The 239,968-nt window shown below is 36.5% G+C and overlaps 2 protein-coding genes and 1 long non-coding RNA gene across 6 annotated transcripts; 1 reads left to right on the forward strand and 2 right to left on the reverse strand.

Moving 5' to 3' along the window:
• Positions 1-9,212: 9,212 nt before the first annotated feature.
• LOC123310129 (inositol-trisphosphate 3-kinase B) lies at positions 9,213-228,222 on the reverse strand. Of its 4 annotated transcripts, none has more exons than XM_044893524.1 (10): positions 228,075-228,222; positions 196,393-196,804; positions 164,857-165,428; positions 161,371-161,614; positions 58,005-58,274; positions 16,604-16,780; positions 16,306-16,509; positions 15,982-16,233; positions 11,639-11,710; positions 9,213-11,545 (listed from the first exon to the last, which is right to left on the reverse strand). In XM_044893524.1, exons 2-10 carry the CDS (start codon positions 196,546-196,548, stop codon positions 11,267-11,269), a joined length of 2,226 nt encoding a protein of 741 aa, XP_044749459.1. In that variant the 5' UTR covers positions 196,549-196,804; positions 228,075-228,222; the 3' UTR covers positions 9,213-11,266. The 4 variants fall into 4 exon arrangements, with proteins under 4 accessions (XP_044749459.1, XP_044749457.1, XP_044749460.1 ...); XM_044893522.1 differs by lacking the exon at positions 228,075-228,222 and adding an exon at positions 228,020-228,042; XM_044893525.1 differs by lacking the exon at positions 228,075-228,222 and adding an exon at positions 225,850-225,938.
• LOC123310130 (histidine-rich glycoprotein-like) lies at positions 92,838-94,050 on the reverse strand. Its single transcript, XM_044893526.1, has one exon. It carries the CDS (start codon positions 93,666-93,668, stop codon positions 92,916-92,918), a length of 753 nt encoding a protein of 250 aa, XP_044749461.1. The 5' UTR covers positions 93,669-94,050; the 3' UTR covers positions 92,838-92,915.
• LOC123310131 lies at positions 167,565-167,909 on the forward strand. The gene is made up of 2 exons (XR_006537332.1): positions 167,565-167,621; positions 167,786-167,909. It is a non-coding gene; the product is annotated as an uncharacterized LOC123310131 (long non-coding RNA).
• Positions 228,223-239,968: the final 11,746 nt, after the last annotated feature.

Genomic DNA, 239,968 nt, shown 5'->3' on the forward strand with positions numbered 1-239,968 from the left:
GATAGACAAATCTGTCATTCTGTGCTTGTTTACGTTTCAATATTCTATCTGCAGATAGCGATTCTTACTGGCCGCAGCGATCTATCCCTTCCTCTGAAATGAGGTCAGATTGACAACCAGAGATAGGAACTTTCATTATATATGCGCCTATCTGCGTTTCAAAGAAATTTGAAGTAAACCATCGATTGTAAAAATTATCTCCGGTAGTTCAGTTTTTTGATCTGTCGAGTTCGAGCAGTAAGGGGTAGAGATAAGCGTTGGAAATTGTTATCAGGGTGCATTTCAGTGCTTTTTTCTTAACAATTGAATTGTAATTAACTTTAAAAAATGGATTATTTGAGTAGCGACGATAGCGACATGGAATTATTAGAGATGATTGATGATGAAGAAAGTGAATCGGAAGAGACCCAAAAAGTTTATAAAGCACGAGTTGATTACATGATTATTTTGAATGATTACGAGTTCACATGTAGAATTCAACTGAGCAAAGTTGCTGTGAGTGAATTATTGGATTTAATTAATCCATATTTGAGGGCGCAATGTGGGAAAATTGAAACCGAAGAGTTGAAGGATTCGGTCAATCTTCTCCAAATCTCCTCTTTCAATTTATTGTTAGTACCATTAATAGCTCTGCTGGTAATAACCCCATCAGCTGCTACAAATTGTACCAAACGCATGGCCTCTTCTTTAGTCATTGGTTTTGATTTAGGGTGAAAAAATCATTGCCTTCAGAACTTGAAATTAATGAAAAATGAATATCGATAACAACGGCGCTTTTATTTGAAGGTACTTACGGTTGAGGAATTCATTTTCAAATATTGCGTGGTTGAGAATCTCGATCAACAATTATTGTGATGTATTTATTGCCGTATGCACCTTTCATTGAACGACGTTTAAGCATAGAATCTCTATGGGAAAAAAAGACATTAAGGAATTAAGCTCGTTCAATGAAACGATGCATACGGGTATGTAGTCATACACACACGATTAACCTTCTATACATAATATTCAAATATTTACACTTTCTAACACACCCCAATATCTCAAACGCTAGAAATGAATTAATGATGTGAGGTCTTATATTAGTGTTCTGTGGTCTGAGCTGAATGGATTCCTATCTATCCTTGCCTTGAGATAGATAACGTCAAACCATAATTGTGAAATGCAAACCATAGATAGATAACTACAAGGATAGATAGGCAGACAAACTGTAGATAGCGATCTATCCCTTATCTTGGATAGGTTATTGAAAACGACCGTAAAAGGGCTACGATAAAAGTCGCCCCTATCCGCTTCAGTCTAGCCGCTAGAGCATAAACAATCTAGCGTGTGTTCGTATTTGTTTACGTTTTCAAATCATGACGGACAATAGTGTTCAAAATATTTTAAAAATTGATTTCGCGAGGCTTTCGCTGGCGGGAAAAAGCCGTATTAAACTGGTGGGTAGCATAGGCGGAAATGAACATTTTTTGTGGGGGGGGCACCCCTTAGGAAGGTCTGAGGTAATCGCACCCGAGGCAAAGATGTTGGGTGGAAAAGAAGTCCGAAAATTCTAGAAATGGCTAAAAACAACGAAAAAGCTTCAGAATTGCTGTTTTTCACTGCAGTTTTCTAATTTCTCTTTTTTTCTGGGGGAGGGGTCACCGTGGACATCTGGGGGGGGCACGGCCCCCCCCTGGACCCCCCCCTATTTCCGCCTATGGTGGGTAGACCGACTCCCGATTTGAATTTAACCCAGTCAGATAAAACTCCAGAAACTTCTTACACAAGACGATTCTCAAGACAAATGTATGAGAAAAACAAGTGGATATGTAGCTGTGATACTGTGAATGCGTTGTTTTGCTTTCCTTGCTTTTATTCAACTCCGCTGGAAGTGATAACTTGTGGGCAGGGCAGGATTTAGAGATTTGAAGCACCTTAATGAAAAAATTGAGAAGCATGAGCTATCTGCCAAGCATGTACATTGTTCGATAGAATTAGCTAATATATCGGTGCTCAATTGGATTCAGCTTACCGGCATAAATATTATTAAGCACAACGAGCGAGTAGATAAGAACAGGTATGTTTTAAAAAGATTCATAAATTGCATCAAATTTTGCGATAAACTGGTTTTAAAATTTCATATTTTTATTATTATTCTAAAAGTACCACCCTAGTGAACTAGAGCACGAGCCGCCACTTTCGTCAGTGAATAATAGATCTTGAGTTTAACCAAGTTGGTCACCCCTGCCCTGTATGAAGTGGAATTAGAAAGCCCTCAAAATGATAAATCCTTAAAAAGATTTTGTTCATTTAGTAGTTTTTTTAGTAAGCCAGATGATCCACGTTGTAGGTAGATTCGCCTCGAAAGTGGCTCGGGCCTGCTACCCTGGCGCGGTTCGCCAGTTCTGCCGTCTTAACATGAATAAGGTCCTATCTGCAAAATTTTGGTTTCGAGATAATCCGGTTTTTGTTTCTTTTCATTGTTTAACGCTATAGAATTTTAACAAAGTCTTCATGTTTTATTTTATATATTATGTCGAAGAATAGACCTTCATTGCAAAATATAATTTTGATTCATCTCTTTCTGGTCAGTAGATTTTTGATTATAGTATATCATATATTTAGTACATTTTGCAGACACAACCGTTCTTGTTAGCAAGGCAGAGTTGGGGTGGGGGTCGAAATTTTTCGAATGAAACGAAAAACAATACGGACATGTATGAATGGTGGGCCTTCTCGCGCCCCAGTTAATATAGATATTTTTTCCGTCTCAACATGTAAAAAGAGAAAAATCCTCATGTGTCGAAATAATATGTCTTTTCTCGGATGGTAAAAAACGAAAGCCCCTTTATGTATAAAACCGTTGTATTGTTTACATCAACGTTTAATCAACGATAAAACACACCGTTCTATAATCGATGCCAATTTTCTCTTATCATCGATCGTCACATAGATGGCACTTGTGCTTCGCACCTAGGTGGCCAAAGATATGTGTGACATCTTTGCAGGTGACATCTTTGCTTCGTCACACAGGTAACACTTATGCTTCGTCGTGACAGTTGTTGATGTTCGCCATAGCTGTATCGATAATTGCTGACATGAGTATGCCGTAAGAGGTGTTGGGATAAGATTCAGATTTGATGGAGGCCTGTTTAACCTGAAGCCCCTAAGGGCAAAAACCAGTACCAAGTTTATCACTGATGAACTTCAATATGCAGACGACTGTTCACCTATCGCTAGCAGCTCGGAGGATGTACAGATAATGTTGGAAACCTATAAACATATATACGAAGCTTTAGGCCTTAGACTCAATATCGACAAAACCAAAATCCTGGTAAGTCCGCCAGAAAGTCTTCAAACAGATATCAGCCTGGAGAATGAAACTCTAGAACAGGTCGAGCAGTTCAAATACTTGGGAAGCTTCATAAATACTAGGGCTAACCTTGACACGGAAATACAAAACCGTATTAATTTGGCATCACGGGCATTCTGGAACCTAAAGGATAGAGTGTTTCAAAATCACGACCTCAATCTGAAGACCAAGACAGCTGTTTACAAGGCAGTGGTCCTCCCAACGCTTCTTTACGGAAACTAAAGCTGGACGCCCTACAGGCGACATATTAAACAGCTTGAACAAACGCAACAATGTCATCTAAGACAGATAATGCACATCAGATGGTTCCACAAAGTTTCAAATGCAGAAGTCTTGCAGCGCGCGAGTTGTACAACAATTGAGACTCAAGTAACGAGGACCCGACTCAGATGGAGCGGCTACATTTTGAGGATGCAAGACACAAGACTCCCCAAAGTAGCTCTATATGGCGAATTCACTGAGGGAGCCCGGAAACGAGGAGGCCAGTATAAGCGGTTTAAGGATACACTACATCAATCCCTAAAATCAGTTAATGCAAATCATAACTGGGAACAACTAGCGTTAGACAGGTCACAGTGGAGGTCTTTGGTACACAGTTATAATGGAGACTTGAGAAGGATACAGCGGCGGCCAGATCTGGTTGGTGACTATCCATGCCCGGAGTGTGGTAGGATATGTAGGTCACGGTTGGGTCTCTACAGTCACAGGCGAGCACACAGTCGCAATTAGCCCTGAAAAATTATAAGTCTGTTCGCACCTCCTTTTGTTTTTTCCCTTTTTTCGTCTTTTTGTAGATTCATTCACGGAAACGGGATATAGCAATGTAATGTAATGTTATGATGTTCGATGGCTTTTCTTTCAGAGCGATTGGAAAAATCTCAGATCAATAATTGATCTGAGGAAAAAATACAGAAAAAATAAATTTGAAAAAATGGCAAAAATTTCATCATTTTCTTAGACATTTTTCAGGCATTTCGGGGTCGGTTAAAGACTGATTCATGCTAGACCGTGTCCAGTCCGGGTCGGGACCCGGACGGGACACGATAAAAGAATTATATGAGCAATTTCAATTGACCCATCCACGCTACACCGGTTGGGACACGTGCCGTGCCCGTGTTTTCAGAGTGGCCCGGTCGGGCCAAGGAAGGGAATAGGACAGGACATTCTTTTTCCGGCCCGGTCCGACTTTCAGTCAGCTTCATAGACAAATGTTCTCTATGGTTAGGTCAGTTTGAGACAAAAAGTCACACACACGGCTAAGGCACGGTGAGAACTGACGGTATAGCACAGAGACACAGAGACTCTATGGTATAGCATGTATGGACGCTCGGCCACGACCCGGTTGCAACGGCGCGGAGTCGGTCCCGGCCCGGCTCCGACACGGTCTAGCATGAATCATCCTTAAATGGGCGAAAGTCCCAAACTGGGCACGGTACAGTTCTTTGTTATAAAAAATACCCGGTCCTTATGGACGATTGGCGAAACGGCTTCGTGCGATCTCCCAAGCTCCCTTCGTTTTGCACTTTTTGCTGTCACAAAGCACCTTATTTCCGCAGTTCTGATTCAGTTTCAAAGTTTTTCATTTTTATAACAACAATAAATATGCAGCATAATTCAAAAATTAATTGTAAATATTACTACTATTATCAATATTTTTCATATTATGCTTCTTTCGTTGCTATGAATTTCAGAGGAGAAGAGAACTCTGAAAACTATATTTTCGAACAAAAATCTTCACCTTATCATACGCAGTGTCACAGGATTAAAGGGAATTTTGGATATATAAATAGGTTCGGAACGAAGGTTCTCATTTGAAGAAATAAGATGAAAAGTTTTTATGGGGTCATACCAGGAAACACGCACCGTTGCTTCAATGATGACGACTTGCAAGTCTTCAAAGGTGATCAAGTAGTCATATTGAAGTAACGTAACAACGAATGTTTCCGGACATGCCTCCATGGAAGTCTTACTTTGAGGTTTTGAAACTTTATCCGAATCTATTCCCATTAATCCTGGGTCACCCTTTATATATAGCGTGAAAAAAAGAAAATTTTTAATGTGACAAAATAATGCACGGTTTATTTTGAGCTTTTAAGAACTTTCTGTACATGGTTAGATACCTATTCCAGAGACAAACTCTCTGTCTCTTCCTATTATAAAATTTTTGGAATGAATTGGTATTCGATAGCTATAATGGTTTTTAACCTACATTACAGCATCTGAACTTTTTTAAACGAGAACAAATTAACACGGCAACTAGAGTATATATAGCGGCATGCCTCAGTAACTCGATCTGGCGGAATAAACACATCCGAACTGAAACAAAGTCTAGAATATACAAAGTAACCGAAACGAGACCTGACACATCAAAAACAAAAAGGTTATTGGAAACGGCAGAAATGGGGGTTGTCAGAAGAATCGCTGGCAAAACACTGTTGGATAGAGATCGAAGCGAGGACATCTGGAGAACATGCAAGATAAAATATATTAACAGTTGGATCTTGAACAGAAAAATCGAGTGACCCCAACACATCAATCGTATGGACAACACACGAATAGTTAAAATTGCTCGCGGATAAATCGTATTGGACGACCTAGAAAAAGATGGTGTGACAACTTGAGACCAGACTTAAGACTAAGAATGAAAAGAAGGAACAGGCAACTATGCCTAATTCGAAGAATGAAGAAGAATTTTTTAAATGAAAATTATCAATAAACACGAAAGTGTGAATCAGACAAGCACGAACGGAGATAGTAGCGGTTGATAGGCAGTCCTATGACCACAATAATTCTGGTTGATGATGTGATTTGTTTGTGGCCCAATTTTCTATTCATGGACGATAACGCGTGTCCACACCCCAGCAAACCAACATGTTACATGCATGAGGGTGCTACATAACATAAACAGAACATTTGAAACACAACTGTGGATTTATAAATGAATAATATTCCATACACATAACGTTCTCATTTCACATGATACATATTAAACATAATATAATATTTATGTATCATAGACATTAATTTGTTATATTTTTCATGAAAAGTATATGGTATATCAATTTCGTATTATCTGTGATACGTATCATTTTGAATGAGAATGTTATGTATATGGTATATTTATTTATAAATGCACAATTTTCATTCAAATGTTCTGTTAATTTTATGTAGCTATCATAGCATTAAATCCATATTATTACGATATGAGAGTATATACATAACATATACTTATATTAATTTTTCAGCAGTCATCCCGACAATGAAACTTAGAGCATGATTTATTGAATAGAAAAAAGTACAAACATCAGTACTGAAAGTAGCTGTTATCGAAACTGTTTTATCCAATTTCTTACTACCAGCAGCGGATAGAATCCGCCGAAATAGGCGAATTAAGCTACATTCACAATCAATTCACGGGCCGAAGTGCACTTCGGCACGGAAGCTTAGCAGATGGCGTTCTCCGTTACCATTCACAATGAAATTCAAGACAAAATTTCTTGCAAGTCGCAAACTATCATTTCGGCAAGGAATTTCGTGCCGGCTTTAGATGGTGCTAATGCTTATGTTTTGATCAGTTACATTTTTGATTAATTTGAGTATTTGGTTCCAAGATTATTGCGAATGGTAAATTTCGTGCCGAAGTGCACTTCGGCCCGCGAATTGATTGTGAATGCAGCTTTATAAATGAACTTCGATATCTCGACTTTCATAACCTCAATTATTGACTTTCGGAGGAAAAAGAAGGGTTGATTATGTTCATAATCATATGTGAATATTCAGCATAATGTGAATATTCAGTAATATTCACCTTCATGCATCATTATGACAAATTTATTTTATATTTATATATATTATAATTTATAATATTTGCAAGGATAGTAAACCTGATTCCATTCGTCAGAGACACAATATTGTGTATATCTGATGTTTTTGTGTGACAAATGAAAAGCAAATACTCGAATTATTTTTTAAAACATAAAGAATGCGATTTTAGTTTGAGTTTTCAGACTTATTTGGTTTCCGCATTGGTATAAGAAGCAATTTTTATACCATACAGTTAATATGGTGCACTTATATGAATTATTCACATGTTTCCATAGCTAGATAGGTAGGAACCACTCAGGAACACAAGACGTCGAAAAGTAAGCAGGTTCGAGCCCGGAATGAGAAGGAATTTTAGGTCGGAGCGGAAGACAACCACGGATCGTAGACATAGGTTACTAAAGAAGTCTCGCGTATAAATTACTGACAATCAATCAGGTGCAACAATAAATTATCGTTTTGGTACAGTTGGTCCATTGAATTTTGGATGTCCTTGTATTTATTGAGGTTATATTTCAAATTGGTAGCAGATGTTCTGTACCAGAGCTATAATCTTTTGCACATAGCATGTGAAGTACAAAGTACCTATGTGTACCGAACATGTAATAATAAAATAATACATGTAATATTACAGTTTCTTTACAGTATACATAGCGAAAGGTGGACATAGAGCCCTCGTTGGACAGTTAACGGCACAGAACACACCGATGACTTGACTTACTTTATGGTTAACGGATAGATCGTGTACGGAACTTTACTATGTAACACGGAACGTTGCAATATGTATGATACGTTAATACACAATTGCATAACAATGCAATTGTGTTTGCTGGGACCAAGACACCATTTCATGTATTAACCGCTTTTTTAGGTTGTTTTGAAATTCTCTAACGGACGCTTCATAGACATCAAAAGAGTGCAGTTCTTGGAGAATGTTCCGCTAGTGGCGTATTTCAATATAGGATAGGATAGCCTAAAAAAGCGGATAATTCATGAAATGGTGTCAGTTAAAACGACGAATCAACTAACAAAAGAACCGATATTGGTAGCCATAACACATATCCTACTTTAACTTCAATTGGTAAATTGGAAGAAAAGTGTTTTATAAAGAACGAAATTTGATATATCTGTCCCTTTCATCCATCCAGCATCTGTCATATTCATTGATGTCTTACCTGTTCTTCGACGTTATTTAGTAGTTGAGGTTGAACTGCGATCCATCTGTTTTATGCATCGTGCATGGAGGTTAGAGAGTCATCTCTACCCTCCATAGCATCGTGAAATACGATTTTTGCATTTTTATGTTACCAAGATGGCCAACTGATCATGTAGGTAGCAGGTAGCTTCCGATCTCATTTAAGTATTTTTGCTTTAACTATATTTATGTTTTGGTTCATTACTGTGATGTTCGATAGATCGAAACATCGGTATTTTTTTAAAATAAGCCGTTGGCTATACTGACCTACACATGATAAACAATCATAGTATCAAAGATTATAGAGACTCTATAATCTTTGCATAGTACTTCTAATGTTGGTTTTAGTACCCATGACTAGGAAAAAAAACTCATCCTTAATATAACAGATAATAATGAGATTGGCAATATCCGAAATATTCATAAAGCATGGAACTATGGAGAGTAGAGACCCTCCATACATGGAACTTTAGTTTGAAACTTGTTTAACTTTCGGTTAAAAAATATCTGCACATTCTTATACGGCCCACATAAAATATAAAATGTAACTTCGAATTAAAATTTCAACAATGGCATTTAACGGAAGAGTTGACCCAACAGCTCACAAAAAATCATCAATATTAAATGAACAGTTTACTTTTGAGAATGTGTCAAATTTTCCATGACCGAATTTTTTGACGGTCATAATCAGAGACTTTCTCTATGGTCATAATCATGGAGGTACCTCCATGGTCATAATTCAATTTGTATTCTTTTCTAGAGATTATGTTGAATGTACTCAGTACTGAGCTGAAGGATTCCGATCCTCACAACAACAACAGGATTGAAATGGTTTGGAAATAAACTGAAATTCATTTATTCATTCTAAAATTATGTTCGAAATAAAAACTAGGTATTTTCAATCAGTGCATTGAAAAAACAAGAAACAACAAAAAAAAACAAAGGATGTTAGAAATAACTAAATTAGAAATAAATAGTCTATTTACAATGACAATAAAATATTTGTGTACCCTAAGGTTCTTAATTGTTTCATTATATTTGCGAGTTACCCAAATTAAATATAGATTTTGCATCAATTCAAGATTGTTTTAACCAATAAAGTATTATCATTTATTGTATATAAAAGAAGAATCAATACAGGCAGAAACTCTTACATAATTCAGACGTATTGGGCAAATTTCACAGCAAGTGTGCAAGTTCAATATGAACAATACTTGATAAACTTATACAAAAGTACAAACAAGGTCGCTGGGAACTACTAGGAATGAGTTTTCATTGATGATATAAATCCTTGATTAAGGAACTGAAACCTTTTATCTAAACTTCAAAATTTTTACAAATTGCTTTCGTTTTGACCGTTTGGGCAGCCGCTCGAGCACAGAAGCGTTCTTTTTGAGTTGGCCATGAACCCCGACCAGAACGAGCTACCCCCCCTTGTGTTGAAGAGGGGAGGCCTCTTCAATACAGCCAAAAAGAAGTTTGTACACAATGAACTCTAAAAGAGGTCTTTCAGAGATCATTGGGTTGTACATCAAGAGCGCGAAGCCCGTAAACTGACATATTTTGGTTATGTTTACATAGACCTGCAGAATCAGAAAAATATAATTGTAGAAAATTTTTCGATTAAATGCTCATTTACAAGGGAAATCTCTTCGGTTGTTTGTATTCGATAAATCGCATGCACAATTCTCGCTTTTTTATGTTAATATTCAACTTACGATTTGAAACTCGTATACGATTATACATATGATGCGAAATTCACATTCTGATGTTTGACCAATGACACTACCAGAGAAATTTTTACGAAATGCTGGTTCTCGATCATTTCCCACATAATGTTCGACGATTTTTCAATTTTGAGTACCTATCCTGTTTGACTGACTTTAGTATCCGACCCGTTCCCACTTCTCACGGATAAAAATAAGAAAACGAAGCTTTTTAATTATGCTTTACCTGTAATTGTTTTTGGTGTCAGCATAAATGAAATATGTTTATACCGATGGGATTATCTACAATTGACAAGGGGACGAACATTGATGACAATTGCTATTATTTCAAAACAGCTAAGAATACAGATTACGAAACTTTAACGCCGAACATAGGGAATGCCATGAGAAAGAAAAAGAGGACTCTAGAAATGCAATCTCCCAGTACGAGAATAATTTTATTAAATTTTATATTATTTTTCACCTATATTTTTCGAAAAATCATAATCCTCTATATATTTATCTAAAAAATCGAATTATCTCAAGTAGTAGTACATCTTCATACGCGGAATTCTGTTGGTGTTGTCAATTTTGTTGATAAGAGACAACACTTAGTTCGCGGTTTCATTTCAGTATCCGTCATCAAATTTTCTGCGCAAGATTATGTGCAAATTATAACCGTTTTCTTTGAGAACAATTCAGAGGGGGGCGAGAAACCCATAACTGTACCGGTGAATATCGCCAAAACGAAAGCGCTTAGTAACTATCGCTTATGGAAATTTGGAAAAATTCAAGCGACATGAAAAACGCGATTTTTCCATAAATTCAGAAAGGCTTTATTCAGTCGATGTTCTACATCGCCTTGGTATCAATATTCACGTGATTAAGGATAGAACGGTTTGCCTAACAAATACTTTGGGATTAACTTATAAAAGTTGGGTGGCTGTGAACTATATATTTCCTAATAGTTCACAACCAACTTATTCCTATAAGTTTCAATCGATGATATGAATTCTCTCGATTGAGAAACTTAAACATGTTTTATCGTGAAAAAAGTGTAATTTTTTTTTCATAAATTGAGAAAGGCAGCATTAAGTCAATGTTTCACATCGCCTTGTGAAGAATTTCAAGTGATCGAGGTGAAATAGTTTGGCTTAATTAACGAAAACAATTTTCACGACTATCAGATCATGTATTTTCCTTGTTCTCACTCGTTCCAATGTCATGAGCATCAGGCAGAGAAAGTGGCGGCGTAACTGGAACAGGATAATTCTCCAAAATGGATTTGAAAATGGAAATCAAGTTATCGATACCAATCAAGTAACCATCCTCGTGATTCCCTACTTTCCATTTATCCTTGTGGGTAATTGTGATATCATCAGGTAATTTAAGAGTTTTTGCAAAATCTATCAACCATACATTTGCATTGTATTTGTCGTGAACAAACAAGAGAGAGCTTCCAATCACCTGAAAAATAAATGTGTGTAAACATAATGAAGAAGCGAATTAACGTATTTTGTGTACAACACCTCGTATGAAAGCATGGGACTGACCACTCACCTCATGTGTTTTGAAGAAAGGGGATGCCTCTAATGTAGATTTTATCGCCTTCAGTCTCTGGATATATTTGGGCTGTAAAAATATGAGAAATGTTAAGTGACAGAATAGTGAAAGTGAATACATTTATAAGAATCACATTTTTTCCCGTTATGTTGAGAGACAACTTATCAGATGGAATACTACTTTTCCAAGAAATATAAACATGATGAAATAATTTGGAATCAAATTATGGTGACATCAAATAGATATTCAGAATCACTAAGGATAAGGATCTCAGTAATGATGTTGTCACTGAGATATAATTAATGGATTTGTGACCTCTATAGATGAAGATTAATTGAAATTTTCAGATCATCAACTTGCAATCCGCAATCCGAATCTAGAGATTCGATGTCTTTTTTGTCGTTTGTTTTTGAAATCATATGAGGTATTGCTCATCTTAATAAGCTAAGGAAATATAAGCAATACCTCATATAGTTTCAAGAACACACGACAAAAAAAACCATCGAATCTATCCTACAGAGGCGGTTCCGATTAGTGACTTCTGAAAAAACGTTTCTGGAGGTTTCTTAAATATACCCTGAGGAGGTGGACTATACATTTGGGGTTATTATTATTACATATTCACTATTAACGCAGAGATAAGAGTTTTCACAACTGACTTGAATGAAACTATAGCAATGTTGAAGAATACAAAGCAAAATGAAGATAATTCAACAAAAAGTGAAATCAGCTGAAAGAGCAAATAATAATATTTCGACATTTGTGCAGTAAAATTTCACTATTCTCCTTGTTCAGACAAAAGATGGTTGTAAATTACTTCATCCATTGCCATTTGGTAAGGATGCGGTGTCATCATATAGGTTTTTGAAGGAAAGACTTCATCATGCGCATTATGACGTCACACGTCACGTCACAGTAATCTGTAGGAACTTTTATTCAGCTGCCAAATTTTAAGAGTTTCCTGAGTTTGAGTTAGCGAAAGAAAGAGTTTTTTTCCATTAACTCTTACGCCAATTACAATAAACAACAGGATAAACCAGAGCCCATAAAGAACAGTGGAATAATAAGTTCCAATATAGATTTTCTGACAATATGGAATTTGTATTATTCAGAGATTTCATTTGAAGCTCCAATACAGTTAGAAAACTGCAATATCTTTCAAAACAAACTGAAATAATTTTTTGGTGCAAAATTAAAGTCTATTTTCGTTCAACTCTAACGCCCTGAATCTTTATGACTGTATGTTTTTTAAGGTATATGTGGTCCTATCGCCATATTTTCGTACGAATAATCTTTCCCAATAGTTATAATTATACAAACTTTTCAACCATATGGGTCAATGATAACTTTCATAGGCAGATCTAAATCGATCAAGAGTGTTCAAATGGTGTGAAAAAAAAAATTTGCAAAATATCTAGTTATCATCTTGGATAGGAAGCTTCACTGGAACTGTGGATAGAGTCATCCACTTGAGTTTTCTAATTCCAAGCAGAGACGAATGGATCTGTCACAAGGAACTCTACCTACTAGGACCTTGTTGGTTTACTGATAGCTCCAGAACCAAACAGGGTTCTGGAGCCGGAGTCTATCGTAGAAGACAGCATTTCAGGCTGAAGTCTTCAGATAGTCAAGCTGCCATTAAACCTATCGCAGCTGACAGAGGCAATTCGGCACCGGTATTCGAATGCAGATCTAAGCTCTCCAAATTGGGAAGTATCAACAGACTGCAACTTATTTGGTACCTGGACACTCAAGCTTTGCCTCTGAAGCGAATTATCGGATGCTCTAGCCAGAGAAAGCGCAACTTCAGCGCTTATTGGCCTGGAACCAACTATAGAAATTTACAATTCCGTAATCAGGCAACGAAACAATAGCCAGGGTAAGGCAGAAGTTCCTAAGGCTCGTACTCACTGGCGAGCAGCAACAGCAACCGGCCATAAAAATCCCATAAAATTTTACGACCTTCTTCGTTCGTCGCAGACTTCGAAGCGATCCAAGACTTGTCGGTCTTCGCCACTCTCAAAGGGAAGTAAAACAGTGCTTCGCAACGAAGAACGGGACGTACTCACTGGTGCAACATGCAACGTCGTTAAATTTTATCAGGTTTTTATGACCGTTACTGTTGTTGTTCGCCAGTGAGTACGCTCCTTTAAAATACTGGCGCAACCGTCCTGGACTGCGTCACTCGCAAAGGGCCATTTCAGTATCCCCCAGCCCATACACCAGTCGCTGGCTACTATTTTCTAGAAATAATCTGAGATCTATAATGGCGGCCTTCACAGGACATTGTAGACTAAGAGCACACCTAAACAAACTGAACATCGTCAATGAGCCGCTCTGCAGACTCTGCTTAGAGGAGGACGAAACGATTGAGCACATACTCTGTTACTGCCGGCGGCAGACAGGATCAGACTTGGAGTCTTTGGTTCTCCCACGCTGAACCTAAAGGAACTCAAGAATCACAGTTGCTCCTCCCGACATCATCTCCTTTTTGAGTATAATGGGACTAGAGGGAGAGGTCTCTAGGACTTGTGTGCTACACAACTTTGGTCGCGGTGGCAGGTTTGGTTGGTCCGACCAATACACCCAGCAATCTGTAATCTGAGTGGGATTCGCAAGAAAAACATAGGTTTTCAGGTAAGAATTCTGGCCAATGAGTGTTGCGTTCTTCTGATTCGGCCCAATTCTTTTTGAAGAAAAGTCAGAACAATTCAGAAAACAATAGACACAAACAAACTATAGTCTATTCAAGAATTATTTACAACTGAGTAGGCCTTGAAAGTCCAGACGCTTCATTTTGGTCACAAAAGATCTTCAACATTTTATGGAGTTTCAATCATTGAACTGGAATGTATAAATATAATCTAGAAAAGTAGCCAATTCAAAATAGATACAATTATGTTTCTAATTGGTTTGATTAAATTACTAAGGTAAACAGCATTAAAGAATTCAAATTATCTTTGGTCAGTGAATAGATTCACTTGTGATATCAATATTTATTCTCAATTTTGATATATTTTTAAAGACCTTATTTTAATCTGATAACTATTGAGAGGGTCCTTATTGGTTTGGGTTAAAGAGACTCATTTCAAGAAAATCTTCTTCAGGGCTCTACAATAGATGGTACAACATTAAAACATTATTTAGAGAAGGTGGCATTATAAATTATAAAACATATTGCATTATAAATTTATAATGCGACCTTCTTTAAATAACATTTTAATGTTGTATCATCTATTTTAGAGCCCTGAAGTCGATTTTAAATAAACCGAAATGTCGACATTTTGTTGAATTGAGTCTCTTTAACCCAGACCAATAAGGACCCTCTCAATAGTTATCAGGTTAATTCTCAATACCAATCTGAATTCCATAACACAAAATCAACTTATGGGCTATTACCAAATTGATTTCGATTTTCCATAGCCACCAGAGATGTCAATAATTCTTTAGTGGACTACAAATTAATTTCTCCAAAAAATTATTTGAAATCAGCAACTAAATCTTGCTCAATTTCTAGTTTTCAACTCTCCAAAACTGGAGTTCCTTAACTTTTTCTTAATAGTGGCAAAATTCATTCCCCTTTGAGATCACTTCCTGATAACTCTTCACAACATCATTTTGATGGTCTTCTAGTTATCAGAGTGTAGTGTAAAAATGAGGAATATTTTCTTGAAATAAATTCAGATCTTCCCGCCGGAAGAGAATGAAAGAAGAATTCATTTCATGAGTAAAATTTGCGTGTACTTTGAAATATAATTTGTTTTTAATTACTCATTTATCAATGTATTCTTGTGTATATATCTTGTGTAATTTGAGTTCACCCCCTCATGAATGAAACTGTCTGGACTATTCCTTGAGTTATTCGATATACATTAGTAAATACTAATTTTTCTTACAAATGAAGAAACAACCAAGCTTTTGGTCGTTCCATCAATACTACTGTCCCTTCTACTCAAATAGATATTCATGACCAGCAGATGTGATAACTGACTCTGAATATGTTCTATGTATTGCCATGCCCTTATTTCAGAGGAGAGCAGAAACCAATATTATGTAACTCGAAACAGTAAACTAGCATTAAACATTAAATGAAGCACTCGAAAAAAAAATGATAAAGAGAAGTGTTGTTTGTTGGAAATGTTGCATAATTATACCCCAATCATTCAGAGTACTGCTTCAAGTTTATGATACAATTAAACAAAATGAGGGTTTTGAATGATTGTAACATACAGCATCCATTTAGAAAAATATTCAGTTCAAAACAGAGCAACACGAAATGATTCAAAGCCAACAATAATCTTACAACCATTCATAGTGAGCAATAATAATAGAAAATTTACCACTGCATGAGGAAAGTTCTCGGTGAACTCTGTGAATTGCTTTATGACCTGTTCTCTGCTTTTAACTGTTTTGAAGTCTTTACTAGATGTACCATCGGATCTTCTTATGCCTTCTATTCGAAATCCTAAAGTAGCAGTTGAGGAAATAGTTTCTCTCCAAACCATATATCGGGGTTTTGTGACTCCCTTCATTTTGTGTTCTTCCTCTGTGGGTGCAGTGTTATCAATTTGACACATTTTTTCATACATATCCTGAAATGAGTTTGTCAATTATTCTGGTTGCTTCACTAGCTACACAGATTCTAATTTCAAAGCATTATTTACTTTTCTCAACTTGGGTTTTTCCTTAGCCTTGGCAAGTTCTTCTTCCAAATAAGTTCGTACCCCTATTTTACAGTCCATAACACATGGAGATACAAAATCACTAAGTAGATCTTGTAATTGAATATAGGAACATTCCCCATCATCACTGGTTACCAGACCTTTATATTCTGGTACAAAGGGTTTGAGGATATCATCCATTAACACCTGAAAAAATTATTTGAATAGGTTTTATTTCATTAGGTCTGTTGACAAGAAAGATATCTTCAGTTGACAAAAGATGTTTTCTGAAAAGGCTCACCTTGAAACATTTTTCCTCTTTAACACAGAGTTTTTTCAAAATTGTTCCTTGGTCTGGACCTGCCTTGAAATTTCCCTGATGACCTGCTAATTGCACCCATGGATACCGCTGCTTCTTGTAAGTTTGAAAGAATGGTGTCCATTGAACAAAATTCCTGATTTTCCTCCAAGGCGAAGGCTGAAAACATTGAATTCGAAAATCGGTAAATGTGCCAGACTGAAGGGATGGAAATAGTGTGAAAGAATTCGATAAAATAATCGATATCATTTGTTAAGGCTACAGGAAGTTGTTCTAAGTTTAGATATTTTTATTTTGTTGTTGTTATTTGTAATAATAAATAATAACCAAAGATTAACTCCTCTTTGCATAGATCTTGTAAACATATGTTCAATTTTCTGTGGTGTTGATGATTCTTCTTCTTCTTCTATATGTTAAACATAGTTTGTCTAAAGCTGCATTCACATTCACAATCAATTCGCAGGCCGAAGTGCACTTCGGCACGAAAGTTGGCACGAAATTTACCATTCGCAATAAACTTCGGACAAAATACTCGAATGAATTAAACATCTAACTGATCATAATATAAGCATTAGCATCAACCATAGCCGGCACGAAATTCCTTGCCGAAGTGATAGTTTGCAGATTGCAAGAAATTTTGCAAATTTCCAATTCCGTGCTAGTCTTGAATTTTATTATGAATGGTAACAGAGAACGCCATCTGCTAAGCTTCCGTGCCGAAGTGCAATTAGGCCGCTAATTGATTGTGAATGCAGCTTAAGATTGTTTCTAAGTTTTTTTTTAAAACTAGTGATGCATTGATCCAATTTTCATATTCTCTTGATGTTTTAAGTGCTAGAAGTCATGTTCTTTTGTGAAGTTGGTCCGCATTATATGCTCTCGAAAGCATTTTTTGGCTGAGCTGAGAGTGCCAGTTCTAAGCCGTGTTTAGACCATAGACATAGAGACATGGACTGTGCCTTCCCTTTATATCTATGCTTGAAATACGGTCAAAAAAAGTGACAGAGAGAAAAACACGTCGGGAATGCAGTTGTCTTTTTCTAGAATTTTGATTGGTCTACACGCACCTCTATGTGAACAAAAAAGAGAAAGGTATATCCCGACGAGCTTTTCTCTCTTTCTAATAAATAGCCAATTTCATGCTGACATTGCTCAGTCCATGTCTCTATGTCTATGGTTTAGACCACTGGTTCTTAACCGGTGGTCCGCGGACCACTGGTGGTCCCTGGAAGCACCCGAAGGGCCTGTTCCGATATTGCTGTTAGTACTGGCCCGCAATCGAATAACAATAGAACTCGAACGACTGGGCCAATAGGCATCGTTTCTGAAATACTGACAGTACTATTCAGGAATATCGGAACAGACGGGAAGTGGTCCGCGAAGCCATCTGACAGGACATAGGGTTGAACCAGACTGAAGAGCACTTTTTGATAACAATTATTTTATATTAGTTTTTTAGAAAAATGCCACCAAAACGAAAGTATAACGGCTATTATATTAAACTGGGTTTCTTCAATAGAAAAAATGGGGAGACTAGAACCCAATGCTCTCTCTTTTCATCGACACTGGTACTGGTAATTAAAAACAAGCATCGAAATCGGTTGGATGCCAGTGCCGACATGCCAGTTTGGCATTAAGTACCTAGCACTGAACCAAGGATTCATAAATTGGTAGTATGCAGTGAAAAAAATCGCATTGAAATAATGAAGCTTCTGGTAAAACTTCGATTTATGCCCCACCTCAAATTTTAATAATTATTTTTTATAGATAGAATTTTTTATAAGGAATCTAATGGTATAAGTCTCAATCTGCGGAAACTTAAAGTTCGGCAGTTATGATTTTTTGAAATTTTTGTAAAGTGCTTTTTCTCGAATTCGACAAAGTGCCTACGTCAGATTTTTTTGCCGATTTTTTCCTGGATGCAAGAGAAGATACAAAATCTATTCGTACAACTATCAATCCCGGCAAACTTTCAATTTGAGAGAAACGATTTTTCGAAAATTTCATCAAAATACGTGCTATATCATTATATTATCATGAAAAATTATATTTTCACTTTTCTGTCCTTTAAACATAAATTTAAATCGCCAAAATGATACTTTCATGTTTTTTCACTGTCCTAACCCAACCTAAACTAACCTTTAATTTTTAGCCAAAATTGATCAATTATTCACATTTCTTCCAAAAAATAACCTCGAAATCCCAATTGCTTAAGTTCTGTTGAGAAAAACATTCGAATTAATCGAGAATTACAGTGAACAAACATTCAAATGTCATAATTGAGTGAATTTAACGAACATTTCGAAAAATCATAGCTAATGAACTATAAAATTCCGCAGATTGAGATTACTACCATTCGATTCCTCATGAAAAATTTTATCTATAAATAAATAATCATCAAAATCTGAGGTAAGGCATAAATCGAAGTCGATCATTCAAATTTATAACTACAACAACCTTGTTTATTCATTTACAAAAATTTACATTTACGTACTTAATATTACCTCGGAACAGTTGGTGGTCCGTGACAAGACAACAATTTTGTCAAATGGTCCCTGATCACTAAAAGGTTAAGAACCACTGGTTTAGACGAAGCGCACCCACTCGCGAGTCGCGAGCAGAGATATAGAATATCTGTGGTCGCGAGTCAAACCTCGCTACCGACCGATTCGCGCACCAAAAGTCATTCTTCATTCATTCAAAACTCATTCTCCAGAGGCTCTATGTCATTCTCTCTACAGTGTTTACACCATAGAACTCGACTTCAGTAGCCGCCACATCGGTGAAAAAGATGAAAGACGAAAGAGCATAAAAATTCCAAGTATAACCCCCTGTTTTCACCATTTTTTGCATAAGAATCTCAATAACTCATGAACTGTTGAGTTTTTACCCAAGGTATGGCATACTTTTAAATTTTCCATCAAATCAGATATCTAACGATGTAAATTGTAAAGTAAAGATGTACTGCGTGTGCCATTTGAAATAAGCAGAAAGTAGGCTGTTTCCGGTATAACCGGAAGTTGCAAATCTTTGAGGGAGAAAGTTTATTGTCGAAAACTGCAATGTACAAATTGAAAAAAAATTGAGTAGTTTTCCATAAACGTCTAATAGGCCATCGCACCATGTATCAGAAAGTTAGAGAAGGGGCTAGGAAACCTACAGAGTGTCGCGTAAACCTACGTTAACTTGGCCAACAACCAACAACACCAAGAATACATTCTCGGTATTCTCGGTGTTGTTGACTTGGCGCATGCTGATAGCGTAGTTCATACTCAATCTGAATATCAGTTTTCGATACAAAAAAATTGTGTTCTTAGCATAATGGAAATAAAAAGATACTGAAATATTTATAAAAAAGAAGTCATTCGGAGATTTTTTATTTTGGAACTTAATAATTGAAGTTGAAGAATTTATTGTTAATGTGATTTGTGTTGTTAAATCAAAGATCAAAATGTTTGCCACCGGCTTGAAGATAATGCAAGCATGAAATCTTTTAAAAAATGATCGTGCTACTATAGTCATGCGCATCTGGTGGCATCCAGTTCTTGAACATCAGGATTTATTCGTTCTCAGAGTTCCATTCTACTCTGTTATTTATGGTTCTATTTTATTATTGATTTGTTTGAAGTATACCTTCTCCCACGGGCGTAGCCAGGGAGGGGGGTTTGGGTGTTCCACCAACCCCGAAATAATATAGGTACATAGGCTGTATTCGGGTTCGACTTTGGACGGTCCGAGCATTGTTCTAAAACTGTGCAAAACTGTTGCGCCCTAGTATAAAATCCTCTGCGCAGTTCTAGAACCATTCTCGGACCGTCCGATCAGTTTCGAAGAATCTTTATATATAAAAATCAGAAAATTTTCATGGTCAAACGAAAACTTAACACCTCGATTTTCCGACTTTAGAATGGAAATGTGGAAAATCGCTCGGACCCGTCAATTTCTGATTCGAGGGGGGAATATTCCGCTTTTTTCATCCCCGTGACTTCAAACCACTAATGGGGGTGAGCTCAACCCCTTAATTCAGAAAAGGGACGAGGGATGTTGCGATCACTAATTTTGAAGATCGTATCGAGCACTATCTGACCCTAAAATTTCGCTTAAAAATATCCATCGATCACGATAATGAAATAACAGCGAAAATAGTGAAAGGGGCAATGTGGAACTTATATCGGGAATATTATTCGTATCCGACACATTTTAAAGGTATTTAGTGGTTACGTTGTTTATTTTTGTCCAAACAATTACACGACTCTACAAAAAAATGTTTGTTCTTTGTCCTAACGTTTATACTAGGATTTTCCAGTTAATTATGCACAAAAACGAAAAGAAAATAACTTTTTTTGGTATAAAGTTTGCTTTTGTGATAGTTATAGTATTAATAGTCGTTCTTCATTTTTTTTATAATTTTTAATAATTCAAAAATATCATCCAATTCCAATGAGAGTGGGGTGTTCACGTTTACAAGGTGCCGCTAGAGAGCACTCGAGTCATAAACAATGATCAGGTGTTGTTTACTAGCCCAGACAAACTTCAAATATCGTCAAGAAAGTGTAAATACGATGCTGATGCATTTTGTTTTATATGTGGTCAATTTATTATAATTCGTGACGTGAAATACGAATTAAAGACATCTCACGTTCTCTCTGAAGCCTATGAAGCATATTTTGACTTTCCTGTTTGTAATCAAGACAAGCCATGAGCTCCACAAGTTGCTTGTTTTTATTTTAAATGCTATCGTTGCATCAGTCTCCTAAACACAGAAGCAAACTTTTTCATGCCATATATTTTTTTTTCGTCTAATTAGGATATAAACTATCGAAATTTCATGCTTTGCACTCAAAGTCAAATTTGGTGTTGACCCGTGTTATTAATATTTGACTAAAACAGTAGACGGACCATGTTTTTGATTTAGCTCGGTCTATCGTGAATTTCTAAGAATGTTACAAGGGTGTCCAAGCGATTGCGAACTTGTAGTAGAATTAAAATGGTGTATTCCGCAGAAGGAAGAGTGGAAATAATAAAAAAAAAATTTTTAAATAACGACTCTCCGCGAACAACAGCGGCTTTTTTCAACGAATGACATCATGGAAAAAATGTATCCGCTGCTTAAGTTGCGCAATTGGTTGTCAAATTCGACGCTACTGGTTCAGACGGAAACAAAAAGAGGTTGAATGAAAGAGACGAAGCGAGGGACGTGGCTTTTTTAAGTCATGTAGTAATGGATCCAACCTTAAGTACTACGGAATTGTCCGATGTATCTGGTGTTTCACGCACAACAATCATGAGAGTCCTTAAATAACATAAATTCCATCCTTATAAGATACGATTGGTTCAGTAACTGAATGAATATGATCCCGATCGTCGACTCCAGTAATGGTCGGTGAAATGATTAACGGTAATCAAAACTATATGTTTGATATCTGTTTTTCGGACGGGTGTTCATTTTACCTTAATGGCTTTGTAAACCATCATAACTGTCGGTTTCAGGTATAAAAAAGTTATCGGTTGGTCACAATCAAAGGTCGTAAAGTAGAAACGAAGCGACTAAAGTGATGTGAGCGCCATCTGTGTTTCAAATGTATTTTTAAGAGCCTAATATTGGTTACATTATTAATTCGAGGGCCATTTGCATAAATATATGAAATTTTGTAAGATTTCAGATGGCCAATTCGATCAAACATGTTTTGAATGTTTTGATTCTCGTACCGCCTTTTGATTATCTAGGTTCTAGTTGCTGGTTGTTTAATTTCTGGGTGAAAATCCCATAATATCGTTCGAGTCTTATTGCATGCTGAAGAACTGTGGACCAACTAAAATGGATTTTCCGAAATACATTTTTTTACATTACTAAGGAAAATTGTATTGAAACTGGTAACATGGTAACAGGCGTAATGTAAACATTACTGACTACACCAGTAGTAAACATTTTACTGTAAGTCAATTGAGAACTGTTCATCCACGTGAATTGTTTTATGTCTTGTATGCAGGAAACATCCCTTGCATGAAGATCCCATTTAGGGGAATTTATTACTTTTATATGTCCGTTAAAAGATTCTCAATTGCTACTCCCTCAATATATTCAGAAATGCAAAGGTTTTATTGATTTCGATTTGGGACTCGAGTGACTGTCAAATTGTTGTTTGGAAAGATACAGTGTTATGAAACCTGTGTGTGTGTGTGTGTGTGTGTGTGTGTGTGTGTGAGAGAGAGAGAATATACTGACGGGCTAATATACAGGTCTTGTATACCTCCGTAAGGTGTTTTTATTGTGGTTCTGAAAATTCTGTAAATAATATGTAAAGAACTGAAATGTGTATGCTATGATGGTACCTATATCCAATATTGGTTCATATTAATTTCTGATAAAACTTCACGAATTCAACAAAGTTTTTTCATTCAAAGCAACGTATTTCACAGAAATTGCACCTTTGTTAGTCAAGAGCTCTATGCGTTAAAGTAAAGCACATCCGACAGCGTACAAGGAATACAATTCGAATTTCGCGCTCCTCAATTATAAAACAGAAAACTGTTGTTGAACAGTTTTTCTGTATTGACATTATGTTTTCAGCGACATCTCATTGTCAAATGTGTTTTCACTGGCCAAAATGTAGTACTAGAGATATAAGGGTGTTTCCTATCTTTCTATAATATTTGGCCACAATATCATAACATATCCGGAATCTGTACTTGACAAATTTAATAATTATTTCACAATGGTGGGAGAAAATAATGTTAAGGAGGTAGAAAATGAAATCGTTACTGAGGAACCGGTTTTAATTGTTGGAGAGATCGATAATTTGAATTGATTTGCTCTCACTCCAGTAACTGAGAAAGAAATCAATGATATTTTACTTAAATTAAATAAGAATTCAGCACCTGGTCACGATAAAATATTGAAATTGAAAGATGATTTATTGCCAATTGTACCAAGGCTAGTAAATGTAATTCTTTCAAGTGGTAATTATCCTAGAGAATTGGAGATCAGTAAAATAACACCAATATATAAATCCGGAAAAACTGATGACTTAAATTAATACAGATCCATATCCGTGTTCAGTGTGTTCTCTATAGTTAGTGAGACGGTCATAAAGAATAGAATGTTATATTTTATTAAAAATTATGATGTGGTCGATCAATACCAGTATGGATTTACAAAAAGCAGTAACACACATTTCAAGAGGTTGATTATTATCATCGTATGATATTTCTAATTTTTGGTTGTGGTTTCTTAATCAGTCAAGTGATAACTTAATTATTTTTCATGAAAGTTGGTGTTATACCCTTGGCTACGTCGATGCTTAATCTATGATATTGTAGGTTAACCAAAGAAAAAAAAATTTCAGAGACACAATCTTTCCATTACGGAAAATTGAATTTTGGTGAGATATCAGACTATAGTCATAGTGAGAGGCAAAATAATACAAGTTGACAAAGTGCTGAAAACAGTAAAAATGGAAGTGAACAATACATATAATGTTTAAACGATGGGAAATCTTAAACCTGAATGACCGCCAATTTTATATAAAAAGAAGAGAAAGAAATCAATTATACAATCGACGGATGACATCAAACGGGATTTCAAACCACGGAAAAAAGAAACGATTGAATACTGTTTATGTATTCACCAACCAGACCTATCAGCACTGGAACAAACTTCCCAATTTATTGATTCTAGAATGTTCGCACATTGTAACGAATTCAAAGATAAAATAGTCTTTGAAGATAATAATGAAAAATCAAAATCTCACCAATATTTGATTACTACTTTCGTTACTTTAGATTTGATTATATTCTTGTTACACCATTAAGATATTGAGAGAACATTATAGGTACCTGTCGTGTTGCATTTGTTGTGTATTTTTCCCAATTTCACCCTCGTATGTATAGTTTTGATTGTTATTCATTTCTTCTAACGATTTTATCATTCTAATTTGTATCTATATCATATTCTCACTTGTTTCATAACGCTTATTGATACCGTGATGAACTTAGATAAGTTGTAATTGGAGATTAGAGATCTACTTTGATTTACTCCTCTTTTGAAATTTGTTTTTTTTTCTGTGAATTGAATAACCATATATGCTCCATACTGGGAATGAATAAATAAATAGATATTACAAAATATTCATGGATTATGGATTTTTACGGATGAATAGAATTGACATAAAAACTATTGTACTTCCCTTCACTAAAAAAGTATTATTTTCCTCAAATAAACATCATTCCCACATCAAGAGATTCGTCTCTACTTTTAACTCACATTTTCCGGTTGGTGTTCTCCGGATGTCTCTGCATCCGAATGGTCGCTCTGTTTCTCTCCATCTCCGATGCCCAACAACTTCCTGATCATTGACATAAGAAAGGTTCAGAGCCGAAATTTTGGTTCGAATTTTTTACTTCGTGATTTTACCACACACTTGAGCTACTCGAATTGATATCAATCAAAAGCTTATTAATTAATTTACCTCAACGACATATCTAGTTTCCTTTGTCCTTATCCGCATTTCTAGTGATAAAGGGACGAAATTCTATTGGAAATCAAATCCATGCCTAATATTGAGTTTGTCGTCTACTCGATGCGGAACTAGTAAATATATTTTGCGTTTTGGGTAGTGGAAAAAATTATTTGACGGTCATATAATATACAGGAATATGTTGTGTACACCACTGATTATGATCAGTGACGCAGGAATTCGTGATGATAAAATAAATTCTCAATTTTTCATCAGAAGTTCACACATATAATGAGATACACAACTGGTCTCGATAATTTTGAAGGAAATATGTAAACGTTATGTATTTGAGATATGAATGGAAAAGGATTTAAATAATGTTAAATAATCATACAGGCTAGAGCACATAAAACAGACGAGATGAATATTTCCGTAAGTATGGAAAACTTTGGACCGGTTCTTTGCTATTTAGAGGCAGACACCTTTTAATTTTGCCATTTCTTGGTTATTTAGGTACAATCATTAGAAGAATTCAATTACTAATTTAACCATAAGTTTCATTAAAATTTTTTTCTCCGAAAAAAATACGATCTATAACACTAGGTCCTGTTTTTCGCGCGACAGATCTAACCCACAGTTTTTCATTAACATTATTTCAACCTAACCTAACCTGATTCATTGATGAAATCTAGCCAATAGGGTACCCTAACGATTTGTCAAAATCAGCTGATTGTTCGTTACCGTGGGGCACATAAAGCTTTTTGTTATAACTGTAAAGAGGTATTTCTGAGAAAGTTATATAGCGGATTTCATAAAACTTTAAATGTCCGATCAACTATTTGACAGTCAGACAGTCACTCGATTTCTAAAACAAAATCACTGAAACTTTTTCATTTCTGAATATATTGAAGAAGTAGAAATTGAAAATAATTGAATGGGCGTATGAACATCATAATTTGATTGAAGAATGATATTCTGAATGATCATGACTGAATTGTAGATTGAAAACAAATTGACGTCTATTCGTCAATCAAGCGTTGATTCCCCTTTCAAGCTTTATGAAACCCAGGGTTAGTCTAATAACTCTAATCTAACATCGGGAATAACATATTTTCCAAAAATATGCATAAAACACAATACTCGACCAAAACAGCACGCTAGGCTGACCAGATTATCCCCAGATCAATGACGGACGGACCTGGGGAATGTTTATATGTATATTTATAATATTTATATATACAGGGCGAGTCTTCGAATCGTAAAAATATTTCAACAGTTAATTCTTGAGGTCAAAAGAAACACTTTTTTCCTGTACCATTTTTTTTCGATTCAGCCCTGATAAAAAGATATACCTAGCCATTTTAAGTTTTCATAATGAGCTGTGCCACCCCTGGAAAAGCAAAATTACCCTAATAACTAAATGAATCTGTGACACTACACATCTGTGGATCTTTCAAAAAGAGTTGCATTAGGTCGAAGTATCCAGTTTTTCACAGATAATTTTTTATTTTTGAACGTCAAATTACTCGACAACTTTATTCCGGAATTCATTTCATTCTATAAAACCGTTTGTGAGAACTAAAAATAAGATTTTTTTATATTTTTCAACAACCTGTACCTTTTAAAGCTAGTCGATTCGGAAAAAATGGAAAGGAAAAAATGTTTCGTTTGACCTCCGGAATCTACTGTAAAATATTTGTACGTGTCTAAGACTCACCCTGTATATGGTTCCAGCTACTCAGTTTCCTACAACGTATGGTGATATAAAAAAATTTATTGAAAATAGAGAAATAATAAAAGTTTATCACAACGCAAAAATGAAAATTTAATGATATTAAAATAATACTTGTGCATACACTGTGGAATTAGAAGAAGGCTTCAGGTGTTGCTAGAGAAGCTTCTTCATTGCCAAAATTTGAATGTCTCAAATATTTGGTCAGGGAGGAAGAGAGGAAGACAATGCTGCATTAAACATTTTTTTATGTTTGTAACTTGAAACATGCCGTGCAATATCCCTTCTTTCTCCGAATGCAATCTGAATTGACCCAAACACTTCGTACATTGGACTTTAAAATCATGTTTTGTTTTTTCATGAAATGGAAATTTTTTTGAGAGATCTTCCGTAATTGCACTTTCTTTTTTCATTATCCATCTCAAATAATCTTGAGAAAAATACTGAATTAAATTCAAGATTTTGACGGAAGTTTTCCAGTGACGGAGTTCTTGAACGATTGACAGACTGTCCGTCACAATGACGGACGTTTGGTCACCCTACAGCACGCGAATCAATGGGGGGAAAAGCTTGTGTGCCCCACTACAGCGAACACTTAGCTGAATTTGAATCACCTTTGTCCGGGGCCTGGTGTGAAATGATGGAGCCTTTCATTCATTGTCACATATCGACGCAAAAAATCGGGTTTATTACGTTCGAACCGCTCCAAATACTGCTCAAAATCATCAACTCGTTATTTTGGTCGATTGTGAGCTCACGCGGCAACCATTTTGAACAGAGCTTTTGCATACCCGCAAATAATCATTCACGATATGTCCCACACGTTCCTTCGCTATCTTTAGGGCCTCAGCTGTCTCAATCAACTTCATTTTACTGTTATCCGAAATTATTTTATGGACTTTTTTGATGTTAACGTCGGTAACAGCGTCTTTGGGGCGTCCCCTGCGTTCATAGTCCTCGGTGCTCATTTTGCCTCGTTTAAATTTAGCAAACCACTCCTCAACGGTTGTTTTTCCTGAGGCAGATATGACAGTATTTTTTTCGTCAAAAAGCAGTGCTTTATTGACACATGATATTAATTTTTATCCATTTTTTAAGTTGCTTCACTCAAAATGCCATAACTCACAAAATCATAGTACGACAGCTGACAAATTTATTCACGTGTCTTTTGAAGGTTAGGGCTAACTAAAAATCATATGCATTTATTACTTGTAGCGCCGTGTGTGTCAGCCTACAAATTTTTCAGCCCACTCGTTAGGTTTCTACAGAGAAGAGACACACTAATAGACACCAATAACAAATCATGTCTGCTCAACGAATAGTGATCATATGACAGATTGGAATAGATCAAACATACTCATGATAGGACCTGAAGTTATAAAAAAACATTTGAATTCCAGTATTATTGAGAATAATTACTCACATTTACAACAGGATAAGTAAGTCTCTTACACTGAACTTAAACTGAAGTCCTTCGCTAATGCAGTCCTTTTTTTATTTCAATTTCCCATTTCTTGAATGAGTTCATTGACGAGGACATTGATGTAATAGCGTGATACAAAGTTTTTTAATCTGACAGTTTGAAGATGATAACAAGGATTTTTTTTAAAAATCTCCCTTTCTGTACCTCTAATCGTTTCCGTATTCATTATGAGAATTGTAGATAATGAAATTTTATACAACTTTTGTCTGAAGCAATTTTACATACTCAAACCGTTTTCGAGTTAGAGGGCGTTAAGTGCGATTAGCTAAGCCACACATGCAAAAGGCGAAGCTCACTGTAGAAACCCAGTCTAATGTACATTCATCGATTCATCGCCATATACCTCCGACACATTTTGGTCGCGCTTAAATTGTCAAATTAAGAGAATATGTATATACTTTTCAACATGTAAATAACCACATTTAATCTGACACGCTCTAGTATGTACAATAATCGTTTTTTAACTATTCTGACAGGCTATCCTAGACAATTCCCCCTATATACAGGTCTAATTTTTGGTAGAGGTACTTTACACGGTCCAAGGTATCTCCCCTCATATTATTTGACACGCTTGAGTAGATCCCGAAAATTCCCCCTTGGGCTCCCCAACTATTACAAAAAAAAAAGACTGAAAATCGGAAAAATTACAGAAAAAAATTCCTTCAATGCATTTTCCTCGGCTTTTTCGCAGTAAATAGTTTTTCACTGACATTTTGAATGTTTTCGGGGTAGTCATCGTCTTCACCGTGTTCGGCAGCTTATGGTCAATGAGACTTTACATATACCAAACATTGTAACATATATAAACAAGGGACAGTATGAATTTTAATCTCTTTGGAAGCATTTCTGCAGTCATCTCTGTAACCGAGTTGACTTATTACCCTGAAAGCTCTCCTCTGTAAACCGAACAGTCGCTTTACTGGATAAACAACTACGCAATACTGGCAACTCAAGGTTCTCAATGCATAAACGTAAGATGATACGTGCTGACAAACGTTATTTATGTGAGAATTCGAAGATAATTTACTGTCTCTGTGGACACCTCAGAACTTAACCGGTCCAGTTGAATCCATTCCTACAATATCTCTCATAGAAAAAATACATAAACTCTGTTTTAGTTACATTTAGATTAATGCTCTTGTCATGCGGTCTATAAGAAGTTCCTTAAATTTTGCCTCTTTTAATGCCGTTGTGTCATCGCTTTAAAGGTAGTTTATGTAAATGATAAAAAGAAAAATACCAAGAACTGATCCCTGGGGAACACCAGACTAAACATCAGACATGTCCATTTCCATTGTTGAAAATAATAAATAATAATGTTATGCTAAGAAGAGTGTACGCAATACACAGGGAGTACAGAGACTCCTAAACACATATGAGGTTCTAAAGATAAAGCCAAGCATACGATTCGCTTTTTTAGTGATGTTGTATACATGCCGATCAAACAGTTGTTGAGAGTTCAGTATAAACCCCAGATCTCGCACGGAGTCAACGTTCGAAATTGTATTCATTGATTTTGTCAGGTTTTCTAGAAAATGCAACACTGAGAAAGGTTGAGAAGCAGCTGATTCCTTTCGCAATACAAGGCAAACCTATTCAAGTCCTCCTGCATTTTCAATCTTTCTGCAGAATGCCTAATAGTGAGAAATATTTTTAGGTCGTCAGCGTGCATAAGAAATCTACAAAATCTAAAACAAGTAGAAATATCATTAACATGTAGGATTAAGAGCAACGGGCCAAGATGAGATCCTTGAGGCACACCTAATGTTATGGGATTATTTTTGGAGTGGAATTGAGCCAACAAAACTTTCTGAGATCTATTCCACAAATAGGACTCAAACCATCGCAGGAGATTTTCGTGATGTAGGTAGTATTCCGAAATAGTTATTAGTGCAAAGAGTCGGGAAAAGCACTATTTTTCGTGATTCAATTCAATTCAATTAAGTTCCCATACAGCACATGACGTCCAATGGACGTCCATTTTATATCCAAATGAAGTACAAACGTCCACGGACCTTATATGGAAGTCCAATGGATGTACATTTCTGGACAATTACTGTACGTTCATAAATGGACGTTTTATGGATGTCCATTGTACTTTACATAAGGGATGTTGGACAAACATCCATATACGTCCCATATTGGACATCCTCTGGATATACAAATCTGGATCTTAATTGTACAATCAGAAATTGTACGTTAGTGTACGTCCATTCAACGTACAATTTTGGATCAACGTCAATTATCCATGAATGTACATCTTTTGGATGTTCGGATCTGGATACAAATATGTACTTCCAGAAATTGTACTTTTCTGTACGACAACTGGATGTACCATTTTCTAGTATCTATAATTATACATTTCTCAACATTCGTAGGATGTACATTTCTGGACATTTACTGTACGTTCAAAAATGGACGTTTTATGGATGTCCATAGTACCTTAAATAAGGGATGTTGGACAAACATCCATATACGTCCCTTATTGGACATCCTCTGGATATACAAATTTGGATCTTAATTGTACTATCAGAAATTGTACGTTAGTGTACGTCCATTCAACGTACAATTTTGGATCAACGTGAATTATCCATGAATGTACATCTTATGGATGTTCGGATTTGGATATAAATATGTACTTCCAGAAATTGTACTTTTCTGTACGACAACTGGATGTATCATTTTCTAGTATCTATAATTATACATTTCTCAAAATTCGTAGGATGTACATTTCTGGACATTTACTGTACGTTCAAAAATGGACGTTTTATGGATGTCCATTGTACTTTAAATACGGGATGTTGGACATACATCCATATACGTCCCTTATTGGACATCCTCTGGATATACAAATCTGGATCTTAATTGTACAATCAGAAATTGTACGTTAGTGTACGTCCATTCAACGTACAATTTTGGATCAACGTGAATTATCCATGGATGTACATCTTTTGGATGTTCGGATCTGGATATAAATATGTACTTCCAGAAATTGTACTTTTCTGTACAACAACTGGATGTATCATTTTCTAGTATCTATAATTATTAATTTCACAACATTCGTAGGATGTACATTTCTAGACATTAACTGTACTTTCAAAAATGGACGTTTTATGGATGTCCATTGTACTTTAAATAAGGGATGTTGGAAATAACAGGAATGTGTATGCAAGGATATACCCTTGTATGGCTGCCATGTCGGTCTCGGCTCTTATTGAGAGTAGGTACATACTGACTGTGTTGAAACCCAGATGTTCCGCCCTCTCATAATTATTCCTTTTTTTATTCTGGAACTTTCGTCCCAAAGACCGAAACATTTATTTTTTGAGTTTCATTTGAGTGACACACAGCGAAATATTGAATCAGAACAGAATATCTAAGAGAAACTCATTAATCTGTAATCATCAGTGGATTTTGAAGTGGACTCGACATATTTTGTAAATTTGTGAATATTTTGGCTTTAGCTTGTTGAACTACATTTGAGGTATAGTGTCTAGTTCTAGTTCCAGTGAGTGGTGCATATATTTGATAGTAACGAGGTGAGTCCAAATTTTTATTCCTGAGGGAATTGGCTAATTTACGTGTAGATAGAAAAATATAATCTAATGGGTAGAAATGTTGAAGGAATTGAATGTTGAATGCTTATACGAACCACGAATGTTCATCTCCGTTTCATGTTAATTTGATGATTTCATTAGTTATAATTATATTCATACTATCGTAAAAAATATATTTTTGTCTTTTCACAACCATGAATATCTATTATTTGGTAGGGGGGACAACAATATAAGAATATGAAACGGAATTACGAGAAAACATCCAGAAATTCAATTTTCAATAGATATTATCACCATTCTATTATAATTATAGTATGGTGATGTACTGATATATAATATGACAACAGCAAAATTTCAATGAAATAAATTTACAGAAACGGCCATACACTCCAGTAAAGGGGACAGGAAGGAGATAGAAGAGGCTATTTCTAAATGGGTTCGAGGAGCCAACGATAGAAAATATATCATAAGTGTTTCCTGTTCAGTGTATATATACCTATATATCTGCTTCTTTGATATTCAGTTTTTTATAGTTTAGTTTTTTTTTGCTTAGGGGCAGTAGTCCAATGTTCAAATTATACTTACTTGTTATTTATTTTATTTTAATTTTTCACATAAAGATGTGGAACATTTCCAGGCATTTCATTCTTCAATAATCCCATCAATTTCCTTATAATTATCAATAAATATATGTATTGATAGGTGGGATTTTAAAATACCTTTTTCGAATCAAACTTGAAAAATGCCCCCCCAAAATAAAATGGGCATTTGAGACTCCCAAATAACGTCCACTTATGTACAATGAATGGTCCAGAAAATGTCCGAACCTCACTGGTTTAACATCCTATGGACGTACATACAGGATGTACAATGGACGAACATACAGGTATGTCCATAGGATGTTAAATCCAGTGAGGTTCGGATGTACAATGGACGTACCTGTATGTTCGTCCATTGTACATCCTGTATGTACGTCCAATGTACATCCTATATGTACGTCCACTGGACATCCTGTATGTACGTCCATTGTATATCTTGTATGTACGTCCAATGTATATCCTGTATGTACGTCCAATGTACATCCTGTATGTACGTCCAATGTACATCCTGTATGTACGTCCAATGTACATCCTGTATGTACGTCCAATGTACATCCTGTCTGTACATCCATTGTACATCCTATATGTACGTCCATAGGATGTTAAATCCAGTGAGGGTCGGACGTTTTCTGGACCAAACATTGTACATAACTGGACGTACAATGGATGTCCGTCATATCCATTTTGTACGTCCAATGGACATTCAATGGATATACATGTGCTGTATGGGTTCTTCATTCATCCTTTAGACATAAGAATACAGAATAATGTATAGGACAAGTCAATACAAGCAATAAAAAAAACATGAATATAAACAATTAAATGCAATCAACAATACTACTAAATAGAAGAGACATAAATCAACTCAATGAGTCACTCAGAAACTCCTGGGTACTAAGCATTTATCAATCAATAAAGATCTGATCTATTTTTATGAAACTTCTGGTATGAGCGTATTTCTGCGCAACTTAGTTTGACTGGTTACGAAAAGTAAAACGTCAATGTTTTAAAAGTGTCACTTTATATGTCAAAATCAGAAAAATAATTTTTTCGACATTGTTAACCAAAAGGCCCGTATCTCATTTTATATTGAATCAAAAATTATATAGAAAATAATCTTCAACAATTAAATTATTTCCGTTTCATTGGTCTATACTCTATACATTTTAGCATATTTAGCGAATAGGACAATGTATCGCATGCGGTATTTTCAAGTTGCTCTCTAATAGATGATCCTGTCCCGGTATTTCCTCTGAAGACGGTATTGAAACCCTCCGAATTATTATTTACTGCTGTTGATATCTTGAAATGATTTTATTGTTGGGACCTTGACTCTTCAGGCAAATATGAGAAGACTAGTCGCTCCGACTCTCTAGGCGGCTTCAAGTGGTTTCTCGATTGACGTCACGTTTCCTAGAGAAACACCGGTTTCTTCAGAAATGTGGATACATCATCTTTGGGGTACATGATCTGGAATTTTGGTAGGTATGTTTCGCCATTCGCTGATATGGATTTTCCGCTGTTGGTGGAATCTAGGTTTCCATTAAAAAATGTAACTTTGAAATAAAAGTTGAGCGGATCACAATTATACAGGGTGTTTCATGAGTCGTTGACCATAGCCTAATGGTGAATGCAGGTCATCCAGGCCTTTCAGAAAACTTGCTTGTTTTGTATCTTAAGGCTATTAGTTTCGGAGATACGGGGTGATTCATGAATATTGGCCGAAATTTGCGATAGCCATAACTCTGGACTGCACTGTCCGATTTCTATCAAATTTTATGGGTTTGTTCACTTCAGAAAGCTCTTCCAAACGGTTCATGAAATATCAATATTTTCAGGGCAGTACTCAGAATATCATGATTTTTCATTCAAGTCCCAAAATCTATATTTTTTACATCCCTTACAGAAATTTCGTTATTGCCATGAAAAACTACATAGTTTATTCTAATGAATTCAATTTTCACTTTGCATGACACACTTGTCACAAGGGAATAGAAACCGGAAGAAATTTTTGTAGCACTCATAGGACATGAAGATATTTTTATATCCGAGCATGTCGTCCTAGTTGAAAAATCTGGTTCTAAAAATTGAGTATGTTTAGACTATTAGTACTTAATCATCTATTATATTGCACTCATGGGTTTCCATAGGAAATTAATGAATTTTCCCGAATCAATTTTTCAATTGAAAAAAAAATTTGAACGGATAAATGTCTGATGCAAGATATTGTTAGGGTTGACTTTCTCATCCCTTGAGGATGTATTTTGAAATTGAGAGAACCGTCAGAAAGTGACATTCAATTAGCGTAAACTAAGTTCCAAATTTAATTTTCCCCAAATTTTTCAATATATGAGGATATTCAATGGTATCTGTTTCCTCCAATTTCAAAGGGCCATAATATGGAAGGGAAGGGGCTTAAAATTATACGAAAGACTTCTTTCTGCGTGATAACAATAGGAATTTCATGAAAATTAAAATTAATAGGTGTCGTTCACAATCAATATTTCTAAGTGAAATACTACAAAAATAAGCGCGGTTTATGCGTTCTTATCATTTAAATGTATTATGCCCTGGGTTCATATCTAATCGAGCCGCTTCGTGATACAAAAAATTTTAAAAACGTAAAATTAATAGTGAAAGAAGTGATGCATCATTCCATAACTGAGCTGACCTAATGAAATAATGGATTTTTCCATCGTATTCTGAAAACTTGTGACTAATTCTGAATGACGTACCTATTACAAAATTACGACGTTACTACCACCACCAATGCCAATTAATTCAAACTATGCACAAGCGTAGGAACAAAGACGCTAAAGCTAAAGAAAAATTATTCATGAAATATGTAGAATGTCCGTTCTCCACACGTCAAACGATAAGAAAAAAGAGCCTCATTATTCGCGGGAAACGATTATGGGGCCCAACACTACGCCATCTATTAGTAACGCATTCAATTGTGTCCGGCGATTCACATCAAAGATTGAGTTAATAGTGTTTCACTGAATTCATGCATACAAGCAGAATTAATAGTTTTAAGGTAATCACGCTAATTATGTGGAATTCATTGATATCAGATGGCATGCAAGTGCGTCATTGAAAAGGAAATGGTTTTTAAATTGGTCGTTCTGTGATAGCAGCGGATATGAAAATCTCACATAATATTCTGAGAATTGAGAAATAATAATAATATTGTCAATACTACTGATAAACTATATCTGTTGTTTTACAATTATTCAATCAAAGAAGTCGAAACGTCCAAAACACTTGATTGATTTCCCTTGGGAAGCCTTTCTGAATTTCTGATTGTTTGGTTCTTTGCTTTGCTGGGTAATAAATTATACAGGGTGTTTTCTAATTGAATGTCAATATTTATGGGGGTGATTTTTGGGCCCATTTTAAGAAAAAAATTTCATATGAACATATGTCCTAAACGTCTTATCTTTTGAGATACAGGGTGGTAAAGTTTTCAAAAATGAATCATTTATTATCAATATCTACAATACCAATTCAAATATTCCAATGAAATTTATCATACATGTATACTATGAATCAAGACGCATTTTTTAATGTATATCACTTTTTTCTTAATTTCCACCAGTGGCGTTCGTAAGTAATTTGACCTACCTATTTTGGCAGACACAGATTTTTAATGAAATAAAAATTATTTTTGAAATTCCGAATTATTTACTACCAAAATTGATCACTTGACTTTTTTTAATCCGATTCACGGTTTCCGCTTAAAAGAATAAAAACCGTTTCTCTGCATGATCATAACAATATCCTTAATACATACATATGACAATATCACCATGCAGAGACATACGTAAATTTAATTTTTTAGGTGAAATCCGTGAGTCGGATTAAAAAAATTCAAGAAATCAAATTTGCTCATGTCAGTGGCGTGCCACTGACTGTCTAAATAATACCACCCTGTATCTCAAAAGGTAAGACGTTTAGGTCATATGTTCATATAAAGTTTTCTTCTTAAAATGGGCCCAAAAATCACCCCCATAAATATTGACATTCAATTAGGAAACACCCTGTATACAGGTAACTGATGTCGTATGGAACGACTCATTGGAGATAGAGGACCTCAAACTGATTGATGATTGGTTCTTTAACTCCTATAAGAATTTTGGTTTCACATATATGTGATTAATGAAAAACATGCTTAAACTATGTACAGGGTGGGCAAAATAGGTGATACCTGAACTTCAAATTTTTAACGAGATAGAGGAAAATGAATGTCGTCTCTTTTCGAGCAACTAATAATGCCATCAACTGCATTCCTCTTTCTTCTTTTGTTTTTCAGTTATGGGCCAAAATTTAAATTTGGGCGATTAACACTTTGGTAATTATGTCCGTCTCTGTTTGGGCTAGGATGTTTAAATGAAAACATTATACAGACACCTTTTTGATAGCAATCCAGTGGCTATCTATAATTTTTTCCTACAGGTTTATTTGCTGAGATATAACATACAGTTGTTTTTTCTTATGGAAATGGTCGTTTAAAATGACGTAGAAAAAAACGCCATTTTTTTACCGTTTCAGAAATATATCATACATCGCCCTCAGTTTTTCTGAGTCATTTTAAACTACTGTTTTCATAAGAAAAAACACAACTTTATGTTATAGCTCCGCAAATATAATTGTTGGATAAAATCATAGTACGCCACTGGATTGCTATAAAAAAAGTGGCTGTATAATGTTCTCATTTCAACATCCTAGCAAGCTTAAACAGAAACGGAGATAATGACCAAAGTTGAAATTTTAATTTTGATCTATAACTCAAAACCAAAAGAAGATAGAGGAATGCAGTTGACGGCATTATTTGTTTCTAGAAAAAAGACTACCGTAATGTGCCATACATTTTCTTCTTCCTCGTTGAAAAAGTTGTAGTTCAGTTATCACCAATTTTGCCCACCCTGTAGTCTCATATCTTCCTTTATGATAATATCGCTAATTTTTCTTCGATATTTCACATGGTTGTTAATATACTCCCAGTCCAAAAAAAATAAAAAATTTCAGGTATCTACGTATTCAAAAATTTTTGAAATTTTTGTGTTACTTGGTACCTATGTGAGATGAAATTCGAACTCTGGAAACAGCGAAAAAATCGAGTAAGATCAATTTTTTTTGCATGACGGATATTCTGTCTGGTTCTCATGATATGTTGAAATCGGAATATTAAAACATTTTCATATCCTATTAATGAAATATTATTCTTGATGGAAGAATAATAATGGTAATGCAGATATGTCTGGCTCATTTCACTGCCAGAACTCCTTTTTATTGTAACGAAGTGGAAAAATGTGGAACAATCATCCACCTGGTATGATTAACAAAAGTATTGTCTTCTTTTGTAAATTTTGTTAATTTTTTCTGGGATCAGAACAAGCGAACCACTCCGTGATTTTTTTTTTATTTGGCACACACATTTCTTATAAAAAGCTAAAATGAAACTCTTAAGGGGAAGTATACTTCATTCAAATTTATTTTAGCAGTCGGTTGGCCATGAAATAATTTTCTCAAGTTTTTGTAACTAGAACGAAGTTAGGTTGGCACTCATGAAATGTTGTTAATGCCATAACGCCGTTGCCACAACTAATATCAATTTTTATTACGAAAATGCCGAAAGTGATTGAAAAAGAGACAGGGTTTCAGGAAGTGCTATTTATAATTCAGGTCCTCTCATTCAATTAGTTATACCCTGATATTCCAAAATCCACAATACGTCAGACGGTAGCGAACATATTCAATGTAAGAGAATTTGTATAATGTTTCATCTGAATCTAAACGACATATATATTTCAGCTGGATATTTCCACAATCAGAAAGATTGTGAATGAAGAGGATGATGACAAAGAATTTCCTTCTATTGGGAGACCCAAAAAAGTGGTGGCATTTGAGAATTTTATGTTTGAGTGAATTAATGCCAAAAGTTTACTACAGGATTTTCGATAAATGTCATCGGAGAATAAGTTCCCTAATATGGATTTTTCTATTTTTCATTTGACTTGTCCTATACAATGTAAATGTCTTAAGGTAGTAATAAATACCTATAATTATTATTATTACATCAATGTATTAAGATGAATAGCCACAAATACGCGCAAGTTGCCCTGTTACTTGTTTATTCATGTGAAATTTTTGTTCAAAGGTGAAGTTCATCTTAACCTGAAACTTCCTTCAATTCCTTTTACTTATATTGATGCCAGATGATTTTTGTTGAAGAATTTAACATTCTTGTAATTATCTGTTTATTTCTTCGGGAGATACCCATTCCCAACCACTGCATCACATGCATTTCATCTTCGAGTTAATATTTTTGAAATCTACAAATGATGTAAGCCAAAGAAGATAACGAACATTAACTCTTCTCAAGCTAGTGCATTTTATGATATTATACTGATCTCTTGTATTTTCCATGCAAATAACTGGATTTGCTATGACTTCAATCAGTTTGTATAAACTTCAATTATGTTCGTCACATATTTTCCGAAGAGATTCGACATTGTGATAAAATACGTAATAACAGAAACTTTTACGTAGAACGGGCAACATAGCGTTGATTTAAAATCCAAAAATGTTTTGACAAGTTTCATAACCCCACATTTTCGTACTATACAGAGTGAAATGTGTCAAATTTCCATGGCCAACCGACTGCTAAAATAAAAGTGAATGAAGTATAGTACATACGATTCGAGATCAAGCCGATAGACATTGGTTGCCTTAGGGATGCTCCCCAAATACGAAAATGTGTCACATCTTTGAGCAATAGCCTGAATTACGTACTGAGGTGAAAAGTAGAAATTACCACGTGAGAGGTAATTTTAGGAGCATTGAGGGGTATAGACTCCTCTTAATAACCACAAGGAAAATCCAGATCCGTGTTAACAAAAAAAAAACAATTTCCATTTTTCGATGTGGTTCAGCGACAAGTACAGACAATATTAATAAAAATTTGTGATTTTACCAGAAAAAAAGTTATTATTTCAGGAAATTTCATTCAGATTTCATTTAAATCAGGCATATAGATGTTTTAGTTCTCCAACGATTGCAAAAAACTGAAAGAAAGCAAAACCGCAGATTTCCTAGAAACAAGTTTATATATAATTCTTATATTCATGTTTCGTCTATGTTCACAAGTAACTCTGGACTAAATTAGGAAGAGCCTTGGGGCCCTATTCTCAAACGTTTATCGGGTCATTGTCATACGACATCATCATATTGCCGAAAGAAAGAAGTAATTCGTAGTATTAATCATACGAGACTGATTCAATAGACAATTGCGAAACTACATTTCGCTATCCATAGTTTGGTGATAGCATTGAGCATTGGCGGTTCGTTTTCCTAGAATTAGTGTTACTTCTTTCTTTCTTCAATCAGGTTTGGGTAATCCTATAAGGAAAAGCAACAGAGACCATATACTGGATAGCTGAGATATACAGGGTGATACTGATTCATAACTATTGGGACATAGACTAAGGGCAGATTTTTTGGACCAAAATATGGCGATAGGACCAAATATACCTCAATAAAATATTGCTGCGGAAAAAGATAGAGGGCGTTAAAGATGAATTTTTTATAAGGGGACAGAATAATATTTTCTTCGAAGTTCGAAAGTCCTTTATTGAAAGAATTAGAAAAGGCATAGAAGTCGAAGGAGGCCACGTAGAACATTTAATTTAAGTTTATTCTTTTTATGATACATTGTTTTTAATTATGCTTTATCGTAGAAATAAATGAAAAAAATAAATAAATCGTTACTTCAAATCCCCTTCCGATGCTCTGAACTGTTCAATTTTGTTTTTCTTAAAAACGGATGAAAAAATATACAGCGAAATTAGTAGCAAAAAACGAAAAGAGAAATTCAACTTCAACGCACTCTTTATCATTTTCAACTCTCAGCACCCACTGAGGGTTCGTGAAAAAGTGATTGAGAGTAAGCATAATCAAAATTTGAATTCTTTTGGAATTACATTTTGAATTTATATTCAAATATAGTAAACGAGCTTGGGTAATGTAATACGTGAGTGAATTCGCTTTGAAACACAAAAATTTTGACTTATATTCGCAGGAAATATGTTTAATATGCCATTTTTCAAGCATTGAATTTTTTCAAATCATAGCTATCAGAATCAGTTATTGGGCCTTACATATTTGAAGAAAGGTTAACAGGAGAAATCAGTTTAAATTTTATTCAAGTGACTTTAGCTCCATGACTAGACGAATTGAATATAAGGAGAAGTCACTTCCAGTATGATGATACAGGTCCTCACCGATTTGGACTAGTTCCCAATATCTGAATAACAACTTTCCGAACAGATGGATAGGAAATGGTGGACCTATGGCATGGTCCCCAATGTCTCCAGATCTAACGCCTCCGGATTATTTTCTGTGGAGTTATCTGGAAGAAAGCATATGCTACTGAAATGACTTCACGGGAGCATTTGTGACAGAGGATATCTATATTCGATATGTGATTTCAAAAGAATTCTTAGCTCGATTCTGCATACTTTTGATCACATTTTTACGAACCCTCAGTGGGTGCTGAGGGTTCAAAATGAAAGAGAGTTGAACAGAATTTGAAATAATTCTAGGTTCCACGAAAACGTAGATCCATTATCAAAACAGAAATTCATCAAAATCTTAATTTTTTTAAATAGCAACCGAGGGCACCCATATTTTTTTTCTATTCATTATTTAAACATTTTTTGTTCGCTTTTAGTTGTTTTGAATGAACAGAAAAAAATATGGGTTGCCATTTAAAAAAATTTTGATGAATTTCTGTTTTGATTATAGATATACTAGTGGACCCTGTATAATAATATGATTATTCACAAAGAAAACCTTCGGTGTACCATTTATTGACTAGAAACAATCCAAATTTGAATCAATTACATAGAATAGGGACGGAGCTGTAGACCTTCATATAAGTAAAATCAAAATATTAATAAAAAGTCAAATTTCTCGAAAACCGTTGAGAATTAAGACATAGTTGTGTTATCGAGCTCATATTTAAATTTAACAAGGAATTCAAAAATGTAAAAATATTTAGGGTGTTCCATTTAAAATAACGAAGTTGATAGCTGTGGAGAAGAAACGAAAAACTTTGGATAGTTCTAAATAATTTTAGGAGATGCTCTACTTAAAAAGAGGAAACTTAATTTGAAACTCTCTTCCATAAAGTTAATAGAATTAGAGTAATCGACCACTGTCCCCATGCTCTGTAATGTTATATCCAATGGTGGGGTCATGTTCGACGGAAGAAATTTTGACAGTGTGACAGCTTACATATTGTTCCTCAGATACTTCGAAGATGAAACTGGTCGCATGGTCGCATGAACGAAGAGAAGAAGAAAACTGCCAAGGCGAAAGTCTTCTATTGCTGTTTTTCCAACAAAATTGATTGTTCTTTTTGAAGTGAATCGACCACAAGAGTTTTAACTATCCTACTGAATTGAATATGTCCTTCAATGATAGGAAACAATTGCTTTACAGAAAAGATGTTTTTCACCTGTTTGATCTCGGTACATTCTGCAGGAAGATGTCGATTGCGTGGTGTGAAATGTTCGGAATACAAGAGAATATGCTTCTCTTTGATATATCCAATTTCTTCGCAAGAATTGCAAGTACAGCCCGGAAGTTCCAATTAGGTAACGAATACCATTATCTGTGTCAGTGAAAATACGTCATGTTATTTGATACGGCAGCACAACTAGCACAAGATTCGTATATTCTCAAAGAAACTGTTTGAGATATGGGTTATCAATTAGAGCATGAAACTGTTATTCATTCAATATTTGGTCACCTGGTTACGGATGAAGTATTAGGTATTTACACTCAAAATATACAATTTAAATAATTAGTTTGAATAGGAAGGTTTCACATGTAATACTAGAGATGACATTTTGCTGGCAGAAATTTTCGATTGTAATATAAAGTTTGTTGCTTGGCAATTTCGCGTATGACATTCACATTAAATTCAATGTCATTCGCGAAATTGTCGAAAAGCAACAAAGTTGAATATTACACGAGAGATATTTTACCTGCTTAAATTAATTAGTTATTACTATTTTTGATTAAAAACCTGGAAAAATTGAACTTCTGTTGAGTGCAAATATAGTTGGAAAATTGTTTACTGGAAGCTCTTATATGTGGTTTAACCGCAATAGAAAATAGTTTAGGAGAATTTTGGGAAAAAATGGTGTATCTCACTGTAATTCGATTTTTAACGAGCTTGCACCTGCATATATAAGTATGGTATTCTTTAAAATATGTGGGAATTGGGAATTAAATCATTTATACTTCATTCAAATTTATTTTAGCAGTCGGTTGGCCATGAAATAATTTTCTCAAGTTTTTGTAACTAGAACGAAGTTAGGTTGGCACTCATCAAATGTCGTTAATGTCATAACGCCGTTGCCACAACTAATATCAATTTTTATTACGAAAATTCGAAAATGCCGAAAGTGATTGAAAAAAGAGACAGGGTTTCAGGAAGTGCTATTTAGAATTCAGGTCCGCTCATTCAAATAGTTATACCCTGATATTCTAAAATCCACAATACGTCAGACGGTAGCGAACATATTCAAGGTAAGAGAATTTATATAATGTTTCATCTGAATCTAAACGACTTATATTTCAGCTGAATATTTCCACAATCAGAAAGATTGTGAATGAAGAGTATGACAAAGAATTTCCTTCTATTGGGAGACCCAAAAAAGTGGTGGCATTTCAGAATTTTATGTTTAAGTGAATTAATGCGAAAAGTTAACTACAGGATTTTCGATAAATGTCATCGGAGAATGAGTTCCCTAAAATGGATTTTTCTGTTTTTCATTTGACTTGTCCTATACAATGTAAATGTCTTAAGGTACTAATAAATACCTAAATATTATAATTACATCAATGTATTAAGATGAATAGCCACAAATAAGCGCAAGTTGCCCTGTTACTGTTCATTCATGTGAAATTTTTGTTCAACGGTGAAGTTGCATCTTAACCTGAAACTTCCTTCAACTCCTTTTACTTATATTGATGCAAGATGATTTTTATTGAAAAATTTAACATTCTTGTAATTATCTGTTAATTCCTTCGGGAGATACCCATTGCCAACCACTGCATCATATGCATTTCATCTTCGGGTTAATATTTTTGAAATCTACAAATGATGTAAGCCAAAGAAGATAACGAACATTAACTCTCCTCAAGCTATTGCATATTATGATATTATACTGATCTCTTGTATTTTCCATGCAAATAACTGGATTTGGTATGCCTTCAATCAGTTTGTATAAACTTCAATTATGTTCGTCAGATATTTTCCGAAGAGATTCGACATTGTGATAAAATACGTAATAATAGAAACTTTTACGTAGAACGGGCAACATAGCGTTGATTTAAAACCCAAAAATGTTTTGACAAGCTTCATAACCCCACATTTTCGTACTATACAGAGTGAAATGTGTCAAATTTCCGTGGCCAACCGACTGCTAAAATAAAGTTGAATGAAGTATAGGTGTCCTTATGAATTCAAATAGGTATGTATGCTAAAACTAGGGAAAATCTAAATCTTATTATTATTATTAATTAATTAATTAATAATAGATATTAATTTTATTCCAGGATATTCCCCTATATATCCTGGGTCTGGCCGACCCACACCTTATGGGCACGAGCCGTCACTGCGTCAGAGTAATCTGTAGGCACTTTATGAATAGAATGAGTATTTAGAAGTTGGAGCTTTAAGTCGCTTCTATCGGTTTTCGATTGGCTAATTGTTTTACGGATTATTTCTCTTCTGATCTTCATATTGATTTTAATTTCTGGGCAGATTCTTCTACAGTGTAAGCATGGTTGAACTGGTCAGTGTTTGGTAGCAATGAAATAAGTAAATGAAATTTTAAATTGAAAAACGAAGCAGCAATCGCATCATGTATATAATTTCAATACTGACTTATCATCGGGAGGTTGCTCTGCGTAGAAAGCTGAAATCAAGATCTTGAAAGAATCGCAGTGGCAGAAATTTCCTTCATTAAAGTGGTCTTGTCGGAAATTGAGTTTGAATCAACATGAAATAAAGGTGGAAAAAATTCAAACTATAGATCGGAATGTAAATATCGCAAGTTTTTCATTAGATCGTCTAAAGTCGTTCGAATGGTTGCGTGGATAAAACTTTTCGCTGACATTCATTTTATATAACTCGAAAAATAGCTATTATTACAACTATACTCCATTCAAATTTATTTTAGCAGTCGGTTGGCCATGAAATAATTTTCTCAAGTTTTTTTAACTAGAACGGAGTAAGGTTGGCACTCATGAAATGTCGTTAATGTCATAACGCCGTTGCCACAACTTATATCAATTAATATTACGCAAATGCCGAAAGTGATTGAAAAAAGAGACAGGTCTTCAGGAAGTGCTATTTAGAATTCAGGTCCGCTCATTCAAATAGTTATATACCCTGATATTCTGAAATCCACAATACGTCAGACGGTAGCGAACATATTCAATGTAAGAGAATTTATATAATGTTTCATCTGAATCTAAACGACTTATTTTTCAGCTGAATATTTCCACAATCAGAAAGATTGTGAATGAAGAGGATGACAAAGAATTTCCTTCTATTGGGAGACCCAAAAAAGTGGTGGCATTTGAGAATTTTATGTTTGAGTGAATTAATGCGAAAAGTTTACTACAGGATTTTCGATTAATGTCATCGTAGAATAAGTTCCCGAAAATTAATTTTTCTATTTTTCATTTGACTTGTCCTATACATTGTAAATGTCTCAAGATACCAATAAATACCTAATTATTATTATTATATCAATGTATTAAGATGAACAGCCACAAATAAGCGCCAGTTGTCCTGTTAATTGTTTGTTCATATGAGTGAAATTTTTGTTCAAAGGTGAAGTTCTTCTTGACTTGAAACTTCCTTTCATTCCTTTTACTTCAATTGATGCAAGATGATTTTTGTTGAATTATTTAACATTCTTGTAATTATCTGTTAATTCCTTCGAGAGATGCCCATTCCCAACCACTGCATCATATGCATTTCATCTTCGGGTTAATATTTTTGAAATCTACAACTGATGAAACGTATTCAAATATTAGCCAAAGAATATAACGAGCATTAACTCTCCTCAAGCTAGTACATATTATGATATTATACTGATCTCTTGTATTTTCCATGCAAATAACTGGATTTGGTATGCCTTCAATCAGTTTGTGTAAACTTCAATCACTTTAGTCACATATTTTCCGAAGAGATTCGACATTGTGATAAAATACGTAATAACAGGAACTTTTACGTAGAACGGGCAACATAGCGTTGATTTAAAACCCAAAAATGTTTTGACACGCGTCATAACCCCACATTTTCGTACTATACAGACAGAGTGAAATGTGTCAGATTTCCATGGCCAACCGACTGCTAAAATAAAAGTGAATGGAGTATAGGAAATATGAATAGTATATTTCCCAAGGTTGTCATAGTTATATCCCGAGGGATGTAAAGACAACCGTGGGAAATGTATTCATATTTCCTTTGTTGTAATCAATAGTTTTTTTTTCTGATTGAATTAATGTTCTGAGAATGAGAAAATTAATATAGGATTGTAAATTTTTTAATTCATTAGATTTTTAATGTTGCTATGGGTCGTGTTTGTGAGAATCATGGTTGACTGGTTTGATTTTCGAGTCTTGTCAGAAATAAAATTGATAAAATGTCAAATTACGTGGAAACTCAAGCCGCAAAAGCCTGTGAATCTTTAATTCCGGCGAAATCTAAAGCTGCCTCGAGAGCTGCCTATAGTAAAGCCTATGGAGATTTTCAGGAATAAAAAATTTGGTGAACGGTGTCGACGAAACTATTTTGGAGGCATATTCTGAAGATTTTATACGTTGCTGTGATCCTTGTTTTTTTATGTAACACTAATTTATTCGATCCCCAGACGCAGAAATATTCACCAAATACAATATGGCCAAAATTATAAATGCTTAGATCAATGAGGAAAAGAAGGAAAAGACTGAAGTCAAATTTTCCGATGAAGTGGAACCATTCGTAAAGAACAAAAATAAAGGAAACGTCCCTAAAAAATCAGAAGTTTTGTCCCGAGAGCCAATCCAAAAATTCTTGAGAGAAGCTCCAAATGACGTTTTTTTGATGTATAAGGTAAAAATTTCATTTCGATTTCCTCTGTTGAATAGATTTTTACTTCGGGCGCCTTACTTAGGGAAATTTTTGGAGCCTGCAGAACCAACGAATTAGTGAATGATATCGAAGATCGTGCTGGGTCTGTTATCGTGATCAACGCGTCAAAGACGAAAAATAGTAGGAAATTTACAATAATTGATGAGGAAGATCTGGGTGCTGCTCGTTAGGTGAGAGAATATTCGACGTTGTGTCCACAAAGCGTTCGTAGGTTCTTCGTGGGTTATCGAAATAAGAAGTGTACTCTGTCGACTACCTTTGGAAAGATTCCGAGTAAGGTTGCTGAATGGTTGGGTTTAGATATCCCATACAGGTCATCGTGGAAGACGAACATCCGCGACATTGGTTGCCGATGCGGGAGCCTCAATGACTACCCTGAAGAGACACGGTGGTTGGAAAAGTTCGTCTGTTGCGTAAGGCTGTCTGTTTGTTGCAGAAAAATAAGGTAGCGAAGATGATAGCTGGTGTGCTATCTGCAGGGAGAGCCATCTGCAGCATCTGTTACGGCTCCTGGGGCGTCGATGATGGCAGCTTCAGCTACAGCTGAACGGAATGTTAACCTATAATTGTACCTATACGCTTGCAGTACCTTTAGTGGAAATTTTAAGAATTGCCATTTTCATTTTGTTGCTCCAAGAAAGAAATAAAGCATTCTTTTAGTGAAATATTAATATGATTTCATATTGTCCCAAGGGAAATATCTAACTAAAACGGGGAGAAATATCTTATTCCTAAAAGATGCTTATATACAGCATATAGGTTCCAATAGCAAAGTACATAATATGGTTCTCTCAGTCGAAAACTGCTGGGGTATGTTATTCAACTTTTTTTTTTTTTTTTTTTTTTTTGGTGTAGCAGGGGGAAAATCTGCAAACAGACGAACACACCCTCTGCTGAGGGGGAACAGTGTGGGGATTCTCACTCTCTGAGCTCGAGACCCACTAAAAACCCTTAACTGCTTCTTCATAGGTTCCGGGCATTTTGCCTATTAACCAGTTGACTCTTATGGTTTCTGGACTCTCACACGATCATAGTCGTGTTGATAGTTGTATGCTGCCTATAGCTTTTATAGGTTAAGCTCTTCTTTGGTTACATTTAAATCCTTAACTGATCTCTCGGTCTTCGGTGGTAGGTTCTTGACCTTCTAGCTTCTTCTGTTGGATCGTAGTCGACTAATCTTCGTAGTTCCTCATTTGGATGTTGTTTGGCTTTGTCGAATATCCTTTCCGCCTTTCTCTTCATAAATTCTGTAACTGGTTCCCATTCCAAGTCCTTGTAGATTTGTTTGTTCCTAACAAACCAGGGTACGTCCATCGCCATTCTAAGGAGTTTATTCTCAGTGGCCTGTATTCTCTTGATGTGGGTCTTGGCTGCGAAGCCCCATGCCGCCGATCCATATGTGAGTTGTGGTCGCGCAATAGTTTTAATCATCGTCAACTTGATGTTCTTATTCATATGACTTCTTCTGCCTATGAGTGGATAAAGTTTACTCATTGCGGCTTTTGTTTTATCAACAGCACATTTGATGTGGTTTTTCCATGTAAGTCCTCTGTCAAGCGTCACTCCTAGGTATGTTGCTTCATTTTTCCATTCAACCTCTTGTCCATCAACTTCAAGGTTTTCTTCCATCCTCAATCTTCTCTTTTGCAGTAATATTGCTTGAGTCTTTCTTCCATTGATTTGGATTTTCCATTTGATGCACCATTTGAGTAATTCATCTATGGCTTCCTGCAGTCTCCGGTGTATGATCTCTGGGCGTCGATGTCTGAACGCTATTCCTGTGTCATCTGCGTACAAGGTGAGCATATTCCTAGCATTCTTCGGGATATCATAAACGTATATTACGTAAAGCAGAGGTCCAAGTACCGATCCTTGAGGCACTCCCGCTTCCAATTGTCTGGTTTGAGAGGTTGCTCCATCTATCTTCACATAAAAGTTTCTATTCCTCAGATAATTCCTTATAATCTTGCATAGCTTGGTCGAATATCCTGCTCTTTTCATCTTGTAGATTAGGCCTTCGTGCCATACTCTATCAAAAGCTCTCTCGATATCCATCAGAACTAATCCTGTGGCCTGTTTGGTCTGCATTCCTTCGGTGACGTATTCTATGAGCCGTAGTAATTGGAGTTCAGTCGAGTGTTCTCGTCGAAATCCAAATTGTTCGGGTGGGATTATCTTCAACATTTCTGTTTCCTCATTCAGCCTTTTGGCGATAACCCTCTCGACGACTTTTCCTAGTGCTGATAGTAGGCTGATTGGTCTATAATTTTGAGGAAATTTCCGTTCCTTTCCAGGCTTGTTGAAAACTATCATTTCTGCAGTTTTCCATCTCTTTGGGTAGTATTCGGTCCTCATCACTCCGTTTGTTATATTCGTCAAGGCTGCTATTCCTTTTCTAGGCAATTTCTTCAACATATAATTCGTTATCCTATCTTCTCCCGGTGCTTTCCGGTTTTTCAGTTTCATTATGATCTCTTTGATTTCTGTTGGTGAAGCCGGTTTTGGAATGATTTCGGTTTCCGGTGGTTCCATCATCAGTTCTTCGTTTGCCTCCACTTCTTCTTCTAGATCTTCATTGTCATCATCATTTCTGTAATTTATTCTGGCTTCTCTCTCAATTGTGTCGGCAAGTGCTTCGGCTTTTTCAAGTCTCGTATATACCATTCCGTTTGCTCCATGCAGTGGAGGTATAACTGTCTGTTCTCGTCGTAAGCGTTTTTGCATTTTCCAAGCCGAGTGATCTATTGTATTCAGTTCCCTTAATCTCTGGTGCCATCTGTTATTACGCAGTTCTGTTAAAGCATTTTTCAATATCTGACTATGCTTATTCAGTTTCTTCTTGTCTTCTTCTCTTTTTGTTGTTCTGTAGATTTTCCTGAGTCTTCTGTTCTTTTTTATAAGTTCCTTTATATCCCTTGGCGTATCTCCATGTGAATGTTTCGGAATTGGTTTCCTTATTCTCTTGGTGCTTTCTTCATAGGCTTCTTTTATATGATTTTCCAATTTTTCAACTGCTTCATCTAATTCATCCTGGGTGTTTATTTGGGGAATTTCCCTGATTTTCTCCTGAAGTAAATTCTTATATTTCTCCCAGTCTGTGCGTTCCTTGGTTTGTGTCTCTTCTTCGTTTCTTGGGCCATGTCCCACTATGAATTCTATGGGATTGTGGTCTGAAGTTCCGTCTTCTATTGTATCAATGCTGATTTCTTCAGTGATGTCTTTCATTACGACAATGTCCAGTACATCGGGTAGTCCATTTACTCTTGGTATGTAGGTCGGTATATCAGGTCCTATCACAACTGCATTAAGTTTTTCAGCATAAATCTTCAGTCTTCTCCCGTTTGTATTTTCCACCCTACTGTTCCATTCCTGCGATTTGCAGTTAAGATCACCAATTATGATTTTCGGGTGTCTTCCTTCTAGTAGCATTTTTAGATCCTCTTCCAGCATGTCCTTATCCGGTGATTTATAAGTTGAAATAATCTTCACTTGCCCTCGATTAGTATTCACAATAATCGATATTGCTTCTACTTCTTTTCCATTGAATATTTGGTCGAAATGGTGATCCATATTCCTTCTAGCCAGTATAGCAACGCCACCTGTGCTGTTAGGTCTATCATTTCTGTAAATATCGTAATTGGGAAATGCTATCCGAACGTTGGGGTTAAGTCTCGTTTCTTGAAGAGCTATGACATCCGGTCTCTTCTCTTCAATCAGTTCTTCGAATTCTGATCTGCGGGCTCTCAATCCTTCGACGTTCCAAGAGACGATTATGAGATTGTTCTTTATCGTCGTGTCAGCCATTAAATATTCTTAATAATTTGCTGCATCTTCTTCTCAATCTCTTTCTCCAGATTCTGCATCATCGTGCTGAGGAGGTTTTTCGTGAACTTATCCAGTTCCTCAGTGATTCCAGAAATTCCTTTTCTGGTTTCGGCTTTTTTGACGGTTTTTGCCTTTTCCGTCTTTTTCTCTGGTTTCTTCGTCTCTTTGACTGCTTCGGTTGCAGTTTCCTGGGGTTTCTTCACTTCCGAAGAGTTTGGGGATGGCCTCGGTGTATTTTGTGTTGGCCTCGAGCTGGTCTGGTTCGATCTTGGCGATCTCTTGGTCTTTTTAGTGACCAATTTCCATTCGCTACATCCCTTGTAGCTGGCTGGATGTCCTTGCTCTCCACAGAGAACACAAGAGGCATTTCGCTCCTCGTTCTCCCTGGTGAGCGTACACTCCTTGGAGCTGTGATTACCGGAGCATTTCACGCACCTCCATGGAAAAGTGCACTTACTTTGGGCATGTCCATATCGCTGACAGCGGTAACATTGTCCAGGCCCGGTCGTCCTTCTCTTAGGTTCAACAACACAGTTCATGTTGTAGAGCCTTCTCACCTCGAAGATACCCTTATTCTGGGTTTTAACCAGCAATAAGGGCATCGGCCTCTTAGTTATATTTGAGGTCATTCTTATGACCTCAGCATCGACGATCCCTTGATCCTTGAGGTCGTCAAGGATCGTCGGGATATCTGCATCCAGCGGTAGATATCTCACTACCGCATAGATTTTCTTTTCTTCCTCCCGTTGAAGAGTGTAAAACTCCCTATTTATTTTATGAAGGAAGTCCGTCATTCTTCTGTGGTCTTCCGCGGTTTGTGGAACGACCCTAATTCCGTCCTTCACAGTAGTCGCTCTGCTGTAATTTATTCCGTTTCGCATTAACGCGTTGGAAATTGACGTCCATTCGGACGTACCCCTCAGGGTAACTGGGGGGATTTTTTCTTTTCTCTGCACCGGAGTGGTTTTCTCTTGGGCTGGGGTTTCCAAGACTCTTTTCTTGTTTGCCTCTTCATTTGACGAGGAGCTATCCTTTCTCACTCTTTTGGCGGGTGGGGAAATTTTGGTTTGAGGGGTTTTGACCACCTCCATCTTCTGTTTTTGAACCGGTAAGTTCACTTCTTGGACATTTTTCAAAATAATGTTCTTCTTGAGTGCTTTGGAGTAAGGACTTTCCTTATTTCCCTCCTGCAACTCGAGCCTCTCCCTGAGATTCTTAATCTCAGCAACTAAGCTAGATACGCATCTATCTAACTCATTCACCCTCGCTTTCAAACTTGCGTTCTCCTCTCTCAAAATATCGTGTTCGGACACGACATTAGCGATTTCTGGCGCGTCTTCTTCCATTACGGACTCGCAGTCCGAATGGTCAGACATTTTAGAATCTAATTAATAATTACTTCGCTACTCGAAGAAATTGGAAATAAAATTTTTCAAGACAAAAGAAAAATGTATCTCATGCATAAAAACAAAACGGCTCATCAAAAATTCTCTACGCTATGAGAAAAATCAGAAAGAAAGATACGAAAAATAAGCTCACCTGATGTTTTCTGCAGTACCAACGAGAAAATTCTCTGGACACTTAGGATGAACACCAACTTTGAAAATTTTAACGAATTAAAATTCCGATAACAAATATAGAACCTACACAACTTCACAGACGGAATCAAATATTCCGTAGCTTGGTTAGTGGGCACTTTCACCTCCGCTTTCACTTTTACGGCACTGTGACTTTCTCGTCCGCTTTCTCTTTTATAGCACTAGGAGCACTGTAGCACGTCTTCTCCTGTCAAGCGATTGACTCGGAATGTTATTCAACACTTTGACCGCCAGCACTAATATTGTCGACTAATAAACCAATCGCATTTGACATATTTATTGTTGTCGAGAATTCTGAATGAGTAAGGGATTTGGTTTTGCTCTACTTTGGCGAATTTATCATTTATCTCAACAATTTTAACCAGGTACCAATGAGAAGAATGCAGCATAGTAGGAAAAGGGTAAGTATTGAAACTATTTGGAAAGGAAAAATCCTCAAAACTCAGGAGGATTGAATAAATCTCCTCATTTGTGTGTAATTCATTCTAAAATGAAACATAATTCAACAATCAGAATATTTATAGAGAAAATGATTCATCCAGCACCTTCGGAATGGGGACATGAACGATTCTCCCTTTAATTGTATTGAAATCACGTCCATTGTATGGCTGATGAGTCAGTATCTGTGATCCAGATAGTAATTTTATGAAAAATAGAATGATGAATACTTGATAATATACTGGATTCCGGAATTAGTGACATCAAAGCATGTCATGAAAGTCTAGACTCGGGTGCTGATGGTTACAAATTTTAATTGATGATTTCTGTAATTTTAATCGAAGAAATAAAATTGGTTTATAACTAGGTAAAACTTAGTCATTTGTTTGAAGAAATACTCCGACGCAGATCTAATATATAAGCCTTCAAAATTGATATTATTAATTTTTTAATTCATTCGATCAAACGAAGAAAATAAACAAACAGAACAAAATTTAAAACGTCATTTTATGTGTATCATACGTCTTTCTATAGTATAGGTTAGTATTATTCCTTATACCCGGGTGAATTCCGCAACCCAAAATCTTACCGGATGGACTACTACAAATATAATTTCGATATTGCACAGCCACCTGGATATGCAAATAATTCTTGAAGCGAGTATACATCGTAAAGTGAATAACGTCATTTCGGTGACTGTTTCGAAACACAAACAGAAATGTGCGAATTAGTTTTCTCATGAATACACGGAAAGTATTCATTGGTGATTTTTCGTTGCGGAATGGAAGATTACGAGTGTAAATATCCCCAAATATTGTTCTCAATTTCAGTGGGAGTAGATAAACTTGATATATTCCATATTTGCGGAATTGAGAAATCGCACGAATAGAGAAACTAACAGAATCATGTTCTTCCAATCTATATATTTCCCATGTGAATAAAGTATATGTATATGTATATAGAGGCGGATCAGGAATAGATACTTTAATTTTGTTTCCTTCCGTGTGAATTCGTATCAATATAAATTTCAGAAAGAAGAGGAATTGGTCCGAGTACGAAACTTGTTTTGCTTGAAGAAATCATCTAAATTTTTCCATTTATGTATTTAATCAGTAATTTTGCAAAAATTGCAATATCGAAAAAATGCTCAAAAAATTACACAAAAAGTTACATGCCACTGCTTGTAACTCGAAAACGTAGCTATAGATAGCCGAAGACTTTAGTGCAATAAACAAGGTGGGACCCTTAATGAATACTTTTAGTATTTAAGTCGGAACACAAATAATTCAAACATGCTAAACTACTCCATCGTTCCTTCATCTTGAAAAAAAAAGCATGTAACATTGAAGTCAAGGAGACAATTTATAAAGATAATTAATGTACAAAGGTTTACTTATATTTTATATTATTATTTACAGTTTTATTTACAACCTTTTTCTAGCCTTATTTTATTATTTTCAATTCGCTGGAGGAAGTTTCATCAACTTCTGCAGAGATTGTAGGAATTGACGGAATTGTTTATAACTGTTATATTGCTAATAGGTACATCTGTTAGATCGCATTTCAGCATTCGTATTTCTTTTGGAGGGTTGACAAAAAAACAATCAAATCGATACATTTATAACGTTTCGGGCAGTGTCCTTTTTCAAATTTGTAAAAAATTACATTGCAATGAGTTGGCAAAAGAAAAACAAACAGTAAAATTATGATTCATTGGAACAAAGTAGATGGGGTTAGGTTCCTATCTTTTGATCTTCTTTACTTATGTTGAACTCAAAGTTCTTTATTCTTCTTTTTGGTGTTATCAATGATCGTCGAGTATATGCAACTCAGGTCCCTTATGTGCGTTCTGTCATTGATGGAACTGTCATTTCGTTTGATATGAATCATTTCGAAGAATTCCCTTGGTTTTTGATTTTTTTCTTCGTCTAATATTTTTGGTCACTTGTCAACAGAATGCCGGCTTTCGATGGTGTGTTTGTATAAAGGGCTGTCGGCGCCTTGGAGTACTTATGTCCTTTCAGCCAATCCTAATTTCTGCTGTGTTTGTTCTGTATAAACGCCTGCACAGTTATTACATGGTATAGTATATACAACGTGTGAACTTTCTTCCTTGTATAAAGAATACCATCTAATTATATAGGACAAACACAGCAGAAATTAAAGGACAGACATGAGGGACATAAGTACTCGAAGGCGCCAACAGCCCTATACAAACACACCATCGAACACCAAAATTCTTTTGACTTCGGGAAAACAGAAATATTAGACAAAGAAAAAATCAAAAACCAAAGGAATTCCTCGAAATGATTCATATCAAACAAGATGTGAGTTCCATCAGTGACAGAACGGACATAAGGAACCTGAGTTGCATATATTTGACAATCATTGATAACACCAAAAAGAACAAAAGAACTTTGAGTCCAATGTTAGTAAAGAAATACAAAAGATAGGAACATAACCTTCTCTACTTTGTTCCAATGAATCATAATTTTACTGTTTGTTTTTGTTTTGTCAACTCATTGAAATGTAATTTTTTACAAATTTGAAAAAGAGTACAGCCCGAAACTTTATATATGTATCGATTTGATAGTTTTTTGTTAACCCTTCAAAATCAAATAAATATATACAAAGTAAACAAGATGAAAATTGAATATACATATATGGATATCGGAAGAAGGTAGACTACTGTAGACCGTGCACATACGCTGCGGCATAATATACAAATTATTTTTACAAATAACAAAATTGGAGTTGTTATTCAAGCCACTCAGTTCTACGAAAGGCAAAAAAGTACCTGTTATGATGTACAGGAAAAAAGAAATGAGGTAGCAGTACTGAAGCGTAGATAAATTCATGTAATTTTTAACGATTTCATGTAATGATACTCGAATGAAATAATCAATTAAATGCATACCATACCCATTATTTTTTCTTCATATAATGGTTAACACAAGCAAAATTCAAATATTATGTAATACATGAAATTTTTTCATCTAGTTCGAATAATATGGTAGGCCTGTTAGCGCTTGGGGGCCCCTAAGGTCGGAAGCACCAGTACTCTTGCACCTGTGTAGCTACACCGATGGTAACGAGCATTTTTATGAATGAATATAAAAATAATTTTTTCTACAAGCGTGCGTGTTCAACCTTTTTCCCGCACGCATTCCAAGTTGCAAAGAGTCACTTTCCCAAAGGGTGCGGGAAAAACGCCTGCTATTTCTTTCCCGCATGCATTTGCGTGCGGGAATGGATTAGCAGGGGTTTTTCCCGCACGCAAATATTATAGAGTAAATTAAATTCTATCATGTTTCCATGCACAAAACGTCAACAATGAGAAACCCATAGTAACGACATGCAGAATTACGTCTGTCATTATATATGAATCAATCAAATGAGATATGATATGTTTCGTGAAATGGAAACATTTATATATTTCAAGCGCTTGTAGAAAAAATATTGTTCCTAACTCTTGCGGAAAGTGTCTTGCCCGCACTCAACTGCTTACCCGAACTCTGCTTCGCATCGTTCGGGCAACGGCAGTTTCGTGCGGGCAAGTATCACTTTCCGCACTTGATAGGAAAATAACTATTTTCTACAAGCGTGCGCGTTCAATCTTTTTCCCGCACGCATTTCAAGTTGCAAAGAGTCACTTTTCCAAAACGTGCGGGAAAAACGCCTGCTATTTCTTTCCCGCACGCATTTGCGTGCGGGAATGGATTAGCAGGGGTTTTTCCCGCACGCAAATATTATAGAGTAAATTAAATTCTATCATGTCTCTATGCACCGAACGTCAACGATGAGTAACCCATGGTAACGACATGCAGAATTACGTCTGTCATTTTATATGAATTAATCAAATGAGATATGATCTGTATCGTGCAATTGATATATTTATATATTTCAAGCGCTTGTAGAAAAAATATTGTTCCTAACTCTTGCGGAAAGTGTCTTGCCCGCACGAAACTGCCGTTGCCCGAACGATGCGAAGCAGAGTTCGGGTAAGCAGTTGAGTATCAGTTTCCGCACTTGATAGGAAAATAACTATTTTCTACAAGTGTGCGCGTTCAACCTTTTTCCCGCACGCATTCCAAGTTGCAAAGAGTGCGGGAAAAACACCTGCTAATCCATTACCGCACGCAAATGCTATCATCTTTCTATGGACAGAACGTCAACGATGAGAAACCCTTAGTAACGACATGCAGAATAACGTCTGTCATTATATATGAATTAATCAAATGAGATATGATCTGTTTCGTAAAATGGATACATTTATATATTTCAAGCGCTTGTAGAAAAAATATTGTTCCTAACTCTTGCGGAAAGTGTCTTGCCCAAGTATCACTTTCCGCACTTGATAGGAAAATAACTATTTTCGTTAACCACAACAGAAAAATGACAATTTACGTAATAATTCCCGAACGAGAAGTTGACTACGTTTGGAGGCAAGCATTTTTCGTCCTTATCAAACACTTTTCGTCCGTAAACTCTTTCAACCTCTCTTTTCAGACTCTTTTTTGATACAAATAGCAGAGCAGCGTCTGAATCCATTTCGTGAATTCAGGATTTGTTAAAATCGAAACTGCCAGTAACAATAATTGTCATTTGCTATTATCAAATTAATTCTTTACGAAATCTATTTGATTATAAGAGTGAATTAAGAACGTGATTGAATATTATTGTTCATAATAATTAACATTGATAGATAGCGATATTTATCAGTCAGACATCAGTAATATGCACATCGGGAAAACACTGTCTATCGTCTCACCTGATTGCTAGCTTCGGCTGCGCCTCGGCTATCAATTTGCAGCCTTGACTATAATGGACAGTTTTTCGTCATTGTTACATAAATACCTAATGTATTTCATGAATATTGCAAGCTCTTTATGGTAGAATGTAGATATGATTACTGAGACTAATTTTTCTGTGATATTTTCTTTATTTGGAACATTTGGCTAATCACATACATAGGTACAGACGGTAGAGTTTATGAATATGAATTCAATGGGCGATTTGTATTGCTATTAGGGCAAGGTACTTGTAAGCGGAGAACAATTTTACCAAGTGAAAATGCATTCAAGTCTGTGAATCAAAAGCGGTCTTTTTTTATGCATTGATAATATTTTCCTAATATTATTTTTCAGACCGGCATGTATTGCTCGATTTATGAATTCTATGATTTTTGTTCAGCCGAAAAAAGTTCGGGTACATTTCAAGATAATAATACAACTCTTTTCTGCTGTTGAGACGCAGAATAAAGCAAGTAAAGGAGGCGAGGAGACGACTGAAACGAAGCACACTTGTTAACTTCAAATAAATTCTTCGATAGGGAATATAATACGTATGTAATAGAATTGTGGGGGAAATTGAAAACAGATATTCTTCAGGAAAGCCCCTATTGCTTTTCCTGACAATGTTTGCAATAAAAATGTATCATTATCGGGAATATTCCATTCCTGAATTATTCTAACCTTGGTAAACTCAGGAACATCCGAATCCCACTCGGAGCTCAAGTCGTCGCTTGAAGTATCCCCATAGTCCAAAACAATTGGCACCTCAAGCAAGCTGCGCTGATACTGTTCATATCCTGAGCAGGCTGAACCCCTTCTGGATACAGGACTACCGCTACGTCGTGAGTTGGGTGACCAGCTCTGAGGCCCAGATGGACTCGGTGACAAGGGGCTCGGAGATCTTGAGGTGTTACGATCAGGTCTGAGCCAATTTTCTGGAAAGATAGGTTCCTGACTTCACCGTAAATATTTGCTCCTGTAGAACTAGTCAATCGGAGTTGGAAAGCTAGGGAAGTGTCGCAAGTAGATTGTGATATGTGATTTATTTCTGAAGGTTGGGAATTTTTTCCCATAATCGTATAATAGACTGTGATCTATCAAAACTTCTCGGTTTTAGACTTTGAGAGATCAATCGAAAAAATTCAATACAATGATCGAGTGCCATACGACCGTTCAGCATACTCAGACAAACATTTCAACTGACTGCTCATATTAGTTGGGGAGCCCAAGAGGAAAATTTTGGATTTACTCGAGCGTGTTACCTTGGATCATGTGGAATACCTACACAAAAAACTGCCTTGTATGTGAGAGATCTGCGCAAGGTATAAGACTGAGCATCAAAACTGTAAAAATGAAAAATATCATCAGACACAATAATATACTCCATTCCCTTTAATAGAAGCAGTTGGTTGCCCATAAAAAAAATTTCTTAAATTATACTTATAACTTCGGTATGGTTCATTCAATTCCGATGAAATTTTCAGTGTAGTACATACAACATAAATGAGTTGCTACATTCAATAATTTCGACACATTCAACAAGTTATTTTGAAAAACGTGCTGATATTATTGAATGTACTCATTCATATTTTAAGTAGGTACTACACAGAAAATTTCATCAAAATTGAATGAGCCATACCGAAGTTACCGATTGATTAAAGTGAAATTGGTCGAATTAGGTATAGTCTCGATAGGAGACCCCAGCCATAAACCAATTTTTCTTGACTATTGTAAACTTCTCCTGAAATCTGACGGCCTCCTCTGGAATCACTCTGTATATGCCGAAGCGAAAGCACAATTGTGAATCTAGTTCTTTAGTACATTCTATGGTTTAGTTTAGTTTGTGGAGTATCTCTTAGAGACATTTTTTGAATTTTTTCAAAATCTGACACGGTGAATTTTTTTGCAAATATCTGATTCCCTATAGACGCTCAGCCCACCTATGTAGGTGGGGATCTACATCCACGATGATCGAGTAAATCCCCATTCAGAATCGTGGGCTCCCCAATTTAAATGGGAAATCGAAGTTAAACATACCTATACACATTTTCTGGAACCATCTACAGAGTGTTTCGGGAGCGGTTTGTCATATCCAAGTTGTGGCTGCAGGTCACCTAGGCCTTTATATAAGTTACTTCTTTTGTATCCTAAGGCCATTAGTTTCGGAGATATTTTGTTTTTCATGCCTATCCATACCTTGAGAATGAGATCGGATTTTGATCTAATTTCATGGGCTCGTTTACTTCCAATAAATCTTTGGAATGGCACATGCAATTCCAAAATTATACGGACAGTACTCAGAATATTGAGATTAATCTTTCAAATATCAAAATCTATATTTTCTGAATCAGATGAAGAATTTCTGGATCCAGAATTGAAAAAAAAACTAGTTTTTCTTTGATTATATTGAATTTTCACTTCTCATATGCCACACCGATAGCGGAACAAAAGAATAAAAGATTGTAATCATATTTCGTATTCATTTTTGAGAATACGGTCCTGTATTCAATTATTGAATTATAATTTTCAATGCTACCTGCATTTCGGCCTTAATTTTCGATATCCATAATTTGAGAATGAGTGGTTCGATTTTGATAAAATTTTGTGGGCTCGTTTACTTCATAACCACTTTGAGATTGCACATGTAATTCCAAGTTTATCAAGACAGTAGGTATATTGATATTTATCTTTCAAATATTAAAATCTATATTCTCTGAATCAGTTGGAAAGAAAATGTTTTTCATTTATACTCAATTTTAACCCCGCTTTACATTTTCATTCCACAAAGAGAAACAACCGTACGAAATCATATTTCATACGGTCATGTTTTCAATTATACAATGTGCTCCACCGCTCCACGGTACGTCCATGTCTCCAGCCCCCCCAAATTTGAATATTTCATTTTTTTTGACGCTAAAGTTTTGTACTAGTTTTGTACCGAAATGTACCGTTGAAAAAAAGTTTTGTACCCCTAATTAAAATGACGAAAATACGGTTTTCAGTTTGGGGGGGCCGTAGACATGTTCACCCCCCACTTCTGAAATTGCAATTTTTTTGTATTTCAAAGTTTTGTACTAGTTTTGTACCGAAATGTACCGTCAAGAAAAAGTTGTGTACCCCAAGATTAAGGGGTCTTAGGAGGGTTTGAAATTGGGGGGGCTGGAGACATGTTTTCGAAATAATGAGATTTCTGTTTTCGAAACAAGCTAAAACATGAGTACTAGTTTTGTACCGTTGAGAAAAAGTTTTGTACCCTAATTAAAATGAAAAAAATACGGTTTTCAGTTTGGGGGGGCCGTAGTCATGCTCACCCCCCACTTTTGAAATAGCAATTTTTTGTAGTTCAAAGTTTTGTACTAGTTTTGTACCGAAATGTACCGTCAAGAAAAAGTTTTGTACCCCAAGATTAAGTGGTCTTAGGAGGGTTCGAAATTGGGTGGGCTGGAGACATGTTTTCGAAATAATGGGATTTCTGTTTTCGAAACAAGCTAAAACATGAGTACTAGTTTTGTACCGAAATGTACCGTTGAGAAAAAGTTTTGTACCCTAATTTAAATGAAGAAAATACAGTTTTCTGTTTGGGGGTACTGTAGACATGCTCAACCCTCACTTTTGAAAATGCAACTTTTTTTTATTTCAAAGTTTTGTACTAGTTTTGTACCGCAGTGTACCGTCAAGAAAAAGTTTCGTACCCTAAGATTAAGGGGACTTTGAAGGGTTTGAAATTGGGGGGGCTGGGGACATGTTTTCGTAATAATGAGATTTCAGTTTTCGAAACAAACTAAAACATGTGTACTAGTTTCGAACCGAAATGTACCGTCACAAAAACGTCACTTTTCTTGCAATGGTAAATTTCGGTATGAAACTAGTGCACATGTTTCACCTGGTTTCGGAAACCGAAATCTCAATATTTCGAAAACATGTCTTTGGCCCTCCCAATTTCAAACACTCCTAAGAAGACTCCTCAATCTTAGGGTACAAAATTTCGTAGATTTCGGTACAAAACTAGTACAAAACTTTGAAATTAAAAAAAAATTGCATTTTCAAAAGTGAGGGTTGAGCATGTCTACAGTACCCCAAACAGAAAAATGTATTTTCTTTATTTAAATTAGGGTACAAAACTTTTTCTCAACAGTACATTTCGGTACAAAACTAGTACTCATGTTTCACCTTGTTTCGAAAACCGAAATCTCAATATTTCGAAAACATGTCATTGGCCCCCCAATTTCAAACCCTCCTAAGACTCCTCAATCTTAGGGTACAAAACTTTTTCTTGACAGAGTACATTTCGGTACAAAACTAGTACAAAAGTTTGAAATAAATAAAAATTGCATTTTCAAAAGTGAGGGTTGAGCATATCTACAGTACCCTCAAACAGAAAACTGTATTTTCTTCATTTTAATTAGGGTACAAAACTTTTTCTCAACGGTACATTTCGGTACAAAACTAGTACTCATGTTTTAGCTTGTTTCGAAAACAGAAATCTCATTATTTCGAAAACATGTCTCCAGCCCCCCCAATTTCAAACCCTCCTAAGACCCCTTAATCTTGGGGTACAAAACTTTTTCTTGACGGTACATTTCGGTACAAAACTAGTACAAAACTTTGAAATACAAAAAAATTGCTATTTCAAAAGTGGGGGGTGAGCATGTCTACGGCCCCCCAAACTGAAAACCGTATTTTCGTCACTTTAATTAGGGGTACAAAACTTTTTTTCAACGGTACATTTCGGTACAAAACTAGTACAAAACTTTAGCGTCAAAAAAAGTGAAATATTCAAATTTGGGGGGGCTGGAGACATAGACCTCTCCACGGTGTGTGGCCTATTAGACGTTTACGGACAACGGATAATAATAGGATTGTTCTAAAAATGTGTGTACTAAGGTTTACGATTTTGGTGTATCTGACTAAAATATTTTCAATGTGGCGAGGTTGCCGCTTCTACAAAAAATACTACAAACTTTGTTATTTCAAATGGGACACCCTATTTATTAGGAGTATTTTTGCTTCACTATCACCATATGAGTATTTTTATTTATCTAGTACTTCCCTGTCTCTATTCGAGCAGAACAAACAATAATTCTTCGTCCTGTCACTCTCTACAGAAACGACAAAACTTGATATTTTAAAATGGCATACCCCACTTCTTATAATTTAAAACTGGACTGAAGTTTGTCTCATTCATACAAGGAAATCATTCTTAAAACCCTTTCTTTCATAGGAATTCGACTTTATTCTTGAAACCATGTGGTTTTCGTATGAGAACATGATCAACAGTAGATGCGTACTTTGATTTTCTTAAAAAGTATCAGATGAAAAATATTCCATTTGAAAAAATCAAGTTTTTGCCGCTTTTGAAACAAATGAAAAGACGAAATTTTTTGGAACACCATATACATCACCATCAAGTTTATTCTTCACGACACTGATCCTCAGGATCTGAGTTACCTATTTTCAAAATTGTTATGCCTATTTCATTGTATTAATGTTTTTGGAAATTTTTACTGGAACTGGAAAACCGTCAATTTCTCCGAAAGTGTCAGGAATAGGGATAAGGAAGTACCAGGGAAAAATACTTAGGTGGCGATAGAGAAACGTATCCAAATTAAAATCACAAAATGAGTATTCAACGTGTGAAAAACGATATTTTCTGAGCAGTACCAACTTTTTCATGTTGAAAAAGAAACATGACATTCTGCTAAGATTTGATAATTTGAAAGATTCACAGTATAAATATATCTTTGGTCACCGTGATGAACTCTTGGTGTCTGTAGATGATTCAGAATGAAAAATAATTGAAAAGAGAGCTTTTGATATCCAAAACCCCACCACGTAGCATTGAGAATTATAACTTATATATAATTGAAAAATAGAATGTATGAAATATGACTTCGTTCGTTCGTTTCTTTTTCGGAACAAAATGCCATGCGAAGTGAAAATTGAGTTTAATCGAAAAACTTTTTTTTGAATTTTGACATATAAAGTGACATTTCTTGAAACTCATTGATGTTTTGAAACGTTTTACTTTGCGTAACCAGTGATGAAAATCAAAATATTTCGCAACTAATGATAAAAAGATACTTGCTTCCATAGTATCGGAGTGAAAAATTTAATATTTCTGTCCCTAGACGATTTAAAAGAAATCTACTAGGGAAGCTTGTATAAAATTTTTGGTACTTTTAATGAATTCATAACCACATCCTGTTCAAAATCAGAAAAAATATTGTGTGAAACACGTCGGGAAACACTATTTTTCGTATTTCACGTTCTTTTGCGCAACGAGCGAAGCGAAAAATACTGCGTTTTCAACTGATGCAGAGAATATAAATTTGGATATTTGAAAGATAAATCTCAATACACTGTCTTGATAATCTGGAAGGGTTAAGAAGCCCACAAAATTTCATCAAAATTGGAACACCCATTCCAAGTTGGATATCGAAAACTAAAGTCGAATTTCGAAATACATTTACACCCTGTATCTCCCAAACTAGAGGCCTTTAGATACAAAAGAATAAACTTTTCTAAAAGGCCTAGATGACCTGCGTTCATCGGTTTACCATTAATCCGTGGCCCATCACTCGTGAAACACCCTGTGTAGCTGTGTTATGGATGCATCATAGTCTGAGATAGGATATTAGAAATATACACCCCCATCCGTTATTCAATTTCAATAACGAAAATATGCTATATAATAACGAAGATGACAAATCTTCGGCGCCAGCGAAGAGACCCCCATTAAGCTATCGTTATATTAATAACGAAAATATGCTATATAATAACTACATTGATACATCGCAAATGTTGCCCAGCTAAATAGCGTACCGAAAAAGTTAAATAAAGACATTTCGGATCAAATTTCTTCTATAAACTTCTCTGATATGTTATTTATCAAAATCGATCATTAGCTGACAGAATAAACCTCAAAGAACTGTAAACATAAAGGCTGCCTACTTTTACCTCAGCCCACCACTGGATTTGCCGGCTTTAAACAGGTACAGACGTTGTTAATATACCCTCATCAGTTATATAATCGAATTATATATGAAATAAAAGGTTATTTAATTCTGATTTCAACCGTCTTAGGTTGCCTTGTCGAAAAGTTGGCTAAATCCATGGTTGCCTAAATTTAAGATGTCAAATTTTCGGCGCCAGCGAAGAGACCCTCATTAAGCTATCAGAACCACTTTCAAATTTTGGATTTTTTTTGCGGCCATAATTTTAGGCTAATTTATTACGCCAATTAAAAATTTTTTGCTCCCCAATTTTTGGAGAAATTTGGGGTTCTGCTAGCTTAACGTTAAGCTAGCAGAATGTTGAATACTGATTTGAATGAAAATGGTGTAATTTCATTGAATGAGGCTAACATTGAAGGATTTCAAAATTTCATGGTAATGGTTCGTAAAATAAAGATGTTATAGCAATTTTCGGGTATCATATATTTTTCATTATTATATCAATTATAAATCTAGAACAAAAAAATATATAAAGTTTTAGGGGACGTCATGTTGGAGGAATTGCAAAGGTAGAACTTTTTGTCAATACTTAAAATTTTTATCTGGTATCGTTTGGCAGATAGTAGTGGTGGGCATCGAATTTGTCACCACCCTGTATATACATATGTATATATTTTTTTCTCAAAATCTACAGTCGATTTTTCCGATCGTGAATTGAATACTGGCAAAAGGAAAATGAAATATAGCTTAATTGACAACGAGAATTTTTATTTTTACATAAATCGATAAATTGCGAAAAATCTTATAGGAGAATTTTAAATCAAAAAACTTATTTTGTCACACCGTTATGTAATTCCCTGCGCTCGCAAAAAACGTTTCAGTAGGATCTAGGAAACCATTAATTCAACCAAATTTTTTACAAGGTAAACTAATACGGTTGCATTAAGATTTAAATAATATCCTTTCACTTGATATTTAACTATTTAACTCGATTAAATAACTGATGGGAGTATATTAACAACGTTTAGCCCGGCGCTGTTTTGGGCAAAGGTAAAAGTAGGCAATCTTAATATTTTAATTTCTTTGGGATTTATTCTCTCAGCTAATGCTCGATTTTAATAAATAATATATCAGAGAAGTTTATACATAGAAGTAGCTTGACTCAAAATGTTCTTATTTAACATCTTCAGTACGCGATTTAGCCTGGCAACCTATTTGAGATAAATCAATGTAGATATTATCTAGCATATTTTCGTTATTAACATTGAATAACAGATGAGGGCGAGGATGAGGGTATATACTTCGTATACCGGATCTCGTACTATCAATTTTCATTTGATATTTATAGAGTAATAATGCAAATAATATTTTGAGAATAATTTCAAATCGAATTTAGCATCAGAAATTGTTTTAATCTGAAAAGAGTATGTATCATTTAGCATTGTTGTTGAATTTCCTACATTTTGTGCAATGAAACTGACATATACAGTCTCTAATGGTTTTTTTATGTAAAATAAAGGGAAAAACTTAACTATAATTGGCCATAGGTAATCGATTATAGTTCAATATATACTCGCTTCAAGAACTGTTGATATCGAAGCAGGCTTGAATAAGTCCAGCTGATTTCTGGTTACAAGACAGATGATTTCTGTAATTTCAATCATAGAAATATAATTTAAAAAAAATTTATCTGAATGAATAACCAGATCAAGAATTTATCGATAATCTTCCAAAATTGATGTAATCAATTTTCAATTCGTTCGATTCAAGCGAGGAATAAATAAAAATAAACACAACAAAATTCAGAATATATTCGGTTAGTGCATAGACTTGCGTATAATAAGTCTATGCAGTGATGCCAGTTGTCAAAATCAAATTATGGCTCCACGATACCACAATTTTTGAATTTTGGGAAAAATTATGGCGAAAATTGAAGAATGCTTACGCTGGCACAAACGAAACACTAATTCAAATTTCTGTTGTAATGGTGCTTTCGAAATATATAATAGAATCCAGAGACACCGATTCTATCATTATCAAAGTGAAAATCACCGAAAAAACAATGAACAGAATGATTACTGGGGATTCCCCGAAATTTTCGTGATGTCTCACCAATTTTGAATTTAGAAAACCAATATTGCATATTGCCAAGAAAAATCAATGTTTCAGTCATATTGGGATATCAGAAATAACCATATTCGGTAACTAAATTTTGAGCGCAATCTAGTTCTTGAGCAAAATATTGAATCGATCGAAATTATGATACGAAATTATATACGTTCACCGACTGCTGATGATTCGAGGTGAAAATTGGAACTATATACAGAATTTTCCACGTTGGGTGACGTTCGAAATATGTCGGTAATATCCCACAGAGTAAGATTTTGAGTTATGCAGGGTTTCCCACCTTGGATCGCCTATTAGACGAATCATAGGATTGTTCTGAAAATTTGGTTAATATGGTTATGTTGCAACGTTGCGGCTTATGCGGAAAAATACTACAAACTTCGTTATTTCAAATGGGACACCCTATTCATTACAGATATTATTCCATATACTAGAATGAATGACTAGTTGGGAAAAAATTTAAGTGGCGAATCCTTGTCAAAAGAAAGTGAGGGTCTTTCATGAACAATTGTTTTTTTTTATAGCAGCTCCCGCTTGGATGGCACCCGAAAAGCCAAAGCCGATTTTTTTTTCTTAGGAACCAGAAAACTGACAGAAATTAAATTGTGTAGACATTTTATGGGAATGCGAAGGCAAACAAAAAAATTTTGTTGATGTTCCCCTATTATATAGGATATATTATATTCGCCCACTAGGTGAATTCAATTTCTGAGATAATTACAGCCTATGCGCCTAACGGTACCTGATGATAAAAATTCTTTTCTCAAAAACCGTTACTTTTAGCAAGAAATTATAGTAGACCTCATTTGTTCAAAACGAATGAAACTATGAAAATTTAATTTTCAATGGTATAATATGAATAAGGAAAAAAGTTTTCTGCTGGACAAATTTCAAGGGTTGCCTTGAAATTATAGGCGAAGACCACCAATTTAAAATTTCTATTCAGGTGACATGCACTTTAAGGGAGCTGTACCTAAGCAGTGGCTGCTCAAAAAGAAATTATATAAAAGACCCACACTACTTTTGACAAGGAATCAACTCTTGTCGAAATTATTCATTTACACTGCATAATATCGTTTATAAATGTCAATTACAACCCCAGAAAACAAACCTAGCGACGGAATTGGAAGTACTCCACAAAAATAATCAGATGGGGATATGTAAGCAAAAAAAGTTATAATAAATAGGGTCTCCCATTTGATATAATGAAGTTTGCAGTAATTTTTTTTATAAGCGGTAACGTCGCAATATTGAAAATATTTTAGTCATATAGATCAGGACCGTAAACCCTAGTACCCAAATTTTCAGAACAATCTTATGATTCGTTCTCCTTACGTCTAATATGCCACCCACCATGGGAAACCCTGCCTAATATCCTTGAGTATTAATATTAAGTATTGAATACTCAAAGATAATATTATATTATATGATACAATCCCATGATCATGATATGTCTGGCATCACTGGGTCTATGGGTCATTGTTATTGTCAATACCAACCTAAATTCCGAAACTCAAAATATTACCGTGTGGGACATAGTTTCTATTTTTCGTAGGCGCCCGAGATATCACTAATTCCTGAAGCGACTATGGTTACAAATTACAGAATATCGTATAAAGTTCAGAATCCCATGCACAAAACCATAAGAAAAACAAGAATGTCGAACATCGTCTCATCGTCGATTATTCAATTCAGTGCCGACCTAGTATCTCTTGCTCCGGGTCAAGGAAGTCTTTGTTATCTAAACGACTCGCAGACGACAACCTGTCGAGCGACTAGAAAAAAAAGAGATGTTCGATGACCGAGAAAATTTATGGATTGCCATGAAAACTTATATAATTCGCAATTTCACCAACTTTCGCATTGGATAACGTTATAAATACATTAAATAATTATCGATTCGCCGTCATTAGAACCATCGGGCAATTTCCTGAAGTTAAAGACATCTTGCGTTTTTATAGTGGAGAAATTATAACGATCTTGAAGGAATTGCAAATATGGTGTATTATATAAATATATAATAATTCCGATGAACCTTAAATACCACATAGACATGATGTAGGGTACATGATTTTGTCGGGCAGTGTTCAAGTGGACTTTGATATTGATTTTTTTTAAGTTTACATTGAGTTGATTTTACGACTGATAAAAGCAAACGCCACCGCCAAATAGAATTCTTTCGTTTGCAACTACGAGAATGTTTTGATAACAAGATAACATCAATAAGTATTAAGTACTAGCATTTCTAGTGAATTTCCTTCATGAACCGTTATAGTTTCTGCAACAAATTAACGTAAACTTTTATATTCAATTATACAGGATCTCTTTAAATGGTTGTAATAGTAGAAAATGTTTGCATTTTCGATTAAGATTTACTGTTCAATTCAAACCAACTTGATTTGTAAATTTTTTGGTTTTTGAATGTTTTTAACCACACACGCTTCATTAAAATGTTGAATGCTCAACTTTCTAGGATAGAACCTCTTATTTACCTGATTCCCTAACTTCGTCCAGAGGGTCGAAAACGCATGGGGAAGGTGAACACGTTATTTCTGGTCTTCCCTCATCTCGTATCCTTCCTGTTCTTCTGTTATTTACTCCCTTATCACAGACAAAATTGCATTCAGACAGCAAATCAATCACTTCTTCTTCTTGAGAATGACTGTTGAAATTTGACATGACCAATTTGGGGATGACAAAGCGGATCAAATTCTCTAAATCGGTCATAGTTCAATGCGGAGCAAAAATATTCGAAAGACATCGAACAAAACCATAAGGCACCTTTAGGTCTTCAAGGCGTAAACGAGTCATCTGAGAACTTCCCCAGGGTTTCGTCTGAAAGAATCGGAGTTGAGGATTTCTTGACATGCTGCAATTTCCTAGTAGTTGTTTGTGAGTCGAATGCGCAGAAACAGATGATACATTTTCTTGGGAAGAGATGTTAATCCGCGTGTAAAAAAAGTTGATCATGAGATCTTCTAATAATTTTTACCAAATGATTCACAAAGAGAGTAGATAAAAACTTGTTTTCATTTAGGTAAAATGAATTTATATCTCAAATCAGTCCGAAATTAATTTGTTTTCAGAATTTCCAAAAACTAGATGAAAAATCCTCACTTCAATCCCAGATCAAATCCAGACCAAACTTCACTAGTGCACTGAACAATTTATGCAAAAATTGGCTTCAATTCCCAGTGAACATACAGATTGCCTCTCTGACCTGTTGACCCAAACCGAAGAAAATGGGATCACTAGCACATAAATGGAACAGTGAACACACACAATGTTCTGGCAACTCACGAAAACTGTCCAAGTCCAAAATATTGCGGTACTGAAAATTTCGAAATGTTCACGAAGTGTACGAAAAGCTGTCTTCGCCTGTTTATCGCGCACTAAGTTCGAATTTGTGATGTCAGTTTGAAAGGCAACCACGCGTGCGCTACTTACGAAGAATTAATTCTTGAATTCTGAACTGTGAATGGGAGTGGATGTTGCGGTCACTGAGTTTAAGTGTAGACAAATGAGATTTCACTTCCTGGTAATGAGGACGGATATGGGATATGTGAAAAGGACGTGAGGATTTCACCGTGCTCATATTGACTTCTGAAAATTAATAAACTGCTCCACATGAGTTTGGGATATCGACTTAAATTGCAAAAAAATATAATCAAAATAAGATTTTTGTGATGAAAATTCATATTGATATGATTTCAAGTTGCAAATTAATTTAAGACTGTAGGGGTGCAGCTTATACAGGGTGGTTCAAAAAAATCGAGTAAAATAACGAAATTTTATTCCCAGAGAATTCAAGCATTTTAAGACTATCAATACAATGTATGGCCTCCACGGGCATCAATAGGAGGTTGACATCTTCTTTGCATACTACACACGATATTCTTGAACATTTCTTGAGGAATTTGGTTTCATAAACGGGGCAGAAGCTCTCTAGATCATTTAAGGATTCTGGGGAAGGTTGATGATTATCTAATCTTCTTTGGAGCATATCCCATGCATGTTCTATGCAATCCAAATGAGTGGTGAGTGCGGAGGTATTGGTAAATGTGGAATACCAAGCTCCTCGCGCGAATTCTCAACTATGGCTGCACGGTGCGTTCTAGCGTTATCGTCTAGGTCTAGAAATTGAAAAGTTTCATCAACAGCAGCGTGAAAATTTGGCACAACATTGTCATATTATGCTCCCTATAGTGTAAGGCGGTCATATTCCCAGGACAAATGTGTAGATCTGTGCGCCCGTTGAAACATATCCCGGCCCATACCATAACACTACCCCCTCGGAATGGATGGACTTCTTGTACATAGCGACGATTACGGAGTATGCGTGGGATTGTCCATACCCTTATTCTTCGAGAATCTGAAAATCGTTTATATCTGGATTCATCAGTGAAAAGGACACTACGCCATTGATCGTTCCAATTGATATGTTGCCTTGCCCATTCCAGTCTTTGACGCTTATGGTCACGTGTTAATGGAACTCCTCTTAATGGAGGTCTAGAACCTGGACTCACCTCAAATGTCGTCTGATGGTTTCGATGGAAACTTGGACCCCATTCTGAAGTTTGAAGGGTATAACGTAGCATTCTACACGTAAATGTAGGGTTTCTTCTAGCCGAAACGGCGATGAAACGATCCTGAGCAAGTGTTGTTTTTCGTCGCCCACCAAGCCTTGATCTTTCCAACACGGAACCTGTCTCCCTGAACCTATCCAAAGTCGAGATATCACACTTTGGCTGACTTGGAGCCTTTCCGCTACAACAATCTGAGCATTCCGATAGGCCTATAAGCCTCAGCGTTTGTTAATTTACGTCTTGGCATTTTCAGATAACTCGTTTCAAGTCAAAGCCGTTGATAAACTGACTTCATTTCGAAATGAGAAGATTTATGAAGCATACGCAAAGAACCAAACTTCAGAAAAAAGGCGACCAGATTGACGAAATGTCTCATACTGATTTTTATTGGATCGATTCAAGTTGTTATTGAGTTTTAAATGATTTTACAGCGATTTTCTCGAAGATAACATACTTTTAAAAACGATTGAATACGATATACCTAACTCTTGTGGAGCAGTTTATTTGGAATAAGTAGATGAGAAACGGACAACTTCTGTGAGTTCGAATTGGAAGGTGAATATTCAAAGTTATTCCTGATTATGTTGGTCCTAAGGATGGAATCAAAAAATTTAGTAAAGAACCTACTTAACAAAAGCTTGGCTATTAGTTGTATAAGAACAATAATATATTATTTCACAACGGAGAAGTCTCACTTTTCATGGCGAACCTGTGTTTGCGAGCCATGAAAAGTCATATCTCTCACGTTTGAAATATGTTATTTTTTCAAACGTTGCAAACATTTGGATTAGATTTATATTTACATTATTCACAATCTTTTAAAGTGGTGATTGATAGAAGAAAATGTGGAAAGTTAATACGAAGCTCATCTATTATATGTAATAGCAACGTATTTCCCTTCGGCGTCCGAAAAAGTAATTCATCGTTGACATAGCACTCACTTTTATTTTAGCATTCAGTTGGCCATGAAGTAATTTTCTCAAGTTTTTGTAACTAGAACAAAGTAAGGTTGGCACTCATGAAATATCGTTAATGTCAATACTACGTTACCACAACTAATATCAACAATATCTTTGCTAAGGTTCATTAATATCAGAGTCTCTGATTGATATCTACTACCAAAATGTCGAAACTTATCAAAGAAAGCAAAGAAAGAGTATCAGGAAGTGCTATTTAGATTGAGGGCCGCTCATTCGAATAGTAACCCCGATATTTTGAAAACTTCAATATACTTATCAAGCGGTATCGAACATATTCAATATAAGTAAATTTATGTTATAAAAATATACTTACAAAATCAATGGGTAATAAATACAAAAGATGAAATAACGCGAAATTTCATGAGAACAAAAGCATGTCGTTGCAGCCAAAATTTGTTTCTTGCGAAAATTTCTGCAATATAAATCTTTGGATGAAATATCAGATTTGTGGTTCTTGACGAAACTTGGATTTACCAAAATGGTTCTTTTGTTCCTTGATAGACACATGAATCTGACATGAGGAGCAATCCATCTAAAAGTAAATCTGAAGGTAAACGCAGGACGTAAGTTTGGATTTTTAGACAAGAAGTTTGATATTATTTTCTATGGTTCTGGAAATATTTCATCGTTCTTCTAACTCCAGAAGAAAGCTATAAGAATAATGGAAGGGTTGATGTTTAGGGAACCGTGCATGTAGAAGACACTTCGGAAGGAAGGGCATTTGAACACATACGTTTAAGAATAGTTGATTCTTTTTGAACACAAAGATCTGTTTTCTCATCATCTTAATCTCAAAACGAATTATAGTAACTACAAGCATATTGTCATTCAATTTGCCCAAAAACAATCTATGAACTACTCGTAGGCAAACAGACTACACACGCTTCAAATTTTTCAACAAATTGCCTAAATAAGTATATAGGTACAGAAAATAGAACACACTCAATTTTTTTGGTAACAAACGCTTTCTATTGACACTATTTCATATCTATCTCTTCTTGTTCAACTTGACTTGTTTTGAAATGAATATCTTTATTTATTCATTTATGTATGATGAAATTGTTGTCTGTTAGAGAGATCATGGCCGGCCCGGATAAGTTGGGATCAGTGTGCCTAGATTATTACGGTTCAAATAATTATAATACAATTCTGCAACATCTACATATGAAACTTTTTGGTATATCAGGTCATAATATTGTATGATCATCTGTCTAACACTCTTAAATTGCTGAATAAAATATAATTGAAAAAAAAATCTTCAAACGTATCTTGTATAAAAAAATTTAAAAGAGTGTTAAGGATTTTCAATGAATTTCATCATCATAGAATGAGTTCCAGAAGATTAATTTTTGTCTTTTTCATTTGACTTGTCCTATAGGTACATTGTGAATGTCTTAAGGAATCGATAAATATTTTGTGTGAAATTTTTGTCAAGTTCCTCTCTCCTTGGAATGAATTTCATCATCATAGAATAAGTTCCAGAAGATTAATTTTTCTATTTTTCATTTGACTTCTCCTTTCTCCTATAGGTACATTGTGAATGTCTTAAGGAATCGATAAATAATATTTTGTGTGAAATTTTTGTAGTTCCTCTCTCCTTAGAACACCCTTTCTCTATTTTTATATCTATTGATAAAAGATGGTTTCTGATGAAGAATTCAACATTCTTGTAATTAGCCATTAATTTCTTCGAGAGATATACCCATTCCCTATACCACTGCATCAGATACATTTTATCTTTGGGATGATTTTTTTTAATTCAAAAACTGATGAACGTCCTCAACATTAGCATCAGGGACAACAATCTCTGACCGGTATTAACTCTTCTCAAGCAACTTCATAGTATTATGTGTCACTTAATCAATTTTCACCCATTGCGAAAATAAATATATTTAAAGACTGATCTCTTGTACAGGGTGGGCAAAATTCGTTGTCTACTGAAGGGATCTCGAGAACTATAGCAGCTAGAAGAAAACGGACGACACATTCTCGAGCCCTTTTTTCTTGACTAATCCAAAACTGAAAACAGATCCAGTCTAACATTTATAGATTTTAAGTTATGAACGAAAATTCAGAAATTGTCATTTTCAATGAAGCTGAATAACTCGCTTATTTGAAGTCGTATTCGAAATCCGTTGTTACATTCTACAGGCACTTTTTTATGAGGAATTCGAATATGACATCGATAAATTTTTCGATCCAGTCATTTTCGAGATACGACAGGGATTTCTGATTTTTCAAATGTAAACTATATTTGAAAACTCTTTCATCTTACTGCAATTTTTTTGCTGATTTCAAAAATGTATCATATGTCGCTATTCACATGAATATAGCATAAGAAAAAATTCAATACTTTTTCCTGCTTTTCGATTCACTGTTGAATTTTCAGTAGGCTGGCGTAACCATAGCGACCGTTGAAAATGAATTATATTTTGTGAACCTGAGCCTCTATGATTGGAATTACGCTGAATGTTGCTGAATAAATATTTCGATGATTAATTTGCCATCGTTTGTTCTCGGGATGTTTGGCATGCTTATCTTACGATGGTTCACAATTAGAACACTACCGTTGACAGAAGTACCTATTTTTCATCATCTTACCTCTGTAAAAATTATAATTATAGATAGCTAACGTATTTTATTACTGACTCTCAAAGTTTCTTTCATAAATAGAAAAACGATAATTGAATAAATTTTTTTCTTCAATAATCGGAAGAAATACTTTTACTCTCTTTTAAAGGATATCGATCTCGATATTGATATATAAAAGAAATAATTATTCGTCAGTCGGTTTTTCCTTTCGCAGAAGGTTGAGTTCACATAGGACTATGTGGAGTTCACGAACCATAATGCATTTTCAACGGTCGCTATGGTTACGCCAGCCTACTGAAAATTCAACAGTGAATCGAAAAGCAGAAAAAAGTATTGAATTTTTTTCTCGTGTAACATTCATGTGAATAGCCATATATGATACATTTTTGAAATCAGCAAAAAAATTGCAGCAAGATGAAGGAACTTTCAACTATAGTTTACATTTGAAAAATCAGAAATCCCTGTCGTATCTCGAAAATGACTGGATCAAAAAATTTATTGATATAATATTCGAATTCCTCATAAAAAAGTGCCTGTAGAATGTAACAACGGATTTCGAATACGACTTCAAATAAGCGAGTTATTCAGCTTCATTGAAAATGACAATTTCTGAATTTTCGTTCATAACTTAAAATCTATAAATGTTAGACTGGATCTGTTTTCAGTTTTTGATTAGTCAAGAAAAAAGGGCTCGAGAATGTGTCGTCCGTTTTCTTCTAGCTGCTATAGTTCTCGAGATCCCTTCAGTAGACAACGAATTTTGCCCACCCTGTACTTTCCATGCAAATAACTAGATAAGGAATCCCTTTAACCAGTTTGTATAAACAGTTATGTTAATCACATATTATTTTCGAATTAATTTATTTTTTGAAGTAAATATGTAATTACTAATACCTTTATGTAGAACGGACAATATAGAGTTGATTTAAAACCCAAAAATGTTTTGACAAGCGTCATAACCCCATATTTTCGTACTATAAAGAGTGGAATGTGTCAAGTTTCCATGGCCAACCGAGTGCTGAAATAAAAGTGAATGGAGTATAGAATTCTGTCATGTCTCTATGAACCTAACGATGAGATAACATGCTGACATGCAGAATAACTTCTATCATTACATATGAATTAATCAAATCAGCACTTGTTTGGAAAATACAGCTGATTATTTTTGGCTGAAAAAGGCAACGGAACTACTGGTGTGAATCTATCAATTGTGTTAACACCACGCAACTTAAATTGGAGAATGTTTATAGGTAAGCAAAATCGATTCAAATTTTGTCAAAGTATAGCCTATATGTATACAAATACATTAGTTTTTGATTCACTCAGAAGGACCAAGTAGTATAAGGATTTTGAAGTCTCGTGAATATTCCTCCGGGAACGGTATGCCTCTGTGTTAGCATCGAGTATTAAACTAATACTCATTACTCAATGGTTTTGGTTAGGACAACACCCTAGCTGCATCACGCAGGCGACGCAGCACAGCACAGGCCAGGTTAGAGCAGTACAAGGCAGGTCAGAGTATTCGGAATGAACTTAATGAAGACATACCTACGTCGTTGTATAGGGTCATAGGGTGGGCAAAATTATTTAATATACGAAGTGTATTAAAGGGCTTTTGTAACACAAGGTAGAACTGGTCAGAATAAAGCGTTTCACCAAAAATCACCTATACAAATTTCAAAATGACAAAGTTAAAAAAAAATTGAAAATGATTACTGAATTAGATCCTAGTACGACCCTAGATAATTTTTTATCTCAATTATTAGAAAAGAATGGAAGAAAACTTATCTCCTGATGACTGACTCAACCATGTGATTTCCTTTAGGATATTGACCTGTTCGATTTTTACGTGGGAATGAAAATAGAGCCGAATTATTCATATTATTTAGTAACTTACACGATTTTATGAAATGACTTATTTTGGTACCAACTGTGTAATAAATAAAATAAATAAATAAACAATCTTCTTGTCAGAAGCCTCTAACAATCATCGTAACAATGGGATAAAATAGGGTAACAATAATAGCACTTTGTCAACATAAGCACTTGCAATAAACTGTCTCAATTTTTTTTTAATTTTTTCCACCCTACATGCACGATACAATAATTCTTTCAAGTGACCTGATGCAACCTATAAGATAAACTCGGAAGAACTGAATCATTCATTGTCCAGCCATATGTTAATGTTTTGTTTCGTTTTCCGATTTCACCTTCCACAGTCCCGTAATTGAAATTTGATGAAATTTTGTCGAACTTCTAGGGGTTGTAGCTCAGCCATATTGAATATGCGTGTTTGAGTGTGGCTGTTGAGTTGACGTTAATTTTTTTGATTACACGTTTCGTTTTCAAAGATATTCTCATTATTATAACCATATCAAATTTTACGATTTCTTTATGAATGCGAATGTTGTTTATTTTTTTACTCGAAAACGGTGTCTCGTACGTCAAAAATTGGCTCCAAATTGAATAAGGATTTCAAGAGTTTAAGTTTTTGTCTAAAGATATTCAGTCTCGATGCAGTACGGACTGGTAGAATGAAAAAAATATTTTTATGCATGAAGTGTTTGTTTTTGGGTTTGTACCTGTTTGTATTCATTTGTAGTTAAGTGCTGCTTGATGCTTAGGGAGGGTAAAAGCTATTGACGGGAAACATTTTTTTCATTATTTTTTAATATCCTAATGTTTATATGACGAACTAGGGCTTATTTTTGACGTAGAATATGTGGTTAAAATCTCCTGGTCAAGACCTGGACCACCCTGTAAATACGAAGTTTGGTTTTCACAGCTCTCTACAAAACTATAGTGTCGAGTGTCGGTGCTTTTCTTCATACCCCTAATACCGGATTCAGTACAACCTTGTCAAGTATAATTTTCAGTTCAAAGCCAATTGGAAGGGTAATGACATTGAAGGTGTCAAGGTCAAGCTAACTGACAGAACTCGGTTCGTTAACAGTGGCTTAGCGTAGACAATGGGTAAAGTTATAGAGAAGATAATTTAAAATAATAAGGATAAATTCAGATGCATACCGCCCGACGATATGAATATCAAAAAGTGGTGAGATCTGAATTGAACTAGCCAATTTGCCATCGTCAAGGCCCCAAATGGAGTACGCCCCATCGAAGAAAAGCAGATGCTGACCATGGTTTCGGTCTCATTTTGCCTCATCAGAGCAACATAGCATTTTTCTCCGATGGAGAACGTTTGGAATTGATGGAACCTTCTTCAATATTGGCACGAGCTACTGGGTACTACACATTAACCCAGAGCGCCACCCAATATGAAACGGTGTCCGATTCAATCGCCTCCAGATAGAAACCAAGACGAAGACAATAGCATATGTCCCATATTTTCTCTAATTCAATACGCCGATTCGCTTTGCGAACAACAGACGTGTGACGAATTGAGAAGTTCGGGAACACGTTCAGATCACGGCAGAAATGATGCCAGCGGTACAATAGTAATGGAATGATCACGCCTAAGGGCAATGAATACAATAATGAGGATAAATAATAATTGGAAATTTAGTGTCCTGAAAGATTTCCTACTAGTCCACTTGTATTATTAATAAGGATAAATTCAGATGCATACCACCTGCCGATATGAAAATCAACAAGTGTTACGATCTGAATTGAACTAGCCAATTTGCCATCGTTAAGGCCCCGAATGGAGTACGCCCCATCGAAGAAAAGCAGATGCTGACCATAGTTTCGGTCTCATTTGACCTCATCAGAGCAACACAGCATTTTTCTCCGATAGAGAACGTTTGGAATTGATGGAACCTTATTCAATATTGGCATGCGCTCCTGGGTACTATACATTCACCCAGAGCGATACCCAATATGAAATGGTGTCCGATTCAATCCCCTCCAGATAGAAACCAAGACTATCTGGAGGGAACGTTCTCCATCGGAGAAAAATGCTATGTTGCTCTGATGAGGTCAAATGAGACCGAAACCATGGTCAGCATCTGCTTTCCTTCGATGGGGCGTACTTCATTTGGGGCCTTGACGATGGCAAATTGGCTAGTTCAATTCAGATCGTAACACTTGTTGATATTCATATCGGCGGGTGGTATGCATCTGAATTTATCCTTATTATTGTATTCATTGCCTTTAGGCGTGATCATTCCATTATTATAATTTAAAATATTTCAGCTTTTGATACCGTATATCCTATAACTAAAGAGAAACAAGAGTTGTTACACTGTGGTATAACGCCGGACTAGCTCATATACTTCTCTTGGACTTTGATCTGAGGTAGACAGTGGCAGATTTCTAAATGGGCTATACCTACGATGGCAAATTCTGGTGGGCCACAAAGTTTCGAATGCGTTAATTTTTTCAGCTTTGAATTTCGATACAAAAAAGAATTCTGGAGAGCAGGATGTAGGTCGTGTAGGAAATTCTCTATGATCAATTTCTCTATCCATATCACCTGCAAAAGGTTCACGCTCTAAAACCTGACGACTTAAGAGCAAGCTTGGATTTCTATAATTGGTTGACCTTCAGAAAGGAATTACATGAGACCTTATTTGATGAGAATGGAACAAGCTATCCAAAATTGATTTTTTCAATGTAAAATAAGAGTGTGGAAAAAAGTTTTTTCGGAACAAGGTAATTTATCGGTAGGATCTCATTGAAGCCCGCTGTAGCGTTATTTAATAGTTCTTGGTAGTATTTATCACATTCTTGCATACTATCAAGGAAATAACTGCGTCGTCCACAAAGCAGCCTACGAAGCTCCTGATGAGAAAGAAATCCAAGGCAGGAGAAGACTGAAAAAAAGGAGGGATTATACAATGCGAGAACAGGTAGAAAAAAAGAAGAAGGCTTAATATAGATGATTGAACGCAAAATCAGAGGCAGAGGAAGACTAACAGGAGTACAGGCAAAAGAGAAAAGATGCACCGACAATGATGATCAGGGTTCAGAATGCAATGTGACAGGAAGCTCTGGCGAAGAAATAGAAAAAGGTATAGGAAATATGAGCAAATAAAGTTATGAAAACTAGGTGGACTCAAAACAAAGATCGAGCAGACATTTATTGTATTATATTACAAATATTACTAAATGGAATGAAAAAGGTGATTTTATGCAGTTTTTCTAATATATAGTAGCTCATGTCGAAGGCTGCAATGGTATATTTAATTGCAATGATAGTTTAATGTCTCAAAATATAAAACATATAATGGAGGTTTTAACGGCATGCAGGACAGGAATTTTTTCAGAATTCATTTCCTTTCTGCATGCCGTTGAAACTATCATTATGGTTTATTTAATGCTTGAAAAAACTTGTTCGTAATCTGTTATCACTAGAGAAAGAATAATATTTGCCTTTGAGGTTCTTTTTTGATGTTCGACCTAAGAGCATAACCATCAAATCTTTGTAGTTTTCATCATTAATGCACATATAGAAATTAAAATTCATTCATTGTTTCAACGGAATAATAAGAATGATTGATCAACTATCCTACCATGTTCAACTATCAGATATCTTTCTTTCATACTTGTTTTTAGTTATTATGTTATGTTCGAATTTGAACGAAGTGAACTGCTCAAATAGTTATTGAAGAGTAGAAGCTCATTATACCTACGTAATGACCCGATTTTACAGCATTGCCGTCATCAAGTGATGCATCAGCGAAAGGCGCTTGACTGATAATTGCGGTATTAACTGTATCAGGAGTTCAACTCGCATTCTGGGCATTTCCAAAATGATAAAAGGAAATAAGTAAGAAAACCAATATCTAGCTCAACACTCATAAAGATGAGTAATATCTCCTTTATTCATGAAATACGACCAAGAGGTTTCATTCAATCCTTTTGGCCAGTTGAGTTCGAATGACCTTGCGGTTTTCCAGCAGGAAGGGCGGTGGATTTCGAATACAAAAAGAGAACTCTGTATAATTCGAGATGGACTGAGCATTCACTTTTCATCTGTGCATGAAATAAGGTCAGAAAAAGTGAGAGGAGAGGGAGAAACTGAAGATCAGCCCAGCTACAGTTATCTTTTTTTAGAGTATTAATTCATTCATTCTATAGACATACAGGGTGTTTCATGAGTCATTGGCCATAGCATAATGGTGAATGCAGGTCATTCAGGCCTTTCAGAAAACCTGATAATTTGTGAAAGCCATAACTCTGGAATGCAAGGTCCGATTTCGATCAAATTTTATAGGTTTGTTCACTTCAGAAAGCTCTTTCAAACGGATCATGAAATATCAATATTTCCAGGGCAGTACTCAGAATATCATGATTTTTCTTTCAAGCTCCAAAATCTATATTTTTTACATCCCTTACAGAAATTTCCTTATTGTCATGAAAAACTACATGAGTTATTCTAAGGAATTCAATTTTCACTTTGCATGACACACTTGTCACAAGGGAATAGGAACCGGAAGAATTCATCTTTTATGATTTTTTTTCGAAACGCGGGGCTTTTTTTGAATTTTTTGATTATAATATTTATTGTCTTATGACGAGATTTTGAATTATTTCAAATTCCGTTCAACTCTTTTTCATTTTGAATCCTCAGGACCCACTGAGGGTTCGTCAAAAAAGGATTAAAAGTATGCAAATTCGAGGTATGAATTCTTTTGAAATTACATATTAAATTTAGAACCAAATATTGGAAAATGTAATCCCTAAGTGTATTTGCTTCATGACACATCTATAAGTATAAAAGTTTTTCTTCCGAAAAACCTTAACCTATTTATTTCCTCTCTTAAAACAACAATGAAAATGTTCTATCATAAGAGATGTTCGGAATGGAGTTCTTCCATTTCGACACATTTCCTAGCTCTAAAAATCAGATAATTTATTGTCCTTATCATATCGATTTTGTTTAACTTCTGCGCAGGCTTCTTCTATCCTCTGACTCAAATACTCGCGTGATGTTATTTCAGTGATATATATTTTCTCTCCTAGATAACACCACAGAACATAATCCAGAGGGGTTAGATCCGAGAACCTTAGAGACCATATGCCACAAGTCCACCATTTCCTATCTATCTGTTCGGAAAGTTGTTATTCAGATATTACGTGACTAGTCTAAATCGGTGAGAACCTGTACCATCATGTTGGAGGTGAATTCCCCTGATATTCAATTCGTCTAGCCATGGAGCTAAAATAAATTGAATGAAATTTAAATAGATTTCTCCTGTTAACCTTTCTTCAAATATGTAAGGCACAATAACTGATTTTGACTGCTATAATTGGAAGCATAGAAAATGTTTGTTGGAATTCAATTAACATAAATATTCAATGTTTGAAAAAAGCCATATTAAGCATATTTCCTGAGGAATATGAAACGAAAATTTTCGTGTTTCTAGCGAATTAACTCACGTATTACATTTTCCAAGTGGGTTTTCTTCATTTGAATCTGAATTCAAAATGTTATTTCAAACTAATTCATATCTTGATTATGCATAGGTACTTTGAATCACTTTTTCACACACACTCAGTAGGAACACTGGGGACTGGGGGTTTAAAATTGAAAAGAGTTGAACAGAATTTAAAAAATTCAAAATCTCGACAGGAGGAAATAAATAATATCACCAAAGGAATAAAAACAGGACCACGTTTCGAAAAAATTACATAAAAGATGAATTCGTCTGGTTGCTGTGACAAGTGTTCCAAGCGAAGTGAAAATTGAATTCCTTAGAACGACTCATGTAGTTTTTCATATCAATAACGAAATTTCTGCAATGTAAAAAATATAGATTTTGGAGCTTGAAAGAAAAATCATGAAATTCTGAGTACTGGCCTATGAAGGCGTAGAAGGGCCACATAATATTTTAAAAATATTTTTCCTTAAATTCCGACTTTGAAGTCGGAATTTAGTTGAATTCCGACTTCAAAGTCGGAATTTAACTAAATTCCGAGTTCAAAGTCGGAATTTAACAAAATTCCGGTGTCGGTGGGGTTATACTTCGAAACCGATACAGGCTAGATGCACAGGGTGTTGTTCTACGACGAAATAGATTACCTATTTCTCCATATATACAGGGGGTGGACCTGGGAGCTCAATGTTATTTTATGGTTACTATTTCAGTACTGGGGTGGGGAGAGGTTGTCTCCAACCTTACCTCTACCTGTCTACGACCATAATTTCATAATTATTCAAAAACATGGACCTAATGACAATTATCTCCAATAAAATACATCAAGTTCAATATTTATTAAAGAACAACGTGTTTATTTTGTGAAATCTGAATCCTCTCATGAATATCTCAGCATATTCGGAAATGAACCAATTCGTCATGAGGTTTTCTCACCGTTGTTATGACCTCTTCATGTAAGAAACATCAAAGCACACCGGGTGTACCTCGGGGTGTACTGATTTCTTGTCCATTGAGATAGCCTCACGAGTACATATGAGAAGGAAATTTTTTCATAAAATATCTAAATCATACCTAAAAAATAGTTATGTCTAAAAAAATATTCATGTCATGTCATGTCTGTAAAAGGTTGATATATCATTGTTATGACCTCTCATAGAAGAAAACTCAAATAATAATGTACACCATGTGTACATAATTATTCATTCATCATAAATGTGGGAGCACCTTGTATTATATGAATTTGAATATTTGTAGAAAAGCAAACTGTTATACAGGAACAAATCTACGTCGTCGTAGAACACCCTGTAGAAGTTCGGAACTGAATAAAATTCCGACTTTGAAGTCGGAATTTAAGGAAAAATATTTTTAAAATATTATGTGGCCCTTCTACGCTTTCGTACTGGCCTGTACATAATGATATTTCATTATCCTTTTGGAAGAGCTTCCTGAAGTGAACAAACTCATAAAATTTGATCGTAATGGGACCTTGCATTCCATAGTTATGGCTTTCGCAAATTTAGGCCATGAATCACCCCGTATCTCCGAAACTAATAGTCTAAGGATAAAAAACAAGAAAGTTTTCTGAAAGGACTGGATGACCTGCATTCACCATTAGGCCAACGACTCATGAAACACCCTGTAGATCTCTACGTCTATGCTTCAATTTGAAAGTCCATACAGACAACCATTTGTCAATAAAAGTTCCTTTTTTACGTATGATTATTTAAATATGATCAGAGTTTTCATAAATAAAATTTTTATGCTTTTAAGTCACAAAAAGAATATGAATAAAACAAATCTAAATACTTCTATTGTCGTCAAACTGTCAAAGAAAATGACATAAATCATGTTGGCTCACTATTTTCACATCAGTGTTGTTTGCTGCAGATCTACAGAAAAGAGACAGGTATTGTACCGACGATCATTTCTCTTTCCATGAAATTCAGTGCCGGTATTGTTCAGTCCATTTCCCTCATGGACAGAGAGAATGGACAGAGCATTCCCTATTCGGCTCCACAGTAAAAATAGCAGAAAAATGTGAAAGAGACTACCGAACATGCGGCCAGTTTTTGATTGGTCCACACACACACACTTCTATGTCCATAGAAAAGAGACAAGTATTTGTCGCATCATAGCTTCCTCTCTTTTTACTGTGCCGAAACTTTCATGCGGGTATTGCTCAGTCCATTATCTATGTCAATGATTTCCCTATGCCTATGCTTTTCTCTCTCCTCGTAATTTTAATTCTGTGAGCGACAAATCCCAACCTCCACTCTCTCAGTTTGTTCGGGATATAGGGATTGATTATTTTATACTACATGTTTGCTTTGATTCGTCACAACTTTAAAATTGTTGGGAATTCAATCTCTTGGGATATTTAATTGATGTATGGTGACAGATTAGTGAGAACCGATCTGCCCCTGAAGGAACCAAGTGATTCAAGAGGGAAACAGGTCCATAGAATTTTCGTACTATACAGTGTGGAATGTGTCAAGTTTCCATGACCAGCCGACTGCTTTTATAAAAGTGAATGGAGTATAGGTATTGTATAGATTAACGGATTATGAACATTGCCGGTAACATAATATTGGTATATCCTACTAAGCATGTGGCCTCAAATTTGCGTTTGGGTTGATCCGCCACTGCCTATAGGGTTGACTGAAAAGGGCTGTTCGTAATGAAAGCGAAGTCGGAGCCTTTCTCATAATCATCGATATTTCTATGGCTGATAATATTTTGAAGTACACAAATGTGCATATCGCACTGCTAATCACCTGTATTCTAGAAAAGAAGACTGTAAGAACTTGGCTCACTAAACAGGTTGAGACTTTGACTTGTACATATATTCCAACAGAAGATTCCTGATGTCCAAGAAAACGTGAAAATGTGATGACGTAGACAATCATGGATTTGTTGCTCCAGTTCTCGTAGAAGGTGTATTTGTGTTGTTCTTTATGGGGAAAGTAGGTGTTGTTTATGCGCAGTTCATTCTGTGCTCAAAATTCACTCAATTCCAAGAAGCTCGAAATAATAACATGTCGAAACATCATGAAATATAACTTGTTAAATGAATTGGAGGATTGAATTGAACAGATACTCCAGTAACTTTGTCGCCTGAAAGTATGGGGTAGTATGCGTCAAATCCGGTAGTTCTGATTTTTTCTAGACTTGTTTATGATGTTGTCCTTATGAACAATCCAAGTTTGTGACCTCGAGCGCCGAACGCAATCTTGTCAAAAATCGAAGAAACCGCGAAAAAATCGTGCTTTCCCCAAATTTTGGGGAACCTGAAGTACTAGTTTTCGAAAAAACTTCTTCAGGACGTTTTTGAAGTAGACTAAATTTGCTAGAATATTATGATACCAGAACTGTCTCTGCATATCCAAAAGTTATCGAGATTAAGGCCCTCTTTGCTAGGATCCACTTACACTTAAGCGGTACCGCTTAATGGAACACCGACAATTGGCAACGCTGTGAAATTATTAAGTTTTTGGTACACTCGACTTAGTCGACTTACTTGAGGATTTAAAAAGAAGAAATTTTATATCTGTTTCCATGATCTGTCAATATTTCATTTGGTCTGCTGCCCATCACGTGAGTGCCGTTTGAACTCAAAATCTACATAATGTGTCTTATCCCAAAATCTCCCAGTCTCAGCGTGGGTTTGTGTTTTTTATGTAAGGAGACTTTAAATGAAGATGAAGTACACCTAGTGGGGGAAAGAGGTGTAAAAACTTTTCTGAGTTGAGTGTTTCTCTTAAGAACATATAAAATAAATAGACGATTCTTGAAGGGTGTGAATGAGTTATATGTATGTGCACAGTGCTTGTCAGATAAAATACAACAATCCGAAGTTGATCCAAGCAGCTGTTAGCTGTGGAAAATCAAATATTACATCATCATCGTGGACATCAAGATCTGTCTCTGAGCAGTTCAATTTCAGAACACTGTTGTCTATGTGGAGACAAAATAACTGAAAAGTTCTTTATGGCAGAAAGGAAGAAGAGAAGAAGGCAGATAAACGGAACAATCCGATAACTGCGGAAGAGTTGTCTCTCAGTGCAACAATCTTGAAAGCAGCTGAAAAAACGTTGTGATGAATGGGCTCTTGAAATAAAAGAACTTATATATGTTAGATTTAATAAAACACGTGGTTGGTACTTTTTATTCAGAAAGTAAGATGGCGGTCGGTTATCTAGCACGAGGAGGTGCTCTAACAAAGGGTCAGGTACAAAGCGTACCGCCCGGCAAGGTAGTTCAAGTAATTGTGTGCTCGGCCTGTGCAAAAGAGAGAGCAGGTAACATTGGAGCACAGAGTTCACAGAGCATAGGTTCTATACTCTTATTCTTCCTTCGACATTCTTCGTCGGACATTATCAGTATATTTTAAGGGGGGTCAAATTAACATTTGCTAACATATATGAGTACACAGATTTGGTAGCCCGTGATGCCCGATATCATCGGTTTTGCCAAACCAAGCTCTACCAGGTACCACCAACAGGAAGGTCCAGAGGAGATCGTCAGCATCCCTCTGTTGATGAGACCATGGAAGAGATTTAATCATTTCTGGAAGAGAACGCCACAAGGTCTCAATCACTCAATCCCAAAATGATTACCAGAGATGCAGCCCCACAACACCTCTTGCAGATGATTTCTTGTGGTTGCACGAAGGGTTGTGGGAACGCGTGCAGCTGCAGGAAGGCAGGATTAAAATGCTTATCAGTCTGCAAGCAATGCAGCGGAGCCTCTTGTGACAATATACCTGAATTTGCAGCAGCATATATCCTAGAAGGCGAAGATCTGTCCGAAGTCGAAACATAGGATGACTTGTGGACAGAATAAGTCGATCATTCATCACCATCCCCTGATGGAGATATGCCATCATACGTCAATCTAGATACGGACGAACCTCAACCGGTACCTTCAGAGAGGGCTAAATTAATCAATTTTTTTTTATTTTTGACATAAATCTATTCTGTAACGAATAAAGCTATCAATTTTTGTTGTAATTATCTTTTCCACTTCTTTATTCCTAGCTTAGCTTAAACATCATGGTTCACACTTCTCATTCTTTTTCTTCAACATCTCATCAAAAAAGTACAGGGCTCCGGTAGTATAATCAGGATCAAAATTCATTCAAAACGAAATTCTAAAAAGATGATGAACTTTGAAAGGCTTACAGCGGGTTTCATAAAACTCTTACTGCCCGATCAACGGTTTGACAGTCACTGGATTTCAAAAACGAAATCACTAAAACTTTTTCATTCCTACATATATTGAACAAGAAGCAATTTAGAATCATTGAATAGATGTATATAGATCATAATTTGATTCGAGAATTGAATTCCGAATTCTTATGGCTGAATTATTGATTGAAAACAAATTGACGTTTATCTGTCAATCAAGCGTTGATTCCCCGATCGAGCTTTATGAAACCGGGGGTTAATCTCGAAAAGTATTGAGTCTACTAAGACAGTTCTGGCATCATAATGTGGCAAAGTTTGTCAACTTTAAAAACGTCCTGAAGGGGTTTTCCCGAAAATTAGTCCTTTAGGGTGATAATCACCAAAATTTGAGAGAAACACGATTTTTTCGCGGTTTTTTCGATTTTTGACGAACTTGCGTTCGGCGCTCGAGGTCACAAATTTGGATTATCCATTAGGCCAACATTATAAACAAGTCTGCAAAAAATCAGAACTACCGGATTTCACGCATGCTGTGATGTATAAAGTTACTGGACTAAGATAATGAAACAGATATAAATTCCAGAATTAGAATTGAGTTCAATAATGCACTATCTAATGAACATGTTTTGCTTCAGTAATATGATGAAAGTATTTTAAAAATAAAACCTATTGAATTCGAAAGAGTTGTTTCCATAGTTGGGCTTCTTCTTTCGATTCAATTTATCTACATATAAAAATATATGCTATACCAAACAATAAAAACAACTAAACAATGGTATTAAAATTTGTTATTCAGAAATGATATACCACAAGTTACATGTATTGTCAAAATATCATAAAATTTAACTTTCCATCATCGATAAATTGACGAGTTCGATTCCCAATCCAACGGAATGAAAAATTGCTTTCTATAATAGTTAAATAACTTTTATACGGGAATTCATTTACAAAATGTACAATTTATTCACAACATATAAAATATTCTAAGAAACTTTACAATACCTGGAATAGGATATTTCGTGTTAGTTGTTTATATTTCGGAGGTGTATTCTTCATTTCCATAAGTATAACTTCATCTATGGTATCTCTTCAGATATTCTAAAAGACTTAATAACCTGATCACAACGAACTATATTATGTATGGTCTATTGTGAACAATACAGGATGAAATTTCGGCAGTACTTATTGGTTTCGAATACACATAACTGAATACTTAAATTACGTGATTCGATTTTAATACTTTAAAATAAATGCTCGTTCTTGACAATAACACAGTTTCCTCTAATTGTTTCTAACTTTGTTTAAAGTTTCAATTGAAACATTTCGCATTTCAGTAGTTATTTCACCTGATTTTATACATAATAGACTATCCATTGATAGTTTGTTGAAATCAGTTTGTCAAGGAGCTATAAAAACATGAAAATATACATAATGGTTGTGGCGTTTAAAAGTAAGAAGACGTACTTTGCTGGAATTGCGCGATTCAATCGATAATAAAAGTTATTTTCATCTCAAAAAATGTATGTTTTTCAAGATTCCTCCTTTTTTTGTATAATGAATATAATATATTCCTAATAATATCCATAATAATTTTCATAACCTTATGATAATTCGCAACAATATTTATCAACAAAACAATATTCCAGTATATAGGTATACAATATTTGATGACATACATTTTGCGACTAGCATTTTCTCATAAAAAAATATAACGCGTCCGCTGGAAGGTTAAAGAACTTTTTCTTTCAAAGAAATGAAATGAAGCTGGATCGCCTGTAAACTATGTTAACTATATCAATATTGGTTACTTCGTATCGTCACGCACGAGCACATAATCATTGTGAACTTTTTTTTTTGAGCATTCAATTTGATATACGCATTCCTCTTTGAAAAGCGAATTTTTCTGCAGAATAATTTTTGAATTGATGTGATCGACACAATGAATATCCATGATTAAACTAAAAACTGAATAACACGACATTCACTTCGCTATCACAAAAAAGCATCTTCAGGTGGGGGAAGGTACACTGAATTAGTTGAGGCCAGAGACCTTTTTCTATATTTGATACCAAACGAAAAGATATATGAACAAGCAATTAACTGTACTTCTAATTATCTAGAGAGAGAGGGGTAATGATAATTTCCAGAATATTCGAAGCAATCATTATAGAGCAGGTACAAATCGGAGGATATGCCGGAAAATACAGGAAAAAGACAGGCTATTAAAACTATCACCTTCCTTTAGATTTCAACGATGTCTTCTGTAATGCAGATGTAGAGTGTGTCCGAGTTAAAGAGTCTCTATACCTTATTGTGGAAACTAAATAAAAAATAAAATAAATACAAAACTTGTCTGCAATCGATTGAACTTTTATTTTTTATAACCCACCTTAATACAGGGTGCTCCGTTTTCCATGTTGGCATCAATTTTCTTATTTCAAATGGAACATCCTGTATACTATTGCATTTTTGAATCCCTTATCAAATTTTAAGGTTACTTTGGTATGACAATCATGGTCCTATATAGCACCGATTCTGAGATATTCGACTTTTTCCTAAAATTTTGAGAGCTGTAGGTGCTCACCAAAATAGGACGATGATGTGATACGATGGGATCTTTCACACTTGTTACGGTACCGGAAAACAACCGAATGATACTTTCGGCGGCGCTAAGCGCCGTCCGGCACATACAGTCCCTGGCCAGTTTATTAGACGCACCCAGGATTTTTTTTATATTTACTGGTATTGCCTGAGGAAAAAGCAGAATATTTGAATTTCATTTCCACAGAATGTCAGTTTTATCTACGACTCTCATTAAATTGTTCTATTTGGCATTTATTTTCGATGTTGTAGTATTAGTACTCAAGTATGAATCAGTACTATGTCTTCCAGTGGACGTCTTGCATTCTGCAGGTTCGGACGTTATTTCGATAATCTACATATGAAATCATTATCCTCGAATGCAGCAAACCGAACAATTCTGCATTGATAGTATGAAGCTCTCATAGCTACACAGGGTGGCTCAGCAAAATATTAGAATTTTATGTTTAATCATCAATAAATCAATATTTCTTATTGAATATGATATATTATATGTGGAAACCATTTAAAGATGCAGTATATGTAACATATACATTCAATTTATTCAATTCAATTCAATATTGAGATTTTGCATCGACTCAATGTGTCTAATAATATGGCCAGGGACTGTAAATGCTCCTTGGGATATCGGGGGACACGGCAGCTTTCATACCATCGGGTTTTATCCGTACGATTCAGTTGTTTTTCCTCTTTCTCTCAATTTATTTCTTGTTTTTTTTTCTATTTTCGAAAGAATAACTGATATATCTAAGGGCGATGATTCCCCAACATAAGGGTCCTCTAGCGTTCTTTGAACACCTGAAGAACAGAAGAATCATCTCTTGGTCCGAAGTCCGAAGCTGGTCAAAAGACCCTCCCGGTCAAAAGCAGAATTTGGAATATTATTAATTTCTTACGACGAGAGTGATCCTTCACCAAAATCAACAAAGAATTTTTGACGCAGAGATTTTGTTCTTCACAGTACAATTGGAGAACAAGTTATGTGCCTATGATTAATTATTTTTTTTTTTAGACATCAAGTCCTCGAATGAGTTTGAAGGAGGCTGTATATTATTTACTTTCTCTTTCTTGTTTTCTGCTCTTGTTTTTTTGTTTCTGACATAATTTCGAGATGGAGAGAGGATGAAGAAATTTGTATGTCACTGGAAAAGGAGCCCTTCAGTTTAAAAAGCTCATTCTGTAAACAAATTTGTCATCACTACACTACTCCCGGGGAGACAGTTTTTTTACTGAGGTTTTTCCCTAAGCTTTTGTATCATCCGCCGAATTGAATGGTAGCCTCTGTTACACCGCAACCTTTATTAAAATTATCCAAAAGAAGATACATACAGGGTGTCCCACTAGTGCAGCAGCAGACGATACAAGCGTAATCGTCGAAATTTTTTGATGCAAACTTGAATTACTCCATGTATGGCACAACCCAAAAATATTTTTGAATATATCGGGTGTCCCATAAAGGAGAAATAAAGGGTGATTCTTCAAATGGGACACACTACATTCAGTAGTGTTTTTCAATTCTCTGGAACTTCCCTCATGCTCTTGTATACTTTTCACATATTTTCCTTCAACAGTTTTCGAAATATTTGTTATTTTTCCAAAAAAATTATACCTGTAGAGGCTATGTTATTTGATTACAATTCACGAATCCTTGCACGTACCAATAACAGCTTTACATGGATTATCAGATGAGATTTCAAAGAATCAAGGCCAGCCTTAATAAAGCATCTCCAGCATATAAAGTGTCCACAAAAAGACTAGTTTAGTTAAGTTTATAAGGGAGTTACGTTTCACTGCAACCTCAAGCTCTATTATGCCAAAAATACTATCAACATGATGAATTTCAAATTGATTTATCTTTATTTTTCAAATGCAATGCATATGATTTTTTTCATCATTAATAACTATTCATTCGACAAAAAGTGAAGTAAAATGAATAGTTATTTTAACAATGAAAAAAATCATATGCACTGCATAATGGTGAAATTAAAATCGATTTATCTCCATTTTTTTCAAATGCGATGCATGTGATTTTTTCATCATTAATAACTATTCATTTGACAAAAAGTGAAGTAAAATGATGATTTTAACGATGAAAAAAATGATATGCATTGCATTTGAAGAAATGAAGATAAATCGATTTGAATTTCGTCATGTTGATAGTCCTTTTGTAGACACTTCATATGTTGGAGATGCTTCATCATAGCTGGCTATGATTCTTTGAAGTCTTTTCTTCCAATCCATGTACAGCTGTTACTGGTATGTGCAAGTGTTCGTGAATTATAATTAAATAACATAGCCTCTACAGCTATCATTTTTTTATCAAAATGACCAATATTTCGAAAAATTTTAAAGAAAAATATGTGAAAAGTATATAAAAGCATGTAGGATGTTTCAGAAAATTGAAAAACACTACTGAATATAGTGTGTCCCATTTGAAGAATGACTTTTGTGGGACACCCGATATAGTCGAAAATACGCCTGGTCGTTGTGAAGAGCGTCGAGGAATGGGGGAAATCGGATCTTCGTTGGTGTTAGAAGATTATTTACTGAGCCTGTCAGTTCAAATTCATCTACCTAATTCTTGATAACGGCCCCGGAAAGACGAAATTTTACGTACATCACGAAATTTCAGTTTTACCGGACCAATAGTACATGAGAGGATTTTTATTATTTTTTGCGATTTTGGAGCAAAATTGAATTAATTGTAACAATTGCTAATATTTTTACTACCGAATGTGGAATATAAAAAGTCACGTTGTTTCGATTGAAAAACAAATTTCTTGTTGAAAAACCCGTAACATCACACAATGCACTGATTTTTTATTTATGAGGCCCTCATGGTACTCACCTTCTTTATATAAACCTTCTTGAATGTTTCTCAGAGATTCTCCTCTTTAATCGATTTTTTATGAAAGTTTAGACGAATTACATATCTCTACAATAATTCTCCCCTTCTAATTTTTTCTAAGGCAGAAAATATTATGGATTGAAAATGTCAAATCGTGCGATTCTCTTCATTTCACTTCGATACATGTCTTGTATATCCCAAGAAATGCAATTGAAATTTTCTTTCATGTTGGTATAGCAAAATATAGATAAAATGAAAATTAACGAAAATAGCGTAATTTTATGAAAAAAAGATAATTTTAGTAGAAAAGATTTATTTTCTATAATAAACATCAAACATCATCAACAACAACAAAATGTGAACAAAACAGGAAATCTCAGTGCTTGTCATGTTTTTCATATCCCCACTTTTTGTGATCATCGTGACCACCCTTTTTACCGTACTTGGAGTCGTGGTGCCAGTGTTCATCATGACCGCCTGCGTCTTTGTGCCCCTTCTCATCATGATAGTGCGAACCATGCTCATGATGACCCTTTTTACCATAATGATCTTCATGGTGACCGCCCTTCTTGTGTCCGCCCTTCTTATGACCTCCCTTCTTGTATCCATCTTCGTGGTGGAAACCACCGTGTTTAGAGTGGTGGCCTTCGTCATGATCTTCATCGTAAAAGTGTTTTTCTTTTTTGAATTCGTCTAATTTGTGGACATCGTGACCTCCATGTGTGCTGTGCCCTTTCTTGTAGGAGCCTTTCTCGCCGAATTTATGACCTTTCTCTCCCTTTTCGCCCTTGTGATGTTCGCCGTAGTAGCCGTCGTCGTGGTGGTGCTTTTTCTTGTGCCCACCGTGCTCTTCGTAGTGTTTGTTGTGGTCTTCTTTGTCATGATGGCCTTTTTCGCCTTTTTCGTGAGAATGGTGGCCTTTATAGCCCTTATCACCCTTTTCGCCATGGCTGTCATGGTGTTCGGAGTGATGCTCCTTACCACCACCTTTCTTGTAATGTTTGGATTCCGCTGGTTCTAAATCGAAAACTTCGCGTTTATCCCTTCTAATCTCTCTGCCATTAGTCGCACAAACTGCTACTAACACTATTAAAGCTACGACAAAAATTCCTTTACTAGCCGTCACCATTGTTCTCGATATATGGATTGAATCGAACCCGATTTTGAACTGATTAGATGGAAGGAAAAATCGATATTTATACTCGATTTTGTCGTGGAGGAATAAGTTTTGAAATTTGCAGTTTATTTACCTGAAAATGTGTCGGTCGGATTAACAAATTGCCAATTCGTACAATTCCTATTGCATCTTGCGGTTGGACACTTTCACCATTTTTTCTTTGATTATGCAAGTATCGTCAAATATGGATCAATTGATTTATTTCGATTTTGAACCGTTAAATTGGTATTGTTATGCGGTAGGCACTAGGTTGATCGAAGTGTCTCAAGTGTCCTATTCTTTGCGCGGCTTCACGGTTTAAGCTGAGCACACAAACAATGGCATCGGTTGGGCGGCAAGCAACGGAAAAAAATTAGTTGAAACGAAATTAAAAAGAGGAGCGCACATGTGTGCTGACGGCAGGTACGAATTTTTATAATTTGGCGAGGAGCAAGAATTTATTGAAATACGACCGATGCGTCCGTGCATGCTGAGCCCGACATAATATGTGCTAGTGCAATACTATTGGGATCGCATCTTCAGCATTTTGCAGATTTCTGTCGAAGGCAGCCCATTTGGATGTTCATAGAAATAGGCAGAAAAATTATCATGTACGAGAATTTAACACTATGAGTCCAAAAAAACTACCAGTTAAATGATTCAAGTGACAGAAACTACAGTAAGCACAAAAAAAAAGATATGGCGGGAAATGGCAGGGCAAATTGATGAAAAAGTGAGTATGTTGAAAATTCATTTGTTTCGTTGAACAAATGCTATATGAACTGGTATGAATTCTTCAAATAGATATTTATTTGAAAAACACTAGTTTTCTGGCTACCTCGTTTTTTAAAAATTTTTCAAATAATACTGCTTCTTCTATTTCGCATTGGTTGTTACCGCTACACGACAACGCCTTCTGCAGAAGTTATCTAATTTTCGAAATGTTTTCTGTATTGCACAGCTTGTTGTACAGTGTTGCTTCCAATACTAAGTAGGGAGGACTTAATATCTCTTATGCAACACATACTTCACCTTTGTTGTCTTCAGGGCAATAGCAAGTATCTTCTCTTAATAATAATAATAATAGCGAGTTGCATATACTCGACAATCATTGACAACACCAAAAAGAAGAGAAGAACTTGAGTCCAACATAAGAAGAAGAAAAGATTGGAACATAACCTCAGCTACTTGTACCAATTAATCATAAATCTACTAATTGTTTTTGTTTTTGTCATGTAATTTTCTAAATTTGAAAAAGGGCACAGCCCGAAACGTAATATATATGTGAACGATTGATTGTTTTTTGTAAACCCTTCAGAATCAAATAAAAGTATACAAAGTAAACAAAAATGGGTAAATATATCCAATTGATGAAAATAATAATAGCTTTAGCTTAATAATTAATAATAGCTTGATAATAATAATAATAATAGCTTTATTGTCCAACAGTTTAACCCATTTACAGGACAATGCGAATATAAAATACAAAAAATAACAAAAGATAGCATAGAAACAAAAACAAAATAAACAAAGATTTTATAATATGAACAATGATACATTCCCTGAAAAATAATAAATAGGGAATACTCCTTCGGACGAAAATGATGTATTCTTTATGGAATATGTTTGAAACGTCACATTTTGAAATAACCATTTCAACCGTTTTCCAAAAAAAAAATTTTAAGTACTTAAAAATGAAAAATAAAAATGGGTATTCAAAATTTAAAGTGTTTCGTTTCTTTTGCACAAGTTGACAACATTGACTGAAAGATGCGTTTATAATAAAAGACAACAAATACACTATCTTGATGAGATAGACAAAGATGGCTGTCTATGAAGTCTTCGACGAACGAGGAAGGTCGTAAAATTTTATGGGATTTTTATGGCTGGTTGCTGTTGAGGCTGGCCAGTGAGTACCCTTATGGTGGCCTTATGGTGGCCTTATGGTGGCTGTAAATCAACAGCTGTTATTTTATAAACAAGCTATTGTTCTTTTTATTTTCGAGTAGGCGCTGTTGCCAAATCGTTCATTCATTCATTCATTGCTGTATCCCGTTACCGGGAATAAATCTACAAAAAGAAGAAGAAAAAAAACAAAAAAAAAAAAAATTCGAACAGACTTGTAACTTCTTAGTGCTAGTTGCGACTGTGTGCCCTCCTGTGACTAAAGAGACCCAACCGTGACCTGCAGATCCTTCCACACTCAGGGCATGGATAGTCTCCAACCAGATCTGGCCGCCGCTGTATCCTTCTCGATTCTCCATTATAACTGTGGACCAAAGACCTCCACTGTGACCTGTCTAACGCTAGTTGTTCCCAGTTATGATTAGCATTAACTGATTTTAGGGATTGATGAAGTGTATCCTTAAACCGCTTATACTGGCCTCCTGGTTTCCGGGCTCCCTCAGTGAGTTCGCCGTATAGAGCTATTTTGGGGAGTCTTGTGTCTTGCATCCTCAGAATGTGGCCGCTCCATCTGAGTCGGGCCCTCGTTACTTGAGTCTCAATTGTTGTACAACTCGCGCGCTGCAAGACTTCTGCATTCGTAACTTTGTGGAACCATCTGATGTGCATTATCTGTCTTAGATGACGTTGCTGCGTCTGTTCAAGCTGTTTAATATGTCGCCTGTAGGGAGTCCAGCTTTCGCTTCCGTAAAGAAGCGTTGGGAGAACCACTGCTCTGTAAAAAGCTGTCTTGGTCTTCAGATTGAGGTCGTGATTTTGGAACACTCTGTCCTTCAGCTTCCAGAATGCCCGTGATGCCGAATTGATACGGTTTTGTATTTCCGTGTCTAGATTAGCCCTAGTATTTATCGTAAACTAGAAACGAAGCCATTTAAATTTTGAAACCTCATATTTGAATAATGATTTCGAATAGTTTCCGCGGTGCATTTGAAAAATTCATGAATGAGACTCATAATTATTCAGTTTAAACTTGCATATGCTGTGATAACCCAAATTGAGGATAATTCCCCATTGCTGACTTGATCAAATTTTCCCTTGATGAGGAGAATATATCTTGGCCAGCACAAAATGAATTGAAGTTCTCACACATTTTTGTGATAGGTGCCTTTTGTAAAATGTTCGTTCGAGCTCTTTCTGGCTTGAAAACAAATTATGTAGTACCATTGAGAATTAAGGGGTTTATACTCAATGGTAGTACATATCAGTGGTAAATTCAGGGATTTTAAGGGGATGTCGTATATTGTGAAACGAATAACATGTATTAGTCATGAGGTCAGAGATTGAGTTCTGGTAGTCGAGAAGAGACGGTCGACCCCAAGACTTGTTGTTCTTTTAATAATAATAATAATAATAAAGGTCTTTATTCAATCAATTTCATGGAAACTAAATACAAACTCTTACAACACTAAATAAAAATTGAAAAGGCGGGATCCAGAACACTGTTCAAGTGTACTGTTCAATCTAACCCCATGATTCATTGACAAGAATAAAAAAAAAAAATAATGGTAATTACTCATGCTCATGACAATGACAGAATAAATGTAGAAGATGCATCACCCCCCAAAAAAGAAATAATGGTTATAGGAAGTTATGCTCTATATCAGAGAATGAATAAAAAAGAGAAAAAAAAATTTTCACTTGTATATCACAGTCGCAGAGTTGCCACTTGCTCATTCATAAGTTTGCTGACGATCATAGCTTTTAAAAGTTTTATGTTTCTAACCGCCCTGATCTCGACAGATAAATTATTTGTACAAAGCGTAACATAATATGAAAATGATCGTCGGAATAGTTCAGTTGTAAATACAGGAGGAGTTAGGGTTCCTTTGAATCGAATATTCAAATTATGGACATCAGAGCGGAAGGTTATTTTGTTGTAGAGGTATAGAGGAGTTCGGTTAATTAGTATTTTCATAAATAGTAAAGAAGCATGAAGAGATCTTCTTCTTTCCATGTTGAGCCAATTAACAATTCGCAGAGTATGGCTAATCCTGTCAAATTTTCTCAAGCCAAAAATCAGTCGCAGACAAGAGTTCTGAAGTTTCTGTATCCGCTTTCTATCAGAGTAGTTCAGACAGGGGCCATATACACAATCTGCATAATTTAAATGTGATAGAACCAACGACTCACATAGTAGCACTCTCACTTTTCGCTCCAGTGTTTCCCTGTTTCTATAAAGAATCCTCAGCATGGCATAGGCCTTCCGCAGACAGGCAGAAATGTGGTCCGTAAAGCGCAAGTCGATATCTAACCAGACTCCCAAGTCTTTAACTTTGTCACACAATCCAACAGTATCTGAACCAAATACAACAACATTATTTTGGTTCAAAAATTTAATCCTATCTCCTCTCCTTCCAAATAAAATGGCAACGGTCTTATCCTTATTAAGCTGCAAACAATGTTTGGTAGATAAATCATTGATGATGTTCAAATCGAAATTCATGGCAGAAATTGTCTGAGCAGATTCATGCAAATAAAAGGAGATATATAGTTGACTATCATCCGCGTAGTAGTGCATCAGGCAGGAAATAATAAACTTTACAAACTGTGAAATGTACATGATAAACAAAATTGGCCCTAAGATTGACCCCTGCGGTACTCCCCTGCATATTTTCAAAAAAGATGAAATTTTACCATCATAGCATACCACTTGGAACCGTCCAGCAAGATAAGAAGACAAAAGCCGAATTGAACCCCCACAAAAACCAAGATGAACTAGAATAGCCTCGAACAGCTCGTGATTGAGGCAGTCGAATGCTTTGGAGTAATCTAAAAGAGTGAGCAAAGTTAGTTTACCCTGATCGGTCGCCCTCATAATGTCATCTGTTATATTTAACAAAGCCGTGGTGCAGCTATGATTCTTTCTAAATCCTGACTGCATATTTTCAATTTAATTAACTTTGGAAGGATATATATCCCTCAATATGCATGTTCGGGCCATGAGTTTATTTATCAAACAATACTTATTTTTCAATGTTCTATCATCCCCAGAGAGCTCGGTACACATTTTTGACTCACCTTGTATATAAATATTGAACTCATGTGGTTAATAGGCTTGATGCAAATCCATAACTATTAAAGAAACTGAATTACATGATTTTCATTGGAATGAGTTTCAGGTGTAAGAGTTATCTTTATAATTGAAGTACTTGTTGGGAACGTCACCTCTTTGCTCCAAATTTTTCTCTGATCTTCTAGCCGATTAAAGAACGTTATATAAATTGAAGGATCTTAGTTAATCAGATGATTTTTTTCAATGAGTCTTCAGTTGGTCCAATTCAGAAATAGTTACATATTTGAAAAATAGAATTGTCTGACTGTCCAAATCGGGAAGGCATTTAATTAATGAATCAAAAAGTTTGCGAGATATTTGCTCCAACTTCAGCAGTCCGAATTAAAAATATATAATAGAATAGGGTTTATTTTTCACAAAACGGTGTGTATAAGCCTAGGAGTGCGAGTGCATTTTATTTGGTTTTGAGAAAATCAGATTTAAAGTAGAAAATGATTCCCAAATTCGACCTGTTGGTTTCTCAAGTACTTTGTATGGCTTTGTCTTTTTCACTTGGAGTTTTGGACTTACTCTTTCATACCATCCTCAGCTTGTCCAACCACTTACTCCTAGAAAACGTGGTGATCGTCAAAGTGGAACTCTTCACATAGACTAATTTCATCGAACAGTATTTGAGAGATGCAACCTTAAAGATTCTATAATGGCTCTACTTATTCCAGGAGAAACCTTTTTCCTGCAGTTCACCAAGTCAATGTCTTGACATACTGAAAATTCTATTCACTTCAGAGTACTGAAAATAACAATCAATTCATATCAGAGTCACATTGTACGAGTTTCAATACTTACGTTTCCATTTTTATGGTAAATTCAAAAAACTTATATTCGGAGAATCTTTTATTTATTTATTTTCTTCGATTTTGAAGTTTTCACTAAGAAAATACACAAAAAACTTCAATAATAAACGACTAGAACGAGCGGTAAGAGGATCTGAACAAACGGCCATGTTTCTCCAAATCTTATAAAAGTCAAATTATGTTTCTGCAAATAGCCCTCGAATAAATATTTTAACCATTCTTCTCATCTTAGTAACACAATTGAACCACCAAGTGGCGCTCACGCAAGTGTAGTGGCAACGTTTCCTATCTTCCTCTATAATCTTTGGCCCAGTCATTTTATTGGCTCTCCATGAGTTAGGCAACGCACATAGTTGGACTATGGTGATAGTCCGTAAGTAAATATCCGATGACTTCTTCAGGTAGCAGTCGTTGAAGAAAAGTATCTCTGATCAATATATTTTTGTAGCATGCCTGAACATTCTTATTAGTCACATGTGTACAAAATCTTGTGTCATACTGAGGATACTTCTACACTTTAAAGGTAGCTTGTTTCGCTTTCTGATGTTGATTTTCCAGAAGAACTCATTAAGAAGCATCTCCTTGCACTTGACACCGCCTCTACTCAGGTCCCGGATTCCATATCAGCTACAGCTACCGTTTTAAAGAACTGTGCAGCCAAGATTTCCTCCCCATTATCTATTTTCTTCGGTGAATTTTTTCAATTCCATTCCCTGCCAACGCCTTGGTTGAAGTAATAAGCTCTGTGCTGATAATTACTCGTATCGTATCGATCCATTAGCTTGGTATCGATTATTTCCAAGATCTGCGAGCGTGTTGTCCTGGAGAAAGTTCGTGAGTTTGCTCTCGAGAACAGCTTGATTGCAGATTGCCAACATGGGTTCCTACCTGGGCGTAGAGTGATGACCAATCTCCTAAGCTGTATTGATGTCTAGATCCGTATGTTAGACAGAAATATACCCGTGGACGTCATTTACTTGAATTTCTCCAAAGCATTTGACAAAGTACCACACAAGCGTCTTCTTCATAAGCTTGAACATATTGGACTGTGTGGAGGTCTGCTGCGCTGTATAGAGGCATTCCTAACTTCGAGAAGTTACCAGGTGCGAGTGGGAGGCTCACTTTCTGAGGTGAAACAGGAGACCATTGGAGTTCCTCAAGGTTCGGTGCTTGGACCCCTCTTGTTCCTTTTGTACACATCCGACCTGCCTATTAACGTGCAGTCCAAGCTTTCCTTATTTGCCGATGATGCCAAGATTTTTAACATTGCTTTACACTACGGCCAAGTATTGCAAGACGACCCGGACAATTTGTTTCTTTGGTCCCAACAGTGGCTGCTTTCGCTCAATCTTGCTAAATGCATTGTTGTCTACTTAGGTAAAAACAATCCGCGTCGCAGTTACTGTTTAGCAAAGCAGATCCTTTCTTCGGAGATATGCCACTTTGATTTGAGTGTCACCATAAATGAAGATCTTTCCTGGTCGGAACATATCGCCAATGTTGCATCGAAAGCTAATCGATTATTGTGCAGGGTGGACAAAATTCGATGGGATTGAATGGCAGCTTTGTAACCTTAAGAGCTAAAGAAAAATGGATAGCAAGTTTTCGACCCAGATATTCAAAGGATGGAAAATGGTTAAAACCTTTTCCCCCTATTCCTCTATCCCTTTAGTTTTCAAGTTATAAGTGAAAATTCATTTTTAGGCTTTGACTTGGTGCCTCTATTTCGTAAAGTTTCAGTGATATCGAAAAACAAATGTTACCTTCTACACACACTTTTCCACGTAGAATGCAGTGGCGTAGCGCCATCCATTTTTCCCTAGCTCTTACGCTTACAGAGCTGCCATTCAATCCCATCAAATTTTGCCCACCCTGTACATGTTACAGAGGTCTTTTCAGGGTTGTGACCCAACATGTTCCACACTCATATGTCCGGCCGATTCCGGAATATGGGGTTCATTTGTATCAGTGTCCAGAATTTTTTACTCTGAAAGACTGTCCATTTTAGTTCTGTCCAGTTTTTCTGAAAGGCATAGACGTGGCGATAGGATAATCACCTATAGAGCATTGAATAGCCTTTTCGGAGTAGACCTAACGTCTTTTTTCGCCCTGAACAGTGATTCGCGTCTTTGTGGACATAGATTCAAGTTGAGGAAGGAATTATTCCGTACTACATCCAGGGAACTATTTCAAATAAAATTTTCCATAAGTGGAACCGTCTCCCTGCTCTTGTTGTGGACTCACAATCTGTCAACTGTTTCAAAAACCGGTTCGATGGACTACTTCAGTGAAATAGTTTTTTATTGTATTATCTTTTTCTTTCATAGTTTTTCTTTCATTTTTCATTAAACTGTATTGATGTATCTCAACTCATTCTGTCAATTAATGATAATAATAATAATAAACTCCGCGATGCGATTAGTTGTCTTGGTCAATGTCAGGCAGAGAATGTGCTAGATGAAGCTCCTTTCTACTATCAAGAAATGCCCCAGACTGTTTGAAAAATGCGTTTTCAAATGGGTGGACAGGGCATGGTAGGCCAAATTTTTGAGCTGGACGCTCCCCTTATCTAAATCCTTACGATAGGTGGATACTGTGGAAGAATAGAAACATCGACATCGAATGAAAAGTGCTTTAGGTGCCAAAGGTACGGACATGCACAGAACAAATGCTCCTTCCCGTGGAGATGCGTGAAGTGCTCAGGAAGCCATAGCAGCAATGACTGCACACTCACCAGAAAAGGTGAAGAGTGAAGTGTCTTTTAGCACTTTTAAATTTGCGTGCCGGATTCGTACAGGAAAGAAAAGTAACTTACGCAGATACATATATTTTCATTCGCATATGTACATTGACTAGTGCAGATTTTTGAACTGGATTATGATTTTCCCTACAGTACATTTTATTTAGGGAGGGGAGATGCGCAAAGATATTTTCTATATTGAATATATTACATTCTTCCCCCTTTGCAATTAACAATAATAATTTTTCATAAGGTAAGTTAACATACTATACATTTCAAATTTGATAATTTTACATACTTATACCTACTAAATATTACAAATATAAATGTACAATTCAGGTATCATGGAACGAAACGTTTTGGAGGTTTAACAATTCTTTTTGGTCTATCTGAATGAACAACAGGTGGATCTACTTCTACATTATCCCTATTTACATCTGTTTCTGAGCTTGAATTAAGAATTGTTTCATTATTAATTACATTTTTTACTGGATAATTAATGTCATTAAATGTCTTCATAATTTGATTCGAATGTCTTTTCCATATTCTATCCAAAGTGAAAATTTTGACCAGAAATGTTACTTTGCCAACTTTCTTGACTATTTGGCCTTTTATCCAATTAACAGAATTTGGATCTCTATAATCTTTAACTATGACAACATCATTCACCTCGAAATTAACTTTATTTTTACCCTTAAAATTTTGCTTCTGTACTTGTTGATTATGTCTTACCCTATTTTCTATAGACTTACAGGGTGACTTATGTAGTAAAGCATCAAATCTGGTTCTTATATTTCTGCCAAACATAAGTTGAGATGGGCTCACACCAGTAGTAGTGTGCTTGGTAGTGCGATAATCTAATAAAAACCGCGAAAGAATTGTGTTAGTGTCCACAGGAGTGCCCTCCGAAAACGACCTCTTGAGGCAATTTTTAATAGTCTTAACAGAATTTTCCGCAGCACCATTCGATTGAGGATGAAAAGGTGGACTAGTTACATGAGAAATATTATTATTTTTTAGAAAATCTTGAAAATCTGCGGAAGTGAAACAAGAAGCGTTATCGGAAACGATTGTTTCAGGCAAACCAAACCTGGCAAACGATTGTCTCAAAAATTTAACTGTCATTTGGGTACTCGTAGATGCAGATTCAAATACTTCAAGCCATTTAGAATGAGCATCCAAAACAATCAGATAATGTTTATTTTTAATAGGCCCGAAAAAATCAATATGCAGTCTTTGCCACACTTCTGTTGGCCATTTCCATCCTGCCAAAGGGACTTTGGGAGGATTGTTAGAATTACTTGAACAACCAATACATTTCTTAACCAAACGTTCAATATCTTTATCTAGGTTAGGCCACCAAAAATGAGATCTGGCAATACTTTTCATTTTTACAATACCCAAATGACTCAGATGTAAATTCCCAAGAAAATCTTGACGTAATTTAGTGGGAACCACAATCCGATGGTTCCAAAACAAACAATTATCAGATATGGCAAATTCAGATCGTCTTGAAAAATAGGGTCGGATACTTGGGTCATTTACATACTTTGGCCAACCCTTGATCATTAAATCCTTAATTTTACTCAACTCAACATCTTTGAGTGTTTCCTTCTGAACCTCCTCAAAATTTACCGGAAAACGATCACTTTTTGCTAAGAAATTACAATAAGGTAAATCAACATCATTCTGAAAAGTGTCTTGTGTTGAAGTTTCAGGCAACATTCTAGACAGGGCATCTGCGTTATTTTCTGTAGATTTGACGTATTCAATTTCATAATCGTAGTTCGAAAGAATGACAGCCCAACGTCTAAGCCTGTTTGCCGAAAATTGAGGAATGGATTTTTTATTTCCAAAAATTGCCATCAAAGGCTTATTATCTGTTACCAAGGTAAATCTTTTAGCGTATAAATATTGGTGAAATTTTATTACTCCAAAAATTATAGCAAGGCCCTCGCGTTCTATTTGAGAGTAATTTTTTTCAGCCCTGGTTAACGACTTTGAAGCATAAGCAATAGGTCTTTCAGCTCCGGAAGGATAAGTATGACTCAATATTGCCCCAATACCGTGAGGACTAGCATCTATAGTTAATTTAATTTTTAAGTTTGGATCGAAATGAACCAAGACTTCTGTTGATTTCAACAGATATTTAATGTTTTGAAAAGATTTTTTGCAACTTTCTGTCCATTCCCACTTTGCATCTTTCTTAAGTAATTGATGCAAGGGATAAAGAACAGTAGACAGGTTTTTAACGAATTTACCATAGTAGTTAACCATGCCTAAAAAAGATTTCAGCTCACTTACATTCTTAGGTTCAACGAAATTTTCAATTGCCAAAGTTTTAGATTCACTTGTATGTAAACCTTCTCTATCTATTATATAACCCAAATATTCAACACTATTTTGAAAAAATTTACATTTCGATGGACTTAATTTAAGACCAGAATTTTTTAATATTTTCAAAACTTCTCTTAATCTACTTAAATGTTCGATTTCATCTTTACCCGTGACTAAAATATCATCCAGGAATACTACTACTCCTTCCAAACCACTTAGTAAAGATTCCATCAATTTTTGAAATTTGGAAGGTGCTGAGGAAATTCCGTAAGTCAGTCTATTATATTTGAACAAACCCTTATGTGTTACAATCGTGGTAAGTTCTTTCGATTCTTCATCTAAGCAGATTTGTTGATATGCATCAGAGAGGTCCATCTTCGAAAACTGAGATCCTCCTTGTAGACGTCTAAACAAATCCTCAATGCGTGGAAGGGGGTATTGGTCGACTTCGATACAAGGGTTAATGGTAACCTTGTAGTCGCCACATAGCCTCACAGACCCATTTTTCTTTAACACAGGTACTACTGGAGTTCCCCATTTACAATAATCCACAGGAGAGATGATGCCTAGAGAAAGCAGACGATTAATTTCATTTTCAACAGGTTCTTGTAGAGCATATGGAATAGGACGAGCTCTAAAAAATTTTGGCGTAACTGAAGTGTCCTTTAATTTTAGATTGATATTTCCTTTATTAAATTTTCCTAAACCTTCAGAAAAAACTTCATGAAATTCGGCAATTAAATATTTAGTCTTTCCATCAACATCATTGATAAATTGTAAATTAGAAAAACCAATATTATACATATTCATGAAATCTCTTCCCAAAATTGGTGCACCACCATCTTTCATAATGTAAAAATTTATACTATTTACAACATTTTTATACTTTACATCTAATGGTAATATGCCTAAAGGTTGAACTCTAGTTCCATTGTAAAAGTATAAAGACTTATCAGATGGTTTTAACTTATGCGTTCTTTTAAATTTTTTTTCAAATAATTTTTCTGACATACAAGAGATACTGGCTCCTGAATCGATTTGACAAGAAATAATTATCGATTCTATCATTATATCAATTTGAAAAGGAATGTTTTCATTATTTTCATTCAAAACATATAATGGAACATCATCTGTTTGATCAGGAATTTCAACAGTATCATTGTTTATATAATTATGTTGATTTTTGTTTTTTCTATTGAAACAGACACTTGAAAAATGACCTTTCTTTTTACAAAAATTACAATAATTATTTTTGAAAAAGCACTTATCTTTTGTGTGTCCTTTTTTCCCACAACAGGAGCATCCATGTTGCTTTGGTTTTCCTGATGATTTCTCTGCGGCGGCGTGTCTCTGGTCACCTGACCTATGACGTGGCCTGTCATTGTTGCGGTTGCGTATGAGGTTGATTGGTTCGGTCTTGACTGATTGCGAAATTTGATAACTTTGGGATGCCGCCATTTTGTTTTCTGCTACGGTGATCGCTTGCTCAAATGTGATATTTTTGTCTTCTTCCAGGAGTCTGTCTAGAATGATCCCTTTTCCAAAACCACAGACAAAACGATCTCGCAAACAAATGTCCAATTCAGCCCCAAACTCGCAAGAGACTGCCAAACTCCTTAAGCGTGCAGCCCACTCTCGAATTGTTTCTTCCGGCTCTTTTCTTGAAGCGAAGAATTTGAAACGTTCAGCCAACACTGACTTCTTCGGTTGAAAATGTCTATCAAATAATTGTATCAGAGCATCAAAACTTTTTGCTTCAGGCAATTCTGGACTACATATGCTGAAGATGATTTTATAAGATTCTTCGTCCAGCATGTTGAGAAAGATTGCTTTTTTCTTATCAGAGTCTGTTATATCATTAGCACTGAAATAATTTTTCAACCTTGCCTTGTAAATATTCCAATCGGTGATATTCAACTGAAATTCTCGTAGTTGACCGATGAAAGATGTGTTTGCCGACGTCGCCGCTGCTCGATCGCCCGGCATGATGGACACGTGTGTCACTGATAAATTTCACCTCACAAGAAATAAAATTCGTTGAATACTTGTAAATAAGATTATTCCGAAAATTCCGAAGTCCGAAAATATAACTTTTAATGTCCGTTATCCTCGTCGCCACTGAAGTGTCTTTTAGCACTTTTAAATTTGCGTGCCGGATTCGTACAGGAAAGAAAAGTAACTTACGCAGATACATATATTTTCATTCGCATATGTACATTGACTAGTGCAGATTTTTGAACTGGATTATGATTTTCCCTACAGTACATTTTATTTAGGGAGGGGAGATGCGCAAAGATATTTTCTATATTGAATATATTACAAAGAGAGAAATGCCACATGTGTCTTATGTGGAGAAGAGGGCCATCCAGCTAGCTACAAAGGATGTAGCGAGTTCAAGCTGGTGACCAGAAAGAAGAATTTCCGAAAACCAGCTGAACAGAAAATGCCGGTAACAAAAACAACTACTGTTAAAAAAATTCAAGAAGTAGCGAAGGCCAAACTTACAGAACAGGAAAAGAAGAGGGAGACTCCAAAACCGGTTCAGAAAAAAGAAGAACAGAAGAAGCTTCTAATGAAAGAGGCTGTGAACAGTCAACAAGAGAAGAAAAAGATATCTGAATCAGCCGATGATTTAGATATCTTCACGGAAAACATTTTCGACAAGATAATGTTGAAAATTGACAGGAAAATGGAGAAACAACTCCAAGCATTATTCAGAAAACTGAATTAATGGACCTTACGGATATCAGGAAGAAATCCCTCAAGATAATCTCGTGGAACATAAACGGGATCAACACTCGGAAAGCCGAGATAGAAGAAATAATATCAGAGAGACAACCTGATATTATAGCCCTACAGGAAACAAGAATAAACCGAAACAGGCGACTGAATTTCATGAATTATGAAACGTATAGATGTGACAGAATTACAAACACCGGAGGAGGAGTAGCAATATTGGTGAGAACAGATCTGAAACACTTCAAAAGTAGATCCGACGAAACACAAGGAGAAACAGAAACAGTGACGATCGTCAAAGAGTCGAAATTACCTCGGCATACAAGCCACCACAAAACAATTTATTGGAAGAAGAGATAAACAACATGTTGGAAGGGACAAACCCGAAAATCTGCATCGGAGATTTCAGCTGTAAATCCCCATTATGGAACAGCAGAACAGAGAATAGAAATGGCAAAAAACTCAAGGATTTCGTCGAAAAACAAAATGCCATAGTGATTGGACCAGAGTTACCGACATATCCTGCTTTTGGTATAGGAATACCAGATGTAATAGATAGCGCGATATTGAAAAATATAACTCAAGAATTCTCGATTGAAAATTTGGAACATGGAACCTCAAACCACAATCCCGTGGAATTGATAATTGGAGAAAACCAAGAGAAAAGCTGATGGAAATAAGAGAATATACAAATTGGACTCAATACAGCCATTTAATACAATCAGAAATAACAGAAATTCCAACAATAAACACTCCAGAGGATCTGGAATGTGCGGTTGATAAACTGGAAGAGATTATATTGAAAGCTCACGAAAAAAGCACGAGAAGAGTGAAGAGACCAGCACCAAGTCATCCGCATGGCGATACGCCTAAAGAAGTAAGAGATCTTATACGAGAAAATCGAAGACTCAGAAGAATATATCGGATGAATAAAAATGATCTGAATAGATGGAATCTCAACTGCCATAGCTGAGTTCTGAAAAATGCCCTGAAAGATCTAAGAACAAGCAGATGGAACAAAAGGGTTCAAGAACTGAATACAATTGATCATCCTGCATGGAGAATGCAAAAAAGGCTACGAGGAGAAAATACTAAAATTCCACCCTTACACAGAGAAAGGGGAATGCCGTATACCAATACTGATAAGGCAGATGCATTGGCGGACTCGATCGAACGAGAATAGAGAATAAATTACAGGATAGACGACGATAATAAAGATTTGGAAGAACTGGTTGAAAAAAATGATGAAGAAATGGATGAATTACCAGCGGCTGCTGAAATAGACAAACCAACATCGCCAACTGAAATCAGGGAAATAATTAGAAGTTTGAAAAAGTGGAAAGCTCCCGGAAGCGATAAAATAACCAATGTTATGTTAAAGAAATTACTTAGAAAAGGTATAGCCGCTCTAACAGTGGCGGCTGGTCTGTGAGGGCTATAGGGCTACAGCCCCCCATACAAGAAATCACAAGAAATCAATCCTTTTATGTTATTTTCCTTCCCATAGGATTTTTAATGAAAATATTACATTCCATGGTTATTAATATAATTTATTAATGTAAAACTTTCATGCGACTCCTGCAGTTTTGTTTATTTCAATCATAATCTAGCAGTTCGTCCCTTCATGGGCGATGAATCGTATAGCCCCGAATTCTTGCATTCGGACAGTCATTCGGCTCCAGCCGCAACTCTTCATGTCGGTCGTTTTAAGGAGTAAAAGAGCTACGATAAAAGTCGCCCCTATTCGCTTCAGTCTAGCCGCTGCCCGCTAGCGTATAGACAACAAAGGTTGCGTTCACAAACTTACTCAGAGCAAGCTCTGAGTAAGCTCTGATTACCCGAAGCGTTCACAAACGTACTTTTAGTTCCTCAGAGTATGCTCTCTGAGCATGACCATACTCATACTCTACTCTCGGAGTAAGTTTATGAACACACCCCTAGCGTGTGTTCGTATTTGTTTACGTTTTGAAATCATGGCGGACAATAGTGTTCAAAATATTTTAAAAACTGAATTCGCGAGGCTTTCACTGGCGGAAAAAAGCCGTATTAAACTGCTGGGTAGACCGACTCCCGATTTAAATTTAACCCAGGCACATAAAACTCCAAAAACTTTTTACGCAAGAGGATTCTCTTGACAAGTGTATAACAAGGGATAACGTATGGGCAAGGGCAGGATTTAGAGATCTGAAGCACCCTAATGAAAAAATTAAGAAGCATGAGCTATCTGCCAAGCATGTAAATGGTTCGACAGAATTAGCTTTTCTGGTTACGACTAATATCGCTGCTCAATTAGATTCAGCTTTCCGGAATAATATTATTAAGCACAACGAGCAAGTAGATAAGAACAGGTATGTTTTAAAAAGTATTATTAATTGCATCAAATTTTGCGGAAAACTGGTTTTAAAATTTCATATTTTTATTATTATTCTAAAAGTAGCCCCCTAGTTAACTACATCACGAGCCGCCACTGCGCTCTAACAAATATCGCGAATGGAATTATGAGGACAGAACACTACCCAGTAAAATGGAAAACAGCGGAAGTCATACTGTTCGATAAATCATTCAAAAAGAAGAAGTTCCCACAAAACTACATACCGATAAGTCTACTGTCGGCATTAGGAAAAGTAGTAGAAAGAATTATAGCCACAAGGCTAAATGAGGAAACCGAAAATCTGAAACTTATACCACCAGAACAGCTCGGATTCCGAAGAGAGCATTCAACAGAGCAACAATTATTGAGGCTCACAGAATACATTACAGAGGGATTCCAAAATAAACAAGCTACAGGTCTTGTTTTACTAGGCGTCTCCAGAGCATTCGACAGAGTATGGCATGAAGGATTAATATATAAGAAGAGATGTGCTGGACATTTGATCAAAATATGCAAGTTGATCCGGAATTATCTCAAAAATAGAAGGAGAATGCTTTACAACAAGAGATATAGAGGCTGGAGTACCCCAAGGGTCAGTACTTGGGCCACGTCTGTACAACATATACATTCACGATATTCCGAAGAATCCAAGAACCATGCTAACGTTATAAGCTGACGACACAGGCATAGCAACTCGACACCGCAACCCAAAAGTAATAGAACGAGTTCTACAAGAAACGATTGTCGAAACAAATGACTGGTGGATAAAGTGGAAAATCAATCTCAATGGACAAAAGAGCCAAGCAATATTACTACAGAAGAGAAGACTGTGACCCACAACGAATCTAGTTGGCGGCGAAGAAATCGACTGGAAAAATGAAGCCAAATATTTAGGAATAACGCTTGACAAAGGACTTGGAAAAGTCATATCAAACAAGCAATCGACAAAACGAAAGCAGCGATGAATAGACTCTACCCTCTAATAGGAAAAAGAAGCCACATGTCGAAAGTGACAAAATTGAAGATAATCAAAGCCGTTGCTAGGCCTCAAGTGACTTATGGATCAGTTGCCTGGGGTTTCCCGGCAAAGAGCCGTATCAAAAGAATTCAGGCCACTGACAACAAGCTGCTACGATGTGCAATAGATGCACCTTGGTTTGTCAGGAAGAGACAGATTTATAGGCACCTAAAATGGGAAACCATAACGGAATTCATGAACAGAAAAGCAGAGAAATTATTCGAAACAGCGAAAAACCATCCGAATGAAGAACTCAAGAGACTAGTGGACGACCCAGAGGAAGACAAAAGGAGAATGCGAATTTAACGAAGGAGACCAAGAGATCAATTATGAAGAGATTAAAATAAGAACATGAACTTATTGAAAAATCGAATAAAGTGTTATCCAGTAGAGGATAAACACATAAATCCCAGCACGATAGTGTGCGAGAAGAAAACCGACTAAGAGATCAACGGTTTATACGCAAATGCCCGGAACCACTATTGAAGAAGCAGTTAAGGGTTTTTAGTGGGTCTCGAGCTCAGGAGAGTGTGGTTCGTCTGACTTACAGATTTTCCCCCTGCTACACAAAAAAAAGTGCCCTTCAAGTTATCCGTGAACAACTTGCATGTAGTCACTCATTATTACGCTGGGCAAGACAGTGCGCATATCCAAATAAATGTGTCAAATTTCAATAATTTTGATCAATTTTATTGGTGAGTTTCTAATCTTGGATATTATCAATTTTTTTCACAGCTGTTTGTAAAGATTAATATTATGTTGTCCTATCGGGAGTAGAAATAAATTTCACTGAAATCGCCTAAAGAAAAAATATGCATGATTGTCAATAATTATTATTTCCAAAGATCGCACGCCCAGTCACTCACCTCATTTACTTGCATTCGAAACAAAACCATATGGCGATAAATAGATAAATTGACATATGTTACTCACGCTTTCAGGTGTCTGTCTGATAATGAAAGCAACTCAAGATCAAAGTATAAGGACATACTTTGATCGATTTTTTTTTGTCAAATTCGGTATTTCAAAAGTTTTGTATAGAGAATTGTTTATTTCGATGAGTTTTACCACCTGTTAAAAATGAAAAATCATCATTGAAAACACCTTGTATATGTAACTCCATTTGGATACATAATGCTGAATTCCCAAAAATATCCGGGAGTTGAATTCTACAGTGTTTGATGCTTCCGAAGGATCCCAAGTGATGTGTTTTATTAAAAAGATACAACCTACCTTCAATGCAGAACATCAATTTTTCAGATTCCTACTTGACAATTTTTTAACACTCTATAAAATCATCAAACTAAATAAAATTGCGCAAGGCAAACTGGATAAACTCACCTTTTCCTTCACCAAATACAACTTAATAATAGGGGTAGGCTTTCTGCTGTCTAGCCAAGCATTTACTGCCTCAAAAAGTGACATCTTGGACCCCGTTGCACAATGTTAAAAAATCGATACTGTACGGCCGAGATATAAGAAAACACTGAAAGGAGTGCCAGGATTGATTTTATATCCATAATTTCCCGATTCATTACGCTGTACATGTTTTTCTCGACAATCGTGAAATAAAAGACAATCGTCAATTAAGAAGACCCATTTTCTAATGAAAATATTTATAGGATGACATCAATCAGTGTTTATCTTAATTCATCAACTGGTGTGTAGATTCAGTGTTTTTAGTTTTAAAAAAGTATTGCGATGGGTGTTTCACAAGTAAACGGTAAAAAAATTAATATATGTGAATATAGGAAATCATGCGCAATTCAAAAGAACCCAATAATAACAACCCTTGTCATTTAGGAATTATGACTTCACAAACAAATGACTCATGATACAATTAACAATTCATAATAATGGAAGGATTCTCGGAAGACATCAAAATGAAGTTTGGACTAGAAAAATGTCGACTGCTAAACATAACGAGAGGGAAAATAGAAGATGGTACGTTCAAACTCAAGGAAGGTGCAGAAATTGAAGCATTAAAGGAAGGAGGCACATTCAAGTATCTGGGCATAAAACAGGCAAGAAAAATCAATCAGAGCCAGATGAAGAAAGAACTAACGGAGGAGTTCACCCGAAGATTGAGAAGGATAATGAGAACTGGCCTTAACAGCAAGAATCTGATGAAAGCTATCAATACCTACGCTTGCTCGGCGCTGAGCTACTCATTCGGTATCATCTCTTGGACCACCACCGATTTAGCAGCCTTACAGAGAGAAATAAGGACGATGCTGACTAAACACAATAAACATCACCCCAAAAGCTCAATAGAACGGACCGAGCTGCCACGACATCTTGGGGGTAGAGGAATTGTTGATTTGTCCAACCGTATGTCCCAGGAAATTGAAGGACTTCGAAAATATTTTCTGAGCAAGGCTACTTCATCAGAACTCCATCGAGTAGTTTGTGCTGCTGATACTTCTACACCGTTAAAGCTACAGCAGGACCACTTGGAAACCGTCGATCACTCTACAGAAAGTAAAATGCAGAAACTGATTGGCAAACCTTTGCACGGGAGGCACCAGAATGAGGTCAACCATGATTACGTCGACATATCTGCGTCGAACTACTGGTTGACTTCCGGAAGGTTGTTTCCTGAGACAGAGGGCTTCATACTCGCCATCCAGGATCAAGTGATTCCGACAAGAAATTACATGAAATACATCGCCAAGGATGCCTCAGTGGCGGACGATAGCTGTCGTTATGGCTGTGCGACACATGAAACTATCCAGCACGTCACCGGGGGATGTCAAAAGTTCGCGGGCACGGAGTACAAGAATAGACATGATGCTGTTGCCAAGATTCTTCACCAAGAATTGGCACTAAAACACCAACTTCTAACTTCGAAAAAGGTTCCTTATTACAATTACCATCCGGATGCTTTGCTGGAAAACGAACATCACAAGCTCTACTGGGATCGCACTGTTCTCACAGACCGGAAAATAACCCACAATAGACCAGACCTCATATTGCTCAATAAAGATGAGGACAGAGCACTATTCATCGATGTCGCGATTCCAAATAATAACAATCTTCTAGATAGGCACACTGAAAAAATTTCAAAATACAGAGATCTCGAGGAACAAACCAGAAGACAGTGGAAGCTGAAAGATATCAAGACCATCCCTATTGTCATCTCATCTACAGGCCTGATACCGAAGAAACTACTGGAGAACTTGAGGAAACTTCAGTTGGACGAAAATATCTATAGAGTCATGCAGAAGGCGGTACTACTCGGAACGGCGAGAACTGTACGCAAGTACATGGGGAATGCAGAGGAACACCGTCTGCGCCGACAGGAAGAGCGGGTGGAGCAGGAATCCAACCTACAGCACGGAGACGAGGAGCGACCCGGACCCGACCACCACCACGAGCCCGAAAACCTGGAAAGGGCTCCAACAGAGCTTAATCCTTTTGATATCTGAGATATCTGGGATAAGTGAATTATCCTCTGGAGAGGAGTGTGAAAGCCGCAAGGCTAAAGTCATAATAATATTTTAATTCGGGGGATATCTGAGGACGGTGGTGGTGAAGCTTCCACTTTTATGACACGCCTTATAGACTATATAGCCCCAGGAGCAAGCACGCAGCTGACAGGTTTCTCTAGAATTGGTACGCCCACCACAGGTCGTCCCAGAATCATAAAAGTCTCATTCAGTAATCCTAATATCGTCAACAAATTGCTGAAGAATAGGAAGGTGCTCAGGGCCGTTCAGGAATAGCGGAGCATCAATATATCTGATGATAAGACTCCTCTTCAGATCCGGGAACTCAATAAGCTTCAGGATGAATTAAAACGAAGGATCAGTGCCGGTCACTTGGAGAAAGTGCTGAAGTTTTCACTTGAGAATAAAATTATTCCGGACTGTCAGCATGGTTTCATTCCTGAACGTTCGGTTGTAACTAATCTCCTGGAGTGTGTGAATTCCTGGTCCAAATCTTTGGACAATAACTCTCCCGTCGATATTCTTTACTTAGATTTTTCTCGTGCTTTCAACAAGGTACCGCATGAACACCTTTTGAAAAAACTGGACCACTTTGGTATTCGAGGACATCTTCTCTCTTGGATTCGTAGCTTCCTTCCCGACCGAACGTTCAGGGTTCGCGTCGGAAAATATTTGTCTTCTTCAAGGTCTGTTCTTAGTGGGGTACCTCAGGGGTCAGTTTTGGGCCCTATACTCTTTCTCATTTACATATCCGATCTACCAAGAAATATAAAGTCTTTTTGCTTCCAATTTGCTGATGACACCAAATTATATAATGACCCGACAATAGCAGGCAACCAGCTTCAGCAAGATCTTGATTCTTTGTTGCGGTGTTGTGAGGAGTGGTATCTGCCACTGAATTTTACAAAATGTGTGGTCCTACACTTAGGTGCTCGAAATCCCCGCCAGACATATTTTTTGAATGGCTATTCCATCTCAGCTGTTAATAGCCATTGTGATCTCGGCGTGATTGTGACGGAGAATTTGGGATGGTTGGATCATATACTTCACGCTGCGAATAAAGCCAGGAGATTTTTGTTCTTGATATAGAAGGCGTTTGGTAGATGTGCACCCCAGACCTGTGCTACCTTGTACAAAATGTACGTCCGGCCTGTATTGGAGTACGCTGGTCCTGTGTGGAGTGCGGTGTTGAGCCGTGACCTGTCTTTGCTGGAAAATGTCCAGCGCCGAGCTACGCGACTGCCCTATGATCCCGCACGTCCATCGTATTCCGAGAGGCTTGCTATTATGGATCTGCCAACTTTCGCCGAGAGCTCGAGGTGACCTTATCTTCACGTACCGAGTCCTACATAACTTTTTGGGTGTAAATCTGAACCATCTATTCGATGTGAATACTGACTGGAGACTACGTGGTCACGCTTATAAGCTGAAGAAGGAGAATTTTAGGACCGTGCAGAGGCGGCATTTTTTGGTAAATCGGGTAAACACCAAGTATCAAACGATACTTGGAACAGTTCCAAGTTGGTTCAGTGACTGTCAACGCGTTCACAAACGGTTATGACGATTGGTCACATCGCGTGTGAATTTCTTTTAAGTTTTTATTCTTTATCTTCCAATGCAACTTTTTTTCTTTTTTTTTGACTTTTTTTTGTTTGTTCCAATTGCATATATGTATTTTTTCTTTAAGTTTATATGCACTGCCTAAACTCTCATCTTTTATATTATTAATAATAATAATAATGAACAGAATTTTATTTCATGGAACATCATACAGTAAAATACAATTGTGGCGGCGTAGTTGTACCCATGGTAGAGGAATACTTCATCTCACCATGATGGTACCAAGGGTAGCCAAACGATGGCATCACTGCGCACGACGGTTGCGATCACAGGGTAGATATACGTCTATTGCGGTGCAGCATACGCCAAACGATGGCGCCACCGGCGACGCAACACTCTATACCCTCGACGTAACCGGCGTTTATAGCAGGCACAAACTATGCTGCTTCGGCGATTGTCGTAGTCAGCTGCTAGGGTTTATTAACCTACCTGATGAGTCCTAGCAGTGGGACGAAACAATCACCCCAAGAGCACGCATTTCCTCAAATAGCGTGAACTCACCCCAGCACATACCGCCAAACAATTATATGAGCGACAAGCGACATTAACTGAAACAACAGTCAAGACAGAAACATTTTTAACATGAACCAGGAACTCATCACATGAGTAAGGTTAGATTTTCAAGAGAAGATCATGTATATGTTTTTTGAATGAATTTAGAGAACTGAGTATTTCAATAGGTTGTGCTAATCTGTTGAAAAATTTTATTCGGTTGTAATATAGGCACTCTTTTCTGTAGATGTAAGTCTATGTTGTGGAAAGTTATAACAGAGATTTTTCGTAGAAGAGTTTGATTGCGGTTTTAGATGTTCAAACTGAGGTTTATTCTTGAAGAAATACAAAAGGAATTCTTGAATAAATATTGCAGGGAAAGTAAGAATTTTGTTCGACCTGAATTTGCCTTCCCCTGTGTATTGAGTTCTAATAACTTGCGTTCAAAAAATTCGTCGTCAAGTAGGCTATGGAATTTCGAACGACGATATTTCGTGTCTTAACGTAATTCTTAGCTTTTGCTACTATTTTCCAGGTGAACTGTCAAGTTAGAAGTAAGCATTTTGGATTGTTGCTGAATTAAAATTATCAGGAAATTATAAAGAAGGTTTTCACGGACATGCAAAAAGCATTTATTACCTCAGAGTTATTCAGCAATAATGAAAATATGATGACAGAACAGAAACTAAACTAACATCGGTTAAAATTTTAACCAAGAATTTTTCTGACCCCCTCAGATTGTTTGGATTCTTGTGATCTGACTCATTGGGAGAAATGCTTTTCACACTTCGGGTGAAATTATTTTTCCTTAAAAGTGCCTTTCCACTTTCCATACAAAATTACGATGTATTGGTTAATGTCATCATTGTTTACATTTTGGGAAGATGAAGTAATTCAAGAAAAGACCTACGTTCAGACACCGAATATCAAAGTTTAAAATTCCATAGCCTACTTGACGACGAATTTTTTTGAACGCACGTTATTATTCTCAATGCTCAGTGCTATAAACACTGAATTGGAAGATCTTTCATTTGTAAAGAAAATTATGCCATATCGCATTATAGACTCAATTGAAGAGTGATAGACAATCTTTAGACAGTCGAAGTTGTATCGAGTAATGATTAGACTATACAGGGTGTACCAAGTTCGCGGGCCTATTAGACGTTTCTGGACCTATTTGAAATTTGGATTATGATATTGTTCGACATTATCTACTGAACTGAAATATTCTTGAAACCTAAGCACTTTCAGTTATACAGGGAATGAAAATAAATAAAAAAAAAATTTTTTCAACTTTTTTTTCTGATATGCTAGAATATTGAACTCTGAATATATTTCTGTTCAAATCGTTGCATTTGTAGAAATGGTTTTCAAAATATTGAGAAAAAACTGGAAAAAAAAAAGAGATATGCGTATTCAGTATCATGTTCCATATTATTTACTATTCTAAATATCTTGAACACAAACCGTTTTCACATTTTCGAAGTCGAATAATGTGGGAATATTGTACATTTTCTGAATTTCGAAAAACTTGCCACAGGGTGTTTCAATTGTTGTGTTAAAAATTGGGATAAAGATTTGCCCATAACTTTCGTTTTTCAAATCAGAACCCTAATTTTTTATGATTGCGTTGTGTTCTGCGAAGAAAAATAATGATAGTGTTCTAACATGTTAATGCTCCTAAAATGAATAATTCCTGAGTTATTTGGGATTTTCTGAATTTAGGTCGTACGTAGAATAAAATTAATAAAATCTGTTCCATATTAATAATCCATGGTCATAGGAGATAAATTTTCCCAATCATTCACAAGTGACAGATCTTATAAACAGTTCTCACAATTTTATTACTTCTGCATTCCACAAAATGAATCGTTGATTTTATTAATTTCACTCTACGTACGACATAAATTCAGAAAATCCTAAATAACTCGGAAATTATTCATTTTTATAGCATTGACATTATTTTTCTTCGCAAAATCCAACGCAATCATAAAAAATTAGGGTTGTAATTTGAAAAAAAAGGAAGTTATGAGCAAATCTTGATCCCCATTTTTGACACAGCATTTGGAACACTCTGTGGCAAGTTTTTCGAAATTCAGAAAATGAACAATATTTCCACATTCTTTGACTTCAAAAATGTGGAAACGGTTTGTACTTAAGATATTTAGAATAGGAATATCGAACATAATACTGAATACGCATATATCTTTTTTTTCCAGTTTTTTCCCAATATTATGAAAACCATTTGGACGACTGCAACGGTTTGAACAGGAATATATTCAAAATTGAATACTTCATTATATCAGATACGGAAAAATAAAAATTAAAATTTTTGGAAAAATTTATTTCTATTCCCAGTATAACTGAAAGTGCTTAGGCTTCAAGAATATTTCAGCTCAGTAGATAATGTCCATAATACAAATTTTGAAATTTCAAATAGGTCCAGCTCTCCAGAAATGTCTAATAGGCCCTCGAACTGCCCTGTAGATTGCTTGGTTGATTTACTAAGGATATTAATTATATGTTGATCTCAACATAGTGTCTTTTCAAGATGTAGGCCAGGAAATTTCACATTTTTCTACCTTGAAAGTCATCCATGTTTATTGAAATCGTATTGTGACGTTGAAATTTACTGGAAATGTATTACCCGAGTTTTTTCTTCATTGAGATCGAGTTTGTTCATATGAAACCATCTAGTTGAAAGCTGTAACAAAATTTACAACAAAAGACTGTCCATCAAGTCAGGTAGCAGCAACCCTTAACCAGAAAATTGGAATCATCCACATACAAAATCGGATTAAAAACAGCTGGATAAATACTTAATACTGTATCATTTATGTTAATTATGAACAACATGGGTCCAGCGACACTTCCTTAAGGTATTCCTATATTACCTAAAGGTTTGCAATTCAGATCGAAAATCAGTGAAGTTTTTTCTAATTACCCCACGTTGTTTTCTCTTATGAAGAAATTATCGAAGCGATTTCAGGACTGGACCCCAGATACCATATCTTTCAGCCTTTTTTAGGATTATGGTCAAGACAATCATACGCCTTTGATAAATCGAAAAATACATCAATAACAATTTCACGATTCTCCAAGGCATCTCTACTATGTTCAACAAAAAGTCGAATACAGCAGTCTGACAGAAACGGAAATATAAGGAAAGACAGCTAGGCACGCCCTAAATTAACGGGCTCTGAGATTCACCACAACTTCATTTATCAAATTACACGGCGGTGTGAGTGCGTACAGTACGTTAAGAGTTTCCTGCCCTTTGCCAGACTGCATGTTCTGGAGCAGGGGTCCCAAATTTTCAAGCCTCGTTTCAATTTTTAATTAGATATAATTTTATCTTTTGATGCACTTGTGGAATAACTCACGATAATTGGACTGCATTTACATGGTATTTTTGACAGGAGGGACATATTCATGTGAGGATTCAGGAAATTTGTATATATGTTACGGCTAAAGATAGGTGTGAACATAAATTTAAGATTAACCGGCTAAACTTACGTTTAGCTTCGAGTATTTGCTAATGTTAGTTTCTTCTATCTTTAGCCAGCTAAACTTAAGTGTAACCATATCCCATCGGCTAAAAATGTAGAGGGCTTGAGGGGCGCAAATTTTCGGCAATTAAAACAATGTAAAGAAATAGTAATACGAGTATAATCGAACTATCAATGCAATGCATTTTTTGTATGGATTTCACATATTTTAATAGCAGAAAAGCATTCTGTCAAGCAATTGAGAAATTGGAGAATGAACATATATTTGTTTCAACTGTGTCTCAATGAATTCTTATTGACGAATCTAAAAATCTAAACGCTGATGACAAAATTCGAGTCATGCTATTTTGAGTGTGAGGGAAAACTGTAGTGTTAGTGATTATTTTTTATCTTGTTATCATTCATAATTTGAGGGGAATGGAATGAGCAAAAGGAGAGAATGAAGACAAGAATGATGCCGCGAACTTCTTCATCAAAATACCAAAAGTCAAATTCTAGAAAAATATAAGAAGAAGTACCCAATCTTGTTTGTAGTTAACCTGACTATTTGGCTGATGAGCTTTACGATGAATGGATGAATGCATTTGTATCCTCCGGGATGATTCATCAAGGATGGCGACAGGCCGTATTTTAGAACCCGTATGTTCAATGACTCGGGAAGAAATTTTCAACAAAATCAGCTAGAAAAAGTGTTTTCAACTAATGTTCCTGTTCATAGTTTTATTTTGTTCTTTTTTGCGAAAGAATTGGTTGGAAAGAAATTGCAACGTTAGAAACTATAGTTCCTATTTCGTAATTTTTCCATAAACCCAATTATTGAATAGTAGAGGAAATATACTTTTGTTTACAGAAAAAATTTTCTATGTCTAATATCTCATTTCCTTGTGGGGTCATATTATGGTTTTTCACAAATTAGGCTCGCTTTGAAGACCTCCTAAATAGATGAAAATAAAAAATGTTACATGTTAAATTGAAAACCCATGCATGGGCGGGTTTTAGAGGTGTGTTTCTTGATTGGCTATCAAGTTATCTTAAGGGTCGAACAATGTCCGTCAAGGTGGCTGATTTCATTTCAACCGAACGAGAGTTGAACCTTGGAGTCCCACAAGGTTCCGTTCTGGGACCAATCCTTTTCCTACTATTCATTAATGACTTACCTGACTATCTGAGAAAGATGATGGCTAATTCATCTAATTTCTCAGATCTACTTCCGCTAATCAAGTTCATCAGAATACTTTTGTTTGCTGACGATACCTCTATGTTGGTAACTGCTCGTACTTTTGATGACCTTCAGGAACTGTGTTGTAAGTTGGTGAAATGCTTTGTTGAGTGGTGTCGTTCAAATTCACTCATAATAAACATTGAGAAAACACAATGTGTTCATTTCACTCTGAGGGGTCGTGAGCGAGTTCTAGTTATACGTCATATGGATGACATCATTTCGTCGGCGCAGCACTCAAAATTTCTTGGTATTTACATCGATTCCAATCTAAGATGGGTTGCATATGTCGATTCCGTTTGTAAGAAACTAAATAGTTCTTACTATGCAATAAGCAGGGTCAAAAACTCACTTCCTATAAGCGCTATTGTCAACATATATTATAGTCTTGTTTACAGCCATCTTTCCTATAATATTATATGCTCTGGGGAAACTCCACTGATGTTGATAGGGTATTCTTAACTCAGAAAAGAATCTTGCGAATGATGTTCAATATCCATCCCAGAACCTCTTGTCGTCCGACATTTGTAGAGAGTGGGATTCTAACAGTGGCGTGTGTATACATCTTTAAGTGCCTGGTGTATTTTAAGGAGAATGAGAGGGACTTCATAAAACTTTCCAGCTTTCACAGCTATAGTACTAGAAATGGGGAACTATTCCACATTCCAAAACATAAAACAACTAGATTTGAATATTCACCAAAATATCAGTGTATCAAATTATTTAATCATTTACCAAAATGTGTTAAGTCTCTCGAACTCAAGGAATTTAAAAGGAAGGTTAAGGCTAAACTGATTAAGGAATGTTTTTATAGTGTTGCTGATTATTATCGGCAACCATTTGTATTTCAAGTCGAGTAATTTTTCTGTTTTCTTTTTGTTTTTTGACCTGTCCTATACATGTTTGTTTATATGTCTCAGAGGATCAATAAATATATTATTATATTATTATTATATGTAATACAACCCCAATACATTCGATGCTCTTTTGCCAAATTTAATTCTAAAAATTTAAACAAAAAAGTGGCCGTGTGCGTTCGTCCTCTCCCATCCGACCACTCATGACCTTCTACTCTGTAATCTGTGACTCATGACACATCACCTCTCCGCGTGTCCATCGAATACATAGCCGTTCCGTTCTGGGTAATGTGCACATTAGCCGGCTAAAGATGAAATCCCATGACGCAGATGAATATTTTATCGAACTTTAGCCGATCCTCGAATATAAACCTAAGTTGAGCCGGCTAATCTTAAGTTTATGTTCACACCTATCTTTAGCCGTAACATATACAGGGTGTTTTCTAATTGAATGTCAATATTTATGGGGTTGATTTTTGGGCCCATTTTAAGGAAAAAACTTCATATGATCATATGTCCTAAACGACTTATCTTTCGAGATACAGGGTGGTAAAATTTTCAAAAATGAATCATTTATTATCAATATCTACAATATCCCTTCAAATATTTCAAGGAAATTTGTCATACATGTATACTATGAATCAAGAGGCATTTTTTAATGTATCACTTTTTTCTTAATTTCCACCAGTGGCGTTCGTACGTAATTTGACCTACCTATTTTGGCAGACATTGGTACGCCACAGATTTTTAATGAAATAAAAATTATTCTCGAAATTTCCAATCATTTATTACCAAAATTGATCACTTGACTTTTTTTAATCCGATTCACGGTTTCCGCTTAAAAAAATAAAAACCGTTTCTCTGCTTGATCATAACAATATTCTTAATACATACGACAATATCACCATGCAGAGAACATGGTGAAACCCGTGAGTCGGACAAAAAAATTCAAGAGATCAAATTTGCTCATGTCAGTGGCGTGCCACTGACTGTCTAAATAATACCACCCTGTATCTCAAAAGGTAAGACGTTTAGGACATATGTTCATATAAAGTTTTCTTCTTAAAATGGGCCCAAAAATCACCCCCATAAATATTGACATTCAGTTAGGAAACACCCTGTATATCAAGAATATAATACATAATTGTTTGATAGTATATCTACTATATACTGCCCAGATCCTCCCCTTATATTTTCCGTCAAATTTTCATGTAAGTATTCACACTATACCCTTCAGTGTTGGAGCAGATGCAACGATGACGTAAGGATCGCTCCTCATCCAATATTGCGTGTGGCTTGTGATGTCTGCATTCAGTTTTTATACCCAAAATCAAATCGAGAATTTAACCATCCCTACAGTCAACCGGTGAACGGACATATTTCCCAACTTGATGAATCGAATCGAATTTTATTTTACTAATTATCCGATGATAACTACGTGAAAAAATAAATATCAAATAAGTAATGAAAATATCTATCTTCTGTCTTCACATTATAACTGTCTTATCTTCTGATCTGGTTCATTTTCTCATTTCACCCGGCAGCGCTAACTACCTATTTTCGTAGCAGCGAGCAGAAACGTCATATTTTTTGCAAACATGTATCTTTTGTGTGCCGTTCAGTTGTATTGGAAGTTTCAGTAGTATTTTAACCAATTTACCTTGTGATTCATACATCACTGCCGCCGTATATTTCGCTTCGTTATTGAGAAAAAAAAGTTCTTTGGGAAATGTAGAGTTCCATTTCTATGCGGCGAATTTATTCGCTGGAATCTCATTTTCCTCGAAGAGACCGGTGAAAATTATTCGTTGAGATCCATAGGTCCATTAATCGTCACATGTGCATTGCCTTGTGAACAATAATAATTGCTTCTGTTCGATTTCTTGTTCTGAAATTAGGCGTTTTAAATCGGTTGGAGATTAAAGAAGAACTGCCAAAAAATTAGGATCGTTTTTTCCGCTCGAATTGCATGCATTTGATGTTGCTTGTTTTACTAAGAATATATTCTCGGATAATTTTTAAAATTTTTCCGCCATGTTATTGTTTAAGTTATAGTTAGCTTCTCCCAATTTTATTTTATTTTATTGCTTGATACGCTTTTCAAACATCCCCTTTTATCTTCTTCATCAGAATTCGTGTCCATGTTGATAAATAAACTAAATAAAAATCAGAATAAATCTATCCAATGGGGTATTTTCCTAAATTTCAAAATATACGTCATTGAAATCCTTATAACTCAAATATATCGAAATATATTTTTTTAGAATTTTAACATATTGCGTTTTGTCTGCATTCACTTACGAAAATTCTGATTTCAGAAGTGCTCTCTTATGAACATTCTACGTCATTTTCACAAGCCGGCAACGCCCGTCGAATCAATAAAGGTCATGAAAGTTTTATGATCACCATAGACTTAATAAATATCAAGTTTGGTGATCACATTTGACAAGGAAAACAGTGCATAGAAATATCAAACAATGACATAAATGTCATCGTTTTTAAGAATATATAGACACAGAAACAATTTTTTGAAATGTGTGGATATAGGATTCTATATCTTCTTGATCTGTTCCACTGTTGTCCCTAGACTTTAGTAAAGGCATTCTACGTCACAAGCTTTTACATTTTCGAAGTTTCGAAGGGTATATTTCTGAAATTTCTGAATTTTGAAGCGAATCTTTTACATGTTGGATAACTAATGGAAAAGGGTGCCATAAATAATTTTAAATTCGATTTTGGACTTTTAGGAAACTTGCCCATTCCCTGAGATTTTTATTTTGTTCACTCCCTATTATCATTAAAGTTTCAAATGCGGCCCGATCTTACTCATTTATTCAATTGAAAAACAAAAAACGTTCTAAAGTGACTTAAGTGCTACCTCGAAAATACTGCACTTCTCCTTCTTTTTCAATTGCTAAACTTATACACAAGTCTCTTCTATTAAGAGTATTGAGAGTATATACAGGGAGTCCCGGAAAATGTGGGAAATCTCTTGGATTCAGATAGATCATAAAAAATGAATATGACAAGTTCCCATAATTTTTTTCCCAAGCGCACTCCCCCCCCCCCTACGAAGGTACGACCTCCTAAATGACGCCACTGGAAATCAATTTTAATGAAATAAGTTTCAAACTACTCGATATAATTTGATGAAAATTTGATATGATTAATAGTAGTAAGAACCTCTTATATCACCGCACTCAAATTTCAATTAGCTTGTTCAGTTTACCAGGGGCCGACTGGGTTGTACATTTTAATGCTTACATTTTTAACACCCTGTATGATAAGGTGCTAAAAACAACAAATTTGGATACCTTCAACATTAAGCTAACGAAAAGGTACTCTTGTTCAGTGTCGATAAAATGAACCGTTTTCGAAAAAAAAATAATGAAAGTAAGTAATTTTTTAATTTATATTGAAAATAACATGAAGTCTAGTATTTTGTCTGCAAAAAAGTGTAATACGAAAGTTATTGAAGGAACAAAATAGTTTTATTTTGTGTTATATAACAATAAAAAAAAAATTTTTTTTGAAATAAACTCACTCAAGCTTGTAACGATTGAATTTAAAAACGGTCGTATCTTCGTAGGGAGGGCCGCTAGGAAAAAAAAATATGGGAACTCGTCATCTTATTTTTTTATGTTCTATCTGAATCCGAGAGATTTCCCACATTTTCCGGGACACCCTGTATTTTGAGAGGTAGAAGTAGTAAATTTTATTGTGGCATATTCTTCTTTCTCTGTTTCCTGGTTCACAGTTGTCAGCGATATTTTACCTGGCATATTTCCCCATGGCTGCATCTGGACTTCCTAGGCTTGCTTCGATGTCAATAATTGTTGAATAGAGTATGTTATAATATATTGATCTCTGTAACCAGATGAAACCATAGAAACAAAGCGTGCATCTATCATGCATCGCCGAATATGAACGAAACGATCACGAGAAGAGAGCACTGCTGTGATAAGCCTTTGAGATAAATCTCAAAGTCCTTATTAAAATGAGGACGCCATATCTAGATCTCTATCTCTTCTAGATGGTGGTCTATTTTATGCGCGAATTAAGCAAATCAAACTTCATGTTGATGGAAGAAACAAAGTTCAATTAATGTGGGAGAGATGAACAAATGTATTGATACTCAGTGATGGTTTCAAACCACGTTATTAAGTTTTCCTAGAATTGATAATCGGAAGATTTACCTTCTTTTTTCGGTTTCCTTCAGTAGGCTCGAACTGAGCATAAAGATCACCTATGCCCAAGATGCAATCGTCGCACCTGCACACTTCGCCAGTACTCTCGGAACCTATGGAACACAAAGAACAGTTTGAATCCAAGCTGTCGCTGCGCACCAATTGCCTATGGTCCCTCAAAACCACCTGCTCCATTTTAGCCATCAGTAGGTTTTCCATCATGGACTTCGGTCTTCTGGGAGACCGCGGAAGATCTGGCGATGGAGGAGGCGTGGGTTTTGAACACATGACCGGTGTCATTTTTGCGTTTTCGTCTTCATATTTGAAGTGTCGCGAATATTTCATCACAATTTAACTCCGATTCATTCGGTACGTCTCGAGCTCCAACCCGAAAAGTCATCATAATTCTTGTCGATAAACATAATGGTTGTTAAGTACCTAAATAATTGTAAACAAAAGAGTCGAAGTTGAACAAAAAGGAATTCAATTCCTCATAACAAATAGTGGAAATTGAATCCATCAGAATGAACTTGCCCAAGGTCTGACCAGCACTGATTTTGGTAACTAATCTCTTTCAAAATATCACGTTTTTCGAGAAAATCGCTTGAAAAATGTTGGAGTGATCAATAGATTTGTATGTGGTGCAGTTCTGAATCACGGAATTTAGCTGTATAAGAAATAGATTGAAGGTGATGGGCGATAGCTCCCAAGATCTTGCAGGCCATAGAATAGTGCTTCCTCGACCTATGATATGGCCCTTATACTTTATAGCGATTTTCATGATTTCACGGACAACGGATCCAAAGAGTTCAATTCTTTGACGGACCTGCAGACTGACATTTGGCGTAGCACCGGTGCGGTGTCGTCGTGTTGGAAATTAATGCCGTTTTGATCATCGATAGATGAGGAACCAGATCGATCATTGCTGTGAAGACTCGGTTCAAAAAACCCATTCAATTGACCTAATGGTCCTTTGTCAGTCGGTATTTCTGGTTGGGAGTTGGGATGTAAACATTGCGCATGAGTCAAATCCGGATCCGTAGAACCGATTACTCCAATTAAATTTTGAGATTTTCTAAGTTAAAAACAGCACAAACAAATTTGTGATTGGTAAGTAATGATTTTTGCGGAATAAGTTTCCGAGTTACTGAATTGGCTAAAAATACTGAGTTGAGGTCTAATTTGTGACAAAACCGAGAAGAATTTTGACCTTTATGGAAAGAATACCAAAAAAACGGTCAGAGGCAAACTAGAAAATGATCTTTCTCATTTATGTCGAAAACTACTGAGCGGACATTTTTTAAATTCTGGATTTTCGAAACGGAGCAAAATTGTAAAGTTATTGCCGGGAATCTGATTTTTTTTACGAAACCATCTCAAAATAAACTCTCTAATAGACAAATCACCTGAAATTGTGTCGGTTAGCATATAATTTTTTTTCCACCCTCCCTGGCCTTGTGATCGTGCACATTAGCCAACATTATCCTCCCACCCGCCCCTACTGGCCTTGTGATCTTGCACATTAGCCAATACCTAAAGAAATGAGTAATTTTTTTAATTAAACCTCAAATTAAACCATTAAGCGTCTGAGAACCATATTTTGTGTGTGTGTGTTTGTGTGTGTCTACACCACTGCAAAAAGTAAGCTTTTCCTCGAATATCCTCTTCAATTTCTAAGCAGCATATTTTATACTGATGAGTGCGTGCGAGAAGCTGGCTGAGAGGAAAGTGGAATGAAATAGGTTTCAATGCGTCGAAACTCGTTCATTCAATTAGATTTATTTACAATTCTACTAGTCTCGTATACTATGGCTCCCCAGGCTAGGCCAACTCGTTTATTTTCAGATATACAGAAGAGCAGAGACAACCGAGACGGTCAACTAGGAACTAAATCTATGTCCGATTTTATCTTCCATCTCTTTCTAACATTGGCTTTGGGAATATATAGGTGGCGCTGGAATAGGCGGCGGAAGAAATGGCGGGAAATTTGAATCTCCATTAGTCCATATCGCAGTTAAATATTTCGATTTTTGCGAACATGAGGAAAAAGCTCTCATTTTTGATATTCAAGACACATATAATATCGACGAAAATATCTTGAATAACAAAAATGAAAGTTTTTCTTCATGTGCAAAGTTAATCATTTTTGACATTTTTAGGAATAACAAAACTCTGTATTCACAAGAATATGTTTATTGGCATACACACACATATTGGTACATACATATACAACTAGTAAATCCAAGAATTTATTACAATTGGTGCATAAAAATTGAAGATTAGAACATATAAAATTCATTAAACTTTGAAATTTTTGAAAACCATGAAAATTAGAGCCATGAAGGTCATAAAAGTAGACAAGAATGGCGATCGAAATGGGTGATGATGCAAAAGCTGGTCGAAGAGAAGTAAAAAAATAAATTAAATCAGGAATGAAGCCTTTTTTTTGCATCTGACTTAACTTCTTCACACTTCCTTTTGCAACACCAAGGAATGCCAATCCCACATATTGCAGCAGAATATGTTTATTGACATACACACATATATATATAGCTGGTGAATCCAAGAATTTATTACAATTGGTACATAGAAATTGAAGATTAGAACATATAAAATTCATTAAACTTTGAAATTTTTGAAAAACATGAAAATTAGAGCCATGAAGGTCATAAAGGTAGACAAGAATGGCGATCGAAATGGGTGATGATGCAAAAGCTGGTCGAAGAGAAGTAAAAAAATAAATCAAATCAGGAATGACGCAATTTTTTAATTTTTTTTTCATAGGCCTTTTTTTTGGCATCTGACTTTACTTCTTCGCACTTCCTTTTGCACCACCAAGGAATGCCAATCCTGCATATTGCAGCAGTCGTGATGTCCCTTATGCGATTTTTATGATCAGGACATCCTAGATCCTCAAAATTTATGTCAGATCTAAGTACCCCAAGTGCGGTTGCTGCTACTTTAGGATGGGATGGGGAGTTATCTAAAAATTCCTCCAACCTGTTAAATCCACATCCTACAGCAACAGAGTACCTTTCACTTGGGTACATTAGGACTGATCTTTCATCCGACCATTCTTTATTCGCTATGAATAAATTTTGAGGTTCTGAACTGGATGAACTGATCATATTATCGCATAAGGCACAGCATATGTGTTTTTTGAGGGCCTTCAGAATAGCTCCTGCCACATATGCTACCGAAAAACCACCAGGGTTTCCAGAAGAAACTTCTTTCGATATATTAACCGACAGTTCCTCAGGTGATGTCTGGAACTGAGGTATTTGATCGGTCAAAGAAGCATCTTCTGGAACTTCCATCTCCTCCCTCTCAAGGGAAATATTGAGGAATGATTTCAAATTGCACAAAAGTGTATTTTCGTCATCCTCACAATTTCTCCCCTGAAAGCTTTGATTAACCAAACCATTGAGGAGTTGTGTTTTCAGGGTTCCAATGAATTGCTGCACTGTAGGATTGTCATTGGATCCGCAACCATACCTTATTTGCCCAAACAGGTTCTCCAATGGATCTTGATTCAAAGATCTGGTCCTCAGGGAAATGAAACCATTGTTCCTTAAGTATTTCCAGATCATTTGAATCGCATTTATAGATTGGAGCCAACCTGTTTGGGAAGGTGGCATAGATTTTCGGATTCTGCCATTTTTTGTATACCTCATGAACTGCCAATTTTGCACCTTCTCATGTTCCTCCTTCCAAAATTTTATGTGAGGGGAGCCTAGCTTCAAAGGTCCCCTCAGCTCCTTTCCAAAAGGACCTACAGCCGCTTTCCCATTGAAGCTGTCGAACAGCATGTCCACTTCTGTGATGAAGTTTGCCGTAGCGACAGCTTCCGAGTCCAGTTGCCCTGAAAGATTAAGAAAAGATTATTAGAGTTGGTTAAGTTAGGTTGATGAAATATATATTACCTCCACTGACCAAAGTGAATACATAAGCTGCAACTGTACGACTCAGTACTTTTGCAGCTACATTCACTTTCATTGCATACTGCAATATGGGCTTCAAGTAAATCTCCTTGATTTTGCAAAGACTTCTGAGCACCATATTTTTGGATTTGTCTATTTCGTAAGCTTTAACCACATGTTCAAATTTCGCTATTTTGGTAACTGTGGTTTCACCAATTTTCAGCGGAATTTGGACATTATGCTTACGAAACAGAGAATATGAGCATTTTAACAGATGTGGTGGGTCGAACATGCAAAAAACTTTTTTTTCTTCAAAGAAGAAAAAAGGTGTCTCCATGGTAGCACCAAGTTCTTTCACGCACCTCACATTGCTGGGACCCATATCGCAGATTGTAGCAACAACATCCACTTTGGCCATGTGCTTTGCTGCAGAGAGGACTGTTAAGAGACAATCTTTCAACTCTGCAGCATTACAACCCCTGTGGCTGAAAAAAAATGCCACTGGTTGCTTCCAATTTTTGCCCAACCCTACCAGCATAAATACCAATGCTTTGGTGGCAAGCCTTTTACTGAAGCTGAATCCTCCAAAATCTTCAAAACCAAGAATTTTATCTTCCCCACTATCATACTGGACAGCTTCTTTAATGTCCATCTCATCAAAAAGAAGGACACAGCATCTTTCTTTACCTTGGGGAAGATTTTGATCAATTTGGTCAAAAATATTTTGGTTTATGCCAACTTTGAAAGGAACCTTCTTCAGCAAATTAAGAATAGTATTTTTGCATGGTAGGGATGCAAATTTTCGGAGGAGATTGTAGCAACGTGGACTCCTCTTGAAGAGAGATAGTGCCAATATTTTGTCCTCCAGGGACCATCTTCTTCCTTTAACGTTTTTTACTTTATAGTTTCTGATTTGAGACACCATCAAATTGGCTGTCAGTGATGGCACATCCTTAAAAATATTCTTCACAACCCTTTCATTCGAAATGTCAAGGATATCACTGACAGCAGCACTCCTTTTTCTGCACAATGCCTTCACCTTTCGCAGTTGATCCTCCTTTCTCCGTATTATATCGACCAATTTCCTCTTTCTTGGTGTCGAATTTGAAAGATGGAAATTGTCGATATTTCTAAATTCACGGGATCTCCTCCACATTGGAGACTGTGGCAATGCCGGAGTGCTCGGTGTCGGATCATTGAGATCTGAAAATAGACAAATGATTTTTACATTTATTCATAATAGAAAAAGTTTGCTGACACACCTCAATACTTGATATGTAATAATGATCAGTGATGATAATAAGTCAGAAATTGTCTAATGACAATTCTTACATACAAAATGAATAAAAGTTTTAAGATTTTCATTGAAAGCAAAAACCATACCTGATAATGAAATTGATGTACCTGCATGTATCTCTTCAGTTACAGAAGCTTTTCCCTCATTAGCTGGAACTAATTAAAAGATCATTGAAGTTGTAGTTTATAAGAGAATCATACATTTGATGGAATTGTAGAAAACATGGAACCATATAAACTAAATTAATATTTTATGGAAATGAATATAATACCTGATGATGGGAATGTGGAAGTACTTGATACAGCAGCATGTTCCTCATCAGTGTTAGGTTCTACCTCATCAGCTAGAACTAATTGAAAAACAATAAGAATTGTATTTGATTAGGGATTTACACATTTAATTATAGCATCAAAGATAACATGCAACCATATGAACTAAATTGATATTTATAGGAATGAATAAAATACCTGACGCTGCGAATGTGGATATACCTGATGTACCAACATGTTCCTCATTAATAAGGGAAGGCATGCTTTCCAATGTATTTGCTGAAACATCGAAATAGGAGTTAGCATTGTAATATATGAATATGATAATATGCAACGTTGGACGAAATTAGTAATTTTAGAAACAAAATTAATTACCTGCAGAAGAAGAGATTACCCAAGGCATGGGAATAGCATTTCTATTCAGTTTCTGCAAACTTGAATCGGTGAAAGCTTCCCTTCTGAAATGGTTGTTGCAAATTCTGTGATGCTTTCTTACAGCACATGCTTTAAAACCCAGAGTTTGCATCCACAACTCATTCCTGTGAAAGAAAATATACATTTACTCAAATGATCTTAGGTTTAAATAAACAATTTTACGTACCTTGCAGGGTTGTATGGAAAACAAAATAATCTCTGGACTTCTGACTCAGAAGCCCCACATATCAAACACTTTCTTTCGGCCATAATAAAAATTAAAATCACTAAAATCACTTGCACGAGGCGTTCTCTAAGGAAATTCAAAATGATTCTTAGAGATCAGATAAACAGAGTCATGCGCCATTCCGCTTCTTCCATAAATTTTTCTTCTTCTTTATCATTCTGTACATTGACATTTCAAATTATCCAAAAAGCGTTGGCAGCGCCCTCTGGAAATTACTGGAGGAGATGGTTAAAAAGGATAGACTTATACAAGTCACACAGAACAGAGAGAGATGCAGCATCATTCTTAACTTCGGACAAATTTTGGCCTGGAGTTGACCGTCTCGGTTGTCTCTGCAGAAGAGATTCTCGGGTTTGCCTTCGGACACCTTCCATAAATGGTGCATAACATGGTGCGAAAAAATCAATATATGCGAAGTTACGTTTGCAGTATTCACCAGAAGCTCAGCATTCTCGAGAAACACAGCGGAAGAACGCAATGATCGAGGCGAGTCGAATTCCTTGCAAGTAAGAAATTTGGAATGGATTTTATATTTTCCATCAAATTTAGAAAGTAGAAGAATAAGTTCATCAACAATTGCAAAATCCCTCCTAAACCAATTTTCACGTTTTTCATTTCCACTTTTTGGGTATTTCGACGTCATTTCGCGGAAAAAAAGAGCGCTTCCTTACTCGAAGATAGTGAAGCCCACTAGTCCAACGAGACTAGTCTCGTGCGAGAGTCTCGTTGCCTCGTGGTTCATAACGTTTTGTGGCAGCGGAATATTTAATTTAAATTCAATATATAATTATAACGCATACTCTAGTTCATCTACCGGATAATTTTTTCCAACTATTCGCCTTTGAAAGTATAAGTAGAATAGTGAAAATTCTTTAGAATTTTTTGAATGAATAGAGTTTTTCCAAAAAAGATTTTTAAATTTTCGGTTTTAATCGACTCATTCTAAAATTAATGGTATAATATCACGAATAATTTCAGAATATGAAAATTGGAATTCGAAGTACCTATTTTAAACTGTGGGCTTTTTAAAACGAAACAGACGAGATAACGGGCGGAATAAATTTATTTCGAACAAATGCTCGGACATGTCGATTTTTGTTTCGAGGGGGACAACTTTTATGGTCAAATTCACAACTATATCGCTTCAACCCTTAGTGTTAGAACAACAACCCCTAAATTTTCAATAAGGAAGATGGGGTATATTTCACCTCATTTAGAAGGTATTTTAATCCTGAGTTCAGCATATTGGTTTTTTCTTCATTGATTCTTGAAATATTGATATTTGAATTCGAAACAACGATGGTATGGTCGTCAAGCAAGCTGTCTGAATCTAGCGAATTTATTATTCATTTATTCTGTAGATTTGATGAAACTCCATAACTGCCATACACCAGACATCAAAATAATATTCATTTGTCTCATCAACAATGAGGGTAGAAAGGTTTACGGATTTTAATGTTATGTTAGAAACAGTGAAAGAAAACAATTTGAATACAAAGTTATAATTTTGAGAATGAATATCCTTTAAAAAAAATATCAAAATGAATGTTAAAACGGTCCTCCTCCCTCGCACATACCCATGTAGAGATTATGCTCGAATCTATTCCTCACGTTTTGTAGCATTATTCGTCCACATTCCTCTATCATTAGTCGCCTTAACAGTTATCTCCTCCAATGATGATACCTGTGTAGCGTAGATTTTGCTCTGATGACCCCAGAGAAAAAAATCGAGCGGTGTAAAATCTGGTGATCTTGGAGGCCATTCTATAGCCTCCCTTCGTCCTATCCATTTTCCAGGAAACACGCTGTCCAAGAATTCTCGCACTTCTCGTGCATGGTGAGGAGACGCCCCATCTTGTTGGAACATAAAATAATCATCCAAATAACGATCGTCCTTTTCGATAATATCCACAATTTAAGGGTATATTATATTTTCCAGCTTTTGTGAATATTTTTCACCTGTTAGATTTCCAACTATAAAGATTGGCCCAATGAGTCGATTACCATAAATACTAATCCATACATTAAATTTTTCTGGTGTTTGAATATGGACTTCATGGAAAATCCTTGGATTCCCATCTGACCAATATCGACAATTTTGGCGGTTAAAAGTTGAATTGACGAAAAAGGAAGATACATTCGTCAGAGAAACAGAAGTTGAAAAGAATGTTTTCATCGGCCACTATACGATCAGCCATATTCTCACAAAATTCTTGGCGTCGATCAAAATCATCTTCATTCAATTCATGTATCCGATGAATTTTATGAGGGTAAAATTTGTTACTTTTCAGAATTTTTTGAATGACCGTTATACTAATATTTGTGATATCGGCAAGTTTTCTCATGCTCAATGTCGGATCAGCCGTAACTTGTCCTAGAATTTCAATAACATCATCTTCATTTCTTACACGGTTTTCACGGTTGGGATTTTTCATCTTCTTGGCCACTGATCCAGTTTCCCGAAATTCTTTTACAAGTTCTGAAACGTACTTTCTGCAGACCTGCTTTTCTGAGTGCAATCGATTGAATACATCTGCTGTACGATTCCCGGCTTCGTTATTCTTGAAAAATAAAGAAATAATTTCAATTCTTTCTGCCAAAGAATAAACCATTTTCACCTTAACAATTAACGGCTACCATCGTTACCACAGAATGAATTAGTCCAATAATTGATGATTCCACATAGCATGGTTAGCGGAATGACTCGTACTGTACAAAATTCAAATATCTCGAAAACGAATGCATTAAATGAGAAAAAAATTAATACGCTGAATTCAGGATAAAAAGGCCTTTCAAATGAGGTATCGCTCACCCTATATTTCCTATTCAAAATTGTTTTTGTTCTAACACTAAGGATTGGAGCGATATAGTTGTGAATTTGACCTCAAAAGTTGTGCCCCTCGAAACAAAAATATCGACGTGCCCGAGCATTTTTTCGAAATAAATTTATTCTGCCCGTTATCTCGTCTGTTTCGTGAGTTTTTCCGAGGACCGTGGCGAAAGCTGCAATCACAACCATTCCTACAGTTACAGTAGCCTTCTTGATGGAAGTAGCATTCCACAGTTTCACTAGGCTCCTTGGTTTGCTTCGGGTTAAAATTGCATACTAAGATCTCATGAATTACCATCTCCAGCATGCTTCGCACAACCCGCTAAATCAGCTGGTCCAGTCTACAACCGAGCTTGGAAACAGCTTATTTCCTCCAAGCCTTGAAGGTCTTCTTTCAAGCTATGCAATGCCGTCTATAGATTCTGATAGGTTGGCTTCTGATGGAAATGTTGCTTGGTGACTAGGTAATAAATGAACCTGCCTTCAGCCTTCAATCAAAGCTATTGTGATTCTTGGCTGCTGTCGCAATAGTTCTTTCTGATGTCCAAATTTGTTTCTGAATACTCTTGCTATACGGAGGTCGTTCGCTACACAATGAGCGAGAGAGTATTCCTCAGAAACTATAAAGAGGTCTTCATGTACTTCCTGTGTGACGCCGAACCGTGCAACGCGTGTCGCACCATAGCAATCCATGAACTTTTGATAATCGCTGCTATCTTGCATCGGAACTTCCATGAGACGTACTTCTTCTTCCGTTAATTTCGTCAGAGGCTTGGCAACGTTGGCAAACCCAGATACAAATCTTCTATAATAGATGCAAAGGCCTAAGAAACTTCGCAACTCTGTCTTATCTTTCAGTATAGGCCATTCCTGCACTGCCTTGATCTTATTCGGATAAACTTTCATACCTCCACGTGAATCTACGTGTCCTAAATATTTCACTTCTGTTCGAAGCAGATTACATTTTTTAGGACTTAGCTTTAAGTTGGCATCACGAAGTCGCTGGAAAACCTCGGATAAGTTGTGTAAGTGATCTTGGAAAGATTTTCCCACTACTATCACATCATCTAGATACACCAGACAAGTTTTCCAGGAGAGCACTCTCAATATTATCTCGATCAGACGTTCAAATGTGGTAGCATTGCATAGACCGAAAGGCATAACTTTAAACTGCCACAGACCCGTACCAATATTGAAGGCAGTTTTTTATTTGTCTTTTGGATCCAAGCCAACCTGCCAATATCCACTCTTCAGATCCAAGGTGGAAAACCAATGTGATCCCGAGAGTGTGTCCAGGGTATCATCAATTCTCGGTAAGGAATAGCTGTTCTTTTTCGTGGCCTGATTGAGCTACCTTTAATCTACGCAGAATCTAGTGGATCCATCCTTTTTCTTCACTAACACTATGGGCGATGTCCACGGGCTATCGGACGGTTCGATTACACATTCTCTCACCATGTCTTCAATAATCCTTTCAACTTCTTCTCTTTGTGCCAGAGGAAGACGTCTAGGATACTGTCGGATAGGTTGTGCATCACCAGTTTTGATTTTATGCTGCACAACATCGGTCTTCCCTGCTCTTCCGTTATGCGTCAGTAGCAAAAATGTCGGAGAACGTTTGAACCGATTTTCTCACTTCAAGTAGTTGGTATCGGTCGAGCTTAGACATTTTGAAGTGAGGAGGGACACCATTTCTTCAGGATTCCTTAGCAATTTTGAGACTTCTGCAGTACTTATCCCACCTTATCCTTCTTCAGGGTGATTGGAAGCATGTTGACATTAAGCAATCGGATGGGAATACTGTCTCGTCACAGGGCTCTATTACTCTCACGCAGCCACTCCTCGTTACATCGTCACATCTACCAGTCACTATGCTTTCAGTTCGCCCTGGCAACGTGATGTCCTCGGTCAGTCGAATCTGATATATGAGGGGTTCAGAGCTGAAGTGAACCAAGTCCATGCAGCCTAGTTTTCAGATGAACGGCTTAGAAGTTGTCTTTCACCAATTAATTCAAAAGTGACTTCTTTAGATTTTAAAAGGTTAGAATGTAAGCATATGCTTACATTAAAATAATAATAAATTAAGACGTCACTTTTGAATTAATTGGTGATAAACAACTTCTAAAGCATTCATCTCAAAATTAGGCTGAATGGACTTGGTTCACTTCAGCTCTGAACCCCTCATATCTTGTCCTCCACATCATTGAATAGAATCTCTTCACTTCGCAGCCCCTTATCACCGACCTCTTTTAGTTTCCCTGCCGTGGCTCTTTTTTCAATTCTGGACAGTTTCGCTTGAAATGTCCATTCTTGTTGCAGTTTCAGCACACAGCATCCTTTTCCTAACTTGTGATATTCTTCGGTTTTATTCTCTGACAATGTCCTCAATAGATCGGTCTGTTTCTTGGACTTGTCTTGCACGAAGGTGTCATCAATGCGACGCTTGCTTCGCTGCCTCAATTTCCAAAGCCTGGGCTTAGGCATCATCTATGTATGGTTCTAGGGCGTGCTAGTCTCAGGGCTTGTTGTTTTTCACTATCCTTTATCCCATCCACGAAGGTCTGGATTGATAGTTGCTCTAGGAAGCAATCTGGAGCAGATAAGATAAGCCAGCCCAACCAATCTCGCCACATGAGCTTCAAACTCCTGGAGATTTTTCTCCTGCTTTCTGCACTCGGTTCTTCATTTGTGCATGGTAAACTTGCTGTAGATGAGCATCGCCATATCTCATTTGAAGTTTCGATGTTAAAACTTCGTAACAGGCTTGTTGTCTCTCCGAATCGTTTGCAGAATGTTGAGTGCTCCTCGTAGAGCTATTTTATTAATGCCGTGGCTTTTTCGTTGTCATTCCAACGCAGCAGCTTCAAACTGTTTTTGATATGTCGATCAGGGTATTTTTCAAAAGTTGGAGACTTTATCTTCATTTTACTACCTTCGCAGTCATTTTCCGCTTTCGCTGTGCTGTAGGGTAATGAAGCCATAATATGTATTCTATTTGACATTATTTGCAAGGAATCTATCAATGATGTTTAATTATTTCTGCCATTTCTCCAAACTTTCCGTTAACCTTGTCAAACTTTTCATCAACTTCGTCGAATTTTTCACTCACTATATCGAACCTTTCGTCCACTTTATAAAATTTTTCATTTATGGTTTCCAGTTTCTTATCCACTTTCTCTGTAAGTTGACTTACCACATCGTTACAATTTTCCTCAATCTGGTCCATTTCCTCATTCAACTTACAAGAATTCTCGTCGATTTTCTCATTTTATTTACAAGAGTTCTCGTCCATTTTCTCATTTAATTTTCGAGAATTTTCTTCCGTTTGGACCTCTTGTTCATTCAACCTACAAAAGTTCTTGTCCATTTTCTCATTTAATTTTCGATAATTTTCTTCCATTCTTTCGTTCATTTTACTCAAAAAGTCTATTATCTCTTGAGTCTCCATAGCGTTTTGTAGTCTTTTGGCCACTGGCATGAACCCGAAATAACCGAAAATATTTATTTAATTCGAGCGATGTTAAACCTCACACGTGACAGCAATGTACCTAACGCTTGCACTGTGAACTGTACTGTCCTGCTCCTCCGTTGGGCTTATACAGGGTGATTCTTGATTAAACGTAAAAGAATTTTTTGGCCGATGAGGCTTCGTTTCCGAGTTTTTGGACATTTATGTTTCTGTATGCAACCAATTAAATTTATAAATAACAGTAAGCCTAGAAATAAATGAGATGAATGTCACCTGGTGACAGAACACCTATTGTTTGCCAATTCAAAAGTTGATTTGCTGGTTTAGTCCTTCTGTTAAACATGCAGTTTTCAAACGAAGAATATGCAGATTAGTTATTTTTTTGGATGGTTTTTGTGATGGCAACGCTGCAACGCATTAAAAGCTTGTCGGTACTTGCAGTTTTTGAAAAACAATCTCGATAATTTGCTAGAAGATTTTCCTTTGTATTTGGTATACAATCGTTTGTGGTATAAGCACGATGGAGCTCCACCGCATATTGGACGAAATGTTGTCGCCTGGTTAAAACAAAATTTCAATGGTAGATGGATTGCTCGGCGTGGTCAGTTGCTATGACCAGCGAGATTACCTGATTTGAATCCTTTGCATTATTTTGTATGAGGTCATTCGAAACAACAAGTTTACGCAGTGGATATTAATGATAAAGAATAATTAATGAAACGAATTATTAATGCAGTGGAATCCACTCAAAATAGGCAAAACATGCGATTAGTGTACAATTCCCTTATTCTGCGTTGCCAAGCATGCATCGATGCTAATGGTGGCATTTTTGTACATTTGATTCAATTTTTTCTGTATTTTTATCAGCTATTAAAGTTTAAAATTGATGACATGCAGAAATTTTGAACACATATCTCGGAAGCAAGGCAATATCCAAAAATTTTATTTTACTTTTTTCGCTAAGAACAGCAGCCAGCATACGTTCGTCAATTTTTTTGCCTCGAGTTCTGAATCACCCTGTATAGGCGCCGGAAACATTCCCGTGCTTTCGCGATCCTTCTAGAAGGAAGCGGGCGACAGGGCCGGACTGGTTACAATAATAAAGATAAAAGAATAAGGGAGATGAATATGGAGTTTACATATAAACCTACTTGTAGTGATTGTTCAACTTTTTATATAGGGAAAATTTCAGATAATAATATTAGAAGACAGAAAACGTTTCATAAAAGGCTCTAAAAAAATCTTTTAAAAAGTTTGGAAATCAATGAATTTAAGTTATCCCCGGATTTACTCAACGATCAGATTGACCTCAATAAATCCCCATTACTGAATTTATTATGAATAAAAAATAAATTATATTTTAATGTTGAAAAAATAGTTAAAAATAAAAAACTTTGTTGAAATTTGAGGGTAGATGATAGTTTTCGATAACATCTAGCAATAAAGATCGATTCCGATTGCTACCTACCTGTTAATTTCTCTTTAGAGAAAAACCGTAAACGTTTTAACGTTTACGGTTATTACCATTATTAGCTCTAGTCTAATTTGCTCCTGCCCCAAATTGCTCCGAATGTTCCGGAAACTATCATTACCCCCTTAAATTCTTAGGAGTAGAGTCAAATGCTTGTTTATATATTTTTGTTTCGGTATCAAATATTTCAGTCTATACCTTCATCCACCTGAAGATGGATAGCGAAACACGTGTCGTGGTTTAAAAACTCGTAACTGTTGTGAAAATCGTATAATTTGTTTCAAGTGTAATTATGGATTTTCATGAATTATCGGCCACATCGATTCAATATTTATCATAGGACATTATATAGAAAGGCGAAAACCGAAATGCGACTCGTCTTGCCAAAATGCTGCTTCGCATTTCACCCCTAACGCCGGCCCTGCTTCTCCCGATAAGTGAAATTCCTAATCTAAGAACGGCTGCAATGGCCGTAATGATCCGTTAATTTTTATAGCACGTTTGTCCATCCGAACGCGAGAATCTTTCAAATCGCCTCGTCTCGATCTGCTCAGAGATCTGCAGATACATTATTCTCGTACGAGGAAGTCATTTATCAAACCTGTTTTTTAGCAATCTTACCTAGCCAAAGTGGCCGTATCAAAGGTAAGCTATGCTCACCATTACAGACTGTGGGATATATAAAAAGGAAATACCAATTTCAGAGTTGTCAGGTCCAAAAATGTATATGCCCCAGTATGGGAAGAATTTCTCTTCTCGCTATATTGCCCAGAATGTGATTTGAATTTCACCAGATTTTTATTTTTTATTACCTAAGTGCTAAAAAAAAGAAGACTTTTGAAAGAAGAGAATGGCAATTTTTCTATCTGATTCGAATGCCCGTTTTCATCAACGATCCCTAAACAAGACCCTATCTAAGTATTCCTTAGCTTTAGGGAGTACCTAACACTACCCTTAATATAAATTCGTTTTCACCGTAAGAAGGTACACTTTGTTGGGGAATACTCATCTAGGGAATGGATAGGAGCTCGTAGCTACGAATTTTGGTTACAAGGGTACAGACGTAATGGTTCACCGAATCGCAAGATTTCTTATGTCTTGCAAACAGATTTCCGTTTATATTCTCCTGAAATATTCCACTGTCTTGTGCCCTATATTCATTGTTTCCCTGTAATAAATCAAAAAGAAATGTATTTCGTATCAGATTTCAACAGTATTTCGAAAACATAAGGATCTGTGCTCGTGACATTGACCTGTCGTTGTAGTTTGACGTTAAAAATATCAATTTTTTTTGAGAGAAATTACGCAAGCATCTGGCTTTTAAATCCGAATAATCATGAAAAAAGAAAATACAAGTGAGCTTTTATAGAATACATAGTACTCCGCTCTACACATACACTCCTACATAACACTGGATTATGTGATCTATCTAAAAACAGAAAGTTGAAGTGGATATCTTCGAAAAATAATTCAAATTCATTTCATAATAAAGTTCAGTACACACCAAATTTCTGGCAGAATCTTGACAAAGAAGTTAGATCAAAAAAGGAGTTACCTCGGGAGTTACCTATATGAAATATTCAAAATGGAAAGATTCATGAGAAGAAAATATGTATTCCAGAATGTGCTCATGTTTTTAAATAATGTGAAGATTGAAAGATGAGAATAAAACAATTTGGTATATTTTTTCTTGGATTGAATGCTACATTGAGAAACACTCTTGAAGCATATCTCAACAACAGTTGAAGTGTTTTTATGTGAAGTGTTAATGTCGATTACACAACTTTCAGTACTCTCCTCAAGCATATCAATAAAAAATTCTGATTTCTATATATTGTTCAATATTTTTTCCCAAATATTCAATTTCCTATTGATAATAATGCACTCAACTTTGTTTCTATAGAAAGAAATATTCTTCTAAATAAAATAGTTCCGTACTATTTAGTTTTTTTTTTATTAATACACATAAAGACAGAAACATAAATCCAATATTCCCTTTGCGTTGATAGTCATACAAATCATTCTATATGGTGCCAGCGAACATCCTCCTCGAGATATAAGGAATCGCCAAATTCCAACATGACTGCATTTTTTCATAAACTTCCATTGTATATGTTCAAAATTTTTCACACAATTTCAACACAACTGCTTCTATTGATTCCTAAGAACAAGCTCTGCTTTATGGTATTCGAGCGATTTCGACTCTTGAAAGCTCTCAAATATCATTGTTCATTTGCTAGAAATTGGTGTCCAGAAGTTATCACTGTGAAGCGGTTTTTAGTTCAATCACTTCCCAAACAACCGTGTCTCCAAATAAATACACAAATCTCAAACCAACCCATCAAAATTTGATGATTGGGATTTCGAAGAGCGATCATTTCCACAAATTCACGACTAACATTAATCCATTTCTCAAAAAAAATTCTTTTTGCGTATCGTAGACATGTCAAAATCCGCTGTCACTTTATTAGAGATTCGATAGGGGATCGACTTTCGGGCATTTATAATTTAGGGTGTCCCCTAGCACTTAAGAGTTCCCTAAACGTTGGTGAAAACGAAATTGTAGCTAAGAGTCTCTTAAATGGGCTTAGGTATTCATTAAAATTTAGGGATCGGTGGTGAAAACGGGCATAAGGTGGTCAAAGGCAATACTTATAAAATATCATAATGCTATCGTGTTTTCTGAGTGAAATAAAGAGTAACTCATTATGTGTAGACGTCACCATAGAGCTACTGGGTATTCATTCATCATCATATAATTGGGCATTTCGGATGGCATCACTTGAAGAGCAAATAAAAATAATAAACATTTATGATCACAAAGTTTCAAATTGTATCTACTTGTTGTACTACTTGTCAATACCCAGTCAACCAGTTTCAGTCACAGGGAAGTTGTTGGGAATTACCACTGTGGAAATGCGACTTCCCTATGTTGATTTAAAAAATGCCACCGAAGTACTTATTGGCGAGTACTTAATGTTCGCAACATCGCATATCGCGGGTAATCACCCAGTACACATTGTAGGTCTAAAAAAAGCACCATAGACAGCAACATTGCGACATCGCATGTTGAGAGTTTTTGGAACAGTTATTTGATAGAATAAACTGCCGTATCCTCTATTGAAGCTATATTCATAATAAATTTAATAATTATTACCATCGTGGCAAACAATGGCCCAAGTTACAATTTGTCCAATTTTGTCCACCTTTTTTCAATCGTCCAGGCGCCGTCCGACAGATATATATGGAAAATGGAGTTTTTCTCGTGCATTTTCTGAACAAACCCCTGGCGGAAACGTATTTTTAATGAAAAAGATTGTTTTTCGAAAGTAGGTCCACTTTCATTTACCCAACTATTTTAGTTGTCCTCCCACAGAACTATAGAAAACTTCGTAAAGTGTGAAGTTAGCACTCCCGAATTCAAATTTTGTAACCAAAATGTCAGTTTGTTTGTCTACCGTAAGTCCATGTTTATCCTCCTTTTTTTATCCTTTGTCCAGCACCGTTTGAGGAATATTGAAAAAGAAGCACACCCAATTTGCGAAAATGTATATTTTCAATGATATAGATCGTTTGTCCAACGTAAGTCCACCCAATTATTCCATTTGACTACCCACAGAATCATAGAAATCACAATCTTTCAAAATTCTTCCGCAAAAATCAGGTAAAAAAATTGTTTTTATTCAATACAATCACTTTAGAATAATTTAGAGTTGAAATTTGGCAGAAAAGTGATGACCATAAGGGGCTCAAAAAAAACAACTCTTGTAATATTTTGCATCGAAACTTTATGCGCCTATATTTTCCTATTCAAAAAATTGATTTAATAAGACAGACTCAATCTGCAACTTTTTTATGTCTTCTTGGCTTTTTATCATAAAGTTGTTAATTGTCAATTTTATAACAAAAATACAAAATACTGCTCATACTCTTTCCCAATAAATTCATAGAGAGGTTATCATTTATTTAAAAAAATCAAGTAAGCTGCTGTGAAATGTAGTCTTATGACAAATAGTTGTATTGTCCAGATTTCTAGACAGTTTTATAATGACTTCAAACATTTTCAACTAAATAAAACTTTATCGGAAGAAGGGCTGTAACTTGGTGTGTGCTCAACAAAAAGTCATATGAGAGACCCCCCTAAATTTTTGCTAAATAATCACCCTTCGAAATCTTTCGCATCAATTCAGAAACACCCTGAATATCTTAGATGTACCTACTAAATTCAATTCAATGCTTCTATCTATGGGGGTGATGTTTCTACTATCGAGTCGAATCCGTTTAGAATTTTGAGTTTCTTTCGTTTGGCACTTCTTCGAAAATGAATCGAAATTAAAAAAATAATATTTCTTTTGAGAAAATAGGTGAGATCCTGTATAAAATCTGAAAGGATATCGGCTGTTTTACTCTAGAGTAAATGAGCTATAGATATTGACTGATACAAGCAAGAAGTAATAAGGAAGGAGGAACCTTCACCATTTTGGAGCTAGATATATTTGAGCATTTCTAACGCTAGAGGAAATTTTCAGGTTGCGTTGCAGCACATAAATATAGCTTGCAAAAAACTTTATGCTTTCGAGAAAATTCTAGAAATTAGAAGCGTTTTCCACAAATAAAAAATCGAAACCACATAGGTAGAAAGCACACTAACATACTACGTTTTTTCACACTTTTCTCTCAATAAAATCAGAATTCCTATTGACCTCATCATGAAAACACCTAAACAAATATAGTGAGTCACATCAAACTATTTATGGTGTATTCTTATTCTCAATTTTCACGTCATATCTTATGGACTATAATTATTCGTATATCTGAGTTAAGTCGTACATTCCCATCTCTATTGTAATGAAATTTCCGATTTTCGGAATCAATGCTGTTTCATAGAACTTTGCAAATACTCAACAAATTATTTAGGTACCTAACGACACATATTCCAACACCATCAAATATCAAACACCTCTTCACTTATCAAATAAAAAACATGATTGGCATATACGCGCGCTGACAGAATACGTAAACGACAGGAATCCACGGCGAGAACTCCGACGTTTCGAGCAGGACTGAAACTGAAAAGCAGCTATCGCTGAAGTAAGATCAAGTACCAGGCCTGCTGCATCAACATCGTAGGTCTGTTTTATATCAGAGCTACTGTGATGGGATTTTCGTCGGAAAAATATCGCAATCCATTCTACGCAGTGGTGAATCTCTACGAGTCCATTCACCTGAAGCGGGATGACGCCTAATAAGACAAGTGAATACTTAACTATGCAAACTTGAATCCGGCGACCGAGTTTCATCATAGCTACTAACATGAATACCCACATAACCATTTGTTTCATTGCAGAAATTTATTAGAATTATAATATTTTCTAAAAAATTTTTTTGACTTTCATTATTCCCAGAGATTGCTTGGAATTTTATGCAGTATCAAAATATTCATCGATAGGTTCTTGTGAATTAAGTTCCAATCATGTCCCTCTCTTCTAGTATCTCCTTGCTCCACATTTAAATTTTTCTGAATAGATTCTTCCATGAGGACAAACAATGAAAATAAATTAAATTGGGGGGTAATTGATGGTCAGGGTTTCTTTCATTATGTTTATGTGGTCACCAATGTTATTGCGTTTCTGATGTTATCGTCCACACTTTTTAATATTGTTTCATTGCTTTGGAAGGAAATATTACTTCATATTATTTTTATTGTGAAATATGACGTTTCATCACTTCCAGGACTTTTTCAAGTAGGTAGGTTAACCTATCTAATATTAATAATTATTGTGACCGTAGGTACTTGATCTTTTTTATGGATTCGACGTTATTGTGACTATTGTATAAATTAATGTACCTAATTTGTAACTTGTTTTCTTATTTTTAGTACCTATAGGTAATAACGTCGAATCCATAAAAAAAGATCAAGTACCTACGGTTACAATAATTATTCATTAGTGTTACAATAAAATATATAGGAGACATCAGAACAAAAACGTGGGTTCTGCTTTAAGTTGTTCAGGTGTTGTTCAGATGACTGTCACGCTTTCCATCTTTTAATTCCAGATTAATGTGTTTCATACGAATCCAAATACTTATATGATTTTCTTACATTTTTTTGTTGTTATTTGTTTATATTCATCATTCAACTTTTATGTCTTTCAGAAACATCTTTCGACAATTTGTGCGTCCTCTTCATTTCAGTAAAAGGTGATTTTTGTAGCACAGTATCGAAAATAATAATTTCAAGTTCTCTCGATGAATCAAATCAATTCCAAGTTGACATTTGACGGGTGTGAAAGTTGTTCGACTCATATCACCTATAAGTTAATATAAAGTAGTTGAAAATTGCCCGTTACAAAGGTGCAAGAATCGGCAGAAATAGATAGGCCGTGAAAGAATAACGATGAGTAGTCATTATTATTTCCATGTATTCTCCATTTATACTTATATTAATATACAAGGCGGGCAAAATTGGTAATGGTAATTGGTAATAAACTACAACTATTTAACTCAACGAGATAGAGGAAAATGAATGTGCCATTCATGTGGTCATTTTTCGAGAAACACATTCTCATGCAAGAAGAAATCGCCAAAATTTGATATGGTAGGTACATAATAATAATAAGAATATTTTTGCTATATCAAATTTTGGCGATTTCTTCATGCATGAGAATGTGTTTTATTTTTTTAACCGGAAACGGTGTTTCGTACAGCAAAAAGTCAGGAGACCGAATTTGCTCCAAATTGAATAAGGATTAAAATAGTAATTTTTATTGTCGGAAAAACCAGTGGCGTATCATTTTTCTATCTGAAAATATTCAGTCTCGCTGTAGTACGGACGCCACTGGTAGAATAGAAAAGAAATGATATTATGCAAAAAGTGCTCCTTGACGCTCAAAATCAATGTCTCAAATTCCATAAAAATATTTCAAGCAGTGTGCGAGTTATAAATAAAAAACATTTAGGGCTTATTTTTGATGTAGAATACGTGGTTAAAATTTCTTGGTTACGATCTGGACCACCCTGTATTTCCCCATTCAAATTACCTTCACATATATGTGATAGGCTAAAACACCATCTTCATTCAACGCTACCCATTCATTTTTCATTGCTGTATCCCGTTACCGGTAATAAATCTACAATAAGACAAAAAAAGGTGGGAACAGACTTATAATTTTTTAGGGCTAAGTGCGACTCTGTGCCCTCCTGTGACTGAAGAGACCACAGATCCTTCCACACTCCGGGCATGGATAGTCACACTACACATATACTAAAACCAAATCGCCCTTGTTGAATTCCGTTATCCATAAGTTGGCGAGGATTCTCGTCAGGCCAATAATGGTGATTTTATCGGTTCACTATTCCATTACTGCCAGTATATGTCTCATCAGTCCAAATAATTGATCTATAGAAATTTTCATTCTCAGAACATTTATTCATGTACCTCTGGCAAAATTGAATTCTTCTTTTATAATCAGAGACTTGGAGTCTATGAATTTTACGATACTTGTATGGTTTGAATTTGTTCCGTTTCAGAATATGCGAGGCAGTTCTGCGAGGGATTCCAATTTCCATATATTTGGTTTTATAGTCACAGCCCCAAAAATTTCTTCTGTATCATCTTGGTTGTTTTTTTCATATTTACTCGAACGTGGCTTCTTGAAAGAACCAAACACAGTTAACTTATCTGCCAACTGTTTAAAATACTTAACATTCGGTTGATTACGTTTGGGTTAAAGATGGAAATATGCATCACTTGCTGCCCTATTATCCTGAGTATGACATCAGATTAGGCCAAAGAAACTATTTCTTTATATTCATCGCATTTGAGTTAATATAAATAACCAAATTTAGGGAAGGAGAAATATGTCTTAACTGTTAGTGAACAATTATTAATTAGAAAACAATCTAATTAAGAATAAATTATTCGATATAACTATATACATAGTATTGTTAATAGTTAAGAAATCAAATATTTATTATTAAATAAATCAATCAGGAGTACTACGGTGTGGTATTTAATTTATTTATGTCAAAAACCAAGCGCTTTCGGTCTAAAACAAGACCATCATCAGGGTTTTCCTAGAAGGGTGAAAGAGGTTGTATAATACAAACAAATACATAGATAAAGTAGTTACCCGTCTAGGACACTATCGCAATTGTCGGCGAGTAAGTAAAGGCATCGCAACAATAAATCAGGTACATTCAAAATGGTAAAACTAAAACTTCAGAAATATATAAAAATCATATCAACGACGCAATTAAGGAGATCATAGACAATCATAAGAATGACATAAATGTAGTAATGACATGAATATCATAAACTCGAGAAACCCCGAGAAAGACAGGAAAGAAACATCTCAACTATCAGCATATTGTTAAATGTGTCGACCGTAGGGTGACCTGAAATAAATATGGTCATAGGCGTAGTGGTCAAGGGGAATCTCGAAATCATTACAAATTAAAATTAAAATTAAAATTAAATATTAAAATTTTCAAATCAATTACATTATATTAAAATTGGGACACAATGCGGGAACGAACACACAAAAGGACACCTACATGACAAGGACCTCAAGAGTTACATCAAACTCTTAAATAAAGGAGTGAAACTATTATTCAAATTTAAGTTCACCTGAGTGTTTACACAATTCGTATTTGAACTCAACTCACGTAATATCTCGATATCTTCTAAAAGGTTCATCTTAATGCTATATCTATTTGCTGTAAGTCTGTGGAGGATCTTGGAGTTATAGTTGGGGCTGAATGAATGGCCCGTGAAATTTAGATGGTGACCAAATGCCGATGACTGAGGCCTATTTAAGTGCTCTTTTATTCTAACTTCCAATCTTCTTCTTGTCTGTCCAACGTATGAAACATCACAATCGTTACATCCCAACCTATATACCTATGCCGCTACAATGCAAACTTTTCACTCTATCTTTGGAATTACATAGAATATTTCCCAGGATGGAGGAATTAGAAAAGGAGATCTTCACCCCATCACAAGAAGCCTCAAGTATGCATGAAATGGCGTTAGAAAAATGTCCTAAGTAGGGAAGAGAGAAGTATCTCCGATTCAAGTCAGGAGGCCTAGAACAATAGGCCAAATCTTGTCTTTTTCTGGACAATATGTTGTTACGGAGCCGATCCACTAAATCGGGGTTGTAACCATTCTTATAGGCTATTTGTTTAATTATGTTGAATTCCTTTAATAGGTTTTCTTCAGAGAGGGGCACACTGAGGGCTCTGTGGATGTAGCAACGTAAAGACGCCAATTTATGACTATTAGGATGATGGGAATATGCCGGAATGATGTAGTCTGTTTGTGTGGGCTTCCTGTATATTTCAAAATCGAGAAAACCGCTATTTGGTCTGGAGATGGAGAGGTCCAGAAAATTGATCTTCCTATCAACTTCCAATTCAAGGGTGAAATTAATGTTGGGGTGAATGTCATCAATGAAGTTGAGTAAGGTGTGGGCATCATCAGGGGAACCATCCAGTATGACAAAGATATCATCGACGTATCTGTACCAGCGGACTATACGTGTCCATCTGCTTAGGATAATTGTCTCAAATTTTCTCTCAAGAAAGCGGTCAGCTAAAAAGGGGGATAGAGGACAGCCCATGGCTAATCCTTCAATTTGTCTGTATACTGTTTCGTTGAAGACGAAGAAATCCTGGGACAGAGCAAACTTCAGCAAGGTAAGTATGTCAGTCAGATCAGATTCAGGGACATTGAATTCACGGAGAAGCTCAGCGACGAGAGGAACACAATCGTTCCTTGGGACAGAAGTGAACAAGTTACAAACATCAAAGGAAAGTAGGAAGTAACTATCCTTCATCTCAACATTGCATAACTTATTGGCAAAGTCAACTGAGTTCAGGACAGAATATTTAGGTTTATAATTACATAGTTAATCTCTTTATAAGGCCATTCAGAAAGGAAGACAGGTCGTACGTCGGGGTATTGGAGAAGGAGACTACTGGTCTGATTGGTATGTCAGCTTTGTGGATCTTAGGTAATCCGTATAGCCTAGGCATAGCTGGGTTACAGGGTAAAATGTTTCTTTTGTTGTGTTGAGTGAGAAAATTCTCTAGGCCTCCTGACTTGAATCGGAGATACTTCTCTCTTCCCTACTTAGGACATTTTTCTAACGCCATTTCATGCATACTTGAGGCTTCTTGTGATGGGGTGAAGATCTCCTTTTCTAATTCCTCCATCCTGGGAAATATTCTATGTAATTCCAAAGATAGAGTGAAAAGTTTGCATTGTAGCGGCATATATAGGTTGGGATGTAACGATTGTGATGTTTCATACGTTGGACAGACAAGAAGAAGATTGGAAGTTAGAATAAAAAAGCACTTAAATAGGCCTCAGTCATCGGCATTTGGTCACCATCTAAATTTCACGGGCCATTCATTCAGCCCCAACCATAACTCCAAGATCCTCCACAGACTTACAGCAAATAGATATAGCATTAAGATGAACCTTTTAGAAGATATCGAGATATTACGTGAGTTGAGTTCAAATACGAATTGTGTAAACACTCTGGTCGAACTTAAATTTGAATAATAGTTTCACTCCTTTATTTAAGAGTTTGATGTAACTCTTGAGGTCCTTGTCATGTAGGTGTCCTTTTGTGTGTTCGTTCCCGCATTGTGTCCCAATTTTAATGTAATGTAATTGACTTGAAAATTTTAATATTTAATTTTAATTTTAATTTTAATTTGTAATGATTTCGAGATTCCCCTTGACCACTATACGCCTATGACCATATTTATTTCAGGTCACCCTACGGTCGACACATTTAACAATATGCTGATAGTTGAGATGTTTCTTTCATGTCTTTCTCGGGGTTTCTCGAGGTTATGATATTCATGTCATTACTACATTTATGTCATTCTTATGATTGTCTATGATCTCCTTAATTGCGTCGTTGATATGATTTTTATGTATTTCTGAAGTTTTAGTTTTACCATTTTGAATGTACCTGATTTATTGTTGCGATGCCTTTACTTACTCGCCGACAATTGCGATAGTGTCCTAGACGGGTAACTACTTTATCTATGTATTTGTTTGTATTATACAACCTCTTTCACCCTTCTAGGAAAACCCTGATGATGGTCTTGTTTTAGACCGAAAGCGCTTGGTTTTTGACATAAATAAATTAAATACCACACCGTAGTACTCCTGATTGATTTATTTCATAATTTATCCTCTGGTGTGCACAGCCATCCCCATAGCAAATATTTATTGTTATTGTCATATATTGTACAGTTAATAAGATTTTTTGTGTCGAATAAATAATATAATAATTTGAAATATATTACTCTAACAGTAAAAACTCATTTCTTTCTATTGGACTGAGAGTAAATTACCTTTAAAATATATTAATTTGAATATTACATAATGTTTCATAACTGTTACCCATCATTATTTTATGGTTCATAAGATATTGGGTGTAAAATAAAAATCTAGTGCAGTACGAACAAAATATATTCATATTCATAAATAATGAGCAGAACAAAAACATACATGATAACAAAAAATATATACATATGTATTTATATAACAAAATTAAAAAGTTCAGTCAAACAATATAATATATTTTTTTATTTCCCAATGCATTTAAATATTTATACACAGGCTTATTAACAGGTATTTATGAAAAAACTAAATAATCATTCATCCTCTGTTTTAAAACTTAAAACTGATTAATAATTATAAATATGCTAACGCTACAAGAAACTTTCGGTGATTTCGTCCACCGCTATTACTATACCAATGTTATTTATTGATCAGCAAAATTGATTATTTTTGCATTGCCTCTCCTGGAGAGGGGGGGGGGCATAGAATAGAATATTCCCACTTTTCATTTTAGAAAATCTGGCAGCCCTAATCATTCCTGAGAAAAACTTGGTACTATTTTTCGTGAGCTAAACATTACAGGTTTCGAAAATATTATGATATTTAGTATCGAAATATAATTTATATTTTTCTATTATGAATCAATGCAATTTTACTTGAATTTTCCTTTAGAAAACATGAAAAATCTATATTATTCACAACAATAAAACCCCTCCTTTTCATGAGAGAGTTTGAATTGAAATACTGAAAAGTTATAGATACGACCTGCCCCAACGTCTTTGCTTCATTTGGGGAATCCCATAAATCGTTTCGAGAATTTACCGGTGGGAATGCTCACGCTCACGTGATCTCTGTACGTGATGACTCTACAAATGATTGAGAATTTGTCTTAAACTGTTGAAAATTAATTAAATTTTGAAAATTTTATTTAGCGTGCTTATATTCTAGAAGAAATTGAAATGGATTTTCAATCAAATCGAATGAAAATTAAATCGACTCGAATAGCATCAGGTATCTAATAATTCATGAATTATATGAAATTTTAATAAACACATTATTCAAAATAAAGGAATATTACCTTTGAATTTTTTCACGATGGTTTCATCACAACCCCATTACTTTAAAATGTCTTCCATTTCACGGAAAATTAATATTCTGGATTGTGATGAAAAACATTTCTGATGCAATCCTATAAATTCATTAAAAGAATAGCTCACTTCATTTTGGGATCCATCAGTTGAACACAACTATTAGAATCACACACTAACCTGTCGAGACTTGTTGAGTCTATAATCTGTTGATATTCTAATTCTGAAATGTGGATCTTGTTGCTTGGGCATAGGGTAAACTAGGGTAGACTAAAAAGCGAAGTACCAACGGTCTTCTCGTTCTTCGCATCTTCGTAAACCGAACGACATCGGAAACGAACGAAGTGAACGGTTAAATAATATTTTTTAATCGTCAAGATGTTAGCTACAATTTTTCTCCAAAAGCTTCCTGGTTAAGAAATATAATTTACCAATAATCTTACATCTGCATGAAACCGTTTTTTTATATATAATTTACAGCGAAATTAATAAATAGTGAAATTCGTTGAATGATGATAAGTTTTGTTATTAATTGTTCATAAATATTGGGTTAAGAAATCGTAAAATTAAATATTAGTAATAATTTCTCTCAGTGCAGATACGAAATGTGTCTAATTGTTTTGACTGCAGGAGACTTCAAATGCCTCTATACTATGTTGATAAGTGGTCGCTGCCTCACTTTGTCTCACATAGTTCACCATCATCCTACCCTTATACTGAGTTCTTTCACAATTCTGGTTGTCATCAACTTGATTTTCGAACCACAAGGTACTGAACTGGTCAAACTCCCTCTCTTCTGGATCTCTTCACATTGCCTGATCTGTACTTAATATCTGACCTAAATTATATATCCCCTTTTATTAAGTCCAATTACCTAATACCTAGGTGCTAACCACGGAAGTTCGCTAACGAGCAAACTAAGATGATTATGGAGAATCCACTGAAACCTTGGATACACTTATAACGTATAATGAAGCGCAAGTTACGTCTCAGACCTTGTCGTCTCAGGATACCTGTGCCACAAGATAATCTAGTCGTAGCCGCAACCAAAGTTGCACTGACAGCGTTACCAGTGCAGCTTTTGAACACCTTCTAACGCAGCTCCTACAAAAAGATGGATCAGTCGAACAGGACAAAATTCGTATCCGGAGGTAAAATACCCTCCCATTCGGATCTCCGGGGGAGGGTGCCTGAGCGAGTGAATCATCGAACAAACACCAATGAAAAGCACATAGCTTTTGCAGCATGGAACGTCAGAACCTTGCTAGACAACCCCAAGGCCGACCGACCAGAGAGGCGTACTGCCCTAATCGATAAGGAACTGCAACGAACATCCATTGCAATAGTTGCTTTAAGCGAAACACGCTTTTCGGACGAAGGTAGCTTGGTAGAACAAGCGTATACTTTTTTCTGGAAAGGCTTGCCGGAAGGCGAAATCAGACAACATGGCGTAGGCTTTGCCATTAGAAACGACCTGGCCGCCAAACTTACCGAAAATCCAGTTGGTATCTCAGAACGTTTAATGACCCTACGTTTTCCTGCAGCGAATAACACGTTTGTGAACATCATTGCAGTATACGCACCCACTTTGAACTCCTCTGACAACTTAAAGGACACTTTTTACGAAACACTCGTTGCTACATTAAGTAAAATCCCAAAACGGGAACGAATTATTCTCCTTGGAGACTTCAACGCTAGAGTGGGCAGAGGTCAAGACTCAGAACTATGGCCGGGAATAATAGGGAAACACGGCACAGACAGCATCAATTCGAATGGAGAACGTCTGCTGGCTCTTTGTGCAGAACACAATCTGTGTATAACGAACACCTATTTTATTACGAGACCCAATTCAAGGGGGACCTGGCGCCACCCGCGCTCAGGGCATTGGCATACCCTCGACTATGTGATCGTGAGAAGGAAAGATCTGAAAGAGGTGTTGGTCACTAAACCCAGAGCAGATCTTGAGTGCTGGACTGATCATAGGCTGGTAATCTCGAGAATGAAAATCTCAATGCGCCCGAAATACCAACGCAAGCCGAAGTATCTAAGAGAGCGCCTTCAAATATCCAAACTACAAAACCCTTCTACAAAGGACAGATTGACAGCTGCCGTCAAAGATAGCCTAACACCACCGGATTATAACGACGACATTGAGACTCATTGGCTCCGTTTCAAGTCATCCCTTACAAATACAGCGAAAGAAATACTGGGCACAGAACGCTCCCGAAAATCCCCAGACTGGTTTGCCGACAGCAAAACTCATATCGCACCCCTTTTGGACGCAAAACACAAAGCGATGAAAACCGCAATTAACAAGCCTGGCGATGTTGCAGCCCAAATAGGTTTCATAAACATAAAACGCGAGGTCCGTCAAGAAATAAGAAAAATCAAGGACAGCTGGTGGAAAGAAAAAGCTAGGGAAATACAAGCTTACGCCGATAACCATGACTACAGGCGTTTTTTCGAAGCTATTAAAACTGTTTACGGTCCAAGCAGAAAAGTTAGCTTTCCTATAAGAGATGCTCATGGAGCTATTCTAACTGATGATAGAAAAATTCTCGAAAGATGGAAGGAGCATTACTCACAGGTCTTGAATCAAAATAACGACTCGGATTTATCCATTTTAGACCTGCTCCCCGCGTATAGTCCGATGACATCGCTTGATGACGAAATTTCAATGTCGGAAATGCTAAGAGCGCTTAAAAATATGAAAAATGATAAGTCACCTGGTCTAGACGGCATTCCGGCGGAGATATTCAAAGCCTTGGATGAGGACATTGTCAATAGTCTCCTAATACTATTCCGCAAGATCTGGGAACAGGGAGATGTGCCACAAGACTTCAGAGACGCTTTAGTTATCAACCTCTATAAGAACAAAGGCGATACGTCGAATTGCAACAATTACAGGGGCATATCGTTGCTTAATGTGGCCGGTAAAATTCTCTCGAAGATTATGGCTAATCGTCTGGTTCCACTCTTAGAGAAGCTTTTACCTGAATCCCAGTGCGGCTTTCGACCAAATCGAGGTACGGTGGACCTAATTTTTACACTGCGACAGCTACAAGAAAAGGCCCGTGAACAACAATCAAGGATTTATACAGCCTTCATCGATTTAAGCAAGGCATTCGACTCGGTGAATCGGAGAGCGCTATGGAAAATCATGGCACGTCTAGGAGTACCCGAAAAATTCCTAGCAGTGTGTAAAAGCCTTCATACCAACAACACCGCTAGAATACAGCATAATGGCTCTACAACCGACCATTTCTCAACCAACTCTGGAATAAAACAAGGCTGCGTATTAGCGCCTTTACTGTTCAATATTTTCGCCATAGCTGTATCGATAATTGCTGACATGAGCATGCCTGTAAGAGGTGTTGGGATAAGATTCAGATTTGATGGAGGCCTGTTTAACCTGAAGCGCCTCAGAGCAAAAACCCGTACCAAGTTTATCACGGAACTTCAATATGCAGACGACTGTTCACTCATCGCTAGCAGCTCAGAGGATCTACAGATAATGATGGACACCTATAAACATATATAAGTCCGCCAGAAAGCCTTCAAACAGATATCAGCCTGGACAATGAAACTCTAGAACAGGTCGAGCAGTTCAAATACTTGGGAACCTTCATAAATACTAGGGCTAACCTTGACACGGAAATACACAACCGTATCAATTCGGCATCACGGGCATTCTGGAAGCTGAAGGACAGAGTGTTCCAAAATCACGACCTCAATCTGAAGACCAAGACAGCTGTTTACAGAGCAGTGGTCCTCCCAACGCTTCTTTACGGAAGCGAAAGCTGGACTCCCTACAGGCGACATATTAGACAGTTTGAACAGACGCAGCAACGTCAACTAAGACAGATAATGCACATCAGATGGTTCCACAAAGTTTCGAATTCAGAAGTCTTGCAGCGCGCGAGTTGTACAACAATTGAGACTCAAGTAACGAGGGCCCGACTCAGATGGAGCGGCCACATTCTGAGGATGCAAGACACAAGACTCCCCAAAATAGCTCTATACGGCGAACTCACTGAGGGAGCCCGGAAACCAGGAGGCCAGTATAAGCGGTTTAAGGATACACTACATCAATCCCTAAAATCAGTTAATGCTAATCATAACTGGGAACAACTAGCGTTAGACAGGTCACAATGGAGGTCTTTGGTCCACAGTTATAATGGAGAATCGAGAAGGATACAGCGGCGGCCAGATCTGGTTGGAGACTATCCATGCCCTGAGTGTGGAAGGATCTGCAGGTCACGGTTGGGTCTCTTTAGTCACAGGAGGGCACACAGTCGCAACTAGCACTAAGAAGTTACAAGTCTGTTCGAATTTTTTTTTTTTTTTTCTTCTTCTTTTTGTAGATTTATTCCCGGTAACGGGATACAGCAATGAAAATGAATGAATGAATAATGAAGCGCAAGATTAAAGATGGCATTATAGCGTAGATTTGCTCGCAGTGGTTCGATCTTAGATCAACAAAATTACCGCTCTTCTTCCAACTTTGTGAGGGCATCTATAATAAAAGATGTTCCAAATTAAGTCGGCCCCATTGCTAACTTCGTTATTATTGGTGCTACAAATTCGGTTAAATGGGCATTTCGAGAGTCTTCAATATGGGGCGAATTAGATCACATCATTTGTACGTAAATTCAATATGTAATTTCGAAAAAATTCACAGCTCGACCTTGCATACTTTTAAACGCTTTTTTACGAACACTCAGTATGTGCTGAGGGCTTAAAATGAAGAAGAATTGAACAGAATTTCGAATAATTCAGAATTACGGCAAAGGACAATAAATACTATTACCGAAGAAATAAAAACAGGACCGCATTTCGAAAAAATGACATAAAATATTAATTCGTACGGCTCCTATTCCCTTGTGACAAGTGTGCCATGCAAAGTGAAAATTGGATTTCTTAGAATAAATTATATAGTTTTTCAGGGCAATCACGAAATTTCTGTGAGGTATGTAAAAAATATAGATTTTGGAGCTTGAATGAAAAATCATGATATTCTGAGTACTGCCCTGAAGATATTGGTATTTCATGCGCCGTTTGAAAGAGCATTCTGAAGTGGACAAACCCATAAAATTTGATCAAAATCGGACCTTGCCGTCCAGAGTTATGGCTATCGCAAATTTAGGCCAATATTCATGAATCACTCCGTATCTCCGAAACTAATAGCCTCAGGATACAAAAAAGCAAGTTTTCTGAAAGTCCTGGATGACCTGCATTCACCATTAGGTTATGGCCAACGACTCATGAAACAGCCTGTATATGTGCCGGTTCATAATATAAATATTGCTATTCATTATTCCAATGTTGTTGATAATTCCGAAGCTTTCATCCTTAAGAATCTTCTTATTTAGTCATGTGTTTCGTTACGATCCTATTCGCTCCGAGAATTTGCACGAATGGGATATTTCTGTTATTCAGTTTTTTTCTCAGAACTTTGCAAAATTTGTGGATAATTTCGGCGATGAAATGCTTATTGAATTTATATCTATAAAACAAGAAGACCTTGTATAAATGTGTCAGATCATGCATGAACTCCAAGGTCGGTATACGGTGAGAAGCTCTAGTGGTGATTCATTTGAGGACGCTCGCGAAACGGCCAACACATTGGCTAAGGTTTTCGCTTCATCTTACACCATCGGACCATCTGAAAGTGTTCCTGCTCCTGGAGTCCAGCGTTTTGGAGCTAAGCTATCTGAGGTATAGTATTTGATACTCAATTAATGAAAAATACCTCTCGGAAGTTAAGGTTGCTGCGACACCAGGTATCGATGGAGTTACTGCAGGCTTACTACAGCGTTGCGCCGATCACTAAAGTTATTTTCCATATCGAGTGATTGGCTTTCGGCATCACTAACCCCAATATTCAAGAAGAGCGAAAAACTATCGACCAATAAACATCCTTTCATTAGATTGAAAGGTCCTAGAGAGGATCATAAGCTACCACATCATTCACTTCTGCTCTGAATATGACGTCATTCATAATTAATAGAATGGTTTCCTACCCCGTCGTTCCCCAACTACCAAACTTCTATCTTGCCTTGCTGAGTCGGCCAATGCGCTGGAAACCCCGTCAATGCAGTTTACTTAGACTTTGCGAGGGCGTACCATCGAAACGTTTATTGCAATGTAAAAGGAGCTGTGATATCTGGTGTACCGCAAGGCTCTGTGCTGGGCCCAGTCCTATGTCTCCGCTACGTATCGGATTTACCAGCCCACATCAGGTCCCACTGTTGCTGTTTTTCGACGATGCCAAGCTTTTCAACCAGCCACACTTCTATCTATGACTATTGTTACCTCTTGCGGTTACCACCGATACTTGCATAATAAGACCTGACCACCGAAATATTTTTGAAGAAAACCGTTATATCATCATAGGGGGTCTTTACCGATTGATATTTTGACATTGTTTTCCACCGACCAGTCCCATATTTGTGACTAAAACCGTATATGTCCTTTGTTTTCGGAGTTCATATATTTTAGAATTCTTTCCGTTCAACCATACATTTTCTGACTTGAAAAAGGTCTTTCAACTTGTTCCGTTTTTCCTTCTCTTCAGTTGTTTCCATCTTTTTCCGAGCCAGCTGATTGACTGAACAATTTCAGTGTATCCAATGGGGAGATGAGTTACCCATAGTGGGGCAAATTTTCCGAGGAGAGGGGTACTCTTCGAGCCCTGCGCTAGAGTTCGAGAGCGAGGTCAGTTGGGATCTAGGTGCCAAGGAAATTGTGTAAGGTGTTTTACCGTGCAGTACAGTTAGAATTACGACAAGTTTGAAAGTTTAAGGCAAGTCACTCGTAGCATTTTCATCCCTTTCGGAGTGCATACTGGGAGTGACATTTTCACTATTTTCCGCTCTCTTTAGTCCGTTGGACTGGCTGAAAATACCTACCTACCGTTTAAACTTGAACTTGAACTAGTTATTGGAGGCTGTGTAGTGCCGGTTTCCGCGACTGCTCGTTCGTTCGATCGCGGTTGGGTCCCAGGAGGACTTGGTGTTCCTACCGTATTTTTGGTGATTATTTGGTTAATATAGCCGACTTCCGACCGAACAAGTTACAGGTTGACAGCTTCTTCCGACCTGCTGTCTGACTGGCAGCCATTTTGAAGGTCACAGAGAGAGAGAAAGAGAGAGAGGGACAGAGTGCACTACAATTGGACTGAGAACAGCCACCGTACCGATTTTCGCCGACAGAGGGAGTGACTTGCCAGGATTTCAAAAGTTAACCGTAATTACCGTCTGTTTCCACCGTATTTTCCTGGAGAGACCGTATTTCATCAATATCCTATAACATCGATGGATCATGCATATTATGACGTGATCCCACGTCACGTCAGAGTAATCTGTAGGCACCTCAACAGTCAATGCAGATCTCACCTGAAGCTCGATGTCTAAATCTGTAGAAATTGGATCCTATAGAAACATGATTCCATAGTAAATACCATTGAAAGCAGTTCCACTAAAATGTAAAGGATTAAGTGGGCATTCTATAGTTCGAGAATACAGAATCTGAAATATTCACAGGAAATGTCTCGTTTTTCCAATGGGATGACATTCATACACATTCGAGAATCGTACGCCTAGTCAGATTCCATTGCAACTGTGGTCGAATCGGCGAAATAGATCACTTTTCTCCGTCAAGGGATCGTAGTATTTTCTCACAAATCTGAAGTAGTGATCCAAAAATTTTCATTCAAAATAGGTTGGTGGTGTAAGGATCAAAAGTAAAAATTTTTTCAGGCTGTGTACACTTTCCTTATATTTTCAAGTTACTGTATAGATATATTATAATATATAATCTTTTTCTTGTGATATTTTTCTAATCAACAACTTATAATGTAGCTCGTGTTTGCTCTTTTATTATATTTACATTTTTTTTTGGTGTTCAAAATAATTGTCTTCTCATAACTTTTGTAGAGCCCTGAAGATGGAAAAATACATTTCCGAAACGTCGGCGAACTGACAGAGTATCATTCTCCTGCTTACTTTTGATCCTTGCACCACCAACCTATTTTGAATGTAGTATTTTCTGCTTTCCCTGCAAAACCTCTATCCGTCTAATAATCGAATACGCTGGACAAGTATTTGATGAAAATTCCCTTGTATCAGTTCAACGACAAGCTTGTTGTTCATTCCACACCCAGAGCATCTTGTGAGATACGATTGGACATATTAAGAATTCGCAGCTTTTTCGAACGTCGTGAAAGTGGATACGTAATATTAACATATAGAGCTGATGAGAACTTCAGAAACATATTCCAACAACCTGAGAGCTATCGTTTGAAGCTATGGCGGGAATCTTATGAGACGACACCACGCCAGAAATTTCTTTCCAATTGAACTGGAATAGGATACCATCCTCAGTTGTAGAAGCCCCTACCTGTCCACGTTGTCAGTTTCTTTTTTGTTACTTATTTCATTTTTTTTTTGGAATCTGAAGTTTCTGTTCAGTTGTTCAAATTTCAATTATTATTTGATATTTTCCTGGATTTACAGTTTCACCTCAACCCTTCTCAATGTTCAAAATAAATAAATAAATTCAAAAAGATAAACATTGATGAACAAACGCAAAATAAATGGATGATGTTGAAGATGCAAAACTTTTGAATCTATGTGCAATATACTGTACATTGCCTGGACCCCAGTATTCCATACATCGCCCAAAATACCACAACTTTACACATTGCTGCTAACTCAGATAAATAATGATATATAGATATAGATAATAACTTGCTGAAAGAATGATTTTCTAAATGATCATAACTTGAAACAAAATTGAAGTGGAAGCTTTGTGAAACTGGGCATGAGTCTTCTCTCATCTTTGTATAATAGTTTCAGCTTCGTTTTATTCGAAATTAAGGTCTACTGGATGCTTAAGAAAAATATAATATTGTATAATTTCAGTAAAAGCGACTTACCTCTGTGGGGTAATCAGCATCTTCATCGCCACTGAACGAACATGTTGAACAATCCGACAACTTTTGATACGTGTCCGGATTGGAACCGTAAAGATTCAAGTTGCTGTAGGAACTGTGCAGGCTAGAATCGGGGGAAGAACTGTTTTCTCTGTGCTTATTTCTGATGTATTCGATATCTTCCAGTGTAATCCCCATGGGATCATCGGAATAGTCACTGACCACAACGGATGGTGTTCTCCAATATCTGCAAGAATGAAAAATTTATCTCATTAAGAATCAATTAGCACGCATATCATCCGCTGATATGAATATTATGTGTAATGGTTTGAATCGAACTAGCCACTTTGGCAATTGCCGAGCCTCCGACAGGAAGAACATTCCATCGAAGAATGCTGACTATGATTCCGGCCTCATAAGAGCTGTCCGATTTCGATGAAATTGACGGAACCTAATTAAATACAAGTAGCAGATGAGACAGCCTGTCTCCGACTATAGTAGGAGCATCTCAGTATTATTATGTACAGGGTGATTAAATGGCAGCTCTGTAACCGTAAGAGCTTGGCACATTTCTGACCTCGATTTTCAAAAGATGGAAACGTAGAAACTTACATATGAGGATGCAGAAACTTTACCTCCTCCTTCACAAACTCATTAAATTCCACAATATAACCTACGTTTCTTGTGAGAAAGAATTTCCAAAGACTGTTGATCTTTATTTCGGAAACTGAAAATAACTTCTCACTTTTGAACTTACTGTTTATAACTGGCATGGGAAAAATTTTGATTATGCAGTTGATAATTGCAGTTTTAGGTCTAACTGAAATATAAAAGAACAAATCTGGGTCAGCTGGCGACTGAAGTTAGGTTAGGATGAAAACTAACATCCTGGTCACAAAAAAAAACCATATTTTTGTTTTGTCGTTCAGGATGTTTATCTTTTGGTCTCAACAAAGTCGATATTGAATTTCAATACAAGGAATAGAATTCGAATTTCGCGCTACTCAATTACAAAGCAGAAAACTGTTAATCAGTTTTTCTGTATTGACAATACGTTTTGAGCGCCATCTGATTTTCATGTGTGTTTTCACTGACCAAAATTGTAATCGGTTTTCAGTGCTAGAGATATGAGGGCGTTTTCTATCTTTCTACTTCATAATCTTTGATTTGGCTGTTTTGCGAAGATGGACCTTATCGACTTGAGGAAACGCAAGGGAGTGATTTCGAATTTTTGAAAATTCACAATTCATCTCGATATGTTGCGCCCTAATGTGGGTTACGGGTCGTGCTACGGGATATGGAGAAGGAGGTACATAGGCTCCTCCTGAAATTATAAGAAACGACAACAGGCGCTAGGTGAAGCTATGACTTCTTCTGCCTATGAGTGGATAAAGTCTACTCTTTGCGGCTTTTGTTTTATCAACTGCACATTTGATGTGCGTTTTCCATGTTAGTCCTCTGTCAAGCTTGACTCCTAGGTATGCTTCATTTTCCCATTCAACCTCTTCTCCATTAACTTCAAGGTTTTCTTCCATCCTCAATCTCTCAATCTCCATTCTCTTTTGCAGTAATATTGCTTGAGTCTTTCTTCCATTGATTTGGATTTTCCATTTGATGCACCATTTGACCATGAAGTCATATGAATGAGAACATCAAGTTGACGATGATTACACACATCACATCAAGAGAATACAGGCCACTGAGAATAAACTCCTCAGAATGGCGATGGATGTACCCTGGTTTGTTAGGAACAAACAAATCTACAAGGACTTACATTACTTGGAATGGGAACCAGTTACAGAATTTATGAAGAGAAAGGTGGAAAGGATATTCAACAAAGCCAAACAACATCCAAATGAGGAACTACGAAGATTAGTCGACTACGATCCAATAGAAGAAGCTAGAAGGTCAAGAACCTACCACCGAAGACCGAGAGATCAGTTAAGGATTCAAATGTAACCAAAGAAGAGCTTAACCTATAAAAGGTATAAGGCAACTATCAACACGACTATGATCGTGTGAGAGTCCAGAAACCATAAGAGTCAACTGGTTAATAGGCAAAATGCCCGGAACCTATGAAGAAGCAGTTTAGGGTTTTTAGTGGGTCTCGAGCTCAGGAGAGTGAGAATCCCCACACTTGTTCCTCCTCAGGAGAGGGTGTGTTCGTCTGTCTTGCAGATTTTCCCCCTGCTACATAAAAAAATGAGGTTAGATGTGTTTACATTTGCGTTGCAATATATCGAATTTCTGAAGCTTTTTTTCTTACTTCCGATATATTTCCCGAGTTGAGAGTACTGCATATGCTCCGGTTAGTCTTTCGTTTGGCATTTTAGCGTACATAGGCGTGCAGCGGTTTTCGAAGGAATAGAGATTTCCCAAACCTCTAAATCAGCCGATTTTCTCCTCTTGTCTTTCTCACTCGGTGCTTACGAAATCTGTATTTTACGATGAAACATAATATTCACTTATATCATTGAGTATTAACCCCTCAATATTCAATACTCGAAGCTTATCCCATCCCTTTTTCTATTACCTTCGGCATTTTTGCAATATTAATTAATATCAATTGGGCAACGTTGTTATGACATTAACGGAATTTTATGAGTGCCAACCTTACTCCCTTCGTTCGAGATTGAATTAATAATAAAGATTTATGCACTTGTGATTTTTTCTAAAATAACGAGCCTCGAAAAGAAAAGAAAGATCCCTTTCGAATTCTGTAACCAAAGCCTTTCTCACGCTTATAGTTACAACAATTCAAGGAAATTATTTCATGGTCAACCGAGTGCTTCCATAAAAGTGAATGGTGTATGAAGTGGAGTTCAAATTTTCTTTCAATAGATTTAATTGTTAATTCAATTCAGGACTTTCATTCGAACGTGCTCCCCAGAAAATATAACATCAAGACCTGTCTTTTGCGTGACGGGCCAAATCCACATTTTCCTTTTTAGAGAGCAATCAGCCCTTGTCTATTGGAAAGGCGCTCTTCCATTGATAAAGACACGTGGTTCATTGTTAGAGTGGTGACAGCGGTGGGATTTGATTTCATTTTCTGAGTTATAATACTAAATTCTTTCTTCGTCGAACTCAACATAAAATGACATTTTGCGTAATAATTTCAGAACGAAAAGTCGACGGTTATATTCTAACGGCTATTTGTGCTCCATAATTTGTAGCTTATAGAAATAAACCAGAATACCAGAAACTTTTCAGTAGTCTACCTGGAGTAATAGTAGTAATACAGAAGGAAAACAACAATTGTTTAAGAGGAAAATTCTTTCGAACTTAGAGCCTTATTGTCTTGATGATTTCATGAATCAAAGTTTTTTGTTTGATTATATTTCATTTAATTAGTTATCAGTAATTCGTTATTGTTACATTGATTTGAAATGAAGAACATCAGTTATTGTTGATGTCAATAATTCTTGAACCTTGTATTATAGCAAAATCATCTACTGGTGTGTACTTAGTTCTATTATTAACGATTACCTGTACTTGGCGATCTCGTCACCATCATCTGTAATACAGCTCTGTCTCCGGCTATCGTAAGTAAACTGATCGGAGATCTCGCTAAAGGCGTCACTCGCTTTTCTATCTAGAGGTAAGGCTACAAACTGAGACTCGAGAATAGTTCTGCTGGGAACATTCTCTTGATCTATTGATCTTCTGGGACTGTATGGGCTGAACACTGGATAACTGTATGGCAATTCGTCTATTTCCTCATTCTTCTCACCCCAGTTAGAGTGCACAGTAGTGAATTCTTCATCGCTGTGTACAATAGCAGAATCTGAACTTTCGCACCTGCGCACGAGATTGTTTTTCAAGTATTCGTGTTTTTCTGACTCGTCTTCGCTGGTCGCCGATGCTGCTGAGCTAGAGCTACTTGCTGGTGGTACTAGAAGGTTATCGTGGTTGCATTCGGTTTTGTTCTCATTTTTTTCTGAGAGCCCTAAGGATTCATTTACTTCATTATCTTTCGTTGAGCTATTGACAATTTCGAAAACTCCAGTCTTTCGGTGTCTCTTGCAGCGGTTATCTGTACCCTTCGATGAAGGATCCTCCTGGAACAGTCAAATGGAAAGAGATCAGTACAACATTGGTGATATAATGGACTTAAAAGTGAATGATTCGGATTATTGTGAATACAGAAAGCTGATGAATTTTGGAACGAAAGCAAAAATATCCAAATGAAGCGCAGAGGTTGAGTATCTCATGATTTTCGTAATCGCTTTTACAAATTGGAGCTTTTCATGGACCATGTAATTAGGAATTATTTGTGTTTATGTCATTTAAGATTTTTTATAGCGCTTCCTTAATGAGGAAAAAAATTTAGTGGTATCACGTATTACAAAATTTGATTTGGCAACTCCGGCTTCGGTGTGTGGATTGAGTGGCTCAATCGCACCGAAGCCGGTCGCAAGCCCGTATGAAGGAGGAGGGTTGTCAGGCGAGATTAGCAGCCTCGTTAGCAGCCTACCTGACGTAAAAACCGATTGATTGCTCAAAGTACCAATTCACAGCCTCGGATTAGGACGGATAACACGGCAACGGACTTAGCAAGAAACAGAAAAAAGAATACGGAAATTGAAGCATCAAAGAAAAAACGGTGGAGATCGAATACAATAAGAGTGGCCTGCTGGAACATTATGTCGTGGAGTTCAAAAGAACCATCACCAAATTGACATCTGTGCATTAGTGAAGTGAAAACTACAAACGCGCGCTCAACGCGGCGTCTAACGCCCTCATGTGTACTTAGCCTTAGAGACAGAAGTGAGGAAGATACCAGGAACAGAAAAACTGCTTATAATGGGTAACCTAAATGCGAGAGTAGGAAATTATTTTATACCCGGTATAAAACACAGACACAACGAAGACCACATTAATGAACATGGAGAAGCCCTAATAGACTTTTGCACCCGCTATAACTTGCGAATAAACAACTTCTTCAGACAAAAACCACAACTGAAAATTACCTGGCAAAACTCTCGTGGACATAGCTCGACAATAGACTATGTTATATCAAACCGAGCAATTCATCCAACTCAAATATTAGATACGAGAAGTCTAACTTCCGCTAATATAGGGGCTCTGACCACTTTTTAGTACTCTGTATCTAAATTACGCATGAGAATGCAAACAAAAAGAAAAATCATAAATGTCGGCAAAGAAAAGCTCAACATCGAATCAATTAAAGATCCTTCAACTAAAGAGCTCTACAGGGTACGGCTGTCACAGAAAATAGGTGAAAATCGAATTAGCGAGCACGATGATATGGAGAGCTGCTGGAAAAAGATAAGGACGAACATAACAGAAGCCGCTGAAGAAGTTCTAGGCAAAAGGGAAATCGTTCGCAGTACAAAGTCATATAGAACACAATGGTTTACATCAGAGGTAGAGCGCTAGGAACAGAGAAACGGAAAGCTTATTTGTCATACAGAAGCAACAAAACACCATAAAATAGAAAGAACTACATCCATACAAGAAACAAAGTCAACTCAGAAATAAGGAACATCAAGAGAGAATACTGCGAAAGATTCACCACCGATATGGAGCACGATTTGTACGGCGCACAGAGGAAAGTTTGGGGAATGTTAAGAAGAAGAAAACTAGAAGTAAGTGAATACACGCAAACCGTACAGATAGACGAAACGGAATGGAGTACCTACTTCCAGAAACTGTACTCTGCAGAAAATATTCCCGATGAAACTACGGAAGAGCCTGACCCTATCGAGATACCGGTAGAAATGATAACAGAGATTGCTAAAAAATTAAGGACAGGAAGGCGCCAGGCCTAGGTGAAATACCGAATGAGCTCTTGAAGAATGGAGGACACGAACTTATGGTAGAACTAACTGCCCTATACAATAAAATATTGAAGACCAAAAAGGTACCCCTGGAATGGAAGAAAAGTATTCCTGTGTTCAAGAGGGGCGACAAGAAATCCCCCGAAAATTACCGAGGCATAACACTGTTGAATTAAACTATAGATGAAACATAAGCTATTTTCCAGACTGTTCATTTTTCCAATAATTCCCACTCCATGCAACCACCAATGAAATGAATTTTCGCTTGTATTCCCCTCCTGATCGCTTCAAAATTTCTAAGACGGCGTGTGTATTTGTAATTGTCAAAATATTATTTCAATCATTCACGTCGTAATATTTTGGAAAATATGCAACGATGTGCCGTAAAAAAGTGTGTTTGAAATAAAAGTGCATTTATACATGGAAGAGGAAAGCGATTCACTTATTCCGGTAAGTTTTGGATATTTTATTCTTGTTTGAGTACACGACTTTATGAAATCAGGGGAGGGAGTTAGGGGACGCCAGGGTCGAATTCTGTTTGAATACGATCTAATGATTTGTGCTTACATTGAAATGTTGAGTTTGTACATTAAAATAATTGATGTAAATTTTAGTTTTCCAAGAAATAAAACCAGACGACCAGACCAGACTGGGTCTTGAAAACAATTTACACTTCTCTTGTAATTTACACTCCAGACTTCAGTATAATGAGAGAAATCGACTTTTACTGTTAATTTGGAAAAGATGCCATCCCGAGTGAGGTAAGATAGGTACATTACCACTTTTTTAACTCGCTTTCTTGTCTGAATATCACTTTGTTTGGAATTTTGCAATATATTTCTGACAACTTCTAGTTTTGAGGTGAACTTGAAATTTGGTAGATTCTCTTTCTCCTATAATAAATCATGCTTTTTTATATAGACATCCTTCCTGGTTTGAAGATGAACAGTAGAACGAGATTTTAATTGCTTTAACAATGCTTTAATTATAGCCAATACTGTGCCTGTCATCAGTACTGGAGTTTTTGAAGAAAATGGAAGGAAAATGGGATCAAAATCATCAATCATGAATGGCAGTTCAGGATTTGCAGAAATGAGTGTCTTGTAGTTCAAGAATAAAACAAGTAAGATACATACCCACCCAGGGTGGTACAAAAAATTCTCTAAACTACTATGGTTAATAGAACTCGTCTTAGGAATGAAAATCCATAAAAATGAGTAAAGGTCATGTTTTGAGGCACACGGCGTTGAACCTTTTTTGATAATCAAAAACGTTTTCTTCATTTGTAAAATGTATTTCAATCTTCAATGGCAATGTAAAAATTATGCTACTACTGTAATTATGAACACAATATTATGACCATTCAAATGGAGCTTGAATATTCCCATTATTTTTATGAGTTATTGAATGAAAACGTCTGTTATCAGGATATTTCGAAGTGAAATTTCAGTTGAAAAATGTTTGCAGGAATAAACACGCGGAGAACAGAAATTGAAAAAAAGGCTAATTGAAGTCGAAACTGATTTAAGACGACGAGTGTTTCGTCTGTACTTCAAGAAATAATTTGCTACCCTACAAGCCGTTGTCTAGTCATTGGGAGGAAAAATTGAAGATGTAAGCTTGAAAAGCCGAGGCAAATACCTTATGAAAAATTTCTTTGAAGACGGCTGCATGCATAAAAAACATAAATATGGCAATGACCCCAAACAATTTGCTTTAAAGTAACATTATTATTCAGTTAAAGCTTACAGTTTTGTTGAAATTGCTCTTAATTATGATGCACTTCAACACCCAGAAGCACTTTTGAGGTGGTATGAAAATTTGAAGGGGGAAGCCGGTTGTTGAAGTATTTGAGTTGCCGAAAATGAAAGTTTAAAACACTGCTTATTAGTTGATATGCGATATAACTTAATTGAATTTATAACTGCCCATAAGAGAAAAAAAATTATGCTTTATCACGAATTTAGGGATGCATCCCTAAAGCATGCTTTCATGGCTAACTCTATGCAATAAGAAATCATTTCTTTTTGATTGCATAATCATTCGTAGATGTTTATAGTATAACATTACTTTTTCATTCCGCCTAATCTATTCAAAAGACTTGAGAATTTATTCAATGAACAAACTCTTTCAGATTCTCATTATACAAATTCCATAAAATTCAGCTGCTTCCACTTCTATTGATCTGAGAATTAACCATTTTGAAGGGAATTAATTTGATGAAAGTAATTTTTAGTTTTTAGTATATACTTAGTGAATAAAATTTCAAATAATCTGTTTGTAGGTTAAGGTCATATTGACCATTAGTGTATGGTAACATTGTATTCAAAATAAATTATTTTTCAAACAAGGTGTTTCGGTATTACTAGTTCTATATCGCTTTGAATAGTTGTCATAAAAAAATTCTCGAAATCTTTGCATTAAAACATACTTATTTTCCATTCGATATAAAATTATTGCCGACTATCTGAAATATTCAGTGCAAGTAGTTCTGAATCAACCCCTGTCCAGTTCCCCCACCCAAAGAATCCAAATTCATATTTATGGCAGTATTTTGTGAATGCGTTTTTGTCGAAATGCTCTAGCTCCTGTTTTATTAATCTATGGTTACAGTCATATGCATTACATGATTACAACACAAGCTAAAATATAAAACAATATTTCAGATGTTCGTTCATTTATAACTTACAATATAAGATGTTAATGACGATTGATTCAATGAAACTTAATTTATCGAGACATTTCGTTGTCCTGATGTCCAGGGCTTCTTTCATCGTGTTGCTAACAGTAAATTTCATTCTTTGTGTCTGATTGGACAGTGAGGCTTGACAGTCCATTGAAATATGTTAAACCGAACCACTGCAAAAATCGGATCTATGGAACACATTAAGAATAAACCTGCTTCTGCCATGGGAAATCATCTAGTTGAGAGCGAACACTCTACTTCACTCGATAATCTAACTTTGCCCCATCGGCATAACGATTTTTATAAGTTGACACTCTTAGAACAACTAACGTACGTTCAAAAAATTCGTCGTCAAGTAGGCTATGGAATTTTGAACCTTGATATTCGGCGTCTGAACATATGTCTTTTCTTGAATCACTTCCTCTTCCCAAAATGTAAACAATGATGACATTAACCTATACATCCAAATTTTGTATTCAAAGTGGAAAAGCACTTTTAATGAAAAGTTAATTTCGCCCAAAGTGCGAAAAGCAGTTCTTCCATTGAATCAGATCACAAGAATCCAAATAATCTGAGGCGGTTAGAAAAATTCTTGGTAAAAATTTTAACCGATGTCCACTTTTTTCATACGTAAGTGACATGAAGATTCCCTCATTCGGATCGTGGTATTATGTTTTTTTTTTGTAAAAAGGTTCCACCTATCTCAGTAATATGAATAAAGCATAGTAAGAATCTCAATATGTCCATTAAAATTAAATAATAATTTTGACTGATGCATACCGATTTTTTTTTGGATGCTTCAAGGATAGGTAATCAATCTTTTCAATTTTCTGATAACAGTCAGTCTTTATTAAAACAAACTAATGTCTTTCATTCAAAATCGTGTGGTATAAAATATGCCAACTCCAGCCACTTGAGATAAAACCCCAACAGAAGTTCGTAGAGTTGCTGTCTATCATCATATTTTAATTATTGCTGAATAACTCTGAGATTTTCTTCTTTGGTCGACCACTACTGTTTTTTTGAAAACGCATCAAAAAAGGTACCTACTATCGAAAGATTGATCCTTTCAGCATTGGGATATACATTGGCAATGTCGCTGAAGCATTAAAGAATATTTCCTCTCTCCTTCTATTTTCTCCCCAATTTTGAACTAGGATTTAATAATAAATGCTTTTTACACGTCCGTAAAAACCATCTTTATAATTTTCTGATAATTTTAATTCAACAACAATTCAAAATGCTCACTTCTAACTTTACAGTTCCCCTGGAAAATAGTACAGCAAAAGTTAAGAATTACGTTTAGAAACGAAATATCGACGTTCGAAATTACATAGCCTACTTGACGACGAATTTTTTTTGAATTTAGAAATTCTGAAGAACAAGAACGACGAACATCTCCTCAATGAATTCCTGATTATCAATCAGATCAAAATGATTCACCCTCTAACTGTATAGTCTTTCTTTCCGACAACCCTTGTATACGCATTCATATATCTGAGGACGATTAACACGTAAAATTAAGAATATGACTCGATGGAAAACTGTCGATAATGATTCCATAGAATATAACCAGCTTAACCTAGCTAGAACATCCAGACGTAAAAACGATTTATTAGAAGGAAACGGTAATATAACTAATGATTAAAAAAGTACATATTTGACGTTGAGTTGAGTGAACACACTTGTTCAACTTTTATTTTATTTTTACAATATCATTGTAAAAAACTTTTTTGGTAAATTGTACAAGTTATATTGTCGTCTTATATTTTCTTATTTTATCTTATTTATTTCAGCTGACCTGATGATGGCCTAGTGCCGAAATCGATTGTCACAAAAAAATAATTATTGAAAAAAGTGTGTCCTCCTTTCCTGTTAAAAGTATATCAGATACACTCATGCAGTATTTCGTTCAGAAAAACGTTAAACCGTAATTGTGGTGTCACCTGTAGTACATTTCGGTATGATTTCTTCAGTTTTCAAATGGTGGTGGGTGTCTAAGCTATGGCCAATTCTTAACCTCCTTAGGTTTACTAATTATCTTCTTTTCAGGGATATGGGTGGCGGGTTGGTTAATAATCAATCTGGTTGAGTTTAGAACGCTGGGATTACCACAAGTTTTTCCAATTGTCTCTTATTTGGTTTTTATATTTACTTTCCAGGTCACAATTGGTCATCAGCCCAAAGTCCTGTCCTGAAAAAATGGGGCGTCCTTTGCAGCTTAGTCTGCTTATTCGTCTGCCTTCGATGTAGAATATTGCTGGAGTTGTAGGCATGCTATAAGGTCTTTTGCATGATTGATTATGGGGGAGAAGAGATCCGTAATCGCTTGAATAGCGCTAAGAGAATCAGTACATATGACGGAGTGTGGGATATTATTATCGCCAATGAATTCGAGTGCTTTCCACATTGCTATCAACTCCGCAGTGTATATAGAATTTTCTGAAGAGAGCTTGTACATAATTGTTTCCGTCGTAGTTTGAACAGCGCATCCTACCTCTTCAGATTTCTTTGATGTATCCTTGTATATTATTGTTTTGTCCTGATGTTGGCTGATTATATCTTCGAATTTTTTTAGAATTATAAGAATGTGAATATCGATTTTTTTGTGATGTTAGAATGGTCTTGATTTCTGTTCCTTTGGTAGTCCAAGGTGGGGTCTGTAATTCATAGTATGGGGAATACTTACCATGGTGCTAGGTATTGTTTAACTTTGTGATAAACAGGAGGTTTTAGATTCGGTTGGTTAACGTATTGATAGCTTCATCTTTGTACATAAATAAGATGCTGTACGGGATTTTGTCCGTCTGCAGAGATTTTTGCATTTCTCTACAGAGGCTGTATGTAGGGCTAGTTGCAAAACGCTAGTGATACTAATCTCAGAGCGGCATTTTGGATAACTTCGAGGCTCTTTAAGAGGGTTTTGCTAGCTGATTCGTGTACGATTGATCCGCAATCCAGCTTTGATCTAATGATTGTTCTATAGAAGGCAAATAGTGTATTCTCGACAGACCCTCAGGTAATATTCGCCTCTATATAAAAAAACACGGCGATTATAGTTTCTGCAGGTTAACAAAGGCGTCGAACATTTGACGCGTAGTTGTACGAGGTTGTCAATAGTAGAGCAATGTTTGCGGAAACCACTTTGAAATTTGGGGATGGGTTTGTTCACTTCTAGGAAATAACAGAGTCTTTTGTTCGTGTTTTTTTTTTGTGTGGATCGGCATCGACTGCAAAGGTCATTAGCCGTTTAATTATTTCAACAAAAGCGAACATCAAGATGTATGTAAAACAGTGACATAGTTAAAATCTCATAAATAGCACGTAAATAAATATAAACATATAAAACAAACATGTACAAACAACCTGGACAAGCAATAGAGTAAGCATTGCATTAGGAATGTAAGTATCTCACTCTGGTAGTTGTAGATAAAATACAGTGAAAACTGTTTTGATTAATCTGAAAGGTAAATTAAATTTTCGTTAATAGTCGTTTTCTATCCAGCTATTCTATTATCTTTTTTTCAGATTCATCTTCATACTTAAGGATACCTAGGTACTAAGTTATTTTCAATTCTTCACGAATTTCTCGGAATGGTTGGCATTCTACCACAATATGTTTGACGGTAACTATTAATAATAATAATAATAATAATAATAATAATATTACGGGGGTACTACTTAGTAGTATACGGGTGTGACAACCCCGCGGACCCCGGTCACTCTCAGCCGATGTCGGAAAGAAATCAGCTAAGCCTCGGAAAACAGTCGCTGCCTGGGGATCGCCAGGGCACGTCTGGAGTTGGTGCTGGACGTGACAGCATGCGGGACTCCAACGGCAGAACGCTGAGAAGGCGGGCGCCTGCCACACAAAAAGCTACGCCTTTAGACGAGGAGGACATCGACGAGGAGAGAGTTCAGGTTGTCGGTCGCATAGGGATTCAAAGCTCGCAAGAGCACCCCGTAGTCGGAACCGGCAGCCGAAACAGGACAGCACAAAGGGGACGCCACAAGTTGACGCCCGAGCAGCATAGCCTGCTGTCTGCGCTATACAGAAGATCAGGACCCGACAGAAGGGGATACATGAATAGGCTGCATGGTCTGTGGTGCGAAAATTGTCCAGACCTCAACTACATGACGCAGCAAAACCTGAGAGATCAGATCAGTCATCTCAAAAGAAGAGGAATCTTGCAGCGGTCTCGAGAGCAAGGAAGGTTGGAACAACAAGCTGAGGAGCAGGTGACAGATGCTTTGAGCCAACATCAGCAATTGACGGTTGACATAACTCAAGAACAAGCTGTAGCCCTTTTGAGTGATATCGCGGGCCGAACCAGGACTGGTACACGCTCCAACAGGCCAATAACGGAACATGTGAGAGATGTTCCAGATATAGAACGCGCTGAAGAGCAGGTGACAGATGCTCCGGACCAACAACACCAAGCGATGACTCACAGAAGTGAAGCTGTAGCCCTGGAAGCAAGGCCAAGAACGGAACAAGTGAGAGAAGTTCCAGAGATAGAACTAGCTGGAGAGCAGGTGACAGATGCTCCAGACCGACAGCAACAAAGGCCAAGGACAGTGAGAGATTCATCAGAGTTAGTCGACAATACAAAAGAGGCATTTGAGGCTGCCGTTGGAGACCCACTGATCAAACCCACCCGGATAAAATCAAGACACAAGGCCGAAGATCTAGCCGTTTTGAATAGCATCATTCAAGATCATCTTAACGAGACCTGTTCACTGGAAGAGGTGGAGGCTGCAGTGAGAGCAGCCGCTTATCTACTATGTCCACCAAAAAGTACAGCTGCGAATAATAATAATAATAAGCATAGGAAAAGGCTAAATCGACTTGACATCAAAATAAAATCAATGAGGCAGCAGGCATCTTGGTACCAATGTGTAATAGATGTTATGAAAGGAAAAACTAAACCGAGCAAGAGAATGAGGGAGATGATTGAGGAGCTTCGTGCTATACATGGTACCGTTAACTTGCCCACAGTCCATCTACTGAAGCAGAAAGCTGTAGATAAAATAAGATCACTTGCAGCAGCACGAAAGAAATTGATAAGGAGAAAAAGATGGATCGAAGATAACAACACCTTCACCGCAGAACCATCGAAATTATTTCAACCTCAACAGCAAGAGGTGCAAAACCCACCATCACCTCAGGACGTCGAAGAGTTTTGGAAAAGCCTGTACGAACAACCAGCAAAAACCAGGGATACTCCAGCACTTCCCAGATTCCAGCAGATGTGTGATCAAACCCTACAGCAGAACGACGAACTTTCTGAAATATCAGCCGAAGATATTAGACAAGCCCTTAAGAACAAGAATGATTTCACAGCACCCGGACCAGACGGTATTCAGAACTACTGGTGGAAGAGCTTTCCGGCTACACATAAACACCTGGCAAGATTATTCAGCGGAATGCTGATTCTCCGTGAGCCCATTCCTTCATGGTTGGTGGAGGGTAGGACAGTGCTGATACCAAAATCAGGGGACTTAGGGCAACCCAAGAACTATCGCCCAATCACTTGCCTCAACACTGTACAAGATACTCACAAGTGTTATTCAAGATCGAATTCTGAGGGTTATTGGACCAGTGTGGGACAGTATCTACGAACAGAGGGGAGCAAAGAAAGGAGTGCAAGGATGCAAGGACAACTTGCTGATCGACAAGAGCGTATGCCTAGACGCCAGACATTACAAGCTCGACCTACATACATCATGGTTAGACTACGCGAAAGCATTTGACACCTCGCCGCACGACCTGATCATACGGCCATTAAAAATGCTGAAAGTCCACCCTAACATCATCCATGCGATAGAAAGCATCATTGCGTTGTGGAAAACGAAGTTTGCCATCCGAGCAGAGGGACGAACCGTTTATACGGGATGGGTGAGGTACAGAAGAGGAGTGTTCCAGGGAGATTCGCTAAGCCCGTTATTATTCTGCATAACACTCATGCCACTATCAATTGAGCTGAGGGCAAGCAAAATAGGATACAAGGCCGGTCCACCAGGCAGAAGGAACCACCTGATCTCCCATCTTATGTACGTGGACGACTTGAAACTCTACGCTCCCTCCAGGACCGCACTACAGCAACTATTGAATATCGTTTCCGAGTACACCTCTGCAATGGGAATGTCATTTGGTTCGGACAAGTGTGCTGTTTTTCATCTCCGCAGGGGAAGGGTTGATGATCCAGGAGAAGATATCCAACTGGAAGATGGAATGACTTTTCGACGTCTAGAAGACGGAGAAACTTATAAGTTTCTCGGGATGAAACAGAGGGGAGTACTGGAGACAACCCAGATAAAGGACGCCTTATCAGCCAGCTACAAGAAGAAGCTGAGAGACATCTGGAAATCACAGCTGTCAGGAAAGAACAAAGTATCAGCTACAAATATGCTAGCCATCCCGACACTTACCTACTCTTTCGGGGTGGTAAACTGGACGGTGAACGAACTCCTCGATCTTGATAGGTCAACAAGAAAAACGATGAACATGAATCGTAGCCTTCACCCAAATAGCTCGATTCAGAGGATATACCTTCCCCGAAGCCAGGGGGGTAGAGGATTGCAATGCTTGGAATATCAACACCATCAACAAACATTGGAAACAGCAGTAAGGGTCCTAAGAAGTGAAGATCCGCTTCTGAAGTTTGTAGCTCAGCATGAACTCGCGAACCACGGAGCCTTCCTATTCCGAGCTGCACAGAGAGCCTTGGAGAAGCTCGGTATAACCGGCGTGTCGATCGATCCTGAGCGTGCTGGAGCACCGATCACTCAAGCGGACCAAAGAAGGCTAGCAAGACTGATCCGGAAGTCTCAGTCGAATACATTACTCGAACATCATATGAGTAAGAGCCTGCACTCCATATTTTTCAGGAGTTTAAAAGACCAAGATCTGTCGGAAGAATTGTCTTTCGCCTTTCTAAAGTCGGCTAGCCTTAAGTCAAAGACGGAGGGATTTGTGATGGCGTGTCAGGATGGAGTAATAAATACCAGATGGTATAAAAAGAACATCATGAAAATGGACACCCCAACAACGTGCAGAGCGTGCCATAGTCAACAAGAAACGATTATGCACATTCTTTCCGCCTGCAGAGTCCATGCTCCATCGGGGTATATAGAGAGACACAACGCGGCACTCCGAGTTCTCTACTTCCATCTGAGGGCGGCATATGAGATAGACAAAGAACCGGTGCTACCATATGTGCCTCTGGAGATTGAAGCGGTGGTCCAGAACGAGAAAGCTCGAATATACTGGAACTATCCTGTCTCAACAACACGGCAGATCAATGCAATAAAGCCAGACATACTTCTTTTGGGCAAAGAGCTGAAGGAATTGTTCGTCGTGGAATTCTCATCCCCTGCAGAAAACAACATGGTGATGAAGGAAGAGCAAAAAAGGCAAAAATACAAAGATCTTGTTTTCGAGCTTGGAACTATGTACCCGGGTCATAAAGTCAGGATGGTTGTACTGATCATAGGATGTCTCGGAGGAATGAGAGCCAACTACGTGGAAGAATTGAAGATTATTCCGGCCTGCAGATCTTGGGCCGAGATACTAGCGCACAGAATGCAGAAGGCGGTGTTGCTTGGGTCACTGCATATCATCAGATCCCATGAACTCTAGATGCCACTTGCAGCTCATCTCTTTTGTTAAGGGACGCTGCAAGGGCCGGAAGAAGAACTTCTCCGTCGAAAGTGTGAGGGGTTTTTAGTGAGTAGCCAAACAAGATCTCGTAGTCTCACACTACCTAGAGTGCGGACCCTCTGGGCGCCCATAAAGGGTTTTCCCCTCACACGAAAGAAAAAAAAAATAATAATATTATAATTATATGTCGACATAATATGTCGACTGCTAAACATAACGAGAGGGAAAATAGAAGATGGTACGTTCAAACTCAAGGAAGGTGCAGAAATTGAAGCATTAAAGGAAGGAGACACATACAAGTATCTAGGCATAAAACAGGCAAGAAAAATCAATCAGACCCAGATGAAGAAAGAATTAACGGAGGAGTTCACCCGAAGATTGAGAAGGATAATGAGAACTGGTCTCAACAGCAAGAATCTGATAAAAGCGATTAACACCTACGCTTGCTCGGCGCTGAGCTATTCATTTGGTATTATCTCTTGGACGACCACCGATTTAGCAGCTTTACAGAGAAAAATAAGGACGATGCTGACTAAACACAATAATCATCACCCCAAAAGCTCAATAGAACAGACAGAGCTGCCACGACATCTTGCGGGTAGAGGAATTGTTGATTTGTCCAACCGTATGTTCCTGGAAATTGAAGGACTTCGAAAATATTTCTTGAGCAAGGCAGCTTCGTCAGAACTCCATCGAGTAGTTTGTGTTGCTGATAGTTCTACACCATTAAAGCTACAGCAGGATCACTTGGAAACCGTCGAACACTCTTCAGAAAGTAAAATGCAGAAACTGATTGGCAAACCTTTGCATGGGAGGCATCAGAACAAGGTCAACCATGATTACGTCGACATATCTGCGTCGAACTACTGGTTGACTTCCGGAAGGTTGTTTCCTGAGACAGAGGGCTTCATGCTCGCCATCCAGGATCAGATGATTCCAACAAGAAATTACATGAAATACATCGCCAAGGATGCCTCAGTTGCGGACGATAGCTGTCGTTATGGCTGTGCGACACATGAAACTATCCAGCACATCACCGGGGGATGTCAGAAGTTCGCGGGCACGGAGTACAAAAATAGACATGATGCCGTTGCCAAGATTCTTCACCAAGAATTGGCACTAAAACACCAACTTCTAACTTCGAAAAAGGTTCCTTATTACAATTACCATCCGGATGCTGTGCTGGAAAATGAACATCACAAGCTCTACTGGGATCGCACGGTTCTCACAGACCGAAAAATAACCCACAATAGACCAGACCTCATATTGCTCAATAAAGATGAGGACACAGCACTATTCATCGACGTGGCAATTCCAAATAATAACAATCTTCTAGATAGGCACACTGAAAAAATTTCAAAATACAGAGATCTCGAGGAACAAACCAGAAGACAGTGGAAGCTGAAAGATATAAAGACCATCCCTATTGTCATTTCATCTACAGGCCTGATACCGAAGAAACTACTAGAGAACTTGAGGAAACTTCAGTTGGACGAAAATATTTATAAATTCATGCAGAAGGCGGTACTGCTCGGAACGACGAGAACTGTACGCAAGTACATGGGGAATGCAGAGGAACACCGTCTGCTCCGACAGGAAGTGCGGGTGGAGCAGGAATCCAACCTACAGCAGGAAGCCGAGGAGCGACCCGGACCCGACCACCACCACGAGCCCGAGAACCTGGAAAGGGCTCCAACAGAGCTTAATCCTTTTGATATCTGAGATATCTGGGATAAGTGAATTTTCCTCTGGAGAGGAGTTTGAAAGCCGCAAGGCTAAAGTCATAATAATACATTTATTCTCAACAGGTTACACCCAATAACAGAGAAAAATGATCAAACAAACAAATGCGATTGAAAAACTTGAACCAGACCACATATGAGATCCTTATAATAGCATATAAAAATATATCCAATAGTGCCTTAAAATTACTACATGAAATTTTACAAAAAAAAAAAGTTATTCCCCCAACACTCGAAAAGAAGAAGAAAAAAAATTCAACAGCATACCAATCACATCCTTATCCCAAGCGCACAAAATAAACCGAAAAAGGTCACGAACCCCCACCACGATTCTCCAAATGGCACATCAAAATCACTGGTAGTTCATCCTAGTAGATATCACATCGGCCACAACAACTGTCATATAAGTTACACATGAAGTTGATAGGAGACCGTGACATAACATTTGTCCTACCAAAATCAACATAGAAGGTGTTATATTGCCTCAGACCAGGTCTAGGTACATGAATATTAACCTTACTCAAGAGAAATAAACAATCAATCTCACTACGCAGAATCCCGTAAAGGAACTTCAATGCGCTACGCTCACGTCTTATCTTCAATACCTCAACTGCAAGGCTCCCGGTGAGGACCGAGTGGTCAAATCCTCTCGAAGGGTACTGTCCGAAACATTTAAAATAAATATATTTCAAACACCTCCTCTGGACGGCCTCCAGGATGACGACAGCATTATTATATAATGGACACCAGACTGTAGAGGCATATTCTAATCTACTACGAATGAAAGAATAGTACAGTATCCTCATAGTATGGGGGTTTACAAAATTGTTTCAATCTGACTTATGTGCCCGGAAAAGGACAATTTACCATCAAAAACAACACCCAAATCCCTATACTCATCACATCTCTCCAGAATCTGATCACCCACAGCATAGTCATAGTGAACTGGGGTTAATTTACGAGTAAATGATACTCGACATTTATTGATGTTCAGGCTCAAACCGTTCCTGAAGCACCAAAGACTGATCATATCCAAAGCAACCTGCAACCTCACGCAGTCATCAAGATCCCCAATAGCAGCAAATATTTTCAGATCATCAGCAAAGAGGAGATGGAGACACTGAAGAAGCAGAGACAGGTCATTAATATATAATAAAAACAGCAATGGGCCCAAATTGGAGCCTTTTGGCACTCCAGATGTGGCGAGATAAAGTAAGGACTCACAACCCCCATACTGAACATACTGATAACGATCGGAAAAGTAAGATCTAACCAACAGTAAAAACTCTGATGAGAACCCAATGTATGCAAGCTTTGAGATCAACATCTGGTGATCAATCTGGTCGAAGGCCTTCTGAATATCTGTGTATATAACATCCATCTGACCACGATCATCCAATGACTCTGACAGACACTGAGTAATGCTTGCCAAATTGGTCACCGCTGAACGATTCTTCATAAAACCATGCTGATGTGGTGAAATTAGTGCACGAACTGAGGGATAAATTGAGTCATATAAAATTACTTCGAAGATTTTAGCGAAGTTACATAAGATTGCTATAGGCCTATAGTTAGTTATAAGGGACGGATCTCCGGACTTTAACACAGGACAAATTTTTGTCATCTTCCATACTTTTGGAATATGCATTCTCCTCAAAATTATATTGAAAATTACGGATAAAGTTTCAGCTAGAGATAAAATGCAGTCCTTAACCAGAAAACTAGGTACATTGTCGACACCAGATGTTAACTTGGTCTTAAGCTTCCTCGAAGCCTTAATTATGTCATCCTCAGTGATAGTCGGAAGCGATATTGAGCTACCATTGGAATATTGTCTATCACAATGCTCAGGAATGAAACCAACGTCTGAGGTAGTAAAGACACTGGAGAAAAAAGTGGAAAACCTATCAACAATCTTCTGAGATTCCTTGAGCTCAACACCTAGATATGACATAAATCCGGGAATACGTGATCTAGACTTTTTTGTCTGCACAAAAGCCCAAAAGCTATTTGGGTCCTCTCGAACTCTAGTCTCAACGCACTGAATATATTGCGAATAAGAACTAGCGATATCTCTTTTAATTCTACCATGTAGTTTTTGAGTTGATGAAAATCTGAATCACGTTGATACCTCCTATATAGTCTACGATGACGATCCTTCAGTCGTATATTGGAAATGATATCATGTGTGAACCATGGCGGATAACGGCGAACCCCAGTTTTATAAACTGGCACACAAGTATCAAAGATACTATCGAGCTTAGCATACATCACCTCACATGCTAAATCAGAATAATCCATTCGGTGAATTACAGACCAATCAACAGAATCAATTAAATAAAACAAAAGGGGAAAATTTGCCCTTCTAAAATTATAAGTTTTTTTCTCATGTTCACAAATGAAATTTGGACCAGAATTCGCACTAATCAACTGGAATGAGCAAGCCAGAGCAGGATGATGAACATCCTCTTTTACTAGAGGATGCGAATCGTGAGCAACATCACACGAAAAATTTGCGAATATCAAATCCAAAAATCTATTGTTTGCATTAGGTATACTATTACGCTACTGAATCCCCAATAAACTACTAAGTATCTGATCATATTGTGTACACTTGGTTGGTTAATTCCTCAGAGCATTATAGAGATGTCAAGTTTGTGTGTGTCCTATTCTTATAATTTAGGTTGTAACGGGTGATTTTTTAAGAGGTATAGGATTTGATTTTCAAAAAAAAACACAAAAAATTTGAGAAAATTGATGTAATCTTTATTGGACTCGGTAGAACGATCAATATAATTTAATGTTTGAAGATGATTTCATGTAAATGTTGGCCGCGGCTCCGCTTTAGATAGCCCATGCGCAAGGTCCAATTTTGGCACACTCTCTCCAACATATCGGCGGGTATTTCACGAATAAATGCTTCAATATTGGCTTCAAATGCACCAATCGTTGCTGGCTTATCCGTGTAGACATGAGCCGTAACATGGCCCCACAAAAAATAGTCCAAAGGCGTTAGATCACACGATCTAGGCGGCCAATTGACGGGCCCCAAACGTGAGATAAACTGTTCACCGAAGGCGGCTCTCAATTTGGTCATTGTTTCGCGTGCCGTGTAGCATGTGGCACCGTCTTGTTGAAACCACATGTCAGGCATGTCCAATTCTTCCATTTTGGGCAAAAAAAAATCGTCAATCATCACACGGTAGCGCTCCCATTCACAGTAACGTTCCGCCCATCGTCGCCTTTGAAGAAGTACGGCCCGATGATGCCACTGGCCCATAATCCACACCAAACAGTGACTTTTTCAGGATGCATTGGTAGCTCTTGCAATGCTTCTGGCTGGTCTTCACTCCAGATGCGGCAATTTTGCTTGTTGACGTATCCATTCAACCAGAAATGTTGTGTTGTGTCGCTGAACACAATTCTTCGATAAAAAAGTGGATCTTCCTCCAACTTTGCCAGCGCCCATTCACCAAATGTTAGACGTTGTGGGAAGTCGTGTGGCTTCAATTCTTGGACAAGCTGTATCTTATAAGGTTTTACACCCAAATCCTTTCGCAAAATTTTCCACGTCGTTGAGTAACAGAGGCCCAATTGCTGCGAACGGCGACGAATCGACATTTCACGGTCATCAGTAACACTGGCGGATACAGCCGCAATATTTTCTTCCTCGCTCCTCACTCTACGTCCTCACTCTACGTATGCGTATTGTTGGTTTAATGTCCAATAGTGTAAACTGCGTTCGAAATTTAGTCACAAGCTTCCGAATAGCTCCCTCAGTAGGCCGACCAAACTGCCCATAAATTGGAAGTGCGCGATGCACTCTCTTAACCGAGCATGAATTTTGATAGTAAAATTCAATAATTTGCAAGCGTTGTTCGTTCGTAAGTCGATTCATGATTAAATTATAGATCAAACTGAACAAGTTTTACATTGACACAAGACACGATTCACGCGTGATCTGTCAAAAACAATGTTGCCAAAAAGATACCAGCAAAAAAATCACAGTTTATATGCTTCTTCAGAACTGATGTTTCTATTTCTCTCAAATTTGTATTAGGTACTTTGTTTCCACATTTCCTGCCTTTCTTTCATGGAAATAGATTTGTAGAATTGTTCGGCATCATCATAATTTATGTTTATATGTATATAGATGTGGTTCTTCGATGCTTGCTGTCTTTGCCGCTCTGTCAACAATTTCATTTCCTTTCACTCCACAATCTGCTGGAGTCCATATGAATCTTATGGTTTGTTCAATTTCTTCATCCATGCAATCGTTGCTTCTACCTGGTTGGTCAAAGAATCCGAGACAAAGGGGTTTTGAGTAATCTTTAGAGAACTAAAAGAATCGGTACATATAGGGTATGATCCTCATATTCACAATATCTTATATATATATTAATTAATAGCATACATCTCTGCCTCAAAAATACTGTTTGCTGGATGGAGAGCCCACGTGTGAGTTGTCTCTCTAGCAAATATTGCACTTGCAACTTTACCTTCCATTTTGGAAGCATCCGTGAATATAATACAGGAAGTACTCTGATAGTTCATTGAGATGTTTAAAAATTTTATCTTTAGGAGTTCTGAATTAGTTTCCCCTTTGTTATATTCGGTACATTCTAAGTGTATTTCAGGAGTGCTATATTGCCATGGTTCGAACTCATAGCAGTTGAGTGGTGTGTCGTGGCAGATTTTTGCTCCGACATAAGAGGAAATTTCTTCACTAATACTTTCATAATAAGACCTGACAACCGAAATATTTTGGAAAAAAACCGTTATATTATAGGTGGGCTTTACCGATTGATATCAATCTTTTGTTTTCAGAATTGATATATTTTATAATTCTTTCCGTTCAACCGTACTCTTTCTGACTCGAAAAGGGTCTTTCAACTTGTTCCGTTTTTCCTTCCCTTCAATTATTTCTGTCTCTTTCCGAGCCGAATGATTGACCGAACAATTTGTTCCAATGGAGAGATGAGTTACCCATAGTGGGGAGAGTTTTCCGGGGAGAGGGGTACTTCTTCGATGCCCGGCGCTGAAGGCAAGACCGAATTAGTTGAGATCGAGGTGCCGAGAAAATTGTGTAAGAAATTTACCGTACAGTACAGTTGTAATTACGACAAGTTTGAGAGTGTAAGGCAAGTCACTTGTAGCATTTTATTTTTTCCGTAGTGCATACCTTAGGTGATATTTCAACTATTTTCTGCTTTCTTTAGTCCGTTTAACTAGCTGAAAATACCGACCTACCGATTGAACTTGATCAAGTCATTTTAGTCTGTGTAGATTGACGACTTCCGCGACCGTTGGACCGCTGTTGGGTCCCAGGAGGACTTGGGGCCTATACCGTATTTTGTTATGGACCAGTACCAGCTACCGTACCGATTTCCGCCGACAGAGGGAGTGATTCGCCAGGCTTTCAAAATTTAACCGTATATACCGTTTATTTCAACCGTATTTAACTAGCCGTATTTCATCAACCGCCCCATGCCGACCAGTGCGCCAGTTGACATCCACATTTATTTTTACCTGCATATAATTTAGGCGAAATAAGGAACTGATCATTTACTGTGTTGCCAGTATTGCCAGTGAGAGTTTGTTCTTAAATCAGTTACATCTAGGTTTTTGTTTGAAGATGTGAATTCTTTTTAACGATTAAAAACCGTTGGAAAGCAGAGACGTAGAAGACGCTACCACTCTAGTCTTCATTGATACCCTTCTCCACTGATAATTTCAAGCCCACCCCGGCTCTCTTTTTTTGGAGATTCTGTGACACTGTGATTCTGTGTTTACTGATTGCCCCACTGGCGCCCGAGAAAAGGCAAGGAGCGGCCAGTGTGCGATAGTGTCTATCTAAGATGTCTAAAACACTGGTGTGTGCACTTGTCACTTTTTGCAAGCATCAACATTTCAGAAAATCGGGGATATGGGATCAGTTTCGTGGCGGCGCCACCATGTCATTTGCTTCGTTCTATCCTTGTTCTATCAAAGGAAGTCCAATGATACTCTCTCGTTTTATTTTGTTTTGCGTTGATATCGAATATCGATCAACGAGTGAAAAAAATGGCCCATTTTGTCAGCTGTTGGTTTATTTGTGATTTACAGTTCAATTTTCGTTGTGAAAACAAATCTGTCAATATTTCAACACTATCGAATAAGGGTTTGAATGAGGATTTACTGTTCTTCTTCAAGATAATTTCCTTTTGACAACTTGAATTCGTGAGGGGGGTAATTCAATATGATTTTAATAAAACACAGTTAATTGGTCAAATATCCAATATATTCAGTTGACGCAAAGGAAATTTTCAATATATCTACTCATGAAGAATATTTGAAGTAACAGACTCGAATAGATTTATGTATTTCTGATTCTCAACACATGGTCACAATTCACATTACGTATTTCCAATACAGTTTCTTTGAAATATTGCTGAAGTTTCCATAAAACTTAGCTATATCGGTCCCGAATGTTCGTTCATCTGATTTGGTTCTGCTTCAAATTCCAACAACACCGAATTCTTAGCTGTAGCTCTTGATTGTCCATATGGAAAACTGATCTTACTGAACGACATGTTGAATAAATGAATGTTCTACACCCCTTTCTCGAAACTTCACACACCAATAATCGCTTATAAATACAACATATTGGTACGTCGTAGGAAATTATCATAGATAAATATCAATATCAAATGACAATGCTCTGTCAAATTCTAAACAGCGCTACCTACAGTGGAAAAAGCGAAACTGATCCCATATCCCCACGAAATTAAAAACAAAATCGAATCAGTGAATACACCAGAGTTTTAGACATCTTATGTCTATCACAGTGGAAAGATCCGAGGTAGCGGAAATTTTGTGGTTATCATAGTAAGCTGAGACATCATTGAGTTTTTCCTTGTTTTTTCTAGGTGTCTAAGTTGACAAAATATAACATTAACGTTCAGTTTCATAATCAAATTTAAAGTCACTTTAAGCTTAAAGCTTCCTTTAGTGTCATTTTTAATAGGGTTAAAGGAAGCTTTAAAATTAGAGCCATTTTAAGTTTGATTATGAAACCGGCCGTATGTAATGTCAACTTTTTTCCTCCTGCTGTTAAAATTGGATTATATTGTGGTGTTCGAAGTTTAAAAAAATGCACACCTATTGTTTACCATGCTTTCTTGCATTTTTAAAAATAGTAACTATTGCTTGCTGTAAACACTTTTTAGTTCCTTGAACATTATTGTACGAGTGAAAAATAGCAAGGTCTTCAACAAACATACTCTTTCCAACATTATTATCCACACCATCTAGAAGTCTATTTATCGTTATAATGAATAGTGTACCACTAGTGGATTCCTGAAGTATTCCTTTTTCCGAAGTGTATAAGTCTGATGTTTGATCCAATATGTTCACTCTAAACTTTCTGGCAGTTTACCTCTAATTCCCTAGTCCAATAAGGTTTTCACGATGCTTTATCTCCATGTTAGGTCAAAAACTTTTTTTAAATGGAAAAATACAGCCGTTAAGTGTTGTTTGTTCGACAACTACCTAGGATATCGTTTTCTAACATGATCTAGTTATCTGTTGTCGACCTATTTCTTCGAAATCCCATCTGTTATTCATTGACAGGTTTCTTTTTTTTTTCAGGTACCAAACCAACCGATCATTTTTTCGATAATTTTACTCATGCAGTATGTCAAGGATATTGTCTTTCTACAAATCGTAAGTCATTGTTGGAACGTTTGGGTACGGGGATTATGAGAGCTTCTTTCCAAGAATCTGAGTAAGTATATTCGTTCCATATTCTGTTGAAAATGTCTAATAATTTTTGAGATTTTTCCAGCTGTTTTATGAATTCATAGGGAAGGTCGTCTGGTCCTGGTACAGTTTTTCTACATTGATCGAGGGCATTTTCGAGCTCTTATATGGTGATGTCATCATTATAAGATGCTTCGTTGTATTCAAATAATTTGCACATACCTACAACAAGTTAGTGAGATAGGCCGATAATTTCTTGGGTCTGTTCGTGAACTGCTCTTTTGGTTCGGTATTATTATACCTTCCCTCAGTTCTCTCCATTCATCAACGAAGCATAGTGTTCTAACCACATTGAGCTCAATATTTTCAACAGCATCTCTCATCCTGATTGCGGGAGATGTTTGAGGAAGATATGAGGGATTTGGTCGGGTCCAGGAGTTGTGTTTTGGTGGTTTCGATTGCGTACTGGAGTTCTTCCATGGTAATGGGAAGATAAATGGGTTTTGAGTTGTTTTCGTTCACTTCTATGGGCTGGTTGCAGAAATTTGGTATCGTAATTCGAGTCAGATAATTGATGTTGGAACTGATCAGCTAATAGTTCTGCTTCTTGTCTTTTTTCTGTTATAATGTTGTTCTTATGTTTTAATACCTTTCATTCCAACTAGAGTTTATTTCCCTTGATGAGGTATGTGAAGCTGGCACCCCCAAATGCGAATTTTGAAACAACAATTTCAGAGTCGTTTGTCCATCGTAGGTCCATGTTTGTCCACCCTTTTTTTTTCATTTGTCCAGGCACCGTTTTAGAGATATCGGAAAAGAACTTTTTCTGGTTCATTTTCTGAGCAGCACCCCCAAATCGCAATAACTTATTTTGGATGGAACAGATCGTTTGTCCAACGTAAGTTTACGTTTGTCCACCAAATTTTTTCATTTTTCCACCCACAGAACCATAGAAATCAATCTTTGAAAATTTTGGAAAGTGTGAAGTTGGCACCCCCAAATGAAAACTTTTGAACCGAAATTTCAAGATCGTTTGTCAATCGTAGGTCCATATTTGCCCACCTTTCATTTTTATTTTTCCAGGCACCGTTTGAGAGATATGGAAAAAATGTTGTTTCGGTGCATTTTCTGACCAGCACCTCCAAATTGCAGAGACGTATTTTTTATGGTATAGATCGTTTGTCCAACCTAAGTCCACTTTTGTACACCCAATTTTTTCAGTTGTCCATAGACAGAACAGCAGAAATCCATCTATGCCAATTTTGGAAAGTGTGAAGTTGGAACTCCCAAATGAAAATTTTCAAACCAAAATTTCAGGATCGTTTGTCCATCGGAGGTCCATGTTTGTCCACCTTTTTTTTCATTTGTCCAGGCACCATTTGAGAGGTATGGAAAAATAAGTTTTTTCGGTGCATTTTCTGAGCAGGTCACCCAAATTGCGGAAACGATGGTGAGTATCGTTTGTCTAACGTTAGTCCACTTTTGTCTACCCATTTTTTTTATTTGTCCACTCACAGAACCATATTCTTAAAGAGCAACTCGGAACTCTTCGAGTAATAAACCTGAGAATTTCATCCATCCCGGCGCAACCGTTCCGTCTTGACGAATTTTTAACTGAACCCAGCTTTTTCAGGATTTTTCGAAGGTCAGCTTTCGAGTCCTTTATCTCTCAATAAAAGATAAATAAACCATAGATGGAAATGTGATACAAATTTTGAAGGAGCAACTCTACTAGGGTTACATGTTTTATCCTCTAAAAGCTCTCTTCGCCACATAATATGATCAACTTGTCGAAAAGAGAATATAATGAATTTTTTTTCAATATTGTTATTGTTATAAGCTTATGGACCAATGAAAATTTTGATTGGATAAATGTGAATCCGCTATGGACCAACGATTCATTCGGTGAAAAATATTCTTTAGCATTTTAGGAATAGTAAACGAAGAATTTTGATTAATCAATTTTTCATCCCAAATTGCGAATGTAGTCTGGATGGAAATGAAAATAAATTCCTGATGTACAAAAATGAACTATCGAAAAGTAAACGAACCAGAATATTTGGTTCAAAATTTTGAGTTAGTTATGCAACTTAATAACAACCAAAATATTTTTACGATAGATTTCTATGGTTCTGTGGGTGGAAAAATAAAAAAATTGGGTGGACAAAAGTGGACAAACGTTGGACAAACGATATTTACCATCGTTTTCGCAATTTGGGTGACCTGCACAGAAAATGCATCGAAAAAACTCATTTTTCCATATCTCTCAAACGGTGCCTGGACAAATGAAACAAATTTTCATTTGGAGTGCCAACTTCACACTTTCCAAAATTTGCATAGATGGATTTCTATGGTTCTGTCGATGGACAAATGAAAAAATTTGGTGGACAAACGTTGGACAAACGATCTGTACCGTCCAAAATAAGTTTTTGCGGTTTGGGCGTGCTGGTCAGAAAATGCACTGATACAACTGCTTTTTCCATATCTCTCAAACGGTGCCTGGACAAATGAAAAAAAAAAGGTGGACAAACATGGACCTACGATGGACAAACGATCCTGAATTTTTTTTTTATAAATTTTCATTTGGGGGTGCTAACTTCACAGTTTCCAAAATTTTCAAAGATTGATTTCTATGGTTCTGTAGGTGGACAAACGAAAAAATTTTGTGGACAAACGTGGATTTACGTTGGACAAATGATCTGTACCATCCAAAATAAGGTTTTGAGATTTGGGGGTGCAGCTTAGAAAATGAACCGAAACGAGTTCTTTTCCGGTATCTCTAAAACGGTGCCTGGACAAATGAAAAAAAAGGGTGGACAAACATGGACCTACGATGGACAAACGACTCTGAAATATTTGTTTCAAAATTCGCATTTGGGGGTGCCAGCTTCACATAGCTCCCTTGATGGCATTGATTTTTCCTCAGACTTCTTTGATGTTGGAGTTAATACTTAGTTGTGAGATAAAGTCTTGCCAAGTCTTTTCCTTAGCATCCTTCAGGATGTTTCTCGTTAATGCTCTTTGCTTTTTGAATTCAACAAGATTTTTTGGGAAATTTCATTTCTTCAGTTTTAAAAGGCTTGTTTGGTTCGTTTTATGTGCTCCCCACATTCTTGATTCTACCAGGGCGTGAATTTGCACGTTCTAGAAATCTTTCTTATTCCTACGAAAAGCTCAGCTGCTTCTATAAAAAGTTTTCAATTGAAGTGTTTATGTTCTCTTTCAGTGAGAAAGTGGTCATTTTTTCATTCACATAGTTTGCGAATAAACACCAATCATCAGCTTCATTTATTTTCCAACTTTCTGTGATGTCGATGTTTGCCACACATGTTTGGTAACCAATCTTCATTGGAAAGTGGTCGCTATCATACCGGCTATCCAAGGGTTCCCACTCCAAGGAAGGGCTGCTTGTGGCATCTGATAGTGTCAGATCTATACAGGAAAAAGTTACATTGCTTTCGGTGAAGTGTGTTGGTTGTCCTGTATTGTGTGTAATGAAATCGGTATTTGCTAAAATATTTTCCAATATTTTACCCTTTTTGTGTGTGTTTCGGAGCCCCATATTGAGTCGTTTTACTCGTTTTCCATGTCCTTGTAGGCAGAGAATGTCAGGTTCGTGCTCATGGAGAATTTGCTGTTACGTAAGAGGCGGAGAAAGAAGCCCTGACAGTTTATAATAATAATTCTTCTAGATAAGTTGCATGTCTAGCTCATCCTGAAGATTCTTGAAGCTAGTTCTCAGATTACTGTATAGTTCGGTTTCATATTCTTCTAGTTGTATCTGTCATCTAAGGGTATTCAATATTTTCTTAAGACAACTTGAGACAAAATTGTTTTGGATCTTTCAGGATGAGTGATTCTATACCTTCTAGTATCATGGTTTTCTGTTGTGTTGTGTTCCTTTTATACTTCTTATTTTCAAGATAAATACCTGGAGCATCACAGTGCCCCGCCGTCAAGTGCCGCGAAAATATTTAATGTGGAGGCGATAATTCGAAGAATTATCGTTCCATTAATGCGTGCATGAATCATCGAAGGAATTCCCAGAGAGGCTGAGACATATAGGTATACACAAATTGTAAGCTAGTTTCGGGGTTATTGCCCCTCATCAGTACAGTGAAGTGTAATACATCTCAATCTCTTCAAGAGAGGCCCGCCATGGGGGATATTTTTCAATCCTCATCATGACACGCCACCTGTCCAACCAAGACTGAATCAAGCCTCACTTACTCTGAAGACTCCTACATCCATCCATGACTCCCAATAACACCACGTGACCTGCAGTCGACGAAAGAACAACTTTTTGCCCATAGACTGCAGGAGGATATATAGGAAATTGTCATTAAATACTTCCGTGGTGCCCGCGGTACTTGAAGGCGGGTATTTGTCTTGATACCCTGACCTATGGAGGGTAGAGACCGGAGGGTACGGAGATACCCTCCATACCCTGACCTGACCCAATGAAGTCTGCGTGCGACCCCTATACCCTGCTGCAGCCTATCGGCGAAAAGTTGTACTTTCGTTCGAATTATTTGAAACAATGGTTCATAATAGTTTTGTATAATATGATATGATATATAAAAAAAAAATTATTTTAGATAAATAGAAGACGGTACTCCTTCATTTCGAAAAGTTATCAAATTATTTCTCATAAACTGCCCCCTTCCACCCCACTGACGGCATGACAAACTAAATACCTTTATAAGGTTGATATCATTCGATTCATTTTTCCTTTTCATTTAGGAAAACTACAAGGTTGATGTAATTCGATTCATTTTTCCTTTATAAAACACTAGCTGACCCGGCAAACCTAGTTTTGCCATTTAAATTATTTCTAGGGTAGATAATAATAACTCATCGTGATTGCTCGATTGGTCGTAAGAAAAAGGAATGCCTTTTTTTCTGTTCTGTACAATTTTTTTTTGGGAATATTTTGTTATATAAACCTTGCCCTAACAATAATAAACACAACAAAAAAAGAATTGTCCAATTTGGTGCGATCGTTTGAACGATAAAGCATTTTGAAGTAAACCATAGATCCTCTTTTATTAATATACAGTCCCTGGCCATATTATTAGACGCATTGATTCGATGCAAAATCTCGATATTGAATTATTAAATTGAACGTATATGTTACATATACTTCATCTGTAAATGATTTTCACATATAATATATCATATTCAATAAAAAATATTGATTTATTGATGATTAAACATGAAATTCTAATATTTTGCTGAGCCACCCTGTGTAGCTATGAGTGCTTCATACTATCAATGCAGGATTGTTCGGTTTGCTGCATTAGAAGATAATGATTTCATATGTGGATTATCGAAATAACGTCCGAACCTGCAGAATGCAAGAAGTCCACTGGAAGACATAGTACTGATTCATACTTAAGTACTAATACTACAACATCAAAAATAAATGCCAAATAGAACAATTTAATGAGAGTCGTAGATGAAACTAACATTCTGTGGAAATGAAATTCAAATATTTTGCTTTTTCCTCGAGCAATACCAGTAAATATAAAAAAAATCCTCAGTGCGTCTAATAAACTGGCCAGGGACTGTATATGTCACGGGCAATGTAAATAATTGGGCATTGTTCATAATGCCCGGGCAATTTAAAAAGTGCCCAAATGGATATGACAAAATGATAAATTATGTTCCAAATATTACATTGCCCGGTCATTATGTATAATGCTGAAAGTCGAGTGGGCAATTTAAAAATCATTTTTATTCATATTTCATATAAAAAAAAAACAAATTTTTACATACCTAACTGACAAAGTAACAAATTTCACATGCTGACAAACAAACCGATGGCGATGAAATAAGTACAAACAAAACTTAAGTCCAAATAAAAATAATGTATTAGATATGTACGTACTTATAAATTTATATTTACACAAAATGTCAATATGTAGCAATACCTACATAGAGGGTGTATTTATTAGAGCATCTTCCACTTTGGTGGCATTTGGAGTTACATAGCTTTTTTTTACGACACTTGCACTTATCGGATTTACAGCTACCTTTACAGCCACATCGACTATAGCTTTGGCCCTCTTTCTTGGATGACAATCTTGCACATTCTCATAGTGAAATCTCTGTCTGTAGAATATCTTCGCCATATATAAACTTCTCATTACAAATTGTAAATTGGTTCCGGGCATAAAGTTGATTTAGAATTCCGTGTTTCGTGCCGTAGTTCCTCCTCATCATGATGACTTAGACCTGGTAGCTTCGCTAACACATGTGGTTTATTTTGCAGTAGACCTTCTTCTACAGACTGTAAATTGATCTGATCTTCTACTAAAACTTCTGAGTCCTCTTCACAATTTATATTATGCAGAACGTCTGTGGTTAAAAAACTTTTTAGACCAACTTTTAACTTTGTCCCAAACATGGCCTCGTACGGAGTTACAGTTGATGCCATTAAGATGAGCCACGGGCCTCTTAAGCCTTAAGAGGGCTGTGGATGAGCTCTGTTCTTCATTAGCTGACACTTAATCAAAGTGCCCAAAGAAATAATAGCGGTATTTATAATGACCGGGCAATGTGAGAAATTATCGTAAAGTAATTCGAATTTATCAAATTGCCCAATTTTAATGGTCATTATTCATAATAACCAAGCATTATGAATACTGACCTAAATAATTACATTGCCCGTAACATATATATTCTGAAAGCACAAGGCGGTACACATTCATTTAGAGAAGTTATCGAATTATTTCTCATAAACTGCCCTCTTTCAACTCCCTGAAGGGCTGACAAACTATAAGGAGGATGTCGTTCAATTCATTCAGAAGGCGATACTACCTCATTCAAAAAAGTTATCGAATTATTTCTCATAAACTACCACCTCTCCCACCGAGCTGATGTCCTGACGAACCTTAAAATTGATGTCATTCGATTCAATTTTCCTTCATGAAACAACATCCTAGAAGCAGAATGCGGTACTCGTTCATTTAGAAAAGTTATCGAATTATTTCTCATAAACTATCCCCTCCCATCCTTCTGATGACCTGTCAAAGAAAAAGAGAAGGGTTATTTCTAGAGTATCATTTTCTTATGATCAAATTGCACGAATTAAACAATATTTTTCGCATAATTTCCTTGCTAATCCTGAGAATATATCGAACCATTTTTTTTTCGTGCAGTGTATGTGTGAATGTGGCCAACTTCACGCCAGTACCTCTTGAATTTTTGCCGTATGTTTACCTAATACCCTGTATATTTTCCAGATTTTCGCGAATTTTTTCCTTCGAATTCTGCTTATATTACAACACAAGCGTTAATTTGAAAAATCCATACCATGGAAAACGAAGTTCTAGCACAGTTTTTGGTGAGATTGGAAACAATTTTCGTCCAATAACTTGAAAATCATTTGGAAACAGAATTAATATTTAATCTTGGTCTACTTGAATTTTCAGAAAATGTTATGATCCCGTTTTTTTCAAAATGAAATTATTTCGAACTTATGACATCTCATTATAGTTGAGGAGCCGACGATGCTGAATCGGGATTTACTCGAGCGTCGTTGAGACCTAGTGGATTTTGAAGATTAGATGGTAGAAAGAAAAAAAGGTTCTATGATGTATGCACTTTCAGCGGTGCTGAAAGCGTCTGCAGGGTCTCAAAGATGTAAAAAAAAATCGTCAGGTGTACATACTCGATCGTGTCAGATTAAGATACTGTATATGCCCTACGTGTCTCTAATAATGCATTCATGCTTATCTGACAGTTTGCGCGTTGGTAAAAAAAAAATTCCAGCGTGTCAGATTTTTGGAGTATATGTTAATTGGACCGAAAGGAAGCTACTTTTCAAGGGACTGACAATTTGAACGTGACGCAAGGACACAGCGGTCCTTTGAAAATGTAAAAAAACCGTTACTTGTACATACTCGAGCGTGTCAGATTTTCATACAGATGGTTAATCTCGGTGTTGTAAACGTGTTGACCCATTAATCTGACACTAATCACGGGGGGTTTTCTTAGTCTGACACTTTGAAGATAATAAAAATTTCTTTTATGCGAATATTTCCCTGCCTGTACCTCTAATCGTTTTTGTATTAATTATGAAAATATAAGATAATAAAATTCTACACAACTTTTGTCTGAAGCAATTTTACATACTCTTAACATCTTAACCGTTCTCGAGTTAGAGGGCGATAAGGGCGAGAAGCTTAGCCACACATGCGAAAGGGCAAGGTCAATGTAGAATCCGAATCTAATCTATATTCATCCAATTGTCAAAATGACAAGGTATTTCTATGATGACAATTTCGAAATTAGTCACGCAAATTTTAGTGTTTTCTGTGACTGAACCTTAGAATGTAATATTTTCAAACGAGTGAATTTTCGCTTCAGCATGTATCGCTAAACACCTCGCATTAATCGCCATATATCTCAAAAACGTTTGAACGTAGAAAAAATTGCTTCGGACAAAGTTGGTAGAAAATGTTATGTTCTACAACTTTTATAATGAATGCGAAAAAGAATTGAAGCCCAGGGAATGAGATAATTCAAAAAAACTGATTTTGTGACCTTTATGGACAATTTTTATTGTTTCGGCTTGCTAAAACTGTCAGATTATATTTTCTCCATTATTCTTGAATCTTAAACTTCAGAATAAGAAAAAACACCAACGCGCTCGAGAATGTACAAGTGACGTTTTTTTTTTGCAACTTAGGCGCCCTCCCACACATTTTCGACAAGCTTAAATTGTCAGATTAAGAGAATATATACTTTTCGAACATGTAAATAACCACATTATATCTTATTCTGACACGCTGGAGTACGTACAATGATCGTTTTTTTTTTTACTATTCTGACAGGCTGTCCCAAACAATTCCTCCTATATATAGAGGTCTAATTTTTGGTAGAGGTACTCTACAGAGTCCAAGATATGTCCCTTATATTAATCTGACACGCTCGAGTAATTCCCGAATTTCCCTCTTCGGCTCCCCAACTATTATGATTATTTGCCAGAACGCTCTTCGACAGCAAAAATTCCTGACGATTTTTTTCTGGTTCCTTTTCCGATCGATATATACGTAATCGAATAACATGCGCCGACATTGCTCAACTTTTCGTTTGTTGTGTTGTGTTCATAACCTTGACGAAATGACGACTGGATTGAATACGGAGTTAATAGCCAAAATCCCGACTTATAAGTCGAGATCTCGAGATCCTGACTTACAAGTCGGGATTGAAATTGAAGTAACTCCTTGGTCCTTCTACGCCTTCCTAAGAATGAATCAGAAGACTCAGGAAATGATCATACACTCTAGCTGAAAAAATAATTAGAAGCGGATGAAGGACATTTTAGTTTTTTTAATTTTCTATTTTGTACAATTTCACATAAGTAAGGACAATTTCACAAACCTTTTCCATAGATTCGGCAACATCCAAAGATCTATACCCATTCTCATCCAATACATCTGGTGCCACCTGTTCTCCACGCGTAGAACTAGCGTCGCCGACACTATCGCGCACGTTTCCAGAGTCATTGACGTTTTCCGTCGTTTGCGAAACTGACATACCGTCCGATAACGCGTTACACGAAGTTATCCCAGGGTCAACTTCAAACAATTTATTCGAGCCCAGGAACTTTAAATCACTGAATGGATCGTCGTATCCGGATCTGGAACTGCCGGAAGCCTGAATTTGCCTGGAGATTACTTGTGAGGGATTCGATATGCCTCTAGGCTCCACGCCACTGATAAACCAGGGAGCGTTGTCCGACGACGTCAATGTGTCACTTTCTTCCTTTCCCGACCAGAAGAACGTGGAGAAACTGTAAAAAAGAATGTCGAATGACTAAGAGTTTAATGAATTTGAGGTATTTCCTCAAAAACTTCCGTTCACAACGTATCGTAGGGTTCTTAACTGTCAGGCTTTTTATATCAGTCGATGATTTTGTATACAGCGCCATCTATTAAGGCACTTTGAATCAAATGAAAATTTTTATAAATCAGCATTTTCGAATCATTATCCCTTATTAATTTGAACTTTTTAGAGTAGGTATGCGTTATTTTATTACGAAGGCGCAGGAGGTCACGAATTTATTTTTTCCTCAATCTCGACATATCGGAATCTCGAGTTCCCGACATTCAGAGTGTCTCAGGATTAATTGGAATAAATTAAGATATAGTTTCAGAACCTCAAAATAATACGAAAAGTTTCTATGGGGGCATGTCCGGAAAAGATTCATTAAGGAGATATGTTGCTTCAAAGATGACTACTTACTTGATTGTGTATATTATTTCAAATTCTTCGAATAGAGATGCAATTCCTTTTCGCACGTATCCTTCATAGCATCCATCCATATTTCCAAATAAAATCGTCTTTTCAAAGCTATGTGAAGCTGGCTCCCCCAAATGCGAATTTTTAAACAAAAATTTGGGTCGTTTGTCCATCGTACGTCTATGTTGGTCCACCCAATTTTTTCATTTGTTCAGCCACAGAACCATAGAAATCAATCATTGAAAATTTTGGAAAGTGCGAAGCTTTCGCAATTTGGATGAGCTGCTCAGAAAATGCACCGAAACAACTTCATTTCCCATATCTCTCAAAAGGTGCCTGGACGAATAAAAAAAAGGTGGACAAAAATGGACCTACGATGTACAAACGATTTTGAAATTTTGGTTCAAAAGTTTCAATTTGGGGGTGCCAACTTCACATTCTCCAAAATTTTCAAAGAGTGATTTCTATGATTCTGTGGGAGCACAAATGAAAAAATTGGTTGGACAAAAGTTGACTTACGTTGGACAAACGATCTGTACCATTAAAAATACAAATACAAATGAAAAACAAATGGTGGACAAACATGAACCTACGATGGACAAACGACCCTGAAATTTTTGTTTCAAAATTCGCAATTGGGAGTGCCTGCTTCACATAGCTTTTTTTCAATGCATATTTTTCTATGATAATATTCGAAGCTTGAATGAAAAGTTAAGTTGCAAAATAAAAAATGTCTATAGATTTCACTCCATATGGAGGATGAGTAAAAAATTCTAGGTGGATCTGTATTTGAAAAATAGAACTGCAAAATTTCATTTGTTTATTTCTGTTCCAATTTGAAAAAATTCAATAAATCCCAGAGACAACCTGTTGGTTATTGTTGTGTCTGTACTTGTCTCTGATAAATCCATAATCACGACGTCATTTTTGAAGCAACATAACTACCAACGGAGTGTTTTCGGGCATGACTCCATTAGATACTTTTCGTCTTATTTAAAGGTTCTGAATCGAATCTGAAACATCTAGTCTAGATCCCGCGAGAACTAATGCTCATTATGACGTGCGTTTTTTCCAGTGAGCTCTAAGGCCCGGTTGTTCAATTCGTGATTAAAGTTAATCCTGGATTAATTTTGACATTTCCGTTCAAATCTGTCACGTTAATCCAGGATTAACTTGAATCTCGGCTTAAACCAGAATTGAACAACCGAGCCTAAAAGAGTTCACTGCTTTTCTCAGTCTCTTCTTATTCGCAAAAATTCACGACTCATGCGTACATCGCCAGGTTCTAGGCCTACACTTTTGTGTATACTTATTAGAGAAACGCTCAAATTCTATATGTTTATAGTTCTATGCTTAAATCGATCAGAATCTTCGAAAAATACCGTTTTTGTCCTAGATATTTATAAAAGGGCGAATCGCGAGCTACGGATTAAAGACGAATCGCGAGGGCCGTAGGTCCGAGCTTCGAACAAAAGGCGAATCAGCCTGTTAAGGTGAATTTACCTAAAAAGTAGATCTATGGGCTTATAATAACGTTGATAAGAATGATCACTGCATCGCATCAAATTTTTCGGGATGCGAGATCGGTGGGAGAAGGGTCGGGAAAATCGGGAATGGCGAGTGCCAAAGGTAGTGCGGGATATAGAAATCCAGAGGAAGAGTCAAGTTCTCCGTAGAGGACGAGACCGTTTTTTTACTCCGTCCAAAAGTGCTCGAAAATTGCGAGATAAAATCGAGAATTTCGTGATTTTCGAATAAAGTCCCCCTCTAAAACTTGACAGATCCGCGGCACTACAAGAGCCGCGACGGGTGTCAAACTAAGCCCGAAAAACCGCCATCCAGGATTGGCATATTTTTTTCCCGGAGGCCTATATTTAATCTGTTGAAAATATCTTCATCTGTCTCGTGATAATGGGGAAATCTCATTGAAGTTTTCATAATTTAGATCCTTTAAGCAAACCTTCGAATACGACTTTCTTGTGAAGGCGTCAGTTTTCACCATTCGTGAAGTGAAATGAACGTCTGTTAAATGTTTAGGAACGTATATATCTTATCTTTAGCATGGTAAAGTTTTTGTACATTTCATATTAGTTACGAACTATAGGATGGGAATGAACTAACTTGGATATATAACCTCAAAATGAAAGGATTTGCCCAAAAATCAAACCTGTTTCACCCAAAGAGGACTCTTTCCACTTAGTAGTCGATATACTTACATATTATGAATTTCGATAACAGTGTAGAAGGCAAAATTCATAGTTTTGGTTCTCATATAGTCAGTTTTACGATCGTGTAAATAGCCAAGAGGTTCCGATTTGAAAAATATTACTCTGTTTTATCAATGATTCAGAACATAGTCGGAATTTTTTTTCATAAATACCTACTAACACTTCGTGACATCTACTAATCTGAAATTGATTTTAATTACATAACTCATTTGAATCAAGTTTCGGCAAACAATCTTCAAAATTGAGGAAAACCAACTATCGATTGAGAAAAAAGGATTTAGGTATTTGACGAAAATCTTAAAATCCCCTTCAAAAATGACAATGACTGCATTAACTTTTTATTTAACTGTCATCAACATGTAGCTGCAATCTACATTTGAATTAATATTTGCCAGCAATTCGTTCAAAAGAGAGGGCCTATGAAAGAACCCTGAGGAGCCCCCGCTTCATCTTTTTTAGGAGGAGACAGCTGTCCACCACTTTCTATATACTGTAGATACTCAGTCTTACAAAGATAAAGCCAGCAACATAAATGGAATTCCTCCTATTCCATAATGTTCCAATTTTCTCAACAGCTTGTACTGCTTGACATTATCATTCAAGGTCTTCCACAATATCCACTAAAGTAGTACTTTATATTTATACATTAATCGACTTACCTGAAGAAAGATTAAAAGAAATTTTCCGAGATTGTCAGTAGATATAATTATTATATTGTGCTTTCTATGAAACCTTCTCCATCAGCATGTTTTTTGAGAGTTGACGGAAAACGGGGCCCTCTCTTCGCCGTCCCATGGTACACCATGAAACAATTCCGTACGAGTCTCGAAAAATAACCTCACATCAGGGAGCTAGATTTAGGTAGTATCTAACGAAACCTAATTCTAATCTGGGAGGGTGGGTAATAATTATATCTACAGACTAGCTCGAAAAATTACAATTAATCTTCCTCTTAGTAAGTAGCATTTCTATTTCAGTTCCTTATAGTTGGGGAGCCGACGATGCTGAATCGGGATTTACTCGAGCGTCGTGGAGACCTAGTGGATTTTGAAGATAAGATGGTAGAAAGAAAGAGAGGTTCTATGATGTATGCACTTTCAGCGGTGAGGAAAGCGTCTGTAGGTTTTCAAAGATGTAAAAAAAATTTTGAGGTAAGATCAAGATACTGCATTTGCCCTTCGTGTTTCTGGTAATGAATTCATGATAATCTGACAGTTTGCATGATGGGGCTGGCCGTTCGGAAGAGTAGAAAATGGTGAAAAGAGATGTTTTTCGAGCGGGTTAGATTTTTAGAGGATATGATATATGATATATTATACCCTGTAATGAATCCCAGTTTTCTGAGGAAAATTGGAGTTCATTTTAGTGCATTCCTTTCGTTTTCATATTTCCGCCTTTGAAAATATTTAATTCTCAAATATTTAGTAAATTCATTCCGATGGGCAGAGTAAATGTAAAAAACCGTTTATCTGTGTTTAACGTTGTTTTTCTTGCATGCCGTTGAAGATTTCGACGTTTTTCTGATGTTGATATGCGATAAACCGGAGCTGACGACGTTTTTCATTCTTGTCGCATTCTGGAATTTTCAGATTTTTAACGTGTGGGGGGATTAGCCTATAAAAGCAGATTTTTCCCCCGCGACGGTCTCTTTTACTTCAGTACTTCTACTTTTGACTTTTGATTCTGTTACTTCAGTCGCTTTTACTGCTCTTTTACTTCAGTTAGTTTATGCTCCGTACTTTCTGCGATTCGACGTTTAAAAATAATTTTGTGTTGCTGGCATCAATGATATTAAGAATTAATTTTTAGTTTTTTTACTTTGATTTTCGCGAGTGCCTGAAGCAAAGGAGGTAGGTCCCCGTCTCTACCGTTCAGTTTCTTTGTTAGACCTACACCGGTTACTTCTTTGACTTTGACACTGCTGTACTGTATCGCTTTCTGTTATATTTTATCGTTCTTTACCCTGTTTCGCGAGTCTGACCTTTCCCTTCGCTATCAGTCATGGCGCGTAAGCCCTTGGGGTACTGAAGGGAAAGTCCCGTCAACCCCCCTGTCCGCGTTCCGCGTCATAAGTGTTGAATCCGAAATCTCTTCATTTCTATCAGTCATGGAGCGTTATAGCCCTTGGGGTAGAGAATAAGAGATACCGCTCGTCGTCAGTGAAATCCCGTAGTTGCGCTAAAAATAAACATTTTCTTCGGTATCAGTCATGGAGCGTTATAGCCCTTGGGGTAGCGAATAAAAGTCTCGAATAGACCCGCCCTGGTTGTGTTTCATTTCTGGAGAAATACAATTACCTCCCGATACCGTATAGCAAGTCATTACACTTCGCGAGGTCATCCTTAGTATTCATTTCGTCAGTTTTGGTTGGCGCATTTTATTGAATAACCTTTGATTTTTCACTGTACCCGGAATAAACTTTATAAAGTGCTCGTGACCGGATAGAATTTCTCGAATGTATGTTTGCCGATAGATTCACTCATATTTCATACCTACACATATCTCCGTTGTACATATAATCAGTTTCCGAAGGTGTGAGTAAACTAGTACATAATTTGATTTTGACTACTTCGTTATCGCAACCACCCTAGATAACAGCGAACTTTGTCTCCGACTAGTAGCTACTCTGGTAGGTTTGCTATTCTTCCTAGTGAAAAGATTATTTTGATGTAACATTTTTCAGTTTTGGTTGGAAAATTCTCTCTGAGCGGGAAAATTCGAAAAAAAAATCGAAAATAGAGCTCCGCTGAAACAAGAATAAGTTCGAGGTTTTTGGATGGAAAATTTTCATTTTTGGGATTTTTCAAGATGTAAGATTGATGTATCCACTTTAAAAATCGAAATCGCGATTCATGATACAGGGGGTGAAAAAATCGCTTTCAAAGTTAGGGATGACAAAATCGTGAAAAATCAATTTTTTCAAATTAGAACCCCATTTTTTTATGGCAGATATTGAATCTACGTTAAAAAATAATGTGAGTGTATGCATCACAACCTTGCCCTAAAATGGATATTTTCTGAGTTATTCACAAAAAACTGTTGTTCGTCTTGAATTTTCAGCTATTTCTTTTCCCTTCACGCCAAAAAGATGAAATTTTCAGGAACTGTTATTTGAACCATGCTGTAGATTTTTCAATATGTCAGAATATCTATCTCCTAAGGGAGAACATTCTTTAAATAATGCAAACATGTGTAGTGTTCTATCTTACCAGTTAAAGTCCCATCATAAATGTGAACATCGAGAATTGCATTATTTTTGATGGCGCAAAAAACATTGAAACTCCAGGTCTCTTGAAAGTTCCATTGTCTGAAGTGGTGGTTGTTCTCTTCATCCCAATAATGACTGTTATGCCTATTGAAAGAACCATTCTTTGTGAATTTAGATTCATCTGTCCAAATTATACAGTCCAAAAAGTTTTCATTCTTTTGAAATCGAATCATCATAGCTTCGCAAAACTCTGTTCTCCTGACGAAATCAGTTTCCTTCAAATGCTGTACCCTATTGAATTTATATGGGTGCATTTTATGTTTTTTTAATATTCTCCAAACGCTCGATTGAGATAATCCCAGATCAATCTCGGCATCTTTGAGAGAATTTTGAGGATTCACACGAAAATATGCAAGAACTGTAATTTCGTTGTTCTCATCTTCTACTACACTTTTTTCTCTGTGTATAGTTTTCTTAACGAAAGATCCGACATTTCTCAAGTTTGTCATGGTTCTGTTAATGGTATCTCTCGTTGGTCTGGGTTGGTCAGGAAACCTCTCAATGAACAGTCGAATCGTTCTATCTACAACTTTATTACATTCTCCATGAAGTAGAATGAGATTTAAATAATCTTCATTGGTAAAATTAGTCATAGTGATCGATGTTATAACTTAATACGAATTATCACCAAATTAATAGTAAACACAAAATGCTACTGAATAAAGAGGAATTTGGCAGATGTAATTAATGATATCTATCATTAAAAAAAAAGAATGTAAAACATTGTAAGTTTTTGCATATGGTTCATAAGGAATTATTCATTTATCACTGGAGAGAAAACCGATGGCCGATTAGTTGAAATAAAGAGGTTTCCGATACAAATTCGAATCAAAATTCGCCATCTATTTAGGAACAACCTGTAACTTTTTTCTCTTGCATATTAGGGTAGTAAAATCTAAAACATGGTTTAAGTAACAGTTCCTGAAAATTTCATCTTTTTGGCGTGAAGGGAAAAGAAATAGCTGAAAATTCAAGACGAACAACAGTTTTTTGTGAATAACTCAGAAAATATCCATTTTAGGGCAAGGGTGTGATGCATACACTCACATTATTTTTTAACGTAGATTCAATATCTGCCATAAAAAATGGGGTTCTAATTTGAAAAAATTGATCTTTCACGATTTTGTCATCCCTAACTTTGAAAGCGATTTTTTCACCCCCTGTATCATGAATCGCGATTTCGATTTTTAAAGTGGATACATCAATCTTACATCTCGAATAATCCCAAAAATGAAAATTTTCCATCCAAAAACCTCGAAGTTATTCTTGTTTCAGCGGAGCTCTATTTTCGATTTTTTTTCGAATTTTCCCGCTCAGAGAGAATTTTCCAACCAAAACTGAAAAATGTTACATCAAAATAACTTGAAATTTTCTAAGGAATCTATTTCTGCAATAAAAAAATGGTGTTCTAATTTGAAAAACTGAAGTTGACGTCATTTCCGGAAAAACCGGATGTGCTCATGCCTTGAAAATATTTTAGATTTCATCAGCATCGTGGAATACTTATAAGTGCTGAATTTCATGAAAATACGTTCAGTAGTTTCCCGTATAAATATGGGTGAGGTTCCTCGTGAAAGACCCTGTATACAGATCTAATTTTTGGTAGAGGTACACTTCAGGGTCCAAGGTGTCGTCCCTTATATTAATCTGACATGCTCGAGTTAATCCCGAATGTCCCTCTTGGGCTCCCCAACTATTATATTTTAGAGAAACCCAATATTAACATTCAAAAAAAAATTACTTCCCAGAATACATTTCAATCAATATTCATACTACATATAATAACATAAATGTCCATATTCCTCATACTGGAGAGGAAATGGGGAGATGAAAAAGTGTGGTAGTATAAATAAGTCCAATCAATCCTAATAAAATTTTCTGTCATCGGTTATTCTACGTCAACAATCCGAAAATTGTTTTTGCCGTTGCGGAACTTGCAGTGCGATACCAACGTCATGGGCTTTTGGCGCGAAATCGGACACAATGGGCGATCAACTGAATTATGCGATTGTGTCCAATTCCATATACGTACATTAGTTTAAGAAATGAGGCCAATGATACCAGACCGCAAGGTTGGGAATGGGCAGATCGCGTCTGCAGGGTCAAGTCAACATCCCAACGTTGTGCTCCACAGACTCGGATTACTTCACATATCAATCGGTTAACGGAAATATGAAAAAAACAGAACTGCAAGTATGCTGATTCATAAGTCTTGCATAAGCATAACCCATTTATGTAAATACCTATTAATTTTTCAGTGATGCCAACGAGAGTTTCTTCTCGTCTCATTCGATACAAGACGGGACATTTCTCGGTTTCGCTTCGAGTCTCATCTCGAATATAGCACAAGGGTCTCGTAGTAGTCTCGTAGTCTCGTGAAATTTTTAAACAAAAGAGAAATATTTCTTCGCACGGAAAATTTGAGAATCATTCCGAAGCGAATCGCGAATGCTAAAGTAAAATTAAAACTATTATTTTCACTTTATCGACTGTCGTGGCATCTATTGAAATATTTCACACTTCACTTCATGACTATGATCAAATTATCAGTGATGGAATATATAGGGTGACAAGAAAAACTTCGGACAAATTTTACTGCTTTCTGGAGCAGAAGTATTCAAGCGCAGCCAAATTATTTTCATTCTATTAGATTCTTGACACTTTCATGTGATCATATGTGAATTTTCAGTTTGATATTATTTCATTTTGCAGTTTTAGAATGTCAAACAAACGTAGTGCAATTTTGGAGCTGTTTCGTCAAGGAAAGCGTCAATGCGAAATTGTTCTTTCGTCCAATGTGCCTCGAAAAACCATGTCCGATGCAATTTGACGTTTCAAGGAGCTCTGCCATTATAGTCGTCGTCTAGGAAGTGGGAGAAAAAACACTGTCAATACGCCTAGCAATCGCAAAATCGTCAAGAAGTGAGTCAATCGAAATCCAAGGGTCTCCATGATGAAAATAGCCCTTGATACCGGTATCAACCTTTAATCCGTTCGTTGGATGATCAAAAAGAAGCTCAACAACCTAAAGCCATACAAGCTCCAAAAAGTTCAACTCCTCACGGATGGAAACTAGCGCATACGACTCCAAAGGTGCCGCCAATTCCTTCGTCTCGCCGCCAGTTATCAATGGGAGCTTATTCTTTTTACAGACGAGAAGCTTTCTACCATAGAGCAATCCCACATTAACCAAAACGACAGGGTCTGGTCCGCAGAAGCTACCGGTAAGTCGGTCTTCGTCGAACATCGTCAAAATCTGCAATCCGTCATTGGTCTGGGGCAGAATTTGCGCCAGCGACCAAAGGGATCAAAATCAATGAAAACGTCTACCGCTGCGACGTTCTAGGGCCGAGGTACTTCCGTTGGCCCAGCAGCACTTCAGCAACACGCAATGGACCTTTCAACAGGACTTTCAACACAAAGCGAAAATGACGCAAGAATGGTGTAAAACCCATTTTCCGGGTTTCATCACATCTGCAGAATGACCGCTCTACCGCCGGATCTCAAATCAATGCAATACAGCGTGTGGTCGATTTTGGAGCTCATGGTGTGTGCTAAACACCACAAAAGTTTGGAGTCGCTGAAGTAATCTCTGCGCCGGGAATGGGACCGATCAACGCCCGAGGAGCTGCGGCCCATTGCCGAAAATTTCAAAAAGCGTCTGAAGCTATATATCGCCGCCGAAGGAAGCAATTTCGAAACCGCTTAAATATATTATTACCAAATGTCTATGTTATTATTATTCGTTGTTGTTTTGTTCAATTTCTTTTGTTCAGCGAAGTTAAATGAGAAAGAGGTTGTCCGAGGTTTTTCTTGTCACCCTGTATATTTATAATTTATATGAATGGTTTCTTCTAGCCTATAATTTCTTAAAATTAAAAAATGCTCAACACAAATTATATTTAAGTTAGTAGGATAGTACAGATAGCTTACATTCTTCTGTCTGTTGTTTCTAGAGAGGGAGACTTTATGAAAGGATCCGCATTGGTACGAATCGTTGGAGTTCGAGGATGGTCGGTTCGAAAATTTTTTACTTTATTTTTGGGCAATGAAAGACCGAATATTTTTCTACAATTTATAAATTTATACAAAATAAGTTAGAACAACACCGCCCAGCTTCTTATGTAGATGACTTTGTGCAGTCTTGTTCTTCGAAGCAAGATTTCGAAAGAACGAAAGAATAAAGTTTTTATATTTCTGCCTAAAATTTTATCAGAATTATCGAGAACCGATATTCCTTAAATATGGTGATAGGACCAAATATGCCTTGAACACAGAGTCGATCCTAGCAGGTGTGCAGCACGTGCCAAATACAAGGGACCTTTATAAATATGTCACTTTGTAAAAAATATAATTTTCCACGAATCCTAAAGAGATGATTGTTTTTAATTATTGATTATTACTTTTTTCTCCAATCATCCAAATTTTGAATAAGACGACAAAAAATATTGAAGGAAACTGAATTTTTCAATCTTGCCAAATCAAATACAAGTTCCTTGTTCCCCTTCACCGAAAAAAAAAAACAAAGGAATGCTTGCTTCAGAAGAACGTGATTCAAAGATCGAACAAACTACCATCTGAGATCAATCCATATCGATGGGGACTCGAAATAGGACAACTCTATAATCTTTGGTCTAGGCATGTCTCTGGTTTAGGATTAGTAAAAATTACCATATGTTGGAATAGAATCGCGTCGTCGTAAAATCATAAACGGCTAGGGTGCAATCTAGATGGTTATACAGGGTGATTCATAACTATTGGGACATAGGCTACGGCTAAGGGCAGATTGTTTGGACCAAAATATGGCGATGGGACCAAATATGCTTCAATAAAATATTGCTGTGGAAAAAGATAGAGGGCGTTAAAGTTAAATTTTTTTTTCGTTTTTTGCTAATACATAATTTCACTGTATATTTTTTAATCCGTTTATAAGAAAAACACAATTGAACAGTTCAGAGCATCAGAAGGGGATTTGAAGTAACGATTTATTTATTTTATCTATTTATCTCGACCATAAAGCATAATTAAAAACAATGTAACATAAAAAGAATAAACTTAAATTAAATGTTCTACGTGGCCTTCTCCGACTTTTATGCCTTTTCTTATTCTTTTAATAAAGAACTTTCGAACTTCGAAGAAAATAATATTCTGTTACCTTATAAAAAATTCAACTTTAACGCCCTCTATCTTTTTCCACAGCAATATTTTGTTGAGGTATATTTGGTCCTATCGCCATATTTTGGTCCGAACAATCTGCCCTTAGCCTATGTCCCAATAGTTATGAATCACCCTGTATATTAGTAATGATGCTTCCTGCAGTTACTGCATGCGTGTACCTACTTGAATATATGTAAATTGCATTTTTATTGTGTAAGATAACATAAAAATCTTTAGAGAAGATATCAGAGGGCACTGAGGGCAGAGGCATCATCATCCAAATATTTAAGAAAAAGTAACACCCCGAAGGTCACGAAAAGCCCCCATATGTAGTATCTAAGAATTTTAGATTCTGATTCACAGAGTGTTTTTAAAATTTAAATGGAAATTGAAACCACTCTATCTCCTGGACAGAATCGCCTATTTATCCGAAATTTGGAATAAAGATAGCTTCCTTGAGGTTCCAGAAAACTGAAATCAAATATCATTCGATTTGCAGGACGGTATCAGACAAATTTGGAGAGTATCATAATTTTCGATATCTGCGTAAACTGCAAGATTTATATATTCAATTCGCCAAATAATATTGCGTCGCCGAGGACTGATTTTTTTCTTGATAGTGACAATAATTTTTTCTCTCGTGTCGATATTTAACATCCTATTCCTCTCATAACGAAGTGAATTTTGAATCTCTATCAATTTGGGTGAAATAAAACAAAAACTAAACGGCTCTCATTGTCTGTTCGAAATAAAGGCCTTCCATCTGAATACATTTTTCAGCTCTCTTATGAGTAGATATCTATTACTTATGGCTTTCTCCATCATCCTAGGCTCATTCCTAATTTCATCTCATACAGTTCCGTCCAGGAGATAAAGTGGTTTTAATTTATATTTAAATTTGAAAAACACTCTGTAAATCAGAATCTAGAACTCCTAGATACTACATATGGGGGTTTTTCGTGAACCTCGAGGTGTTCCTTTTCTCACATTAAAATGCTTTCCATTTTATCCAGGACACCGTGTATATGTCAAAAAAAAGTTATATTTTTTGTCTTTGGGGCGGCACATAAGGGATTCTGCACGCGGGCGGCCAACAAGCTAGGATCGGCCCTGCTTGAACAACTATTGCTGTGGAGAAATAGGAGTTGAAGTTGTACGATAATTGATTTTTCTGACAACTCAAAGGATACTTGCGTATACCACGAAAAAAGGGGAAATTATCGAGCATCAAATTTCGCGTCAAATGAAATCAAATGAACATATACCCCATTCACTTGTATTTTAGCACTCAGTTGGCCATGAAAATTTGACACATTTCCCTCTGTAAAGTACGAAAATGTGGGGTTATGACGCTTGCCAAAACATTTTTGGGTTTTAAATCAGCGCTATGTTGCCCGTTCTACGTAAAAGTTTCTATTATTACGTATTTTATCACAATCTCGAATCTCTTCGGAAAGTATGTGACGAACATAATTGAAGTTTATACAAACTGATTGAAGGCATACCAAATCCAGTTATTTGCATGGAAAATACAAGAGATCAGTATCCTAATATGTACTAGCTTGAGGAGAGTTAATGTTCGTTATCTTCTTTGGCTAAAGTTTGAATACGTTACATCAGTTGTAGATTTCGAAAATATTAACCCTAAGATGAAATGCATATGATGCAGTGGTTGGGAATGGGTATCTCCCTAAGGAATTAACAGATAATTATAAGAATGTTAAATACTTCAACAAAAATCATCTTGCATCAAAATAAGTAAAAGGAATTAGCTAACGGAAGTTTCAAGTCAAGATGAACTTCACCTTTGAACAAAAATTTGACATGAATAAACAATTTACAGGACAACTGGCGCGTACTTGTGGCTGTTCATCTCAATACATTTATATAATAATAATAATTGGGTATTTATTGGTACCTTAAGACATTTACAATGTATAGGACAAGTCACATTAAAAATAAAAAAATCAATTTTCGGGAACTTATTCTACGACAACAGTTGATTCTTGAGGTAAAAAAAAAAGTTTTCTTCTCATACCATTTTTTCCGATTGGGACCTGATAAAAAGATAGCTATACTTTCATAATGTGCATGCTGCGCATCCCCTTGAAGAACAAAATTACCTTCTCATTCACAATAACTAGCTGAATCTGTGACACTTCACATCTGTGGATATTTTATACAGCGTTGTATTCAGCTAAAGAACCCAATTTTTCCAATTTTAGATACTTTTTAATTTTTGAATATCAAATTATGTACTCGAAAACGGCGAATTATATAAGAAAATATAAAGAATACATTTATTTTACAAATGGTTCAAATATTCATAGTATAGCGTTCAACTTCGTTTCAACAGTTGGGTTCTTTGAATTTTTGGTATTTTTATGGTACGTAATGGTCATAATGAGTATACTGCAAGACGTGGGTGATTTCTTGTGTTCGAAAAAGATCCATCAAATAAATGAAAAACTATATTCCGAAATTCATTTCATTCGATAAAACCGTTAGTGAGATAGAACTAAAAATAACATTTTTTATGTTGGTTTTCCCAAAGCCTGTATCTTTTGAACCGCGCCCATTCGGAAAAAATAGTAGAGGTTGAAAGTGTTTCTTTTCATCTCAAAAATTTACTGTTAAAATATTTGTACGAGTCAAAGACTCACCCTGTATATTCCTTCTTACATCAGTTTTTCGAGGGTATCTTCCAAAATAAACTTTTGATCATAGAAATGATATAATTTTGAATTGTTGGGCATGGAATTTTGCGTCGAATGGGATCAAGCGAGTTTTTTTCGCACAATTAATTTCAAAACAATTAAATTTCGAAGTTATCATTATCAATATCATTGGAAATTGCTAGTTTCAATCGGAATTCGTGTTCAAATATTATGGCATATTTATACTTATATCGTTTCAATAATACAATACCTCTCTATTCATAGCTACTTAGTTACGTCAGTAGGTATATCGCTGATTTTTAACACGCATTGAAATCATAGAGGAATAGAGTAATAGTACAGTGTGTATTCATTGGCAACCAAACTTGCCGAATATATTTCGTAGCTTGTCGGTGGAAACATTACCTTAATTATACCATCTTCCATTCAAAATTTAAACTTTTCCAACGGGTGACAAAAAAAACGTGGTGACCGAAGCACAGAAGTCAAATTCGTTTTTTTTCTTTGAGAACTCATACTTTGAACGCCCAAAATGGAAAGATCTAGAAATGTCACGCTCAGATATGACCTTAGGCCGTGCCTCCCTTTTGACCGTGAGGCCCCTGCAAGTTTAAACAAGCAAAAGTAAAGAAACGGCAGAAAAACTAAAGAGTATTCCTGAGAAAAATATTGCCCAAGAAAGTTTCAAGATTTCTCTCGACTATGCCTCGATGAATGCAACCTTGACCCTTACATTCAAGCTCAATTTTATTGAAATTTCAAGATTTTGGCAAGCAAAATCATAATTTTGGTTCATTTTATTTTTGGGATCATAAGAATTGGGTCCCTTTTGGAAGAGAGGTTTTGACCTTGAAGTGACCTTAATGATCGAGAAAAAGTTAAAGTTGACATCGCCAATATAATACACTATTTTGGGATATCTCGGTCCAAGGGACAAACACAAACATACTATTCTTTCACGACGTTTCGGCACTTTATTGTGCCTTCTTCAGGCTGAAATGAAAAATTTTATAATCAGTGACATTGACAAAAATGAAACACCATCATATAATAACAATATTCATTTGAATTACTAAAATATCAATCCTATATATAACAATTTTCAAAAACACCGAAAAAACACAGTACAACCATCAAAGCGGACCAATAAGACAACTGTATAGCGAGACCGACAAGGGAAAAAAGAGAAAAAAGGAAAATTAATGACTGTCAGAATATTAAAACCGGATCTACCGGATCTAGGCATCGATGTATGTTTGCTGTTTAAGGTCATGACACATCAAAACGCGGAATTCACATAAATGAAATAAAAACGATCAACAATATAACGAAACATGAAAGAAAATGACACCTGTACAGTGGCGTAACATACCGATCAGATCTTTGACCCAGTTTTCAACATTTTTTATTTAAGTTGGAATATGCAACACTAAAAGTGCTAACGTCCGCGCGCGCATTACCAGTGCTTGAAAACTTTTTAATGAATATGTCAAGTCTTCAAAGCAACGTTACTCTACCTACCCAAAATTTTCACGTTTTGAAATTCAAAATGATAGAGCATAGGCGGATAATGATGTAGAACCATCTTTATTCTTACAATTTCTGTGTTGGGCAGATCTGTTGCCCAAATATTGGCCTGTTTGCCCAACATGAAACACGCCACAATCGCCACAGTTGACTTTATATACCACCCCGGAACATATCTCCTTCGGATCCCTATCCTTGAACTTTGAAAAAACAGATTGAACAGTTTTGTTGCAGTAATAAATAAAACAATTTGTACTATCTTTCATAAAATGCTAGGGGTCTTTTTCATTCATTCATTCATTGCTGTATCCCGTTACCGGGAATAAATCTACAAAAAGAAGAAGACAAAAAAAAATTCGAACAGACTTGTAACTTCTTAGTGCTAGTTGCGACTGTGTGCCCTCCTATGACTAAAGAGACCCAACCGTGACCTGCAGATCCTTCCACACTCAGGGCATGGATAGTCTCCAACCAGATCTGGCCGCCGCTGTATCCTTCTCGATTCTCCATTATAACTGTGGACCAAAGACCTCCACTGTGACCTGTCTAACGCTAGTTGTTCCCAGTTATGATTAGCATTAACTGATTTTAGGGATTGATGTAGTGTATCCTTAAACCGCTTATACTGGCCTCCTGGTTTCCGAGCTCCCTCAGTGAGTTCGCCGTATAGAGCTATTTTGGGGAGTCTTGTGTCTTGCATCCTCAGAATGTGGCCGCTCCATCTGAGTCGGGCCCTCGTTACTTGAGTCTCAATTGTAGTACAACTCGCGCGCTGCAAGACTTCTGCATTCGAAACTTTGTGGAACCATCTGATGTGCATTATCTGTCTTAGATGACGTTGCTGCGTCTGTTCAAGCTGTTTAATATGTCGCCTGTAGGGAGTCCAGCTTTCGCTTCCGTAAAGAAGCGTTGGGAGGACCACTGCTCTGTAAACAGCTGTCTTGGTCTACACCGTAGTGGTCAGTCCAAAAAGAAAAAATGAATATCTTACGTCAGAAACCTCTAATTTATATGTGGTTTTCATTATAATTCAATTCAATCAGTACGTCACCTCGGAAAGTCAGAAATTTTTTGATTCGTCAAACAGAAACAAAAATAAAAAAAGTTTTTCATTGAAGAACAAATATTATATTAATTCTTGTTATTAACTTTCCGAGGTGCAATTATCTCTTCTATGAATTTCCACATGTAGAAATTTCTCGAAAAGTCTCGCCATTGGCTACAATTCGTATCCTGGTGAAATTGGAAAAAGACGTTCGTTAAGTATTGCCATGGCAATAGAAAAGATGCATCTTTTCTACGAAAGTGGATTATTGTAATATCCATTTAAATTATTTCTAGGGTAGATAATAATAACTAACTCATCGTGAATGCTCGATTGGTCGTAAGAAAAAGGAATGCCTTTTTTTCTGTTCTGTACAATTTTTTTTGGGAATATTTTGTTATATAAACCTTGCCCTAACAATAATAAACACAACAAAAAAAGAATTGTCCAATTTGGTGCGATCGTTTGAACAATAAAGCATTTTGAAGTAAACCATAGATCCTCTTTTATTAATATAGATTATATTTTGGGTTCCATTAATTCAAATAAAATATTACTTTTCTCCAAAAAATATCTCACTGACTGACAATTTTAAGTTCAATTTATCTCCTTAGCAACTACTTCTACGATACCTTTAGCACTCATAGATTTTAGTATTTACAATTTAAATTTTGAAGGAACCGGACCATATCAATATATTCTTTTGAAATAGAGTGTTACAAACTTTTACAATCTAAGAAAAATGAAGCGGGTATAAAGAAATGGCAACAAGAGACAGATCCTGAAACCTGTTCCTCGTTCCAGATCTCAGTGTAAGTAGAGGAAAAATGTCAACGGGGTAGGTACCATACATACATTCGTACGATACATGAAAACAGAGATAAAAACCTCAGAAAAAACTCTCTGTTTTCCAGTATAAGTATAATGATAATGAATTTGTGTGAAGATTAAGCTGAAATTATTAACGTGCGTTCAAAAAAATTCGTCGTCAAATAGGCTATGGAATTTTAAACGGTGTCTGAACGTAGGTCTTTTCTTGAATTACTTCATCTTTCCAAAATGTAAACAATGATGACATTAACCGTAATTAATCGTAATTTTGTATGGAAAGTGGAAAGGCACTTTTAAGGAAAAGTTAATTTCGTCCAAAGTGCGAAAAGCATTTCTTTCATTGAGTCAGATCACAGGAATCCAAACAATCTGAGGCGGTTAGAAAAATTCTTGGTAAAAATTTTAACCGATCCCCACTATTTTTATTCATAAGAGATATGAATCTTGAACGGATCGTCGTTTTATGTTTTTCTTTTGTAAAAAGGTTCTACCTATTTCAGTAATATGAATAAAGCACAGTAAGAATCTCAGTATGTTTATTAATTCTCCATAAATATTGAATTAATTTGGTGGTTACTGAAAATCCATGACTAAACTAAAGAACTGAATTACATGAAAATGAATATTGGACAATTTATCAAAATTCAACTTTGCTATAAAAAGGCATGATGCTTTCTCCTTATTCATAAAGTTCTACTGTTAAAATTCCATTAAAAAAAATAGGTTCCACATTTTGCCATTGACTGATGCATACCGAACTCCATTTTTTTTTGTTGGATGCTACAAGCTACAACGATAGGTAATCAATCATTGCATTTCGAACATGTAGTTCGACTGATGACAAACTGATGTTTTTCATTCAAAATCTTGTGGTATAAAATATGCCAACAGATACTTGAGATAAAACCCGAACACAAGTTCGTGGAGCTTTTGTCTTCTGTCATAATATTTTCATTATTGCTGAATAACTCTGAGGTTTTCTTTTTTGGTCAAACACTAGTCTTTTTGCTTGAACATACTCATTTCGTCATCGCATTTGAAAACAGTACTTTCGAAAGATTGATTCTTTCAGCAACATTGGGATATACATTGGGAATGTCGCTATAGAACATTAAAGAATATTTCCACACTCCTTCGATTTTCTCCCCAATTTTGAAGTAGGATTCAATAATGAATGCTTTTTACACGTCCGTAAAAATCATCTCTATGATTTCATGATAATTTTAAATTAAAAAACAATCCCAATTGCTAACTTCTAACTTGACAGTTCACCCGGAAAATAGTACAGCAAAAGCTAAGAATTACGTTTAGACATGAAATATCGAAGTTCGAAATTGAAGGAGCTTGCGTCACGTCCGAATTGTTAGTCTCTTGAAAAGTAGCTTCATTACGGTCCAATTACGATATCCTTTAAAAATCTGACGCAAATTGTCAGATTAAGATGAATTTATTATCTGAGACACGTAGTGCATATACAGTAATTTAATCTGACACACCCGAGTGTCATCTGACGATTCTCACTTCTTCGAAAGCCTGCAGACGCTTTCTCCATCGCTAAATGGCATACATCATATAGTCTAAAATCCCACTGCAGAATTACTACGTTCATTACGTACAGAGACAAACACACATTTTCACATACGTTTATGGATAGGAGAATACACTATTAACACCGCAGCCTGTCAAAAGTGGCCGCAAGTATTTTTGATTAAATTAATGTTAATCAATATTCCAAGAGAAATTTCGTTCACTCCGTTTTGAAATAAAATATCATCCACATCACAGCAATACATGTAAAGAATACTAAAATCCATAGCTGCCGTTGCACACTCGGCCGCAACTACCTCGCAGCCAGGTGTAAGCAGGTAACATTTCGATGTAACCCTGTTCATGACGTACACGGATGTTTTTGATATCAAATTAAAGCTAATTTTTTTTCGAATAGGATGATGTATGGCTGCCTGTGAAAAAATAGCAACAAGTTAGGTCTGCCATCTGTTAAAATAGCGAGATATCCGAAATAAAGTAAGAGAGAGTTAGACTCATTTCGCACCATCGCACAGTGGTCCGAAACCCCGAAAAGCTGGCCAAAAGTCAAAAATGTTTTCGATTCGGGTGGAAGTCTGTATTTAGGGGTTTTCGGTGTCGCTGATTACGAATTTGAAGACAAAAAGTGGAAACACAAAATGGCGGGTCCAAAATGGCGGAAGTTTTAACGAAAACTTACTCAATTCGGATAAAGGTCTGTACTGGGGGGTTTTTGAGGTCGCTAATTACGAATTCGAACTCGAAATGTAGAAAAACAATGGTGGATCCAATATGGCGGAAAATTTTTTCGGAATCGTATTCAATTCGGGTAAAAGTTTGTACTCAGGGGTTTTCCGGGACGCTGATTAAGAATTCGAAATCAAAATGTGAACAAAATCAGAAAATAAAAAAAATTTTAAAATCGCCATTTTTTTATTTACGGGGTTGGGGGGTGTGTGGGGTGGTGAGGATAGAATTAAAACACCTGACACGAATTTTCGTTTATTTATTTGGAATCGATTAGTCGTCTTATTCAAAAGAAAAAAAAACATATCCTAAACAAGAACCAACCTAGGCACACATCATCGCGTAAACATTATCCCCAAAATCAAAGTTGCAGTCAGAAGCAGCCAATTTTTGGATATGTTTGGATGAGATACCTGAGCAACAGTTTACATTCAGTTTCAGGGTGGGGTCCGTTGGGGGTTTTGACTTATGGCTTTTTCTAACACGACTTTTCAGAAAGTAAAAAAAAATACCACTACTTTCATTAATCATTTTACGCTTCATACATCTGTTACAATAATTTCGAGCAATCTACATTTTTTCCAGAGAACAATCCATTTTACAGAATCAAAATCCGTTCACTTTTCGCGATTCTACACGTGTCTAAACGTGTCCAATTTTAGACGCGCGATGAGCGAACGATTTACATGCTTAACGCTCTTAAATGGTAAGCGATTCCCAGCCAGATAGGGACGTTTTCGCTTTCTTAATGGTTATAATACATACTAGGGATACTTCCAAAACTATTCCAATCATTGAAAGTCCCTAGAAAAAAACATTTTTTTTGGACTTTTGGCCAGCTTTTCGGAATTTCGGACCACTGTGCATCGGGTTCTTACCCGATGTTCCGAATCATATCTACTGATATTATAGGATCTTTCACACATGTTCCGGTTTAGTTTCGCACTGGAAAACAACCAGATTGCACTTTCGGCGGCGATTATCGCCACGAGATTCGAGAGCTTGATATGCCCACCGGATAAAACCCGATGAATAATTTTTCATTCTGTTGTTTTTCGGTAAGAACCCGACGGTAAAAACCCGTGGTGTGAAAGGAATCTTAGGGTTCTCAACAGTGCATCTGAATTATTCGTATATTATAATCACGTGTTGGAGCTCGTTGTACAGGGTGGGTAAATTTCGATGTTTTAGCACTACAGCTTTTAAACCAGAGGAGATAGACAAAATCTGATACCCCATTCTCGGTCTCTTTTTCTGAGAAACCAATAAGTGTAGTAGTCATTTTTGGCCACCTTCTTTTGTTTTCGAGTTATAAGCGAAAATTGGAAAAATGGCGATTTCGAAATAAATTTATATCTCCGCTAATACTGATGATAGAGCTCTGAAATTGAAACATTGTACAGGCAATTTTTTAAGTAGAATCCAGTGGCGTGCTTGCTTTTTCAGCAGGATGTTTAATTACGGAGCTATGACCCAAAGTTATGTTTTTTTGAATGGGAACACTAGTTTTCTGTGCAATCTTTTCAGAGCTTAATTTTCCCTGATTTCAAAAATATATAACATCATATGGTTTGTATCAATATAAATGATGGAAAATGGTCAAAAACCTTTTTTCTCAATATTTCTATGGTTTCAACTTTTGATGAGCACAGAAAAATAGAGTTTCCTAAAACACAAGCAGTCTCCTTCCGGCAATGTCATTCTTTCTATGCTTTTTACCAATTTTCACAAAATTTGAATCCAGATATATTTCATAAATTTTCATAATAATGAAAGGACTTATACAAAGAGACAATGGTAATCATACGATGCTATATTTTTCTATGCTCATCAAAAGTTGAAACCATAGAAATATTGAGAAAAAAGGTTTTCGACCATTTTCTATTATTTATATTGATACAAACCATATGATGTTATATATTTTTGAAATCAGTAAAAATTAAGCTTTCAAAAAATTGCACAGAAAACTAGTGTTCCCATTTAAAAAAACATAACTTTGGGTCATAGCTTCGTAATTAAAAATCCTGCTAAAAGGGCGAGCACGCCACTGGATTCTACGTAAAAAAGTGCCTGTATAATGTTTCAATTTCAGAGCTCTATCATCAGTATTAGCGGAGATATAAATTTATTTCGATATCGCTATTTTTCCACTTTTTGCTTATAACTCGAAAACAAAAGAAAGTGGCCAAAAATGACTACTACTATTGTTAGTTTCTCAGAAAAAGAGAACGAGAATGGGGTATCAGATTTTGTGTATCTCCTCTGGTTTAAAAACTGTAGTGCTAAAATATCGAAATTTGCCCACCCTGTACACAACGCTGTTGATATTATTTATGTAATCACACTTCGTCGGGCGCTATACGAATATTGAGAGTTCGGGCGCAATGCATATAATAGATTCTAATAAGAATAAGGTCCGAATAAATTAATATCGGAACATAAGAAGAATTTTTTTAAAAGATGATAAGTCTCACCAAAGTTCATTCCAAAGACACTGGAAGATTTATCATGTTCAAAAAGATGTATGCGGCAAAAGAGAATGATGAAAAATTCATTAAAAAATCAAAGGGTTTGTTTCAACCCACATTTTATAGTTTTGGAAGTCATTAAAACAAAAGGTGCTACGGACGATTTTCGTCAATTCGATATTGCTCAATGCTACTAAGTACCACTGTTTAAAGTTTAGTGCGGAGAATAAATAGTTGGCTTCTTCTGGATGGTGCCCTGAAACCAACATGATTTCTGGGAAGTTCAACTCCGATACAAGTAGAAAATGTATTATGTAATTGAGCTAACACATTTTCAGATGATGAAGAAAACTCTGATTGCGACGACGATAGTGACAACTGCGATTGTGAAAGCAGCGAGGAATCGGACTTGGACTAGAAAATGTAATACACTGATATAAAATATAACTTGATTCAAGAGACTGATTTTGAAGAAACACGAAAAAAAATTCTTCAAATTTAATTACATTTGTACTTGATGAATAAATTATTTTTTATTATAAAATAAATCTCTTAATACTTTAAGTTTTTTTCATAATATTCATTACGTAATTATAATTTTGTAAATGTTAAGTCGGCTGGCATCCACCATCCTCATCTAACAAGTGGCGTTGCGCGCCATCTCTTTCACTTTATTTCAGATATCAGATGGCAGACCTAACTTGCGGCCATTTTTTCACAGGCAGCCATACATCATCCTATTCGAAAAAAATTAGCTTTAATTTGATATCAAAAACATCCGTGTACGTCATGAACGTAGAAATACATCGAAATGTTACCTGCTTACACCTGGTTGCGAGGTAGATGCGGCCGAGTGTGCAACGGCAACTATGGATTTTAGTATTCTTTACATGTATTGTTATGATGTGGATGATATTTTATTTCAAAACGGAGTGAACGAAATTTCTCTTGGAATATTGATTAACATTAATTTAATTATAATTACTTGCGGTCATTTTTGACAGGCTGCGGTGTTATCAGTGTATTCTCCTATCCATAAAAGTATGTAAAAATGTTTGTTTGTCTCTGTACGTAATGAACGTAGTAATTCTGCAGCAGGATCTCGTACTAATAGAAGCTTTTGTTTTTCTTTCTACCATATAATCTTCAAAATCAGCTAGCGGCCGTTTTCAATGAACCTATCTATCCATTATTTCAGTTAGTGAAGATGGGAAAACCATCTGATTACGTTTCTATGATCTATCTGTAGATATATTTTAGAATGGTTATCAATCGTCAGTAAGTGAAACGATGGATAGAGAGGTTTATTGAAAACGGCTGTTAGTCTCCATGACGCTCTAGTAAATCCCGATCCAGAAATATATCGCCAAGGATACCTCAGTTGCGGACGATATAGCTGTCGTTATGGCTGTGCGACACATGAAACTATCCAGCACATCACCGGGGGATGTCAGAAGTTCGCGGGCACGGAGTACAAAAATAGACATGATGCTGTTGCCAAAATTTTTCACCAAGAATTGGCACTAAAACACCAACTTTTGAGTTCGAAAAAGGTTCCTTATTACAATTACCATCAGGATGCTGTATTGGAAAATGAACATCACAAACTCTACTGGGATCGCACTGTTCTCACAGACCGGAAAATAACCCACAATAGACCAGACCTCATAGTGCTCAATAAGGATGAGGAGAGAGCACTATTCATCGACGTGGCCATTCCAAAAAATAAAAATCTTCTAGATAGGCACACTGAAAAAATTAATCTATAAAGTCATGCAGAAGGCGGTACTGCTGGGAACGGCGAGAACTGTACGCAAGTACATGGGGAATGCAGAGGAACACCGACTGGACTCCGACAGGAAGTGCGGGTGGAGCAGGAATCCAACCGGCGGCAGGGAGCCGAGAAGCGACCCGGACCCGACCACCACCACGAGCCCGAAAACCTGGAAAGGGCTCCAACAGAGCTTAATCCTTTTGATATCTGAGATATCTGGGATAAGTGAATGTTCCTCTGGAGAGGAGTGTGAAAGCCGCAAGGCTAAAGTCATAATAATAACAAGGATAAATTTAGATGCATACCACCCGCCGATAAGAATATCGACAAGTGTTACGATCTAAATTGAGCTAGCCAATTTGCCATCGTCAAAGCCCCAAATGGAGTACGCTCCACCGAAGAAAAGCAGATGCTGACCATGGTTTCGGCCTCATTTGGCCTCATCAGAGCAACATAGCATTTTTCTACGGTGGAGAACGTTTGGAATTGATGGAACTTTATTCAATGTTGGCATGTTCTACTAGGTATTATTTCCCCAGAGCGCCATCCAACATGAAACGGTGTCCGATTCAATCCCCTCCAGATAGAAACCAAGACGAAGACAATAGCATATGTCCCATATTTTCCCTAATTCAGTACGACGATTCGCTTTGCGAATGTCAGACGCATGATGAATTGAGAAGTCTGGGACGCGCTCATGTCACGGCAGAAATGATGCCAGCGGTACAGTAATGAAAGAATGATAACGCCTAAATGGCAATGAATACAATAATAAGGATAAATTCAGATGCATACCACCCGCCGATAAGAATATCGACAAGTGTTACGATCTAAATTGAGCTAGCCAATTTGCCATCGTCAAAGCCCCAAATGGAGTACGCTCCACCGAAGAAAAGCAGATGCTGACCATGGTTTTGGCATCTGCTTTTCCATGGCCGAAACCATTGTCAGCATATGCTTTTCTTCGGTGGAGCGTACTCCCTTTGGGGTTTGACGATGGCAAATTGGCTAGCTCAATTTAGATCGTAACAATTGTGGATATTCTTATCGGCGGGTGGTATGCATCTGAATTTATCCTTATTATTGTATTCATTGCCATTTAGGCGTTATCATTCTTTCATTACTGTACCGCTGGCATCATTTCTGCCGTGACATGAGCGCGTCCCAGACTTCTCAATTCATCATGCGTCTGACATTCGCAAAGCGAATCGGCGTACTGAATTTAGGAAAATATGGGACATATGCTATTGTCTTCGTCTTGGTTTCTATCTGGAGGGGATTGAATCGGATACCGTTTCATGTTGGATGGCGCTCTGGGTAAATAATACCTAGTAGAACATGCCAACATTGAATAAAGTTCCATCAATTCCAAACGTTCTCCACCGCACAAAAATGCTATGTTGCTCTGATGAGGCCAAATGAGGCCGAAACCATGGTCAGCATCTGCATTTCTTCGGTGGAGCGTACTCCATTTGGGGCTTTGACGATGGCAAATTGGCTAGCTCAATTTAGATCGTAACACTTGTCGATATTCTTATCGGCGGGTGGTATGCATCTGAATTTATCCTTATTATTGTATTCATTGCCATTTAGGCGTTATCATTCTTTCATTATAATAACGTTTATTTTTGTGTAACTACAGGTATAAACATTTATCACGGAGGCATGAGCCTGTACACGATTTATTAAATTAATCTTGAAAATTTTTCAGTAGCCATTTTTTTATGTTCTAAGTGGCTAAAGCAATGAACACAAAAAAAAACTAATAAAAACTAAAATCTCTGGAGCCATGAAACAGTTGTCTACATATTAATCATAATTATTGTGATGGTTTCTTAATATCTTCTGATATAGCTGTTGTGATGGATTTATTATAGCATCGATGTATGATCTTCCTTTTTCCATTACCCATCTCTTAAGTTTATTCTTGATGTTTTTCAGGTCCATGGTGACCATGTCATATAGACGAGGTGCCAAATAGCTGAAACATCTCTGGCCTATTCGTTTTTCCGCTCTTGGTTTGTATGATTTGTTCCTTATATTTCTTGTTTCATATACGTAGTCAGGAGGTCTCAGTTTTATTTTCCCACTACTTATAGTATTTAATATCTGTAGAGCAAACAGCTGAGAAGGGTCCATGATATCTGACAAATTATACAGCCCATCGGACGGAAACAAGAGGAGTATGTTGTACTTTTGCATAACCACCCGACCTTGAGACCGACAGAAAGCATTATACACTGTTTTCAACTGGAGAATATCAAGGTATTTTCTTAAAAATTTGATTTTGGTCAGTAATGAAGGCGAATTTTGGCGCTGTAACCACAGCTTACTATGGTTATGGATATGTGTGACGTAATCATTACTAATGACATTTGTTGGAAGGTGTCAATTGTCAGTTTTGTCTGATTTGTTCAATGAATGGATTTCCAAATGGAAAAATAAATTAATAAATGGAGGTTAGAGGAATAAGGGAAGAGAAACCATATCAAAATATTGTTCAACAAGGAGAAGATAGATACTTTTATGGAAAGTACCAATTCAATGCCGAACTGGCCCGGTGAGATACTGAGAAAAATCTCACGGGGCTCACCCCCCAATTGAGTTCTCGGGGCCCTTAGTTGAAGTGATATAGAAATATTTTTCCTTGGAGAAATGTCATTTGAGAGAAAAAAAATACGAATATTGGATTAGATACTTGCAAGAAATATGACACAGGTACAATTCCTAGGTTTGGCACGATTCTTTTAGGTCCCCTGTAAAAGTGGGGTAAATATTGAGTACAAGAAGTGTTTCTCTATGACCTGCAAAAACATGTGCGAAAATTGGTACTCCAACTGCAGTTGAATGCGGACAAGATAATTTTCGCAAGGGTTTTAGGAACAATATTTTCTCTACAAACGCTTTGAATATATAAATATATCCCTTTTGAGGAACAGATCAAAGGACCCCGCACACTTACTTAGGAAAAGCGGGTCCAGAGAATTTTCCCCATTTCTATATATTATATTTATATCCACCTTGAGAACAATATATCAGATTTTCACGAAGGTCTTACATCCGGTTTGTTCTATAGGGCGTTCCAAAATTGCAGCTACGCACAAATGAATCTTTAAATTTTGATGATAATCCTTCTAATTTTCAAAATTTCATCATGATGCCTTGGGTTCTGAATAACAAGATATCACAGATATCCAAACACCGCCCACCACGTTAAGTTTCGTTATACAGAATGTTCCATGAAGCTGTATAAGTAACTGAATGTAACTTTGTTAGTGACTTTGGGACCCCCCTGAGTTTTTCAAAATATGATACCATGATTGTATGTCCACCTCTGTAGGAAGTTTCATTAATGTGCAAAGAACAGTTGCAAAATTATTCAGGTGTTAATTCGGATTTCATACAATTTTTCTTCAAAACTTATCTCTAGTTGAGATTGCTGTCAAGGAATATAGGATTTCATTCGTTATAATTATTATGATAGGTATTGACGGTCAGTCCAAAGGTGTTTTTATTCAGGAATGTACAGGATGGACATAATTCTGTGTCACTAATCTTCTCATTTAGCTATCTCAAAATCTGATTGACTGCAATTTTGGAACGCCCTATAGAACAAACCGGATGTAAGACCTTCGTGAAAATCTGATATATTGTTCTTAAGGTTGATATGAATATAATATTTAAAAATGGGGAAAATTCACTGGACCCGCTTTTCCTAAGTAAGTGTGCGGGGTCCTTTGATTTGATTAATTCATATATAATGACAGACTGCATGTCGTTGCCATGGGTATCTCATCGTTGGCGTTGCCGGGATTCATCAAGCTATGGTTATTTTACAGCAATATTTTGTTGAGTTGTTTTTATGTTTTGGAAAAGAAAGTTTCTGCGTCACAAACTATAGAGTTTTTTTGTGTTTTGTTCTCAATTCAAATATTCAAAAATTATGAATTGAAATTTCATTCTTATACTGGATTTTTTAAAGAATTTCCGTAAATTTTTTTTTACAAAAACCGAACACAGTTTTTCCACATTTGTCTAGAGCTGTCACTTTTGGATGATAATATCCAATAATCATAAGAAAATTTTCTATTCTGAGGATAAATCTAGATGCATACCACCCGACGATATGAATATCGACAAGTGTTACGATCTGAATTGAGCTAGCCAATTTGCCATCGTCAAGGCCCCAAATGGAGTAGAAGAAAAGCAGATGCTGACCATGGTTTCGGCCTCATTTGGCCTCATCAGAGCAACATAGCATTTTTCCACGGTGGAGAACGTTTGGAATTGATGGAACTTTATTCAATGTTGTCATGTTCTACTGGGTATTATTTACCCAGAGCGCCATCCAACATGAAACGGTATCCGATTCAATCCCCCCCAGATAGAAACCAAGACGAAGACAATAGCATATGTCCCATATTTTCCCTAATTCAGATCGTAACACTTGTCGATATTCATATCGTCGGGTGGTATGCATCTGAATTTATCCTCATTATTTTATTCATTGCCGTTTAGGCGTTATCACTTTTCATTTTCTATTCTTTTACATTTCAGTAAAGCACTGTTGAGAATCGCACTCCTCTTCTCATATCGAGAAGCTCGATCCTTACCTATGAAATACAAATTGGGATCATTTTTAACCTAAACATTTTTTCTACCAGCGCATTGTAGAGGTAAAGATCAAATCTTTCGATCTTAGACTGGGGAGAGTTCGATTCTTACCAGTGTTTAATTGAAATTATAGTGACATTTTTTTGTGATTATTGAATATTATCTTCCAGGGTGGTCCTGCAGACTAGTGTATCATTATTTTGAACAGAGCCAAAATAGTTATTGTATTTTTTTTTTTAAATCCAAAACAAAGCTTCAATGCAAGAACCCCTAGCTATAAGTATTTTATGATTCTCTTTTCACCCTTCAGGATAGAAAATAGCAGAGTAACTACGAAAAGTATTCACTTATGATTTGCTTTTCGCTATGGACATGTAAAAAAATTCTTTTCGATTTTTGTTGAATTTTTTTTCACGGAAATTCTCAGAAAATGGAGTATCCGTACCCAAGGTCTGATTCGTCGAAATAGAATTTCACACACAACACTCAACAAAATATTGCTGAAAAATGTTCTACAACACCTTGCATCTCGCAAATGTCAAAAATGTTTCTCCAGATCTCATCTACAGCACTATTAGCATATATAACATGTAGTCGTATTATGTTTGTCCAGATCATTGGGAAACACCCACTATATATGCTCTTCATCATATTTATTTCTAGTTCTTTTCAGAGTTTATTTCTTTATATATTTTTATGAGTTATTCTTATGAGAAGTTTCTATTTGCTTACCATTGGGGGCCCCACGGTTTTCACAATCTCACTAGGTAAGTATGAGCCAGTCCGGCACTGTACCAATTGATAGAAGACTTAGTTTATCCCTGCAAACATTGGTTTATGCAGAGACTGGTTTATGTGTCCATATCGATGAACATCCGACAATCTGAATGATATGAACAGACATGGAATATGAATTAAAATTCACACATATCTTTCACCAGTTGGAAACTTAAGCTCCATTGCACATGAGCAGCAAAAATTTTTATGTCAGTAGTGATAGTGAAAATTTAATGGCCAAGGAGGTGCATTTCAATTTTCTACTCTCTGAAACGACATTCCGAATTGAGAATACCATTACTTTGCTTAAAGGAAGATGTGTAATATCAAAAGTTATTAGTACAACCTATTCAATCAGAAGACTTGTGGAAATTCTTATGTTATATTTCAAGAGATTACCGCGTAAGAATTTATGAATTGTGCCTTTTAAAATACTGTTTTTTTACACTCCTTTATATTTGTGAGTTTGTTATATACAGGGTGTCCCAAAACTAGTGAATCCAACGCCACACCACGATAGAGTAGATCAAATACTATCGAATGACATCAACATTAGTTGAGCGAAAATGTTCCGCTAATATCAATTAATATTACAAAAAAGCCGAAAGTGATTGAAAAAGAGAGAAGACAGGGTCTCAGGAAGTGCTATTTAAAATTCAGGTCCGCTCATTCAAATAGTAGGTAACCCTGATATTCTATATCTACAATACACCAGACGGTGGCAAACATATTCAATTTGAGTGAATTTATATTATGTTTCATCCGAATCTTAACGACTTATATTTTTGCTGAATGTTTCCACAGATTGGGAATAAATAGGATGACAAAGAATTTCCTTCTATTTGAAGACCTAAAAAAAGACGGCATTTGAGAATTTTATTTTAGGGTGAACGAATGCGAAAAGTTACTACAGAATTATCGATGAATGTCGTCGTCGAATAAGTTCCAGAAAATTAATTTTTCTGTTTTCCCTTGAACTTGTCCTATACATTGTAAATGTCTCGAGGGATCAATAAATATATTATTAATCTATCAAAGTATTAAAAATAAACAGCCATAAATACGAGCCAGTTATTGTCAATTCATGTGAAATTTTTAATTAATGGTGTTCCTCTTGCCTTGAAACTTCCTTTAATTACTTTGACTTCCATTGATGCAAGAGGATTTTTTGCTGAAGAATTTAACATTTTTGTGATTATCTGTTAATTCCGTCGAAAGATATCCATTCCCTACCACCGCATCATATGCATTTCATTCGATTTTTTTGAATTCTACAACTGATGTAACGACTTCAACCTTGAGCCAAAGAAGATCATCAACATTAAACTCTCCTGAAGCTACTGCATATTATGTGTCAATAATTCACTTTTCTTCCATAGCAAAAATAAATATATTTAAAAACGGATCTCTTGTTTTTTCCATGCGAATAACTAGATTTGGTATGCATTCAATCAGTTGCTATAAACGTCAATTATGTTCGTCACATATTCTGCGAATATGTGAATCACTATGTCGAATCACTATTCGACATAGTGATAAAATACGTAATTACTGAGACTTTTACGTAAAACGAACAACATAGCGCTGATTTAAAACCAAAAAATGTTTTGACAAGCGTCATAATCCCACATATTCGTACTATACAGAGTGGAATGTGTCAAATTTCCATGGCCAACCGAGTGCTAAAAAGAAAGTGAATGGAGTATACCTATATTTGTATTTTGAGAAGAATAAAATTCAAAATATGGTCCAGGAAATGGTGTCTTCTGTATACCTATGTCAGAAAATATGCCTTTTAGGATAATGGTGTTAATTCTATGAGGAATCATTTTTTTTTTCATGATTAGGGGCCTGTTCCGATATTGCTGTTAGTACTGGCCCGCAATCGAATAACAATAGAACTCGAACGACTGGGCCAATAGGCATCGTTTCTGAAATACTGACAGTACTGTTCAGCAATATCGGAACAGGCCCAAAATATGAGACATTCCATTTGAAAAACGAAAGTTGGTATCACTACCGGTGAAATCAAAAAAAATACAAGAGGTCATTTTCGGAATTCGTATGATATGGGTATGTATAGGATGAGATCTATTAATATGAGAATAAATGAACCTTCACTTACCAGGCCATCTCGATTTTTTGGAAGTGCCCTGTAACAAAAAATATCATTTACTTACACGATTTATGTTGGATGTGGAATTATCCACAACTAAGTAGAGTTCTTATTAGGCATATACAGTTTCTAAATGAATCTACTCAGCACTTATTCTACACCAACTCAATGAATGGTTCCACTGTGGTAACGTGAACATAAAAATAAACTGAAATAATAATCGCGAGACAATGTTATCTAGTGTTTGTGAGTATCATGGTTATATTTGAAGAAGAGTATATCATTTTCCAGGTAATGACGAAAATGGAACTCCAATGTTTGGCCTGCGACCGTTTGTTATGATCTGATCTAAACCAATGTCGTATAAATCTAGTTACTACAATAATACACTGCATCTGAATGAGAGCGTACATGGAAGGGTACAAGGAGTTCGAATTTTTGATGAAAATATGAGAAAATTATAAGTACCGTGCACCGTGCACGACAAATGAAGATGATTTCTACATATCGAAATATTCTTTATTCGTTGAGAGACAAATACCTATGTGCAAAAATGACCGACAACTGATAAAGTGTTCACTTCTACTCGATTTGACCACCTTTTGCTTTGATTATGAAGTTTGGACGTACAAAATGCGCATCAGAAGATGCAGGAATAAATTTTAGAACCGGTAGATTCGGGTGACTTGGGACAATCCTGTAACTTGGAACAATTACCCCCTTGCACATTTCTTTGTTTCTTACCATTTATGAGTGAAGGGACAAACTTATAAGATTGTGTAGCGTCTTTTCGGTTAGTTTAACAATTGATTCCTGTTGAGTTTGCCGTGAATTGAAAGAAAAAATTAACGAATTCAGGAGAGTAAAAGCGCGCTTTTTTGTGGCCTTATTCTTTATAGTGTCCTGTACATGTGTTTCACTTTGTGCATGTGTAATTTTTTTTCTGGATACGTGTGATATTGGGATATTGGATATGTCATGAAACAAGGTTGTTTACAAATTAAACGGCAACACGGATCTCATTCATTTATTTTGTTGTTGCATAGGGCGCAATGCCAAATAGATACGAGCGGCGCATTGGCAGCAGGAAATATGCCGATTTTTCGCAGGATATTATTATTTACGTCATTTCCACAAAGAAATCACCAAAGAAAGAAAGAAATCAAAGTTCCCTTGTTTTGTTTAGTTTTTTTACATTTGCGTTGCAATATATCTACTTTCGCTGTAATAGGGGTTTATCATTTAATTTCCATACCGAATTTCAACTATATCATCACAAATTCTAATTATTCAAAACTATACACCGTCCCAAATCACCTTTTTTATTTGAGAGTTGAGAAATCAATAGATTTCTTTGATTTGTGTCCCAAGCCTTTCAAATCGGTGGGACAAGTACATTTTATTCTTTTCAAAATTTTTATCCGAATTCTGAAGCATGGTATATATCCTAATCAATAGTCTGAGTCATTAAGCGTATTCGAACCACATTTCACATAAAAATAGGTCACCGTTTTGAAAATATGACAAGTTGAATTCAACAATCGTTCCAAGTCACCCGAATCTACGGTACCTACCAAGGAGATGTAGATATATCTCCTTGGTACCTACAAACTTATCCTCTCCTAACTATGACAGGAAATATACTAAATAGGTTAGCAATACATCGAATCAAATTTATTGCTGTCTCTCCAGGGTGTACCTTTATTCCTAACCCAGAGCAAAAAGGCATTAAGTCCAAAATGTTAATTTCACACGAGAGCGTGAAATGCATTAATTCTATTGCGCCCTCGAAACGAGAATAAATAATTTTTCCGCAAATCGCTTAGAAATATTGACATTCCAGACAAAATTTCTCGAAGAAAAAGTCAACTGTTAGGAAATCTTCATTTCCTTACTGTAAGGAAATTATATTCATAAATGATGATTGAAAACACGTTGTCTATAAGGAATTAATTCATATTTCGAAAATCTCACTGCATTGCCGAATACATTTTAAAATCAGTTTGTAATACATATTTACAGTTATTTGACAAGAAGTAGGCAATTACAACGTTTTCCATTTAAAAATGGAAAATGGAAGTAGGTCATTACAACGTTTTCCGAGAAAGAACTCGTGCTTTTACTCTTGCGATAGTCTATAAAAACGTTGAGGTATATATTCGTACTTTTATTATAAACTCATCCTCCTTCATGATGGTTGTCCATCATATTTCGTAAAGAACTGTAGTTTAAGCCTATGTTATCCACTGTCTAAATTGTTCAACAAGTCCATCAGCCCTACGTCAGTCACGCCATCTTTTCGATCGTATTCACTCGCATGGTCTACAAGTGTAGACCATTTTTATTTTTATATTAAACATTACATTTATATATTTCGAAATGTATCTATGATGAAATTTACTAGTTGACCACTTGTTATTCAAATAAGTTGAGTTTTGTGATAAAATAATAATTTTCTGGAATGGTAACCAAAATATGTGGGCCCAAAAAGTATAATATTATTCAGCTATACCAGAGACACGTATTTCCGTCATGAGATTTTCAGACGCATACCTATAGCATTTGTAACAATATTTTCGGGTGGAAATATTGTGTCTATGGATATAAAGCAAAGTCCAACATAATTTCATTTTGTTGACTGTCAGGGTGGGGGGGGGTTCGACCTCACTTGTACCTAAAAGATGTCGAGTCTAATTTCTACTAGCAATTGAAGAATTGTAGATCGGAATTCTATTTGCGGTTTGATCAGGTTCCATGCATACTTTTCTGAATATTCACTTCGGTAAACTGTTTCTCCAGGATAATTTGCTTTGAATAAGCATAGAGTATTTCTGGCAAGATTATAATTATTGTTGCACAGCTGATCTACTAATTCAATTCCAATTTTTGCTTCATTGGAATCGGTTATAATAACAGGTTTTTTGGAATCTCCTTTCACATCTATCGTATTGCAGGATGTGTAGACGACAAAAATATTACTGACTTTTCGGGCAATACTATACGAGGTTTCATTCTTCTTTGAAACCAAAAATGGAAAAATTTTCTTGTGTTTTTTTTGCGGTAGAAACTTTGGTGGAATTTCTCGTTTATTTCTTCGTATATGTTAACTTGTGATGTATCAGTAGTTGTAACGTAAACGGTCGCGCGGACTACAATCGTAGACCAGTCGTACTCTGGATTTATTTATTTCGATTAGAGCTGGGTGACACAGTCAAACGTATAGTGATTGTATAAATACTGAAATTATCAACAGCTACTAAAACGTATGTGCGCGTAATACATAAGGTTTACTGGAAAACATCGTTCGAATAGGTGTGGTCTACAATCGTAGACCACGCGAGTAACGTAGGGTCTAAGATTGGTGAATTTGCGAATATGTGGAAAACTGCTCTGTTGATACCAATATATAAGAATTCAGATAGTAGAACCTCAGTTGCCAACTATCGAGGTCTTAGCAAATTGTCTGTCTCCGACAATTTATTCGAAAGTATTGTTTTAGATAGCTAATTTCATAGTTTAAAATCTTCAATCATTGAGTGTCAGCATGGATTTTTCTCGGGACGCAGCATTGAAACTAATTTAATTTTGTATTCGGAGTTTATATAGAAAAATATGGATAAAGGAATACAGGTTGATTCGCTGTACACCGATTTCAGTAAGGTAAGGCGTTCGACAAAGTTAACCACAGTCTTCCTGTCTTCTCTGCCTCGGGTTGGTGTGCACAGGGATTTATTGTAGTCCATTAAACAGAAGTCTGAAATTCAGTGACGAATTGGATCTACTGTTTGTCCAATCTAGATTCAAGCCCGAATTTTTGGATCAGTATAGGAAAGCCAAGAGAGCGTAGGAAGGAAGATATCATACAACACACTTGTTGAGAGAGTTGACAATAAGACTAAACCTGTATGGAAAATCATGAAAGTAGTGTAAACGATATTCGGTTTAGGAAATATTTTATTCAATAACTATACAGTTTGAAAGCTCGATATAGAATGAAATCCTAGACAAACTAAAAGAATGGCATTCCTCGCCCAAAAGGGTTCTACGTCTTGCCCCTCGTCTAGACCGTGGACCCATATCTCTCAACACCTTCATATTTCCCTGCATGCCCTCGTTGCTTCGTCATTGATACAGCGAGTCAAACTTTGGGAACGTAGCATATTTGGGGTCTCAAAAGATGTGGAGTTCACAGTCGGCTAACCTAACGTCATTCACGACCTCGTGAAGTGGTTTCTGAAACAAACAATATTGGAAATATTAGAATTAATTCTAAATATTGGAAAGCTAAGTGCTTCCCAAATCAGTCTCGCTTGACGAGACTCTCGTAACGAATAACTTCATTCGTTCAGAGGGACAAATCCCAGTATATGCCGTTTTGGATCGCTTCGATCCCGGCAGCTCACCAACCACGTAACGGTCGTTTGTAAGCAATTTCTTAACTAAAAACGGTCCCTTATAACGTGGCTCGAGCTTTCTGCTCTGACCGTTATTAGCTGTCTTCACGTTTCGTATTAGGACGTGCTGTCCAACGTGGAAGACCTTCGTCGAAACATGCTTCTTATCGTAACATCGTTTTTGGTACCTTTGCTTTTCCGTAACTCTTTGAGAGACGTTATCACTCATAGCCACTAAGTCTGGACGTTCATCGTCACATTGATTGACATTTTCGTAACGTTCGTATTGCCTATTTCTCGTAAAGAAGTAGCAAAACAATCTCTGTACACGTTAAGTACTCGTAACTATTGAGAGCATTCGTCATGGCTCAGATTTGCGTTAATTTGCTTCTGCACTTCGTCAAGGGAGAAAGGTGTTAGCTCTTCTGTATTTGCTATTAATCAATTTATGGATCCTCATAACAAGTGAATCCTTGAGCTATAACCTATAACAGACTGTCTCAAAGTTACCGCAGAACATCCAGAATCAACGTATCCTCGCAATGGATGACCATTTATAACACAATCAATAAAATAACAAGTGGTAAGATTCTGGTTAGCTACAGAGACTAATACTAACATTCGCTCACCTTTCTTGTTGCTATCTTTTGACTTACCAAAACCAATAGTGCAATTGTCAGCATCGTGTCCCAGCAAATGGCATCCGGCACACTCCCTGCGTGGCATAGTACACTTTGATTGGAAATGCCCTTTCTTCTTGCAGTTGAAGCACGTAACGTTGGTCAAATCTAATTTTTGATGAGAAGATGAGTGACGTTTAGGGTTGATCGAATTACGTAACTCCGATCGTTGAGGCCGATTCTCCAAACTTAGAACTCGAACAGATTTCTCCTCGTATGAATGTTCATCCCGTAACATGGACAAATATTCCTCAAATAATGCTTCAGGTTCGACGTAACGTCCTGCTCTTGCGGCATTCTGAATGGTGATATCGGGTATTCCGTGGATAAAACAGGAAACAGCATTTTTACCTGTTATCTGGCATGTTCGAAGAAGTTCCATCTTTCCGAAATAGTAGGAAGTCATCGTTTCATTCTTCCTCTTCTGTCTCTCGAGCATTCGTCTCAATGACTTAGAATAATCAACATGATCTGGAAATGTCTTCATTATTTGCCTCTTCCACTCGTCCCAAGTGTAATCAACTGTACTTAAACTATGATACCATGTTCTGGCCATTCCACTCAGTTTCGATTGCATATGATACATCGTTGTCATATCATCCCAATCATTAATCATTCTCAGTTGATCTATCTTTTCCAACCATTTAGCTGCCGAAATATTTTCATTCTCCGGATCGAATTCAGGGATGCAATCAGTTCTGATAGTAAATCTTCGAATTTCAATTGGTTGTTTAGATCTACTCAGTTGTTCTATCATATTTTCCAACCGAGCAAATCTATCCTCGTAATTTTTGGAGATATTATTGGACGTTGAATTATTATTAGCAGTGTCCTCACCTCGTAATGAATCTCGGGAGGAACTTACTGTTTGTACTCTGCTTCTTGGCCTTGTGTGATGTGCATCTAATTCGGGGGTAACAGTCCGTTTCCGTTTCGCAGATCCCTCGTATAAGGGAGACTTGGACATATGCCTTTTCGTAACAGGCTTTTGTTTCCTAATTCTTCTAGCTCTCACTCTTCCACTAGAACTAGAGCTATCCGAACTAGACGTGCTACTTTCCGAATCACGGTGGTACCTGCCCATTTCTAGAACTTAATTAGAACACTGCACACTTTTCGTCGCAACACTTAACTGCTTAATTTGCACTTAACTGGTTCGAACAAATCGACGGAAAAAGTACGTAACTATTCCGAAAAATGTTCGTAATAGAAAATAATACAGGAAGTATCAAGTTCACCCCGCACCTGAACTGTAAACGATATTCGGTTTAGGAAATATTTTATTCAATAACTATACAGTTTGAAAGCTCGATATAGAATGAAATCCTAGACAAACTAAAAGAATGGCATTCCTCGCCCAAAAGGGTTCTACGTCTTGCCCCTCGACTAGACCGTGGACCCATATCTCTCAACACCTTCATATTTCCCTGCATGCCCTCGTTGCTTCGTCATTGATACAGCGAGTCAAACTTTGGGAACGTAGCATATTTGGGGTCTCAAAAGACGTGGAGTTCAGAGAAGTCACCAAGAAAACCTCTAAGTCTGTCCTCAAACTCCCCCCGAAATATTTGTATCACGGTAATTTGTCTCAGTTTTCGGAGGACTTTAATTACCACTTCTCCAATATCGCTTCGAATAGAACATGAGATCTGTATCTAAGCCTAAACACGTGAGATCGAAAAACCAACCTAAATCCTTCTACCTATTTGACGTAGATGAGGTTGAGATATTGTCAACAGTTAATAGAATGGAAAAACAAAGTCTACGGATATGACGGTATTCCTTTCTCTGTGATAAAGCAACATCTGCTTCATTATAAATTCATCTTTTAGAAGTGGAATATATCCTGATGCATTGAAGACAACACTTGTGAAGGCATGCTACAAGAATGGCAATACCGATGATTTTTCTAACTACAGGCCGATAAGCCTAATAACATCCTTTGCCAAAATATTTGAAAAAATTCTTGTTAATCGAATACCGAATTTCTTGCGAAAATTTAACATCTTATCAAACAATCAACACGGTTTCACTAGAGGTAGAAATAGTGATACAGCAGAGGTGAGCTCTAGCATTCTCCGTCTCTCGTTCTATGTGCGTCCTGTTTCTATCCATGATTTCTTTGGCAGCTTTCACAGCCTTTCTTCCGCGATTCCCGTTCAAGTACACCGTCAGTCGTCCAATGTCTCTTTTTAGCCTCTCTGTTTTGTGTTATGTGTTTAGCCTTGCGGCTTTCACACTCCTCTTCAGAGGAACATTCACTTATCTCATATATCAAAAGGATTAAGCTCAGTTGGAGCCCTTTCCAGGTTTTCAGGCTCGTGGTGGTGGTCGGGTTCGGGCCGCTCCTCGGCTTCTTGCTGTCGGTTGGATTCCTGATCAAACCGCAGTTCCTGTCGAAGCAGACGGTGTTCTCCTGCATTCCCCATGTACAGTTCTCGTGGTTCCCAGTAGTACTGCCTTCTGCATTACTCTATAGATATTTTCGTCCAACTGAAGTTTCCTCAAGTTCTCTGGTAGTTTCTTCGGTATCAGGCCTGTAGATGAAATGATAATAGGGATGGTCTTGATATCTTTCAGCTTCCACTGTCTCCTGGTTTGTTCCTCAAGATCTCTGTATTTTGAAATTTTTTCGGTGTGTCTATCTGGAAGATTGTTATTATTTGGAATCTCCACGTCGATTAATAGTGCTGTGTCCTCATACTTATTGAGGCAATATGAGGTCTGGTCTATTGTGAGTCGTTTTCCGGTCTGTGAGAATCGTGCGATCCTGTAGTGAATTTCATTTTCCAATACAGCATCCGGATGGTAATTGTAATAAGGAACCTTTTTCGAAATTAGAAGGTGGTGTTTTAATGCCAATTCTAATGCCGCCCACAGACTTCGTTCTTTTCCATCCGTTCGAATCGCCGCGATTCGAACCGTCGTTCCAAAAACGCCAAAAACCGATGTGTGTGGTGAAAAACCGTCGTTCCGGTTTTTGGCGTTTTCGGAACGACGGTTTAAATCGCGGCGATTCGAACGGATGGAAAAGAACGAAGTCTGTGGGCGGCATTAATAAAGAATCTTGGCAACAGCATCATGACTACTCTTGTACTCTGTGCCCGCGAACTTCTGACATCCCCCGGTGAAGTCCTGAATGAAGTCCTCTGTCTCGGGAAACAACCTTCCGGAAGTCAACCAGGCAACCAGCAGTTCGACGCAGATATCTCGACGTAATCATGATTGACCTCGTTCTGGAGCCTTCCATGCAAAGGTTTTTTAATAAGTTTCTGCATTTTGCTTTCTGCAGATTGTTCGACAGTTTCCAAGAGGTCCTGTTGTAGCCTTAGAACATAAATACATGGAATGGACATTGACGTGCTATGAATGTATTTGTTGTGGTACAAACATTCGATGCTTCTCTGTCTAGCGCGACACTAAAGCAGTAGCGTCAAATAAATAAATTTATATAGCTCCTACCTTTTTGTAGTGAAAATTGACGTGACAATGATGTCAGATTCAACTATCTCAATTGTGATTGACGACACTAAGCAACTATCTCACTCCAGTCTTTGAATAACAACAAATATGTATTTTCCATTCCTTGTATCTATGTTCCAAGGTTGTAGCTTCAACGGAGTAGATCTATCAGCAATACAAACTACTCGATGGAGTTCTGACGAAGCAGCTTTGTTCAGGAAATATTTTCGTCCTTCAATTTCCTGAGACATGCGGTTGGGCAAGTCAACAATTTCTCTACACCCAAGGTGTCGTGGCAGCTCTGTCCGTTCTATTGAGCTTTTGGGGTGATGTTTATTATGTTTAGTCAGCATCGTCCTAATTTTTCTCTTTAGGGCTGCTAAATCCGTGGTGGTCCAAGAGATGATTGATATTATTATTATTATTAGACTGAAGAATGATACACCAAGCCCGCGTTATCCTGTCTATACGAGGAACTATCAAAACAAGATTCGGAGTTACCAGCAGCAGCAAGATCTCGGGCATGCTTCTGTCTTTTCTTGAGTCTCGTCTCACGGATAGTCTGCAATATGAGAAGATGAAGTCATTTGAATTTATGGCAAATTCAGGAGTTCCCCAAGGGTCTAATTTGCGATCGCTTTTGTTCCTCATATTTTTCACTCAGGAAGATCCGAGAAATTAATGATCTCACCTTTATTTACTTACAAAGATATTCAGATTAATTCATCTACCTTGCCTGCGACGGTAGACTTCCATGTCTCCCGTATTACATCAAGGTCTCATTTAGCTTTTCACGTCCATGTTCCTCACTCTCGGCACCACTTTTACTGTCCGCACATCAATGTGCGGAAGTTATTATACAATAGACTTAGGAATGTCAATATTTTTTTTTAATTAAGTAGGTTCAAAGAATCAGTATCCAGGGAAATACAGAATTGTTGTTAATTTCTTCATTTTGTACTCGAAAAAAATGTATAATTTATATTGTCATTGCAATGTTGTGTACACCTGTAATTGGGCCTCTGGCCTGTTGGATGTAAATAAAGAAATAAATAGACCTCTCCTCTGTACCTGAAAATTATTCACTTGCCCATTGTGTCGCCAAAGACCTGCGTATGTCCAGAGGAATAGCAATCCTCTTCATGAAGAAATTTGGCCGTGTACCTGAGCTCTTCAAATAACGGTCTCGTCCCAGGAAAGACCTAAGGTGTGATATTCCTTTAAGAGAAACCTGTAGGCTGATATTTGGCACCACCGGTATATTAACTGTGCCAGCTATGTTCATTCTAAGGCTTATGTGCCATGTCCACTCATCCCGTGATGCTAATGTTCGACCCTCCGATTATTAACCCACAAGAAATCGGCACAAAGTTAGAAATATACTTTTTGAGCACCAAGGCTGTCTACGATGTTGGTGAATTTCGGGAAATGATCGTGGGCGCTGCTTTTGTTTTCTATTTTTTGTGAGTGTGAGTGTGAATGTTTTGTTTTTTCTCTGTTTGCTTTTTGTATAAGTAATACATTGACGTGTCCTAGGATTGTAATTCTGATAGGCAAAATAAATGATGATGATGATGATGATAATTGAAAACAGGGGCGTATCGATATAAAAGAGTCCCAGTGGGCTCGAGGAGTGAGTGCTCTGATAGAGAACTGTGTGAACAGTGAATTCCAAACAATTACAAAGTGCAAAGTAGTGGAAGTAAAATAGAGTAAGTCCTTGTACGTAATTTAGTTCAATAGTTTGGCAAATAAATTAGACGTTCTGGGAATAAGACAATTTGATTAACGTTAAAATATGTTTCTTGAAATTAGGATGGCTATTCAAAATTAAACCGAACGCTATACACTCTTTTGAGGTCCACGCCATCAATACATTAATCAAACCTCAGCAAAGATCGAGACCTGGAAATTGTATCTACTGGCATTTTTCTGGATTTAAAAGCAAATAATTTGATCCTGTTCACAAAAAAAAGCTGTTTCTGCAGGAGAACTTTAGAATACTAATTCTCAATGACAATATAAATTTTAACATCGTCAGCATATAACAAAACGGTTCCGAGGTGAGACCCATGCGGAACACCAGAGCTAACATGAATTAACCTAGAGTAAAATTCTTCATATTTAACATCCTCTATACGATCTTACAGAAAAATCCACTTCTACAACGATCCGGAAATATCAATTGCCTCAAGCTTATCCATCAATAGAGATTGTGATTGATCAAATGCTTTGGAGAAGTCGGTATACGATATCCATCTCTCATACCATCTCAGAGCTTTTCATCACGTCGTCGAAGAACAATACTAAATTGGACAGTGTTGAACATCCACTGCAATAACCATGCTGTTCCTCGATTTGTATAGGTGCCACCTTTCACGATAAGAAGTTACTGAGCAAGTAGTCAAGCAATACCCTAGTAACTATTGCTGATTGTTAGATATACAATCATATTTTTTTTATTTCCTGATTTGAAGATTGGGACAATGAAGCTTTCCAATATAAGAAAAAGTGACCGCTATCCAAGCACTTATTGAAAATAAGCATAGAATTACTAACACTGTGTTTCACTATAACATATTGATTTATAATTAAAGGTATGTCGTTCTATCTCATTTTATCATTAGACAATTTTTCCGCTTTTTGAATTCGTTTCGATATAACGTAGAATACTCATTATATTATTTGGTCAGGTTCGGAGTACTTTTCCGCTTGAATGAATACCTGAAGGGATATAAGTAAAAATCATCTAATTCAAAGGTTGTTGTCAACAATTGGACTGACGGCAGCGTAGGGTAACATAACAAAGAGCTGACAATATTTCATGAAATAAACAATATCCTTAGATAATATGGAAGCCCACCTGCAAGGGCAGTCTTATCTGATTTGAGCGTTATAATCCAAAAACACAGTGTCTATGACTTCCGCATATTCGCTCTGATTGATAAAATTGTTATCAAGACAATTTTGTCCCTGGAGGGTCCAAAGACCTTTCATCTGAAAAAAAAAAGAATAACAGCAGATTTCCATAGCCAGCAGCCTTATTGTCTGAAAAAAAGTTAAACTTGGCATTGAAATCATCACAATATGTTTATCATTTTATAATAAATTAGATGATAGAGAACCAGTGATGCAACTATATTTGAAAAGAACTAGTTGAAATTACTGGAATGGATTAACACAGAATTATAAAGGCGGAAATATACTCAGTTGACGCAGACCAGACCGACGCAAAATTACGAACGGAAATCTGTGCAACTGTTTTCATGTATCCGATCATACAGCACGACTGTGGTCACATACGACCTATAGATTGCCTACTCACAGAAAAATATACCAGTGTGCAAAAAACTAAGAATTAACCAATAAAAATCATCTAAATTATTGGAAAAATTTATTCAAAATTGTCCGCACAGTCTTAC

The sequence above is a fragment of the Coccinella septempunctata genome, chromosome 3 (genome assembly GCF_907165205.1).
Source record: "Coccinella septempunctata chromosome 3, icCocSept1.1, whole genome shotgun sequence".
NCBI lineage: Eukaryota > Metazoa > Arthropoda > Insecta > Coleoptera > Coccinellidae > Coccinella > Coccinella septempunctata.

What these genes read in the sequence shown, in the direction of transcription:
- LOC123310130 (XM_044893526.1), bottom strand. Translation starts at nt 93,668, where the DNA reads ATGGTGACGGCTAGTAAAGGAATTTTTGTCGTAGCTTTAATAGTGTTA.
- LOC123310129 (XM_044893522.1), bottom strand. An exon ending in AAAAACCCAAGTTGAGAAAA is followed by an intron (nt 16,234 to 16,305) that starts GTAAATAATGCT and finishes AACTCATTTCAG; the next exon opens with GATATGTATGAAAAAATGTG. An exon ending in AGAACTTTCCTCATGCAGTG is followed by an intron (nt 11,711 to 15,981) that starts GTAAATTTTCTA and finishes ATATTTTTACAG; the next exon opens with CCCAAATATATCCAGAGACT.